The sequence below is a fragment of the Myotis nattereri genome (genome assembly GCF_964212035.1).
Source record: "Myotis nattereri genome assembly, chromosome: 4".
In the NCBI taxonomy this organism is placed as follows: domain Eukaryota; kingdom Metazoa; phylum Chordata; class Mammalia; order Chiroptera; family Vespertilionidae; genus Myotis; species Myotis nattereri.
The window spans coordinates 8,710,491-8,998,848 of record NC_138079.1 but is presented as its reverse complement, the minus strand read 5'-3'; the positions used below and the strand labels follow the sequence as shown (position 1 = coordinate 8,998,848).

Here is a 288,358-nt window from a genome sequence, read left to right as displayed (position 1 = left end):
AGCAAGTGTTTATTTTTAAAATAATTGTTTTCTCTTCCCAATGCAGAAGTAGTGAATCTTCACTGCCTAAAATTTAAAGAATAATAGCATAAAAACTGTAGACCACCAAAATATCAATTAGCAAATTAATGATGTGGTAAAGTATAGGCATATTTATGCTCTGAAGGTATTCCTTAATAAGCCAATGTTGGTCATGTAATTATGCAAGTTTATAATGATTTACTGTGACAAGTGCCAGGAAGGGACTAGAGAGAGCTATTAGAACAAGGAAAACCTTTCAGTCTGGCACTCAGGGTACTTTCTCCTAAAAAATATAACCTTTGAGACTAACCTGTGTGGTTAAATTGTTGAGCATGGACCCAGGAACCAAGAGGTTGCCGGTTCGATTCCAGGTCAGGGCACATGCCCAGCTTGTGAGCTCGATCCTTGGTTGGAGTGTGTGTAGGAGGTAGCCAATGCATGATGTTTCTCTCTTATTGATGTTTCTATCTCTCTATCCCTCTTCCTTTCTCTCTCTCAAAATCAATAAAAACATATTTTAAAAAACAACATAACGTAACCTTTGAGTTGAGAACTGAGATTTTCAGAATAAGAAAAGAGTAGAAATTAATTAGGCTGAAGAGGTGAGAGGAAAGTTAGGAGGATATGAAGAAAATATAAAGAAGATGGTTGGAATTTTTAAAGGGGTTGCTAACAGTGCAAAATCCTGCTGGCCATTCACCTGAGATGAGGACTGAAAATGCCCATGCCTTTTAGCAGTGTTGAAGTAGGCCAAGGGTGACCTGAGCAAGAACCATTCTGGTGAGAGGGTGGGTGCACACTGTAATCAGGTTAGAGTGGCCCGAGGAATGTGGGAAGTGAGGCAAGAAACATGAGGGAAGGAAATTACTTTTAAAAGTTTGGCAATGAATGGGAGATGAGAGAGACTGACTCGTGGCCTGTGGGCCACATGCCTCATCTATTTGGCCCATGTTAGCCTTTGAGTTTGACATGCTTGCTGTAGAGGGTTTGGTGGCTAAAGAGAGAATTTTGTGTTTTAAGATGGGATAAACTTCTTTGAAACAATGATTCAAAAGAATATATGCACCCCTAAATTAATTGCAGAGTTATTTACAATAGCCAAGATCTGGAAAGAGCCCTAGTGCCCATCAGTAGATGAGTGGATAAAAAAGCTGTGGTTCATTTATACCGTGAACTACTACTCATCCATAAAAATAGAAGGGAAGCTTACCTTTTGTGACAACATGGGTGTACCTGGAGATTATTGTGCTAAGTGAAATAAGTCTGTCAGAGAAAGACAAATACCATAGGGTCTCACTTATATTTGGAATCTATTTAACAAAACAATTTTACAAACAAAATGGAAACAGAAACATAGATACATATAACAAATTGATAGTTTCCAGAGGGAGGAGAAAAGGGGGGCTGGGTGATAAAAGGTAAAGGAATTAAGCCAAAAAAGTGTGTGTGTGTGTGTATATATATACCTGGTAGAGATGGACAAAAGTATGGTGATAGCTAGAGGAAAAAGGGGATGGGGGGAGGTGGAAGTGGGCAAAGGGGGGATAGTGGGGTTGGAAAGAGACTTGACTTAGGGTGGTAAGTGCATACAGTATGCAGATGACATTTTATTGAGTTGCACACTTGAAACCTGTATGATTTTATTAGCCAATGTCACCCCAATACATTCAATAAAATAAAAAGTAAATATGTAAGAAGAGAAAAATTTACCTCCCTCTCCCCAAAAAAGAAGGTGGGATAGACTGGAAGCTATTTAAAAATTCAGAAAGTGGTATTTCCTGAGAAGGTAGGAGAAAAAAAAAAAAAAGAAGAGAAGGGACTAACTTATATAACAAGAGGCATTAGAAAAATATGAGTATACAGATGGTAATGTATGTAATTTTTGTAACAGGGCATGTAGGGGTGTCTTGTCTGTGAGCATCTAAATCTCTATAAAGTAACAAGTAAGGTTGTCAGTTGTGAAGGACGATTGGTGGGTTGTGGGATATATAAATGAGTGTGTGTTTTGGGGAGGGGTTATGTGGAGAAGAAGGTCAGAGATTTAAAGAGAGTGGAAGAGTTGAAATAATCATTGTGTACAGTGACAGACTGAGTTGATTAGATGAAATAATGGAATTACCAGGGAATGTTGAAGCCTAGTTGAAGTTAGTGACCATGAACTTATAATAGTAAGAATATACTTGTTTCATTTACTTATCCATTCAACAAATATTTATTGTTAGTACTGTTCTAAGCTATAAGAGCAAACAAAACAAATTATATATCACTATAGAGTCTATGTTTCTGCAGAGGAAGATAAGAAAATGTCATAGAAATAAATATCATCTATATTATGTTAGGTGGTGATGGGTGCTGTACAGAAACACCATGTACATTTATGAAAGAACCAGAGGTCCGGTGCATGAAAATTCATGCACTGGAGGGGAGTCCCTCAGCCTGGCCTGCCCCCTCTCACAGTCCGGGAGCCCTTAGGGGCAGGAGGTGACCTGGTGACAGGGGAAGGCGATGCCCCATCACACCTCTGTTGCTGCCACTGCTGGCAGTGCAAGCCTCAGCCGGCCCAGGTTACCTGAGCCTTGGGTGGCCCTGGGCAGCTGGGTAGCCACCATCCGAGGCTTGCCTGTGCCTTGGGCTGACCCTGGGCGGCTGGAGGGCTGGGGGACTGGGGGTTTCTGGAGGCAGGCACATGGAGCAGCTGGGCCTGCCTATGGGTGGGCCAGGCCTTGCCATGTGCCTGCCACCCCAGTGGGGCTGAGGGGACTGGGCACCACCATCTTGTGGCTGTGGGCACCACCATCTTTGAGGGTGGCAGTCAATTAGCATATTCCCTCCTTATTGGCCGTGGGCACCGCCATCTTTGCGATGATGTGAGGGTCAATTAGCATATTCCTTCTTTATTAGATAGGATATCTGTTACACAGGGTAGTCAGGGAAAGAGACATTTGCACAGAGACTTTTAGATGTCTAGAAAGAGTGTTTTAGGTAAGGAAATACCTGATAAAGGTAAATCCAACCGTCCTGAGGCAGGAAGAAGGATCAGCAATGAGGTCAGAGTGCATCAGAGTGGCTAGGGTCACATGAGAAAAGACAAGGCTAGAATGGAAACAGTGGGGCAAATTACAGAGTGTTCTAGAGCATGTAAAGGATTTGGCTTTTACTCAAAATGATATGAGAAGCCACTGGAGGGTTCTGAGCAGAGCAGGGACATGATAAATATTGCATGTTGGGATCTGTCTCCAGCAAAGCTCAGCTGCCTGAGTGCAAGCTTGGAGCAAGTCCAGGACTTGGGCTGGCAAGTACCAAGAGAAGACAGAGCGGTATTGAGCATTGTTATTGAACTTGTTGACTCTAGAATCTAATTTGGGTAAGGAAGGACATAATGACAAGTAGAGGCCATTGGATATGGATAGGATAGAATTGTCAATGAACTTGAGGCTCATGGGGACAAAGAATGGTCAAACAAATTAGTGAGAAGGAAAGGAGACTTGTCAGAGGAGGATGTGTGATGTTATTTTAAAGAAAGTGTAGCTTCATGTGATGCCAAGATCTATGTGTAACATGGGAAAAGTGGCTGTTTGTTGAATTTGACATATTATTATATTTTAATATTTCTCTTAAGCTGAATTTTTTCATTAACCAAACACTTCAAAAATGTTCTGAGGTACATTGGAAACCTTGACAAGCACATTACTATAAGTAGGGCAGAGCTCAGAGTCCTGTTTAGAATGTTTTAAAAAGAAGGTTTCCTTGAGTGGTACCCTATTGAAACAACACTGATGAGGGAGGTGTGTTTAGTGCCTTTGAAGTATGAGTGGGTGAGTTGGGAGATAATGTTCTCGGCACTGCTTAAGTGGTTCACAGCTGGGAAGTTTAAGAATTGCTAAGTTATTTTATCACATTCACTTAAAAATGAACTAATTGAGACCATTTATTGATTCAGACTTAGACGATCACTGAATCATCTACAGAGCTTTTTCAAAACACAAACATCCACTTCCCACCCTGGATCTAATGTTGCAGAATTTTTGAGGGATGAAGTCCATGTATGTTTGTATATTTATGTATAAAGCTCAATGGACTATGCATAGCTAGAACTGTAAAAGAAACCAGTGTAATAATGCTTAATGGACAGTTATTGCTCTTGCCTGCACATGTCTATGCCCTCTTTTTCTGGTCATGGTGGAGTGCTGTGACTTTACCCTGGGACTTTATCCCTCACCCAGCCTGGTCTGTGTGCTTCCTGCAGAACGGATGCTGCTCTGGCTCCAGGTATAGCTGGTGATCCAGGAATGAGTGATCTGGGCATCATTTTCTCTTTCTGTAAGGACTGGCTTAGCAATGGCACAGGGCCTATGTGAAGGTGAGTTTTTTCCAGTCAGAACTAATTCCAGGACTTTTGCTCTACTCATTGAGCTATTCTCTTGACCATGGGTTTAGACCTGGGAAGATGCAAGCTTGGAGCTGCTGACAGGTGTCCTGCCAACATGAGCAAAGCTCTCTGATAGGGAGTAACACAGAAGAAGGCATGGGCAACATAAGCCAGATACTGTTCCTGCAGATGATGCTGACTGAATGGAGCCATTTCTGTTTTTATGTTACGAGAATCTACATTTCTCATTTGCTTATGTAGTTTGAATGGGGTTTTCTATCCTTTGCAACTTAAGAGTTTGGTACCCAGAGGTTGGAGCTTTGCCCACAGGGTTGCTTGTCTCACTCCAGGTCATACGACTTCATACTCTCTGGTAGCCTTTTTGCTACTCTGGCTTGGAAAATTTACCTGCTCAGAATCTGGCTCTCATGGCAAGGAGACAAGACAATGAAATCAGACCAAGATGGGAAGAAAATTGCTTCTCTATGAGACTCTGGTCTCTGGAGACCCCTAGACATGCAGAGACTTAGACATCCTTAACATGCTCAAAGGGTTAAGGAGCAAATGGTCCCTGTTCAAAAAAAGAACTCTTTGGGATAGTTAATGCTAGAAGTAAGTGACTAGAACATTATGATCTGAACCCAGCCTTAAAATATGACACAGCTGGACATTAAATATATTTCTGTGTTGGTGTGTTTCTCACACAGCTCCTTTCTGCCTTTTCCCAGCGGATGCCCATAGGTTATTAACAGTTTCTGGAATAAAGTGCTGAGCACTCCATGTTGTCACAAGATGACTAATCACTTCAGTTGCTAAAGTAATTTTGAAGAAATCAAGCTTTTCTTGCAAGCAATATTGGGAACTATGATAATATCACCTCCTCCTTGACTTTCTTGCTTCTAGTTTGTTCTTTAACGTTTATCCCCTGGAATACTAGGAGGACATAAGAGACAAATTCGGTTTTAGTCTCACACTGTAGGGGAAAATAAGATTGGTGCATCCTCGTTTACCTATGGTCTGCTATCTATTAGGGAAATGGTGTCTCATTTCCTTGAACTGCTGGATGCTATCATTGTAGTGTCTGTAAAAGAAATCACTGTGACAAACTCTTTCCTGGACATTTCATGGTACAAAGTCCAAGTGCCTCCTACTTGAGATGCTAGTCAGCAGATAAAATTTGAAAATGTAGTCCAAAAGAAGCCTTGGCTAATGCCCTTTTATTTCTCTTGAAAATGATATAATCTTATGATTCCTGGTGAAGGTCACATTTAACTGTTTTTCTCAAATGTCACAATCATTTCAGAATATGGCATAAATACCATTTGGGTATCAGTTTTCTTCCATGAAACAATTTTCCCTAATAACCTGAAACTCCCTTTGAGTCTCAGTGTCTACCTTTCGTTAATATTAACATGAAACTCCATTTTAGGGGCTAAAATAGCAAAGGAGAATTTGTGCGCAGTTATGTGCTTCTTTTTCTTTGCTATTATTTGTAGCTTAAAAGTAAAATAACTAACTAAAAAAAAAGGCAACAACAGAACACCCAAAATGTGCTAATATGGAAACATAGGAACACTTCACTTGCTTCCCGACTTAGTACTAAATGTACCCCAGTTAGGACAGAGCAGTCTGGTGAAGAGTGGAGACCGCTTTCATTTGTCACTGTCAATGGAGTCACGCAGATTCTAGGGGACTCTGAGAGTACATCTCAGCACGATTAAAACCGTCCTGATTTAGCTTTTGTCTGTGCGCAATGAGACACTCTCAGCTGAAGGCTCAAGGTTATTTCTTGCATTTAAAAATCCAGTGCAGGGTAAGAATAAAGCTCTAATGCATCATTTGAAATGCAAAATGGTACATGGTCAGGCAACTAATAATATTTTAAAATCCAGTTTTTTCACCCTTAATAAGAATAGACATGACTCTAAACACACACACACACACACACACACACACACACACACACACACACACACCCCTGCACCTACCTTACTTTGGTGTTCAACAGGAATACACACATAGACTTACATGCATGTGTTTGGGAAAGAAAATATCTCATGTTGTCTAAACAAATAAATTAGGAGGTATTTTTGAGTATACCAGGGGCTCCACCTTGAGCTTCAGTAGTATTCTCACTGGGCCTCAGGCATGTCTGGCCGCATCTAGAGTTCTGCAGAGAAGGGCTTGCCTGGAGAAAGGGAAATGGGTAGACTCAAAAGGCATGCTTCTCAAGTATGTGGTAACACAAAGCTAATAAATTTAATGCAATGAGCATTTAGCCCTGGATTCAAAAATACCTTGCTCAACTACTGATGAGCTACATCTAATTATATCTATCTCTATCTCTATCTCTATCTCTATCTCTATCTCTATCTCTATCTCTATCTCTATCTATCTATCTATCTATCTATCTATCTATCTATCTATCTAATATGCAAATTAACCAGGATGCCATAATGGGTCACAACTGAACCATTAGCATATTAGCTCTTTATTAGCTCCTATGTGCACCATGGGGCATTGCTCCAGGAGATGAGACAGAAGCTAGGAGTCACTGGGAGAAGGCGGGATCAGCCTGAGGCGACTCGAGGGTGGGCAGCGCCGTGGGAGAAGGCAGAAGGGAGGAGGTGAGAAGGCAGGCACTGTGGGATAAGGCAGAAGGGAGAAGGTGAAAAGGCCAGCGCCATGCCATGAGAAGGCAGAAGGGAGAAGGTGAGAAGGCCAGTGCTTCTGGAGAAGGCAGAAGGGAGAGGTGGCAGTAGGCAGGGTGATCAGGCCAGGAGGGGAGAGCAGATAGGCAGTTAGGGGGATCAGGCCAGCAGGGGAGAACAGTTAGGCAGTTTGGGGGATCAGGTCAGGATGAAAGAGCAGATAGGCAGTTAGGGGGGTCAGACCAGCAGGGGAGAGCAGTTAAGGCAGTTAGGGTGATCAGGCTGGCAGGGGAGAGCAGTTAGGGGCATCATGCAGGCAGGCAGGTGAGTGGTTAGGAGCCAGTGGTTCTGGATTACTAGAGGGATCCCAGATTGAAGAGGGTGCAGGCCAGGCTGAGCCATCGCCCCCCCCCCCCGCCCCCCGCCACCCTGCACGAATTTCGTGCACCAGGTCTCTAGTGAAGTCTATAGGCAAAAAAAAAAAAAAGTAAGTTACTGCATTTAGGTTTAAGAATTCAATCTGGTACATATATTTTTGAGAATGGAACCTACAATGATTCAGGTATAAAAAGAGTTAGGGGTTTTAAGTGGCTTGCTTTCTATAGAAACTAATGGTACATGGCCTGTAATAATAAAAGTCTGGGGCTCAAATTGTGGGATGTAGGGGTCTCTCTTTTCTTTGTATAGTTCATGCCATAATTCTCTATTCCATTTGGCATGCTCAGTTCATTTACTTCTCACAAGGGAAGTGAAACATGGTACTGAGATTGGGCAAACATGTCCCATAAAGTGATTTTGAGAATCTGGAAATATTTAATGTAGAGAAGCAAATGAATTTAATAAAAACATGCTAATTGTTTATCCATCCTCTTCTCCCCTACATCTTTTTTTTTTTTTAATTATTAGTTAAGGTATTACAAATGTGTCCTCATCCCCCCCTTTAACCCCCAACCTCCCCCCCACACACAAACTCATGCTCCCATCCCCCCGTTGTCCATGTCCATTGGTTTGGCTTATATACATGTATACAAGTCCTTCTGTTGATCTCTTCCCCTTACCCCCGCCCTCCCCTACTTTCCTTCTGGGGATTGATAGCCTGATCGCTGTTTCTCAGTCTTTGGGTCTGTCCTTTTTCATCAGTCTATGTTGTTCTCTATAATCCACAAATGAGTGAGATCATGTGGTATTTATCTTTCTCTGACTGGCTTATTTCACTTAGCATAAGACTCTCCAGTTCCATCCATGCTGTTGCAAAAGGCAAGAGTTCCTTTTTTTTTACCGCAGCATAGTATTCCATTGTGTATATGTACCACAGTTTTCTAATCCACTCATCTGCTGATGGGCACTTAGGCTGTTTCCAAATCTTAGCTATGGTGAATTGTGCTGCTATGAACATAGGGGTGCATATATCCTTTCTAATTGGCATTTCTGGTTTCTTGGGATATATTCCTAGGAGTGGGATCACTGGGTCAAATGGGAGTTCCATTTTTAGTCTTCTGAGGTAGCTCCATACTGTTCTCCACAGTGGCTGCACCAGTCTGCATTCCCACCAGCAGTGCAGAAGGGTTCCTTTTTCTCCACATCCTCTCCAACACTTGTTGTTTGTTGATTTGTTGATGATAGCCATTCTGACAGGTGTGAGATGATATCGCATTGTCGTTTTGATTTGCATCTCTCGTATAATTAGTGACTTTGAGCAGGTTTTCATATGTCTTTCTGCCTTCTGTATGTCCTCTTTCGAAAAGTGTCTATCTAGGTCCGTTGCCCATTTTTTTTTTTTTTAAATATATTTTTTACAGAGTGGAAGGGAGAGAGAGATAGAGAGTTAGAAACATCGATGAGAGAGAAACATCGATCAGCTGCCTCCTGCACATCTCCTACTGGGGATATGCCCGCAACCCAGGTACATGCCCTTGACCGGAATCGAACCCAGGACCTTTCAGTCCGCAGGCCGACGCTCTATCCACTGAGCCAAACCGGTTTCGGCCCCATTTTTTTATTGGATTGTTTATCTTCCTTTTGTTAAGTTTCATGAGATCCCTGTATATGTTGGAAATTAAACCCTTATTGGTGGTATCATTGGTAAATATGTTCTCCCATGTAGTGGGTCTTCTTGTTGTTTTTTTGATGGTTTCCTTTGCTGTGCAAAAGCTCTTTATTTTGATGTAGTCCCATTTGTTTATTTTCTCTTTAGTTTCCATTGCCCTAGGAGCATTATCAGAGAAGAAATTTCTTCGGCATATGTTTGCGATTTCGCTGCCTATGGATTCCTCTAGTATTTTTATGGTTTCCCGTCTGACGTTTAAGTCTTTTATCCTTTTTGAGTTTATTTTTGTGTATGGTGTGAGTTGGTGATCTAGTTTCATCCTTTTGCATGTATCTGTCCAATTTTCCCAACACCATTTATTGAAAAGACTGTCTTGACTCCATTGAATGCTCTTGCCTCCTTTGTCGAATATTAATTGGGCATAGTGGTTTGGGTCGATTTCTGGGGTCTCTATTCTATTCCATTGATCTATATGTCTGTTCTTGTGCCAGTACCAAGCTGTTTTAAGAACAGTGGCTTTGTAATACAGTTTGATATCTGGTATTGAGATCCCACCTACTTTGTGTTTTCTCAGGATTGCTGCAGCTATTCGGGGTCTTTTTTTATTCCAGATGAATTTTTGGAACGTTCGTTCTAGATTTGTGAAATATGCCGTTGGTAATTTAATGGGGATTGCATTGAATCTATAAATTGCTTTGGGTAGTATGGACATTTTGATGATGTTGATTCTACCAATCCATGAACACGGTATATTCTTCCATCTGTTTATGTCTTCCTCTATCTCTTTTTTCAGTGTCCTGTAGTTTTCAGCATATAAGTCTTTTACCTCCTTAGTTAAGTTTATTCCTAGGTATTTTAATTTTTTTGGTGCAATGGTAAATGGGATTGCTTCTGTAGTTTCACTTTCTGTAAGTTCACTATTGGTGTAAAGAAATGCCATGGATTTCTTAGCATTAATTTTGTATCCTGCTACATTGCCGAATTCATTTATTAAGTCTAATAATTTTTTGATGGAGTCTTTAGGGTTCTGTATGTACAGTATCATGTCATCTGCAAATAAGGACAGTTTTACTTCTTCTTTTCCAATCTGGATGCCTTTTATTTCTTCTTCGTGTCTGATCGCAATGGCTAGTACTTCCAGTACTATGTTGAACAGGAGTGGTGAGAGGGGGCATCCCTGTCTTGTTCCTGTTTTTAGGGGGAATGGTTTTAGTTTTTGCCCATTGATTATGATGTTGGCTGTGGGTTTGTCATATATGGCTTTTATTATGTTGAGGTATGATCCCTCAATTCCTATCTTGCTGAGAGTTTTTATCAAGAAAGGGTGTTGGATTTTGTCAAATGCTTTTTCCGCATCAATTGATATGACTATGTGGTTTTTTTCTCTCAATTTGTTTATGTGATGTATCACGTTTATTGATTTGCGGATATTGTACCATCCTTGCATCCCTGGGATAAATCCTACTTGGTCATGGTGTATGATCTTTTTGATGTACTGCTGGATCCGATTTGCTAGGATTTTGTTGAGGATTTTGGCATCTATGTTCATGAGGGATATTGGCCTATAATTCTCTTTCATTGTATTGTCTTTATCTGGTTTTGGGATTAGGGTGATGTTGGCTTCATAGAATGAGCTGGGAAGTGTTCCTTCCTCTTGGATCTTTCGACATAGTCTGAGGAGGATAGGTTTTAGGTCTTCCTTGAATGTTTGGTAAAACTCCCCTGTGAAGCCATCTGGACCCGGGCTTTTGTTTGCTGGAAGCTTTTTGATTACTGCTTCGATTTCCTCCATAGTTATTGGCCTATTGAGATTTTTAGATTCTTCCTGGTTAAGTTTTGGAAGGTTGTATTTATCTAGGAATATGTCCATTTCCTCCAGGTTGTCTAGTGTGTTGGAGTAGAGTTGTTCATAGTATTTTCTTACAATCCTTTGTATTTCTATGGGGTCTGTTGTTATTTCTCCTCTTTCATTTCTGATTTTGTTTATTTGGGTCCTCTCTCTTTGTTTCTTGGTGAGCCTGGCTAGAGGTGTATCAATCTTGTTTATCCTTTCAAAGAACCAGCTCTTGGTTTTGTTGATCTTTTGTATTGTTTTTTTGGTCTCTATGTCGTTTATCTCCGCTCTGATCTTTGTTATTTCCTTCCTTCTGCTTACAGTGGGCTTTTTTTGTTGCTCTCTTTCTAATTCTTCGAGTTGTAGAGTTAGGTCATTTATTCTCATTGTTTCTTGTTTCTTGCAGTAGGCTTGTAGAGCTATGAACTTCCCTCTCAAGACTGCTTTTGCTGTGTCCCATAGGTTTTGGATTGTTGTGTTTTCATTGTCATTCGTTGCCATGATGTTTTTTATTTCTTCTTTGATCTCACTGGTGACCCAGTCATTGTTTAATAGCATGCTATTTAGTCTCCATGTGTTTGATTTTTTTGGATTGTTTTTGTTGTAGTTGATTTCCAGTTTTATGCCTTTGTGGTCTGAGAAGATACATGATATGATTTCAATTTTCTTGAATTTGAAGAGACTTTGTCTGTGACCCAATATATGGTCTATCTTTGAAGATGACAAATGTGCACCTGAGGAGAATGTATATTCTGTGGCTTTGGGGTGAAATGTTCTGAAGATGTCAATTAATTCCATCTGATCTAGTGAGTCATTTAGGATTGATGTTTCTTTGCTGAGTTTCTGTTTTGAGGATTTGTTCAGTGGCGATAATGGGGTGTTAAGGTCCCCTACTATGATTGTATTGCTGTCAATCTCTCCCTTGATCTTCTCCAGAAGCTTTCTTACGTATTTGGGTGCTCCTATATTGGGTGCATATATATTTACCAGAGTTATTTCTTCTTGTTGGACTGCTCCCTTTAGTATTATGAAGTGGCCTTCTTGATCTCTTTTTATGTCCTTCACTTTGAGATCTAATTTGTCAGATATAAGTATTGCTACCCCGGCTTTTTTTTCACTTCCATTGGCCTGAAAAACCTTTTTCCATCCCTTCACCATCAGTCTGTGTGCGTCTTTTTTTCTGAGGTGGGTTTCCTGTAGACAGCAGATATATGGGTCATGTTTTCTTATCCACTCATTTACCCTATGCCTTTTGACTGGGGAATTTAATCCATTTACATTTAAAGTTATTATTGATAGAAACTTGTTAGTCGCCATTTTTGTTCTTTACCGCTGCGTTCCTTCTTTGTTTCCTGTTTTTTCTATTTACAGCAGACCCTTTAGCATTTCTTGCATTGCTGGTTTGGTTGTAATAAACTCCCGTAGACCATTTTTGTCTGTGAAGCTCCTGATTTGACCCTCAATTTTGATTGATAGCCTCGCTGGGTATAGTATTCTTGGATTCAGACCCTTCGTTTGCATGACTTTGTATATTTCATTCCATTCCCTTCTTGCCTGATGTGTTTCTGTTGAGAAATCAGTCGCTAGTCTGATGGGGGATCCTTTGTAGGTAACTTTCTGTCTCTCTCTGGCTGCTTTTAAGATTCTTGCTTTGTCGTTGGTGTTTGCCAATTTAATTATTATGTGCCTTGGTGTCGGTCTTTTCGGGTTCATTTTGTTTGGGACTCTGTGAGCTTCTTGGATTTGTGTGAGTTTTTTCCTCCCTATATCAGGGAAATTTTCTGTTACTATTTTTTCAAACAGGTTTTCTATTCCTTGCTCAGTTTCCTCTCCTTCTGGCACCCCTATTATTCGGATGTTGTTTCGTTTAGCATTGTCCCAGAGTTCTCTTAGGCTCTCTTCCTGCTTTTTAATTTTTTTTTCTAGAAGCTGTTCTGTTTGGGTATTTTTTTCTACCTTGTCTTCTAGCTCACTGATACGGTCCTCTGCTTCTTCTAGTCTACTGTTGATGCTTTCTATTGAGTTCTTTATGGCAGTGATGTCGTTTTTCATTTCTTCTTGGTTTCTCTTCATTTCCTCTTGGTTCTTCTTCATTTCCTCTTGGTTCCTACACATATTGTTGAATTGGTCTTCCATTCTTTTCATCCACCTTATGACCATTACTCTGAATTCTTTCTCTGACAGGTTGCTTGCCTCCATTGCCTCTATTTCGTTTACTTCCTTTTCTGATGATGCCTGTTTTTCTTTCATATTTGGGTTGGTTCTTTGTTTCACCATGATTTCTCTTCTCAAGGTGTTTGGTTATGTAGATCTCTCTCTGTTGCGCTGATTCAAAGGCACAAAATACAACACAACAAGGCACAACGTACAAGGCACCGAACTAAATGCATTCACGATATTAATAACCCCAAATAAAGGTGACCCCCCCGAGTGAAGAGAATTAGGGGATAAAGAAGAAAAAAGAGAAAAATATTAGAGAGAAAAATAAAAAACAAAAAGGAGTGCCGAAATGAGATTGGGAAAAGGGAGAGAAAAAAAAAACACAAAAAGACCAAAAAAAAAAAAAAAAAAAAAACAACAACAACAAAAACAAAAAAAAATTAAGAGAATGAAATAGAGGTGGGGAAGAGGCTATTTGTATGGGGAGAGCGAGGGATTGGAAATTAGATATATAAGTAGGGTGAAATTTAGACAGTGGGTAGAAAGAAGGAATAGGTAAAATCCAAAGCAGGAATAGGGTAAGAGAAACAGGACAACAAAAGGGGAAAAGTGAGGAAGAGAGTTTTGGCTTAAGGGTAAATGTGAGATAGAGAGAAATGATGCTAAAGGAACGATGAAAATAGAGTGTAGAACACTAATCCCAAAATAAAATAAAGAAAAATTAAAAAAATAATAAAAAATAAAATGACCCTTGAAAAAATGGTAAAAGGATAGCAATAATACTGGTTAAAAAATGTAGTAATTAAAAAGGTAAAATCAGGTGATGAAAAAAATAAAAAAAAATAGGTTCTTAATGAAATGGTGAAAAAAGAATTAAAAAATATATATATATAAAAATATTCGGAAGTGAAGGTGCTTCAGATCTTCCACTCTTCTTTTTGGCACGCCTCAGTCCTGCCAGGCATTCAGGGGAGTGTTGAACTTCCCTGCGATACACTGTCCCTCCGTGCAGTAAACCACAGACCTGATTTTAAGGCAGGTTGTATTTTTTTCCAGACTGCCTTTATTTGTGATCGCAAAAGAGACAGTTCGTGGCTCTGCCTCTGGGTGGCAGTGTGTCTGGATTTACCTCCGAGGCTCTAAGTCCTCTCTATCAGTAGGGTTTTGTCCTCTATGGTATTTGGAACTGATTCGGGAAAGACCACTGCCCAGAGCTGGTTCCTTGCCACTGTCCGCTGTTTCCCAGGCTCCCCAAAAAGAACTTTCCCCTACAGGCTCTGCGAATGACCCCAACTGGGGAATCCCATGCGCTGGGTTTAATAATCAAATGCACGGATCTAAGGGGAACTGTAACAAGAGCCTGATAGTTGTGCGAATTCTCAAGCCTCCACCTTCCAGGTCTGCGCGCAGTCTCCGCGCGCAGTCTCCGCGCGCTCACTCGCCCCTGGCACCAAGCAGCCAGCAGATTGGCAAAGTCCAAGGCTGCTCCTTTACATCCAGTCCAGCTATGGGCTCATTTTTCGCGTTCCCTTCTGCCAGCAGCCCTGTGGGGCCCCTTCCCCACTCGCGGGTCACGCTGGTCCCAACGGCTGTGGACTCTGGGGCGCAGATTCCGCCCCGCGCGCGCGAGCTCGGTCCTCCCTCCAACCCGAACTGCAAACTGCACCTTTAGGGGATGTCCAACCTTTCCGTGAGAAGAAGCAGTGCTCGTCTGAGTTCACGCAGTCACGCTGCTGGAGATCCCTTGTTTCCAGGTTAGTAGCTGGTCTCTGGATGCCGGCAACAACCACCCAAGATGGCGCAGTCCTTCTCCCCTACATCTTATCATTGCTCAATTGTCACAGAGTTCAGTTCCTTGCTTTTCTCTTTTCCATCTATTCTAACTACCTTGGTCATTGCATCTGTTCACATGGCTTCACATACCATCTACATGCTGACAACTATCACATCTATATATCCAGTCTTGACCTCTTTCAGGAACTTTAGAGTCTCATATTCAACTATTTACTTGACATCTACACATGGATTCATAATAGATGTTTTCAACATAATATCGACTCTGCTCTGCCACCCTGTCTCCCTTCCTCCTGAAACATGCTTCTCAGGCATTCCTCCCCCTCTCAGTTACGACAATGCCATCCTTTATTTGCTCACGTCAAAACTACTAGAGTCATGCTTCCCTCTGATCATTGCAAAGAGGACATGAGGCCCAAAAGTTGTGTGGGAGGAAGATGGAGAGCACATACAGATAAAGTAGGAGCCAATCTCATCTCGGCAGGTCCATAGGCAGCCTTCGAAGGTGTATGTTGGAGGGGATATTTGCCAGCACTTGAAGAGCCCTGTCATTCTGGACACCTGCTCTCCTCGGGTCTTTGGCTGAGGAAGAGAAAGGCAGGATGAAAATTCAACAAGGGATGGCCTCCTCCAAGAGAGGTTGTTTCAGGGTGTTTGGGGGAGTCTGACTCTGAACACACTGGAGCTGGCAACTGTGAAATGCACAGCGGTGCCTGTATCTAGTGACACTGAGAACAAAGCTCTTAATGATGGCCTCACCCACAGAGTGCAATGCAAACGCAGCACCTGGGACTGCTCTGTCTTCTGTTATTGTGGGAATAATTATACTCTTCATGGAACATGGGATTCTGCAATATTTCTCAGAGAGAAAAAGAACAAATGCTGCCTTTCCTGGTTCCATTTCCAGAGCAAAATCCAGCAGCTTTACTGTTCTGCAGGAAAAACAAAACTAAAAACAAAACACACTGACAACTCAGATGAACAGAAAACAGCTAGGGGTCTCCGTGAATGTATTTATTTTTAATTTCCCTCTCATTTGTCTTTTGTATAGATACAATATATTTTAAAAGCTGGTATTCAACCTATTATAATTATTTATTTTGTCATGCATTTGATGATCATTCATTGCCCATGTATTGAGAGTGCCTTTGTATGAATATACAATAATCAATGCAACAAAATTGGAATTTTCATTTGCCATGAGATTTAATAGTTAGACACTGCTGGACTATAGGATGTGTTAGAGTTTACTCGTGTCTAATATAAATGTGACTACATCAAGCAAAAGAACACAGGTGGCAATTTTTTGTATGTTACTTATTATATTAAGGGGGTTAAGCACTTTATTGTTTCACTAATCCTTACAAATAAGCCTAAATAGGTACTGTAGTTCCTGTTTTATATCTGAGGACAGTAGGTGTCCTAGAAGTTTACATGATTTGCTTGAGCCATAAATTTGAATCCAAGGCTTTTATTTTACTTCAAAGCCTATACACGTAGTTCCTATACTGTGGTGCTTCCCCATCACACACACAAAAAGGGAAAGAATAAAACAAAAGAGTGATATGGCCCAGCCGGCAAGGCTCAGTGGTTGAGTGTCAACCTATGGAACCAGGAGGTCACAGTTGGATTCCTGGTCAGGGCATATGCCCAGGTTGCAGGCTTGATCCCCCATGTGGCGCGTGCGGGAGGCAGCTGATCAATGATTCTCTCTCATTGTTGATGTTTCTCTCTCTCTTTTCCTCTCTGAAATCAATAATAATAAAAATATATAAGGAACCTAAGGCTATTTAAAGAAAAAAAAAGAGTGCTCTAAAGAAACATAAAGAAAGATGAGCTATCCTCCTCTCTAAGGGGCTTGGAGAAGGCTCAGGATAGACAGAGGAGGGCTGGGGTGACAAAGAGTTGAAAGTATTCCCTTTCTCATTAGCATAGCATTAAACAAGCAAAACAGATGGCCAGAGCAGGCAGAGGAGAGGGAGATGGTGCCCACCAGACAGCAGCACTAGTTGTGGTAAACTAGATGCCTGCCCTTAGGCAGATGCTGGAAGATTAGGAAATGAGCCTCAGTCCTATGAAGGCAGGGCCTCTCCATTGGCTGCCTCTGCCCTGGGCTCTGGGGCAGGTGTGTCCACAAACCCTTTAAGAGCTACTTCAGATGCCATAATCTTGTGGGTTCTGGACATGAGCTGCATTGTGTTTCAAAGTTAGATGTTTTAGGGACTCCTTCCTCAGGTGCAGGTTGTAAAAGTTGGGGGTCCCATCTAGGGTTCAAACATTTCAGTCCTCAGGGAGAAGCTCATGCTTTAGTGTGTTCCCTTCTGACTGTGGCTCACTGCCCCAGGGCTGGGTTTTATGGCGAGATTGTGTCCATCCTCCTACCTGCTCTGATGTGGGCCTCTGTTGTTCACCCTACACGTAGGATAGGACTGTTTTTCGTTCTTTTTCAGAGGAATTTGTTCCATAGTTTGTTGCAAATTCAGTGTGTTTGTGGGAAGAGGTGAGCCCAAGATACTCCTATGTCACCATCTTGACCCAGAACCCCAAGACTCTCCATCTTAAAAGAAGAATATAAGGCAGGTAAGCAAGGAAGTGTCAATGAAGTATGTTTGCTTGTGGGCATCAGAATGAGCAAAGACATGGAGGATTTGGATTCAGTTAAAGAGTAAATTGAAATGGGTTAACAGGGTAACTATTTCAGAGAATAGCTATCCTACCTTTTGCAGGGAGGTTCGGTAATTGAAAATGTTCTGAAGAAAACCAAGCAACTCAAATTGTTAACTTCAGGGATCAACTTACTAAGCAGCTGCTTGCTTACTGAGAACTTGGAGTGCAGGCAGGGAGACAATAGGGACAGGTGTGCCTGCTACTGGATAGATGGGAAGGTCAGACAGACACACACGGAGGAATCTAAGGGCAATAGATAGAAGATAATGTAACAAAATGTAAGATTGGGTGGTTCATTTGTTCTGGCCATAGGACTATAGAGAAAGGAGTGACTGATGCAGTTGGTTGATTATGCAGAGCCTGAGTGATAAAGCAGAGCAAACTAAAGATAAAATATAGGATTTGGAATTTAATGCGATTTATAATTATAAATTACATTACCTCAGTATAGGTTGCTATGATGTAGTGGAATTACGAGTAAGTGAAAAGGAGATAGCTAGCTATTTAGACAACCTTTTCAAGAGTTCTTTATCTTCAGAGATCTGACATTTTCAGAAAAAGCAAGCCCCAAGTTTGTCAAATGTTCTGCTTTTGAACAAATGAGCTTCCTGTTGAGTTTCATTCTCCTTCTTCTTTACAGAAAAATCAAATTGTAGCTTATAGATTAAGAGAGAGCCAGCGAGAAAAGTTCATTGAGGATTCCTATGGTTAATGGCCCTGAGCATTTGAGGAAGACATCCATTAAAATGTAGCTGAGACCAAAAACCAACTGGTGAGAATAAGAATAAGCAATGGATAATGAATCAAAGAGAAGGGACTATTGGCATTTGAAGAGATAGGTTGAAAGCAGTACAACATTAAAGAGCTAGAAAATGACAGTTGGTGCAGATTCACAATCATGCAGATTCTGCAGTTCTTGCTGACTCTTGTGTACTGTTTCTTAGATTTGTCCCTGCCTTTCCATACTCAATACCAATGCTCTTGTTGGAATCACATAATCTTTCACCTGGACTATTACAACACTTGCAGCTTGGCTCTCTGCTCTATGCCTTGCCACTTGCAAGCTTACTGCAATTCATTTTCCACTCTGATACCAGTGATCTTTCTCATTCATTCACTCTCATCCATTCATTCACAAACATTTGTGAAACACCTTCTATGAGCGAGGTGCTCTACCGGGTGCTGATTAGACAACGATTAACTAAGCATTCATGGCCTCTATTTTCAGGAAGCATAGGGACCTTCATAGACAGCTGCAAACAAGGGTTAGGGCTTTGAAGGCAAAATGTGGGGAGAATGAGAGCACCACCCAGGGCCATGGTGTAGTTGGGAACAGGAAAGAAGCAGGGATCTAAAAGAAGGAGCGTGATATCTGCAGGTGATGTTAGAGATTTTGGTTATTTGCTAAAAACAATGGAAAGGCTGGCCCAGGGAAGATTGTTGGCAAGAGGAGATCTGAGTTTTGTGAAAATCTTTCCAGCAACACAATGGAGAAAAGTTTGAAGGGTGCTAATTGAATGTCTTCATTCTCTTTTTTCAAAGGAATCCCTACTCTTCAGGTTTTATCACTTGTTTGACTTTTCCTCACAGTTTATACTTCTGGTTTCCAATTAGAATTACCTGGGGACATGTTAAAAAATTCAGATTCCCAAACTTCATCCCCAGGGATTTTGTTTTATTCTGTTTAGGGTCTGACTTGAAAATTAATATTTCTAAACAGTACCCCATACTGACAGTCTAGACCAGTTTCTCTCTAAGCAGAACTTCTTGTGATAATGGGATGTTTCTCTATCTGTGTTGTCCAATATCATAGCCATTGCCACATGCTGTTAGTGAGCACTTAAAATATGGGTAGTGCAACTGAGAAACTACATTGTAATGTATTTAAGTGAATTAAATTTAAATACCTCCTGGGTACCAAACTGGAGAGTTCAGGTCTAGACTCTACTTTGAGATACTTCCTATATGATAGCCATACTCAATGTGCTTGTCCCTGCCTCGGGGTCTAGGCACAAGCTCCCCACTTCAGGGTCCTGCTGTCCTAGTCATACCCCCTCCCTATACGGTCAACTTCCATGAAGTCTATAGGTCTTTCCTTCAGATCTGGATTAGATTAGGCCTCCCTTCAGATCTGGATTAGATATCCCTCCCCTCCTTCAAAGTCACAAACTTATGCCTCTGTCTATCCCCAACACCTTAAGGATACGGTAATCTCTGCACATGCTTGTTGTATAAATAAATGAAGTTTGAGAACCATGGTTTAGTGGATATTAACAACTTAAAATATTATGTAATCTTCACAATAATCTTATGCAATAGGTCATATTAACCCTGTTTACTTACAGAGGCAAATAGAGTTGCCCAAAGTCACACAGACAGTAAATGAAGGTATGAGATTTCGCATCCATGCTCATTTGCATTGAAGCCCACCCTTCCCCACTATGCTATTCTGCCTCAAGCAACAACAGCAAAACATAAGTATGGATTAAATTCTCCTAGAACTTACCTAATTGTCACCATCTTGAAAAGATCTAAAATACTACTGAGGTCCAATTTGAAAAGGAAACATCTGAAGAGGAAATATTTTGGATGGAGACTCAAGGACTACTGCGTAAGTGAAGGAGGAGCTGTTGTGTGATACTGCTGTGGTCACCGGGATTGATGGTGGCTTTGGAAAGAAGAGGAGCTTCTCTAAAATGTGTCATATTTCTCTTTTCAATGAGAATATTTTGAGAGATTTTTCTGAGTTTTTTGCTGGAATCAATTGATGCAAGCTCTTTTTGCTTTGCAAGTTAGTAAGCGAAAATTTACTCAAATTTACTCAAATGGGAGTGAGAGCCAGGTTGGCCCCTCCTGCAGCCATGCTGCCTCTTACTGACACATAACACATTTAGTGTAACTGTGTAGACCAGCCGTGGGCAAACTACGGCCCGCGGGCCGGATCCGGCCCTTTTGAAATGAATAAAACTAAAAAAAAAAAGACTGTACCCTTTGATGTAATGATGTTTACTTTGAATTTATATTAGTTCACACAAACACTCCATCCATGCTTTTGTTCCGGCCCTCCGGTCCAGTTTAAGAACCCATTGTGGCCCTCGAATCAAAAAGTTTGCCCACTCCTGGTGTAGACCATTCCATTATTTCACAGAATTGTGTGTATTATATAGACCATGTTTCAGTTCCAATGAGATTTACTTACTGCCAATTGTTTCCAACTATTTGCTACCAGCACTTTGAACTGGGACTTCTTGCTCACTCCTCGGTCCAGGCCATCTCTGGACCAGTAGCCAGCTGGAAGCACCCTAAGCATTTCTGTTTAGTTCTTCATCCAGCAGGGAGCTCTAAGACAAGGCTTGGTGAGATCCTTGAGTTGTGTATGCTTTTGATTACCAAGGGAACAGTGATCTATGTTAACTCTGTAAGAAAATGTGACTATTCTGAACTTATTAAAGTACATTCAAATCAAAAGCATGAAACATTGTCAAAATTGAAGAAATGTTGAGAATAATTTTGACTATATGCAAATTTAGGTTTATGAGGTACTCATTTGAAGGTCACCTTCCTGTGTGATCTGACTTCCCTCTTCTGAAATTTTTGCTGTATGCTGAATTGCACCATAATTAAGTTCTCTTGTGTGTGTGTTTTTTTGGTTAAAAGCACAATCAGCACTTTATAAACTGTATGTCAATGTTTCACCAGAAATTTAAAAAATCATAGCTTTACTTTTCCTCAATACCCTCTCCTCTCTCCACAACAATGCTGGATGCCCATTTACTACCAGTCTAGGCAAAGCATAGATAGAAAAAAAAAATCATGTCTATTACAAAAAAAAATTATCCATTATAATATGTTCCCCAGCTATTATCCACATAGTATACTGTGTATTATCTATGCCAAGGTTCAGCTCCTTTTAGCATGGAAAATTGAGAAAGGACCAGACAGCCAAAATTATGGTGTTTACACAGGACAACTTTATGAGCCAAAAAGAAGCTGCCCTACATTCCTGCCAATGGCAGGAAGGAATGCCTTCCTCCAAAGCCCAGCCGTGAGGTTCCATCTGCCAGGTGACACTGCAGAACCAGGGCAGATGATTCCATGGCCTGCCCTGATTTCCCCACCTGCAGGGAGCCTAATGTATAGGACGGAATAGGAGGAAAGGCTGAGAACTTCAGTCGTGAATAAAACCTGTCTGTCCAAAGATATTGCAGGGTCAGTACCGCACTGATAAACGTCCTCTGAAAGAAGTAAGACATTTCACAGTACCTTTCTTAAGGGAACATACAAAAGAGCTGCCAGAATGATGGGAATGAGAACACTCTAGGCTAAAAACAGGTCTTGAGGCTCCTTTGAACTCTTCTCCTCAAGAAAACAGGTCCTCTGTCACTTGCACATCCAACTTCGTGTCATTCTATATGCAAGAGCAAGTGGCTCCTGCTGAGTAGGGGCAGTGGGCAGGAGAGTTGGTCTTTGCACTCAGTTAGAAACAAAACAAGCCAGGTCATAACGGGGGTGTTGGAACAACAGATCTCTACCAAATCGAGGAAGGAATGTAGACAGTTTTTCGCAGTGGGAAGTTAAGCACCGTGTCAGGGATGATTTGTAAGGAATAATAAGAGTTAGCATGACTGGGTACCATGCCATCGATACTGGGATTTGGGCCAGGACTTCAGATTCCAGGAGAATTTTTGGAAGAAAGATAAAAACCTCAGTACGAACGGAGCCAAGGTAGGGATCAGATACAGGGAAATAACACAATAATGTTTCCAAGGGCAGGACGAATAGCCTAGTCGCACTTAGGCTCCATTTTCATCTCAGTGCCTGGCGCAGAGGGCGTGCATGTGAAACTCCTGATCACTCTGCTCACTCTTTCTTGAACACTGACTACTGTGGTTCTGGTGGCATTGCCCTTTTTCTTTAACTCCCGTGACCATGCCTTTTTAATCTTTGAAGGGTTTCTTCTCACCACATATATAACATCTGTATGTGGATGTCTCATTGATATGCCAAGTTCAATGCATCCAAACCAGACATTTCTCCTGTGTTCCCTGCTCAGTGAATGGCATCATCATCTTCCCAAAAACTTAAATCATAAGCTGGGTGGCAGCCTTTTTTCTTTCACCTCCTTCGCCCTCTACATCCAGTCACCAGATCCAATCAATTTTTCCTGAGTAACTTTCAAAACTAGACCCACTTCTTTCCTATATGGACTGCACTACCCTATTCAGGTCACCATGACCTTTCACCTGTATTCTTGTGCTATCAGCTAAATATTCTTGCCTCCGACTTTGTGCCCATCCAGTGCGTTCCCCCTACAGCAATCAGGCAGATCTTTCAAAAGCACAAATCGAATCATATCTTTTCTCTGTTGAAATCCTTCAGTTCTCTATTATTCTTGGACTCCCATATTAAGAATAAAGTTCTGTTTCTTACAATGATTACAAGGCTTTTCTTGACTGATAACTTCTCCAGCTTCCTCTTTCAACGACTTCTTTCTTTATAGACCCACCATCGCTTTCCGACTTGACTCTAGAAGCAGGTTGGCGCCATGCTGTCTATAAAAACTTCAGTCCTTTGCACATTGCTCTCTCTGCCTTGAATGCTCTTCCCCTCTTTGTCTGGCCAGCTCCCACTCAGCTTGTAGGTCCCCCTTTATAGGTCACTTCTTCTGGAACATGTTCCATGCCCCAAATACCCCATAATAGACCTTGTCAGAGGCTAAGGTGATTGAGTTTCACTTTCTTATATTACCTATCAGAGTACAATCTATATAAGGAAAGAAATGATCTGTTTGCCTTGCTTATAGTTCCAGGATCTGGCACTGGTCCTGGAATATTATTCTCTCCCAATGAGTAGTGAATAAATGATAACTCATTGAACTCATCTGAAGAAATTTGTAGAAATGGGATCTAAAGTAGAGTTTAAACATTAAAACAAGGCAAGACCCCAGTATCGTGGCCATTATGAGTGTGTGGCATTTTTAGGAGTCCTTGAGGAGCAGTGTGATGAATTAAGAATGGCTGAACATTCTTTGACGCTCCTCCCACAGAAAGATGAAGGTCTATTTTCTCTCCTTTTGCATCTAGGCTGGCCTGTGTCAGTTTGACCAATAGACTATGATATGAGCAATACTCTGCACATCTGGACCTGGCATTTGAGAGGACAGGCGGCTTTTACTTTATTCTCATGGAATCTGAGATGCCATGTCATCGAGGCTCTGAGGGCACATGGAGAGGTATGGGCCTGGTCTTGTGGTTGTTCTTGCAGAGATTTCAGGCATATGCATAGAGGGCTCGGGATCTTCTGGGTTTAAGGAATGAGACTATCAGGCATGAGTGATCCCAATAGACTGTAAGTGAGCAGAATTGCTAAGCAGATCCTTACCCAAATTCCTGACCCCAGATTTTGAAATACTTACATAATAAAATGGGTTAGGAGTGGTTTGTTATACAGCAATAGATAACTTGACCATCCAAGGCTTCCCTTGCACTGGCTGTTAATGCAGGATATGGAAAAGGTTTTCTCAATCCCACCTTGCTCTGTCTGCAGTAGTTGGGGTTTAAGCTGAAACTGGCTGCGGAGAAATGTGCTGAGTCCTGAGTCTCAGCTCAGAGTCCATTTCCCATTGCAACAATTTTCTTCATGACTGGGTTTCTAGACCAGCCCTCAAAAAGCTGCTAAACTCACATACATTTTGAAGAATTACTTTTTAAACTCACACAAATACCAGTAGTAGGAGCCTGATCTATTTGGAAACTTGGAATTAACTGGATTGAAAGAGCTTCCTACCTGTTAAGTAGAGTAAAATAGTATATTCAGGGCTCTGAATTAAATGCAAGCCTGCAGAAAGACATTGTCAATTGAAGTGGTTGTGTGGGGAGGAGTGGTTGAGGCTACAGATACCTGTGCCTGCAACTTATTTTATTCCACCCCAGAGTCTGCGAGCAATCAACCCCCTGGGCATAGTGAATCTACTGGCTCAAGGAATCTTTATCGGTTGGTCTTTCGCTCAAGTCTACTAGAGTTCTAGGGTACCAATTCCTAGTTACTTACGGCTTGTTTTCCTTTACCGAATCATTCATTACCTGTCAGGTAGTTCCCAGAGGTCAAACCTGTGACACCTGCTGCCACATACCTCTTACTTGGCCTGGGCTCTGTACGTCCCCTGATACATAGGGCTCTGGAGATTGGAGAATGCTTGCCTTACCTCTACTTACAACAACATCCTATGCTTTGGACTTTCCTCTCTTGTCCTTTATTTCCCTTTCCAGTCACTGCCACCAGCACCCCATCCCCCCAAAAGGGTAAATCTCTAGGTGTTCTCACTTGATAGTGTGCCTAAGGCTTATGCTCAACTTTGTTCCCAGAATCCCACCTTTTTACAATTATTCAGGAATCTTTCAGTTGTAAGAGGCACACAACAAACTAAATCCCATTTAATCTGAAAGAACAAAATGATTGATTTATTTTTGTATCCAGCAGAGGAAATGGGACCGTCCTCTGGGGCAGCTGGATCATGGGAGTGACTCATAGGATTATCTCCTAATCTCTGACATCTGCTTCCCTCACTCCTTTTTGCTGTGAATGTCAGGAAACAAAGCTGCCAGAGTTCAGGGTTTGTATCCGTTCAGTGGGAAACCAGAGAGAAAAGAAGGGTTTTCTTTCCCAGCACATGTCGCTTGTCCAGACTGGAGCAGTCATTGTAGGGCACAGATGATGGCTGTCTCAGCCTGGCCTGTCTGCCCAGCCCTGTGACCAGGCCTGTTACCAAGTAGGGGCTGGACATGAGCAAGACCTCAAAGGCAATGGGTGTGAGCTAAGGAGATGCCCCAAGTTGTATCTGCAACTCTTCTCTGATTCTCTGTGTCAAATGGGATTATCCAACTGGGAGTGATCGAGGAATGAACGTGAAAGATTAGGAAGAGAGCAAGGCAGTTTACTCGTCTGAAGACGTGCCTGAGATCAGAGAAATGGAGCAAAGAGGAAGAACAATGTGGGCTCTGCTCAGCTTCTCTTGACTATACGACCATTTCTGACATTTGTTTAGAATGAAACAGCAAAAATATGCATTTGAGGACGGACAAACGGGATTGACCTGTTTGTTGCTGATATTAGAACAGTTATTTCCTACAGGAAATTTTGTGGTATCTGAATTGGGCTCATTTACTTACATTGTACCCCAAGGATAATAGCTGGACTTCATTCAAGCTGTTAGCAGATTCAGGAAGGAGTCCTGAAATAGGGTGTGAATGATGATGATTGTGTTTTCTTTTTTTCTGCCAAAAGTAGCTAAAGAGATGAGAAGGTGACTTAAAATAACTGTGTGAAATGATGACGAGAAGGCAAACATTCTCTTTTTATAAGAAGGAAATTAATATTTTTAAATGGGTAGCCTAATCGCCTTATTTAAGAATATCCTTTTTTAACTAAGAAAATAAAGTGAACATGTTTAAACAAATTAGGAGTTGAGAAGTTGCAAAAAAATAGTTTTAAAAGGCCTAAAGAAGGATATTGCATTTTAGAGTGAATTAGAATACTTCTATCTACTTTGTTGATAAATTTGCATATCACATTACTAAATTGGTTGTCTAGAATACCTTGCCACTCTATTGGCTAAAGCTTAAACATCTTTATAGTTCTTCGCTGGTAAGATGATTATTTTGGAATTCATTTGTTGAATCATGAAATAGTGCTTTGTTTGCACATAGTAAGACAAACTATTTAAGTATTTTGTACATATTAGGACAAATCTTGCTTTCTCACAGATTATCCTAAAATTCTAAAATTGAAGTGTCTTTTCCATTTTCTATCTTAATTTTTATTTTAAATCAGGCAAACAAAAGTTTGACATAAGAGAATATTCTTTCTTTTTATTTAATTTAAAAATTATTTTTTATTTTTCAGTTACAGTTGACATACATTATTATATTAGTTTCGGTGTATACCCCAGTGATTAGACATTACATTATTTACTCAATGATCTGCCAAAAGTAGCTAAAGAGATGAGAAGGTGACTTCTCATTCCAATAGATTTCACATCCATTTGACACCATACCTAGTTATTAAAATATCATTGACTATATTCCCTATGCTGTACATCCATAGGACAATTTGGAAACAACCAATTGGTATTTCTGAATCCCTTCACCTTTTCACCCATACTCCCAACTTCCCTCCCATCTGGCAACCATCAAAAGGGTCTTTATATCTATAAAGTCAATTTGTTCTGCTTAATCATTTATTTTATTTTTTTATTCTCAATTGTTGGTAGATATGTATTTATTGCCACATTGTTGTTCATATTTTTAATCTTTTTCTTCTTCTTCTTCAAAAAGACTCTTTAATGTTTCATATAGTACTGGTTTGGTGATGATGAACCCCTTTAGCTTGTTCTTGCCTGGAAGCTCTTTATCTGTTCTTCAATTCTGAAAGATATTGATTTTAGAGAGAGGAAAAGAGAGAGGGAGAGAGACACATCAATCAATTGCCTCCTGTACATGCCCCAACCCAGGATCAAACCCACAACCTAGGTATGTGTCCTGACTGGGAATCAAGCCTGAAACCTTTTGATGCACAGGATGACACTTCAACCAACTGAACCACCCGGCCAGGGCTACCAGTAGTTCTGATGTGGTTGTGAGAGAAGGTGAGTACTGCATTGACCGACGCCATTATCTTGCCTGCAAGTTGAGAATATTCTTTTCTTGGAAATATTTTTGTCTTCACAGAAGGCAATGGCACTGTAGTTGGATGTTCTCACAAAGCCTGGCTTAGTGTTGATTGAGACTCCTGTGTTCATAACAAATGGACTTTGCAGAGAAGTTGAATTTTAAATACGGCATTCCAGTGAGTGCACACATCCACGTTAGATCACGTGTCTGAGCTTAGTATTCAGAATACACGGGCTTCACACTCGGGCAGCAGGAGTGGTGCAGATTTTACCAATTTTCCCATTTTCACTTGAAAAGCTTAGTTCAATTTGGCTGGAATGGAAAAACTGTCACACAGTGAAAAGTGACTTAAAGAACACCGGGAGCAGGCTGAAAATAGGCACAACAGTCAGTACCTGAGCCACATCTAGAATTCAGTTTATTTAAATGCAGAGTGGGCATGAGAAAAATCATTGTAAACAGCAATTCTCAATGAGGGAGTCACTCACAAATTAGTCAGCCTGAAGGAGGCGCGGGTTGAAAGGTAATTTAAAGTCCCCGTGAGTGTTCTGGGTGGCTTGGACATCTTAGAAACAGGCTCATGGAAGCTGGTGATGAAAGGCAATAAAAAGGCAAAGTATTTCAGCTGCTCTGGAGGAGCCTCTTCGACTGTCAACAAGCAGGTGAGGTCTCGCTGTCCCGATGCAAAGCCACCTCATGAAACAGGTAGATAGAGAAGCAGCATCCCCCAAGAGGGCCCAGGGGAGCATTTGTCCTCCTCCAGCCTTTATTCTTCCCTTTTTGACTACGGAAAAGACTGTAATGGGTCAAACAGGACCCCACCCCCTCTTCATGTCCAGCCAGAGCTTCAGAATGTGATCTTTATTTAGAAATATGGTCTTTGCAGATCAAATTAGGTAAGGATTTCAAGATGAAGTCATCCTAGATTTAAGGTGAGCTCTACATCCAATGACTGGTATCTTTATCAGAAGAGGAGAGGACACAGACACAGGGAAGAAGGCCATGTGAAGACAAGGACAAAGATGGGATTCATGTTTTCACATACCAAGAAACACCAGGAGCCACCAAAAGCTGGAAGAGACAAGGAAGGACCCTCCCTTGGAGCCTTCAGAGCAAGTGTGGCCCTGGCCTCCAGAAGTGGGAGAGAATAATTTCTCTTGGTGTAAACCACTAAGTTTTTAGTAATTTGTTACAACAGTCTTAGGAGTCTGATACAAAGAGGGAGCAACACTGAGGAACTGTCAGACAATAGTGAATCCTCATTAGAACCCTGCGCCTGACTACACATGGATAGGCTTTCTCAGTCATTGAAAACCCCTCATTGTTTTGTTTTTTTTTTTGTTTTCAAATATGTTGAAATAAATTGACTTTTAGAGAGAGAGAGGAAGGGAGAGGGAAAGAGAGATAGAAACATCAATGATCAGAGAGAAACATCAATTAGCTGCCTCCTGCACACCTCTACTGGGGACCGAGCCCACAACCTGGGCATGTTTCCTGACTGGGAATCGAACCAGTGATGTTCAGTCATTGAGCTACACTGGCAGGGCAAAATCCTTCTTTGTTAATAGAGAAGGACCAAGAGCAGATAACCACAGCATGGGTGGGGTGAAAATCTCATTACACGCAGCCACATTTTTTAAAGTTACACATATATGGGGAATGGTATATGGAAAAACTTTAATATATACATTGTGAATCAATTTTCTAGCTGGGCTCTGACCCACAGCTAAATTTTGGTGGAGATTTAAAAAATCTGGGAAATGTCTGATGGCTTGAGTGTTGAGTGGATGAGAAATCTAGCATTGGGAGCATCGCTATATAAACCTGGTGCGGCAGGAACATTTAACAGCAGCTAGAGGTTCCCAAGGGTGGGCAGCTTTGAAAGTAAGGTGAAGGAACCCAATGTGAGTTTTGAGAAATGTATGTAAAATGCCTAACAAAATGCCTGAAGTGGGACAAATATGACAGGTGTTTGATAAATGTAAGTGCCTATCTCTCTCCCTTTCCCATGTTGCTAAGCATGAATCTGCAGTACAGAATTATGTAGTTCATGTAGGAAGTCCTTTTGGAACTATCTGCTGTCTGACTCACAATCAGAGCAGGTCATAGCTAAATAAGCCAAACCCAAACAGAAATTCTAATCTTTACTTGTCTTCCTCCCTCAATTAAAGGGTCCAAATATACATTTCATGGCAACTATATTAACTGCTCTTATCTGCTTCTGGTTTCCTCTACCCCAAAGAACTTTGTCTTCCCTGCTATCCAATCCCCATCATCTCAGTTCTAAAGCCAACTCTTTTTCTATGCCATCTGTGGCCACAACATGTTCCTATACTTCCAGTACCTCAGAGGTAGTCAGGCCTCCGGAAGTATAGTGCTTTCTTTTGCACTATTTTCTGAAGAAACTGAACATGGGGGAAATTTCATCCTTTCTCTCTTTGAGGAAGAGGAAAGGGAGAAGAAAATAACCAGGCAAATGAGGTCAGGGAAAGACTGTGAACCTCTTCACATTGAAGCATTTTATTCCATTATGTACAATCTAATAAAATGATCTATACTTGACATTCCCGAGTAGCACATTTCTCTTACACTCTCAGACCATTTCAATTAATAGAGAGTCTTCATTTTCAACCTATTAGCCAAAATTACCTGATGCTGGGTGGCAGGTGCTAAGAAATGAAAAGCTCACCTAGAGAAGTAGCACCAAGCCAGAAATAGATCTGTCTTGCTACATTTCCCTCTGCCCTCAGATACCATTGTTCTTGCTAAACCTAATCCACTCCTACTGATCCATTAAGGCCCCTTTCATATTGTACTTCTGCTGTGAACTCTCTTCTGTCTCCCCTAGAGATAATGTCTATCATTGTGACCTCACCTCAGTTATTACACAGTTATTTCTGTGCAAACACTTTGTAAATTGTTGCTGTATCTCTCTTTCCACAAAACTATTGGCCCCTTGTGGGTGAGGACCTTTATCCTTTCACTCAAGCACATTCCTAGTAGGTATTGTTTAAGTGCTGAATATAGTTATAATATTTCTATACTCAGTTTATCTATTCATTTCCATGTACTTCCGACTATTTATAATGAAGGCACTTGGACCTCTCTGATTCCAATAAGGGTAATATCTTACCTCACTGATTGTAGGTTTTGTCTTCAGTGGGTTTTGACATGTGGCCTTTGGAGAAAGTGTCCTTTGGGTGGTTGTTTCATTTCATGGTCCAAACGACCAGACCGTCATCATTTTAGTAGGGATATCGAGTATCCGCCAGTGGCTTCTCCTCAGGAGACAAGAGAGGCTCAGAGGGGCTGAGGAGACTATAGAGAGCACAGATTCAGTAAGAGGCCATGACAGCAACCTCAAATGTGGCTGTTAGAAAAAACCAAGAGCCTTTGGTCCCTTTCCACCTAAACCTCTGCCTTTTTCTTCTCAAGGACTGCTCACGTTTAGACTGAGACCAGTCATTTTTGGACCAAGAGTTTTTGATCGGCCTTCCAGGGCCCTGTTTCACCCCAAAGGCTGACCTTGTGAGAAGCACATGATGAAAACTGGTCATCTCCTCCCATGGGCACAGGAGGCCATCCTGAAGGGGAGTGACAGGAGCTGACCAAATGAAAAACAGTCAAGTGAGAACTGTACAGAAGAACATCCAACTTATTTCCAGCCAGAATGCTCGCTGTTAATATACACAGCATGGATAACTTAATCTTATATTGGAAAATTTGTAAGTTTGCTTCAAACTATTATGCTCTTGAAAAAAATCCCAAGTTGCCCTCCACTCTGTTATTTACTTGGAGGAAGGCTACCCAATGACATATACAACTGAGTGGTTGGAAGTCCTGGCCTTTGAGGGACACACCCCAACCATTGCCACAGCAGCTGGTGTCCAGATGTGTTCTCTCACCTAAATTGATAACAATGGGTTGTTTTAAGTTTTGATGTCCTCCGGATGGCAGAATAACATATTAATGATAGCAATTATTGCTTCTGTGCACAGCAAGAATCTCCACAAGTTAAAAGGACTTGAAAAGCAAAATTTAGTTGAAGCTGAAGTTGCAGGAAGAAAAATTAAATGCAATACCATTTGCCTCCCTTTTAATCCTCCTCTGGAGGGAACAGAAAGGCCAGCATTTCAGGCCAAACCTTTTTGTATCAACAGTAGTTACACAAAAAGAACATCAAATCGCTTCTCTTCTTTCCCTTAAGCCAAAAATCAGGGTGAAACTGTTGTGGATATTTTATCCCTTCAGAGAAGCAGACTCTCTGTTGCCTACTAAGCACCATTGGAATCTATAGCTTTGCAAGAGAGATTAGATTAAAGGAAAACATTATTATCTGGTTTTACAGAGACTTTCAGCTTTGCTTCAAGTCCTGTGGTTTTTGTTGTGTGTTTTTCTAAAAAATGTAAACAGAAAGGGCAGAAAAGTAGATATTTAGAAGGTCAAATGCATCGCTAAAGGCAGCATATGTGAACTTTCAGTCTGGCTTGCACATCTATCCCGGGATCTGCAGTTAGTATGTGGCATAGCAGGCAGGATAGGCATCGAGCAGGCATTCTGGAGCTGATATCATGATATGAAATACAATGGGGCATGTTGTGGAGGAAGCTCTTCTAGTCTGAGAGGCTATAAAAAGCTTCCCCATGAAATAATATATGAGAAGAGATCCGAATGATGAGTAGGAGTTAATGTTTCAAGTGAGGAAACAAAATGTGTGAAGTATCTAGGCAGAGAAACTGAAAGAAAACCTATTTGGATAGAATGCATAGAGTGAGAAGAGAGGGCAGTTTGAGGGATACGCAGACCTCAAGGGACTCAGAGACATCCTAAGTGTTTTGGACTTTATTCTGTAGTAACAGAAAATGACGGAAGAGAAAAAACAATCAGTTTTTACATTTTGAAAAGATCACCCCAACTTAGTAATTGATGCTAAAAGATTGGGTAAAATATTGTTGGGCATCAGAATATTAGCATGGTGCCAGAGAGTCACCTGTCAAATCCCTTTCCAATTAAAAAGGGAAAAAGTGTACAGTTACAATGAAGAAAGCAGAGAGCTGTCAGTCAGCATCCCAACTAAGTGTTAAAATTTAGCATATCAATTAATGAGGAAATAAGCCAACACATTGAGACAGTGGAACATTCTACAATGCAACTATCTGGAACTTAACAAAAAGTCAATGTCATTAAAAAAAATGACTGGGGATAATTCTCAACTAAGATGTAAAAGAGATAACAACAGGATGCAGTGGGTTAACCCTGATGGAACCCTGATTGAAGATAAAGGGATCAACCATAAAAGACATTCTTGAGACAATTGGGGAATTGGGAATATGGACTGGATATTACAGGATATCATGGAATTATTATTAATTTTCTTAGCAAGGTATTGTGGTTACCATATACAGGACAATCTTCATATTCTTAAGACACATATACTGAAGTCATAGGAATGAAGTGTCATATTTTGTACAACTTAGTTTCAAATAGAATAGATAAAAATGTGACTATTTTTATATTCATAAAAGTACCTAAAAGAATGAAATAAAGTAAATGTACCGATACAATATTAATGATTGTGGAATATAAGTGGAGAGTACATGCTGTTTGTCATTCATTGTAAAACTTTTTTGAAGGCTTTCATAATTAGAGGTTAGCAATATGGAAGATTAAATATTATGAGATAGAGAGGAATAAAGAAAGAGAGAATGCGGCACAGTGAGGAGATTCTTGCAATAGTTCAGGTAAAACCTGAAGCATAAACTAAGGGGTTGGTGAAGAAGATAATTTGATAAATTAGATTATTAGTTCAGTAAGAGAATGGATTCAACAGGATGGAGTACAGATGATAGTTTGGAATAGTGCTTGGAACCTACTAGGCACTCAGTTGTCTAAATGCATAAAAAAATGAACATATAAATGGGATTAAAGAAGAGGGAGGAAAGAAGATGCCTTCCAGATTTTTTCCTGAGCAGCTGCACGCATAACATGACCATTAATTAAAAAACAAGAGAAGGAAAAACATATTTTGGAAGAAAGGAAAATGATAGGAGCAGTTTGAACTTGATGTTTCTTACAGATCATCAAAGTGGGGGCATCAGGTTGACAGTTACATAGAGAGCTCGGAAGCAAGTGATTTCAGAATTATTGACCAATGATCTAATTGAAGTGAAACAATCTCCCAGAAAGAGCTTTATAGAGTGAAAGCTAAAGGAATAAAGGTCAAGGATATAGCCGGAGGCACTCTAACATTTGTGTGGGCAGAGATGGGCAGCTAGTCAAAACCACTGACATTGAGTGACCCGAGAAGCTGAAGAAAAGCTCAGAGAGAATGGCAACAAGGAAGTCCGGGGAGAGTACTTGAAGGGGGAAGTACTGGAACAGTGTCAGATGCGATGAACAGGTCAGGGGAGATGGGGTTAGAAAGTGAACACATAGACTAGAAGACTTGGGTTGTTGGCCTGAGAGAACAAGTTTGGAAGAGTGATGATGAGAGACATTAGACCATCTTGGGCTGTGAAGTAGAGGACCTGAGAAGAGTGAGCTAACTCCTCTGAGAAACTGGACTGCAAGAGGAGAGACATAGACTAGGAGTTGGAGGGAGTTATAGAGAACGGGTTTGTTTTTTTTAAGGTAGGAGACATTTGAGCATATAAAATGCAAATTGGAAAGACAAGTTGTGAGGCAATATTGCAGATATGGAGGAGCGAGGGGTTATGGACAATGCAGGGTCTCTGGGAAGCCTGGAGATGGCGGGCTCCAGAGCAGAGACATGTATTATTGGTGAAACGAAGGGCATTGGTGGCAAGATTTCCAAGGTTCTTTCTATCTCTAACCATTATGTTTTGGGGTGTCTGGAGGAAGGGGAAAGACTTGGAGGGTGGATCCTGTTAGTGTATAAGGCAACACGACACCATCAAACTGCAGAGTCAGGAATGATAATCCTGGGGTGTCACCTGTAGAGAGATGAAGTGAATGAATGGAAATGTCTGAAGATGACTTTAAACCCTGAAGTACTAGCTGTTGGAAACTTTCCCATCTAAGCAAAAGCAGGAGGAACCAGAAATCAAATTTTATTTCAGAGAGTTTTATCTATGCCTAGTTTTGCAACTGTCAAAGATTTAGTCACTTTGAAGGTATTTTTTTCAACTGGTAGTTGAATTTAAAATAGTTTTTTTAGAGATTGTTTTTTACATGACACTTTACTAAAAGAGCTTGGACTTCTCTGAAGACGGTGTCTTTTATAAAGGTGCTGGAGAGAACACAGACTTGGAATAGGAATAGAGTAAAGAGAGGAATTGGGGACCAAGACATGAAGGTGGCCCTAACCGGTTTGGCTCAGTGGATAGAGCGTCAGCCTGAGGACTCAAGGGTCCCAGGTTTGATTCCGGTCAAGGGCATGTACCTTGGTTGTGGGCACATACCCAGTAGGGGGTATGCAGGAGGCAGCTGATCGATGCTTCTCTCTCATCGATGTTTCTAACTCTCTCTATCCCTCTCCCTTCCTCTCTGTAAAAAATCAATAAACTATATTAAAAAAAAAAAAGACATGAAGGTGATGACCATGCAGTGGAGCTGAGAGAGGTGATGAGTTTGGGAATGACGAGCAGTGATACTGGTTGTGATTCCTGTAGGGGTCTGAGTCAATTTTCATTAATGTTAATATGACTTATAACAATAATAATAAGCATTTGCTGAGCACTTTCTATGTGCCAGCCACATGCAGTCTGTTTATTACCTCATGTAATTCTCAAAATGATCCCATGGGGTACTACTATTATTCCTGTGTGTGTGTTTTTTTATTGTGATAAAATATATAGCACAGAAAACTTAACATTTTAAGCATAAGTAGCACCAAGTACATTAACATTGCTGTACAACCATCCCACCATCCATCCTCAGAACTTTTTCATCTCCTAAACTGAAACTCTGTGCCCATTGAACAAGGCCCAATCCCTCCACCCCTTCTGTTCAGAAGATGATTGTAAGACTTAAAGAAAGTAAAAATTATTCCCTAAGGGCATAGAGCTGGTATGTGTTCTTAATTTTAGATTCTGGAATTTATGTGTCTAGAAGAGTTTGATTTTACGTGAATATAGATCTCCAGACAGAATTGCCAGTCTATGCCTTAAGTTCCCAGGTCACTGAAGGAAGAAGGATGTGCTAAGTCTGAGTTCTGGAAGACCAGATACCCTTTAGAACAGTTAACATATTACTCTTAGAGTCCTGGCTGATGGGTTTCCTACTCCACAATCTTTCTTACTCATGATCAATGCTTTGGGCCTCTATGATTCTCTTCTACTCACCAAGAAGTAGGTGGCCACCAGGAAACTTTCTCGAATTACCTTTCAGGCTAGCGTGGGTAGCTACAGAAGAATCTAGTAACATATTATTATTTAATGCAAACCTACAAATCCCCCAGAAATTAGCAATTTATTAAAAAAGTAATAGCCTGACCATCTTTTTTGTTTGTTTGAAGATTTTGTAGTGAAGATAAGAAAAATAAAACTGTATTACTTTTCCTTGTGACTTTATTTTGCTTTGCTTCTTGTGCCTTTCTTTTCCCTTCCTCTTAACCTCTTTCTGTAAAGTCCAGCTTACCTACAGACTCTAATACGTCAATTGAAAGCATGCTTTAATATGTTTCTTGGACACAGATGATTGGAAATACAGGACTGTAATTTATACCTGATTCTGTTACTAAGAAAACCAGGGCAGCTTTGGAATTTTCCTTTGGGAATCATGACCACAAACTGGAAAGAAATCTATTAAGAGTTTTAGAAGAAGAAAAATGTGTAAGACATGGTTTAATTGAACTCCTACATAACAAGTTAATATTTATAAGCTTCTGTAGCCTTTTCCTGCCTGTGGTATAAATATTGCTACATAAATCTTTTTCCCCCCATAAATTTTATCATATTATATGGTATGTGGGGGTGGCCAGGGTACTTAAATATAAATACAAACCACACTTGTAAAACATTCCCTTAAACAAGCTACAAATAAAATCACTGGTGCTTTAAGAGACAACACTTACAGGATTTTAGTTCTACAAGACTTTCTTTCACAGTCAGAGCATGGAACTTGAAGGAGAAATTCTTTTTTTATGTCAACCCTCTGGAAAATCATCTCAGGAAAAACAAACAAGAAGTTAATTTGCAGAATCTATTTTGTTTTTCCAGCTACAAGGAAACATTCCTAGTATGCCTCTCTGAGATTTCTTTCCATCCAAACAGGTTTCCTTAATATTATTGGGGCTGACGGGGGAGAGGTAATCTTAGTCTAGAGAAACATGCTACCTGCTCAGGCTAACGGATAGCACCTTCTAATACGTATATGCAGTCATGTGCTGAAACATAGCTACTCATGAAAGTGAGAACGTTCTCTTCCAGATGGTGTCTTCGACTCAGTGTTGTTGTTATAGCCCAAGTCATCTTCTAAATACTGCTGCAGCCCGACAGGAGGAAGTACCTTGTCTCTGAACACAGAGCCCAAGGAGTGCTAAAAAGGGAAATGGAACATATGGTAATAAGCGCTCTGAAGCTTTGATGCTGGGTTGCAATCAGCAACCAGGGCGAGAGCTGCATTGGCAATGGTGAACTTGTCCCCCAGAGCCTCATTAACAAGGCCAACTGTGCCGCAATAGAGGAAAACAGGGCCACACATTTGAAGGAGTTCGCAGCCTTTGGGGTGAACCCTTTGGCTGGACGGGGCATGAAATGGGTGGGAAGGAAGCTTCAACAAGTAGCTGAAGAAAAAACCACCACCCATGGCCTCTTTTCCATAAGTGTCTCTGTGTATTTGGACATGAAATTGGTAAGTTTTTGAAAGTTGACTTTCGCAAGTGTGGCCTTTTGGGCACTGACTACAAAGTGCCAGATGTGCTCTCAGGCTACTCCTGGCTCTGACCTTAGTGGTGGGAGTCATTCTTCACTTCAGCTTCCCCACAGGTGGGATGGGATAGGAGTGTTGGGCAGGCCGGGAGGGGATGAGGTCATTGGAGTGGGCTCGAACTCACATGACTTGTGTCTTTATGAGAAGAGACAGACACACAGAGAGAATGCTATGTTATGACAGAGGCAGGGATGGGAGTGATGTAGCTACAAGCCAAGTGTTGATGTCTACCACCAGATTCAAGGAAGGGTTCTAGCCAGAGTTCTAGAGGGAACATCGACTGACCAACAACTTGACTTTGGACTTCTAGCCCCCAGACTATGAAAAATAAATAAATTCCTGTTGTTTTAAGCCACCCAACTTATGGTACATCATTATGGCAACTCTATCAAACTAATGTAGCGTGTATCACACTGATGTGCTCCATATTCTACATATTTGTTGTGTTTATTGTCTGTCTCCCAATACTGTAATGTAAGCTCCAGGAAAGATGGACCAATCCTGATGCTCTGTTCGGATCTCTGCTGGGTTCTACCCAATCTGACTTCTGCCTAAAGATTAAGTGGTCCTAAAGCATCATGGGTGAAACCTGCAATGGAATCTCATGAAGATAAGAATTGAACTTAAAACAGGAAGTGGAAATCCTAGCTTCCTTCTAATGATAGTAGAAGAGTAGTTTGGGATAAGATAGAATTTGGCTATGATCATCCAGGCTATGATGCTACTATGTAGGAAGTCATCTAGTTGATTTCCCATCTAATGTTGACTTGTGTCCAGACTGAGTGATGAAAGAAGTTATGCAAGTGTCTGAATATTAGATGAAAAAATGCTGGTGGATTGGTTGGACATAGAAGGACAGGTACCTCAGATAATTCTTGGAAATTATGAAACTATTTTGTCAAATATTTGTCTTTATTTTTTCCTCGTACTGTTAGTTTTAACAGCTTTTAATTATTTTTTTCACAGTCCTCAAAATGACTCAGTAACACTTTGCCCCAAAGGAAAATGTGTTACTTTTGTAATACAATATTATATGCATTATTGAATTCTGAAGCTAAACATATTTGAAAACGATGCATAATGTACAAAGCATTAGAGCATTCAGACTGACACCAAACAGTTTTCCATCACCAAGAAGATGCCCTATATTTTGTCCCTGGTCTGTATATATAAATAGAAAATGTTAGGAGGATATAACTAAGGAACTAAAAAAGAAAATGAGGACTCTCAGGGCAATATAGTGCAACAGTTGGGGAAATAGCCTATGGAGTTAGAGCTGGATTTGAATTCTAATTTCAAGGCTCAACAGCTGGTCACTAACTACTAATTCTAAATTTCCCAGTAACAACCCCTGTCTCCAAGTGTTGTTTAGGGTTGTAAATAAAATACACATGGTAAATACTTAGCTCAGTCCTCAGAAAATTGTGTACATTATTGTTATGTCTCCCAACGCAAGTACTACCTGCAGATGAGATGTATTTTAATATCTTGTGAAAAAATATCAGGTGAGAGAGAGCCTCAGCTCACTGATATAGGGAGAGAATCTTCTTCCGGTCAATGATCTGAATGTACTTGTTGGCAATGACTATTATTGTGGGAAGGGAACCATTCACAGCCTCCGGATTAACTGCTATATCACCTCCCCTGATTACCCTTTTCATCTCACTTGACTATAAATGTATAATCCAATGATCCTTTCACTTAAATAACTCCTTTGATGATAGGCTTCTTCAAAGTGCTTTCCAGCTATTCACTAATTAGGCAAATCCACCCATTTTTTCTAGAGCCTGTCACTGAGACACTTGAAGAGCTTTGGGGAATAGGAAATCTCCCCTGACTTTCCAGGGAAGATAGACTCACAGATTTCACAGCATCACGTAGGAAGAGAAAGGTTATATTCCAATAGCTAATCTTACTACTGTTGCCTTACTAGTTTTGTCACTTAGCAAGTTTCCTTGAAAAGCTTCCACCTTAGGTGTGAATTGACCATGACAGGGCAGTAGGCCCTCCTGCAAACTAATCATATTCTTTGCCTCCCTAATCATATTCCTCTTTAAAGTCTGATATCAGGAATTCTGATACCCCAGCATTAGCTTCATCTCTCTTATTTCATACCATGGCAGATAAAAATTATACAGCAGTTTGTTCAATTTCCCCCAGAACTGAGTGAAACTGGCTGTTAGATAACTGGATTTAAAACTGCCTGACTAAAGTAACACATCAAATTATAAGTGACCCGGGAACTTGATCGATCTGCGCTTTGGTTGGCCATCTGAGCAGGGAGCTTGGTTGTCAACAAATGAGGCATGTTTTAATTAAGAATTCTTCTTACGTCATTACAGACAGTAACACCAGTGTGGTTCTGAGATGGCACCACAGATGCTTAAGGGGGCTCTCCTGCTGTTAGGCTCAGATCAGAATCTGACCTTTGCTATTCTAGAAGATGATGGGAAAGAAAATGTGCAATTTTCCTAGGCTTGCAAAGTGGTTAAGAAAATAACTAGATTCTTTGAAATTGCAGAAAAGGTGTCTCTCTTCAGAAATACTTATTTTAGAAAAGGAGTTGAGATTATTACTTGCCCACTGCAGAGAATCCATACCCGAGGATTATGTGGCTGCTCCTCATATTGCTTAGGTCTCTCTACTCAACTATCCTCTCTTTTATGTGTATATACTTTTGTGGCACATACCACAACCGTCTCATATTCTATCAAAGTCTTTCGACTTTTACTCAGCAATTATTGACTGGAATGCACTGATGACCACCTCCAGTTCCTCCTCTTATAGAATTCACGTTCCAGTGAGGAGACAGACAATTAAAAATCCCTACAAAAATATAAAATACAATGTGCATTCATATAATTCAGGAACTTTATTCTTAGTTACACAAGGAATAGAAATGTATACATATGTTCACCAAAACCTCTAGAAGAATGTTAACAGAATTATTATTCATAATAGCTAAAAATAACGAAGAACAAACTATCTATAGTAGAATGGGTAAACAAGCATGGTGCAGTTATACAATGGAATGCTGCAGGCAATAAAAAAGAATCAACTACTGATTAATGGCATGCATGGATATCAAAAAATTATTCTCTAAGGAGCTAGACAAAGAAAGTTATGATTTTATTTAAATGAGGTTCAAGACAGGTAAAACTGATGTGTTTTTAACAGAAGTTGGACTAGTGTTTATCTCAGGGGAAGTGTAATTATTGGGAGAAGGTATGAGAGAAATTCCTCATGTGCTGGTAATATTCTATGCCTTAATTCAGTGCTGGTTACACAGGTATATGCATATGTAAAAGGGCACGTAGCTGTATGGTCAAAATTGCCCACACATATCCATCCTTAGTAATATTATCTTACTAGAGGCCCGATGCATGAAATTCATGCAAGAGGCTCGGCCCTCACAGCCCCAGCTTCATCTGGAAGGTCGTCCGGCTGCCAAGCCTAATTAGCATATTACGCTTTTATCATTATAGATATTTATATGAGACTTAACAATTTAAACATGTTTCTGTACACATTGTCTCAGCTGACCTCAATTTTTATAAAATAGGTACTGTGTCTATTGAAGGATCAGTCAAAGTCACCAAGTAAGGGGAGGAGCTGGGACTAGAACTCACATGTTTTAGTCACTACATGCCCCTTTCTGTGGTTGGCGAGGCAGGACTTGCACAAGAGAAACCTGCTGCTTTTATTTTTTCTGCAAAAAGCTTTATTGTTTCATTTGGTCCAATGCATGGGAGATGGCTCCAGGGTGGCTAAAACAATGGCAGTAGTTTGGGGGAGAGGCTCAGGTAAAAGTCGGACACCAGGAGACGCAGAGGCTGCAGAGGTTCTCAACCTGTGGGTCGCGACCCCTTTGCCGGTCAAACAACCCTTTCACAGGGGTCGTCTAAGACCATCCAATATCAGATATTTACATTGCGATTCATAACAGTAGCAACATTACAGTTATGAAGTAGCAACGAAAATAATTTTCTGGTTGGGTCACAACATGAGGAACTGTATTTAAAAGGCCGGAAGGTTGAGAACCACTGAGCTTGAGGACGCCTTTTGAAAAGATGCTCACCCAGCCCAGCCCGGGGCAGCAGCCTGTGGAGGTGAGGCAGCTGTCGCCCATCTTCTTAATGAGTTTCACCTCCTCACCCGGAAGTGGTTCTGCAGGAAGTCACAGCGCTGAGGGCCTGCAGCTCCAGGGGGCCTGGGTCAGGCCCCTCTCTAAGGCCAGGGCGGCTTCCATGGAGTCCTGAGTTTTGCCCACCCAGCATGTTCTGGAGAGAATGCGGCCACCGAGCTGGTTTTGCGCTGGGAGCCCTCGTGCTTCTTTCCTCCAACTCTCCGCCCTCCGGAGCCACATCGGGAGGAAATAGAAGCCCAGAGAGAGGTAAGTGTAGGCGGCGCAGAGGCAGGCTGGCCAGGCGTGGGCCGCAGCCTCCCCCTGGGTGGGTGGAATAATTCTGACAAATTTGGGAGCTTATGGGTGTTCGGCAATAAGGAATTTAAGGTATAAAAAAAAAAATGGTGTGTTGGCTGGTCCCGGGAAGTGGCTCTGAAGGTAGTGACAGGATAAGACGCAGGAGAGTGGCCCGAGGCTGGAAGGGGTGTCCCTGGGCCTCTTCTGCTGAAGTGTCAGGGCCAGCCTGACAAGGTTGAGCCTGGCTGAGGCAGGGAGGTGGGAATTGAGAAAAGAAAGAAAGACAGGAAAGCGGGGTCGGGAGGACTCCAGCTCTCTCAATGAATTGAAGCGTGTTTATTAGCTATACAATCCTATTTATACACAACACGCTGAATGGGAGGTCTGCCAAGAGGAATGTATTCTTTGTTCCTCTTAATCGCTAAGGGAGAGACACAGCAGAAGGACAAGTTCTCAGTACAGCATATCTCAGTAAATAGTTACAGACTTCTTGGTAAGCCATGAAAGGCTGTTCTCATTCTACAAAGGTTGCTCTCATTCTACTGATAATCGCCATCCAAACAAGTCTGGGAAAACTGTGTGGGTAAGGGTCCCAGCCTTGCTAGCCCCTGCAGGTGCAAGGACCTTGCCAGCTTACACCTGGCCCCCAACATTGACGCAGGAGGCAGATCCGGGATGGCCGAGGGCACTGCCGAAACCTGTTGCTTTTGAGCTCTCAAGTCTGAGAGTCTGACCCAGCAAGTGTCCCTTTCTCCCATTCCGTACTGGCACAGAACTTTGCAAGTTTTGACACTTACACAGGAGGTCTTCATCACACCACTCTCTGAGGGAGGTCATGCAAGGAACAGGGTGATCTTGTAATAGTTCCTCAAATTAATACATAAAAGTGGAGAGTTTGTTAAGAAAGATAAACAAAGCTCCACATTTTGCTTTATGTTTAGAGAATGAGATGGTAACTCATTTCCAACACCTGGGAAGTGACTACAACTTTATAACGTAAAAAATATGGGATTTAAGTCTAAGAAGGAAAATATTTTAAAAAACTAAGTTCTCTATAAGTTCATTGAGCATCTGAAATGATGAATAAAAGATATAATTAATTATCGCCATTTCCTACATTATCCACATTATCCTTCTCCATTGTTCTATTAAGGCAGTGGTTCTCAACCTTGGCTGCACATGAGAATCACCTGGGAATCTTTTTAAAATCCTGATTTCTGGGCCTCATCCTCCGGAAATTCTGTTTCTTTGTTACTAATGTTGTGGCCCCACTCCATAACAAAGAAACAGAATTTCCAGAGGATGAGACCCAGAAATCAGGAGTTTAAAAAGGTTCCCAAGTGATTCTAATGTGTAGCCAAGGTTGAGAACCACTGTATTAAGGCATGATTTACAGTCAGCAAAATTTCTCCTTTTTTAGTGTCCAGTTCTACAAATTTTGGCTAACACATACAGTTGTGTAACCACCATCCAAATCAAGATATAGAACAGAACATATCACCCCCTCAAAATCCTATGTCATCTATTTTATATGACTTTCTGTAATTACCTAAAATGTTGACAGGTCATCACATCCTGGAACAGAGGTTAAGATATATATGTGTATATGTCCAAATATGTCTATATTTTGGCATTATTTGTCCTTATTTGACAAACTGGGAAATCAGGGCTCAGAGAGGTCAATCATTTTCCAAAGTGGTGAAGCTGGGGTTGAGACCGTACTCCCCAATCCATCCCTCTTCCAGGTACACACTTGAGAACTGCATAGAGAAGGCTAAGGGGTACCCCAGCATATGTAGACAGACCTAAGAAAGACCTTCCATCAGGGAAGGGGACCTTCTGGAGTGAACTCCAACTTCTTGGCTACTTCGGGGGGAAAACATGTTTTTTCTTGGAAAACAACACAACCTCTCCTTTGTCAATAATTTCTGACTGAGCCCAGTGTGAGACTTTTCTCCCCTGTATGAACACTGCTTGGCTTTTACAGTAGAAATCTGTTAGAGAACAGACTTCACAGGACTGTGCTGTACTTGCAAAAATGCTTCCTTCCACAGTTCTCTGATTCTAGTGGTGACTTGGCCATCAGGTAAGGGAGGGCTAGTTTATCAATGGGCAATGTTTCTGGACTGCAACCCCACCCAGAGGAAAGAGGGGTGATTGATCTGACGTTAAAAAATGTGCTGCTTATGGAAGCATCCAACTGTGCATGTAGCAAGCATCATTATATTCTCACATGCTGGGAACACTCGTCTTGATGGAAAGTTAGTCAATCAAAATTCCCTTTCAAAGGATCGCTGCTGTGGGGTCTGTTCTTGATTCTTGAAGCTGCAGAGACACACCGAGAATGGAAAGGAAAGCATACTGCACAGTATTTCATGAGGCACTCTAAAGGGCCAAGGAGGCACAGTTCCTTGTCCATCAAAAATGCAGTAAATTTCCTGAAAATTAGATTTAATGTGGTGTGTGCTTTTTCCTTCGTGGAACCACAGATTACTCAAATATTTCCTTTAGCTCCAAGACAGAGTGACATGAAAAAAAAATGATGAAATGAAAAATTACGGTTATCTATTGGCTATCAGAAGGAAAAGGAGCTAGGGAGGTTTATAATAAAAGTAAAACTCAAAGGAATTCAAACTCATTCCATTTGCAATTAAAGCCCACGTTTAAATCATGAAATTATGCAGCCTTGGCAGACTGAGCTGAGCTAATTTATAGGCATTTAATTAACTCCACAGGGGAGAGCCCCCTGTTGTTGCTGTGTGAATATAATATTTATATTGATAATTATAAAACTAATTTAAAATATATTAAAGGAGACCTAGGTGGATACAGTACAGCCCATTCTCTCTGAGACTCCACATGGCCCATAGGAGATCGAGAAAACTGACCCGAGGTCCAGCCAGAGCTGTACTTAAGACCTCAGTGGCAGGGGAACAAGGATGAAGAAGGAGAGAAGGAGATGCGGCAAGATTCCTTCTTTCTGTTTTCTAAAAATTGTCCTGTTTTCTTTTTACCATCTTGGCTAAAAGTATCATAGGGCCAACCACGGAAATGCGTCTCTAAAAGATAGACCGCTGACAAGCCAGTTAGTATTTATTCAATGAATTTTGTTTTTTTGAAAATTTCTCAGGCATTTCTCCCACTCTCTACACAGGCAATTTTCTTTTCAAAGTTACAGGCCATCACATGACTTTTCCTTCCTCTTTAAGAACTGACTATTCCAGCTTTTGCTCAAGGATCAGCCCACACAAGCTATAGAACTCAGGGCACTGTGGGCACGCTGCTCTCTCCACAGCAGGGGACAGCATTGTTGAATTGAGTTTGGTGGGCAGAACTCCTCTGGGGAAAAATCCATTAAACTGCAACTTCTTAGAGGAAGTAATGGAAACGTAAAAAGAGGTATTAGTTAGTTGCCAATATTTACTGAGCACTTTAGGGAGAGTGCCTTACAATGTTCTCTGAGCTTCTGTCTTTGGAGAGGAGAGTGGGAAGTGTTATTTTCTCAATTGTCTTGAGTTAAAGCTCTGATTGATAACAAAAATATTAGATTAAAGTGTATAACAAAAATCCAACATTATGTCCACTCTGGAACAGTAACTTTAAACCCCTCTCTCTCTTCTCTTCTGTCCCCGTCCCCTCCCCTGACTATGACCTTCCTGCTCTTCAGCCTCCCTCTGGTAAAGACTCTAGTAATTCCCTCAGATCCATTCAGATAATTCAGGATGATCTTTCTCTCTAGAGATTCCCTAACATATTTACATCTGAAATGCCTCTTTTGCCACGTAAAGTAATATATACACAAGTTTCAGGGATTAGGATGTGGATAACACACAAGCCAGTTGCTAAGCTGTTTTTCCTTGGTGATAAATCCACTTTTCTTTATCTCTGATTTGAGATAAGGAAGTCTGCACACTGTTTCTGCTTTAGTAGCTGGTTTTCTGCTAGGTGATGCCAATAGGGGGCAGTAAAGGATACTGGAAGGCCGGATGATGGAGAAGGGAGTTCATCCTTTCTGTGCAGCTTGATGCTCTTATTGGCATTGCCCTAGCGAGGGTCTTCACTGGCAGCAGGTCCCAGATTTTCCCCACGTTCCAGAATGGCCACACATCTGGCATCAGTCTCATTGCCCTCAGAGGCACCCTCACAGCTTGGGCAATGGATCTCTTCGGAGGTCTGAGTCTCTACTCATCAGAACCCTGCTCCAAGCACCTGAAACCTGATAGCCTCAAATCATTTTCCTTGTTTCTCCAACCTTAGGGATGACAGCAGCTTCTTAAATAATTGCTATAGTGATCATTTTTAGATTTGTCAGTTATGATCAGTTTTTAATTCCCTCAACAAATAAGTATAAGATTAAAAAGTGATTGATAATAGCCTTAGAAGAAATAGCTAGAAGTTAGTGGTGAGGATAGAGAAATTATCTCAAGCCTGTCTGATGCTGGTTGTTTTGCAATAAACATGATGGTACAGAAAGACAAGTCTACCTTCCCAACAGAGTCATTTCAAAATTTTCTTCTTAATGTGAAGCAACCATAATCCAAAAGACATTCACACTGACTTTGATTTTTTTGAAGCAGAAAATTTATTCAAAGGAATATAATACAGGATTATTAGAAAGTCTTAATCCATCTTAAAGTTAAAACTGTTAGTTTGGGCAAGTTTAATTCAATACATATGTATTTTTTTAATGTCAGTCATTTAAATAGTCCAACACAGTGAAGATCTTAATAAAATTTTACACACACATAAGTGTGCACACGTGTATAAGAGAGATAAATATTCAGAGATTTATAAATTTATAGTCTTCAAATAAGCTGCCCAAAGAAACTATCCATTTGAATTTCTAGATGTATGCTGCAGTGAAACCACACTCGATTTATGACCTCATTAATGCGTGGTTGAACATTCTTTAGATTACACTCTTGCCAGAGATAAATGCACTTGGCATAATATAATGTTTCAATCATGGAAATGTGATCTTGATCACATTTAAATCTGCTGTTTATACTCTGACATTAATTACCAACCCAGAGCCCCTTCTAAAGCTGCACAGCCAGTCTTTGAAGAGGTTGTTCATCAGATAGGAATGATGTTTGTCAAACTGTGCACTCTTCTTAATGGACTTAATGTAATCATTGTTAAATGTCCAGATCCTCTTCCCCCCTGTCTCCCACCTTCTCAACTTAATGGCCTATATGGCTCTTTAAAGTCATTGAGACACTCAGAGGAGCTGATGTGATACAAATCTACCAGAAGTCAAAGCAATGAAGTATATTCTCATTGAAAAGATAACACCTTGAGGTTTGAGTGGAAGAAGTTGGGGACACAGAGCAGATCACATTAAAACTTATAATTTGTATGTATGTCTGAAATTAGATTATGTAAAAAATGGTGTTTATAGGGGAAAATAATCCACAAAAAGCAGAACTGAAGTGGTGTGTGTGTGTGTGTGTGTGTGTGTGTGTGTGTGTGTGTGCTTAGAGTAGAGAGTGGGTATTCTTGCATTCCAGTACCAGGTCTAGTGCTCACAGTAGGGAACCCAGGGAATGTAACAGAGGTTCACATGTGTAGATCCTTTTCTTATGGCTGCTTCTCTGAATCATTGCCCATCCTTCTGGGCACCCTGCTCCTCAAAGCACAGAGCCTCGGGATTGCCACAGACCTTTTCCTTTTCCTTAGAAAGGCATGTTTATTGAGAACTTAGTGAGCTCTTATAATGAGACTAGAGGCTCAGTGCATGAAATTTGTGCACTGGTAGGGTCCCTAGCTGCCGCCAGCTGCCAGCCAGAGCCTCCCTTCATTCCACTCCGCCCCCTAGTGGTCAACACATGTCATAGCAAGTGATTGAACTCCCAGTCAAACTCCCAAGGGGACACTTTGCATATCAGGCTTATATATATATAGTTATATATATGTTATGCCATTGTTTAATATGTTGACCCATCATAGAAATGACCTGAACAGTCTGAATTATTGTACAACAGAAGAGATTCATAATGTATGCTAGTTAGAAAGGAAAGGAGAAATTTTATGGGAAAATATTAATTTTGATTTGAAAATATAGAGGTAAGGACAAGAACTGTCCTTTGAATTTAAATTCTAGAGGAATAACATCAAACTTAAGATATTTAGATTGAAGGGAAGATCATAGGAGGAATCAAGTGAAAGAAGAGCAAAAACCACCTACAAGTTAATTTTGTTTATAAATCAGATTCATGATCAAAGCTATGAGCAAAGGGATAACAGACAATGTCGGTGTTATGCCCAGACTCCTTTATACCCTTCCCTTTAATATCATAGGATAGTGGGCATGGGAAAAGTTAAATTATTGAAAAAAACATAAGAAAGGCATATAGAGAGAAAGTTTGAGTATACTTATTACATCAGCAAAAGAAACATGTGGAATATGGCTACAGTGAGTCAAATGGCAAATAAGTTCAGGTGGATATATGCCTCAGTCTTTTTGCAGCAAGGGTTCAGGAATCTGGAAAAGGGGCTGACGCATAAATGGATACACTAGACAAGAAATATAAATTTGGAAGGCATGGGGGAAAGCCAGGTGGAAGCCTCATCCTCTAGTGAAGTGCTTTTTATTTACACATTTTGCCCGTTAGCAAAGCAAACATACGTATCAAAAGTAAGGTTTGGTAAACAGTAAAAGGATTATCAGGTTAGGGCAGTGGTTGGCAAACTCATTAGTCAACAGAGCCAAATATCAACAATGATTGAAATTTCTTTTGAGAGCCAAATTTTTTAAACTTAAACTATATAGGTAGGTACATTGTTATTAACTTAATTAGGGGACTCCTAAGCTGGCCTTTGCTAAAAATGTCCTCAATCTGATTGAGGTACATTCGCTGAAGTCGACCCCTTCCAACTCTCCCATCCACACTCCTCTTGTATACTTGTTTCGTATATCTTCTTTTGTTCATCCTCTCTATATGTCCAAACCATCTCAACATACCTTTCTCAATCCTCGACACTACATCTTCTTTCACTCCCAAAATTAACTTAATAAACTGTACTTAAAGTTTTAAGTCAACTTCGCACTGTACGTGCGCGCCCGCACGTGGTATTTTGTGGAAGAGTCACACTCAAGGGGTCAAAGAGCCTCATGTGTCTCGCGAGCCGTGGTTTGCCGACCACTGGACTTATGTACAGGCTAATCTTAAAGTGGTTGATACATATCAATGACAGATACTTAAAATTCTCTTTTGTTGGTCTGAAGCCATTGTGTCATATTAATAATGAGCTGGCCTGCCAATATTTGTTTCACACACAATCTGTTCACATAATTTCCAAGTCGTTTGTAATATATTTTAATTATTTCTATAACTATTAACTTCAGCAGATTCCCTGACATCAAATCACATCTTTAAACACATTATATGTGGAAATATGCTTATTTTACATAGCCTTATAATTGTTTCCAACAGATGTTTTCTATAGTTCATTTTAAAATTATTTTTAATTAGGTGATAGCCTCCCAATTCCCTTAGCGCCGCTGTGATGAGCTGCAGTCAGTTCAAACCCATTCTTTTCAAACACTGAATGCTCCAAACCCTCCATCTCTTAGGTATAAGCCTGTAGCCACATCTCAGCTCTTTCAAGGTTTGTGAAAGAAGAGTTGCATGAATAATCATAATAGATGTATTCTTTCTTAATCTCACTAATCAAAGTTAATAATGAGGTATAATGGCTAATATCTTTGTGGAAAATTATGCCAACAATTGTCATAGATAAAGAATTCAAGTTTTCTAATTACATAAGGCATATGATAATGATGGATTATAATTATCTTGCTATAAATCAGTGGTTCTCAACCTTCTGGCCCTTTAAATACAGTTCCTCATGTTGTGACCCAACCATAAAATTATTTTCATTGCTACTTCATAACTGTAATGTTGCTACTGTTATGAATCGTAATGTAAATATCTGATATGCAGGATGGTCTTAGGCGACCCCTGTGAAAGGGTCATTCGATTGCCAAAGGGGTTGCGACCCACAGGTTGAGAACCGCTCCTATAAATTATTTTAAATAGAAAATTACTTCCCTGTGATTAGCCAGTGAATACTGGGACATTCTTCTTCTGTTGCTCAAAGGTCCATAGATGGCCATGTCACTTAACCATAACTAAGTACTGCATGTTTGAAATTCCATATGAAATCAAGATCTGTCTTCTGACCCGTGTGTCTTTAAAGCAGCATCATTATTCACTTTGAGAAGTGTGTCCTTTTACAGCGCCCTGACCGCATTGGGTTTTCTGCCAATCTCATTAAAATGTAGAAGTTGCTTACTAATTTTCTGTTTTAGAAAGGAAGTTTCATGTTTTCCTCATCCCACAATGCATCTGTTCATGGTCAGTTAGAGTTGTGGGTAGCTACTCTGAGCATCTACATTTCATGGCTTAGATGCAACATCCCCTAAGTCAGGGGTTGGGAACCATTTTTTTCTACCAAGGGCCATTTGAATATTAATAATATCATTCGAGGCCATATAAAATTATCAACTTAAAAATCAGCCTGCTCTGTTTGGCCAAATATTTAATGAACTCACCTCTAATACCATGGCAGGGTCAGACACAATGATTTCTAGGGCCTTACACTGCCCTTGGGCTGGACGTTCCCCACCCCGCCCTAAGTTTATGCATTCACTATGATAAATGCAGTCTGGACATTTTATTATATCTTTCTTTATTCTTATGTTTTTAAAAACATAAATGAGTCACAGATAACTGTATTCATGGAATACAAATAAATAAATGCATTCTACTTTGTTTCTCCCCATCCTACCCTCATCTTTATTTTTCTTCTTGTCTAGTGCATGGTTAAGTGACAGAACAGTGGTGAGCCAGGCTGAGTGGTTGATGAACTACTCTCGATCCCATGGGTTCTGAGGATCACTCTTCAGACAGAAATGAAGGTGGTGGTGTTGCTGGTGCCACAGGCTAACTGGGGAAGGGGACAGAGTCAGGTGGCTCTGAGCCTGTGTGGGACTTAGCAGGATGGAGCTGTGCCTCTGTTCAGAGCCAAGCCTGTTCCCCTGCTGCCTGAGGTCCATGGAAACCCTGATAGCAGGAGGGAAGGGATGAGGAATAGGGGAAGAAGCTAACATTTACTTAGCAACCCCTATTTGTCAGGCACTGTTAATAATTTTAAAAAGGTATCTTGTCCATAATAACCATTGGAATACTATGCATTTTACTTACTTAATGGCTTAAGTCCCAAGGATGAGGAGGGTTAAATAACTCACTCAACTACCCTCATCTTCATAATCTTTTTGACAATAGTGATGTGAGCAGGTATTACAATATTGAGTTTAAAAAGTCAAGGCGCTATATATGGTGTGAAATAAACCTTTTCAAATAAAGGAGATTTGTTGACATTTCTTATAATGAATGCTTACATTTGAGCCATTGAGCTGAAGCATCTAAGAGTATTTGCAATCTTTTCATTGTTTGTCTATATGATAAAAACAAAAAGAAAAATTCAGGCTTAAGGAGAAGGGGCTGCATAAAGTTGTAAAGAAAGATTTAGCACTGAATGAAGATGGCTGTCCCATCTTTAGAGTAAACCTTTATTAGAAAGGTATAGTCTTAAATGCCACTGGACTGGTAGCTAGGAAAACGAGTAAGTGCCATTTTTGCTAATTCAGTGTTAAGCATTGCTTAACGCTCCCTCAACAGTTAGACATGGGTCTCCTCTCACAGTGCCCAGATTTCTGACACTCTTCCACAGCTGACCTGCAGTTCCAGGGCTAGGGTTAGACTGAGAACTCATTATCTGACCTTTCTCCTCAGAATATCTTTCTTTAAGGTGTTAGTGGTGTCCCACAGCAATACCTGTGCCTGTCAGACAGCCCGAGAGAGAGACAATTGCCTTTGTGGTTTGCAAGAAGAGACTGGAAAGAAATGCAAATTGAGTGATCCTTCAGCAGGGATCACCTTTGCTTCTGTGTACCATCTAGCGGAGGGACCATCTGGAAGGGCAGGAGGATACAGCAGGTGTCCCAGGGCATGCCTGTGTAAGAACACGCATGAGCTTGTCATATACAAATTTGGCTTTATTGCATCAATCTGTCTGTGCCATAAAGCGTAAAATCTTACTCGTGGGGAATCCATATCAAAGTTAATAATGACATCTGTCATTGACAGAGGTCTACTAGACAAGGACTTTTGGAACACCAGGTAATGAAATTGTGCTTGTCCTTTTATTTACTGGCGAGAAAGAGGAAACTAGTCCCTGACATGGAGGAGTTCCTGTGGAACTGTCAGCCAGGCCTTGGTGTCCACCTGCTGAACACAAATATGTTCACGAAACATTAGACAAGACCACGCCATGACCTTTATGAATCATAAAAGAAGAACATAAGCCCTCTTTATCAGGCCTGAAAATAGACAAAACATTAACATTGCCCATGCCCCCTGGTGATCTGACATCCCCCACTCTCATGAGTAACTGCTGCTTCTTTACTTATCACAGCTCTAGCCTTGGTCTAGTCCGGGGTGGGCAAACTTTTTGACTCGAGGGCCACAATGGGTTCTTAAACTGGACTCAGAAGAAGGAGCTGTGGCTGTGTTTCCCGACGTTGCCATGTTAACACTGCTCCGGCTGAAGGAGCGGATGGGAGAGCAAGAGAACCCTCCGCTCTTTCGGCTCCACGGGCCGGATAGAACAGCCGAACGGGCCGAATCCGGCCCGCGGGCCGTAGTTTGCCCACGGCTGGTCGAGACTCTCCTGCTTCTAGATAAGATTTATGAAGATGCTCATTGAATTACCCTCCTCACCGCTTCCTCACAGTATTCAAATCAGAGCAAAGATCCACTTCCTCACCGCTCCCCAAATAACCTAACATAAGAGCAAATACCATATGTTCTTACACCCCCAACTGAGATGTCTCAGGGTTTTCATGATGTACCTTCTCTCCCACTGCAAAAAGAAATAAACCAATTTATATAATTTCAGGTGTGTTCCTGGTAGTCACTGGCTGGAGGATGTAGGATTGCTAAGTGGTTATGATGGGGACTTTATAATTGAAAAAATGAGTAGGGTACTTCTGTCTAACAGAGTCACTGGTTATTTAGTTGTTTTTACTGTAATAAAATATACACAACATAAAAATTACCATTTTAATTTTTTAAGTGTACAGTTCAATGGCATTAAGTACATTTACCTTGTTGTGCAAGCTTCACTACTACTGGTCCTCCTCCAGAACTTCTTCATGACCTTAAACTGAACCTCTGTATCCGTTAAGTAAAGTCCTCATTCTCCACTCCCCCAGCCCGAACACCACTATTCTATCTCTCTCTATGAATTTGACTATTTGAGGTACCTCATATAAGTGGAATCATATGATATTTTCCTTTGTGTCTGATTGTACTTAGCATATTGTCTTCCAAGTTCATCCATGATGTACAGGTATCAGAATTACCTTCCTTTTTAATACTGAATAATATTCCATTGTATGGTTATACCTCATTTTGTGTATTCACTCATCTATTGGTGGATACTTGGGTTGTTTTCACTTTTTGAATTGTGAATAATGCTGCTAAAAACATTGGTATAATTATGCTCATAATTTGTTTAAGCAACAATGAGTGTAATAGTTTCAGGATTTTTCTGAATCTGCATATGACCCTAAAACAGTCACCTTCCTTCCCTTCTGTCCTCCCCAACCCCCATGCTTGGAGAAATCAATTTTTTTCTAGGAATCTAGAAGAGCACGACATGTTATGTCCAGGTGTCACCACTGACTTACCAACATAGTCCTAGGGAGGGGGAGAATCATGGAAATATTAAGAGAGGCAAAACAATTCCAAACCAAATTTATTTTAAAATATATTTTCAAAACTGAGTTATAAGTCTCTTGCTACTTTGTGAAAAGCTAAAAAATAAGGCATGTTAAAGGAGGGTTTTGCCACTGAAGTGAGAGATATAGCCAGATCATTTGTTTATTCAACCATTAAGCTATCATTTGCTGCTCTCTGCCTGAAACACAAGCCCAATGAGTTCAGGGACTTGCTGCTCCATCTTCTTTCACTGGAATAGAGTACATAATAGGCACTCAATAGGTATTTATGAACTAAGTAAATAAATTATTATAATGATCCCTTGTATGTTTTAGATACTGCAAGAGGCATTAGAGCAGTGGTTCTCAACCTCTGGCCCTTTAAATACAGTTCCTCTTGTTGTGACCCAACCATAAAATTATTTTCGTTGCTACTTCATAACTGTAATTTTGCTACTGTTATGAATCGTAATGTAAATATCTGATATGCAGGATGGTCTTAGGCGACCCCTGTGAAAGGGTCGTTTGACCTCCAAAGGGGTTGCGACCCACAGGTTGAGAACCGCTGCATTAGAGGGTATCTAACACTATTTCTGTCCACATAATGCTTTAAGATCAGCTAGGAAATTAGAAACATATTACAAGATAGCTATAAAAAAACTGCAATGGGTGTGCAATGGGTGTACTTCTGGATAGTAAGGAAAATTGCAAAGATGAGTTAGAATAGAAAGAATTTTGATATATGAAAGCATCAAACTGCACTCCGTGTGGAGTTAACAGCATAAGAAAAGGCTTGGTGGGAGCAAGAAGCATAATGATGAATCGTAGCTTCTTGTGCTTCCATTCTGATCAATCAACTTCAAATTCTTCAATTCATTTAAGCTTCATAGTGCCTTCCATTTTCCCATGCCCAGGAAGAAATAATTATTCTTCACACTTCAGTGAAGGGAACAAAAACACACAGAAATTAATTGGGAAAACCTGGATTTGAATCGCAGTCTTCAGATCCCATAACTTGTGATTGCAACCCCTCGATTGTATTCAGAGTGCTAATTAGCTTGTTTGGGGCTGGCATAGAAGGAGTATATGTAGGGGAAGAGAAGTGGAGAAGGACTGAAAACCCTAGAGGGTTAATATGGTGGTGGGAAGTGGGGATTATCACTTTTAAAAATCTTTAATGTATTTTTATTGATTTCAGAGAGGAAGAGGGGGAAAACGATAGCAACATCAATGATGAGAGAGAATCATTGCTGGGGTGCCTCCTGCATGCCCACCACTGGGGATCAAACCCGTGACCCAGACATGTGCCCTTGACCTGAATTCTATCCAGGACCCTGCAGTCTGCAGTCTGATGCTCTATCCACTGAGCCAAACCAGTTAGGGCTTAAATTTTGAATTTAAGTACAAAATCCATTTCTTATAGTTAAATATAGTACATTTCTTTGAATGAGATATCCAGGTAGAGGTGGTAGAGAATGGTAAAATGCATTGATTATTAATTTTTAATTTTACAAAGATTCTTTATTGTCCCTCTTTACATATTTTAAATTTGTGAAAGTATATTTCTGAACATTATATTTTTTTATTGACTTGGCTGAATTGTTTTAAACAAAGTTCCTCTTGTAAAATATTATTCAGCTGACCTGTAAGGAACCTTGTTTTTCAGAATATAACTCAGCAGGAATTTAATTTGGAAAAAAAACACATATATACTAGTAGCTCCAACAATTAAGAAATATTATGAACTAATGAAAGATAATACATACCAAAGAACCATGTATTTTTTTTTTGAGTGGAAGAAGATATAAAGTAATAAAATATTCCAAATGAGTAGCAATGTTTATAAACTGTGCATAGTGTGGTGTTGATGGACAGCTGAGGATTACATAAACTTTAATAACAGCATGAAACCACTGTGATATGTCATTTTTCTCTTTCCATTTATGCTTATCAGAGTCTTTTTAAAAATGGTTGGCTCCTATTGCACCACAATGAAAACTCATTAGTATTTTGTAGTGAAGAAATGGTTGATCTATACCTTGAGTTGGTTGGATGGAATAAAAAACTAAGGTGTTTTTTTTGTTTGTTTGTTTTTGCTATTTCCAGCAGCTATATGTGTGAGAAGTCATCACAAATAAAACAAGATTATAGAATAATAGAGTCAAAAGGAGCTCTAGAGATCAATAACAAATTCTAGTTTAGTTTGTCAGTGGGTGTGATGGTTAATTATGTGTGTCAACTTGGCTAGGCTGTGATGCCCAGTAGTTTGGTCAAACACTAGTCTAGATGTTGTTGTGAAGGTATCTGTGGATATGATTAGCATTCACAATCATTTGACTCTGAGTAAAGCAGATTACACTCTTTAATGTGGGTGGGCCTCATCCAAGCAGTTGAATGCCTTAGAGCAAAGACAGAGGTTTTCTGAAGAAGAATAATTCTGCTTCAAGACTGAAACATAGAAATCCTACCTAAGTTACCAGTCTGCTGGCCTGCCATTCAGAGTTTCCAGTTCTCACAAATCAATTCCATAAAATCTCTTCTTGATTATATATATATATATATATATATATATATATATATATATATATATATGTATTAGAGGCCTGGTGTGCACAGGTAGGGTCCCTAGGCCTGGCTGGCGATTAGGGCTCATCTGTGGGGTGACCAGCGGGGCAATCAGGGGGCGACTGGGATGATGGGGGGGGGGCAGCACCGGTCCGCTCACTGGCCGGCCCCAGCCCCTGATTGCCCCACCCTGCTGGTCACCTCCCTCTGTATGAGGCAACTGGCAGGACGATTGGGGGGTGGGTGGGGGTGCCCTGCTGGCACCCACCTTGGCTGGCCTGGGGCCTGCGGGCTGGAGGCAGCTCCTGCATTGAGTATCTGCCCATGGTTGTCGGTGCCTTTCGGTCGATTTGCATATTAGACTTTCATTATATAGGATTGCTCTCTCATAAAACTGATTCTGTTTCTCTGAAAAACCCTGATTAATACAGTTGGTAAAGCCAAGAGAAATTACATGCTTTTCTTAATATCACTTAGTAAGTAGTGGCAGAGCTGATAATAGAAAGATTGGGTATTTAGGTCATAAAATTATCTTAAAAGTTGATTATAAGCCTGGCTGGTGTTGCTTAGTGGTTGAGTGTTGACCTATGAACCAGGAGGTCATGATTTGATTCCCTGTCAAGGCACATGCCTGGGTTGCAGGCTCAGTACCTAGTGTGGAGCGTGCAGGAGGCAGCCGATCAATGATTCTTTCTCATCATTGATGTTTCTATCTCCCTCTCCCTCTCCCTTCCTCTCTGAAATCAATAAAAATATACTTAAAAAATTGATTATAAGCCAAGAAAGAAATTCAGAACTATCGATTTCCAGCCCTCTCTTTTCTAGTGAGTTGCATGCAGAGAAATGTAAGGTTTTATGCAAAATCCAATACATTAAAAATTCTAACACTCAAAGAAGATAAAACAGGGGATTACTTGTTTGCTTTACCAAAAGTTACAGTGTACAATTCTTTATAGAGGCAACTTTCCCCATCAGTTAATGTGGCTTCATTTTTTAAGAAAATGCTTTGTAACCTTTTAGAAATTCCTAAGTTCAACACTCAAGGCATGACTTTAAAATGTTTCTTGTTAAAAATATTTCCAAGATTCAATAATTATTTCGTCTTGAAAACAAATATTTTATAAGGATAGAAAAAGCAAGGAGAGGAAGAATATGCATATATCGTTGTCTCAATAAACATAAGTCTCATATTCTGTGTGACGATTTGCTGATAACAAGCTCTTACATTCTTTCCAGGAAGCTTCACTGTGAATCTCTGAGTTACTATCATCGTTTTCTAATGGAGACAACTAGGGCTGACAGAAACTCGAGGACCTGCCCAAAATCCTCAGAGCCAAAGCATTGGGTTCCCAGGGCTGAGCTCTCATTGCCCCCTGTGATGCCCACAGAGCACCAGCATTAGCCAGGGTGGTGTTTGTAGGTCTCTTGACCAATAATCCCACAGTGAGCCAAATTCTCACTCTCATCAAAAGGTATGTGGCTGCTAGTACGAATATTAAGATTGACCTTGGAAAAAATCCCAGTACGTCCCCTTTTCATTCTTAAAGATAACCCTACCATGACCTCTTTTTAAAAAAAATATATTTTTATTGATTTCAGAGAGAAGGGAGAGGGAAAGAGAGATAGAAACATCAATGTGAGAAAGAATCATTGATCGGCTGCCTCCTGCATGTCTCCTACTGGGGATCAAGCCCACAACCCAGGCATGTGCCCTTGACTGGAATCGAACCTGGGACCCTTCAGTCCACAGGCTGATGCTCTATCAACTGAGCAAAACCAGCTAGGGCTATCATGACCTCTTGAAGCTATACATTGATTCTATGGGACAATGGAAAATTTGATCACACACATAAGGCATTATCTCTCCTTTCTCCATGTTTTCAAAGTGCTCCCGCTGGGAAATATTCTTTGGGTTTTACATCCTTGTATTATAAGCAAGCTTTAGTTGTTGTTGTTGTTAATATTAATGGTTTACTGAAGTGAAATAGTCATCCCCATGCTTTACAGCAGCTCTCTTTCTTACCTTGGTTTTCATGTCCCCATCACATTGGTAAGACTTGATTTCTATCCTTGTCTTGTCTGAGAGCAGGTGGACCAAGACAGTTCTTTGGAGGCACAATGAGTGATTTCTCTTGAGAGAGGCACATCTCTCTAGTCTGCCAGGGAATGAAAATTTCGACAGTCACACAGATCATTTTGAATGGTGCCAAATACATTTCACCAAATGCTTCTGTCAATAATTACAGCATGTCCCTGGGAAATGTGGTCATTTTCTTCTGGCATCAGGCTCTGGGCTTATCCTGAGTGGCTTGACTATGACAGAGAGAGGACACAGGTAGCTTCCTCCATAGAAATCACAAAGAGGTCTTGTGATCTATGAGCAATGAAGGGGTCGAAGGGCTTCTTTATCTTGAAATGTCAGAAACAGGATGCCAGGCATTAAGTAGGAACCACCTAGAACTTACTTCCCTTTGCCAACAGCACACTCTCGTCAACTATTCAAAAAATTAGGCGAAGTGGTGACTGCAGACCACCATTTTGTTATAAGCAGACCTGCAGGCTCCATCAGGCTGGAAGAAACATCACCTGGTGTAGCTTACAGAAAGGAAAGCTCTTTGGTAAGAATGCGAAGTCCTGAAAGCCAGCCTGTGAGTCACCTCGTGGGGGAGAAGATAGCATCCCAAAGTCTACCAAGATTGTAGGCTCGACCACAAGACTGTTTTTTATAGAAATAGGATCAGGTAGTCACATCAAAGGGCCGAACAAGACCATGAACCACGATTTAAAAAGAAAAGAAGAGGGAAAAAAGCCAAAAAGAGCTGCAGGATGGCGAGAAAAGGCAGAGACGCAGAGGAGGGCCAGGGCGGGAGGAGGGACTCTGGGAGGGAGGGGAGAGAGGAGAAAGCTGAGCGCGGACGTCAGGAGCCTCAGCTTGGGCAGAGTCTGGCGGAGGCACTGGGGAGCATGGGGTGTTTGGAATAATTACTGAAACCCGCGTGTGTCTGCGCCATCCTGTGGGTGTGGCGCAGAGCGGAGTGTAAACTCTAGCGGGGCTGGAGCACACACTGGATTAGCGGCAGCAGCCTGCCAGCCTGCCAGCGAGCAGTGCGGGACCGCAGCGCGCACGCCACCTGCACGATGGCCTCGTCTCAGGGGACCAACGAGCTCAAATTGGCCGACTGGATGGCCGCTCTCCCGGAGAGCATCCACAGCATCCCCCTCACCAATTTAGCCATCCCAGGTAGGGCGCACGGCGCGGGCGCCGCCACCTGCCCCGCCCTGCTTCTCTGCCACTAGGTGCTAAGTTGCCAGGGTGCCCGCGGGAGGGAAACGGGTCCCGGGGTGGGTCTGGGGCCAGGCTAGCGCTGCCCGGGAGCCTCCGGCCGCTGGCCTTTCCCTAACCTCGGGGGACCCTGGCGCGGGGATCAAGGTGACTGCCTTGCCGCCGGGCTTTTGCAGCGGGCGGTGGCAGAGGGCTGGAGCGGGAAAGGCTGGGCTGTGGGTTGGCCCCCGGTGCCCCCTCCCTCGTTCTTCTCCGCAGACTTGGAGGCGGGGGGCGCATCTGGGCCGGTGGGGGACCGTGCGCTGTGAGCGCCGGCGGGTGTCCTGGGGGCTCGGTCCAGCGCCTGGAACTCCGACTCCATCCCTGGCGCAGAATCCAGAGGATTTGGTAGATTTCTCCGGTAGAACCTACCTGAGCCATTTCTATTCCTGGTCCCCGTCTCCTTTAAAGAGACAAAGCGCTTCCCCGAGAGGGATGAAAGTTGAGGGACGGGCGGCAGCGTGATCGCCGCCCTTGACCCGGAGCTGACAGGGACGAGGGGCGGAGGGCTCCGGGTTGGAGTCTGGGAGGACCCGCGGGCCTGGCCCGGTGGCCACCGGGTGGACCGTGATCCCAGCGCTGTTGGCGACCATCAGCTCCCGGGTCACGAAAACGAGCCCTGGCGGACCCTGCGTTTGCTGCTCCGGGGGAGCCCTGAGCAGCGAGGCGGAGAGGTGGGATTACCAGGAGAAGTGATTGTCCTGGTGTCCCGGTGTCCCCGCAGCCAGGAGAACAGGAGGGAGCCTGGCAAAGCCGGGAGAGGCGGGAGGCACCAGAGGCTTCAGCATGGCGCGCGGCTGGCACCAGGGTCTGGGCAGGTCTCCGGGTTGGTGCGCGCTGGAGCCCCTGGCTGAGGTGTGCGGTGGGGAGGACACTCCGGGACAGTGGGCCGCGGCGACAGCCGGGACACGGCCGCACTTCCTTACCAACTGGACTTTCCACTTGGGCTGAAGGAGTGAATGCCTTGTCCTTCTCGGGTCGGACCAGAGGACAAATTACACATTAGGCACAGGTGGTCCACACCTGCCCCTGGTTGAGCCCGATTAGGTTCAACCTTCTGTTCTACCTCTTCTTGATTTGCTCCACCCAGCGCCCCCTCTCAGCCACTGAGGGGAAACATAATTTAAAACAAGCAAAAAGCAAAAGAAGGGTTCTCTTGGAAATCCCAGGGGGCTCTAACCAGCACTGCTGGAATGGATCAGTAGCCCAAATCAATGGTCCTCAGTCAAGTGGATGTCTGGCCGCTCTGATAGGCACAGGCCACACTCTGAACACCAACCGGGAAGGGGAGAGGCTGTGTCCTTGAGTCCTTCTTTAGGAGATAGCTTCCCAAGAGCCTATGTGTTTCCAACTTAAAAGACAACCCAGCCTCTCCACTCTACAGTGCCTGCTACCTGGGCGAGCCTGGGGATTGCTCTTTTGAAGGAAATGGTAGAAAGTGCACAACTTTGTTGGCAAAATTCCACTCTCACTTCCACAGGATTTCCTATCCTCTTTTTTCCTTCCTTTTTTTCTTTGGTTTTGAAGTTACTTTCACATGGCCTCTCCCTGAGCATTTCTGCACACATGGAAGGTAAGAGGGGCGAGCGGTGCTTGTCTTCCGATGTGTGACTTTCCAGAGACAGGGATTAACAGCCTAAATTCATGTTGCTGGTTCTGATGGAAGCTACGACACTGTCTGAATCTCTTACATTTCTGTAATACTTCCCTTTTCAGAGCCCTGGTATGTAGACCAGATCACATGATCCTTCCCCAGACCCCAGGAAGCAGGCATTGCTGGGACTGTGAACTCCATTTCACAAATGTAAAAGTTGCAGCTCAGTGAAGGCAAATGGCCTAATATCAGCTCAGAGATCTGACCCTACAGTGATCCTTAGGGAAGAGCTTCTAGGAATTTTAGAGCAAAATGCTTTGGCGTTCGTATCTGGATAATTCAGTAGCAACAAGTACTGACCATGTTGAAGAAACAAGGAAACATGCATTAACAAGAACAGGGCAATTTTCCTTTCTCCCCATGGAACAAAGTCTCTGACTTTGATGTTCTGGTATACCTAGAGACATAAGATGACGCAGCATTGGATGCAATGGGAATTTCCACCACTTTCCCAACCCCTGTTAGTATTATATTCCAAATGGGCCCCCTGCAGAGCTTCTCTCATACCCAATACATCTGAGAACTATTTCTTCAAATGTACACCCCCCCCTGCCCCCCTAGTTTTCCATGAGTCTGTAATGTAGATTTGCTAGAACCATACACATAACCCCAGGTCTAAAAATGGATTACGGCACTTTTCTGCACTACTCAACTGTGAGAAGTTTTGGAGGAAAAAAAGACATTCAAACTTTGACAATCAGAAAAGACTAATTGGAGACTATTAAACACTAATGGAATAATTGCCTTAAAATCATGCTAATAGCTTCCTGGCTGCTACATGTTTACTTGGCCAGTTGCTAGAGCTTGAATTAAGTAATTACCTCCACCATTTAAAGCCACTCCTGATGCCCCACACAAGTGTTCCTGTGGAAGGAACTGCTGCTCTGTCATCCTCAAAACTTCAGGTTTTCCCAGGTGACAGAATTGGAGCATGAAGAGCTGCCTAATTAGGAGGCTATCCACTTGGGGCAGTTAAACCAGATGACCGGGAGGGGCGAAGCTAAGAACAGTCTGCAAGTGTGAGGTACTCCCCAGCATGAGTTCATTGCTGGCCTCTCTAAACATTTCTCAGTGTCTGCATCTGGAATGTTTTCAGAACCAAATCTCTCGGTGGCTATTTTGCATCTAAATGGCCTCATGATTTGGTATAGACTGACCTAAGGAATCAAGTTAATAATTGGTGTTAGTAGTTTTCCTGTCATTTATCTTTCAAAGGGATGGCACTGTCAGGACACAGGGCCAGGTACTCAGACCTCAGTCTCATGTATCACTTATTCTTCTCTCTGATGACACCAAACAAGGTTTTCATTCATTCAAACATGTTTGCTTAACAATCTCCTGGCAGTCTGGGTGATGAATGAGGCTTCCTCCCACCACAAGCAGCTGAGAGAGGATAAACAGGATGGCAGCAGGAAGCCAAAGTATAAAATGCAGGTGAGGGGAGTCAGATGAATTTCTGGTGTGTCTGATGGACCTCTGGCATCTTTGAAGCAGAGTTTTTCATTCTATAGTCACAGTGGTTCCAGAACCATTGAGAAGAGATCCATCACGGGGCAAGCAAGCTGCTGCTTAATCTGACTAAGGTGTTGGTGGTCTAGGTGTGTGACAGGGGGTCATTCTGTCCAAAACCTAAATAATGAGGAAGGGGTTCTTTCCCATGGGAAGGGTTTGTTATGCATTTTCTGCTAAGTGCTGAAAGTCTTCTTCACACAGTACAGTAAGTTGTGTTTTCTTGATGTTGGAGGAGTTCATACAGAGGATGTGACTGTCAGTTAACCCATGAGTAGGACTCAGGCAATTGGAGTCTCCTCACACCCTCCCCTGTGCTTGGAATATTCATTCTGCCCCTGTTCCGTTCCCATAGTGAGAGCCATTTTCAAGGTCATAACCTTTGAAGAGTGATGTGTTGTTGGGCCATCTGGATGGTATATGTGGCTGAACCCAGTTAAGGCCTCTGTACAAGCTTTTAAGAGTCTGGCAGCCTGGTGTGGAGACTTCGTCATGTGGCTGCCCAAGACAAGCCTGGTCTATAAGTTCCCTTGCTAATGAGCGCTTCCACCTACCAATCTGGAGTGACCTGCCTCTTTCTTTGCTCTCTCCTTGCCCTCTGGGTTCCTTCGCCAATTTGTGAACCAGCATGTGAACAGGAATTGTTGATTATACTTTACATAGAAACACAGAAATGCTCCAGAAATCAATAATTGTACCTGTCAATTTTACTCATTTCTTACAGAAAATGCCAACACTGATGAAAAAGAACAGCTATACTTAGGCAAGGAAATTAGACATCCCTACAGCTTTGATTTCTATGTTATGTTTGCTTTTATTAGTTTTTAATTTCTTCCCTTGCAGCAATCTTTTCTCATCATCAGTTTTCCTGGAGCCAGTTGTCTTCTTCCTTTTCCGTGTAATTCACTATTTCTGTTTTGATTGGAGTGAGATGATCTACAGACAAATCTGGAACTGGATCTGATTGTGCAAATTTCTTTTAAAAAGCCGGATTTGGTCCGCGCCCCTCCCCCCCGCCCCCCATCTTTTTGGTTAAGATGGTTATATGGAAGTTAATTTTTCAAAGCACTCACTAAGCAACAAAAATGTTTAGGATGAATATCTTTCTTGTTGGCCTTTCCAATTCCCAGTTTTGCTTTTGTTAAAGAGGAAAATTAGACGAAACCGGTTTGGCTCAGTGGATAGAGCGTCGGCCTGCGGACTGAAAGGTCCCAGGTTCGATTCCGGTCAAGGGCATGTACCTGGGTTGCGGGCACATCCCCAGTAGGAGGTGTGCAGGAGGCAGCTAATCGAAGTTTCTCTCTCATCGATGTTTCTAACTCTCTATCTCTCTCCCTTCCTCTCTGTAAAAAATCAATAAAATATATTTAAAAAAAAAGAGGAAAATTAGAAGAATATCTGGAACATAATTTATTCTACTAGGACTTTTTTCCTGAGCAGTTGAACTGAATCACCAACTATTTTTAATCAATATAGTAAGGTGATGCTTATGTCATTTTACATACAGTTCATGAGAAGTTTTCTTGTGTACACATGTGCTTTGCTCATGTTCCGTCAATAATCAAAAGCCTTGCTACTCAGAGTTGGGCCAGGGGCCAGCAGCACGGGAGCTGGGTAGAAATGCAGCCCCTCAGACCCCTCCCCTCAGGGTGATTTAATCAGGATCTGCATTCTAACAAGATCGCCAGGTGATTTACATACACGTTTAACATTCGGGAACTGCTGCTTTGAGGTATCTCTCAGGGAATCCTTGTTGTAAGTGGCAGAGCCAAATTTAAATATGCATGTTTGACGAAGCTCTTCCTATTGGACCCTGCAGTCTCTGAGTGTTCAAATTCACCCCCAGGCTGAGAGCCAGAGCCCCCTGTTTGCTCAAGGCTAATGGCCCAGGTTGGGAACATTTCAATTCTTCATGCACCTTGAACAATAGATGTGATTCAGTTGCTACTTAAGTGTTCAAATTAGGTCCTGTGATAAATGTAAAACATTTCCCTTCATTTCCTTAAAGTCCTGCTGCTCATTGACATCAGCCATCAGCAGCACTTAAAATCCACCCACCTGGTGATGCTAGTGGTCACTAATGACGATTCAGGAAACATCTCTGATGGTCCTTCGTCCATTTGGTCTCATTCCTTGTTGAGATACTTGAATTATATTTATAGGGTGCAGATTCAGTCAATTTATCTGTAAGCTAGAACTTCTCACTATTGCTTTTAAGCAATAGTGGCATCATGAATACAAAAGTTAGAAATAAGTAGCATCAGAAAGCCTTCAAAAACAAGGTAATTAGTACATTTTGATGGAAAAAAAATGATCAGTCTCGTTTGTATTTGTCAACCGTGCCTCATTTATTTCAAGCATGGTGTACATGGAATGGAAAGATGCTTAAATGTGGCTATAACTCACTTGTTTGAATTTTAATTATTTGGCATAATCAGTGTTCTAAAATAGTTTTAAAAATTTAAAAGCCATTTCAAATTGCTGCAATGGATATTGCCATGTTTATATGTTAAAGCTCACATGCTTTGCTCATAGGAAAGTTTCTTATATTCTTACTTAGAGTTTATTTTCTCTTGTTTAATTCTAATACCACCCAAACAAAATAGAAAGAATAAGTTACAAAGAGAGGAATAAGACTGTTGAGTGCCGTACATCAGCAATAACAACAGGGACTATTCGTGAAGAAAGACTAACCAATGAAAACCCAAAATGTAAAATTTTCTAAATCCTGACAGCCCAAAGGTAAAATCAAAGTCATATTAATTGTCAGTTTCAGCTACTCTGAGGCACCTTTATAACGGACTTCCAAATAGTTCTAGAAATCTCTGGATAAATTCTTCAGTCTTTTATAAGCCAAGTGTGGGGGCTACCACATGGTATCTATCATTTTCCTTCTTTCCTGTTTTGGATTATTGTCACTTTTGCTCCTTTGACCTCCAGAGGGGCTGTGCTTCCATAGTTTTATACCCAAAACATTACTGCTGCTGGCAGTCCCACCAGGGCCTGTACTATGTCTGCAGAGGCCCAACATTGTGGATGTTAGTGTGTAACAAGGGCCCTGCACTCCACTGTGGTCAGAAGGTCCCAGAGCTGGTCCCTCTCTGTGGAAGCTGCTGATGCAGCTCCTACTCCTGCCGACCCTGTGTGTGTGCCATCACTACTGAGCTGGGAGTGCCAACAATGCCAAACTTGTAATCTATTGACAAGAAGAGATGCCAACAGAAGAATTCTTAGAACTTATATTGATTATTTTGTTGTTGGCTCCTTGCCCTAAGACTTAAGTATGAGTTTATGAGAGCTGTGCAGAGGTCAATATACAGGATAGATTTTATTCTATACTCTGCATCATTCTCAATGTTAGCTCTGTGTGTATGTGTGTTGACTTTCTCTTAAGTTAACTCTTTTTTCCAAGAAGTTTCTTGATGTTTCTTGTAAGTAGACCTCTGGTGGGTGCTACCTAATTACTGCTCCAGACAGATCCAGAAGTAGGGATACAGCTGGGGTCCCTATTATTCCCAGTGAGCAGCCTTGGAAAACTGTAAATAGAGCCAACTAATCTGATATACTTAAAGTCATCCCTAATAGCTCCATTTTTTTAAAGCACATTAGTAGTGTAATTGCTCCAAGCCTTCGAGAAAAGGTTAAATTTTACACACATGTGCACACATATGCACACATTTTAATTGTTGTTAGTTAAAGGTGTCAGCGCTGATATAATGGAAATTTTACCAATTACCACCAGTGAGGCTGGCCTCTTATCCACAAGCATTAGTTTTTGGAAAGAGAGAACATGTTTCCTTGATTGGCACTCAAGGAACTCCTCGAACTCAAATCATGGGATTAATATCCTCAAGAATCCTATATATTCTCTCAGGTCTCCTTGTCTAGGTAGCATTAGGATCAGTCTCAAGATTGGAGACTGGAAAAGTATCTAAATTATATATTCCAGAAGGCAGAGAAAAGCAAGAGAGAAATTTGTCATGGTTTAGACAGAATCAGAATTCTGCCACCAGAAGCTTTCTACAGCACCATATGCTTTTATTATGCTCTATTAAGAGAGGAAGCCAGGTCAGGAAGAGGGGCAGGAGGCAATGATTAAGCATTCTTGAGAAGCAGCCAGGATTAGTCACCTCCAGGGATCAGGTACAGAAACAGATGGGCAGTGACTTGCTAGCTGTGCTCTTACGTCCCCATGTTCCATTATGGATCCTGGGAGTGGACAGCCTTATATCACTCTATCCTAAACTCCTGCTAATAACCGTGTTTCCCACAGAATTAGTTTTTATGAAGCAGCCATGTTTATCCTTAGTCAACATTATAAAGGAGGGTTGGGTTCCTTCATTCACTTGGAGAATTTTTATTTCATGAAGGATTGCTATGATGAATGGCAATCCTAGCTGACTGGCTTGTTGGGGATCGAAGTAGACACACTTGAAGGAGTCCTGATGGGCAAATGCGAACTTACCTCAATGCACATCTCAAGTCATACTTCCCTGTAGTCATATGGAGGAGGAAGAGGAGGAGGACCACCAGGACTGCTTTAGCCCAGTTAGCCCTAAACACATTCCTGCCAGGACCTGCCCTGAGTTTCTCCCAGAAAAGAAAGGTGGTCAGGGGATGCAAAGGTCCTGCCTTAGATGTTGCTAGAAGGGAAGGCTGCAACTGTGAAATGTTGTTCAGTTTTTATTACTCCCTCACATCTTCCTTTCTCTTTATATCAGCTCAAATTCCTTGGGTCCAGCAGAAGAGTCCTACTTTTGAAAATATCTTTAATTCCCTTGTCTTCCTCTTTCTTCCTCTACTTACCTGGAAAAACTCCAACTCAGCTGAATTCAATTTTCTACCTATCCCAATCCCAGACAACTTCAGTGGCTAAACATTTCTGGAAAACAGTACACAGCCTGGGTACCTTGGACTCACTAGAAATTTCTGACCATGAATCTTACTGCACATCCCTAGTAAATTTATTTTTCTATTTTCTGAGATGATAATTTCATACCTCTTTATGCTCCTTAAATTCACATCTTCCCACCTCACTCTAAACTTATGAATTTACTTCTTATTTTATGTAGATGCAAATAGATAAGAACTTCCCATTTCTCATTATTAACTCGTCAATACTCCTGCACCTGGATATTCTGATTTATTTTATTTTATTTTTCTGCATTTTTAAAAAAGCCTCCTTTGACTGCATACCTGCCTCTCTATATATTGCGCTATTTCTCTGAATTTTGTAGAACTATCTCCTCTCTTCAGGTTGTTATTCCCCTTTCTATCCCTAGCCCATGCTAATTACATTATTTTCTCACCACTGCACTAAAATTGTTTTTATCAAGGCTGCCAATGATCTATATTTTGCCAAAGCTAATGGCTCATTCTCTATTATTTTATTTCACCTTTCAGCATCATTTGATGTGGCTGACCACACTTCTCTTCTTGAAACATGTTCTTTTGCCTCCTTAATGCACTTTTAATTTATTACATAAAAAATACATAACACAAGATTAATCCTCTTAGCAATTTTTGAAGTGTATAGTATTGTTAGCTGTAAGCATAAAGGTGTCAGCAGTTCTCTAGAGCTTTTCATCTTGGATGACTTAAACTTCATACCCATTAAATAGCAACTCATCATTTTCCCTTCCCACCAGCTCCTGGCAACCACCCTTTGACTTTTTGGTTTGATAAGTTTGACTACTTTAGATACCTCATATAAGTGGAATAATGAAGAATTTGTCTTTCTGTGACTAGTTCAGTGTCCTCAAGTTTTATCCATGTTGTAGCATAAGACAATTTCCTTCTTTTTTCATGGATGAATAATAGTCCATAAAAGCTTAAAACAGTAAAGTAGGAATGAATACATTTATCCTTGGAGATGAAAGATCTGTACACTGAAAACTATAAGGCTTTGGTGAAAGATTTTAAAGAAGATACAAATAAATGGCAGGATATTTTGTTTATGGATCAGAAGAATTAGTATTATTAAAATATTCATACTACCCAAAGCCATTGATAGATTCAGTGTAATCCCTATCAAAATTCTAATGACATTTTACACAGAAATAGAAAAAACAATCCTAAATTTTGTATGAAACCACAAAAGACCCTGAATAGCCAAAGCAATTTTGAGAAAGAAAAACAAAGCTGCAGTATCATAATTTGATTACCGTAGATTCATAATTAGAATGGTTATTATGAATCTACAGTAATTAAAATAGTGTGGTACTGCATTAAAACAGGCACATCGACCAGTAGAACAGAACCAAGAACCCAGAAAAATCCATGTGTATATGGTCAACTAATAGTTGAGAAGGGAGCCAAGAATTCTCAGTGGGGATAAGACAGTCTTTTCAATAAATGGTGTTGGGAAAACTGATTATTCACATGCAAAAGAGTGAAATTGGGTCTCTAGCTTATACTATATACAAATATTAGCTCAAAATGGATTTACTTAAATATATACCTGAAACTATAAAACTCCTAGGGGAAAACATAGGAAAAAAGCTTCTCAGTATTGGTTTTGGCAATGACTTTTGGATATGACACCAAAAGCATAAGCAACAAACGCAGAAATAAGTAAGTGGGACTATATCAGACTAAAACAATTCCTGCACAGCAAAAATAAATAAATGAATCAACAAAATGAAGAAGCAACTTAAAGAATGGTAGGAAATATTTGCAAATCATATATCTGATAAGGGGTTAATTTCCAAAATACATGAGGAACTCCAACAATTTAACAGCAAAAAATTAATAATAGTAATTGGATTTAATTGGCAAAGAGGACCTGAATAGACATTTTCCAAAGAACATATACAGATGACAAATAAGGCCCTGAGAAGATGCACAAAATCACTGACCAGGGAAGTGTAAATCAAAACCACAATGAGATATCACCTCACACATATTGGAGTGGTTATTATCGGACTATAGAAATGATCCCTGAAAGTATAGTCTTGGAGTGGTTATTATCAAAATGACCTGGCTACAGATTCTGGGGGGCATCTCAAACCCCTGCTGGACTTGTGCTGGTGGATTCCTAATTGGAGGGCGTGGCCAGTTATTTCTTCAGGATCCCATCCTCTCATCCCCTCTGGTGTCTGTCATCATGCCCCGCATCTACATTTGTTCTCAGCAGCTTCCTGGCATTGATGCCAGGTCTCATCAGAGCTCCAACACAGCAAGACTGCAGCCAGCTCCTTGGGCAGCCCCTGAAAAGCCAGAATGTTGGACACATGCCCTACTCTCTCTCCCCACCAAGGGACAGGCTGCCAAGCTCTCCTGGCCTGTGTCTGGGGTACGGCAGGTCCTCTGGAGAAGCAACAGGCCACTCGGCGTTTCTGTCCCCAGTGGCCCCTGTCATCTGGAGGATGCTCGGTTTCATGTGTGCTCTAGACAGGCAAAACAGAAGCCAGTTCCTCAGGCAGTGCTGCCCGTCCCCCCACCCCACCCCCCGCCGCAATCACATTACAAATATGATCCAATCTTCCTCCCCAAAAAGAAGCTGGGAGCTGGCACTGGGAGTTTCCTCCCAAACGTGTGGCTCTGTGCCAGGGGGAGGAACTCTGGTGAGATCGTGCTGCAGATTTTCCTCTCGGCTTCAGTGTGGCTGGCTTCACACTTGTGTGGGTTTCTGGATCTCTCCTAAAGGGAAAGGCTCATGCATTGTTGAAGTCGTGTCTCCACGGGAGGAAGAAGGGTTTGGGGCTTTCTAGTCTGCCATCTTGCAAATGTCACTCCTTACTGAACTCTCTTGTGTTTCCAACTTCGTGGGTTTCCTTTAGGTCATCTGCGCTAAGTATGTCATCTTTATATATAAAGAAATGTAGGGGTACCCAGGGCTCAGGCCTTGATCCCTTTTTTCTATAAATGTACTTTTCCCTTAAGTGACAACATCTAAACCTATGGCTTGACTCCCAAGTGTATGCCATTGGCCAAACCTCTCTGCTGAACCCTATCCTCATATATCCCACTGCCTCCCCATTGTTTTGCCTATAGAAATATCAGCTTTAACAGGACCCCAAAACTACTGAGTTCACCATCCATTGCCAACTTTGCTTCTAATCAAGTTTTCCTCATCTAAGTATTTCGTATTACTATCCCTCAGACTTTCAAGCCTGCGAATCCTTGGAGCCATTCTTCATTGCTTTATTCCCCCATCAAGCCCTCTAAAATCACCCTATCAGTAAATCCTATTGGATCTTTTCCCAAAATGTATCCTAATAAAATAAAATACTTTTATTTCTCACTACTTCTCCATGACAACCCTAAGCTAGTTACTGTCATCTCCTACATGCATTACTCCAAAAGCATAGATTAGGGATATCACTCACCTGTTTAAACCCTCTGAATTTAGTCACTGAAGTTACTGGTCCCTGTCTATCTCTGACCACAGCTCCTTCCCCCTTTCCTCCCTCACTAACTGCAGCCATGCTTTCTGGCTCTCACACCCTCCAGACTTCTAGGCTCACAGATCTGCTTGGACTCTCCCTCCAGAGCATCAGCAGTCGGCCTCCCCCTCCTTCTGGCCTCCACTTGATGCCTTCTCCTCGGGAGACACTCCCTGACTCTGTTAACCAGTGCAGTGTACGTCCATCCTCATCACTCTTTCTAACAATTGCTTCATTTATCTTCTTCATGGTGCTGGAGGAAGTAGCAACAACATTGTTTATACATTTGTTATCTGTCAACTGAGTAGATTATAAGCACCTTGAGTGCAGGACCTGGTCCCAGAATATGTGTCCTATAGTCAATGTGTAAAATACATTTGACTAACAGATGACAAGGCCAGTATAGAGGGACTCTGGTCTTGTTCAAAGGCCTTTCTTCTGTTGACTGAAAACAGGGAAACCCAAAGAAAGTGTTCCAAATCAGCTCCATTTTTCAATTTTTAAAAACAAGTCCTGACCAAAACCAAACTTATTTTAGCAAATGGATAATCCCAAGGAATTTTGATCAAGTGTAAACTGGACCCAATGATTTTTGAATGAGATCCATGACAATTGAACAAAGTAAAACAGAAATATGTTTTATATAGCCATTGTCAGTCATTATGGCACTACATGTTCAACCAATTTTCTTATAAATTCTTTGTTTATATGCTTAATGGTTATTGATCATAGTAACAACTTTGAAGAACTATCAGGTTGGACTGTGTTTTCTGAAAAAATAATGATGCTATCTTTAACACTACTTTATTTTTTAAAGTATGTTTTCTAATTATTTGTAAGTTGGTAATTCAACTTGGTGACTTATTTAGCCAAAATATTCAACCCAGCAATTATATTGGATAATGCTTTACGATTTTGTTAGCACTATGTATTGGAATATGGGAAATTCTATTAAAATAGAACAAAACCGTACATGATAGCCAACAGGCAAAAAAAGAGGATTTGTCTAAGAAACCAATATAATAGATTTAAAGTGCTGTTTACAAAAGATGTAAGAACTGGCATTTAATTTCAGAAATGTGTCAAGATGGCTGAAGTCAAGAAAGGGCTAGGGCTACAACTAGGAAGAGAGTAAGTACCAAAGTCTCTCTTTACTCTGTTGGGAGCTGGTACAAGGAAGGGCTGGAATATGACCTGGGGCAGGTATTGTAAAATGAATGGATGAGAACAAGAAATAAGTACTCTCTAATTCAGGCAGAAGAGGCATAGTTTAAAAATGTAGGCTCTGGTTTCAGATACCGGAGTTTGGAGCCCGTCTTTGCCATTTGTTAGCTCTGTGACTCAGGGGAAATTACTGAACTCTCTCTGCGCTTCAGTTTTCTCAGCTGAAGTGTGGGGATAATAATAGTACTTCTTAGGTTGTTGTGAGGACTAAATGAGGATACATGCCAAGTGCTGAGCAGTGCCTGGCAGACACAACTCTCTATTCATATTTTATCTGTGATTTTTTTATCAGGATGGATAATCTTTAGTAGAAAAGTGAGCCGATAGTAAGGAAGAATGTTTTCAAATGTGGTCAAACTTTCATGCCAAGGCAATATATATATATCTTCAAGTACTAAAGGAAAATGATAAAATATCACAGAACCAAACAGCCATTTCTAGTTTATAAAAACAGGTGTAAAGATATGTAAATATCACAAGGTCCAAAACAGGAAAAGTGAATGCCAGCAACTTTATAAGAAGATACATGAATGGTTTGTAATTATAAAAGGAAGTAAAGGTAATTATAGTGAAAAGGATACAAGATATTCTTGGAAGATACAAGACCCCAATTGCAGTCCTAGATCTGCAACCAAGTCTTGGGCAGGTTACTTAATACAGCAGGTCTCTGGTGTTACATCTGAAAAAATGACTTAGCACTGGTTGTTGTGAACAAACTTGGTTCAAGCCATGATTCTGCTATCTACCAGCTGACTCAGAGGAGCCAAAAAACAAACAAATAAACACACAGAAAACCCCTCCCTGGGCTCAATTACCCCCTTACTAAAATGGAGATAGACAATACTAACTTCACATCCTTTTCTGAGAGTACTCAATAGGATAATATATGTAGTCTACCTGTCACAGAGTGAGTGGTCAATAAAGGTAGCTCTTTTCATCATTCCATCTTATCTAATTGGCCTCATTTACTTTGCCTCTGTTTTCTGCCTCTCTAGGCTCCTTTTTCCTTCATACTTTCAGTTAAAGGCTCTTAACTTTCCTCTCTTCCATTTTCAGACTCAGCACTGCCTTAGGCTCCATAACCAGTCTAACAATAATCAAGAGAATGTGAAGAGGGCTATGCTAACAGTTCCCTTCCTGTGTCCAGCACTTGGCTCTCTGAAGCATATGGGTACAGAAAGATGGGCTGTCTTGGTACAGTGAGAGGGATGGACGTGAGTGGCCCAAAGAGGGGAATGGATCTTCTTTTTAGTGGAGAAGATGCTGGCCAGGTAGACACAGTGATTTGGAGAATACCCATATTCATACAGGACAGTGACCTGAAATAATTCTAGTACATTATATGGACAGAAATAACAGCAAATCTACAAGCAGATTTCCCAGAAACACAGGGAGTCTTCTGCCATATTGAACTTCCTTGTATGAAGTCTACTTGTCCAAGTCTGAGCTTTGGACACCACTTTAGATGACCAGACTTTTCTCTCTAAGATTAAGTTCTTCTGCCTGGACCATACCCACATCCTAGGATGAGAAGAGTTCTGTGTGATTCCTCCTGCCCAGTCCCAGAATGCCGTGTACTTAACTGAATGGTCTCTCGCTGTGATTTATGAGAAAACTCCAGTTTGTTATATTACTGATTGATTATGCTAACTACTGTAAACTTTATACTTGCTTCCCAGGTTCTCTTTTAATGCTCAGTATTTGAGATTTGTGGTGTGTGTGTGTGTGTGTGTGTGTGTGTGTGTGCGTGTTTTCTTGATGGGATCATATCAGGTTCACTTTAATTGGGAACCTTTATGCCCTGAATGATATATGTAGAAACCGATCTTAAAATGAACTTGCCCAGTGGAGGAACCTTGAGATCATTAGGCTAGATGAAATAAACCAGTCACAAAAGGACAAATACTGCATGAATCCACTTATGTGAGGTATCTACAGTCATTGAACTTGTAGAGAGTGGGAATGGTGCTTATGAATATGGTTTCAGTTTTACAAGATGAAAATGTTCTGTTGCACAGCAATGTGAAACACTTAACACATTGAACTATACACTTAAAAGTGGTTAAGGTGGTACATTTTTTGTTATGTTTGCTGTTTTTTTTGTTTTTAACCATAATTGAAGAAACAAACTTGCTCAGTCAGATCAAGATTTATGTTTTTTAAAAAATATATATTTATGTAGAGAGTGAAAGAGGGAGAGAGAGAAATATTGATTTGTTGTTGCAGTTATTTATGCATTCATGGGTTGATTCTTGTATGTGCCCTGACCACAGGATTGAACCCACAATCTTTATATAACAGAAGGATGCTCTAGCCAACTGAGCTACCCAACTAGAGCTTTTTTGTTGTTAGATTTATGGTTTTTGACATAAGCACCTGGAGGCTTGCTCGCAGTTTTCTGTAGTGTTTGTAATTCTTTGAGGCTCTAACACTAAGAAAGGGCTGCTTCTTTAGCTTTGCTCCCTGCTATCTGGCTAATAATCTTGTATTTCCTTCTTACTTCATTCATGATCTTACTCACTGAAGATGGCGAAATCACATTACCTTCTTAGGTTTCTGTTTCTTTAATGTGATATCACTAGTGTTCTTTGTCCTCTTAAGTATCCTGCTGGTAAGGGTTAATGCACTAATATGTGAGAAGCTTTCGAATTCCTTACATTGGGAACGTCTTCTGGGTTTATGTACATTTAGGATTCACATTGCCCACAGTTACCTCCCAAGAAGACTTTCTTTTCTTGGGTGGAATTGGTGGCACCCTACTACAACTTGGATAAGATCAGAATTCAGTCATTCAGAAACTTCATACTAAACACTAAATATATTTCAGGGGTGGATGGAGGTAAAACAAGCTACATTAGACAATTTCTGTCACTAGCAGGAAGGAAACCATAAACAACTACAGAAAAACAACAACAAAAACTTTTGGAAGAATTCACCTAAATCAGAGGGTCATGTTGATTTTTATTGAAATACTGGAGCTTCAGGTAAAACAAGTTCTTTGCATGGCTTTTCATTTCACATTCACATTTAGAACATGGGCACAGAGGTGGGGGCCTGTCACGTGTTCCCATAGCACTCTTAAGTCGTTATCCATGTGGCTTGGGACCTGAAGAGCCAATGAAACAGTGGAAATTGCAGTCTTTCATCCCAATAATCCAGATGAAGGCCCTACCCTTCCACTTTCCCAGGGGAGTGTCTGTGGGCTCACTTCCTGTTCTTCCTGAAGGAAACTGGGAGAAGGGAGGGAAGCAGTGGCAGAGGTGCCCATTCTAGAAGCCTCCTGACCTTCCTCTGACCTTGTTCCACATATGACCTAATTTCTTTTGTAGTCTCCTCCCAGGCCCGATGACAGTTGCATGCAATCATAGCATACTCTTTGTTTACCTGCATCCTCAACTTCAGACCTGAGCTAGGGTGATACTGAAAGCAAGTGTCTCTTCTTTTGTCTGGCCTTTTCAGAAGCTGTCCATCTAGGTGGAGAGCACTTGCTGAGTTTTGTAATTTTAAAGAGGGGGGAGGGCTAAAAATAGCACTCTACTTCTAAATACTTTGAGTTACTTTTGAGAAAGGTGGTTTAATTTATAAGCAAATGGGCTTCTTAATACAGAATCCTAGCGGTCCACTGCCTTACCTTTAGGGACTCTAATTGTCACCACCTGGCCTAGAGGAGCAACCATAACACATTCTCTGGTGGGGCAGGATGCCTCTGAAGAGAGAGGCAAGTGGTTCATTTTATAAAGTCATTCCTACACCCTTAGTGGGAAGAACCAAGGAAGCTGGCAGAGAGGCTAGGGACCTCAAAAGTGAGGAAGGAATTTTCTCCCCTCAGATACTCTCTACTCAAGTTTCTAAAGGACTTCAGCTTTGTCTTTCCCCATAATCCTCTGGAGGACTTAAGTTATATCTTGAGTCATAGTTCCCATGATCAATTCTGCCATCCAGTTGGACACCAGGATACTATTCATTCCTATTCCTTCCTTCCTTCCTTCCTTCCTTCCTTCCTTCCTTCCTTCCTTCCTTCCTTCCTTCCTCCCTTCCCTTCTCCCTCCCTCCCTCCCTCCCTCCCTCCCTCCTTCTCTCTCTCTTTTTTTAAAAATATATTTTATTGATTTTTTTACAGAGAGGAAGGGAGAGTAATAGAGAGTTAGAAACATCGATGAGAGAGAAACATCGATCAGCTGCCTCCTGCACACTTCCCACTGGGGATGTGCCCGCAACCAAGGTACATGCCCTTGACCAGAATCGAACATGGGACCCTTCAGTCCACAGGCCGATGCTCTATCCACTGAGCCAAACCGGTTAGGGCCTCCCTCTCTCTTCCCTTCTCTTCCCTTCTCTTCTCTTCTCCTCTCCTCTCCTCTCCTCTCCTCTCCTCTCCTCTCCTCTCCTCTCCTCTCCTCTCCTCTCCTCTCCTCTCCTCTCCTCTCTTCTCTTCTCTTCTCTTCTCTTCTCTTCTCTTCTCTTCTCCTCCCTCCCTCCCTCCCTCCCTCCCTCCCTCCCTCCCTCCCTCCTTTCTTGCTTTCTTGCTTTCTTGCTTTCTTGCTTTCTTGCTTTCTTGCTTTCTTTCTTTTCCTCCTATTTAAACTACCTCTAATTGTCTTCTGGGTTTGTCTCAGACCCATACTCTGTCAACAAAACTTCACAGCCAAGTATTGTTTATGATGGGTAATTCCACTCAATATGTCTAAGCTCCTATTCCTTTAGAGGGCCCATCATGGTGTATGTGACTCATCATGGTACAAAAATGGTGTTCTCTAGCTAGTTGTCATTTAACTTTTCTGGTACTCAGAGTCTTTGTCTTTAAAATTAAGGGGTTGAACTAGTTGATCCCTGGATTCCTATCTTACCCTATGACTCTGTAGTAAATTGAAATATTGGCCTGCATTCTTTACCTCTATACTAGTATACATCCACTTGGCATACCCTCATGCTGACCAGAAGATACTTCTCTGCCTCTGGACTTCAGAATTAACCATATGACTTGCTGAGAATAGGACAGAAGGTAGAATATGCCAGTTCTGAGCCTACGCCTTAAAGAGGCCTCCCTCTTACACTTCTGCCATTAGTATTTGAGCAGCTTTCCCTGGGTAGCCTGCCAGTCTGAAGAGGTGGATGAGAGACATGTGGAGCAGAGCCATGCAAGTCACTGCTGCCTGAGGTCGGGCCTTCTCAGCTTCTTCACATTCGTATGGTTGTTGTCACTGAGATTTTGAAGTTCTTTGTCTACAGCATCATTATGGGAATATCCAACTGATATAGTCTCCATAGCTTTTGCACTTCATAACACTAGATAAACATTGGTTGAATGATTTTATTATTGAGCATTGTTTCATTGTACTGCTTTTGCATGAAGCACAATGGTCAAAATAAAATAATCCCCTGAATTACTTGTCTTATTAATCAAAAGTGCAGTGACTAAGGGTGCTTAAAAAACTTTCTGTAAGGAGAAGGAGAGTAGTAGTTACCTTGTGCTATATTTTACAGGCGTTTCTTAAAGTACTTTCACCCCTACAACTATACCTAACCCCACTCCTAGCCAGGAAATGCCTGCCTCCAATCCTTAGAGACTCCACTCCCTGCAAGTTCCCTTGAGAAGGTTCTTGAGTGACTTTGTAATTTTGCCAGCTGGTTGTTTTGAGTGATTCTGACATAGATCATTTGGGGTAGAAAAGAGAGGCTGCTAAAGAAATGAAGACTTTTAATGAGACCATTTTCACTGGATTCTTTATAAATTAGGTCAGTTATAATCAGATAAGAGCAGGAGACTCTGTAGTGGATAAGTAGAAAATTGGGCTGTGATATAGAACAGCCTTTTCAAAATAACTTCTAATACCTAGATGAGTTTTTCTGGAGCAAGCTGCAATGCTGAGAAATCCAGACTTTGGAAGTGAATTATGGTACAAGGGGGTTGGATCTTAAGGATCATGAAAGAGATATCTTGATCCTGAGTAGCATTTTAGACCAGCTGTCTGAGAAAAGATGAACCTAATCCTTTGAAGTGCTTTTCAAGTAGAACCAGGTAATGAGGATGCTGAAACTCAGAGAAGGTATGAAATTGGCCTAAATTGTCTCAACCACCTAGTGACATCCTGGTCAATGTCTATAATGCTGTGCTAATAAAGTATTTTTTAACTGATCATCTGCCATAAGCTCTTCAGTGTATTAAGAGATACAAAAACAAAACAAAACAAAAATGGCCTGACTGGTGTTGCTCAGTGGTTGATTCCTGGTCAGGGTACATGCAAGGGTTGCAGGCTTAATCCCCAGTGGGGCCCATGCAGGCGGCAGCTGATCAATGATTCTCTCTCATCATTGATGTTTCTATCTCTCTCTCCCTCTCCCTTCCTCTCTAAAACCAATAAAAATATTTTTTATAGAAAAGAGATTAAAAAAATCAGATATTATAGAAATGACAGCTACTAGTGGTACAAGTGCCATTTCCTGGGTTCTTACTTTGGACTAAATTATTTTTATCTATATAATTTAATTTAATTTTCATAATTATACTGTAACTAGGGGCACAGTGCACGAAATCATGCACCTTGAAAGGAACTGTGAGCCGCGAGGCTGCGGTGGGCACAGGGGCAGATCTCAGCCCATCCTCCGCTCCCCTGCCTGGCCCCTCCTCCACAGGCCCTGGTCCATCTGCTGGCAGCCCCGCTCCCACCACTGCTGCTTCCATGCACTGACAGCCCTGCTTGCACCTGTGGATGGTGTTGGCCCCACTTGCATCCACTGACGGGCATGGAGTGATTGGGGCCGGCGCCAGCAGTGGATGTGAGCAGGGTTGGTGCTGTCAGTGGGTGCAAGCAGTGGCTGCTGCCTGATTGTCCCTCAGGAGCAGGGGGAGGTGGAGAAGCCCTCAGGGGCAATTGGGCTGGCAGCCGCCGCTTGCACCTGCTTATGGCGCTGAGCAATCGGGACTGGCACCGGGCGTTGGCAGCGGGTGCGAGCGGCAGCTCTGGTGCTGGCTGCAGGTGCAAGCGGGGCCATTGCCGGTAGCGGATGCGAGAGGCGGCTGCCGGCCCGAATTGCCCCTCAGGAGCAGGGGGAGTTGGAGAAGCCCTGAGGGGCCAGCAGCCACTGACAGCGCTGAGCGATCGGGCCGGCGCTGGGCACCGGCAGTGGATGCAAGTGCTGGGCAGGACCACAGCGTGTGGGAGAAAAGAATTTTCAGTAACCACCAGAGGCTCTCTCTGATGACAGCAACTGGCGCCCCACCTTGGTCTGGTGCCCCCGCTCACCTGCTCCACCATGCTGCCGTGTTTAATGCTTGCCACGTTCCGTGTGTGTCCCGTGTGGTCAGTGCACGTTATAGCAACTGGTTGTTCGGTTGTTCGGTTGTTCTGCCATTCAGTCTATTTGAATATTAGCCTTTTATTATATAGGAAGTTAATAATATTATTCCCATTTTCAGATAAGGAAACTGAGGCTCAGAGGAAAGAAGTAATTTTTTTCTCCAAGTACATAGGATCGGATATATAAGACATGGGCTCTGGCTTTTTGGAGGTTGAGGGAGTTTGCTCAGGATGACAGGGCTAGGAAAGTGAAGTGGGGCCGGTGTGTGTGTGAACAGTACCAGTGACATGAGGTTGGCTAAGAGAGAAGGCCTTGAACATGAAAGATATAGAGAGGGGGTCTCAAGCTTGTCTGTAGAGGGCTTTGAGGTCCATATAGTCTTCGCATCTACTCAACTCTGCTGTTTTACATGAAAACAGCCATGGAAATTGGTAACTAATGAACATGGTTGTGTTCCAATAAAGCATCATATAAGAACACTCCAATTTGAATTTCTCAAAAATGTAAAATCACAATGTATTATTCTTCTTTTGCCTTTTTTCAGCTATTTAAGAATATAAGTTCATCCTTAGCATGTAGGGTACCCCAAAACAGATGGTAGACTGAATTTGGCTTGTAGTTTACAGACCCCTGGTCTAGTGTCCAGCAGGACATTTTTGTAGCAGGAAATGGGAAGAGCATTGTCATTGAATACTGTACAACAGGGAAATCTCTGGAAATTTCATTGTATAATCTCAAAACAGTGGAAGACTGGTGAGTTAAACACTGCTGTGTCACCTAGAATAATGTTTTGCCCTTTAACAAGCCTGGATGAAAACTTTGGGATCTTTTATACTTTCTGCCCTTCAGTTTCCTCCTCGGTGAAATGTGACTTATTCTCTGAGTCTGGTTTCCCAAGTTCAGCAGTTCATCAGGCGGAATCCCAGGATTTAGCACATGGTCCTACTCAGAGATATGACTTACTACAGTGAAAGGATACAAACCAAGATCAGTAAAGGGAAAAGTCACATGGGCAAAGTCTAGGAAAATCAGGACAAGTTCCAATGGTCCTCTCCCAGGGACTCACATGGGATGTACTTAATTCTCTTAGTAATAAGCATGACAACACATTTGAAATGTTGTACCTAGAGAGCACATTACAGATTCAACACCTAGGCTTTATGTTGGGGGCAGATCACACAGGCATCCTCTGCCTGGCATGTATCAAATTTCAGACATTCCACATAAACCACATGTCTGTACAGATAATTTAGGCAGAGTGAGCCACGCATCAGCTGAACTCTGGAAATGACGGAAACCTTCCTGAAATCCAAGTTCCTAGATGCCAGCCATGAGGGAAACTTGTAGGAAGATCTTTCAAAGGATAGTAGATAACATATTTCTGCACACTCTCACTAAGTGGTGAGGATTTTGGGATACCATATTATGCTTAATGCCTGGCAGAGAATGAACCTACAAGATTGTACATGTTACTGTCAGCAGACTAACCAGGAGGCAAGGAGGGATAAAAAGAAAATCTCAGAGGGCTGCAGATATGATGCATTATTTTGTAGATATATTTGTGTTATGCGTCTTCACACACTCATATAATGACCTGGTATAATGTTATAATTTCACATGTCAAGCTGTGGCAATTAAGAATAAGGTCTCTCTAGTAATTTCCTGAGTGTTCTGCCTTATTGTCCCAGCAAATACTTAGAGAGAGCCACACACATGAGACAATGTCATTCTGATGGTCAGAATTCCTGTGATAGAGGAAGGATTCTCATGCTTATGGACTCCTGAAGATTTTCATCTTTGTTTGAAATTAGCAAAGAAGGGACCTTTTGCTGTAAGTGACCAATGAAGGACCTGAGGGGACAGCCAAGTCATTGTGCAATAGTAGTTGACAAAGTTACCTCTATGGACTGTTCCCCTATGTGTGTTTCTCTGTACTAAGGAAGCCCAAATATGGAATGGTTTACAGGTTCAGTCATTGAAGTGCTCACAATTGGCACCAAGAAAGGAGAATAAATGTACAGTCATTTTTTATGAGGGAACAAGTCATTACTTGGCTTTGTGCTGTAGAACTCCCAGTGGTCATAAATTGATTCATTAAAGGCCAGAGATGTCAGAGTTCCTCTTTTATTCTGTTGAGATACTGTTAATCCTCAATTACCCATGAATGTATTTTCTACTTCATGGCTAATTTAGATGCTAATTTTCAATACCAGGCAGAGTTTCCCCTGCCCTCTCACATATTTTTCTTCATGTGCAGATTCTTTTTTTAGACAATAAAAATGCCTTATAAAGTAAAGTATTTCAAGTAAATCTTCTGCATAAAGTATCATGTGAAGTATTAAGGAGATAGGAGTGGCTTATAATCATATTTAATATTTTGGATTATCCACCATCTTGATGCTGACTTTTGAGTTAACCACGAGTTTTATTTTCTAAAAAAAAAATAAAAAAAATGTGTTCTTAAATGGAAGCCAAACATATTTTATTACTTATGCATAATAAAAAATTATTCTTTTATAATGGAGATGTAATTTAGGATTTATATTAGTATCTACAAGGAGAACTTTTTTCCTTTTCTGGTCAGCTAATGAATGTCCTGAGTACTAAGAAATTAATACCAAGCTAAAGATAATCCATTCTCTAATAATTTTTGCCCAACTCTTAAGCCATTACAATGTTATCTCTGAATTCAGGCAACCTGGCCTGCTTGGTCTGAGTTTCATGTTATCTTACTATATAGAAATTATGGCCTAGATTGTTTAATTATTTTCTTTTTATTGAATTTATTGGGGTGATACTGGTTAATGAAATTATACAGGTCTCAGGGGTACAATTCTATAATACATTACCTGCATATTGTATTGTATATTTACCACCCCAAGTCAAGTCTCCTTCATTTACCATTTATCCCCCACTTACGCTTTAATTTTTTAAGGGCCTTCTTTAATTATTCAAGGACTTTAACAGAAATCCACTTGTTTGAAAACTTAATAGTGCAGCCATCTTCAATTCTATCATGTACAATTTAATATAGCTAAATTGTTTGCTTCTTCATTACCTTGAATCTATTACTGAGTTTTGTAGTCCAGGACATCTTAAGTCATGAGAAAATGGTATTGAGGTAGACAATGAAGAGAAAGAATGGTTTACCAATTCTTAGTCTATTGTCTACTTACCAAATGGTCCAGAAACCAGGGGGCAGATTCGATACAGCTACTGATGTTTACAGAATAAACAGCCTTTCCTGAAATGCATGAAATGGGAGAAGCATTGCAGTTTGAAAAATTAAGAAACACACTGCCTCAACAAAAATATTTTGTAACCACATTGAAAACAACGTAAATATCTATTAGTAGGGGTCTTGTGCAGTGTAATACTTTGTCAATTTGAAAATTTAAATTGTGAACTCGTTACATTTAGCAACTTGTCTTTTAAGTGAAAAATAGATCTAGATTTTAATTCTGTCGATTGTTCTGGGACTGGGGCAGAGGCTTAGAGTCTTCATTGTGTGAAGGAAATGTGATCATCATTAAAACCCAGCTACATAGAGAGGGCAACAGGAAGTAAAGCAGTGTGAAAAGGGAAGTGTTGTTGGATGTAAGCAAATAAACTACAGTCATTCCACATCATGTATTTCTAAATGATGCCTTGGCTAGAAAAGCACTGGGCAGAGCTGGGGGTCTGGACCACATCAATGAGGGCTTTATTGAGTTCTTTCTAAACTGGCTCATGTTGGCCCATTATCACCTTTGGTCCCACCATTCTCATTCTCTCTTTCATTCTCAATAAGAGAAGCAAGATGTTTAAGAAGATAGGAACTGTGGATAAGCTCTGTTGGTACCTAAAACCTTTTGTTAGGGTAAAAAATACAGCCAGATGAATTTATGACTCACACCACTAAGCAAAGTAGTGAAAACCGCATATGTGCTGATACAGAAAGAACATTTTCCTACCAAAATGATATAAAAGAGCCACCCCTTTTTTTTCATTCATTATTTCATTGATGGTAAGTTTAAAAAGCAAAACAAAAAAAGAATTTTTCTGTCTTGCCCTGGCTGGGTGGCTCAGTTGGCTGGAGCATCATCCTGTATACCAAAAGGTTGCGGGTTCGATTTCAGGTGAGGGCACATACCTGGGTTGCAGGTTTGATCACCAGTAGGAGTGCATTCATGAGGCAACCAATCAATGTTTCTCTCTTCCTCTCTCTCCTTTTCGCTCTCACTAAAATCAATAAAAACATATTCTTGGGTGAGGATTAAATAAATAAATAATAAATAAATTACTGCGGTCTTATATAAATGTTACCATGATATAATTTTTATAGTACCTGTGATTTTTTTCTCCCCATATCACTAGGTTCAATGATTGACTTTGTAAACATTTTTAGACGTGCTTTTTCTGTCCAGTGCTCAAATTTCTCACACATTTGAAGATACTTTTCAATGAAATCTTAAAACAATTTTGTGACCCTTAAAATTTGTTTTTATTAAGCACTTACTTAGTATTTTAAGGTCAGATTCTTATAAGAATTATATTTGGGGACTCCAACACTTTCAGAGATTAGATACTATTTTTTTTTAAGTGTTGGTTAATGAAATCCAAGGAGAAAGATAAGGTTTTCTTTTGTGCCTGCAGTAGGATAAGGTGGGGGAAAGGTGAAAAAAAGACTTAATTGGGTAGGGTTTTTTTTTGTCTTATTTAAAATCTTATTTTTGTGGTTTAGAAAAATTTGGGACTTAAAAACTCTTAGCTAATGTCATAGCAGAAGTTTATTTTCAAATTGAATTGAGGGGAATTCAATTTGAGAATAAATCTTTTGAGGTTAGTAAGAAGCAGGAGCTGAGACAGCAGCTTTTTCCTTAGGCTATTTCAAAAGTCAAGAGCACAGCTAAGAATAGATGTTTGCACTGGTCAGTCCAGTTTTCAGACCACAGACACATGTTTTCTGGTCCTCAGGCTTGCTTAGAGCATCATTTTGGAATATGCAGTGGTTGGCTGTCTCTAAAGAGACTCTGAGTCACTTCCCTACTCAACCTCAATTTTTAAAAGAAATTCTCCTGGTTGGTTGTTGGATTGAAAGGAAAGGTGAGTCAAGGACCAAGGATAAGGCTTCTGATTCCAGAGAATTCATTGAGATAGAGCACATGCTAAAGCCTCTCCCATCTGCTCCAAACTCATAAAAAGAAAATACCTACACAAGAAAACACAAATATTTCAAATGATAGGAAAGGGGAATCTCTAGGGACCACAAATGAAAATGCTTTAGCCTGGCCACTGTGGCTCAGTGGTTGAGCATTGACCTATGAACCAGGAGGTCATGGTTCAAATCTCTGTCAGGGCACTTGCTAGGATTGCAGCCTCCATCCTTAGTAGGGGGTGTACAGGAGGAAGCCGATCAATGATTCTCTCTCATCATTGATGTTTCTATCTTTTTCTCCCTCTCTCTTGCTTTCTGAAATAAAAAATATATTTATCATAAATATATATTAAATGATTTAAAAAACAATCAAACAAACAAAAAACAAGAATCCACAGGGATAAGTAGGAACTGAAGATTAGGAATGTTCTTAAGTTGAGTTTCCTTAATAGGGCTTAAATTCTGGGCATGGCACAGTCAGTGCTGGAGGTCTTCCATGACACTATTGTGGATTTACACAAAAGATGATCTCCCTAAGTGTATGAGAAGGTCAACACCATGAAAAACATGCAATAAATTCAACAAGCTTGGGATTCTCCATCCCCCCAAATAGGGGTCATTAGACAATCTGAAAATAATTTAAAATAAATACTTTTATATCCTTTAAAAGATAAAGAATGAAATGAAAACACCAATAAAAAAGTATAGGTTATAATACAACAAGAACAAGTGATCATAAAATAAGAAGTCACTGACATAAAAAGAAAACACAATCTCATACATTGACCAGGAGACAGGAAAGAGCTGAGGAGAGAATAATGTGCTGGAAGAACACAGCACAAAGATAAAGAAACGGAAAATATGAAAGAAGAGTTAGGAGACATGGAAGATTTAGAAAGTCCAACACTCCTGTGTTACAGACTCAGAAGAAAAGAGAATGGCAGAGAAACAATGTTGAAAGGTAATGGTTGAGAATTTCCCACAATATAAAACATGTCTTCAATTTGGAAACACCTTTTGACTTTCTGTTCATGTCTCTACTCAAATTCATCTGGCTGCTCACCATTCTACCAAAAATCCTCCTTCTATTTCACCATAACCTTAGGATGGTGGAGCCAATGAACACTTTTTAACCATCATTTCAGCATCACTTCACAGAGTGGAGCACATCCTTTCTTTAAGAAAATACTTCATCCTGCAGGCTTCCGTTACATGGCACTCTCATGGATTTTCCTCCCACCACTTGAGTCACTCCCCCTCAGCCCTCCTCTCTCTGATTTCCAAACATTTGATTTGGGCTCCTCTTCTCACTCCATAGTCTCACTCTAGATCACTGAATACCACCTATATGCAAATAACTCCCAAATTTATATTTCCAGTCAAGATCTCGCCTCTGAATTCTAGGATCACCCAACTGACCACATGCCATCCTCATAGGACTGTCTCACATATGCAAATACGTTCAAAACTGCACTTCTGCCCATATTCCATTTCCCTTGGTGTCAGAACCTGACCTTTGGTTAACCTGCTAGCTCTGTTGCCCTGGTAACCTGATCAGAGTAAAATATCAACCCTATTTTTAGGCAAAATTGCTCATGATGAAATGACCTGCATTTCTAAGCTGAATTGTGACGGGAGCAACCCTATGTACCTGGGTGGACAGAATGGCTTGGGCTCTCCTGAAAATGGTGACTCTTATAACTGGATCTGTCTTTTGTGGGGGTATGACAGCTACTTCTGGGCTGAATGTCCTGCTGAGGAACTAGCCTGAGTGCTCGTGTGACCTCGTGGTCCCCTTAGGCTGCTGGGTGCAGGTTTGTACACTTAGTTTCTCAGGGCTGCGGGTAGAACAAAGTTGTTGATTATGAGTAAGTTGCTTTCTCAATGAATTTTATACCTACATTAAAACTGAGCTTGTTAATGGAAAACAGAAATATGGGATTATATTAGCACAACTGAATTTCTAAAGAGTTATCCCTGTGGTCAGAGAGGGAGGCTGACGTGTTGGTGTGGAACCGAGATGGGTTCTGATCGCTGCACTGACTGGTCTGCTGTGATTCCAGGAAGAAATAAGCTGCTTCATTCTCTCACATCCCAGCAATCGTGTGACTGGAGGTACCATCCCTTCCTCTTTCTCCATTGTCTTTTCTCTTAATCATCTGAAAGATGATCAGAGACCTCTGAAATACTGTAAAAAAGGCTGAAAGTAGAAGTATCAGTGTAGGTGTTTTAGTGAGTCAGTGATGGAAAATTCTCCTGTAACCCGGTGTCTTAGGAAGAAAGCACCCCAGTTTTGCAGCATACTTTATGGAGGAGGGAAAACGAAATTCTCAAGTGCACCTGAAACAGACTGCAATGACTTGGTGGAGACTTATTATTTCAAAAAATCACATGATTTCTTCTCTTTTGCAGGTTTTTGAGGTGGGAAGGATAATTTCCTGATCTTTTGTAGGATACCAGGAAGAAAAGGAAATTGTTTTAGTCATGCGCTATCCACTATTCCTGTAAGCTTCTCTAATTTAGGATTCCATTCCCTACATTCTCAATACATAACATACTAATGTGCCCTTTTGGTGTTGTCTGTTGAGGAAGCTAATGGATTATACAGGAAAGTCTGTTTCAATATCCAGAAGGAATATTTTGCTTCAGCCCAATAAGCCAATATAATATCAAAGTGAATTGTGTAAGTGGATTATCCATTTCAGTTTCTAGATGTGGTCCATATAACTTCTGACCCTTTTCAGAAAATAACAAACTGATTGTTAGAGGATCAAGATTTGATGCTACAGGAATATTCTGAATGTATTTGTTGATAAAATAGAAATAATTAACTTTGTGCCAAATTCAGAAGCTAGAACTTATTATAATCCCTTTGATAAAAGACAAAATATTTAGGCAAGGGCAATAACAACAGCAAGCAAAAAACTGACAATTCCTAAGCAATCAAAGAATAGTTCTAATAACTTTACACATTCACAAACAAGAATTTGAAATTACTTGCAGAATACAAACTGTAAGCCACTTGTTAGTGATAATACGTGACATCTAATTTTCAAAGATTTCAAATGAAATTTCATTATATAAGTAGGTAACATAGCTGTCATCAGTAGAGCAATGAGATCCTTCAATTCTTGCAGGGTAGTGAGGACCCACTAGGTAAAATTATTTGTGCGGAAACATGTTGAATTTCTTGGTTACCAGAGAACAGTGGCACTAAAGTGGAAGTTTATGTAAAGAGCTTGGTTTTTAAAGAGTGTCGGCCACTCTAAGTATTGATGAGCTGCAATGAACCCTGGCATTTCTACTCTGGGAGTTGACAGCTTTTACTCCAAAATTTCTTTAACTTTAAAAAAACCCCTGTAGATCTGATGATGTACATGTCTTAGTCCAGTGGTCAGCAAACTCATTAGTCAACCGAGCCAAATATCAACAGTACGATTGAAATTTCTTTTGAGAGCCAATTTTTTTTAAACTTAAACCATATAGCTAGGTACATTGTGATTAACTTAATTAGGGTACTCCTAAGGCTTAGGAAGAGCCACACTCAAGGGGCCAAAGAGCCGCATGTGGCTCGCGAGCCACAGTTTGCCAACCACTGTAGTCTGTTTGGGTTGCTCTACACTGGGTGGCTTATAGACAACAGACATTTATTCCTCACAGTTCTGCAGGTTGAGAAATCCAAGATCAAGGAGATGGCAGATGGGTGTCTGGTAAAACCTGCTTCCTGATTCATAGATTCCTGTCTTTTCAGTGTCCTCACATGGAAGAAAGGGAAGGGAGCTCCTGGGGCCTCTCTTGTAAGGGCACTAATCCCATTCATGGAGGCTCTGCACCTCCCCAGCATCCTATCTGCAAGTGCCTCTCATTGGGCGTTAGTTTTCATCATGTGAATTTTGGGGGGACACAAACAGTGGTCTATAGCAGCACATATACCAACAGAAGACGAGGAACATATTTGTATTCCTTGTGCCTCTGAGCACTTCTATTTATCCACATTTTGAATGGTTTAAGTACAGTTGAACAGGAGCAAAGATGAGGTATATTAAAATTTAGCCCATATTATTGAGAACTAATTGCGTGTCATCACTGTGGTAGGCACTGAAGTGCTAAAAATAAAAATTCCCTGTCTCTAAAGGTTTACAACTCAAGTGGGAAGATAGAGCACCCATAAAAAGCGCCTTTTAGAGGAGACTGCAGACCATTATATTATATTTTATACACATATATCTTTGTGGAAAATCTGAATTGTAGTTCCTTTTCTCTTTGCACTGCATAGTAAAGCTCTTACGACCTTGACCTGGGACTGTTTCCGGAAGATAAAACTTGACCTTGAGCATTAGCTCCTTGTAAGATTTGTGTGTGTGTATCTAATTATTCCTCCTTCCCTTCTTCTCCATGATACCTTAGCTCTAAAGTAAACACAGAATAGATGGCCAGTTAATACTTGTCTCTTGTTTGATTATATGCGTGATAGAGGTAAGCCTTAAGTGAGGCACAAAAGAAGTTAGTAAGAAGAGATCAGATTTGACAGGTAGATTGAGAGTGTTGACTAAAGATGTCGGCAGAGAAAGAACATAATGATAGACTGAGAAACTGTAGGGAGGTGTTTCTGGTGGAATGGAGTAGACTGTGTTAGGAAGCAGTAAGAAGAGATAAGGCCATCTAACCAGTTGGCAGTCTTGAAGTCAGGGCTATGAAATGTTGTTATTGAACTTACAAACATGGTATTTTAGGAATATTGATTTGACTAAGGGTGTTTAAAGGGACTTGAGAAGTGTGATCCTAGTTGGACATGCCCCAGTTATTCAAATGAGTTTACCATTCTTTCAAAATTATAGAGATTAAGCCGAAACCGCTTTGGCTCAGTGGATAGAGCGTTGGCTTGCGGACTGAAAGGTCCCAGGTTCGATTCTGGTCAAGGGCATGTACCTGGGTTGCGGGCACATCCCCAGTAGAAGATGTGTAGGAGGCAGCTGATCGATGTTTCTCTTTCATCGATGTTTCTAACTCTCTATCTCTCTCCCTTCCTCTCTGTAAAAAATCAATAAAATATATTTAAAAAAATTTTTTAAAAAAATTATAGAGATTAAGCTGGATTTAGTGTACTTATTCATTGTGGTATTATTATTTTTTAAATACTAACTATAATTTATTATACAGTTCAAAGTCTATTACTTTTTTAATGAGAGAGAGAGAGAGAGAGAGAGAGAGAGAGAGAGAGAGAGAGATGGAAACATTGATATGAGAGAGAAACACCTATCGATTGGGCCTACCATAACCACCTCAACTAGGGATCAAACCTACAATCTGACTGGGAATCACACCCACCACCTTTTGGAGTACGGGGTGACACTTCAACCAACTAAGCCACACTGACCAGGGTCTGTGGCACTATTTTTTGGTCCTAGATTGTGATGATTGATTTCTCACCTCCACGTCTAGCAGTGGAACCTAATGGTAGGGCTCTGAAGCAAGCTGCTCTGCCACAGTGCTGTGGGTGATTTTTATAGCATTTCTGAAATCCTGGAGACTAATTGTTTTCCTTTTGTATAGTCTGAATGCCATTCACATTGGGGAGAAGCAAGACATGAAACCCTCCTAACATGCTCAAACATGAAAGTGGCTTAAAACACATTTTTGTCATGTGTCTTCTTAAGCCACCTTTGTCTCTATAGTCTTGAACTTGAGGTGACTCAAAAAGAGAAGAGAATGTTTAATCAATAACTTTATTCTTTTATTTAGTTATTTTAAAAGGTACTTGGTATTTAAGGGACATGTTTTCCTTAGAAAAAATAGATCAGAAAGAAAAAATAGCAGTACTCTATTGAAATGGCTAAACAAAAATGTTTTTTATAAAGAAATAAGTTGTAGGAACAGACACTCTGAAAAAAATATAAACATATCTTTTAAATATGAAAATGTATAGCTAAAATGTAGCATATGTTGCAAATGTTTGCATAACACCACCCAATGTTTCTTTGTAAATTATCTAACAGGTTCTGATAGGAAATTTCTCCATTAAATGTAAATATAGTTCCTGAAATAAATGTAGATGCCTTTGAATGTTTTGAAATCCTTCTTTTTTACTTCACCCTGTTCTTCCTGCTTTAGCTTTCTTGGGCCTCACAGTGCAAAGACAAGCATTCAGATTTCTGGGAAATTTAGCATTACTGTGAAATGGCCCAACCCTCCACCGTAGCCCTTTGCTTTAAATATACTGTTTTGTCCATTCTTTGTTCCCAGCACTTAGCACAGTGCCCAGCATAGGATTGGCATTCAATTAATACTTATTGAATGAAATGCTTGAACTTCCTTTTATTTGCCTCAACTTTCTGTGTCATTGATAAATGTTTGCTCTTCAAGGTAAACGATGGTTTATATTTCTTATTCTCCCTTGTCATGATTTTCCTTCCCTCTCCAGAATTATCTATTTTTTTTTTTTTTTTTACTTCTGGATTCATTTTGGGTTGTTTGTTTGTTTTCCTTCTGGGTTCATTTTGAACCTTTCCATTTCATGCCTCACCTTTCATTTCCACTGGAGATGCTCAGGCTGCAGTCCAGTGTGTTCTCTGTACCTTCTACACTCATTTCTTTAAATAGTAAATCCCTGAAGCTTCATCCACTTGGGTCACACCTGAATATGTTTTCTAAAGCATGACACTGACCACCCTCTACCCTCTCACCTCTGACCCGCTCATCTTTAGCACAATGGACATTATCGAGACTGGGGAGAGGGAGGAGGAGAAACAATGTACGTGTGCTGGTTAAACATCTTCCCAGTGACAGCTCACATTTGTTCTCTCCCTTTTAAGATGGTTGCATTTTAAACATTCTGTATAAAGATGGTTGATTCCCCTGGTTAAACGTGCTACGCCTATTGGTTTTTTCCAGTCATATCTGCACACATTTTCTTTGCAGCCATCTACAAACAGCCCTATGTCTCTGTGGTTTATGAGCTGTTTTCTTTCTTAGAATTGAAGAACATCATTTGTGGTGGGTGGGGGACAGTGAGCTGGAACACGGTGGTCCATGGAGGAGGAGGGAAGACCAGTCTTCATCCATTTTCTCTGTGTTCTTCTCCACCCACTGCCCTGTCCCAGTGGGTGACTTCTTTTATATGAGCGTCCATGCACCTTCTAAGAGACCTGGTCCCATGGGTGTATCCTGAAACCAACATAAGCAAAGGGATTTTCCTTGTAAGATTGTAAAGGATCTCATTTTGAATATAATCACACTTTCTGGGAGTGAAGGTCACCTGAACACAGCTGCCTGGGCATGAATGTCTTGCCAGCATCATATCTCAGGCAGTGGTCATAAGGTCAGGTTCCTCAGGAGGAGGTGGTGCTGGGAAAGGGGGCGCTTCTGGAGCCAACCACCTGAGAGGACAATGGGCCCTCCCTGGACCAAGACTAAGCACTGGGGTCTGTTTCTCTTAGTGACCTGCAGTCTCCAAGCTACGTGAGCTTCATGTAGAGAACTGACTGTCTACCACAGTCACTTTAATGTGTGAACATCTCCCTCTACTATTAGTAGGCTCTTGTCATAGTTGCACTTAATTATCTTATAATTTAAAATAAAACACAGTAGTTTTGAGACAAAGATTTATGCCATCAACTGTTCAGTGGCCATTGATGGAGAGACAGGATGGCTATCAGGTGCTTAAATTGGTTATTCAATGACATGGAATTCTATGTTTCAAGTGTTTGTGTTAGCTTGACTTTCTTTCATATTTATAATATAACAAAAGCATCCCTAAAACATGTTTTTGCAGAAAGCTCTTCCCATGAGGGCACATGTATTCTCATAATACACCCAACACTAAACGGGAAAGTGAGCTTCCCTAATAAAACAGTCACTCCAGAGTTTGAGAACGGGTATCCATTTTTTTTTTCCAACATGAATAGCCATCTTATTTTTTGTTCATTCTTATAAAGATCTTTCCATCTTGAATTTACCTGCCTTAGAAAAAAATCAGTCAATGCATATACATATTTCATACTTAGAAACACATAGAATATTTTGGAACAATAGGTTTTAATTAAGTAGGGTGGATATCTATGTATTTGTGATGTGGTTTTACAAAAATAATATACAGGATTCAGGTAGCTTCCACCAAACTGGACAGAATTTAGGATTCCAGGAGAATTCCAGAATTATCGATGGTAACAATTGCCTATTATCTATCCACATGAATAAATCCCATACTTCCTTCAGATCTCTGCTCAAATCTCACTTTCCTTAGAAGGCCTCTCTGACCTTCCCTATGAAATTGAGCCGCTCTCACTCAGCACTCACCAATCCCATTTGTCCTATTCGACATATCTTAGCAAGTGGACAGTAGGATTTGAATCTCTCTTTCCCTGACTCCAGACTCCATGTACCATGTTCCAGGTACCATTTGCCATGCTGTCTGGTTAGCTAGTGATATAGACTAGACAGTAGCAGTAGTAACATCTTATCTTTTCAATCTCTTTATAGTTTGCAACACATTTTCACATTTTAATAAGGAATGTGCCAGTCAAGAGCACCTTGCCAAATGCATTGATTTCACCTTTCCTATGAGAGGAAAGCAAGACTTGGCTGATGGTGTGGCAACCAAAATATCACTGTTTCTCAACATAGCCACACAATTGTCCTTCTCTGAGAGTTGGGTAGACATTATACTCCAAGTATCAGGCAGGCCTTGGGAAGCCTCCAAACCAACAAGAAAATGATATTTCATCTTACTGTTCAGTGAGTCGGTTGATTATATTGTTTACAGAAAATTACTACCTGAAGGCTCTAGAATAAAGTGACAAATGTAAAAAACAGAGCAGCCCTGCAGAGAGAAGATTCTTAGGGCATAGTCTCTCTCCAGTGTCTTTCATTAGGTGAGTTCATCTGGTCCTTTGCTGATAACAAGGATTAGGGGGTAGACGCCCAATGGAAAATAAACAGAGCTCAGCCCGACTCTACAAAACAATCACGGTCCCTCTTCTGAGGTGTTTCTCTCCAATGTTCCTGGCAGAGCGGTGCTTTTTCTCCCTTCATAAGCATCTGGGACACATGACCTTTTTTTTTTTTTTTAAAGTCATTGTGGTCTTCACGCATCTTTTATGCTAGACTGTAGCCTTGTTGACATCAGTGACAGTCTTGGGATCACAAATTTGATCAAATTGAATTGTAACTACAGTTGTGCCATTTCCCTCCTCAAGCAGAGATCCTTTATAACATTCCCCAAAGATTATCACATGGCAAATAGTCTATACATTACTTCTCTCAATTTACTGGCTTATACAATATTCCATATGTGTATCTCAGGAACCAAAAATTATAACAAAACAAATTTAGATGTACATTTCTGCTTTTACTTGAGATGTGTCAGGATGCCTAAAGGTGGTTGAAACCCCTGAGCCTTCAGTATCTTATGAAGTCTCCTTTTTGAGCAACATGTCCCAAAAGAAGAGCGTTTCCCAGATGCCATGTATTCTGCCTGAAGTGTACTCCAGGACAGCGTGCTCCTGACTTAGAGGTTCCTCTAGTCTAGAGCTGAGGATCCAGAGCTGCACTCTGGGGCCTATTAATTTGGCACAGAGACAGCAGTCGGCCCCAGCTCCAGCTCCAGGCCTGCTACTCCTCTTCTTTCATTTTTCTGCTTCTGTCCTTCCCACTCTCTATGCTGCAACCCATCTCCCCCTTTTCCCCTTCCTACCACCCCTCTTCTATTTGTTTTTCGCTGTCTGAGAAATCCCTTGAAAGAAGAGGAGAGAAAGAGTTGATGCAGCTCCTCACAATGTGTAGGTGTCAGAGGCTGCCCAAGGATTCGGGAGACCTGCATTTGGAAAGTGTACCTCTGATAAGGAACATCTAGAGCAGTGGTTCTCAACCTTGGCTGCACATTAGAATCACCTGGGAATCTTTTTAAACTCCTGATTTCTGGGTATCATCCTCCGGAAATTCTGTTTCTTTGTTACTAATGTTGTGGCCCCACCCCATAACAAAGAAACAGAATTTCCGGAGGATGAGGCCCAGAAATCAGGAGTTTAAAAAGATTCCCAGGTGATTCTAATGTGCAGCCAAGGTTGAGAACCACTGATCTAGAGAAAGTCTTAACAAGTAAAGTGTTCTTCCGAAGATACGAGTTAAAAGGGAAAACAGTCAATTAGCTTCTCTCTTTGTTGCTAGAGAGACTTGAAGTCAGTTGTGTCTTTGCAAAAGACTCTCAACCTACTTGTGCCAATGGCGACAGTCTTGTAAATTGCGTGTAAACTATCAGCAGCTCTCACAGGGCCACTTTTCCCAGGATGTGCCCATAACTTCCTCTTTAAAATATTGGTGAATAGGAGGTGGAATTTTAATAATTCTCTGTCAATTGAAACTTGCTAATTAAAATTTCATGGTTCTTTTATCGTAGAGACCTTTGAAAAATGGAGTATAGAAACTTGTCTAGAGATGACATAAGTACCACCTGGCTTGAAGCTTCGGTGCCTAAGATGTTTTAAATGTTAATTTCCTATCCATTGCAAGAAAACCAGCCGTTTTCTGCTTTGCTTGCCTCAGTCTTCTAGACAGTGTCGTCCCAGGCCTCACCTTTACTGAGCTCCTCAAAATCTTGAGGCTGGGAGGGAAATCAAACTAAACCCCAGGGAAGCTTGGAAGATGAAATAGAGAAGCGAGTCCCTTTCTTTTCTTCAGTTTGTTTGCAGGGGACTGTTTCTGTATGTAGACCTATTTACTGTATTACTGATCTCTTGTATATTCCTTTAAAGAATGCCATTGATATCTCCTTTAGAATTACATTTATTAAGTATTTGGTGTCAATACCATTTCTCTGGTAAGGCTTATACTTATGCTTTAAGAAATATGATCTAGCAGATATTATTTGTGTTCTGCCTTTATCCCCTTGGCACCCCCATTCTTATGGCTTCCACATGCAACGCTTCTTAATGCAAGGTGGATTGGGGGTGGGTGCAGGAAGAGCCTTAACTGATGACAAAAGGAAGTTGGTAGATAAATATCTCAGCCCTCCTGAACCCCCTATGAGACAGCTCTGAGGCATGTTGTATATAATACCCCAGATGTTCCCAGTGGTATTAAAATCCTAGGCTTAACATCGGCTTTTGCACAATCCAAACTAAGCTGCAAACTGAGGTTGTATTTAATTCTCTGAACATGAAAATCAGTGGTGTCATAGACAATAGTAGAAAAATATGTAGTTCATTTAGAAAATTAGAATGTTATCTTGAAATTAGACCCGATCTATGTGCTAAGATTTCTGCTTTACAATCTCAGCACAATCATTAGTTACTCATTTAAAAAAGTTTTTCTGAGCCCTGATATAAAAGGCATTAATGCAAATTGCTAGGAGGACATCAATAAGTATTTCTTTTCCTGTATGTAAGAATATTAGATAGTACACTGGAGGAGAATAGGGGAAAACATAACAAGTTAAAAGATAATAGATAAGATAATATGCAGAATGTGAACGTGTGAATGTTAAAAGTAACACGAAATTTGAGAGCCTATAGGAGTTCAGAGAGGAAGGCATGTGTAAGGTGAGAGGTGTTCTGGAAAATATCACGGAAGAGAATCCCTGATGGGCTAGAGCCGTGGTCAGCAAACCGCGGCTCGCGAGCCACATGCGGCTCTTTGGCCCCTTCGGTGTGGCTCTTCCACAAAATACCACGTGTGGGCGTGCATGTACCGTGCGATTGAAACTTTGTGGCCCATGCACAGAAGTCGGTATTTTGTGAAGAGCCACACTGAAGGGGCCAAAGAGCCGAGTGTGGCTTGCGAGCCGTGGTTTGCCGAGCCGCAGTTTGCCGGCCACTGGGCTAGAGGACTGATATGTAAGGAGGGAAAGTGCACGTGTGGCACTCTGGGTCTGGCTGAAGTGGAAGATTCTTTTAGGGAAGTGATGAAGGTAAAGATACGTAGGCACATTTTCTCTTAAGTTATGAAGAACATGCATATCAGGCTTAGGAGTTTGGGAAGTGAATACAATGTTTGTTTTTCTTCTTTTTTTAATAAAGTACAAGCATTCATTCATTTTCTCATTCATCTATTCATTAAACAAATACTGAAGTTCTGCTCTACCTAAAGGCATACACTGGGCTTTGTTACCTGGTGAAAAGAAGAAGAGAAAGGAGAAAAGGGCTCAGAGCTTGGGTGATTGGGAAGTTAGGAAAATTAAGGGAGAAGTGAGTTTGGTTTTAGACAAGTTTTGTATTTATTTAGTTATTCACTAATTTTTCCAGATAGATTCAAGGCAGGCCACACTGATCCTATGTACCAGTCCAGTGTGTTTTTGCAATGTGAAAAGTCTTGCCTATTTATCTTACTTTCTTATTCTACCCGTTCTCTCAGTTACTTTTGGAAGACCTAATTGGCACCATTCTCAAGGCACTTTTCAAAGGTTTAAAGTGTTGGCTGGTGGCCAGTTTGGGGTGTGGGAAGTAAGAAGACTCCAGCCAAAGTAAATCTGCCCTCAGCTTGACCCCAGACCTCTCCTCTTCAAGAGCAGGTGGCTTTTTCATCTTTCTCAGCTGGTTGAGGTCAACAGGGGTCCTGGCTTGGATCAGGCCTGCAGGCTCCAGGAGTAATGGGAGAAACGGGCTCCAGGTACCAGTCAAAAGCACCGTGTCAAATACATTGATTTCACAAAGATTTTCATGTCCATTTGGTCTTGGAGATCTGGAGAAATATGATCTATGGAGTTGATGTTGCAGTTTTTATGGCATTTTAAGAGCTGTTATGAGGTTGTGAGTTAAAGCTGCACCAGCATCTGACGGTAGGCTTCTCTCCTCCTTCTTCATCCCTCATAGTGTTGATGTGCGTTTGTACTGTTGTATTGCCTGGTGGTGTTTGTACTGCTGTATTGCATGTGAACCAACAGCAGCCATAATGCTTCTGAATCTGCATTTAATTTATTCACAGCACAGTGTGCATCCAGATGATGATGGCAAGTTAATGGGCTTTGACTTAATGAGATAAATGTTAGCCTCCCAGGTTTGGAGATTTATGCTACTTTTATTTGTCAGCCTTACCTAAGTGGATACAAGAAGAGGTTGTAGCTTTATGCTGACATATTATCAGGTCCATTTGCAGAGAGACAGATGTGATGACCTCCTCCTGCTGGTCTTGGAGCCATTTCAATCCCCCTCTATTCTAGGCAATTAAATGGGGCTCACCATGGCACTTAGAAAGAGGCTATTCAAGTTCCACATTCCATGTAGTTGCATCTTAATTCCAATATGCTGTCACCACACAGGGTGCATAAATGTACTGTCTTTCTCTTCCTCTTTGCTTCCTCTCTTTTAATCCAGCAGGATCTAGGATCCTGGAAATAATCTATATATGTAAAAGGCTAAGTGTTTGTCCATCTGTCCAACTGGTAGCTATGATGCATACTGACCACCAGGGGGCAGATGCTCAGTGCAGGAGCTGCCATGATGCACACTGACTGTTTAAAATTAAATGGCACCATGGACCTGGCACCTACAAACCAACACTCGGCTTCCCCCAAGTGGGACACAGGACCCACCACCACCCCGGAGTGACAACCCACCAAATCTCAGCCAACACTGCCAAGACCCCATGGCACAAAATGTGGCCCACAGCCCAGCCCAGCCGGAAATGGTCACTGTGGGCTTTGGGTAATGACGTCACGTAGCAACTCCCAGCTTCCTCTCCCTAGCGACTAGCCTCCTTGGAGTTTCTTCAGCCCAGGAACCCAACTTGCTTTATAGCCAGGTGCAAACATTTCATAGTTTAATCAGATGTTTGTAAAGCATTTTGCTGTGCCTCATCTCACTTGATCCTCACAGAAATCCTGGAGTAGGTAGATAGGAGACTCGGTAGAATTCTATTTTCTGTTCATTAGCAAGATGTGAATAGCAATAGTAAAATATTTCTTCTAATTAATTTCCTTTTAATGTGCATGAATCCATGCACCAGGACACTAGTATTATATGAAGACCTAACACCTCCCAAGGGAAGAGAAATTGATGAGATTCTTGGCCTTAGCTTTTTCAATATTTTGGCCTTGTCCTTTTCTTCTCAAATTCTTTTTCTCCATTAATTGCAATTACTGAGTCTTTAACTCTACTAATGACTACATCTGGCCTTTTTGGTAACTTATTAATGTTTAACAATGAGAAGAAAAGGGCAACAGTTCTGTTAATCCAACCAAATTTATTCATGGTCAGACATGAACGAGGGAACTGGGCAGGAGTTTTATAAGCATTAAAGGTTAATGGAATAGTTCTCTAGCTTATTTTCCAAACCAACCTTCCTGAGTTTTTCTGACCTCCACCCCCCGTCACACAGCCATTGCATAAGAGCCTTTGGCGTGGGTGGCATGTAGGTGGAAGTTACTTATGAACATTAATAGCTTTTTCAACTATTGAACAATTATTAGAGTGCCCCTACAAGCAGCCTTAGTTGGGTTTAAAATAAAGCAATTTTATAGTTAATTTAGCATTTATCTGAAAGAGTGGCTTCCAAATTAAAAAGCTTGTTCAATTGAAACTAGCACTTACTCATTCCATGGGGATTTTTAAGCAGGCTCTACTTGCCAGTATGAAACACTCATGTGAACTTTCTTTCAAATTGACTAGTTGAGTCAGATCACAGCCCAATCAATTTCAGAATGAACAGCCCGCTGGATAGAAGCCATACTTTCCATTACTGGTTAATTGCTTTGGTATGGATGTGATTGACTAATCCATTCTCCAAAGCCAAGGAGGCTTTAAAATAGTTTGTATGTGGTAATTCACTGGGAGGAGGCCACCAACCAATGACACTCCTCCTCAGCGTTCCCCCATACATTGTTATCTGCTGGGTCTAAAAAATAGTTTCACCTTCCTCCCGCTCTCCCAAAATATTTTTGGTATTGCATTTTGGTTTTAGGACACAAAATTTCATTGGTCTTTTCCCCAAAGAAGACTCTGCTACAGTTTCAGAGAGGGTCTCATGGATGTCTTTCCTCACTGAATTTAATTCTCACTTCCTAGTGAGAGTCAGTGGTGTCATTGCCATATCCCATTTGAAGGAGTCTTGAAGACATAATTCTTTACCTGCTGGGTGATGCACTGGTTGAAATTCTGCCATGCATTTGAGATGTGTTATTAGTTTTCCTTTACTCACTGGGTAAAAGGTGGCATAATAAGGACACCCTGGTCATCGTAATTCCTGTGGTGGGAGCCTGATGATCTGATTTATGCACGCTTCCTTAACAAGAGACCCTGAACACTGGATGTAAATAAATTGGTACTTGAAAATAGTCTGTCACCAGGAATTACTCCGCACGATGCAATAAATCAGCCTTGTTATTAATTTTGTTGGCAGGATCCTCAAAGTCACAAATCAAAATTGACCTTACCTGGGTTGTCTGTGCTCAGCACATTATTAGAAAGAAATGGGTTTCTCCTCAGGGCCATGGACTTAGATCCTCATCAGTGGAGAATTTTTTCCTGAGCTGGGTCCAGGGAGAGCATGCTACATATTTGCACATCGTTACTAGCTGTCTGTGTCACAAAAGCTTATTGGATAAACTCTTTCTCTTTCTTTACTTCAAGAATAGGAACCAGTTATTACTTCCTTCGCTCCCTTTTCCTTTTCAAAAATATAATACCCAAAGCTACTCTAGTAATCCTACTGCCAAAATGAATACCCATAGTAATAGCAGACTCTTATATAGAGCTTACACTCTGCTACCATAACCAGAAAGGCTACCAGGTGCTAATAAAATAATGTGCAGTTTTGCAATGAGTCATTTACTTGTGTCTGTTTGTTTAGATGCACAGTTAATGGGCATCAGCCTATTGTACATATTTAAAATTGAATTGACCATTTGATTATTCATTTTTATTAATATTTGTTACCTGCAGCTATAAAACCATTGTTTAAAACATGTCCTCCTTTATTATTCATGCGTTATTAATCACCCAGTGTGTATTGCAGCTTAACTGGTATTACAGGAACTGAGTCATTTGATTAAGTAATGAGGACAAAAAATTAGGCTTATATTTCAGCAGGAAGAATTTAGTTCAATTATAGAAAAATTGCTATTCTTGGCAAAATTGATATGATTGCCCAGATGGAAGCTATTGGTGAATGCTACCTGAGAAGCGCCCAAAGAGGCCTTCCGACCCCACCCAAAATGAGACCCTTCTGTTTCTGCTGACACTGAAGTGCTGTCATTAGTATTTATCCCCTCTGATTCTAACTCTGCCATCCTCAGACAAAATGGCTACAGCATTGCTACTCCTTAGGAAGTTTGAGGAGTCTTGGGGACACATATGAAGAAACCTTAACCGTGTTCATGGGTAGATGAGAGGACACAATATTTAAAATTCCAGACAAATAACCAAATGGTTGTTATGTGAGAAATATGGTTGTCACCAATGTTCACTTCTTCTTAAGGCCATCAATTACAGGATGAAATTTAATTAAAGATTCTGGTCTAGAAATGAGTAAGAAAACCTGAGAAGAAAAATATCCGTGGGCTGAATTGAACCTCACTAATTTTCCCATTTTACAGAATGGCTAAAATAATTTAACTAGGGGGAAATAAGAAGATTCCAATTTTTACCAGTTAAATAGCTCAGGAGAAGTATCAAGACAGGACAGGGTTTAAAAAAACTAAACAGTACAGAATAGTGTACATGGATTCTTAGACAAATTTTTTTATTTTTTAGCACCATCATAGGCTGTCCTAGTACTTACACCTAAGTCTGGTCTGTGTGTGCTTTACCCGGCCTGCCCTGAAATGCTTGTCAAAAAAGGTAATCAGGAGAACCAAGATGGCGGCATAGGTTAACGCCGGAGTTTGCTGCCTTGAACAACTACTTCAAAAGTGAAACCAAAAAACGGAAGGGACATCACCCAGAACCACAGGAACGCTGGCTGAGTGGAAGTCCTACAACTAGGAGGAAAAAGAAACGCATACGGACACTCAGAGGAGGCGCAGTGCTGAAGTCAAAGTCTGAGGTGCAGAGTGCGCGGAGCGGGCTGGCGGCGGAGGGCGAGGTGGGCGTTTTCAATCGGGAGGGAGTCGCAGACTCTGAGCTCCAGATCTGGGCGAGTCTTTAGGGACCCAGACTCAAACGGGAGAAGCAGGACTGTCTGGCTTCGGTCAGAGCGAGTGCAGCTTTCTCTCCGAGGTTTGCAGCCATTGCTGGGACTCAGAGAGGCAGAGCCCCTGGGGACAGGACTGAAAGCCACCATCACTGCTCTCTCCGGCCCACCCTATTGATACTGTGCGACCCGCCCCGCCCAAGCCCTGCACAGAGGCATTTGCCGGATAGCCTCAGGCAAAGGCTAGATTAGCACCTCCCTAGAGGACAGAAGTTCTCTCACTGCTGACACAGCTGATTCTCATAGCCACTTGGCCTGGAGGTCAAACCCTCCCTGGTATTAGCTACAACAATCAAGGTTTATAAGACTGCGAACAAAGACCACTAGGGGGTGCATCAAGGAAGCATAACAAAATGCGGAGACAAAGAAACAGGACAAAATTGTCAATGGAAGATATAGAGTTCAGAACCACACTTTTAAGGTCTCTCAAGAACTGTTTAGAAGCCGCCGATAAACTTAATGAGATCTACAAGAAAACTAATGAGACCCTCGATCGTATATTGGGGAACCACCTAGAAATTAAGCATACACGGACTGAAATAACGAATATTATACAGACTCCCGACAACAGACCAGAGGAGCGCAAGAATCAAGTCAATGATTTGAAATGCGAGGAAGCAAAAAACACCCAACCGGAAAAGCAAAATGAAAAAAGAATCCAAAAATGCGAGGATAGTGTAAGGAGCCTCTGGGACAGCTTCAAGCGTACCAACATCAGAATTATAGGGGTGCCAGAAGATGAGAGAGAGCAAGATATTGAAAACCTATTTGAAGAAATAATGACAGAAAACTTCCCCCACCTGGTGAAAGAAATGGACTTACAGGTCCAAGAAGCGCGGAGAACCCCAAACAAAAGGAATCCAAAGAGGACCACACCAAGACACATCATAATTAAAATGCCAAGAGCAAAAGACAAAGAGAGAATCTTAAAAGCAGCAAGAGAAAGACAGTCAGTTACCTACAAGGGAATACCCATACGACTGTCAGCTGATTTCTCAACAGAAACTTTGCAGGCCAGAAGGGAGTGGCAAGAAATATTCAAAGTGATGAATACCAAGAACCTACAACCAAGATTACTTTATCCAGCAAAGCTATCATTCAGAATTGAAGGTCAGGTAAAGTGCTTCACAGATAAGGAAAAGCTAAAGGAGTTCATCACCACCAAACCAGGATTATATGAAATGCTGAAAGGTATCCTTTAAGAAGAGTAAGAGGAAGAAAAAGGTAAAGATACGAATTATGAACAACAAATATGCATCTATCAACAAGTGAATCTAAGAATCAAGTGAATAAATAATCTGATGAACAGAATGAACTGTTGATTATAATAGAATCAGGGACATAGAAAGGGAATGGACTGACTATTCTTGGGGGGGAAAGGGGTGTGGGAGATGCGGGAAGAGACTGGACAAAAATCGTGCACCTATGGATGAGGACAGTGGGTGGGGAGTGAGGGCGGAGGGTGGGGTGGGAACTGGGAGGAGGGGAGTTATGGGGGGGAAAAAAAGAGGAACAAATGTAATAATCTGAACAATAAAGATTTAATTAAAAGAGAGAGAAAAAAAAAAAAAAAAAAAGGTAATCATTTTGTTTCATCAACACATCCCAAGTTTCCTAAAGGGAAGACTCGGTTCAGATTTCTTCCCTCAGACTGCTAACCATTTCAGCATTCTTGGAAAAGGTCGGTACAATATTACCACCCTCCACAACAATATACTGAATGCTTACTAAGTCCCAGTAAGGGATGCCTGCATCTATCTATCTATCTATCTATCTATCTATCTATCTATCATCTATCATCTCAACAAATATTTATGTGTGAGGGTTCCCTGGGTCTCCTCCTTCTCTGCCTCATCCTCCTCCTCACAACAAGGAGAATTCTGTCTTTGCTTGTCTTTATTTTGTGACTTGTGCAGCTTGGAGTAAAGGGTGAAGGGGAGGACTAAAACAAATCATTGGATGATATAGAGAAGGCGAGAGAAAGAGGGACAAGAAAGAAAAGAGTCATAGGGTCAGGTTGGATTTGAGGTGTTTGAGTGAGGGAGGGGCAGCTGATGAGATTGTAAAAAATATGCCATTTTCTCCAGTGCAGTGAATGGATCTTCCCTTTGGCATTGTTTTTCCACTGCAAGACAATTTTTAAAGTTTGCTTAGTTTAGTTATTTTTGGATGTTGAAAAAGTGTTACTTCTCAATGTGACTCTGTGCTCAGGCGAACCATAAAACACCGCAATGATATATACAGTTTTCATATTCATGATCTCATTGAATCCTCACAATGTTGACTTATTTTCTTTCCACTTAACAGATGAGAAAACTGTGGTTTAGAAAGATGCTGGCTTGGGCAGGTTGACAATAGCTTAGTTCTCATGTATATTTATCATTATTTTAATGTGTGTCATGACATGTAGAGGGGTTGAGATGCACTGACATACTAGAACATGTTTTGAACTATCTTAAGCAAAAACCAAATAAAAGAAAGAGACAAAGGGAGGGAGAGAGGGAGAAAGGAAGGAAGGAAGGAAGGAAGGAAGGAAGGAAGGAAGGAAGGAAGGAAGGAAAGAAGGAAGAAAGGAGGGAGGGAGGGAAGGAAAGACCAATGAATAAACAAATGGACAGAATTTAGCTAGTAAGTGGTGGAAGCAGGAACTGAAACCAGGTGGTCTGTCTCCTGAATCCATACACTTAATCATCATCCTCAACTACTCTTTGTAAATAGTCATCATGCAAGCCAAGCCCATGTCTCACCTGTGTATGAATCCTTCTTCTATCCCTGTCCCAACTGACTTCTCTTTACCACTTCTGAAAAGCCATAGTCACTTTGATCCAATTTAACATTAGTTACTGTTTATTTTTTTTACTCTTTTCTTCCCCTCTAAATTCTGCCTGCCCAACTAGCCAGGCTGAATTTATGAAGAGAGATAATGTTATATGTTTTTGTGTGTGTTCCATGGAGAATGTAGTACTTGATAAAGAACCAATGTACAAGTCAATGTAAACTTGAGATACTGAAGGTTTTAGAAATTAGTTTTAAATATATGGGAGAATGTCAACTTAGGAGTAAGTTTCATCTCATATAACAGGGGGGGAAATCCAAATAATAGTATCTTAAACAAGATTATTTTTGTTTCACCTGAAGGGAGTTTGGAGGAAGTTGCTGTAGGGCTAAAGTGGTAGCTCTAAGATATCTTCAGGGACCCAGTCTCCTATCTTTGTGCTCTGCCATCCTCAGTACTTGGTGCCCATCCTCAAGGCCACCTCTTAGTCAGAGAGTACACATGTGTTACAGAGAGTGGAGAAGAGGAAGGGTACTCCCTAATGGGAAAACTTCTTTTAAGGGAACTTTCTGAAGGTCTCAAATAATATTTTAGCTTACATCTCATGGGATGAAACTCTTCATATGGTTACTACTAGCTGCAAGGGAGGCTGGAAAATGTAGTCTTTCACTTAGCCCATCAATGTACTCACCCACAAATCAAGGTTTTAGTAATGAGTTGGAAGAAGAGAATGGGTGTTAATTAGGTAACTAGTAAGTTTTGCCACAAGAATAAAAACAATCTATCAGTAACTTCTTAGTTACTTTCTATTTTTTTATGGAAAAATTTTCCACCCATGACCCATATAAGAAATTAAAATGTATTCTGGGTGGCACCTGGGAGGTACAGGATACCTGGAAAGTAGCACGTTCCCCTATTTATGGAAATGGTATACCAGGAAGAATCCCTGAGCACCACTGTGGCTCACCAGCGATGCTGTTTTTGTTTGCTTAGCTTGTTAAAGACAGGGGCACTCCTGCATTAAAACAAACAAAAAACCCTGAGATTTACTTTGATAAATGTACTTTTATAATTTTAGGAATAAACACATGTAATGCTTTGTTTTCTTTGGCTCTGTTCCAAGGAGAAAAACATTTGGCTGATCACTTAAATTTTTTATGCTCTGATTCCAGTTGATAAAAATAACTTGTAAAGTTGCTTTTCTAATCATAGGTTCAATACTAAACAGTCATTTCCAAAGCACGCGGCCCAGGTTAACAGCCTTGGCGATTTCTAAAGGAGAGACTTTCCCATGTTTCAGTGGCTGCTCTCATTGCTGTGTGCATTAATTAAGTTAAAATTATCAAGCTGCTGAAATAAGCCCACCAATGCCCTGAATTAAAAATAAGGAATTTAATTTCCCTCTCACATGAAAGTTGAATGTGAGGTTTCAAAGTTGGTGGCAGCTTTACTCCACATAGTCATTCAGGGACTCAGCAATGATTTGTCTAGTAGTCCCTTTTCTTTTTTTTCTTTTTTCAAAATATATTTTTATTGATGTCAGAGAGGAAGGGAGAGGGAAAGAGAGATAGAAACATCAATGATGAGAGAGAATCATTGATTGGCTGCCTCCTGCATGCCCCCCACTGGGGATCGAGCCCACAACCTGGGCATATGCCCTGACCAGGAATCAAACCCACGACCTCTTGGTTCCTGGGTCAACACTCAAATGCTGAGCTACACCCGGCCGGGCAGTAGCCCTTTTCCAGTCAACTTCAGGCAGAACAAACAGAAGCCTAAGGCTAGGGGCTTCTTTCCAAATAAGTTATTTTCCTTACATTTCAATGATAAGCATTATCCATGTCTTCAGAGGAGCTGGGAAATGTCCTACAGTCTGTGTCCAGGAAGAAGGAAAGACAGGATCTGGGTGCATGGCTAGCAGGATTTATCAGACCTTGATGGACAGTAGTCTTCCTTCTTCCACTCTGAACCTCATAATCCAGTTTCCCCCAATACCAAGAGGGCTTTTGAAAAAGTAAATTATACCATACTCTTCTGATCCAATCTCTCCAATAACTGCCCTAACAAAAAGTCCAAACTTTCTGCCAATATCTACGAGACATGATATCACAGGGTCAATGACTCTTACTGACCCCACCCTTTCCATGTTTGTATCAGTTGGGTCACAACTTGGCCAAGTTGGCTTCTTTCTATTTTCGGACCTCACCAAGCTCTTCCCACATTAAAGCTTGTGGACGTGCTGCATTGTGGGTCTGAGATGGAGCACCCTGAGAGGCTCACATTACTGCTTCCTTTCATCATTCCAGCTTCTCTTCAATTGTCACCTCTGCAAGAAGGCCTTCCCCAACCACGTCCCACTGCCACCAGTTACCATCACAAGACTGTCATTATGGTCTTCTTTAAGAAATATTGTCTGAAATTGCCTTCTTTTACGCATTTACTTATTTGTAGTATTTGTTTATTTGTGAAGTGTTTACCACCACTTAGTAGAATAGAAAGTTTACTGCGGCCAGAGCCTCTACCTGGCTGGCTCATAGCCCTTTCCAGTGGGCCTGATGTTGCAGTTCCTCATATTCTTATTAGTTTCATGTATTCTGTGTTGTCATTGTATTTAGATTATAAGCTCCACAGAGACAGGGGTGATATCTCCTGACTTAATTGTGTCTTTAAATTTCCACTAGAGTAAGTTTATTAAATGAAAGATAAAAGGGTGAAAATACAAGGTGTGGTTTTTTGTTTTTTGTTTTTAAAGAAAATAAGCCAGGGACATAACATTTTAATCAGAAGTTAAGAGTTAACTTATCTCCCCTTTCTAACCTCATGAAATTCTGTGCCAAGGCTGGCCCATATAATGCTTAAGTAAAAGAGCTTTCAGAAAGAATTAACAAGCCACTTTCTTTTACATTCATACTTTTTCCTGGACTATGCTAAACATACAAAGGCGCAGAATTCTGGAAATAAAAGAACTGAACTTTAGTTGAATTCTACAGATAAATTATTTTACTTTTCAGTACTTTAAGTTCAGTTTTGAAAAATCTATTTTGAAGTAGGTTTTTCTCTCTTGTCCAATGCAGCCCACAGAAATGTGAAGTAGTTTGTTTTCTGCAAGTTCTGGCCCTCTGTACCCCCTTGCTGTGTACCTGCTAAGTAAGTGCTTAGGAAGTGGTGATGGTATTGAACTCAAAGGTTTCCTGGCCGCTTGTCATAATATTCAAGAGTAATAACTTTTGACGCTTGGAATTTCTCAGCGGAGTGCCTGCTGGTGCTATTACAAAGTGATGCCTCATAAGAATTTTTCACATAGTGCAGCAAAAGTAATAGCTAACATTTTTTGAACATATAAAGTAGTGAACTCTGAACTTGTGAGTGTAATTAACTATTTAACCAAGTCTCTGCATGGAGATGAGTCAGCTGAGGTTTAGAGACATTAAGTAACTTGCAAATGATCACACAGATGGTAAGAGATGAAGTCAGGATTTGAGTCCAACTTCATCTAATAACTGATCCCATTCTTTTAGACAAAGCTAAAAGAATGCCTTGTATTTATGGGGATAGTGTTCAGTGATATATTTCTTAGGACATGCTAGACTAGATCATTGCCAAGGCAGCTTTCAAGGTTGATATTTATCAGTCTCACCAGTTGTAATATTTAAAATATGTACCAGGCATCCAGTCAGAATGGATATCCAACTATCTGAGTGGATGCCAGCACATCTTACCTGGTGAATGCTTCCTGAACGTCATTGCTGTTCCAACCACTCTTTCAATATCTACACCCTCCACAGGGGAAACACCAGCACCCTCTCATCCATGTGAGCCTCCAGCCAATATATTATGTTAGGACTGAGTGGTTTCCACAGCCCAGCTGCCGGGTGCAGCGATGCTATCCAACAGGTAGCACAGAGAGACTTTAAGGACCATGAGACCACAAGGGTTCTGTGCTGCATGATGCTGAATGGTGGTTCCTGTTTCTTCATGGGAGAGTCTCCTTTCTCTGCTAAATTCTAAATAAGAACCTCTACTCCTTTAACCAGTCTTCATAAATCTCATTTTCCAAGCTTTGTCCAGTATTTTGAAACTTATGTTATAACGGAACCACGATGTTTACCAAAGAACACCTATTGACTTTGCTCAGAATTAATACTTTGGGAAGTTCTATGTAATCTAAAGTGTCTTCCCCTACTACACATGCCCACCCACCCCAACCACCCTGTGTCTCATTTGCATATGAAAATTTCAGATTGTGACAGACCAGGGCACTTTTCTAAGACTTCTCAGGCAAGAACTGAGACTTGAGTTATCAAAATATTTACCATCTAGTCTAGTGAACTTTCCACTATCTCTCTGCCTGCACAGCACAGCTGACCAGTGTCCATGTGAGTGACACCCAATGAAGCTTAACTATTAGATAATAAAACAAGACACTAATCTGGGTTTTCAAAGGCAAGTTGACTTTTTATGTGTGCATATTCTGTCTTCACTAAGGATACTTATCAGAAGGTTACTTACAATAGTCAAAACTTGGAAAATAATATCCTTCAACATGGGACTAGTTGTGTGCATTGCATACAATCATAAAGTGGCATCTACCATCTTCATAAAAATGATGACAAAGTTATATATCTGCTGAATTAGAGAAATGCCCGGGGCATATCAAAAAAGTGAAAAAGGCAGTTTACAAATTAGTATTCTCAATATGAGGCCATTTAAAATCATATGAGCCTTGTCTGTATGTATCGATACACATATGTATGCATAGAAAATTATCTAAAATCCTATATGCCAAAAATAATAAAATAAAATCCTATATGCCAAAATACTAGTAGGCAATTCTTTGAATAGTGGAATTAAATGTAATTTTTGTTTTTCTTCATGTAGTTTTTGCACACCTGGACCTGTTTTATAATGAGTGTGTACTGCCATTACAATTAAAAGGAAAAAGCTATGAAGAGATTGTCATTAAAAACAACAACAACTTAAGACCCCTTTCCTCCCCTTTTTACCAATTCCAGCCTACCTGCTTTTTCCTAGTCCTTCACTGGACCTGTGAATACCAGCAACAGGCACACCCCAGAGGCCTCCCGAGACAATTCCTCTGACTTCACTCTCACTGGGCTCCCTTCCACCAGGTCCTTGATAATCCATTTCCCACTTTTTTTTTTTACCCAATGCCCATCTCTTTCGCTTTCACCATAATATCCCCATCCACCAAAATTCTATCCACCTTTGAAAGCCCATTTCAAGAGTCACCCCTGGATAATTCAGACTCTCGGTGCCTTTGAAATCATTGCATCAATTGTGTTCTTATTCTGCTTTGAGAAGGTTTGGTCTCACAGGACTGGGTAGAGGGCCCGTGTGTTCACTGTACCCTGCAGAAACGCACATGACTGAGTGGAGAACAAAATCCAGGCAGCAGTCCTATCACCCAGCTGGGCTTCCTGACCTCTTAACCAGGTCAGATCCTTCTGTCATTAACCATTGTCCCCACGGCAATTATGAATTAGCGATACCCATCTCTTCATGACTTGGTGAGAAGAGGTTCACTGTGTCAAGGGACTTGTCCAAAATCACACACAGAAATCAAACGTGGCAAGCTTTGTAATATGGTACCTTGAATAGCAGCCACCAGGGCTCATGGAAGTAAGCAAAGAAAAATAAGTAGAAAATCGACCTAGGACAGTGATGGCGAACCTATGACACACGTGTCAGAGGTGACACGCGAACTCATTTTTTGTTGTTGATTTTTCTTTGTTAAATTGCATTTAAACATATAAAATAAATATCAAAAATATGTCTTTGTTTTACTATGGTTGCAAATATCAAAAAATTTCTATATGTGATACGGCACCAGAGTTAAGTTAGGGTTTTTCAAAATGCTGACAGGCCAAGCTCAAATGGTTCACCATCACTGACCTAGGACCTTCCACAAGGGCTGTGTGAGCGCTCACTGCTGGTCCCTGTGCAGTGGGAGAGGAGTCAATGGCTCTGGTGCTGCTGCTGTTTGCAATGTGTGCCCTCTCCCCCTCCCCCTGCCCCCCACACAAAGGCTCCATCCAATGGCTCCAGTCAGGTCCTATCACACCACAGCTACATCAGTGACCCATCCTCTTCCCCTTTTCACCTCGGGCTTGTGATGGAAGGAATTAGAAGACATGGAAAATGATCTCACCTCAAGGGAGAGGAGTCATTTCATGTTTTGTTTCTGTGCATGAAAGAATTGATTCTCAAGGCTTGAATGCATGGCCTGATATCGCAGCAATGTTCTCCCCTACTGTGAGCGCACCTATTAGATCATCCGAGACAGTGAGGCTGCATTCACACCCCTTCAATCATTCTTAGGAGCATTTTATGTCCTAATTCCTACTGTCGTCTCTGTGAGTCAGTAATCGAAGAAAAACACCTCGGCACCAGGAGCTCAAGTCTCCTCTCTCCTGCGCCTGAGCAAACATGGAAAAATCTATAACCTTGTCCTCAGAGGTTACTGAGAAATGAATCTGGCTGCCTCTGCCTGGGTACTGAGGAAAGGGGTGTCTTTGGCTATGGTGGAGTGGGGTGCTTTGCAATAGGGAGGTTTTTGAGAGCCAACATCAGTCCATTTTCTGACTTTCTCTTGAGCACTTCTTAGGTCCAGGGTAGGGGGTTAAAGGGAGCAAAGGAAGAGAGATGTCTCACTTCCCGACCACTGGGCGTGTCCCGGGTTATGAGCATGAGGGACAGACTATCATGTAATCCTCCAACAGGGCGATGGGGCCGGTTGGATTGTTTTCACTTAAGGAGTGGATTCAGAGGCTCAGAGAGGCAAAGATCTGCCCAAGGTTACCTGGTTGGGAAGTAGCAGCGTCCGCATTCTCATCCTGGGCTGATCCGAGTGGAGGAGCAGCCACAGAGAAGGCAGGTTGGCGTGAGCCCTTCACTGCCAAACTCCAGGTCAGTGAAGGGGAGAGCTCTGCTATGGACACTGGGCAGAACAGGCCAGGCTGGCCCAGAGCGGCCTCAGCACCAGCTTACTGCTCTGGACTTTGAAAACAAGGTCAAGTTCCGTGACATAAAAAACAAACAAACAGGTTTGGGCTAAAAGAGAACTGCAGGCAAGACAACTGTGCTGTGGACAGAGTAGGCAGCGCCTCTCTCCTTTCACTGGCAAAGAAAAGCAGCAGCAGTTCCACCTGCAAGCAGGTTGGCTCCGCAAAAATGCCAAGAAAGCCACTGGAGCCTGGGCAGCTATTTGTTTGAGGAAAAACAACTGGTTGACGACATTTCCCCCTCTTTTTCTCTGTTTGTTGCATTGATATGAAAATAAACAGGATCTTCTTGCCCCGTTGATTTACTCAACAAAGGTTGGTTATGCACTGACCGCTGCTCATTCTGCTGGGTGCCCAGGCCTCACAGATGCGGTCCCGACCCTGTGGAACTGGGCTCTCTCACTTGCTTCTCTCAGGCCGGCTGGGCTTGGAAAGGGGCCGTTTTCAAGTATTTTCTGGAGTAGACATTTAAAAGATGGCATGCAGTTTATCACTGAAATTTTTTAAGACCTTCTCAAATAAGTAAGGAATAAGCAACCTCAGTTCCGGTCATCTTCCTCCTCTTCCTTCTGTTTCCTCCCTTCCCCTCCCCTCCCGTCCTCTCCTCTCCCCTTCCCTCTCTCCTTCTTACTTCCCTTCATCTTTTGAATAAACCTATGCCGGCCACCAGAAAAGCAGCTGGAGCAAAGAGAGTTTTCAACTTTGATAAACTTATTCAAATTTCACAACTGGAACTCTTCAACTTTGAGCACCTGCATGAAAATTGCAATGTGCACATGAAAACTGTTTTTGTTTTGAGTTACATGGTAGGGGGAGAGGGACTTGTAACATTATTCGAGCTATGGGGCATTGCTCTAAACGTGGTAATCTGCTCTGGAGTATGAAGTCAATACAAACAATTTTACAGCCTCCAAAGACCGGAAACCAGGGAACCTTGGGTCCTTCCTGGGTGGACACTGGCTTGTTGGGAGCAGTCCCTTTTGTCTGTCAGCTCTGCTTGTCTCTCTGTCCCCTCCAGTCTCCCCCTTCCCTGACCAGCCCCTCTCTCTCACTCATCCTGCTCCATGTCCCATGTGACTGCCTTGGGTTCTTCATGCACAACAAACCTCATGGGCCCCGCGCCCATCAGGCCACTTAGAAGACAGTGATTTGAAATTGGAAGTAATCACATTCCTTTTCCCCTCCTAAATTTCTAAAACAGTGTCCTCTGAATTCTGAAACTATCTGTTTCTCACCGTCAAAAACCTCGTTTCTATTAGAGATTTGTAAGTCTCAGCAAGTCAGCCAGGTCAATGAGACCTCCCTCTGTGGATAAAATACTCCACACGTTGTCTGAAAAACAATCCAACAAAAAGGATGATTGGATTTTGCTCTGAGGTTTTCTTTCTGAGTGGAGAATAGGAAGGTGAAATATAAAAGCAGGCAGCCATTTAATGCAATGCCTAGTGAATAGTTCCCTCCTAATTCATATTGTATAATTTCTAGGACCTCACATTAAAATTATCCACCTTGACAAGCAAATTTAGGGTACACTTGTTTGAAAAATGATGGTGAGATATGAATAAATCTGTAACTTAATATGAAGTTACCACCAAGTAATGTATTAGAATTAAGTCTAAATATCAAAAAATGTTATGGATATGCTTATAGCATAGATTGTGGTGATGGTTTCATGGATGTATCCTGATCTCCAAACTCACCTGGTTGTATACATTAAATATGGATGGCATTTTGTATGTCAATCAGAACTTAATAAAATGGTATGAAAAAGAAGTACTAACAATTTTATATACCTTTACAAACTCTCAGTGGAGTATCTAATATACTCACAGGAATATACATAAATAATGATTTTTCTCATCCCTATTCTACCCAGAGAATAAGCCAGTAGTTCTATCTATGGCTACTTTTTAATTCAATAAACATTTTTGTAATAACTCCAAATCTACCCAATCAAAAAATGGGCAAAGGACCTAAATAGACACTTTTCAAAAGAGGACATACAGAAGGCCAAGAGACATATGAAAACATGCTCAAAGTCACTAATCCTTCAAGAGATGCAAATAAAAACAACAATGAGATACCATTTCATGCCTGTCAGAATAGCTATCACCAACAAATCAACAAACGACAAGTGCTGGCGAGGATGTGGAGAAAAAGGATCCCTCGTGCACTGCTGGTGGGAATGCAGGCTGGTGCAGCCACTGTGGAAAACAGTATGGAGTTTCCTCAAAAAGTTAAAGATGGAACTCCCATTTGACCCAGAGATCCCACTTCTAGGAATATATCCCAAGAAATCAGAAACACCAATCAGAAATGACATATGCACCCCTGTGTTCATAGCAGCACAATTTACTAGTACAATAGCTAAGATTTGGAAACAGCCTAAGTGCCCATCAGCAGATGAGTGGATTAGAAAAGTGTGGTACATCTACACAATGGAATACTACACTGCTATAAAAAAGAAGGAGCTTTTACCATTTGCAACAGCATGGATGGACCTGGAGAGCATTATGCTAAGTGAAATAAGGCAGTCCAAGAAAGTTAAATATCACATGATCTCACTCATTTGTGGAATATAATGAACAACATAAACCGATGAATAAAAACAGATCCAGAGACAGAGAAACACCGAACGGACTGTCAAACCTCAGAGGGAAGGCAGGGGAGGGCTCGGGAGGGAGGGTGTAAAAGATCAACCAAAGGACTTATATGCATACACATTAGCATAACCAATGGACAGGGACACTGGGGTGGTGAGGGCTTGTCCTGGGGGATGAGAGTCCTGGGGGGCTTGTCCTGAGGGCTTGGCCAGGGAGGGATCAATGGGGGAAAAAGGAGACATATGTAATACTTTAAACAATTAAAAAAAGAAAAAAATAATCCCAAATCTAGTGCTTGGAACTCAACATCTTGCCAGTGAGAGATGGAATTTCTACATGGAAATAGGTGGATGATTTCCAGCTGGGGAGCTGGCGTGGGTCTCCTCTCACTGTCGTTTCTGTGCACCTGCTCGCTGACTCTTGCCCACGGTCTAATGTGCTCCCCAGTAGAGAATGCCTTTTTTGCTTATTTCCGAGTGAAGGCAATTTGGTCAAATACCCATTAGAGGACAACCAACTGGTGAGCCAATGCTGAGAGGAAGAGAATTGTCCCTAGAGCCAGCTTGGATAAGCAGCAGATGGGGACTGTGTGCTGGGCTGGGGGACAGGCTCAGAGGCGCCAACATTTCATCCATCTTCCGTGAAAACTTCTATTTCCTTTACACTTGACAACACTATTTTAAGGCTGATTTCATTTAAACAGTTTATTCCCCCTTTCAAAGCTTTTGGGTAATTTATAGCTTCAAATTAAGTGAGCCCCACATACGGTGAGCCCCCTTGAAGGCATCCTAAAGAGAAACAAGCGTAGGTCGCTCAACAGATACGTGAATCTTTGCCTCCACATGCAACACACACCAGGCCAGAGGATTCTCTTGCTGGCTGGCCAAGGTAATTTTGGACAAGTGACGGCCCCAGCAGAGAGGCAGGTGAAAAGCCAACCATACTTGTGAAGCCTTTTGTGTCTTCCCTAAATATTCCTGCCTCACAAAATCCCATTATCAGAGGAGGATGTGGAAATTTTTGCTGCTTCAAGCTGCAGCTATTTTCAATAAATTGAATTACTGCCGTTTCCATATTTAACCTTGGAAAACTACAGACAGTCCAATTCTTTATGAGTTCACTATTTTGGTTTTATAATCTAATCCCACTGGAGTTCCAAGCAACTGTTTAGTTCAGTTCAGCAAAACTTCCGTGAGTTTATTGCTCTTATGAAAACAAATTAATTAAATATGTGTACTTTATTGACAAGCTGTATGCGAGGAACTGCTAAAGTGCTTTACGAATATTAACTCATTTAATTCATAACACCTCAATAAGGTAAGTACTATTATTATTCCTATAATGTAAGTGAGGCAACTAAAGCACAGACAGGTTAAGTAACGTGCTCAAGGCTGCACAGCTAGCAAGTGGCAGAGCTAGGATTCAAACTCAGACTTGCTTGCTCTAGAGTTTGCTCTCTTGCTTTGAGTCACTGTCACTGGGAGGTGCCTTGCCAACTTGGCATTAGGCCCCATCTTGACATTTGCTTTCCTCTGCTACATAAAAGTGTTTCCAGAGGCATCAAGGTTGCTGAGAAGCTAAATGTTTTTCTAACATTATGATTGTTGTAATTAATTGGTGCTGAATAAGGACATTCAGCAGAATTTAAACTTTAACTTATCTGACTCCTCAAATGAATTTTATAGATTTTTGGATCAATTTGGATATGAATAGATGTTATCTATTACAGAAAGGTCTCGGAACTTCTTCCTTCCTCAATTTCTTTTTTTCCATCCTCCCTCCTTATCACATTTTCTGTTTCTCTTTTTCAAGGACATTTATTTCCCAAAGCGCCCAGATATTCACAGCATCCATTCACAATAAACCCAACTGTGCTTCCTTTTATTATTTGAAGTCATATTAACACATTCATGTTCAAGATGGTTGGGAGCCCAAGTTCAGTGCCATAGAAGTCCCAGTCCTGTAAGATACAAAGCCACAAGCTCTTTCTTAAGTCATTTGGCATATACTACCATTAAATCAGTCTGCAATTCAGTTTGACCAAGTAGTTGCTACGGTCACATAAGATAACATCATTAATGTTTTCTCTCATTCTCCCTTCCTCCCTCCCCCTTTTATCCCTCCTGGTAGATTATCTCCAGATTTTAAATGTGTCCATTCCCCCAAACACACACACCCTGTAGGAGTGTCTTCTTTGTCCTATTCCACTGAGATTTCAGTGTCATCCATTCCTGACTTCATTGGAGGATCACTTGGTCTTTCTTAAGCAAGTCTTAGTAGAAAACAGGCCATATGTCCAGTGGCTTCTCTGAGTGGTGAAAGTTTTCACTAGATAATCTTGCAATTTTTATTTTGGTAATTGACAGTATACCTAATGTAATAGAGAGAATGAGTTATTTATCCATTGAGGAGAATCCCATTTGGGCTGATTTCAGAGAGAAGGGAAAGAGAGATAGAAACATCAATGATGAGAGAGAATCATTGATCGGCTGCTTCCTGCAGGCCCCACAGTGGGGATCGAGCCCGCAACGCGGGCATGTGCCCGACCAGGAATCAAACCATGACCTCCTGGTTCATAAGTTGATGTTCAACCACTGAGCCATGCTGGCTGGGCAGCCAAGGCAATTTAACCAAGAAAGGGAAGTAGACAGGTGAGACCCATCCTACCCAGATATGCAAAGAAAGTGGCTGATAAAATTTGCAAGGCCCTGGAGTTTAGTAAAAGGCAAGTGCTAGGGTTAAGTAAATGCTGGTTTATACTGCTGCCAAGTTCACACTCTTACCTTCACAAATGTCCTGCTCCTCAAGGACATTTAAGTCATAATTTAAAGCCATTTCTGGGATTGATAAAATGGAAGGTGGGCCAATAAAGGAACAGTCAGGGACAGGCAGTTGTTTATGAGAAAGAGCAAGCTGATACATTTGGCTGTTGACCAGCTTGAACCTACATTATGAATAATAATTCTGAGGTGAAGAGTTCTAAAAGTCTTTAAATAACAATATGTACTTTCTACTTCTTATGGAATAAGAATAAAAATACTATATGCATGTTAAAAAGAATACATACAGTATATAAGTAACTCTTAAAGCAAGGTTGGTGACTTTTATGTGCATTAGAAAAATATATTTGAAACATATTAGAAAATAACATATAAAATATATTGTGTATTTCCTCATGAGTGATGCTGAGAATTATAGTAAATATGTGAAGAAAAGTATGTCATTACATCAAACTTGTTTTATTAATGGGTAACTAGGACATGAGAACCCAGTGCCCAGGACACCTGAGTTGACTTGAGTCTGAATTTTTGTTAAAATCAGGTGACATTAGTATGTGCATACACAGGGTGTCCCCAAAAATGTATACACATTTTGAATAATTATTAATTCCAATGGGTTAAGTCTGGAAAGAAAGAAACATCAATTCAGCTATCTGCTGTTAAGTGTGTATATATTCTTTTTTGGGGGGATCACCCTATATTTAAGTTTTCCTTCCATCTGGTTTCTGCCAACTAGTTTCTGTTTTTAAATATCTGCTAAACATCCCACCCTATAACTCCCTAGACCAGTGGTCGGCAAACTGCGGCTTGTGAGCCACATGCGGCTCTTCGGCCCCTTGAGTGTGGCTCTTCCTAAGCCTTAGGAGTACCCTAATTAAGTTAATAACAATGTACCTACCTATATAGTTTAAGTTTTAAAAATTTGGCTCTCAAATGAAATTTCAATTGTTGTATTGATATTTGGCTCTGTTGACTAATGAGTTTGCCGACCACTGCCTAGAGACCCATGGTCGGCAAACTTCAGCTCGCGAACCACATGCGGCTCTTTGGCCCCTTCAGTGTGGCTCTTCCACAAAATACCACGTGCGGACATGCACATACAGTGCGATTGAAACTTCGTGGCCCATGCGCAGAAGTCGGTATTTTGTGGAAGAGCCACACTGAAGGGGCCAAAGAGCCGCATGTGGCTGGTGAGCCGCGGTTTGCCGACCACTGGCCTAGACTATCAAAAGAAATGTAGTTCACGGGCCCTACCAACCCCAAATTACTTATATTTTAGAAATAAGGTCCAGGACCCATTAGCAAGGGTTTAAGAATTGAGCAATGTGATCTGACAAATGTTATGAAAGAGATGCGCAGTGTCAGGCATACTTTCCCATTGTCATGTTACTGGGAAATGACTTCTCTAGGATAACAGATATGGTTACTGGAAAGGTCTTTGCTTCACTTAGGAGAGCAGAAGATCAGGGGTCTACTTGGTGCATAGGATTCAACTCAAAAACAAAACAAAAACAAATCAAAAGCAAAAAACACAGCTCTAGCCAGACTGGCTCAGTGGATAGAGTGTTGAGCTGCGGACTAAAGGGTCCCGGGTTCGATTCCGGTCAAGGGCACATGCCCAGGTTGCAGGGTGGATCCCCAGTGGGGGGTGTGCAGGAGGCAGCCGATGAATAATTCTCTCTCATCATTGATGTTTGTATTTCCCTCTTCCTCTCCCTCTCCTTCTCTCTCTCCCTCTCCCTTCCTCTCTGAAATCAATATATATATATATTGATTTATATATATATATAGTCAAAACACAGAAAATGCAGGGGGAAATGTCTCAATCTGTGAACTTAATGGCTAGTATGACTTGATTACCTGTAGCCTCACATAATGGACTTAACTGGTCACATGATTGCAGAGAGAAGCTGCCCTGAGTTAATATAGTGGAAACAACCAATAACTTGCTGACAATGTAGAGGTGGTGTGACAAAATTAGGGGGTGGGGCAAGACCAACAAGACTAATAATGTCATTTTGTATCTGGGTTCCATGGCCTGGCCTGTTGTCTGTAATTATCCTGCTGTGTAAACATAAATTCTCTCCTGAGAACTGCAGGGGCCACTTGCCACAGAGGAGCAGCAGGGATTGGATTGCTAAGCACTGTAGGTTTGGCAGAAGCCCAGCCCGAGAGATCTAACCTGTTGGCTGACTAGCAAGGGAAGGAGTTTGGTAGGTAGGCACAGCCAGGTTAATTCTTTTGCATCTTGTTATTCTTTATGTTCCTAAAAGAAATTGTGAATATGGTAACCTTGAAGTTGGCTGTTCAAGAGGATGAGGAACACTGAATTTGTGCCAGTAGTAGATCTGCAGATTGTTGCATAACTGGGGCTAGGATTTCCATAGTAGCTATCCTACGCTACAAGATGTGTACATTTGCCTTGGCTGGTGTGGCTCAGTTGCTTGGAGCATTGTCCTGTACACCAAAAGGCGCTGGGTTCCATCCCCAGTTGGGTCACATGTAGGAGGCAACCAATTGATGTTTCTCTCTTTCTCCTTTCCTTTCTCTAAAAATCAATTAAAAAAATGAATAAAAGATGTGTGCGTTGGGGCTGAGGAAGACTCAAACAGACAATAGATTAAGCATGTCACATTTAGTGATACACATGTTTTCTTCTATTCCCTTTTGTTATATCCTCTAATTAATATACATCCAAAGGTTTCTTCTTGTTCTGTGGATAGAAATGAGATATAAAGAGAAGTCCTTTTAAAAGCTCATAAATGAAATAATATAGGTATAATATAGGTATAATCATAGTCTTTATTTTTATTTATAATTTATACTCCACACACTTTTTGAAAAGATTTGAGAATATTATAGCAACTACACATTTGACACCGAATAATTAAAAGAAATCATTAAGGGAAAAAGAAAAAAGGAAGAACAGTTCCAGGTACTGCTAACTTGGAATTATTTAGCTACTAAAGGGGCATGCTAAGGAAGTGCAGAGAAATAATTTCCTGACTATAATCACAATAGTGAATTCTTTTGTCATGTTAGCACTTATGCTACATACTTTGCAAGCATTACCACATTTAATTGAGTGAGGTTGGTTAATGGTATCTTCCCCATTTCACAGCGAAGGAAACTGAGGCACAACAGGATGAAGTCATTTAACCTGTTGTCACTTATCTGAGAAGTAGTGGAACAGGGCAATTTAATTCATTAATGTCATTCTCTCCATGTGACTGTCGATGTGGAATGATTTTGTGGGTAATAAGATTATATTATTTTTTTTAAAAAAGTGAGGATTTTGCTCTGGCTCTTTGATTCTAATATTCCAGGAAATTATTCTAAACAATGAATGCACTGTATAGGACATAGGCCCTAATTTTTTATGTTATTCTTTTGTTATCATTAAACCTGACAGTAGGGAGGTTTACCCCTGAGGACAGGGAGTTTTATCTCATCTGGGGGAGACTGTGGCTGTAGAATCTTGAGCAGACTCGGGCTGGGAGGGACCCTTGCTGCCGGCTGCATTTCCCCATTGTTTCTCTTCCTGAGGACCCATCAGGGCATTTCTCTCAAAGTAATTACTTCCCAACTCTTCTTCTGCCAAACTTCCAACCTTTCTGTTTCTAGTCTATACAGGAGAGAAGAGGGAACTGTTCATGACATTAAGACCTACTGTCCGCCCATCACGGACTGTGGCCTGAGTCATTCCTCCGAGATGGCAGGACCTAGAACTCTGTTGCCTGTGGCTCAGCCTTGGCCTCCTTCTCACGTTATTGCTCGCCTCACACAAGGAGTCTTTTATGATAAACAAACAGTGTAATCTTTGGGGGTGTGATGGTTTACCATTTCATGGTGAATCATAGGGAATGACAAAATATTTGGGGGTCATATTCTTTCAGAAAACGATGGCTGATTCATTGTCACTGCTGGAGTAACAAAAGGTTCGGATAGTTTATGAGAGGATGGTTTTCAGTTGGAAGCTGGGGTGGAAGGTGTGTTTGAAGGGGGCAGGGGGTGGCAGGAAGAAGGGGAATAAGGAGATGTTTCTTCTACTTTAGGAACCATTAATCTAGTTTAGTTCATAACGTGGAGGACTTGTGAATGAGGTTATGTAGCATTCAACTTTGTGTTTGGCTCTGTATCTAGGATGTTGCCTGGCGCATATTAAATATTGAGTAAAATTTACCAAAAAAAAAAATTAATGTAACACATGTATTTTTTGTCTTCAGCTTCTAGGTTTATAAAAACCTTCTAAATTCTTTTCACTGCCTGTTCCTTTGCTTCCACATAGGGCTGTACATAACCAGAATTCCTTAGAATTTTCTACCCAAGTAATTGTAATGGTTATATTTGCAGCACCCAAGCAGGGGTGCCTGGGTCTGTCCAGAGTCACTTGCCACAGGGAGAAAGTCTTTGATTCCTCATGTTTTATCTTAAAATCAAAAGAAAAATTTGTCCTCTTCTCCTTTGCATGTGTGGCACGAAAATAACCTCTTCCTCCTTCACATATCTGATAAAATTGATGTCCTAGAAACACATACCATGCTTAAGAATTGGCTTCTAGAACACCACACTGTCATCTACCTACATTTCAGTTTGAAAAACTATTCCAAGCCATTCTGGACAATTTTCTTTTTTCATGATAAAGAGGCAATTACATTTATTGTCTAATTGTTTGACAGAGCGTAGATTCGGACACCTTACCATGCCATTTGAATTCTGAAAACCAATACACGAATATAGCAAATTATTAGTAAGTAGTGAGCTGAAACAACACCTGAGGATATTTTCTTTCCTCAAGCCCACATATCCTGATCTCCAGAAACCTTCTCAGCCTGCTCAGCCAGTCTGACATGTGCACAAGATGAGGCTGCACTGCGGGCAAGTTTCCTTGGCTGTGCTTTCCAAGTATCCGTGGTTACCTTACCCAGGTAGCCTGGCCTCCTTGGAGAAGTCCAGTTGTTGCAGGCTTATACAGCACAGGTCTGTGCCACAGCCTGACAGCTCTCCTAATTGTCAGGGAAAAGGTCGGTAAACTCTTTTGCAACAATTAGCTGCTAATCAGACAGTAGTTAATATTAATGTGTTACTCTATTCCAGGATTTTTTCCCTTCCCTTGGGATGTCTCCAAGGATTTCTCAGAGGCCTGATTGCCCCTCTCCTATTGATTCTTCAGCCACCAGCTCTGTCTTCTTGCCTCACCAGATAGAACAAAAGACAAGGGAGTACTTTTTTCACAGTCTGATCAAACAGTACCCTGAGCCCCTCGCTTGGTATTGAGCCAAGTGTCATCATCTGGTTCTAGATACTGTTTCCTGGTTTGGGAAGGAGGAACCTGACCAGATATTCAGAGGAGGGTCTTGAGGAGACACACTCTATGACCTTATCCACCCACTGCAATGGGAAACTCTCTTTGTAATGCAGGCATTAGCTATGAAACCATCTCCCTGGATGGTAACCACCCTAAGGGTAGAAATGGGTATTCCTTCCTGGGACCCTTAGGTAGCCCACAGTGGGTAATAATAACAACAGTCATATGTAGAGAGCCCTACAGTTTATAAAGTGCTATTTCACTGTTTCACTTGAATATCATAATTGCCCAGCAAGGTATGTCCACAAAGGAAAATGGACACCATTAGCCTTAACTACAGATTGGAGAAGGAAAGAGAGAAGTCTAGAAAACATCTCCTATTTCATCCTGAAATGTCCCCACCTTTGTTCTTGTCCTGTACATGCATCTCAGTGTTTTCTGACTGATGATTGGTCCTAGGAAGTGGCTGTTGTTCATATTGGATTAATTGGTATTTGGGGGATTTTGCTATAGTGAAGGTTTAGGAGAGCTGCCTTCAAGCCCACAAAGAGGTGTGCATCTACTCTTTTCTTCTAGAGTTCAGTTCTACCTCATACTGAGGCAGGGATCTTAGGTATGGACCAAAATACACCAATAGTTCTTGAATTTCTTCACCTGCCAGATCTCTCCTGACATGAAGATATGCTTCACAGAGTTAACCAAAAAATTCTAAAAACTAGCATGTCTCTTTTAAATGAGACCAAGTCTGTCTTTGGCTATGGTACTACACTTCACAGAGTATCTGGTCTGCCATATGCTTGGCCGTGTCACTGTTTAGCAAAAGAGGATGCTGAATGGATCTTGTTGTTTGGAACATTCTACTCACTTGGCCCTGGGCACTACTCTGGCTTCCCATCTGCTTCTGAGTACAGCTCTTGGATCTGATTCCAATTCTGAAAGGTCTGAGAACCACCCTCTTTGGGCCCTGACTCAACATTAGGTGCCCAGAACTTCCTTCCTGAGGAGTTTTCATTCCATTCAGTTGAACTCAACTCATTAGGCATTTTGAGCAGTATGAGAGGAGTTATATTTTGGTTGATAGTGGACCTAGAAATAGGAGAACTCTACTCTACTCTACTCTACTCTAGCTAAAGCTATATGTCCTAGGTATTATTTCTTTTCCCTCCATATCTCCCCACTGTCCTTTACCTTGCCCTTGGCTCCAGGTGGCTGACTATTATATAATTCATTAAAGGATTCTGTGTTCTCAAACTTACACATGGGTTTGACCAATGGAGGTACCTTGAGTGGATATAGGAAAGTGACGTTGGAGTGTATTGCCCAGGATCTCTCTCTGAGCTTGTTTTGGGATGGGTGAGTCCTTTCCCTAAAACTTCTTTATGTATCCTTATCCTTTGCTGTTACTAGTCTTGAGACACTATATTATAAACCGTGGTCCCTCTATACCCCATCCACATGGTCTCATTAGAAATAAATTCTCCTTGAATTATCCCAATTGGATTGTGACATTGGTTTTCTGGTGATGCTCTGACAGATAGTCACTTCATAGGACTAGTTGCCTCAAATATAAATTGACAAGTTTAAAGCAGATAATATTCCTTCCAGCTGCAAATGTGCTTGACAGTGTAGGGACTGCAAAACAAATCTCTTCTTTGGGAGCTTTGGGTCTCGTTGAAGTGATATTCTACATACCTATCAAATGCAGAATAGAACTAAGTGTGTGATTAGGGGCTAAACATGCTCTAAGAATTCAGAGATGGGTATGGTCAGTGCAAACTGAATGGTCAAAGGAAATATGGATCTGCCAATAAGTTCTGCCCCATCTCCAAAGAACCATTTGTTGATGGGTTTTCTGATTTAGAGCCAAGATGGATGCTGTCTTCAAGGTTGTGTCAAGTGGTCAGTGAGGCTCAGTGGTTGAGCATTGACCTATAAACCAGGAGTTCATGGTGGTTTGATTCCCAGTCAGGGCACATGCCTGGGTTGCAGGCTCAATCCCCAGTGTGGGGTATACAAGAGGCAACCAATCAATGATACTCTCTCATTATTGATGTTTCTATCTCTCTCTCCCTCTCCCTTTCTCTCTGAAATCAATAAAAATATATTTTTTAAAAATGAACTTTTTTTAAAGTGGAAAACCTGTTTTGGAGCTATTCCAAGGAGCTACACAATATTGGTTAATCTTAGGCAAAGCATCCTGGGAATGATTTACTGAACTCAGCCACCTGCCATGATGAAATACATAACTTCTAGGATTTCTTGAATTGAAATATTCTTTTTTTTTAAGTGTAGAAAAAACAGGATTATAGTTTAATATGAGAGGTTGGAGTTCTTAATTGGCATTAATTAGCGATACCTTAAATGTTTTATAATCTGAAAATAAAATCTTTTATTTGTTGTAGGCTACTTCTGTTTTTTCCCTTTGACTTAGAAATATTAAGGACATAAACACTGACAGAATAAAAATATAATAATCACCCTAATAACCACCATACAGATTTCATAAATCCCCCAAACAATTGAGTCCACAGTGTACCCTTTCCCAGTTGGATAATTTTCCCCCACCAAAGGTAATTCCTACTCCCTCTTTCCACCTACCAGCCCCAATCTAGAGCCAGGCCAAGACAGAAAAATTGCTTTCCAACTCCCTTGGTGTAGAGAAGCCTCACTTTTATTGAGAGTAGGAGGTTATACTATAGCCCTTGGGGAGATCTTAGCTTTATGTGAACACTGCTTGTTCAGGCCGAAAAATCTAAAGCCCTAGGTTTTTATATTGGTTATTATCCTCATGACATCCAAGGCTTCAGGGCTAACTTAGCCTACTGGATTCTGTCTGCTCTTTGGTTACGTTTTGCATGTTAGAGATTTTCCTTATATTCTTACTAGCTCATCTGTGCATTTTTAAAATAAAATATTTTAAAGATATATGTTCATGTATTTTTTGTAGTAAGAGACTTTTTAAAAAAAATCTGTTTACCATGTTGTGAAGTGCAGAAGCAAATGCACTCTACTCAGACTCAAAGACTACTCATAGTGATGCTTATATTCTCCCACCCCAAAGGCAAGATGACTGTTGCCTGAACTAATTATAAAAATAGAAAAACTTTTACAGCCAAGAAACTAATTCAGCTAACCCACTAAGAATTTTTAAAAGAAGTAAAACTGCATTGCTGCCCGAGCACAAGATTCAGTCCAGCTGCGGCCATAGCTCTTCCAACAGCCAACAGTGTCATCACATTTAATAGAGCAGCTGCCACCCCTGTGAGGAAGGGGCACAGCCTTGACCCCGCCAGCTGGCCTCACCATGAGCAGCAGCAATGGCAATGATCCTGGCAATGGGGGAAAGGGGAGGGGCTGGAACACCTCTGTTCCTCATCCTCTATCCACTTGGAGACACGGAGAAGATTCTTTTGGATGAACAACAAGAATCAGGAAGAATAGTTCACAAGGCGGTTCTCACGGCAACAGCCCTTCCCCACAGGAGCATGGCACATTGTGTTTGATGTGGAAATGCACAGCACCAGGGACCACCGCTCCATCAGAAGAGGTTGTAGAAGGAGAGAAAGAAGGTGATGCTTTGAAGAAAAGTGTAGACTGGGTGTCCGACCGGTCCAGTGAGCCTGGGGATGTTCTATGTAAGGAGTTCCACTGCAGGCCCCCTCACTGTTGTTTCTTTCGGCATGAGCCAAAGAGGAGTCATGAGAAAGGGGATTTTCTCTGCAGAATTGCTTAAGGTTTCCTTTCTCTCTCTCCCTCTCATGTTCTGGCTCTGGGAATTGGCATCTACTTTGGAAAACGATGGTGTGAACTTCTGCCAGCACCTTCTGAAGGAACGAGAGCCCCTGGAAGTGGTGTGTTGTCATCGTAGTTGATTTAAACTTGGGACCATTGTAAGCATGATCCACCCTACAACCCTATTTTTACATATCCAAGCTCCAGTAACTCTCAAATCCAGGACTTTATTCAAACCTCATTCCTTTTTTGGCCTATAAGACACTTTAGAATTTTCTAACAGCGTTTATTGATGTTTAGACATTTGAAAGGGCTCCTTCTCTGCAAATGGCACCAGCAGATAATAATTCTGCCCACAATGCTATTGTCTCCTTTGACTCTCACCAGACTTAGACCTGCACCATTCATGGTATAACTTTTGCTCTTGCAAGATAACTACATCTCTGTCTTAAAACAAGATCAGGTTAGCAAATGATATGAAAACTTTGCTATTTTGTTTTGTTTTTTAAGGCAAAGGCAAGCTTCCCTAAGCTTAAATCTATAGTTGTTCAAAAATAAAACAAGACTGGAGAGCATTATGCTAAGTGAAATAAGCCAGTCAGAAAAAGATAAATATCACATGATCTCACTCATTTATGGAATATAATGAACAACATCAACTGACGAGCAAAAATAGATCCAGAGACAGAGAATCATCTATCAGAATGTCAAAACTCAGAGGGAAGCTATTGGAGGGTGGGGGTAAGGGGGAGAGATCAACCAAAGGACTTGTATGCATGCATATAAGCCTAACCAATGGACACAGACAACAGCATGAGTTGGGGGCGGGGGCGTAATGAGGGGATAAGGACACATATGTAATGCCTTAATCAATAAAGAAATTAAAAAAAATGAAAAATAAAAATAAAACAAGGGAAAAAAACACAAGACACAACAATTGAATTGTTAAAAGAAATTATTAGCCTATATAATATAATGCAATCATTTAAACTGCAGACTGTAATACTATAGAAAATCATTGATGATATAATTTAATGCCTTTGGTATATACTGATCTAACTATGTAAAATATGAATGCATATGGACCCAAACTCAAAGGATGTGTGGGTAAATGGATAGAGGGTGTGAAAATTGCACATTTTTTATTTTTAAACTATCCCTCAATATTTTCACATTTGTTTTGCAGCCAACAAAAACAACATACATGCTGTAGTGTAGAAAAGGGGGTAGGGCAAAGTTGGTGGAGAGCAAGACCACCAGTCCCTGAATTAGTCTGTGGTATCATTGCTCCCAACATTTCTTTTGCTGTCTTGTTTATACCATGAGAGACTAGAGAATGTCTTAAATGTCAGAGAATCACTGTCTTCTCTAACATCCAGGGCTAGCATAGGTCAGGATGTCAACTAGGTACCTATTAAATACTCAGTTAATTCTTACTCAAGTATTCAATTAATATATTTTAATATCAATGCATAAATTTTTACTTTCACAAACAACAACAGCCATTACCGCTTCTAGATACAATGTAGATACATGGGTTTCTCATCTGAAAGTAAGAGAACTATGAGAGAGAGAGAGAGAGAGAGAGAGAGAGAGAGAGAGAGAGAATGAATGAGAATCTCCATGATCAATGCTCTGTATCACCAACATACTAGTAACTGCAAGAAGCAATGCTTTATATAAATGTGTACTTTGAGGTGAGTGGTTTGGGAATGTTTGTTTGGAATGTAATACATGTGCATGTTCTTGGATTTATGGGATACAATTTCCTGTAGTGTTAAGGTGATGCTATTCAGAATTTTTTAAGTCTAATAATTCTATTTTTTAGAAATGCATCTGTATGTGTGCCCCCAATCCACAGATATTTCTTATTATCCCAGCTTTGCCATGAGATTGAAAGCAAGAGGAGATAAGCTGTTCTCAGCACATACAGATCTCAAATCCCAAGGCTGGAGGAAGTGAAAGAGAGATTGGAAGAAAGACCAAAGGGAGAAATAATCCCCATGCTGCAAACATTTGTTTGATAAAAAAAGGATCCAGCTGTTGGCAAGAAGTGGTGTTTTGTGAGGGCATCATAGAATCAAAGGCTTATATTTCAAGTAGATGTTCTTTCTGTAGCACAAACATGATTAAGGGTAATGTAGTGTTATTTCAGATTTTCATTATTTATAAAAGGAAAGCCAATAGTGCCAGACATGCAAGAACAAAGCTAAATCGGCTTCCGAGGCCTTCTGGCTCTTAAATCTAAGAGAATATAATAATTGAGCTGTTTATTTGCCATGTTTCATATGTTTTCTTCTTAGAGGAAAAACACAATAGAGCTTTTTTTTTCTTTCAGAATAGTTGGTTTTAGTGATATGGATTTGGTTTTATCTAATCCGCCCCTTCTCTTCCCCAGGCCATTCATTCTGTCTGCCCAGAGAATCAGAGCTGCTCTTGTTTTTATAGATATTCAAGGCTGCCCCAAGCTTTGCATGCTGCCCCTACAGAGAGGTTCTAGTGGAGGAACCAGGGGAAGGAGGTGACATAAAAAAACAATAAAATATATCAGCACCTTAAATACCACATGATTTTATTTACACGTGGAATCTAAAGAATAAATGAACAAACAAAATAGAAACAGATTCATAATACAAAGAACAGATTGATGGATGCCAAAGGGAAAGGAGGTTGGGGCTGGATGAAAAATGTGAAGGGATTAGGAAGTATAAATTGGCAGTTATGAAATAGTCACAGGGATGTGAAGTACAGCGTAGGCAATCCTATTTAATAAAAGCCCAGTGACCGAAACGCTGGAAGGACCAGAATGACCAGAGACCAGAACGACCATGGCCCCTCACCCCGGCTGGCTGCCCCGCAGCGAGTGGTTAGGGGTGATCAGGCAGACAGATGAGCAGTTAGGGGTGATCAGGGAGGCAGGCAGAGTGGTTAGGGGCAATCAGACAGGCAGAGGCAGTTAGGGGTGATCAGTCAGGCAAGCAGTTAGGGGCTAGTGGTCCCAGGTTGCAAGAGGGATGTCCGACTGCCGGTTTAGGCCCAATCCGCAGTGGGATCAGGCCTAAACCAGCAGTCAGACATTCCCTGCGGGGTCCCAGCTTTCGAGAAGGTGCAGGCCGCACTGAGGGACCCCCTTCCCTGTGCATGAATTTTGTGCACCAGGCCTCTAGTATAGTCAATAGTATTGTAATAACTATGTGTGTTGCCAGGTGGGTACTGGACATATTGAAGGGAACACCTTGTAACCCATATGATTGTCTATCCACTGTGTGGTATACCTAAAAGTAATACAAAATAGTGTTGAATGCAAACTGTAATACTACTAATAAAATATCAGAGTCTTAAACCACTAGCTTCTAAAGAGGGGTATGAAAGACCAGGCTGTGTGTCAACCACATCTCTTTTGTCAACTTTCTTTCCTTTCCCTCTGAGGCACATTACCTGGATATGACTGAGTCTCCTTGGCTTGTCACTGGCTGCCCTTGATGCTCAGTTTTTTGTAACCTGTCCCAGGGATAAAACTACCAGGAAAAGAGCTGTCCTACATTTGCACTTCTTACAGGTGGCCTGGGTTAAGGGAAAGCTGTGGTACTCTGTCCGTCTCTGGATATCAGGACACCCTACACTTGTGCTAAGAATCTGGAGTGACATGTGCATAACGAGCAAAGCCTTCCAGAGATGGTGCGTCTTGGTGTTGTTGCATCTGGTACGGAAGAGGTAACTTAGATCCAGGGAATCAAAAAGAAAGAGGACTTCAAAACACTTTATCTGAAGCACTGCTGTATACTGTGGCAATATTTTCATTGAGTAATTCTCAGAAATTATGGAAACTGTAGTGTTTATAACTTTCATTCATTCAGCCAATATTTGATGAGAACCTACTTTGTATCAGGCAATTAGTGGTCAGAGTTAATAATGCAAAAATAATAATTAATAGTGATAATAAAAGCTAATATCAAGCATTTTCTGTGAAACTTATTTATTGCTTATTGTAGATTTTATTTTATAATCTTTATATGTAGATAGCATTATCAGACCCATTTACAGGTGAGGATATTGAGGTTTAGAGAGATGGGAAGGTATTATATCCTACAGCAATATTTATTGAGCATCTTTTATATGCCAATCATTGTGCCTTTTGTTGGGAGTATGGTGGTAAGCAATAATTTGATCATAATTCTCATAGAATTTAAATTCTAGTGAGACTAGATAGACAATAAGCAATTAAATAAAATGAAAGTTGAAGCTAGAGATACATACCATGAAAAAAATAAAACTTGATCATGTGATAGGGACTGATAGGCAGCCAGGGAGGGTGGGACGAATTAGCTACTTTAGATACAGGAAGATTTACTTAAGAAGGTGACATTCGCCAAAGCCGGTTTGGCTCAGTGGATAGAGCATCAGCCTGCGGACTGAGAGGTCCCGGGTTCGATTCCGGTCAGGGGCATGTACCTCATGTACCTAGGTTGCGGCCACATCCCTGGTGGGGGATGTGCAGGAGGCAGCTGATCGGTGTTTCTCTCTCGTCGATGTTTCTAACTCTCTCTATCTCTCTCCCTTCCTCTCTGTGAAAAATCAATAAAATATATTTTAAAAAAAAAGAAGAAGAAGAAGAAGAAGGTGACATTCAAGCTGACACTTGAATGAAAAGGTGCCAGCCATGCAAACCACTAGGGGCAGAGCATTGCTGGCAGTGGGAATAGCAAGCACAAGGGCTATGTTGGGATGAGCTTGGTGTCATATTTGATAAGCAGAAAGAAGGCTGGTGTAGCTGGAGGAAGCAAAGGGAGAGTGACACATCTTGAGCAGCCGTAGGACCCTGGGCCACACGCTGCCAAAGACTCTCGCGAGTCCTCTTCCTTCAAGCTCATTGAGCATCTCTGGGGGCAGCAAATGGGGAAGAACCAGACAGTCTGCTGTGCAAATCAGATTCCTTTGTTTTCTCCTGTACCAGTGGTCGGCAAACTCATCAGTCAACAGAGCCAAATATCAACAGTACAACGATTGAAATTTCTTTTGAGAGCCAAATTTTTTAAACTTAAACTATATAGGTAGGTACATTGTTATTAACTTAATTAGGGTACTCCTAAGGCTTAGGAAGAGCCACACTCAATGGGCCAAAGAGCCGCATGTGGCTCGAGAGCCGCAGTTTGCCGACCACGGTGACCTATACAAAGCATAATTCTCTCTTAGGTCCAGACTTGTCCTCTGCGTCTTGGGCTGCCCTGGCCCATTGGAAGTTGAGGCGGAGCCGAGTACCAGGAGGAGCACGGTCTTCTGGTTCTCTTCTGGATTACTCGTCAATACCCATGGCCCTTTGAGTTCCTCTCTAGGCTCTACTAAAACAGCCCAGGCCAACATCGCTGACAAAACATGCCATTTTCTCCCTAATCTTTGCCACATTGCTTTCATGGGCACCACCTTTCATTTTTCTTACTCAGCCATCCTTGATTCATCCTTCTCTCTGACTCACTGCCTCTGGTAGAATGGCCATTACGCATGTAGAAACACAGAGATTTGAAAGGTCCTTAAGTGATCCATAGGCACCTTAACGTTAAAAAAGTATAAACGTAATGATTGCATGTGTTTGGGCTTTTATTCTTGCTCTTCAGCTTTGGTTATTGATGATCACTAGAAGATCTTATTCAGCGCAGGATTCAACTACTATTTTATCAAAAGATATTGCATACAATTTATCATAGCATTTAACATGTGTTCTGAGAGTGGTGGTTTTTCTTGCCTATTTCTCTCCACTATGATATAAGCTCCACAAGGACAGAGCCTAGATGAGTCTTGTATACTATTTTGTTTCCATATTCCTGACCCATAAAATAGATACTCCATAAATACCTACCAAATGCTTAAGACTACAGAGAAGGAGGTAAGGCCTAAGAAATATTGATAGAAGGAACCTACCTTCCCTTCCCTTACTTGATAAGTGCTGTTATCTCAATCTCCCTCACCCCCATCTCTTCTCACCACATACACATCTCTCTTCACAGTGTTTTGCACACAGTCAGTTTATTTAATAAATGACAACTAGATAAATCTTGTCCCCATAAAACCTGTGCCACACAGGGGCTTCTGGAGTAGAGTGGGAGATCAATGAATAAAAGGTATCTATCTGGACGGTTTAATTTTAGCCTGAAAGATTTATCTTGAGAACTTGTCAGGACCAATGAAAGACATTTTGAAGTGAAAAATCAAGAGATTAATAAAAACCAGTACCAAAGCCACATATTCCATTGGGTTTCAAGCAAATTCAGAAGCAGTGCTTCATATGTGATAATTTCCAGCTGTGATAAGTGTTTAAAACAGCTTCAGAGGAGAGTGGCACCATGGGAAGTGTGAGAGGTGATTATAGGTGTGAGAAATGTGTATAATACAGTAGAGGGGGGCAATTCAGAGTGTGTGGAAATTACTTTATCTGGCTGCATAGTTTCCACTAGAACAGACTTTCTCAACCTTGTTCCTATAGATATTTGGGTCCAGTTGACTCTTCACTGTGGGAGCTGCCTGGTGCATTGTAGGATATTCACCAGCATCCCTGGTCTCTACCCACTAGCTGCCAGTAGCCATTCAGTGATAACACAAACGGTGTCCACATGTTGTCAAATGTCCCCTGGGTCAGAATTACCACTGGTTCAGTACCCCTGCTCTAGGGAAGCATCTGGGTCTGCTGCTCTTTCTGATTACCCAACAAATGTTGCTGACCCACCGATTGTCCTCTTAAATCTGCACATGTTGGATATAGATTCTTCCCAGTTTCAGAACCTTTTGTTTTTGGAAGCTGCCCTCACCGATGTTGTGTTGCCAGGCTCAGAAGGTTGTGATGCTGTTGTTGTTGGCTTAGAAGCATGGGGTGTACAACCTTGAATTCCATGAGACTATGCTGAGAAGGGTCCAATCGGACGGATGCCCAGAGGAGAGGAAGAATGCACAGTGAGCTGGTTTAGACAGTCATTTAGGACTGCTCCACTTCTTGGGGTCTCTTTTAATTATTTTTTTCTGGCATGCATATTGATCGTCCTTGAAAAGAATTTCATGTGAAAAGAAGGCTTAATAGTTTCAAAAGGGTGGCCCTTGGAGCGAGCTCTCTTCTGCCCTCCTTGATGGGAACACCCACCGCTGCTCTTAAACTATTCACTGCCAGCTTCTCCATTGGCCTAAAGGATCCACCCAGGAAATTTAAAGAAATTATGGTGAATATTGAGCTTCTCTACCCCTGGGAGGCATCGATGGAATCGGGCTTCTCAAATTTAGCCTCTGGGATCCCTGATCAAAAGACTTAAGCAAGGAAACCAACCTGATTTCCTTCCTCTCACTGCCTCTGAGATGGGCTGAGGGAGAAGGCTATTCACAATATGAAAGACACAGATTTGCCCAAAGAGAAACCACAGCATGACTATTTTGATTTTTTCTTTATGAAAGGATTCATCTCAGTGCTCCAATATAGTGAAATATATTGGGATTATTTAATATTTGAAAATGTATTTTCTACATGTTTTTTATGTCAAGAGAACTATACACATTAGATTACAAGTGTGTGGTTTTTAATGTTCTGTTCAATTCTAGAAGTGTTTTGACTTGTGGTTCATTGCATGCATTTTCTCTGATGACACAAAATTTCCTTTTTTTTAAGATCTTTTTTTTAAAAAATGTATCTATTTTTTCAGTTGCTCAGCAGCCTAGCCAGGTTCTAGCCAGGTTCTCTAGCCAGGTTCCATCTTTTTTTAAAAAAATTTCTTTATTACCTTTTGTAATACTTTAAGCAATAAAAAAAAAAGAAAAAAATTTCTTTATTGGTTAAGGTATTACAAATGTGTGCTCATCCCTCCATTAACCCCCAACCTCACCCCCCCCCCCACTCATGTTCTCATCCCCCTGTTGTCCATGTCCATTGGTTTGGCTTATATGCATGCATACAAGTCCTTTGGTTGATCTCTTCCCCTTACCCCCACCCTCCCCTACTTTCCCTCTGGGGATTGATAGTCTGATCGCTGTTTCTCTGTCTTTGAATCTGTCCCTGTTCATCAGTCTATGTAGTTCTCTATATTCCACAAATGAGTGAGATCATGTGGAATTTATCTTTCTCTGACTGGCTAATTTCACTTAGCATAATGCTCTCCAGTTCCATCCATGCTGTTGCAAATGGCAAGAGTTCCTTCTTTTTTACCGCAGCGTAGTATTCCATTGTGTAGATGTACCACACTTTTCTAATCCACTCATCTGCTGATGGGCACTTAGGCTGTTTCCAAATCTTAGCTATGGTGAATTGTGCTGCTATGAACATAGGGGTGCATATATCCTTTCTGATTGGTGTTTCTGGTTTCTTGGGATATATTCCTAGAAGTGGGATCACTGGGTCAAATGGGAGTTCAATTTTTAGTTTTTTGAGGAAACTCCATACTGTTTTCCACAGTGTCTGCACGAGTCTGCATTCCCACCAGCAGTGCAGAAGGGTTCCTTTTTCTCCGCATCCTCTCCAACACTTGTTGTTTGTTGATTTGTTGATGATAGCTATTCTGACAGGTGTGAGATGATACTGCATTGTCGTTTTGATTTGCATCTCGTATAATTAGTGACTTTGAGCATGTTTTCATATGTCTTTCGGTTTTCTGTATGTCCTTTTTCAAAAAGTGTCTATCTAGGTCCATTGCCCATTTTTTGACTGGATTGTGTATCCTCCTATTGTTAAGTTGCATGAGTTCCCTGTAAATGTTGGAGATTAAACCCTTATCGGTGATATCGTTGGCAAATATGTTCTCCCATGCAGTAGGCCTTCTTGTTGTTTTGTAAAAATATATTTTTTTATTGATTTTAGAGAAGAAGGGAGAGGGATAGAGAGATATAAACATCAGTGATGAGAGAGAATCATTGATTGGCTGCCTCCTGCATGCCCCCTACTGGGGATGGAGCCCACAAGCAGGCATGTGCCCTTGGCCAGAATTGATCCTGGGACCCTTCAGTCCACAGGCCGACACTCTAGCCACTGAGCCAAACCGTCTAGGGCCTCAAAATTTCTTATATCGTCCACAAAGACCTGGTCATGTCCTGGAGACCGAGGCACGATTATGTACCAGGAATAAGGCTTGGTCTTTGTCTCCAAAAAAATCCAAAAAGTTGATCAGTTTAGTCAGTGGGGTAAACAAAAATTAATGAGATTAATTGTATATTGTCACATAAGAACTAAGTAATTAATTTTAAAGTTTTTTTTTCCTGTCAGATTCAACACTATGTGTTTACAATTAGAGAAAACTGATTGACTTCCAAACCAAATAAAAGTGATTTGATCATTGAATAGATGTTAGCTATAATTATGCACAGTAGTATTGCTTTGTTATAATAATTATTATTCTGATCACCTATTAAAAAAAAAAAAGAAATAGACCACATGAATGGAAGCCCTGGGGGGTTGCTTGAACCAACAGAAAGCTTTACTGAGTGAGAATAAACCTTTGCTGTTAAACACAATTGTTGCACTGCTGTTAAATAAACTTTTGCTGAAATAAAAAAGTGATTTGATAGGTCATTTCAAAGACAGCTGTGGGACCAAAGCCAGTAGCTGTCAATGCTGTGACCTAAGATTGACCTGGGATGTAATAGACACTCAATTGTGCTATGCTTTCCCGAGGAGATATAAGATACTAGCTACAGTGGGGCCTTGACTTACGAGTTTAATTCGTTCCGTGATGGAGCTCGTAACTCAAATTACTCGTATGTCAAATCAATTTTCACCATTACAATGACACATGATGCTGGGCTGATGTTGTGGTGTTCACTGTGACGTTCGCTGTGCCAACTAGCAGTGGGGTATCTGAAGCTGGCTCGTAACCCAAATTTTAGCTCGCAACTCAAAGCAAAAAATTGGCTGAGAGATGGCTCGTATCTCAAAAAACTCATTAGATGGGACACTTGTAAGTCAAGGCCCCACTGTACTCATATTAGTGATTGGTAATGTGGAAAAGTAAATAAAATGTTTCCCAAGTCTTTTAAAAAAGTGATTTGAGAATTAATACTGTGTCCATAATTTGGGTATTTTTCTCCTCCATGACAGTTAGAAACCGAGAGTGGATTTCATTTATTTTCAGTGTGATCTGGAATGGGCCTGTTGGACTGAAAGCCTCAGTTCCTAGTTTGCTGGTGGCGGGAGGCCATTCCCAGTTCTTTGCTACATGGGCCTCGCCAACATGGCGCTTTGCTTTGTCAAAGCCAGCAAGGCAGCCTTCGTCAGTTTGGCTCAGTAGATAGAGCATAAGCCTGCGGACCAAAGGGTCCCACTTGGATTCCTGTTCAAGGACACTTACCTTGGTTCCAGGCTCCTCCCCAGCCTGGGCCCTAGTCAGGGTACGTGCAGAAGGCAATCAATCAATGTGATATGTGTTTCTCTCATATCGATATTTCTCTTTGTCTTTCCCTCTCCCACAAAAACAAAACAAAACAAAATAAACAAAAATCAGCAAGGCAGAGAGTAGCAAGATGGACGTCACAATCATTTGTTATTTAATCTCAGAAATGGTGTCCCATTGTTTGGTGTTACTTAATTCATTAGAAGCAAGCCACTAGATTGGGCCCACACTCCGGGAGGGATGTGAATGCCAGGAGGCAGGATTGTTGGGGTCCATCTTAGATGTGTGCCTATTGCCTCAGTGAGGGAAAAATCTAGCATACTGAAAAAAAATAAAAGTGCCTGTTTCTAAGAAATGAAAGAAAAGAACCTTTTCCATTCCATTCACTCATTCAGAGCCAAAACAAATGAACTTGATTGGCTGGGTTCACAATGGTAGCGGTCGGCTCTATTCTGAGTAGAGGTGCAAATCAGGCTCAAAGTTGAGAGGCTCAGTTCAGAATCAGAGGAACATCATTAATTAGCGGGTCCATTGTATGCCTTTGGGGCTATGGACAAAGGAAGGATAAGAGGTCAGAAGCCTAGTAATACTCAACCAGTGAGAAGCAAAATATTAGGCCAGATAATCAGAGAGGTTGTGGATGTAGCTAAGAACAGTAAAAATGATGCTTAGGCACTGTCTTGCTGGTGGTCAAGGCTCCATGGTTTTAAGGACACAGGACTGGGCCAGACTTTTTCTCTCTGTTATTAAAAGGTCATAAAGTACTGCTGTATTTTTGGTTTAAGTTCAAATAGAAAATTTAATGATTTAGTAAAAATGATGAAATTAGGGAGAAAACACTATTCCGAATGAAATTAAAAGTCATGAAAATAGTACTTTTTGGGCCAACATTAGATACGTTTTTTGTCCTAAAATGCATAGTGTTTTGTATTGATTGATGATTTAATTTTCCTCTCCAAATACTGTTTGTATGTGGGTACATAATTCTGCCCCAAATGCTGTACATGCACCTCAGGGTCATCTAGCTTAGAACAAATATTGATGGGGTACCAATATCTCCTCCTGACCATTAGTTATTTTTAATTTTTATTTTGACACTACCTTATTTTGACCTTAATAACACATTTTCCTTAAATGTCAACAAGTAATTTAATTTAGAAACTATAATATCCTTTTACAGGATTTTCAAAAGTGAGGAATTTCCTAGGCTTTGAAAAAATTGGCATATAGCCATATGATAGAATGTAGAAACTAAAGTCATATTGAAACAAAAACCCACTCATTTCTGGAAAAAGAAATCTAGTTATATTTAATTCCATTTCTACTTGCTTCCAGTGATGTCTTCTATTAGATTACAAAAGGAACCAATTACTCTCATCCACCCTTTTTCATATACCTGGAAATTAACTTAAATTTAGCTCTTATATTGAGTGTTCATTTATTTATTTATGCCTAGATTATTTAATTACAACACTTCTTAAACTCACTTTTGTATTCCTTTCTTTACACAGACTCTCTTTTATATTCAGCCATAGTACAGATTTAGTTTCTCAATTTATATTAGCAAATAACTGAATAGCAAATATTAATCAATATATAGCAATTTCAATCCCTATTAAAATTTGCCAATACCAGATCCAAACTGTCGGTTTTGCATATTTAGAAAGTGCTGACATTTTCTCCCCATACCATCTACTAAAGATAACTATATCAGACAGTTCCAGATTAAATTAAACATGACATTTCTGTATTTGGGGGTTACCTTTCATTATTTGGAAAAAATCTTATAATTCCAAGGAGTTATCTGTTCCAAATCTTAAAGGTTATGATTGGGAAGGCATCAAAGTATTTTTCAAAATATTTTCTCTAATCAACCTACAATGATGCCTGAAATCCATATTCTTATGATTTCTATGGACCATTTAATGCTAGACATAGATATACACATATATAGATGTAGATAAAAATTAACATATATGTGGAATAAAATCAAAGGTAAATATTGCATCATTGAAAAAATCACTTCAAATAGCTTATCAGACAAAAGCCATAAGGTGGTAGATGATAAATTTAGAGGGCCATGAGTGTGCATGTGTGTGTGCATGTGTGCGTATGTGTTTGGGTGGCTGGAGTAATGACCTCGGAGAAGGTGTGCCTTAAGGAATATAGATCACAAGGTGTGAGGAAGCATAAGGAACGGATGGGGAATGATGACGTCTGCTAATGTGTGAAAAATCCAGGATACATTCATTTTACCTAGTTGGTAGGTCATGCCCAAGAATTAAAGGTGTCTTTAAAAATAAAATTGTGACTTAAAATAATTTTTCTTTATTGGGTCCAATAACATTTTAAGTGGTTCTCTGTACTTACAGGCAAATCATACATTAGTTGCTACATCTCCGGAGTTATTTATTTCTGCTAGAAATAAATAAATAGGTTGTCCTTGTTCTTCCTAGAAAGAAATTCTTTTAAATTGGGAAGCCAACTTCCAAAAGAGACATTGCTGTTAAGAGGAAGTATCTGAAGAAAATGGCTTCTTAGTTAATTTTTGCTCAGTTGTGATAACTTGCAACCTTATCTAAGATGACAGTTGCCCAAATGCAGGGTCAGAAATGATGTTAAACATGTCAGCATTGGACTGTCCTCTTGCCTTATTTCTCCTTTCTTCTACCCTTTGACCTCTTGTGTTTTCCAAAGGGTACGAGGTTGCCATTCTTACACTGACCATCTGCTGGTGGAAAGGGCTTCTTTATTCATTGAAATAAGCAGAGCTTTTTTATTTGTTGAAACAAGACTTCTGGGCTTCAAATCAACCCAAAGTGAAGAACAGGGGAAACATTATAGACAAAGTATTTGGGAACTGGTAGGTCTCCATAAGTCCTATTTTTGAATGGTCACTATATGGAAAACCAATCCTAGTGAATACATTAAATTCTTTGTTGACAGAAGTAGAAGATGATGATTTGAATTTGAAAATGTTGATCAGAAGGAATTGTTTTATCACTTCAGAACCAATTTGCTCTGTTGTAAAAAAAAAACCTCCCTGAGGCATGAGAATGAACTTGGTAAATATTGCTTAGTGCTTCCTTTGGCTCATCTGAGGGAGAGATATAGACATTGCAAGAGGGAAAGAGGTTGGGGAGCACAAAGGACTGAAATGTAACCACATTGTGCCTTGTTGTTCTTCTAGGATCTCACGATTCTTTCAGCTTCTACATCGACGAAGCCTCTCCAGTAGGGCCTGAACAGCCAGAAACTGTCCAGAATTTTGTCTCTGTTTTTGGAACTGTGGCCAAAAAGCTGATGCGGAAATGGTTAGCCACGCAAACGATGAACTTTACGGGTCAGCTAGGAGCTGGGATCCGTTATTTTGATCTTCGAATTTCCACCAAGCCCAGAGACCCCGACAATGAACTCTACTTTGCTCACGGTTTGTTCAGTGCCAAAGTCAATGAGGGCCTTGAGGAGATCAATGCATTCCTCACAGATCACCGTAAGGAGGTTGTGTTCTTGGACTTCAATCATTTTTATGGAATGCAGAAATATCACCATGAAAAATTGGTCCAGATGCTGAAAGACATCTATGGAAATAAGATGTGCCCAGCAATTTTTGCACAGGAAGTGAGTCTAAAGTACCTGTGGGAGAAGGACTACCAGGTGCTGGTCTTCTACCACAGTCCCGTGGCTCTGGAGGTGCCCTTCCTCTGGCCTGGGCAGATGATGCCAGCACCCTGGGCCAACACCACAGACCCGGAAAAACTGATTCAGTTCCTTCAGGCGTCCATCACTGAGAGAAGAAAGAAGGGCTCGTTTTTTATATCTCAGGTGGTGCTGACGCCCAAAGCTAGCACTGTGGTCAAAGGGGTGGCCAGTGGCCTCAGAGAAACAATCACAGAAAGGTAAGTGTCCTTAAAGTATCAGGAAGATAATGTTTAAATAATTCATAGAGCTGCTAAGTGACAGAGCTAAAATTCACATCTAGGTATATTAATGTCCTACGGCAACCGTAACTAAGTACCACAAACTGAGTGGCTTAAAACTTATGCTCTAGTAGGACTAAAGTAGGACTTGGGGAGGAAAAATCAAATAAGTTAGGAAAGTGTGGAAAATGCTTTTATATACTATATTTACACAGCTCTGCCGAGAGAGTCACATTGCACATTAGCATATAAAAGGCACTAACAAGTATTTAAGTGGTGAATTTTGTTTAAAGTTAACTAATTCAATGTTTTCTAAGCACATAATTTTTTTAGACCACACTTATTAACAGCCCATGAAATTAATTTTGAAAACTGTCCTCAGCCCTAGCCAGTTTGACTTAGTGCATAGAATGTCGACCTGGGGACTGAAAGGTCCTAGGTTTGATTTCCATCAAGGGCACATGCCCAAGCTGTGGGCCCCATCCCTAGTAGGGGCGTGTAGGAGGCAGCCAATCAGTGATTTTCTCTCATCATTGATGTTTCCCCCCCCCCTCCCCACCCCCCTTTCTTCCTCTCTGAAATCAATAGAAGTGTATTAAAAAAACAAAAACCATCCTCAGCCATCTGCTCTCATTGAGAACTTGCCACTGGCCTCTGACTTTTGTAGCTGGAATAGCAGAGCTGTATCACTGAGAAAAGAAAAAGAAGTGGCTTATGCGAAATCCTTGCAGATATATCTAAACATGGCCGTGATGCTTGTGCTATAAGCATTCTAGAATGGAGCCTAGTCTCAGAAGAACTAGAGAGACCTCTTTTTAAACCTGTCGCAAAGCCTATATCCGAGTAGGGTGTTGATGTGAAACTCAAAGGTGCCGTTTCGTCCTGTGTCCATGTATTTCAGCTTTCTGGATGAGGTCTAGAGGGAAAGATCTTTGTTCATGTTCATCCTAGCGTCTTGCAAAGGTAATCAACTTACCTTTGAGAGTCAGTGAAAAAACCTTTAACTCCCCAAGAGCACATTACCTCTCTTCCCTCCTCAAGGGAAGAGGCCCACAAAGGAGACTCTGCCATTTTCCTCCTGAGATTGTACCACAGCTGCCCATTCAGAAATCCTATGTTAACACCAAAAAGTGTCATGAAATTCTCCTTTGACACCAAAAGAGAAGCCGCTGGGCAATATGAAGTCCTTTCTGGACCTTAAGAATTTTCATCTGCAAAATTGGGAGTTTGAACTAGATTATTTCCAAGGTCCTTGTTCTGTTCCTAATTCCCACAATCCTAAAATCCTGCATTTGACTAGCTTCTCTATAACTGTTTGATGATGTCTAACAGGGTTAGGGAAACTCTGAGCGCATGCATTTAGAAAACAGTGTTTGCAGGTGTGCGTGGCTCTCAGGGAAACTGATGTAGGTACCATAGCTTTCAATCTGGCCACTGGTTCCAAATACTGCAGATGCTTTTTCTACATTTGAGCAATGCCAAAAGACACAGGATTTTATTTCCTAAAGACCTATTTTTAATTTCTTTTTCATACACCAGTTTTTGCACCTCACCCCCACGGAATTCACATGTTTTTAAAAAGAAGGTGTGCAACTTGAATCAAGTCCTTCCCCAATTTGTGGAAGTTTATACATTATAGGTGTTTGAGTGGTTGGCTTGTTCTTTTGTTGTTAAAAAAAATTTTCAGACCACCTGTCAGAATTTTTAAGGAGCAATACATCTTTGCAAATAAATTGATGTTAAATTAATCTAGACAATATTTATATAGGTCAACAATGTAGATGATGATGATGATGATAACAACAAACTATTTTAAAGTGTTCTCTATCTGTTCAATCCTGTGCTAACTGCTTTATATGCATTGATTGATTTAATTTTCCCAAAACTTCCCCCAAATAGCATTGCCATCCCATCATAAATGAAGAAATGGACCCTTAGGAAGTTAAGCAACTTACCCAGATAACACAGTTCAGGAAAGGTGAATTCAAGATTTAAATCCAGGTTGCTCCATTTTGTGTTTATTTATAAAACAAACATCTCTGGATGCCTACTCTTTTAAGACCCTGTATTCAATGGTGCTTCACCATGTGACCTCGGATATGGAGGTTTAAAACCATTGCATCATTCTATCTCCCAGCTACCTGTGAGCACCCCTAGTGGTGACCGCACATTTGTTTTCATCATATTATATGACAACACCTAGATTAATGGTTCCCAACCTTCTTTTGGGCATGCCCCACCTAACCATTCTAAAATCCTGATGCCCCCCCCCCAACCCCCGTGACATATAATTCTTATTATTTAAAAAGTGAACTGCTATTCACATAGAGGAAATCTAAAAGGCCATTAACTTGGTCTAAACAAGCTTCCAAAGAATGAGAGAAAAATAAAAGAATGAAAGGACAGTTGAAGTACTGAGAAAGAAATCACTAAGAAATTGTTAAAAAATAATAATAATAATATGAAGTGATATGAAAAATAGCAAATAAGATTTCAAAACATAATAGAGAACTGAAATGCATAAATATGCCACAATATATATTTATATACTGTGTATGAGGCTCCTAGAACCATAAGAAAATGCAAAAAATTCACTGTTAATAACCCATTCTTGAATGGCCCCCCTTAAAAATCAAATTGCCCCCCTGTGGGACATGTGCCCACGTTGGGAACCACGGATCTAGATGAAGTTGGCAGTATATTCAGCTAGAAGGTTCGATTTAGTATGCACCTGTCAAGTAGCTCCTGTGAGGGGCTCTGTATTGAGTGCTGTGAACATATTAAAATTAGTAAGATGCTATTGATTTCCTCAGGCATCAAGGATGTTTGAAAAGGCAAGATCACACATGACCTAAATACAAATTGGAAAAAAGAGAGAAATTAATGGCCAAGATCTATAGTGATTTAAAAGCAGAGATACCTGGAAAGATTTTGGTCAGCTTTGAAGAGAGGACAGGCTTGTGATGGGCAGAAATGGGCAGTGTGGCTTCCCACACTGAGGGAACAGCAAGAGAAAAACATGGAATTGGGAAACCTGGAGGAACAGAAGTTAGAGTTGGCCAGAGCAGAGTGAGATGTAAAGGAACACGAGAGATGAGCTTAGGAAAGGCCTAAGATTATGCAGGGGAAGATTATGCAGGACTTTAAATGTAGTCTGGGGACTCTGAGTTTAAACACCTATGTGCTAGAGGTACTAGGAAGATATTGAAGGGGACCAATCAGAACTGGACCTCAGGGAATGACACTGAACTGACTGCATAGGTTGAATAAGAATAGAAGATATGGAAGATAACTCACCAGTCCAAGGTTAGAAACAAAGTGAGACGTCAGGAAGTGACTGGGAGGTGAGAAAGGTAGAAGATGTGGACATCTCAGCACTACTGACGCTCTCCCCATTAGAGCCCTGAGGGTATATTCTGTTGAATGACATCCTTGGAGGTGGACAGTGTGCAGCCCTACCCACTGACTCTCAGGATTAGTCACTGCCTTGGAGGAAAGGCAGAATTTTCAGGGTGTGGTTGGTTGTAAAGAAGCATCAATATGACCCAGATAGGAAAGGAAGGCAAACACAGTTGTTGAGCTCACATTATGTGCCAGGCACTGTGTTTTATAGGAACTGTGTTCATTTAATCCTCCCCACAGCCTGACAAGGTGGGTATTAGCAGATCCATTGTAGGTGGAAATGGGTCTGATAATACTAGAAGTTGAATATGTCTAGTACCTTGCTCAAAAAAACCCATATTAATTTAGCAAAGCCAAGATTATAATTTGGGTCTGTTTGACTCCATGTTTCATGCTTACTCCTGCAAATTAGGGAAAATTTACATTTTCAGGAATGGGTGCATGTTATACAATATCACATCTTGCGGGGGAGAGTCACTCTAAGGATTTGGGAAGGTAAGTATGCTAGGCTGGGGGTGTGGGGGAGAAGCTGTGAGAAGAGCAGGTCGTGGAGTGTATGGCTTTGTCTCAAGAAAGCAAACCAATGTAGGATACTGGCATGAGGCCCCTAGGGTAGCACTGCCATAGAATATGGATAGGAAGGGAACTTAGAGGTGATGGGGCTCAATTCCCCCCACTGTGTGCTTGCTGCCCATTTAACTGCTTTCCATTTAGTAAGAATTTGGGGCCAAAGGAATGCTAAATGATTGCCCAAGTTACAGAGCTTAACTGGCAGCAAAAATGGGATTAAAATCCAAGTCTCCTGGCTTAAAGGCAGAATTTTGTCCTCCACACCCCAGGGAGGGATGAGGACAGAGGATAGGATGGACAGCAAGACCAAGCAGAGTCATAGAGCAGGCCCAGGGACAAACATGGAAGGTCTGCACCATGCACTGCATACCGTGGTACCTGGGGCCCTGACTGGGGGTCAGAGGTCGAGCCTGGGTTTGGGCCATGGATTTTTGTGCAGGGCCAACCTTCTCTGGGTTCTCTCTCTTTCTGCCTCACCAACACAATGGACTCTATTTTTTTCCATCTAATCAGGACACACTGCAGCTCACACCAACACCCCAAACAGCATTACTGCTGCCCAATTTACCTGTCATTTCCTAAGCGCAGTAGGTACAGGGCTGGCCTCTGGGAAGTTGTTTACCTGCAACATCAGTCATCTCAACAGCTGTGGGGAGCCAAGAGGAACTTGCTGAGAGGTGGGTGGGAAGGCAGGGTGACATGGGAGAGTGCCAGTCTCCACGAAGAGCAGCTTTCTGCCTCTGACCTCCCAGGCCGTCTCCCGGACGTCAGCACTAGGGCAGCTGATTGTGGACCCGCCAGTTCAGTAAAATGGGAAGCTGTCTCCTTGGGCTCCATATGCCTGTTGAGAGAGAATAACAAGGAGACCGCGGAAAACCAGCCTTAGAATAATCATTGTTTACCAGGCACTTTCATCATGAGATTGTTTCTTCAACATACGCTTATCAGAGGCCTCGTTTGTTCAATACGTGTTATTTCCAACTTGCAGTTTAAGAAACTGAAGATCAGAAAAGCTAAGTAATGTGTTTAGTGGCGCTATGAGCCAGTGTGGGGATCAATTCAGAATCTAGGTTTTTGAACCTCTAGAAAGAGGAGTCTGGCTTGGAAATGGAAAAGAAACTCCAGAAAGCAACCTTTTTCCTAGCCTGAGGCTTGGCCAGCTGGGAAGTGCGCGTGGCGACTTTGTTAAAATGTGAGTTCCTAAATGCTGCTCCCCAGAGGTTCTGACTCGGGTCTGTGGCAGTAGTGCACATAAAAGTGTTCTCTCTCCTTTATTGTGCTGAAGTTGTAAGGTTAAAGGGCAGGCAAATCCAGGTAGGTATCTTTTATTATCTGCATCAGGAGAGTTGAAGACTGGAGAGAGTTCTAAGCCTTTGGGAGGTCAGATACCCATTCAGTTCCTGGTGTTTGTGAGAGAGAGAGAGAGAGAGAGAGAGAATATAAGCCTATTTTAGTGACTCTCTCTGGGTGTCAGTTGTCTTATGTGGAATTACTGGGCAGATTGAATTTAATGTCTGAAAAGGAACTAGCCTAGTCCAGGGGTGGGCAAACTTTTTGACTCGAGGGCCACAATGGGTTCTTAAACTGGACCACAGGGCCGGAACAAAAGCATGGATGGAGTGTTTGTGTGAACTAATATAAATTCAAAGTAAACATCATTACATAAAAGGGTATGGTCTTTTTTTTTCAATAGTTTTATTCATTTCAAATGGGCCAGATCTGGCCCGCGGGCCGTAGTTTGCCCACGGCTGGCCCTAGTCTGTAGCCAGCACTCACAGAAAGATGAGAGCAAGTGGTTGATGGGGGTAGAGGGGGAGACAGAGGGAATAAGGATGGAGTGCCCATGCAGCAGGGATGTTTAGTCAATCAGATTGTGGCACAATAGTCTGGGGACATCAGTCAGCAAGTGAGGGGAGAAGAGGCTAGTTTGGGATTAGAAATGAACCAAAACATGAATTGTCAGTAAACAAGTAAGAGGTATTTGAGTCTAGAAGTAAAATGTGCTGGATCTGGACAGCTCAGGCCTTGTGCCATCTGCCCTCTGTAGACAGGGCTTCTTGGTGTGGAGAGCAAGGCCATGTATTCAAGGAGGAATTGCTCTACTCTGCAGAGACCTTCTGACTTTACGCTGGGGAGAAGGACATAAATGTTCTGTGACCACCAAATCATCAGACACAAGTGTATAATTGAACACCCTGAGTTCATTACTTGTTACAGTGAGGTTGGACCCACACAATGGGAACCATGAGACTCCTAGTGAGCAGGTGATGGAACTGGGGTTTGGGGGGTCACTTGGGGAGGCTCAAGGAGGCAGAGATTCTCTCTAGTTTGCATGCAGTCAGAAAGCAAGGACAATTCTATAACTGGGTCTCTCAATAGGTCTTATCTATAGGGCTAAAGGGAGAATAGACAGTAATTGGTTTTAAAAAGTCACAGTCATTCATTTAGTCTAGACAGATAAATGTTTAGCTATTCAGTGGGTGATTTTGTTGTTGTGCCTAGACAAAATTACAAAGTTTTTGTTTTTATCTCACTTTCCCCTTGATTTTGAGTAACCTCTTAGGGAGGTTGGTGTTCTGGGAGATTGTCTATTTGCAACCAGAGAATAGCATGGCCTATTTGTGAGTGTCAGGGTAGCTTCCAGATGTCAGGGGTTGATTTTTAATTTCTTTCCCCCCTTTCTGTGCAACGTGAAGGAAAAAAATAGCACTTATTTCCATTTGGTCTGAAAGCCTCTGATGTGAGTTAAGCTTTCCATGTGCTTTTTCTCATTGAAACAGTTGAGGCTGTGTCTATGCAGAAGCCCAGACCACTGTGATAATGTGGCAAATCAGAGTTGGTGATACCCTAGTCCAGGGCTTGTTTACGGAAAATGTAGACTTCCAATTGAGTCTTATTGATCATTAGCTTCACGTTTTTTTTCTCTGTGATCCTAAGCTTCTTCCTGTGTCATGGGGCAAGGATTGGACGTGACTAACAAGTATAAAGAATCCCTGGTGGTGGCGGCTGAAGGGGTTGAAGGTGTGAAAGAAATGTGAGAACACAGCATCTTGTAAAGGGAATTAATTGCTTATTCTTTAATATCTGTGAGCATCCCAACGTTTTTTCCAAGGTTTCACAACTCAGGGCACAGAGGAGCAGTAGGTGAGAGGCCAGTGGTCCCACTTTCAACTGAATTGTTCTCTTGCCCTTTGTGTCAGGGGAGGCATTTTTTTCTTGGCCTTGCTTGAACGGGCACCTTGAATGCTGGTTGTGTTGGGTGTACTTGGTAGACACAGCTTTGGGTGACTGACATATTGATTAACAAAGTTGACTCTGACCAGTATAAATGCTTATTTAACTGAGGTGATGTAAGCTGAATCCTCTCTATCAAAGGATTGAAGGGCAAGGAGTTGCTTTCAGTGTGCCCCACCCAGCAAAATTGTAACAAAAATCTTCAATAATGTATACACACTGCTCCAGATCATGACATTTCAGCTTTTAATGTATGACATTCAGTTGATAAAAATGTTTTCTTCCATAATATTTTCGGTATAACAACGACAATAACAAAAGCTGTGAATATGACATTTCCCCTGAATATCTGGCCTTGGAGGATTTCAGAAGAAAATACTACATGCCCTGCCTGATATCTGGCTTCACTGTGTAGAACACAGGTCTCCTGGCTCTTGCTCTATTGTCTGGGATTGTAGCCTTTTGCTAATGAACTTATTGGAAAGTACAAAATATAATTAGACAGAATAGCTAGAGACTTGCCTGTCGTCACTGATTCTTATCTGCAGAAATCACAAGTATAGCTGGAATTTTTGCTTTAAAGTATCCCTGCCTCTCACCCCCTCATCACTCATTTTCCTGTGGCCTCAGCTATTAAGAGAATCTTGCGAGTTGTTTCTGGATCTGTGACATCCTGTCCTGATGTCTGTGGCAGTGAGCCAGGGATGTGTGACTTCATTAGTGAAGGCTAAAAGCACAGGCTGCCCTTTGGAAATGTATGTGAGATTTGGCCAGGAGAAAACTGAGCGAATTCGCCATGGAGTGACTGCTTATCTGAATACTGAACAGAAAAGCCAGTGTGATCTAGCTCAGGTTCAAGAGTGAACCAGTCATGACATAAATAACACAATAATGCTTTGAAGGGTTACTTGTGAAAATGCATCCTTAAGATTTTGGGGGTATATTTTTGGAGGGTTTCATTTATATTGCCTATTTCTCCCAATAAACTACTTGTAATTTGAATAGCTTATCATGAATAGATGTAGAGAAACTTGGTTGAGTATATAGTTTAGTCTAAGTTTGTCTGTTAACAGAGACCATATGTGGACTCAGAGGAGACATGCTGAATCTATGGCTAAAAAGTAAAACCTGGAAACTTCCTTTTTTTCTGGTCTCCATTTTACATTTACTGATGAGCAGTTAAGGGCTATTGAATAAACTTGACTCATGGTCATTCACAAGTAGAGCAGGCTGCCACGTGCATTTCTACATGGTTCTCTATGACAGAAGGAGAACTTCACATCTTTGCAATAACACATAGCTGGTTGCTGCTGGCTATGTGCTTACACTTCACCCCTGTGTTCCAGCAACCCCCAAATAGGACATGGCAGAAGATCTTGTATCTGAGAAGCTCCTTGATGCCACAAATCATGAGCAGGGACATTTCAGTATCTCCATAGCATCGGCTGTGCATATAAAGGTTGTTTCAATGGTCCACCATTTCTGCTCCAAGGGAGCCAGCTTTAAACTGAAAATGTGTATGTTCCTGCCATGTGTGTGTGCGTGTGTGTGTGTGTGTGTGTGTGTGTGTGTGTGTGTGTGTGTGTTGAAAGGGGTGGAAGAAGTAAAGAAGTTAAGTAGGAACCTAGTCTTCACTTAGCGTCTGGGAGAGTACATTGTTTTGCTCCTGCTCATGAAGGAAGGGTTTCCCAAGTACTGTGTCTTTATCTTCCAACTGAGAGTAGAGGAAAAAGTGCTCATCTACCCAATGTGGTACTTTCTCACCTACTTTCATGCATTTACTTTCTTTTTTCTTTCTCTAGACCTCATATTTTCTTTGGTGTTTTTCTTGAGGCCATTGTAGTTATGAAAGTGGTGTGTGTGTTTTCTGTCCCAGTGTTGCATGACTTATCTCTGAGATATTTTGGGGCTTTTGTCCCTCTGTAGCTCTTGATAAAAATTCAGATAGAACTTAGATATGATGGGGTGGAGAGGGGAAGAAAGGAATATAACCCACTTGGTGTCTAGGATGTCACTTATGTTATGACTTCAGAGAATTCTAATTTCTCTTCAACAAAGTGGACCAAAGTAGTTTCCCCAGTGTCCCATCATGAGAATTCATCCATGTATTGAGCCAGCCAGTCCCTCAATCATGAGACTCTGAAGACCATGCTGTGGGCTTTGAGTGGGGACAGAAGAGGGATGGTGTAGTGTCTTACAAGATCTTGCCTCATGACCCTTGTCTTGGGGTTACAGGGCAGTCTCCCTGGAATGTGAGGTTTATGTAAGAAACAGTTAGGAATGGTACAAGACAGAATTTTCAACTGAGCAGTAACATGTTGACCTGCAGATTTAGTACCCATAGTGGCTCAAAGGAAAGAAAGATGACAAAAGTGACTTCTCCAATATCTCAGGACAACAATGCACTCACCTTGGCTGCCCTTTCTTTCCTTACTACATTGTAATGTTTGGCTCAAATATCAAGAGCACATCTTATTTTCTCTACTCAAACAAGATCTACTTTTGTGGTTGTCCACCCATTGGCCACTGAAAATGATAAACAGCATCTTTTCTAAGGTAGAAAATTATGCTTGGTTTGGGGAACCTTTCCAGACAATCAGGTTCAGACAAGGCCAACAAGTGAGAGTTCCGTGGAGGCTTGAAAGACCAGCCACAGACACTCCACACTCTGTGTGCTTGTTGGTGTTGTTGACAGCTATTTAGGTGGGGGGGGGGGGGTGGAGGGTGGGGGCGCAAAACCATTATGTGAAAGGGTTCTCTTTTGACCATAAAATTCAGCAAATCCTCGGAGAATATTTAATAACTGCATGGTACATATATTATTTTAAAAGTTTGAGGTGGAAAAGAAATGCTTTTAGGCTTAACATTCTCTCCTACACAGTTTATACACCAAGATCTATTCCTCTATTATCATTATCAAGAGTGCATATCGAATGAAGTACATTCCTTCCTTAATTGAATTAACTTCACAACAAGGGAGCCACGTTGGGGGCTTCTGAAGGACACAGAGGAGCAACCTTTAGACAAGTGTACTTGGCCTTGGTACTGTTTTCTCCTCTCTTCTTTCTCAGTTTTGTAGTGAGAAGGGACAAATTTATAGCAACATGCCAAAACGATAGCGCAGGAAGTCCCAGCTGCTCTCGCCCCAGCTGTCTCTGGGAGGTAATAATATGGAGTGGGAATAACACTTTGCCCCGAAGAGCACACACATTTTAAGTTGCTTTAGTTTTCCTGCCAATTAGACTTTTAAGATGCCAAATGCATCTCCAGGCAACCTCTGTGACTGTTTAGTATCCTTTGGTTAAGGAGCCTAGGGCAAAGAGAGATATTCAAGTGGCAAAAAGAGCATGGAAAAACTTTACTCTTTAATCCCCACAGGGAAAAAAAATGTGGAAACGGGAGGACACAGGGATAGTCACACTGACCTGAGTGAGGGCTACTAAACAGACTGGGAGTCAGAATTCTCAGCCTAGAACAGGGGTTCTCAACCTCAGAATAACTGGCATTTTGGACAAGGTATTTCCTCACTGTTGGGGGTTGCCCTGTACATTGTAGGTTGTTTGGCAGCATCCCTGGTCTCTACCACACGATTCCAGTAGCACTTCCCCCTTCTTGAGTCATGACAGTCAAAAGTGTCTCCAGTGGTTGAGTGTCAACCTACGAACCAGGAGGTCAGCGTTCAATTCTCAGTCAGGGCACATGTCTGGGTTGCATGCAGGAGGCAGCCAATCAATGATTCTCTTTCATCATTGATGTTTCTATCTCTATCTCCCTCTCACTTCCTCTCTAAAATCAATAAAAATACATTTTTTAAAAAAGTCTCCAGATATTGTCAAATTGCCAACGAGAGAGAGAGAGAGAGAGAGAGAGAGAGAGAGAGAGAGAGAGAGAGAGAAATGCCCTTGGTTGAAAACCACTGGCTTATGGCAGACACTGCACAAAAGATCCCGTGACAGTCGCTTTTCCTGGATCTTCATTTGTTTTCTTGTTAAACAGATGATACGAACTGCCCAGGGATTAGGGAAACATGAAATGTTTAGTTATGTGGCTTGCTTTTTGGTTTAAATGAAGATGCCAAAATGTATACATTCCAGTGTCTGCTGCCTTCAGATTAGTCACCTTGGGGATTTCTTTATCCAGCCAAATGATGCTGAAGCAATTGTAGGATAGTTTGAACAACCTGCACTCATTCAGAGCCAAGTTTAGTAAATAAGGTAGGGGAGCCAAGCTGATGAATGCTGTTTGGAGTCAAAATCCAAATGGAACAATAATGAGATCACTTTTTCTTATGTGTCTCATGAACATGCTCTGAAGGCAGTTTCAATAGAGGAGCCCTACAGAGATTTGGAGTCAGCCTACCATTGATGGGATGAGTGGACAGTCATCCCCAGGTAATTGTTCTGAGGGATAGCGCAATTTCAGTTTCTAAGTCTTGGGGTGTTTGTTATAAAAAGAACCCCCCCCCAATAGAATAAGATAATCTATGAGAAAATATTGAATAGAGGCCCAGTGCATGAATTTGTGCACAGGTGTGTGTGTGTGGGGGGGGGGGTGTCCCTCAGGGTGGCCTGTGGAAATCGGGCCCCAGCTTGTGCCCCCAGCCTTGCAGCCCCACAGCCCTGCATGGCACTCTGCTTTGGCCTGATGCTGTCCCCTCACCTGTTCCACCATCCCACCTGTGGGGCAATTGATTAGGGCCGGCGGGGTGGGGGTGGAGTTGGGGGGGAACCTGGCTCCCTCAGCACCTGGGAGCCGGGTGGCAGCCCCACTCCCAACCCCCACCGCTGGGGGCCCATCGGGGCCCATCAGGGCCAACAGTGCCTCCACTGCCGCCTGCTGCCAGTGCTGCGTCACAGCGAGGGGTTGAACTACCAGTCTCCCAGTAGAACTCCTGCTCAAATGACCGACTGAGGGAACAATTTGCATATTAGGCTTTTATTATATAAGATTCTTAGAAAAACTCACATGGGATGTTTTCACTTCCATTTTATATGTGGAAAAACTCGTTAACAAAGGAAATCCACTGGCCCAGATTTACACAGCTTCTATGGTTTCTAGAGTTTGGAGTCAAATACGACTGATTTCAGAGTGTGTTGCTTTTTCTTACCCCCTACACATTGCCCCTCCTTTAGAGTTGTATATGGTTAAGTTCTGAAATTAGATGGTTCTTTTCAAAGCTAACCCAAAGCAATAATATGGAAGTATCACATATTTATGAACATCTGCAAAATCAAAGAGAAGAAAATGTTTATATCCACTTCCAAATTGAGGGATTTCAAGTGACAAACAACTTCAGCTTCTGTCAGAAGAGCAGCTTTCCCCAAAGTGTGAAAACAGCTTCCAAGGCCTGTCACTGATTCTCATCCAGAATATTTTAATTCCCAGCATTTCAGCGATGGAGGAAAAAGGGACCCCATTTTCAGAGGATCGCCCTGTTGAGGCACTAACATGCTAACATAAAAATAAGTGTGGTGGTTGGTGGCTGGACCAAAGAGCAGCCTCCTCCATCCAGCTTTTAAACTTCAGCTGTGAGAGCTTTGGTTATTCAAGAGTTTGCATATTACAATCGTGATAATTAGTTTAAGATTAAAACAGCCAATTAAGTGAAATATCCATTTTAACTGTATTACTTTTGTATCTTGTAGCTCTTTTAAACGAAATTGTAGTGAATCATAGAGCTAAAATGCACAGCTGAGATGTGGCCTCCAGCAGAGTGGCAAAGCAGTCTGTCCACTCATCTCTTCCTTCCTTTACTTAGTCTCAATTCTGGGCGTGAATGAGGTAGATTCTCTTATTCAGAATCCATTAGGCATCTCGTTCATGTTTCTAGTAGAGTTTTAGTGGCTCAAGCATTCACTTTGGAGGCTGAGCTGGGCTTGTCCTGATTTTGCCGCTAAGATTGTGTGATCTTAGGCAAGTTCCTTAAACTCTCTGAGTTTCAGTTCCCCCTCCATAAAATGGGAATAAAAATGCATGGATAGGGCTGCTGTGAAGCATAAGTTTGATAGTCACACAAGGTGTTTAGCTCGGTGTTTGGTCCATAGTGAATGATCAATACATGTTGACTTTCATTATTATTATTAGTAACAACCATTTTGTAAGGACACTTAATGGTACTCTGTGAAATTAAAAGAGTAAATAATCCTCTTCAAGAAACTAATTTCCTAGGAAATTATTGAGACCAATTACATTTACTTTAAATAGAACCTTATTGTAATAAAGCTTATTATGATTTGGATTTTTTAATAGATGTAGTCACACATAAACATTCCATACACTAATTGCCAAAAGTTATATGACCATCTTGCAACAGATATCTTGGGGTTTTGTTTTTCCTCTAACACTAATATTATAGATTTCTATTGTGTTTATTGTTATTTTAATTTTGTTGTAATCATTTTTAGAACTAAGCTTAAATTGGTCACAGTGATTCTGTGCATCAGAATTACGAGGGGACTTTAGGATCTACATGTGTTCAAACCCCGTCTCTGGATCCCAAGATTATTTTGGTGTTGGGTCAGGATTGAAAACCACTGATTGACCTATACCACAAGCTCCTAGCAAATAAGGACCACAGCTCTTCAATTTTGTATCCCCTAAAATGCCTTATAATAGCTTGTAAGTATTTACTGAGCAGTTTTGGGAGTCAGATACCGTGGAAGATAATAAAAGAAAAATACATTCCATATTCAAACAGAAATCAAGTCTTGCATGTTTTAAGAAATGAATTCATATCAGACAATTTCATAATTGGCCAATGCCACCTTCAATTATGACAATAACAATTTTGAAATAAGATTGTTTTCTAAAATTCAACCTCTAGTATTTTTCTGACATCTATATTGGTTTATACCAAGGAGCAAAGGCTAACCACAATGGACAAATCGTTTAAATACCTGTCCCTCAGAGATCTATTGACAAGCTGGGCTACCTGGATAAGGTTGGCAAGGCACTGCTCTGAGATAGACGTGTGGTTGTCATTAGTCACATTTTCATTATTTGAATACATCGACCAACCCAGCAGATTCTGTTTCAGATAAACATATGTCCATCTTAGGGTGAGGTCATGCGTGTCTGTATACACATGGTTGTTATAGTAAAACTAGAAATGGTTCATTAAGCTGCTTCTAGATCTCTGTCACCCTTGTCGTGACTGGGGTAATTGTGCAGCTAATTGCAGGAGCTAATGGTGGCCCCTGGGATGCAAGTTTCCCACACCCCATGCAGCCCTCCTTGTTTGCCAGGTAGCTTGTGATAACAACATGCAAACCTCCAGATGGGCATGGCCTACTGAATCTTTCCCACTGTGGCTCCATCAGCAGAGAGAAAGGAAGGGAGAAAGCAAGGGTTCTTAGCATATGTTTCAAAATACATTAATAACAGAAAGGTTTGGTCAGACATGGTACTCTGTAAACTGGGCTATATGTAAGCTGAATTAAAATGAGAGGCCATTTTCATTTTTAAAAACAGGGATCAACATAGATTGGGAATTGTTGATACTCCTGATGATAATAAGCTTAACGTTTGTGTTAATGAAGGAACAATGACAAGGAGTCACCCAAAAGTGAGTTGATAATAGCATTCAACAATTTCTGGTGCCTATGCTCTTATATCCACACACCTAAAATGACGTGCCCAAAATCACTAGCTAATTTTTACCCAGGTCAAAATCTCCTATTATCATGCCCAGCTTTCTCTCCACTAATGTAAGGCCATCTCTGGGTAGTAATGCTCATCATTGTAGTAAATTTCTCAGGAGTATCAAGCTGCTCAGTAATTTTTGAAGGAGAAGGGGTTGGGTAGTAAAAATAAATGTCCTGGTTTTACAAACAGGCATTTCATATAAGTTAAAAATTGAAGCCAAAGGAAACCACTTGGTGTCCAGTGGAAAAAGAGACACCAGTGGGAAGGAAATGAGTCCTGAAGCATAGTGAGCAGGGGTTATTTTCTTCTCCTCCTGACATTATCCTCACTCATCCCAATCCAAACTGAAGCTTGACCAACACTCTGCCATGCCCACTCTCTATGTCTTACATACAACCTACTCTTGAGGCTAGGGCAACGTGGATGGGGAGAAAGACTCATTTGGTGAATAAAAACAACTCAAAGACACCCATTTCCTTTAAATGTACATAATATTTCTCAAAGCAATTATAGAAAATTTCTAGGCACAGTCTTCTAGCCGGCATCGACATCCTCTCCAGGGGAGGCAGGGAAAGAGTTTGGAAGAAGTGTAAATGGACATTGACAGTCATGGCTCTGGTAAGAGTTCAGAATAAGGTGGGGCTTCCGGCTGAAGCAGGAGCATGCAGGTTGAAGGAGACGTGGATTGTGATGTTATTACTGCAGACAAGTGCCTTGCTGCCTAGAAAGATTATTATGCAGCTGAAAAGTGTTTGAGAGAGCATCTTCCCTGTTCTGGTTTGAAAGGTGTTACTACAGGTTATATGTGGCTCTTTGTAGCTCTGTAACTTTTAAAATATAATCTCCAAAGACAGAAGAGTTATATGCATCACATAAGCAAATGTTGGGCTAGAAGTTGTGATGCATAGAACTCCAAGGGCACTTTCTAGATCTAAGGGGCTGCCTGCTTGTCCACTGTTAGTAGATGGATGCCTGGTGCCAGTGTTAGGGAAGGGAAGAAATGATAGTACAGTGAGGTTTGTCTTGGAGTAAATATGGACACAGTTGGGGTATCAGAAGCTTGGTATGTGCCTGCCTATATTTTGTTAGGAGCTTTTTCTTTAGACACATTGAACTGCATGCTTCTGGATGTAAGAAAATACACACTGCATTAGGGAAATTTCAAGGGGTTCTGTGTGCTGTAATACAGCATTTGGGAATAGAGTAAGAGATAAATCTAGGGAAAGAAAAACAGTGCCCCTTATGAAGGACATTCCTTGTATTTCATGCTAAGAAATTTGAGGGATCTTTGAGAACTGATTGAACTAAGGGAAGTAATAGGATCAGAACTGGATTTAGACAAATCACTCTCTCTACAGCAGAGGAAATGGATGTGAGTGGGACAATGCTATAGGCAGGAAGGCCAGAGAGGAATTACAAGACCAAAATCCTGATGGAGCAGGGACTTTGTCTGTTTTTGCTCCTCCGGATCTAGGTATATAATAGGTAGTCAATAAATGTTTGTTGTTGAAGCTGTAGTAAGAATTTAGATACCTATGGTGACGGACTAATTTCATGGCTGTAGGGAATAAAAGAGAGGAGGTGGACAGAGATTCTAAAAGTGTTAGCGAGGTAGAATCTACAGGATGTGGACAACTGACTTGTCATAGGGCGAGAAGGGAGAGGAGTTGGAGGAATAAAAATAAAACACAGGTTTCTAGTTTGGGTCACTCAGGATCCCATTCAGAGAGGTCCAAAACATTGGATGTAGAACAGGCAGAATAAGGGACAATGAGAGTTTGCTTCAAATGTGTAGACTTCAAGAGGCCCATGTCCAACTAATCAAAAGGCAGCCTGGCTGTAACCGGTTTGGCTCAGTGGATAGAGCGTCGGCCTGTGGACTGAAAGGTCCCAGGTTCGATTCCGGTCAAGGGCATGTACCTTGGTTGTGGGCACATCCCCAGTAGGGGGTGTGCAGGAGGCAGCTGATTGATATTTCTCTCTCATCAATGTTTCTAACTCTCTATCCCTCTCCTTTCCTCTCTGTAAAAAATCAATAATTTTTTTTTTTTAAAGGCAGCCTAGATTGAAGGGTCTAGCGCTTTGAAGAGTGATCTGGGTGCAAAAGTGTTTGGGAAGTTACCATCGTATTGGAAATAAATGAATAATGAATCATTGAGAGAGGGGATGACAACCCAAAAGAACTGGGCAACACTCTTAAGAACCACCAACATTTTAGGCTTGGGCAGAAAAGAGTGGTTGCAGGAAAACTGAGGAAGGACCAAAAGTTGGGACAAAAGACCGCATGGGGTATAGCATCCAGAGGCCAAACGAGGAGATCTCAAGTAGGAGGGCACATATTCTAGCACCGAAGACACAAGGATAAAAAAAACAAACAAACATATTCTTCTTTGGACAAGTTCAAATTCTGGTGAAAGAGGAGACAATTAAGAAGATAATTCAGAGCCACTAATCCTCACAGTAGAGAAATAGGAGCCCAGAGGAAAGTTCTACTACCAACCTCTTTGCTCCTAAGTCTACAACCAAAACAGACCCAGAAACAGAAGAATCATGAACAATTGCTCACCTGGTGCGTGGTTTCATAGCACAGCATAACTCTATATGTTACCTAATAATTTTCAGTAAAATTGAAACTCCACAAAGTCATGGATTTTTATTTCTTTTGCTCACTTCTGTGTCCCCAACATCTAGAGCAGTGACTGGCATGTGGTAGATGCTCAATAAATATTTGTTGAATAAATAAAATGTCAATCATATATATGAACCAGATGTGTACTGACCTAGACCATATCCAGGAAAGCTTATTTATATAGAGTTCCTAGTATGAATTCATTTTCTTGTGTTTGGTTTTTTCTCTTAAAAGCTAAGACTTCAAAATATTGGTTCTGGCTGAAGTTTTCAGTGTGCCATGCTTCGGTTAACCAAAAAATCATTGTCATAAGAACTAGTAAACACTGCTAGTGAAATTCCTTAGCATGATGTGCACGGTCTTTGATTCACATGAGAAAATCCTCATTTTCTTGCTCTTTACAGGTTGTTTTTTTTTTTTTTATGAGAGTTTCTCTTACAAATAGGTCCAACTCTGGGAAGTATTCTCTGGCCTGATGAGTGTGGGGGCTTTTTTCAAATTAATTTCACTTACATAGAACTCTTTTATTAAATTACCTAAAACGTAAAAAAAAAAAAAATTCTCATGGCTCCAAAAGAATGACTTGCTATAAAACTATTTGTCTCATTTTAAGCTCTCTCTCTCTTAAAAACAAAAACAAACAAACAAAAAAAACCACACATTTTTTTAAAAAAGAGACAACAGCAAAACAACCCCCCCAAAAAAGGCATTTTTTAGCTGTCAAGAATTGTTCAGATGTATGTTTGTTTTTTACTTGAATAACTGAAAGAAAACTAGGTCTTAAAATTTTCAGACTTCCTAGTACAGAATGCTGAGTAGAGAAAGGGGGTTTGTATAATAGATTGCTACCTTCATTCCAACCAAGTACATGAAGAAAAACAGGTAGAGATTTAAGAGTAGGCTAATCAGCATTCATTCATATCTCAAGCACTTGCTTTTGCCAGCATTTGCGCACTATTGTTAATTTAAAGTTAAATAAGATGCTGTCACTGCCCTCATGAACCCGGGGGTTTCCAGGAAAACTACACAGAGAAAGTGATGTTTGATCTTAGCATTATAATGAGTAGGAATTTGCCTATTTGCCTGATGAGTCTGGGAAGAACGAACTTTTGAGGCAGGAGGAATACTAATACAAATCATGGGAGGTGTAAACTAGGCAAGGATGTTTATGTTCAAGATGGACAAGGTCTTTAATGGGTCTTGAACCTTAGTTCATGTGGGAAAGAAGCAGAGAAAATAACCCAGAGGCCAGACAATGGGGTGAGTCCCTTATGTGCAGAGCCTTTTGATTGATAAAGGAGACAGAGTCCTTTATTTTATAATTTTAAGCGCATATATGTGTAGGGAGACTGTATGGCTACAGTGCACACTGTGACCAGTTTTATCATCAGCCAAGCTCATTGGTTAAAATTATCAGGATCTGGCCATTCTTGGGAACAGGCTATTTCTGGCCTCATTAACCCCACATGACTTAATGCTGCAGTAAATAGGTTAGGAAAAAATGACTGAGTTCTGAAATGTAATAATCCCCATGAAATTTAATATTCACCAGGCCAGAATGCTGCATTTATTTTGCTCCCTTTTTCAAGTACCTTCAAAAAATAATAAATGACATATTTTCACATGTTTCAAAGCAGCAAAGTGAAGCGAGGAAGTTGAGTGATATAAGTGAAATGAAAAATAATATAGACTCAACATCTTGAGACCAAGATCTATTTAGTCCTTCAAGTGTAATGGACAGTAGTAACGCTGACATTGCTCATTCATTGAATGAATGAAGAACCATTTATTACACGGGCAGCAGTGAGAACCTGGAATTTGAAAACTGGAAGGATCTTTACTGCTTTCCTTATCACAACTTCATTTAAAATATGGAAACTGAGGGCTACGAGTCAAAGAGAGGTCGGCTTTGACTCCGAGTTGGCCCTAAATTCCAGGGTCTTGGATTAGGAGTCCAGGGTTCCTTTATGCTTTTTGTGTCCCCTCATCACTGAGGTTAGGTTTGACCCGTCTCTGTTCTGCAAGGGGCACATGTAGGGAGCCGGGTAAGAGCCTCACTTCCCTTGTAAGCTTTGATGTCCATTCTATGCTCAGACCTCCTGCCAGGTGCTGGGGAGACAAGGATAGTTAAGAGGAAACAGGGTCCCTACTAACCCATAGCTCATGCTTCAGTGAGAATAAATATTAGTGTGATATTAATCAAGTCACATTGGTGTGAAATGACATGCTGGAAGGAATGCTAAGTGGGAAGGTATATGGTCCAATGTAAGCACATATCTGAGGGACCTAGTGATCAGGGTATTTGCTGATACTTTTATTGTCTTAAAAATTCTAGCAATCCAGCTCAGCCCATTGAGCATCGACCTATAAAGTCCGAGATTATGGTTCGAGTCCCTGTCAGGGAACATGCCTGGGATGCAGGCTCAATTATCCCCAGAAGGGGGCGCGCAGGAGGCAGCTGATCAATGATTCTCATTATTGATGTTTCTCTCTCACCCTCTCTCTTCCTCTCTGAAATCAATAAAAATAAATTATTTTTTAAATTCTAGCAAAGGTTAGAGCAAGTTTGCCTTAAAAAGTATCTGCTCTGAGGACTTGGAATTTCTTTTATACTGTATGAAACAGATCATCACCTAATTTAAAATTTTTCTAGTCCTTGCCATAATGTTATGAAGTATAGTCTGGTGAATTCTGCCCACTGTAAGAACAGAAACCAGCTCTTTGCAGAGCTTTATATTTCAAGGTGCTGGTAAAGGCATAAAATTGTCTAAACTAGTCACCAGTCCCAAATTCCAAAGCACAAAAAGCAAAGAAGATCTAACAAGAACTTCAAGTAACAAATAAGAGATTTTGATTTGTTTGTACAATATATTTGTCAGATTTTAAGAGGCAATTTTCTGGGTGAAATAATATTATCTATAATTGATCTACTTTATGAATATCTGGGAAATTTTTCTTGACTTTGTTTTGGGATAAGATTGTGCACCTGATTTTTCTGACCTATGTTACATGCTTAGATCAGCCTTATTGTGTCCCTTTAAGCATGATTTAAGAGAGAAGAGCTTTTATCTTAGTTACCCAGTTCTCCATTCCCTGACACTTCTTCTAATCGAATGCATATGTAAGCCCTAAGATTGAGATGGAATCCCATGAAAATTCATAGTACCCTCTGCATAATGGAGATAGGACCTAATATGCTGAGATCCATTCCCTTACTTAAGCGTCAGGTGCAGATAAAGGAAAAGAGCAAGTGAAGAGTCTCAAAAAGAGATGGGTGAACAGTGGCCTAGGGGCCAGGTGGTGGGAACCATAGCAAACAGCTCACCCAGGGCTTCCATTATGAGATCTGCTATCGGTTGGGCTGAAATCAAACACACCCCCTTCATTTTCAGTGAGCAAACAGAGAGAAGAAACTAAAAAGTCAAGAGAACTGGGCTCTTGCTGGCTGGGGGGCAGTGGGGGAGAGCTTCAGCCAGGTTTGGGATGCTTCAAGCGCAGTTATTTCTAGGATCCTCACTGTGGAAATGACCTTGAATCTTTTAAAGCAAGGGTACTCAACCAGCATGTTGCAAACTGCACACTGAGCTGTCAAATTGTGATCAATGTGCAGAATGCATTTAGACTTTGTTGGGAACACGAAGAAGCAGGCTGCCCAGGATATTTGCCGCATGAAGAAAAGACGGCGGATATTTAGCTCAGAGGAGAGTGATTCAGCTCCCCCAGCTTTTTGGTCCCTTGAGGTTAAATCTGTTCTTTGTGGATCTACTCAAAACCTTGAGGAAGTGGGAGCTTGTGACACGGGGGGACAGTGGGAGCCTCTGACTCTGGATGCATAAGTGGGGTCTTCACCCATCTCAACCGTGGTGGTGTCTGCAGACAGATCTCTGCTCAGCTGAGTGCACTGGGCATTGCAGGGTGGAGCTGGGCCTATTTTCTACAACAAAAGGGTGTGGCGCACTAAGGGCAACCTCATCCTGCATGTTTGCTGGGACGTTCCAGATCTCTGCCAAGATGTGTATGGGTGCAATCAGGGCAGTACACAGAGGAAGCGCAGTGTTAAAGGACAAGGAAGGGACGAGTGCTCTGTAACTGTAGGATGGCTTATAGACACCCCGATATGTGGGATTGTGACGGAATAATTACTCACTTGCTTCATGCTGTTTTGTCTTTGAATCTCCCCAAGTGTGCAGCAAAACCTCCACCATGTTTTAGTATTTACATCTGTAAAGTACAAAAAGCGCTGCTTTACATCCTTGGACCATTTATGTAGGAAAGGTGACAACCCCTCACCTCTAACTACCCCCTCCCCGACTCCCAGGGATTGAGGATATGTTCTAGTTGCCACAGTTTAAGGGAATGTTGATTTCTCAGGTATAATGTACCTTTAACACCCTCTGTGGCAGAATTTAATATAAAGACTCCGTACACTTTCTCCAGCATGAGTACTTGACTTCTCTGAATTTGGGAGGAGTTATTTGCCTGAGAATGATGACAGTCCTTGATAGACTAGAAGCTGTTTGATGATCAGGTTGACATTTCTCATGCAGACATAGCACTTTGAACTTCTGATTGCTCCTTTGTTGCTGGCGTCATGCTTAGTATCCCAACAGTCTCCAGGGAGCCCAGCCATCCTTTTAAAAAGTAAATCTTGAATTGCAGACAAAAGAACAAACATGAGAACAATGTTCTGGGCACACGAACAATTCCTGGGTAGAACTTGGGTCTTCATCTCACACATGCAGAACTGGTAATGTATCAGTGTGCAAATGAAATCCTTCTCATATTTTTACACTAACAGCCATCATGGATGTTCATACATCATAGGAAAGATGAGCAAATCCTGTTACAGTCAGCCTAGGGATTTTGCATTATGTGTTTTAGATAAAGTTACTGGATAATTCGAGCAAGTCCTGGGATGTGTGATTGGTACTTGACCTTGTTCATTGCCCTTGGCAGACTTTCCGGAGCTCAGTCTGTCCATATTCTCTCTGGCAGTGGTGGCCTGTTCTCATCCTCAGGCAGTTTAAAGTCACCCTTCTTCTCTGCCAAGCGTCATGGGCCGCCACAGGTCTTGCTCTCTCCCAAAGCCGTTTACTTAGCCTGCATTTGCAAGCTGGCCAAGCACCAAATGTATTCAGCATTGCCTCTGGCCCAATGCTCTGTGGATCTAACACAAACCCGAGACCCCAGGCATTTGCTCTATTTGTAAGTTGTCATTTTATATGATGGTTATGGCATTTCTGAGGCATGTCTGTTACAAAGTTGGAAGACCTTTTGTCATAATATTTGCAAAAGCCTCTTTGTCTTGCCCTGACCAGTTTCTCAGTGGTTAGAGCATCAGCCCTCAGACCAAAGGGTCTCAGGTTTGGTTGCTGGTCAAGGGCACATACCTCAGTTGCAGGTTCAATCCCTGTCCCAGTCAGGGTGCAAGTGGGAGGCAACTAATCGATGTGTCTCTCTCGCATCGATGTTTCTCTCTCTCTCTCTCTCTCTCTCTCTCTCTCTCTCTCTCTCTCTCTCTCTTTTCTCCCTCTCTCCCCCTCCCCTTATTTTCCACTCTCTCTAAAAATCAATGGAAAGATATCCTCACTTTTTTTTAAAAAGCCTCCTTGTCTTGTTAATTAGCTAGTTGAGCTATAGCGATGGATGGTGACCTTGCAAAGGTTCCTAGGAATGGCTGGATCCCTTTCTTCCCTGGTTTCTCACACCAACTCATTCTTGTGACATCAGATGAAAGATACAAAAAACTGAGTTTCCGGTAGGATTTCTCAGCCATCCTGTGATTATCTCTTTTCATCCTCCTGCATGTATTTAAGGTGATGGGACACTGGGGTCCCTTTGACACCCTCATTAGGGCCATAATATCACACAAGCAGTCATGCCGTTGTTTTGAAAATAGTACCCAAAACAGCAGCTCCCTTAACTCATTTAGGAAATGAGGCTGATGCTATTAACTTACCTCGCAAAGTGAGCAGCACTTTACAATAAGAATCCCATGACGTGTTAAACAACCATTTGGGGAAAGTATTTGTTTCTCCAAGTACCCAACCGAGCTGCCAGAGAGCATTTCTAAATATCTCCAGGGCACCAGTTCTACTTAGTGCTTCCAGGGAGCCCCTATAGTACTGGCAGGGTCCCCACCATCCCTGACAGGGTGACGTCCACAACAGAGGCTGTGTCCTCACCACCGGGAGGTGGAAGCAAAGAGTGAAAAAGCCAGCTACTTCCATTTTTATGGACTAGTTACTCATTTGGGGACTCTTTGTTTTTCTCTCTCAGTGTTTTCTTTCTGGCCCCTACTTTGTGATTCTTTCCGTAGATGAGATGTTAGAACAGGGAAAGCCTGGGATGATTGCAGCTCAGGGTCAGATGAGTAGAGAGAAGACAGTAAACCTGAGGCCAGGATGAGTTTGAGGTGATCTCGCATGTCCTCCACTAACACCTGTCCTAATCAGAAACCGCTCTCGGCTGCTCACTGGTCACCACCGCATAGACTCTGTGCTAGGCCCTGGGATGTAAGGCCAGAGACATCGAGCTTCCTGCCTTTAGGACCTCGAAGTCCAGTGAGAAAGCCTGGCAGAGCAGTAAACTGTTTTGGTGCCGCGTGATATGTAAGCAATATAAATATGAACAAGGGGCTGTAAGAATACAGACATCAATAATGTTGCCTTGTAGTGAACAGTCCAACTATGCGGAGCACACGGCAAGCTTTGCTGATAGTCGACCAGGGGTCATTGTAATAGTGAAGCTTTTCGTTTCCTGTGCTGAGGCATCTCTTCAACCTTTTCATTTGGAAAGTTCTAGAATATCCATTCAGTAACACAATGAGATACCACTACTCACCTATTGGAATGACTAAGATCTGAAACAATGACACCACCAAATATAAAGCAACAGGAACCCTCCTTCTTCCCTGGTGGGAATACAAAATGGAACTGCTATTTGGAAAGACAGTTTGGCAGTTTCTTAGAAATCTAGACCTTGTCTTAATGTATGATCCATCAATCTCACTTTTAGATAGTTACTTAAATGAGTGGAAAGCTTATGTTCACACAAAAACCTGCACACGGATATTTATAGAAGCTTTATTCATAATTGGCAAAATTGGCAACCACCAGCAGAATGCCCTTCAATAGGGGAATGGATAAGCAATTTGTAATTACACTTATTTTTATAATTACCTTGATACATACATACAAGGTAATATTATTCAGAAATAAAAATGAATGAGCCCTGAAAAGGCGTGGAGGAAGCATACATGCATGTTTATACGTGAAACAGGCCATTCTGAAAAGGCTACATATTCTATAATTTCAACAACACTACCTTTTGGGAAAGGCAAAACTATAGACAGTTGGAGAGTAGTGATGGTTGCATAACTATGTGAAGGTATTAATCTCCACTGAGCTGTACACTTAAAATGATTAAAATTGAAATTGTTATTGTATGCGTTTTTCACACACAGCTATAGAGACAGTAAAAGATCAGTGGTTGCACAAGGTTTAGGGGAAAGAAAGGTGGGTTGAATAGGTGGAGCACAGAGCATGTTTAGGGCAGTGAGACTGTAACTATGATATTGTAATGGTGGATTCAGGACATTGTGCATCATTCAAAACCCATAGAACTGTACAGCACGAAGAATGGGTCAATGTAAACTATGGACTTGAGTTAATAACAATGTATCACTATTGGTTCAATGATTATAGCAAATGTACCACGCTCACTCAAGATGTTAATAATAAGATAAACTGTATGTGGGAAGGTAGGAAAGAGTGTATGTACGGGGACTCTGTCCTTTCTGTGTAACTTTTCTATAAACTTAAAACTTCTCTAAAAAATAGTTATTAGAAAATATTTCACACGGATAAAGTCAAATAAGTATACAGCAAAAATTAAATATGGAGTTGCCCATGAGTTAAAGGCAATTTTGATTTAAACAGAAGAGTCTAAATCTATAAAAGTTAGTGTTTAAAAAACTGAGTATATGTTCAGTACTCATATGCAGTTGAGGGGAAATAATGAAACATGGTATTTGGTGTATTCGTTATTTTTTTCTTTCTTGAGCTGAGTGTCAGGTTGTGCTTAGAAAACAATCGTTGCTTCATGAATATTCTCATTCTCTAGTGCATCAGAGTAGATAACAACAGATGAAGCAGGCCCAGATGGTACAGTGAGAGGGAGGCATTGTGGACAGGATTTTAGCGTAATGGGGCTACCATTTCATCTCTGCTGCTGAGTGGGAACAATGCAAGGGCAGGCTGCTCACCCCTCCTCATGCTACGTTCCCAGTAGCAGGGTTGGACTATGCAATGTCCAAGCTTCATTCTTGCTGGAAAGTTCTTTTGTCTTATCTGATTAAATTGAAGAAAGACATAATTTTGAAAATCTCAAAGAAAACCTATGTCTGGGGAGATCATTTTATTTTGAGACAAATCGAACATTAACTTACCTCATCAATTACTATCTAAACTTCTAAAAAGAAGTTTCCCACATTGGTACCTTGACTACCCTGATTGGGTCACTATATACTTTTATAGGACCATTTAACTTCCTTTCATATTTATCACCGATTTGTAATTACACTTATTTTTATGATTACCTTGTTAATTGCTGAGTGTGTGTGTGTGCATGCACACACACACATCACTACATTGTGAGCTATGTGAGAGCAGGGGATGAATTTATTTCACTCACCATTAACTCCCCAGTACCTAGAGCCCAGAGTAGGTGGGCAATACTTATGTCTTGAATTGAATGAATGAATTATTATATTAGTTTAATGCTGCACAAATATAATTTTTAATCATATGAAGTAAAAGAGAATGTGTGGCTTACTCTGCATGAATCAGAAAGTTTTTCCTAAATGATAGCTAACATAGGTTGCAATTGAGCTGAAATTTTTCTAATAGAAACATAGGAAGTTTAAGTTTTAGTAATCAATACTAATTTCTTTTACATAAATGACCTGCTATTAATGGATGTAACCCACAAGCATCAGTCACATTTACATATTTCTCATCTAAAATAATTCCTAGGCAAACTAATGAATTTAAATAAACTTACAAGAGAAAATTAACAGGAGCTATGCTGAGCATGAAACTTATAACAAAAATAGCTATTTCCTTAAGTGGCAAAATGGAAATAGATTTTTCAGTTTAGATTCAAGTATTTCTTCAATTAATCATTTGGGGTTTGTGTTTTTGCTGTGGAAAAAGAAACTGAAAAAATGTAAAATATCTTACCTATTATTCAAATAAGAGCTGAAGAAATCTGAAGCCTTCATTATTGAGCCTATTCTTTTAAAAAATAAGTTACCTTTCTGGATGGTTGACTTGGCATTTATTCTTCTAGTCAAATATGTCAATAAACTATTGGGCACATTTGCCTTCTTCTATCCTGTGTTCATGGAGATGATTCCGAATGCCAGCTTAATGCTTGTCCTTTGTGACCAATTTATTATTCATGTTTTGAAGTCCATCTGAAGTCATTCCTTTTAAGCACACCCATTAATTCAGAGCATCAGTTTAGAAAGATTATTTCTTCAGTCCATGATAATGTTTTATGGCAAATACAGAATCATAGAAGCCATTTAAGACTTAGAACAAATACAAGATGGTAAAAAGCAATAGCTTTTTGTTACTTATATGAAATTGAAAGAGATGCCTAAGGTGTAAAGGAGAAATTTTCTTTTCAAACAAATGAGCCATTCAGTTCAGCTTAAGCAAGTAAATAACACAATTCATGAAAACGTTTGCCTTGTGTATAGCAAATATATGCTTGGGCTTTAGGGGGAAATGTTCTAACATGACTGTAACTTGACATTGAAAAAGTTTTCATTAAGATCAGGAAAATGTCAGAATTCACTATTAGCTGATGTCATTCCTTATTTTCTCCAGGTTTAAGCATATTGGATTTTCATTGTGACTAAAAATATTCTTAGTCTAGACCTGTGTTATGTTTTTAAGTTATTTAAATCCAATGTCCAGGGTGTAGATACGTACCGAGTTTAGTGATTTTTGAGATTTTATAAACATGAAGCCACCTACTGGGATTAGAAATTTAGACTTTAGAACTGAATTGACCATTTATTTCAGCAAAAAGGAAGGCATGTACTTTGCATATAAACAAAGCTAATTTTCCTTTTGCCCAATAGCAATTCATTTTTAAAATATTCATTGGGTACTTGGAAATATTTCGTTTGGGCTTTGAATTTGCTTTTTCTACTTATGTAAAAGATTTTGAACCAAAATAACTAGTAAACAAAAATATTCAGATTGTGTAATAAAGAATGATTACTTTATTTGAAGGGAAAAAACATGCTCTTAATATCTTTAGTTCAGTTTCCCTATATCACTGTGGTGCATAAGGTGGTCTCCACATACTCAAACCCTTAGAGGCCAGTAAGTAGGTATGGATAGGAAGCGTAGAGCTAACTGGGCCTGAGGACCCTACAGTTTGTGTGAAGTGGGAGTAGCTTGGACAGTACAGGTGTGTTGAAGGTAATGAATTCATTATCATTCAACTTTCAATGCTTCTGATGAAGAGAAAATCTATCCCCAGTCTGTACTTACATTCAGGTAAGTACAGCTTTTTGAAGCTGCTGATTGTTCTCTTTTGAGAACTTACAAACTTCTAGGACCCATCCAGCCATTCACCATTATTCTTACTTTTGTCCAGAAATCATCCTTCTTAGTAAAATGCAATAACAAAAAACAAAAACGGAAGCACCATTGCTCATGATTTTCTATATCTGAAGCAAGGATTTTAGCTTATTGAAATAGCTAAGTACATTATAAAATCTTGTATATTTGAATTTTAAAATCAATCACCTCCTCTTTTTCTATTGATTTACATTTATTTTTATGCCACACTTGGGAGTTTTGCTTCTGCTTTGAAATTTTTCCTATATGAGTTGCTATTGATATATTAAGTCAATACAGAGAATGAAATGCTGGAGCTGATAATAGAATATCCACGTTAAATATTCAAACACAGAGCATTCTGGACATCTTATTTAGTATGTTCAATAAGAGAGAGTGAGTGAACCTTTATCTTAATCATCAAACTGCCTTTTGGCATCAGCTCTTTGGGGCCCAAACATCCTATACCATTGTTAGAGCATTTGGTGGACAGAGTCAATAACATCTAGCTACTGCACATCTGGTGAAACTGAGGCCATTTTCCTGAGTACATGCTTAGGTTTTCTGGCTTAAACTAGAAACTTTAAGGTCTCATTTTTACATACTTTTCTGAGCTCTTCGTTCACACCTGAGACAGCGCCTCCATTGCCTAGCACAGTGCCTGGCATGCAGTTGTGTTTGGTTTAACAGGATCAAATGGAAGCTATGGCATCACTCACCAGAAGGACCCCAGAGTGGGATTCTCTGCTTGAGCTGTTGCTACCATGGCTTGATTCATTCGAGAATGTATGGAGCACCCTGTCAGGGACAGTGCTCTCAAAATCACAGCCACACGCTGGTGTGCTCGTCTCCAAAAGGGGCAGGTCCCTTTCTGGCTTCCCAGATTTATTGAGTAGATAGACGAGTAGACCAGGGCTCATCAGACCTCAGCCCCCTCATCAAGTCCCATTTACTACAGTGTTTGGAACAAAGCCCTCTTGTGGATGGTGGAAACTCCAACCAGAGAGGGCTGTGGACTCTCTTGATCGAGAAAGCATGACTAAAATCAGCTCCTTTGCAACTTAGTCGAGCTGCTCGGTACCAAAGCAGTAAGCTGGCGTCTCAATTTATAATCTATAGGTGCATAGTAACTAGATGGCTTCCATTAACTTTAGATTCAAGTTATCTGAGATTAGTAACATGCAGGATATTCTAAAAGAAATGGAAACAGAACGTGTGCTAGAAACTCTTTTCTACCGTGACCTTGACTCTTTCTCCACCACCCTCCCTGGCCTCAGAATAAGGTCAGAGAACTGATGCTCAGCCAAGGCAGGTTGAGTGCACAAACATGGAAAAGCCAAAGGCAGTCCAACCCTTTTACAAGTGAAGAGGTCAGCCGGGGGCCAGGAGGAGTTCCAGTTTACATAATTCCCAATAATTTATTTAACAACTTAAATTGGCAGGGCACTTTGCAGTTCTCAAGACTGTTCGCAGTCGTGATTGTATCTGAGCTTCCCAATAACCCTGAGTGGGAGGGATGCGTTTTCATCCTGCTCTTTGCACAGAGAGCCAGTGCCTTGCAGACATGGTTCAAGTGGGGTCACAGTACAGTTTCGAGAATGACTTTATAGTCACAAAGGAAGCTGCTCATTTGGACGTGGCCTGTGTAGAAATGTGGTGTCGATGGTCTTGTCCTCTGGGGACAGCTTGTTAGGAGCAGAGCCAGCTGGAAAGTCAAGGATTCGCGATTCTCAAGCCAACCTTACTGATTCTGTTGTCCATTCAGTTCCACCAGATGTAACAGTATAATGTAGCTAAGAAAAGCATCAGGAACCTTTCTTTATTTGCCAATAGAAATAGTAACGAGCCACATTCCAACATGGTATTTTCGCAGCCACATCTTTTACATGTACTTAAAATACCTTACTTCAGTGGGATGTTACCAAGATTTTTGTTTATTTAAGGCCAAACCCTTTTTACCCCCTATAATGAAACTGCACACCAGGAATAAGACCTGTTATAAAACTCATGCTATTATTAGTAGCTAAGAGAGCCACACTTCCAAGCGATTTCTGGTTAACGACTTCCAGTGGGACACGGGTTCCTAATACAATGAGCAGTCATGTTGTTGAAGTTCCCTCCTGCCGATTAGTTGAAAATAGCACTGTCCCTCTGAAACAGGCCCCTGTCAGAGACTGGCACCTGGGGAGAAGGTTCCTCCGTGGCCTCGCCTCTCCCGGGAGCAGCCACCTGCACAGTCCAGAGATGGTGCCCATCACCAGTGCTACTGTCTGATTCCCCAGCCACTTCCCTTTGTAAATCCTTTTCAAATGTGAACTGGGCTTGTTTGAGGTTTTCCAGTCCACAGTGGCGAAGGACAGATGAGATCTCTGTCACTGTACTTCTAATCTAGAGCAGAGGAGCTGCGAACCCCTGGCCTTCACGTCATTTTACAACTTTGATTTAATGAATATATTGTGTCAGTTATATAGAAAGTACATTTTGTTGCCTCTAGGATAGTTTTGATGTTTTAGTATTTTAGTTATTTCCTTTCTTAGTGTCATATTCCAAGTTTTTCAGAGACACTGTGTGCAGTCAAGTTCAAATTCAGTTACAGGCAAATGCGCTGGTATAAGGCAGACTGTGGTTTGCACTGGTCACCCCATCCCCAGGATGAAACTGCTGCTTCATTGTCTCACAGCAGTGCTGTGGAGGGAAGGGCCCAGGAGAGCAGCATCTATGTAAAACCAGGCAGTTAAGGATTGTAGGTGTGACTATAGAACTTTGGAAGTTAATTAGGATTCCAACACACACACACACACACACACACACACACACACACACACACAACCCTCTTTTCTGAATTTTCAGCAACTCTTCATGTCGCCACCAGAAGGCCCCTCTGCCTTCTCTATGCCAGTGTCTTTTCTTCTTCCAGCCTGAATAAATTTTGTAACAACTTTCAAACTCTCAGCCCTGCAGACCTCCCCTGAGATAACCAGGACTGGTCTGTCATGAAAAAGCATTTTATTTTATCTTTTTTGTTTTGTGGTGGAGCATTTTGTTTTCCTTTTTACTGAATTTACTGGTGTCACACTGATTAACAAAATTATACAGGTTGCAGGTGCACAATTCTACAACACATCATCTATACATTGTATTGGATGTTCACCACCCCAAGTCTAGTCTCCACCCATCACCATTTATTCCCCCAGTACCCTCCTCCACCTCCCTCTACCCCAGCAATCACCACACTGTTGTCCATGTCTGTGAGTTTTTTCTCTTTTTTTCTATTTTTTCCTCAATCTCTATACCCAGCCCCCATGGAGGGACACTTTTATAGCATTATAGATTAATGTAAAGGAGGTTGGGTGAAAATCATGAAGAGATTAAGCAAAAAAACAAACAAAAAAAACCCCAACTATAAGACAAAGACAAAAGTATGGTGATTGGCAGAGGGAAAGGGGAGGGAGAGGAAGAAAGGGTAAAAGGGGATAAAAGGTGACAGAAGGAGACTTGATTCTGGGTGGTGAATGCGTGATGCAGTACACATGTGATGTGTTATAGAGCTGTACACTTGGAGCCTGTATAATTTATTAACCAATGTCATCCCAATAAACTCAACAATAAATAAATAGATAGGTAAATAAAATGAAAAAAGTGTAGCAAGGGTTCTTTTAGGACCGCATTTTCAAACCCTTCCCTAAAATACAACCAGACACAGTTACTAACAATGCTCCTCTTTCATATAGCACTTTCTAGGTTCTGGGACTCTTAGACTCAATAGCTAGTTAATTAATGACTTAATTAAAGCTAGAGTGAGCACCAGCCCTGAGGAAGGACAGCATTATTGTCATTATGTCACCTCACCAAACCCTGCTTCTGCAACATGCCAAGTGCAAACTCAATCAAGAGGGCAGATAATTCACACAGCCAGGTATTCACATGCATATGAGATTACACATGTTGAGGGGGAAATTATATAACTTAAAACATTTCTTTGTATCTGCACAATTGTTCTGATGTTGAGATATTAGCTCTAAAACAACCCAGCAGAGACTTACCTGGAAGGCTAACATCCCCTGACAATACTGTTGCTTTGCCTCCTGGAGGATCAAAACTTCCATGTTTCTCATCTGCTCCCACTTCCCAATCTTCAGCCCCTCTCCAGCCTCAGGCCACTCTTGAGGGCTGTGCTACAGATCAGGGACCTCAGCTCCTGCATGCTCTGTGTCTTCCTGGGCAGCAGAGAGAAGATTCCCTAAGATGAAAGGAAAAGACAAGTGTGTTGACTCTTGTAGTAATACAGTTGATTTCCCTCCACGGATCCTGCTTCCTTCAGAAGAAGCTGTTAAAGAATATCAGGGGAAAGGTGATGATGGAATGACTTTGGTGGTAACAACAGAGAAAATGTCAGAATGCTCTTTGGCCATAATAAGAGAACAACAGTACCCAGAATGAGGGTGGAGATAATCTCATACTCTGCACCCAAGTTAGAAAAGTGCATTATTGTGCAGGGACCTCTTTCAGAAGAAGCATAGATGAAGTGGAGTGTTTAGAAGAGAGTGACAAGGACAAGAAGAGGGTTCCAAATGGAATGATCTAAGGAAAGGAAATGGGTATTTGAGATGGAGGAGGAGTGATGCAGATTGTGGGGTAGGAGAGTTTCAATTATTGTCAAATATTTAAGGGAATACCATGCTGAAGTGGGATAGACTAGTGGGTGGTCAGAAAACTTCCAGTAGTGGGAATAGTTCAATGACAAGAGGGTCTGCCTCAGGGGGCTTATGAGAACTTCAAGTCCCTGAAACAAATGGCAGAGTTGATTCCTTGAAAAGGACCCTGAATGACAACAGTTCCAGCGTTCTGTAGAACATTAGGTCCTCTACATATCTATTGGTCTCTAAGATGAAAAAAGAAGAGAGAGAGAGAGAGAGAGAGAGAGAGAGAGTGTTTACATGTGTTGGTCGTTGTGAGACTCTTCTTGGGAACAGATAAGTTTTAAATCAGGGAAATAAGTTTTTAACTTATTCCAATAACATCTCAATGTCCTTAATATGATAATATACTATCATGAATATTGTGAACATCAAAGAGGCTTCAATATTACCTAAATGTATTTGACCAAAGGAATATTTATTTGTTTTGAGAAAATCTTTCAATATCCCATGAGGCATTATTCCATGGAAACATTTAGGAAACATTTTTACACAGAATGTGGTGACTGTTTATAAACATCTGAAGGGCATTTTCAAACCTGATGTCCTTTAACACTTTTATAAAGGTGGCAAGGAGGACACATACAAGGAAGAGGGAGGATGTATTAACAAATAAGATACACACAGGGCACGTATATGGTTTGGCAATATTTATTGCATGTTATTAAGTTCCTAGGAATTTTCTATGTTGTCAAAGCATGCCGAAGTGGGCAATTTAAATAAGTGTCAGGTAACATGATTTCCCAAAGATAAAAGCAACAGATAACACAATGGAAAACACTCTTCTCAGACTAATTGGCTGAAAATTTTGTACTCTTTTGGTACTAATAAAAGACGCTGACTTTGTAAGACCACTGTCAGGAGGAAGTTATAGAATTAAGAGCTTAATGTGTATTGCTATCTTACAGAGCAGATGTCATACTCCTCTACCCTTGGCACCTGCTGTTGTCACTGATTAAAGGGGAAAAGGCCAAATAAATCACTTCTGATGACTCTGCAGGATTACTTTGGCCCACAGACACAGGAACACATTTGCACCTGGGATATTATGATCAAATTAAATTCTGTTTGTGTTCATTCTGCCTGTTGGCATTTTCTCTAAGGAATGTGAAATTTCTGAATTTGGCTCTTTGGAAATTGAACATCTCCTTTGGATGTTATAGCCACACTCTCTGTGAAAGCACACGTCACAGACATAGAAGTGCGCAAAGTACTTACGCCAAAGGCTGCAATGAGTAAATACAGGGGCTGGAAAAGTCTCCCATCAGAGTGACCACGATTTCTTTAGAAGAGGTGTAGGCCTTCCGTGAGCCTCTGATCCATGATTCAAAGCCTCCTTACAGAGGAAGGTGCTAACAGGAAACCACAGGAAGACTGTGTGGTCACTGTTTTTAAGTGGTCCTGTTTGGGTGGCCTTTCTGCTTTGCCAGAGGAGGTGGAGGCCCCCAATGACTCTGCACAGTGCATAGCACTAAACATAAGTGCGGTTTTTCTCCGGTGATTCCTCTCTCCACCCTTAACAACAACAAGGAAAACACCCTCAAACCAGCCTACAACCTACCTTACATTTTTGAAATGGAAATATGGTTTTAATTTTCTTATCTCACTAAGGTTGCCAAAGGCCACTTTTGATTTTCAGGGCAGGGAGAGAGTGGCAAGTCGCGGGAGGGGGTGGACATAGAGGGTGGGGCTCGAGGATGAAAGAGAATCTACTGATCACAACTTCCTGACATCAAATAATAAACTTGGCCCAGCCAGCATGGCTCAGTGATCGAGCTGCAACCTATAACCAAGAAGTCACGGTTTGATTCCCAATCAGGACACATGCCTCCTTGTGGACTCGATCCCCAGTAGGGGGTATACAGGAGGCAGCCAATCAATAATTCTCTCTCTCATCATTGATGTTTCTACCTCTCTCTCTCCCTCTCCTTTCCTTTCCTCTCTGAAATCAATAAAAAATATTTTTTAAAAAAAAATGGTACACCTATAGGTTGGGTTTTCCCAAAAGCAGACTCTGGGATGCTGAGATTTGTGTGCAGAGTTTTATTCCAAGTTCCCTTGGGATCAGGGTCTAAAGGGAGAGTGAAGAAAGAGGGCAACAGGCTGCGAGGCAGTCACTACAAAAGTTTTGCCCAGGCCTACAGGACTAACTATTTAGTCTCTTAAAGTAATGGAAAACTATGAATAGTGAAGGCAACTAACATATTTACTGTCTACTGTGTGATAAGCACTTTAAGCATTAACACTAAAAAAGGAGTAGCAGCTAAGATCTATTGAGTTCTTATCTCTCAGGTAGTGTGTTACATTTTATATGCATGTTAGTCCATTTAATCTTCACATGAATTTACTCTTTTGATTCTCTTTCACGAGTGAGGAAACTGAATCTAGAAGAAGTGACTTCTTAAAGTCACGCACGTCCATAGAGTGCAGGGATCTGAACTCCAACAGTCTGCCCCAAAGTCCGCATTCCTAACTTCTGTGTTGTACTGCCTACCTCTGCGGTGCTGTTTTGTTTCGTTCTTGCAAGAACACTACGAAACGTGTAGCATTATCATCCCCATTTACAAAATGAACAGCAAGGAGATGAAGTACCCTTCCCGGGGTCATGCATTGTTAGTAACCCAAACGAGGCCCTCCCACTGCTCCTGTATCGATTGTAGACAGTCCATTAAAACCGATAAATACTCCTTAACTTACAAGTCCTTGGAGAGTAGACTTTGTTTAGCCTCATGCATTTATAAAAGTCCATGGAATCTTTCCATAGGAATTGAATCATGTGCCAGGAAAGAGGCCAGCAGCTAGTGCATGACCCACAGGAGGCTTCATGGACATCATTTTTCAATGTTTTCAGGCAAAGCTATTCTGAGCAGTCCAGCAATTTCTATTTGCAACAGTTCAGGTAATTCTGGAATTAGTCCCATCATTAAGGCAAGAACCATGTCTGATTCATCCCTGTGCCTGCCACCTGGTAGGTGCTCAGTAAACATTTGTTGACATTATGAGGGAATAGATGAATGTGATGGAGAACAATAGTTCCCAGGATTTCACCATCCAGGACCATTTTCCTACCCCATTTCCCCTCACAGAGCCTTTCTCCTCTTCATAATGTACATAAGCAATAACTCATTTCCCCGTGGTTACAATAAAGGCCGACAGAATTCCACTTGACCCTCCCATAAGCAATAGGTAGTCAACACTAAAACTGAATTGATAAAATGATCCTGCCAGCAATAAACCAAAGTGGCATTTCCATTCACTGGTGTGACCACACTTCCTGGGTGCCTGATTTCTGTCGTGGCTTCCAACACTGGTACCTCTGATAGCCAGGCCCAGGGCCCCAAGCTGGGAACCACTGCCAGCCCAGGGACACAGCTCGATTGTCCTCCAGATGTTTGTCCCAAGCAGAAGCAGATGTGCAGACTTTGAGTCCAGTTTAGCAGCAGCTCTTTCTTTGCAAATGGAAATCTTTCCAAAGAGGAGGAGGGCAGGGCAGGCGCCAGCAGACAGAAACTTTAGGATTTGAATAAAGTAAATTGCTTCTGAACTTTAAATACTCAAACTCCCCGAGCATCTGCGCTCAGTGGGGGCTATTTTACTGAGGAAGAGAGTGAGGTGGGGACCCCTGATCCCACACCGAGGTGTTCATTGTATTGAGACTACACTCTGGAGAAAAACTCATTGTCTGCCTCCGGGAAATCTAAATCTGAATGTACTGAAGGGTCTCTTTGTCTAGAATTTGCAAAGCTGCCTTTCTTCCTGGGCTCCCTTAGAAATTAGCAGACAGAACCGTCTGTGCAGCGGGAGGCCGTGGGAGGGCTGGCTCAGAGCACACTGTCTCCTCACCGTCTAGGGCTTATTCTGCAACATTGGCTGGGAGCACCGGATGCATGCTAGGGCACAGGACATCTTATGAACGCTAAACACCATTTTTCCTGGAGTTTAGGTGATCTTATTTTAATTGAAAGTGGATTTTTTAACGATTTTCTTCCAGGCCTCAGTCAAAAGGGCTCGTGTTGCCACCACCAAAGGAGAGGGACAGTGCCTTTTGTTTCCATTTTGATTTGACTTCATTGCTTTTTGTTAAACAAACACCGAAATAAAATAGACTGACAGCCTGCCAGGCATGGGAAGGAGGTGAAACAGCGCCTGTGGGCTTCTGAGGATTTGAAATGTATCCCTTGGCCAACCTAAAGCAGCTGGCATGGTGAGGGTGATGGCGAAGGTCAGTCATTCCCGTGCCAGTAATCCTGGTGGGACAGCAGCTCTCGTGACTCCAGGGACATGTCTGCACTCAAGGCTGAGGCCAAGCCTTTATGATGAACTCTGGACCTGCCATGTGAATAATACCCAGGTATCAGTGCCTTCTGTGTGGCCATGTCCGTCGCTGAGTGTTATCATTCCTGATTTTACTTTAGGGGACACTGGGACTCGGGATTACAAATAAAACCCATCGCTACAGTCCGGACCAGATTCTCCCTCAGCACCAGTACAGTTGGTGTGATCGTTTTGGTGGTTTTAATAAATGTCTCTCTCCCCTCCTGGACTGCAGGTACCAGGAGGGCAAGGGCTTTGTCTGTTTCTGCCCTCATCATGCCCTCAGCACACAGAACAGTGTGCAGCACAGAGAGGTGCCTTATAAACACGTGTTCAGCAGATGTCTTTATCAAGCTACACATGGAGTTGGAACTTGATTGGAGCAGAGAAGGATTTCTCTCCCTCACAGCTACAGAGTGAAAATTCCGATGATCTGTTTTACACCTAAATAGTTGTAGTGATTTAGTTTTGAAAGCACATGGCGCAGGTCATAGGAAGTCTTGGGAGGGCTTTAGTTTCCTTTCAGGAGAGCACAGGTCTAAAATCTCCGCAGTTGCTGGATAGGCCATTGTTTTGCAGATATTTCATGACTTAATTCTTTGTCTAAGGGCAATTTGAGGGGGAAAAGATATATATTTTTAAATGAGCTTTTTTTCATCAGACATGAATCAGATATACCGCTTCCTGAACAGAAACAGTGTTGGCAAAACTTGATAGGCTATGTTTGCAGAAATTATGATTTCTGACATCATGTGCCTGTCTACCTGAGGCTGTTGTGAAGCCCCTCCAGGGTTAAACCTACAGGTGCAAGGGCGCTGCTTTTTATTGCTGGATGCGTCGGTGCACGAAATGCCCATCTTTGGGACAAGAGTTCCTTTTCATTTTGTCTTTTTCTTCATTTTCTGGTGAAAGTTCCCAACTTTCAGAAGTGGCCAGATTGACAGGAAATCACATTTTAAAATATGTCAGGTTTGGCTTCAATTAGTTGCTCCTGGCTGACTCAGTTGTTCAGGGGTAAGAAAGATCTGTGGTCATTACTTTAAACTTTGTTGATCAATGAAGTCTCCATTTCGCAGGAGAGGCTGGGTTCAGGACAAGCAGTAATAAGGCTCTGATGCTTTCATAGTCATCTTTATCCCCAGTGCATCAAAGAGGTTGGTAAAAATGAATGAGTTGATTTTGAAGAGTCTATTTCATTCACTAAAAAGAAAAAAAAAAAAAAAAGAATGCTTTCAGCCCAGTGGGTGCGGCTCAGTGGTTGAGTGTCAACCTATGCACCAAGAGGTCCCTGGTTCAATTCCCTGTCAGGGCATATGCCTGGGTTTTGAGCTCGATCCCCAGTAGGGGGCGTGTAGGAGGCAGCAGATCAATGTTCCCCTCTTGCATCAATGTTTCTATCTCTCTAGCCTTCTCCCTTCCCCTCTCTCTCTCAAAAATCAATTTAAAAAACATATTTTAAAAATTAAATAAGTGCATTCAAATAAAATTTGCTAAAAGATGTTTTATTATCTACAATTGTTTATTCATTACTACAAAACACAAGTGTAAGGAAGTTAGAAAAGTAGCATATATAAAATGCATTCATTGTAAAAGTGTTATGTATACCACAGGCACACCTAAATATGAATTTCACATGGATTCCTTATTAGTGTCTAATACATGTAAATATAATTGAATTTTGTAATGATATTTAATAATTAAAATTAATAATACATTGATAACAACTAAATTAAATCTGACTAAATTTAAATCTAATAAACTTAATGTGATGAAGGTGATGAAAATGCTATCATTATCATTAACACATAATCTCATGGCACTAGATATATAATGTGGGGAAAGTTGCTTTGCAAATTGTTTGGTAAATTCAAAAATTTGCAAGTGAAACCTGCCAAATATAATTTTAAATTTTTCAAGTTAGTTTAAAAACAAACAAACATTTTTTTCAAACAAGTAGCAGTGAATTCACAAACAGAAATCTATGGCAGTAGCCACAGTAAGGAAGACAAAGAAGCCTTTTCATGAATTATATTACTGCATATATTCTATTCTGAAAATAAAGCTTTTGTCTCTAAAAGTAGACCCTGTTCATGTATTCAACATGTATTCATTGAGTGCTTAGCGTGCCAGGCACTATGCTAAGGACGGGGAATACACTAGTGAGAAAGTACACAGCCTGGTGCTCAAAGAGACTGCAGTCTAGTTGAGGAACAGATATCTGTCAAACACATCAATGTAATTACAATTCTGACTAGTGTTTAGAAGAAGTGACATTTAAAATATCACTTGAAAGATGAGTGAGTGGTCCAGTGAAGGGGCGGGGAAGAAAACCACTCTTTATGAGTAAACAGAAAGCAAAGCAAACAAATAACAGCAGCATTGACAAAGTTCCCTGAGGAAAATTAGGCTGCTCAAGATGAGCAAGACTGGGGTGTGACTAGAACTTGGTAATAGAGAGAGTGACTGGAGAGTAACCATTATTCAGAGCCCTATAGGTTAGTTAAGGCTTTTTGTTTTCATCTGAAAGCACTGAGAGTTGATTGAAGCATTCTGGGTAGGAGACTGAATGAATCTCATGACCCCGACATGAATTAATCAGTCCAGGTCAGCACATTGAGGGCTACTGATCTCAGCACTTGCAACGCCTAAATCTTTTCAAAGCCAGTTCTCAAAGCCAGAACATTAGAAGATCTCTGGCAACCACATCTCTCACCTCCTGTTGCTTTCTTGGAGGGAGATTTTCTGACTCCTGTAGACTTACTTGTTTCTCTTCTAAGAGGCCTGGAATCTATTGGAAGATGCCTTTCCTCAGGTGAGTTCCACATTCCAGAGGAGGGCTTCGAGGCTTTGTGTACCAAGTTTATTCCCCAGCCCCCTTTCTGACTTTGACTGGAATTGTGAAAGCTGGATAGAAAAACATCACAACTAAGTATAATTTCAACTTGTCAGTTTGTTCTAAATCATGCATTCTCAATGTCACTGTTGCCCCCAACAGGGCAAAACTTGTGAGGGCAAATAAAAAATTTACACCCGGCCAGCGTGGCTCAATGTCAACCATCAACCTATGAACATCAACCTATGAACCAGGGCACATGCCCAGGTTGTAGGCTCAATCACCTGTGTGGGGCATGCAGGAGGCAGCTGGTCAATGATTCTCATCATCGATGTTTCTATCTCCCTCTCCCTCTCCCTATCTCTCTGAAATCAATAGCCATTACTCAGGGTCGTATAGGTTAATTAAGGATTTTTATTTTCATCCTAAAAGCACTGAGAGGTGATTGAAGCATTCTGGGTAGGAGATTTTTTATTTTTTGATATTACAGATGTCTCCCCCCTCTTCTTTACCCTCCTCCAAACTAAGATCTGAAGCAGGGAGGCATGGAGCAGACTGACATACCTTGATGTTGGGTTGAGGGCACGAGAAGAGAGAAACCAAATAACTTATATACATAGCCCATGGTCACGGGCAATAGGGTGGTGAAGAGAAATGGTATTTTAAATGTAAAACTTGTATTTCACGTGAGGACTAAAAGCTATTCCAAAAGGATGTTTCATCAATCCTCAAAGCAATCTATTTTATCTAGAAACATGGAAGAGCACTCTTGTGTTCTAATGTCTCTCCATGGGGATAACAATTAATTGTTTTCAATTCAGGCCCAGGAGCCCTAATCTTTGAGTAGCAGAGAGATCTGAGGAGGTGTTTCTGTGATGATCATGGTTCTAAGGTGGGAGTTTGGTTGCTCAGGAACCTCCCTGTCCTGGTACGCCAGCACCTAAGGAACTGATGAGCCAGACACTCAGTTAAGGTTAATACAGAATCAGCGTTGGCCTCAGCATCACTCCTACCCACCCCTTCCTCTCACCTCTCAACCTGAGCATATCTATTGAACAACCATTCTTTCCAAAGACTATCTGCCTTTCCTAAAATGCCAACGTCATGCTACATTTGCAACAGGAATATATCATCTGCTCTAGCAAATCCAGAGAGAAAGTAATGGACTTCAAACCCGAGTGGCTGCACACACATTGCCACAGCATCTGTCTTTCTAATGACTTGAATATGCTTGTGTCTCTGCTCTAAGGATCCAGATTTTTCATTTTAATAGAATTCTCTTCTGAAACTATTGCCATGAGGGACCAGATTTCTCTACCTGCCAGTCTATTTTCTGAAGGCATTGGGCACTTTAGATCCATTATATACTCCTTTAGAAGGAGCTGGCTCCTTCTCTATGTGTAAAACAGAAAAAATGTGTATGCTGAAAATATGGATCAGAATTTTTATGGTATTTTACTCATAAGATTAATGTAGTTCAAGGCCGTCGACCCAGTTTTGCCTCAGTGGGTTGAGTTCATAGACTAGATATACTTCCTGAGACCCAGGGAAATACACATGTATTTCGTTCCATGCTTTAACCTCAAGAACCCACAACTTCTCTTTTTCTTTCCTTTCTCAGGGCTCTTCCCGCCATGATGCAGTGGGTCAGCACGCAGAAACCAGGAGAGAGCGGCATCAATATTGTCACTGCCGATTTTGTAGAACTTGGTGATTTCATCAGCACTGTCATAAAGCTCAACTATGTCTTTGATGAAGGAGAAGCCAACACTTGATAGTACCATTTTGAGCATTCATGAATAAGATAGAGAAGACTCATTGTATTAGGCATATTATCTAGAAACACTCTGATCTTCCTATTCCACTGAGTGAGGGAATTAGGGCTGGCAGTGGGTGGGAAAAGGGGAAATCCATTTCTTGAGTGGTTATTGTCATAGTCTGCATTAGTATAAATATTTCATTTCCAATTTGATGAGCAAAATCTACTTCTAGTGTTAGAGATTTAAAAAAAGACCAGTGACATTTGTTTTTCAGAATTAGTCTTTGTAATGTATAACTCACAAGTGTTGACTTGATTGTGTTTCTGATTTCAACCTAGATCTGCTATGCTCTCTGTATCTTCTAACTGAACCTTTTCACCCCACCCCCTTACTCACTCTTCTTAATCAGATGCTGTATGGGACTCAAAACAATTGACTGTCCCAACAGAATGTGTATTGCATTGTTGTAGTGAAATTTATTTGTTGTGTGGGACATGGTATAATATTCTGTTGTCATCTGCAATTGGGCAATCATTGCTAACTCTTTGTCATAGAAAATATGCATCAAAACAGTTTCCCTGCATCAGTAATATTGAAGGCCATAATCAGTGATTTTTTTGTGTCATACAAAAATAATAGTGTTTCACTGTATTTCTATTTAAGGCAGCTATAAATATAGAGTAAATAATTCTTTGGAAGAACTACTTGTGCCAACTTTAAATGGGGGGACTGGGAAGAGATGGTTGCTAATTTAATTCAAGAATCCCCTAGTAACATTGCCCTACAAATGCCCAGTAAATGAAAAATTATGAATGAAGAGTGTGTTAAAATCAGAGAACTCTGCAAAGAACTCTTACAAACGCTCTCCTGACAATTCTCTTGATTGAAAAGGGGTTGGGGGTAAGGAGAGAAAAGGAAGAAGAAAGAAATGAAAGATTGTTCAAGCTTTCCTATCAAGTTAGGACTTCTAAATATGTAATTCTAAATCCCAGATTTTGAGGACCATATTTCAAGAAGCTTTACTTGGAGGTTTGTTTTTTTTTTTTTTTAATTAAAGTTGAAAAAGGAGGAAGGGTGGCAGAAGGACTCAAAGCAATGCTTTTGAAACTCTGTCCATGAAGTTTCAAGAATCCATGAACCATCTTTAGCAGATTCTCAAATATGTGTGACCTGAGCAGACTCTACTGAAAACTGACACAGACTCACCCCTCTGGGTTCCATCCTCCCCTAGGGTTGAGAATGAGACAGAGATAAAAGTTTCTGTGTCCAGCATTTGACAGACCGTTTCTACAGAGAAAAAAAAAAGATAATGCAGCTATGAGTATTGCTTTCTCCTTGTTGTCTTTATGATATCTGACAATGCTAAAATCGTCTTAAAAGAGCACAATAATCTTTATATGCCTCACAGGAATATAGTGAGGCATTTATAAAATTTGCTGAAATTCTTAGGATTATGAATTATTTTATCTAAATATTTAGAAATAATCATGCATCAATCGTTTCCTGGGAAAACACAGCCGACAGAAATAGAAGCATTCTCTCAGCTTCTCATTAATCTAAATGTAAGGCATGTGGTTAAATCTCTGAGACCTAGGTAAGGGAGTTGATTCTAGGATTATGTATGTCCAGATTATAAATAATGAAGAGTTGTTTACATGGTTATAAAGATTCATTATCAGAAAATAGTATTTATTAGCAATTGCAGGAAAGATAAATTGTTTGTACTGAAGAGAATGATTATGAAAAGTATGTAAGTAGATGTGATAGACCAAGTACCATGCAAATACACACAGCAGATCTGATCTACATTCCACTTGTGTATGTTTTTCCCTACACAGTATATCAATACACACCCACTCCTATTCAGAGAGATTAAAATACACACAAACACAGGCATGGACAGACACAATCAAATTCTTTTTTTCAAGTGAAAATATTGATAATATAAAATAATTTAATTGTAAGACTGTGAAACCCTTAACAATGTATAAAAAATGAGAAGACCTTTGAAAGTAGAGTAGCTGATCATATTCAAATATTTTTGTAAAGATAATCCAGCTTGGGACTTAATTATTTGCAAATATAGTTTTCTTTCTGCTTTGCAGTTGTATTGTCTTCCTGTGACTTTCACCTGTTCCTTACGTGCAATTGAATATGAATCTTTTTTCAAGGACTCTGGATTATTAAAATTTATGTCCCGTAAATTTGCTTTTGGGGCAAGTTTTCTCGCTGACTATCCATTGTTCATCCCTCAGGAAGATCTTCAGCCAAGCACACTTGAAATGACACAGGATTTAACTTATAAATATGACAGGAAACAGATCTTTCAACATATTCATGAAAATTAGTAAAATAGAGGTAATGGTGTTGTATTTTCTTGAAGTTAGATGCTTTCCTATAAAGTTTGCTTAGAGTAAGCGTTGCTATATTTGTCATTTTGGTGCTGGAAAAAAAAAACACCTGCTGAAGGATTAGACTAATTGTGCAATTTCTTAACTGGAGAAAGTTCTCTATTGCTACTAATGATATATTTGACAAAAGGTATCTTCAAGCCACTTACTGTTTCCACGTGGACACAATGCTATGTAGCAAGCACTGAGAGAAAGGGGACTTGCCTTAATTTCTAAAGGAGGGAGCAGATAGAAGTGAACTGTGGTCTTCCAACTGGGTAGAGAGTCCACTAGAAGGGATTTCTTTGAAAGGAGGGGAAAGAGAAGGTGCCTTTGGCTGTCTTCCGTTTATTGGCCCTGCCCTGAGCACTTAGGGAGCATGCTGGGGGGGGGGGGGGGAGGGCGAGGGGCAGATGGCGGGGGGGAGGGCTAATGATATGCAATGAGAACTTACCCTCAGCCTGTGCTTCTTAGTCTTAGCTGGGCAGTGTCTTTCTGGACAAGCTACGAGGAAAGGGCTACAGAGAGGCCCCAAGATGGTAGGCGATACCTCTTGGTGTACTTTGTGTTCTTGTTTCTGAAGACTTTATGTCACAAATTCAAGGCAAAAAAATACAGAACAAAGTGCAACTCCCATCTAACCTACAGCAGGAAGTCAAAGGAGTGGGTGGGATGGATGAGGGAACTTATGCAAAGAGAGTCATTTTTGGTTTGCTCTCCTGTCTGTAATTATGAAGGACCAAAATGGGATGCTCCTGCCATTATCATTTATGTCTCCCTGATTACTACACAATCATGTGAATGCAGAGAATGAGGAGGCATTGTTTCAAGGCCTTAGGATATTCTGTGTGATGACCTCAATCTTCACTTTCAGCCATATTGGGAAAAGTCACTTTCATGAAGTGCCACCTATCAGTGAATGTATTAGTGCATAAAGCGTTCGGCATGTATATGCTGTGTATCTCCACACATGCACACACACACACACACACACATTAGTCAAGTTGAAACTGTACTCCTAATCACTCAACATAATTCTGTTGCCATTTTAACTCTTAAAATCAACATCTCCTACATGAGTAGGCATAAACATAATTCAAATATTTAAATATTCAAGAGGAAAAAAATCACTAGGAAACCAATGAAAAATGAGAAGATCATAAATAAGAAATGCCCAGCAGTCATAGTCTAACTACACTGTCAATTATACTTTAAGCTAGAGAATGGAACAGGGATTTGAATATAAATTACAAACAAGTCCTCATCTTAAATTTGTTTTAAGTTCTTTGAGGTTCTGACCTGTTCAGGTTCTCCCCTGTTAGAATTTTAGTCTGGAAAGTTGGAAACTTCAGGAAATGAATGTTTTTGTGAATTTTTCAGTTCTACAGTTTTTCAGATCCAATGACACAAATCTCCTAACCTTTGGCCACTCAACTCAATAAGAGCTCTATAGGTAGAATGCTCGCCCTTTGAACTGCTCATGGAAAATGTTGCACAGTGTCCCTCAGGATATGCTAAACAAGGTTTTTTAAAAGTATTTTATTTTACAGCATTTTAGTCTTTTCAAATAGACTTCAGTGACACAATGGTGTAAATGCTATATTTGCCATAACTCATTGGTGGCTCCTGTGTTACATGCGGTTTTAAATAATGCTCTAAATTGTTTGTTTCCCCAACGACAATGATAAAGTGTTCTGTAGAATTTGTAAAATGTGTTGATTGAGTCTGTTGATAATTGTGTAATTTTTATTTCATTTGTGAGACTATTTTTAGGTGTAAGTTCTAAATATATATTTGTATGAGTCAAAAGTATTTGCTGGTATGTGGAATGTGTGTGGAAATGTGTTATATCTTATAAAGAAAATCAAAGTTATCCTAAAGAAAAGGGCACATTATGACCAGCCTTAATTCATTGCCATTTTGTTGTTGCTGCTGCAATTTGGGATTAAAATTTAAAGAGAAATTATGTCTTTGTTAGAAACGGCTTTTTAAAAAAATGATATGAGAAATGTACTTTAGAACTTACCTGAGTTCCCACCACTTGTGGAGCATCTGATGCTTCTCAAAAGTTGCAAACGTCCATTAACTGATTCAGCTCATAGTCACACAATGAGACTAAATTCCCATTTGTTTCTATCACCAACAGAACCGTTCACCTCGAAAGCTGTTCTATGCATCGAACCCAGTTTGCTTATAAGTTTCCCATGAAAAATTGTTTCTCCAAAGCTTTACTTTTTCAAATGGGATCTTCTCAATTCAGATGAACTGCTGTGGTTCCCTGAGGGTCGTTCAAGACCCGTCAGCATTCAGTGATCCCAACATGGCTTCCTTTTCAAAAAACAAGCATGTGACACCCTCACCCTTTTGCTATCTACCCTCGTGTGGTCTCACATTAGGAAACTCATGTCTAATCTGAGGATCTGCACAGGTTCTCATGCTCAAAGCAAAAAATCCGTAATCTTCCTTTGGCTGGGATCTGGGTATGGAATATTAATCTTCTTATTTCCTCTCTTTCTTCATCCTCAATTACCTTTTTTTCCCATATTTAGGGTTGCCAGATAAAATGCAGAACACCCAAAATTTCTTTGTATCCAGTGGAAAACCTAATGAACTTCTGGTACCAGAACATAGGAGGTACTGATTTTCAGATAAACAATAACTATTTTTAGTATAAGAATGTCCCAAATATTTCATGAGACATACTTAAAAATTATTCACTATTTATCTGAAATTGAAATTTAACTGGGTGTCCTGTAATTTTTTCCCTTTTATCTAGTAACATCATCCATCCTGGCTCTCTTTCTCAGCTGGGCTACCTAAAAGGAGTGAAATCCTACCTCCTTCCACATCCCCATGTTAAGATACCTCATGAAAATTAGTAGTCCTAATGCCCTCCATTAAGGAAAATCTTGATTCATGCCAAGTCCCACAAATGCTTTATGAAGGACCAACTCGAAAATAGATAAAATAATCAAGTATGTACCTTTAAAAGTTTAATGCCACCACATTCAAAATTTCCCTTCACTGGCCTGTTGTGAGGTGCAGAGTGTCTCCCATTACGCCCTTAAATAACATTCCCCAGTAATTGGGACAACAACAACAACAAAAACACCCACACAGGAAAATGCCTCTGGAGAGCAGTGTCACCTTCTAACTCAGTACCAGGATTTCTTTGAAAATTCGATCTCTCTCTCCTCTTTTTTTTCTTCTTTTTTTTTAAAGAGAGAGAGGTAACACTTTCTTGACTGTTGGAAGAAGAGAAAGGGTCTGAGAGATGGACACAGTCATGTTGGCGCCTCCTCAGGAGATTGGGTGGGGGTTGGGCAGCGGACGGGTGGCCAGGACAATGATGTCAGCATTCAACAAAGAGACTTGCCAAAGCAAATTATAACAACCAGCACTTTTTCTGAGGAATTGAAAACCCAAGACACCCCAAGAGTAAGAACAGGGAGATCTTGGGCCCATTGCAGAGAATAAAACCGTGGTGGAATTCCCAAAATAGAGTTTTCAAGTACTGTTGTATCCAACAGCAAATCCTTGACATGGTCTGAAGGTGGATGGAATTTTGGAACAGTTTTAGTACCTACCTCCTCTCTTGAAATTCCCGTAAGTGGTAAGAAAATTCCAATCCTATAATACAGCATTTCCACCACATGGCCCCACCTGCAACATTTGTGTGGGTTTGCTTCATTTCCAAAGGACGGGGGTTTGCAGAGCTGGTGACATTTCCTCAACTAGATACCAGAAATTCACCAGAGGGAGACGGATCTGTGCCTTCTCTTTTTAGGTTCTGGTCATTGATACTTGGCTAAATGTGGTGTAAAGAAACTACATGCCAACAATTCTGTTTAGCAAATGTGATTTTTTAAAATAAGATCATGTTCTTAATGTAAGAAAAAGTTTCTTTGTATCTAGTGAAATGCTGAATAAAGTCCTGGTACCAGTTCTACTTACATTTTTATTTCATATTGATCAGTGCTTCATTATAAGCACAAGTGTGATCTCTTAAATAGGACATGACTCAGAACATCAGAAAATATAATTCTGTTTAGAAATTATGAGTCACTGTGTTAAGATTTCCTCAGAGAAAGAATACATTCTCCACCAACAGAAACAAGGCCATGAGCATTTTCATTACATCAAAGTCAGGTGTGTCTGAACTCTGATGTTCTTCGACTCTAACATTACCACAAGAAAGCCAATGTCAATATAGCAATATTATATAAATACTAGTGCCCGGTGCACAGATTCATGCACATTGAAAGGAAATTAATTAGAAGGTGGCTGGTGGGACAGGACGGGTGAGACGGGCTGGACACGCCCTGGAGCCAACCTCCCGCAGTCCCTCCCCAGCCGGCAGCACCAGGGGAGGCAACACGGCTTGGCTCAAAGGGCATCTGCGGAGTGAGCGGGCGTCCCTCCAGCAAGTGGGGCCCCTCGGCCTGGCCTGCGGGGATCAGGCCAAAACCGGCTCTTCAACATCCCCCAAGGGGTCCTAGATTGCAAGAGGGCAGTTCTTGGATGATGCATCCTGGAATTGGACTCCCTCCTCTCTGGTTCTGGGGTGCATCACTCAAGAACTACTGCTGCCAAGTCACCGCACCTTTGCAGCTCCTGCGTTGAGTGTCTGCCCCATGGTGGTCAGTGCACAGCATAGCTACTGGTCAGAGTATCTGCCCCTGGTGGTCATTGCACGTCATAGCTACCAGTTGGATGGTTGGACAGTCGCTTAGCCATTTAGGTAGATAAATAGATAGATGATAGATAGATAGATAGATAGATAGATAGATAGATAGATAGATAGATGATTGATAGATAGATAGACGATAGATAGATAGTCTTGATATTATAAAACACCATCTTGAGGTAAAAGCTTAGGGTGAAGAAGTCAACTTTTGCTGAACCTCAATCATGCCCAGTACATGAGACTTGCCAAATAAATCCTATGTTCAAATCATTCTTAAAACAAACAAAAACATTGTGATAGTATTATAAAGATAATCCAGCAAGAAAAGGTGTGGTCCAAGGTTATATTTGAAGTTGAACTTGGACATAAATCCTCCAAAAGGCTTTGTTTATTATATACACTGATAGGTTTATGACATTAGAGGATTTCTGTTTATAAAGCTGTAATGATCTTACATTTATGGAAGAGTCTATATCTATAAATAATGCTCCACATAATCATATTTTTCCTTAACATAACATTGCTATCATTTCTTCAGAGCCATTATGTATTTCTTCATTCATTCAGCAAAAATTTGTTGAATGCCTGCTAAGTACTGCAGATATTTCTAAAAATTTTTTTAGGAAAATGGATGAAATCCATCTTTGCTAGTTTCTCACTAGAGCTAATAGGTGGCACCATTTTGTCCTCAACCAAGTAAACGTAAATTTATTCTCAATGACCTTTATCCCCAGATAGTAAAACTGAAGTTATTCCCAAAAGCCTAAGAAGAAAAGAACAATTTTTATTATTCCAAGAATAATTGGGAAAAGTTTGTTCGTGGCCACATATAATACAGAGTAGGTCCCTCCCCTCTTCAGGCCACAATCTGGGTCACTGTGGGCAGGACACGTGTGAAGGACACTGTGCAAGCTCAGATGCCACCTGCTGTTGGAGCTCTCCTCCAGGGTTTCTGATGAAACTGCTTTTCCTTTACACCCAGTGTAAACATGATCCAACTGGGCATCCCAGATCGAGAGGGAAAACATCATCTGGAACTGGAGGAAATAGTTCTTTGAAGTGAAAGTTGTGCTGTGGCTTACTGTGATGTGATGGTGGTTTTGACATTGGCTCTCTACATGTGGGCCAATATATGACCTTGGTAATGTGCCCTAATAATGGCTGCACTGGAGTCAAGAGGCAGAAAGTGAACTTAAACGTAACAAAGCACCTTCTACCATATTCAGCCTTTAGTCCTGTGGATAGAAGTGTTCCTAGAACCATGTGGAGCCACTTAGCAAGGTGAACCACATCACATTCTAGAACAGCCGTGGGCAAACTACGGCCCACGGGCCAGATCCGGCCCGTTTGAAATGAATAAAACTAAAAAAAAAAAAACAAAAAAAAAAGACCGTACCCTTTTATGTAATGATGTTTACTTTGAATTTATATTAGTTCACACAAACACTCCATCTATGCTTTTGTTCCGGCCCTCCGGTCCAGTTTAAGAACCCATTGTGGCCCTCGAGTCAAAAAGTTTGCCCACCCCTGCTCTAGAATCTAGATGGTGGGATTGAGTGCCCTCAGTGCCGGGAAGACGGGGTGGGGAGAGGCCAGTGCTGGCAGCGCCTGAGACATTTCTTGGAAGAGTGCTGTTCTCCACTCACACTCTTTTCCCCGTAGGAATGTGTAAGCTTGACCGCCTGGGGTTTGCTGAGAAATGATTAAGAAAAAAATCTTTGCCTCAGCACAACTGCTCAGCTACTGTTAAATTGTATTCTTTTATTTGGGGGAAAATGTGCCTGCAGACTGGTCTCTATTTTGGCACAGGGAAATGGCAGGAAACAATAATTTAGAACCAATAATTATTTTTTAATTGGACTATAAGATTACTCATCTCTTAAGCTGTGAAGATAAGAAGCACATCTTAGCAATTTCTGTATTCCCGGGGCATGGCAATTATTAAAACATGTTCAGAAACAATGAAATGAAAGGGTGAGTGCTTGTGACCCAATCAAATGGTGGACAAGGGCTTCATAAGGGCCGTGAATATGCTGAGCACCAGGTGGTTATGAAGGTTCAGAAATTCCCCGTCCTCCACCTCCTGTGTTCCTTGGAGAACTACTGACAACACCGAGAGAATTGAGGGGAAATGTACTGCGTGACATTCTCTCCAAGAACAGAAAGACCCAGTTTCTTAGCTATAAAGTCAACACAAACTCTGCAAAGAGTATTTACCCAGGGGAACTTGGCTTCTGGTGCTACTTAAAAGGAGCTGAGAAAAGGTATGGGAAGGCATTATATTTTGAGACTCAACACAATCTCTCTCCTCTGAGCACCGAGGCTTTCTTCCTGGTCAAATTTATCTTCCTGAATGTTTCTTCTTTCAAGAAATTACCAGATAGGCCTCTGATGGACCCACCCTCCAATTTTATTACTTAGGCCCATTCTAGAATCCCAGATGCACGAGCCTAAAAGAGCGAGCATCTCCTGCCAGCAGCCATCTTCATGCATGGACAAATGACACAACTGGGGAGGAGACTGCGTTCAAGTTCCCAACTTCTCCTTAGTAGGAGTCTCTCTTCCCCTCCCCACCCCAAACCAAACCTGTTCCCTCACAAACAACGGGACGAGCTCAGTCACCATGACGTGTTAATAGGCCTATGAGAGTGGTTTTCCAATGTTTCTTCCTTTAAGGAGCATTTGCAGAAAACGGAAACTCACAGAACAATATGTGACAGGACAGCTTTTATAAGGGAAAGGCCAGTAAGTAGCTTTGTGTCCCCCTTCCCTACCATGATGTTTTCCTGGGGAGCCCTATGCAAACGCCGAGGGCTTCCTGGAGCTCACTTTTTAAACTTATTGTGAACACAGTTATCAGAATCTTACTAACATGCAGATTCTGATCCAGCAAGTCAGGGATGGGGCCCCATATTCTGCCTTTCAGACAAGCTCCCGAATGATGCTACTGCGGCTGCATAGGCGTCCCACTCCCCGTAGCTAGGCTACGCAGCCCCGCCTTAATGCAACTGCTTCAAACTATTGACTTTCCCACGAGACATTTGGTCGGGGAAAGAGAATAAGTGAGAAGATCTCTCATTATGAACCAATTTGCGTGGTGGGATTATCATAGGAAAGAAAGCTATCATACTTAAAACATTTTCGTTTCCCAAACCTAGTCAACCTATAACCACCAGCAGCTACTCGTGGTCTGATGAAGTCAGGTATATGAGAGGTCACCCAGAAGGTGAAATACAGGTCACCTCACCAAACACAGGAAAGCCTAGAGTTGCTAGAGAGTTCTGTGAACGGGTAAAGCCTGGATGAAATGCAAGCACAACGCTTTTTTGATGGGCTCGAAGCAAGCTAGGGCTGTCAGGGTCTGGACTGCAAAGCAGACCCAAGGTCCTGTTTCCTTTGGCCCCACAAAGCTGAGGCAGCTGTGGAGTGCTGCAGGCAGAGACCCTTGTCTGAAGCTCTGCTGCCGGGTTGTGAATTGAGGCTGCTTTCCTGGGTCAAAGTGACTTAGATCCTGCGTGTAGAGTGGGATGTTTCCTTCTTGCTGGTGTCCTTTCAAATAGCCGCAGTCACTCAAGACGGGGTTATGATGACACAGAGCTGCAGCGCGCCCTTGGGAGAAAGAACGTTTCCTGTTCGCTGTGCAGAGCTGCCTTTGTCTGTGCCGTTATTCCAGCCTGGTGCGTGGCCAGGCAGATTCCACTTTCTCAGTCCAGTTCACTTTACCTTCTTAGTAGGTGATAGAAATCCAACCCAAATTAATTTAAGCCAAAAATTGGGGGCATATTTTTCAAGCTAATTGAATCTGGAAAAGAAGTAGCTTTGGGGGTGACAGGATCTGGGATCTCACATATCATTGGGCTTGATTTCTGCCGTCTCTCAGTTTTACTTTCTTCTGTGTGGAGTATATGTAAGTAGGATTTTCCCACACTGAGCCAAGATGACCAAAGAGTACTTCTTTTCCCAATAGTTTCAACCAAGAAAAAAAGATTTGAGTCTTCCCTGATCTGATTTGAGCCTGAACCCAATTTCCCAAGCAAACACTGCACCCGTGAGAATGGCCTGAAAATGGGAAACGGTGATTTACAAGGAAAGGCAAAACTCTGCTACTGAAAGATGTAAGAAGGTGCTCCGATCAGGCACAGATGCAACTGTCCTCCACAAAGGTTTCCAATCCCCTGAACTCGTGCCCTGGAGGGCCATGGCCTTTATTTACCCATCAGGTTGGCTTGCCTGCTTTGACGCCAGTTCTGAATCCCAAGGATGAGAAAGAATTCAGGGAGGGGCATCACAGTGGGCAGAACCTGGTGTGGTGAGCCACTCTGCCTGGTCACTTCCTCTATTTTCCATGGGTCCCTTGGGAGGGGCTAAGCATGGGATCTGTCTTTACCACTTAAAATCTTTTTAGCAACAATTCCTCCATCTTCATGTCTAGTTCCTGGTCCAGATCAGTTGTGTGTAAGGAGTCAGGCAAAGTTTCTTTTCTTGCTTAGAATGCCTGCCCGAGAAAAAGGGGAACCAATGTGCTCTGGTAGGCATCAGGAGATTCTGGATATTTCCATGATGCAGGAGGAGTCCAAGGAGTTCTTCCTCCCCTCCAGGGCACCCACCAGAAAAGTATGGGTTAGAACTTCTATGCCCCAGGAAATCCTAAGGTTTGAACAAATATTGATCTCTCTCCCCTTGCTCTGCTTCCATGGGCTGGCCTTCACTACATTCTTTCCCAGACACAGTCTGTGCCTCTTCCGCGGTGCCTAAGAGGGCCTTCTATTGGGGACCACACTTTGCCTTCCCTTATGAAAAAAACAACAACAATTACAACACTTACAATGCGTCCCCTGTTAAAATAAACTTTATACATGCATTCTCTCATTTAATATGCACAAAACCCTACCAGAAAATATCTCATTTTATAAATGAAGGAAGTGGGTTCAGAGATGTTAAATGACCTATTCAGGTTTACATGGCTGTTGAGCAGAGGATGATTTTTACTCATATTCTCTTACTATAGATCTCATGGTTTTTCACTAGGCTATGTTATAATTGCCTGCCTTTCTGCCACTTACCTTCCTCCCTACCACAGTTATACCACTATACCAACCCAATGAGATTCCAGATGAACTCAGCTAATCTAAGCTGACACTCCCCAACAATAAATTGATTAACTGTGGACATAGCACATAGTGAAGAAAAATCCTAAACTCTTCAGTCGATGTAAACAGATACTTTATCAGAAAAAAATGGAGAAGTAGAATTTTTTGCTAGTTACCAAATGTGCTTAAGGAAGGCTTAAATTTCCCTAAACTCACAGGATTCTGAAGAATCTGGAAGCTAATATTCTAGCTAGCCAATATCCTGGAGATTAAAGAAAGCCACCGTACCTGGTTGGTATGGCTCAATGGGTGAGCATTGACTTATGTACCAAGAGGTACTGGTTCAATCCCCAATCAGGGTACATGTCCAGGTTGTGAAAGAGAGAAAGACTTCACTGAAGGTCTGAATTAGGACTGTGTCCATGGGCTGGAGTAGTTTAATCAAGAAAGGGGGTATGATATGATGCCAGTGTAGTTGAGCAAAATGACAGGATCACTTGCAGGACGGGTAGAATTTAGCTTGATGGTGAGGAATAGGGAAGGGACTCTAGATTGGTGAAAGGGCAGCAGATTTGGCAAACTCCAGAGCCTGAACCCATCTGGTACTTTGCTACTCACCCCTGCTGCCAGGTATGAGTTCCACCTCCTGGAAAGAATTGTGAGCCTCAGTACCATATTGCTTACTATCCCGTGTTTCCTACGTCAGTGCCTTCTAGAAGTTTCAGCACAAATGCCTATAGTTGGAAACAAAAACAATCAGAGCTAGTCTGTGGGCTTGCATTTGTTTGAGTCTACTGAGAAATTTCCAAAGGCCCTCCACTGTCCATTCCCACCACGTTCACAGGATATGAATGCTCCTCAGATGGAGCTGACCTTTAGAACAGGGTTACGTGCTATGATTTAGTAAAAGAAAACCTTGAGCCTTGGCCCCATATTAGCTAAACGATTGATGAAAATTACCTTGCAATAGAAAAAGATGGCTGTCTGTCAAAAAGAAAAATGATATGTCTTTAGTATCTGCACATTGAGCTTCAATCACTTCCCTGGAGACATTCTGCAGGCCGGTCACTGCTTTTTAATGATTCCATTGACGTCAGTGTCTAGTGCAACCAGCTATTTTTATATATCAATTGAAAATGCAGCAGCTATCTCTCCTCAGAATTAAATCACAGAGCAGCAACGAAGCATGTGCCTCCGCCACAAGGTAGATGAACAGGCACTTCTGGGTTATGTTAGAGAGAATATGAGTTTTTCTCAATCTGCCCTGAAGCCATGGCTGCACTTGTCAATTGTACAAATCACTGGGTGCTTTTCCTTGAAGTGTTTATAAGGAAGGAAGAAAGGGAATGTTTTGCTCCGCTGATCATCTGCAAGAAAGTTGAGCACAGTACACCGACTAAACCAGTCTTAGGAGAGCTGCAAGATTTTCAGGACGAGACAAGGAGAGGAGTGAGCATAAAATGGGTAGTGTGCTTTGCTCCATCTTAATGGTGATTCCTTTCATAAAAAAGAAAGTGGCTGATTAGGTACAGGGCCAGGGAGATTATCTGGGCCTCAGGGCACCTTCTGTGACTTTTGAGGCTATGGTTGCCTAAGAATTTCTCCAATTGGGTGTATTCTAATGCAGATGTTACTGAAAATACCTCCTGATGTTTATCAGAGAGGAATCTCTGGACTAGAAAACCGTATGCATAAACACACAACAGCATCAAGACTGTGATTGATATTCTGAGCAGAATCCCCAGAGTAGCTTTGAAACGTTTTCACGTGCTTTCACATTTTGATTAAAAATAAAGCAAATATGCCCTAACCAGTTTGGCTCAGTGGATGGAGCATTTGCCTGCGGATTGAAGGGTCCCAGGTTCGATTCCGGTCCGGGGGCATGTGCCTTGGTTGCGGGCACATCCCCAGTAGGAAGTGTGCAGGAGCAGCTGATAGATGTTTCTCTCTCATCGATGTTTCTAACTCTCTATCCCTCTCCCTTCCTCTCTGTAAAAAATCAATAAAATATATTTTTAAAAAAATAAAGCAAATAAATGATCAACAAACAGCACATGATACACGTTCAAGAAACATTCCCTAACCGTGATGGCAAAGACCATCATAAATTTTTTTAATCCCCCTATATAAAATCAATTTCTTGTACATACAATTTTGTTTGCTGCAAATTCAAAACCATCAGCTTCTTGTGACTCCCTGTTGTCTTCCCAGGTAAGTACAGACAGAGGTTTCAGCGTGACCCTTTGTTTGCTGGGCTGTGTTATGTGACTGCACTTTATAAATTCTGAATTTTAAGTCGCAGACGATAACATCAGCTCCCAAATGTCATATCATAATGAATTGGCTTTTCAGCTTTTCAAGACATTTGCTTTCCTTGCTTCTGAAATGTCAAAGGTAAGGCTCCTGATATCAAAGCTGTGCAAACCGTGTTGTATTTTTTTTTTTTTTTTGCAACAATCATAATACTTAATGGACAATTCTTCCAGAGCTCGTTTGGTAGGTAAAAGCCTGTGTTCTTTGTTTGATATCCTAATTGTTCAGACCGAGTTAGCTTTTAAGTAATTAATCAATTAAATCAAAACCTCCCAGTACAGCACATTTGACATGATTGATGTCACTACTTCTAGTACTGAAATTTGTGGTTTAAAAAAATATCAATTTAATGCTTAATTAATCTCGTATTTTTAATTTGTCTTTTGTTCCAGACACACAGCTGTACAGTTGCCCTTTTGAAAGTCAAGGTTCAGTAGGTAAAAAAAGAATTTCAAGGCTCATTGAATTTTTCTTCATTAACATCTTAATCTAGCACAGCTGACGTAAGAATTGCACCTTGTATCTCATGCAATGTTGCTATAAAGCAATATTAAAAATGGACTGTTATGCCTTTTTTCTATTTTCATCGACACTCAAATGGAAATATGCATTATAGAAAGTACAGAAATTAAACCAAAGATTGTTTAATGGCTTGGCTGATTTATTTATACATGTACTCACTTACTCACTTATTCACTACATATTTATAGAGTACCTCCCTGGTAAGACCGAGCTCTGTAGGGAATATAAGAATAAATAAAGCTGAGTTTCTGGCTTCAAAAGGTTAGAATTTAAGGTGGGAAGAGACTATACCATAGCCATAGGTAATAATTCAATAGGCCAAAGACTATTCATTTCTTCTTTCTGGACATGCCTTTGAAATTAAGTTTCTAAAATTCTGAAAATGAATATTACATGGTAATTCTTGAAAAACTTACTTAAACTATGATCTAACATAGATCTACCAGCATATGCCTCCTTTGCTTAGGTCACCTTACCATTCAGCTTTCATCCTGTAACCCACTGTCTCCTCTATTGTAATGTATGTCCAATAACATGAGGCAGGTACAATGCCTTAATGTGTTCCATAATACACACACATACAGATTTCTAACAGTGACCGTCATCAAAATAGCTGTATGCATTGCTCCATTTTCAGCAAATTATTTCTTTTTTATCTCTCAGGAAAGCGAGTTGGTTTCTAATGCATTCTGATGATCATGAGCTAGCCTTCTATTACAGAGGAAGCACATAGTTTTCAGGTGGTATAACTGATAATCAATGCTGCTCACTTGGACTCAAAACCCCTTCCTCCATATTGATATGGGAAGTGAGTAAATATAGTCATGGGACACATGCAACAAATACCCCTGGAAGGATGCTCAAGAAGCTGGTCACTTTGGTTGCCTCCAGGATTGAGCCATGGGTGGCTTAGAGAAAGTGATTGCCAGAACATTTTCACTTTATGTCTTTGTGAGCCTTTTGAACATTTATAATGTGCATATATTACCTATGTAAGCACACACATGCACATATACTTATGCAACTATGCTTGAGATTTGAAACTTCTCAGACCCACTTAATAGTAGACTCACCCTTTGCTTCAAGCCCCTTCCGTGATCTGCTCTTCTATAAACCAGAGGTCCTGAAATTCTATTTCCTCTCCCCATCAAGCCAGCATTCTGTTCCTCATTCTATTTATTTATTTCTTTTTCACCATTTTTCTCAGCATCTTAAATGCCTACCACCTCCAGCTCACCCATTTACCTTCTCCCCTTATGGTCCCCTGCTCACCATGAAGAAATAAATCTTTTTATAAAATTAATATCCAAATGGATATCCAAAAAACATATGAAACAGGGTCTATTCATATCTGTCTCTCTCCACACTGACCTGTGATCTCAGGTGAGGCCAGATCTGTGAGTGTCTCAGATGCAAAGATGACATTAAAAACACATATTGTAGCCCTAGCTGGTTTTGCTCAGTGGATAGAGCGTCGGCCTGAAGACTGAAGGGTCCAAGTTTTGTTTCCAGTCAAGAGCACATGCCCAGGTTGCAGTTTTGGTCCCCAGTGGGGGGGGCGTGCAGGAGGCAGCCAATCAATGATTCTTTCTCATCATTGACTAGAAACCTAGTGCACGAATTTGTGCACGGGTGGGATCCCTCAGCCTGGCTGGCGATTGGGGCCAATTGGGGCTGTCTCGCCCAGTCCTGATCAGGGCTGATCTGGCTGGTCGAGGCCGGAAGGCCAGGGAGAGGGACCGCGGGAGGTTGGCCAGCCATGAGAGGTTGGCTCTGGGAGCGCACTGACCATCAGGGGGCAGCTCCTGCATTGAGCATCTGCCCCCTGGTGGTCAGTGCACGTCATAGCGACCAGTTGACCGGTCATTCAGTTGTTCTGTCGCTTAGGCTTTTATATATCTACACTAATAAAAGAGAAAAATGGTAATTGGCGTACGGCGCTACCCTTTTCATTGGCTAATCAGGGCTATATGCAAATTAACTGCCAACTGAGATGGCAGTTAACTGCCAACAAAGATGGCGGCTAATTTGCATATGTAGGCACAATGCAGGGAGGCAAAAGGGAAAGCAGGAACAGTGATCAGAAACCCAGGGGGGAGCTAAGAGGTGGGGGGCAGGGCAAAGGCGGCCTTGGGGCCACCTTTGCCCTGCCCCCCCAGCCATGATCGGAGAATCAGGCGCCTTTGCCGCCCTGGCCAGTGATAGCAGGAAGTAGGGGTGGAGCCAGCGATGGGAGCTGGGCACGGTCAAAGCTGGCAGTCCCGGGAGCTAGGGGTCCCTTGCCTGGGCCTAAAGCGGAGCCCACGATCGCGGGGCCGCTGCAGCTGCGGGTCCCCGCTGCCCGGGCCGGACGGCTCAGCCAGAGGCGTCCTGCAGTGGCAGGGGCGGAGCCTGCATGATCGCGGCGCCCCCCGCTGCCACTGCGGCTCCCCACTGCCCGGGCCGGACGCCTAGGCCAGAGGCGTTAGGCCTGGGCAGGGGCAGAGTGGGAGATCGCGGGGAGCTGGGCGTCCCCTGCCCAGGCCTAATGCCTTGGCCAGAGGCATTAGGCCTGGGCCAGAGGCATCAAGCCTGGGTGGGGGGCGGAGCCGGGGATTGGGGGGATATGATGGTCCCCTTGCCCAGGCCTGAAGCCTGGGTCAGAGGCATCAGGCTTGGGCGGGGGGTGGAGCAAGCGATCAGAGGGAGATGGGGGTCCCCTGCCCAGGCATGATTCCTGGGCCAGAGGCCTCAGACCTGGGCAGGGGTCAGAGCCAGTGATTGGGGGGACATGGGGGCCCCCTGTCCAAGCCTGACACCTCTGGCGGAGGCGTCAGGCCTGGGCAAGGGGCCGATCAGGCGATCGGAGGGTGATGGGGGTCTACGCCTCTGGCCGAGGCATCAGGCCTGGGCAAGGGGCAGAGCCAGCAATCGGAGGGGTCTGGGGGTACCCTGCCCAGGCCTGACACCTGGGCCAGAGGCATCAGGCCTGGGCTGGGGGCAGAACCAGTGATGGGGGGAAATGAGGGTCCCCTGCCCAGGCCTGACACCTCTGTCAGAGGCGTCAGGCCTGGGCAAGGGGCCGATCCTGCGATTGGAGGGTGATGGGGGTCAACTCCTGAGGGCTCCCAGTATGTGAGAGGGGGCAGGCTGGACTGAGGGACACTCTCCCCCCCCCACACACACACACAGTGCACGAATTTCGTGCACCGGGCCCCTAGTATATATATATAGATGTTTCTCTCTCTCTCTCTCTCCCTCTCCCTTCCTCTCTGAAATCAATAAAAATATATTTAAAAAAAATAATAAAAATACATATTGTCTTAGCACTAAAGGTGGTCAGCCTCTCTCACCTGTCCCAGAGATGTCAACAAGAAAGGATGCTCTCTCTTTTTCCTGATTAAGGACTTCTTGGACCACACAGTTTATTCCCCATCTCAGACAATCGGTAAGTAACCTAAGAAAGTATTTTTTTCATTCTGACTTTTAAAAAAGAGTAGCTGCTTTTTTTTTTTTTTACCTGAAATTTCTTTCATAGAGAATACTGCTATCTTTGCCTGATTGAGTCCAGGGACTGAGCTATTACATCTAAAATGACATTTTAAATGAAATATTAGTAATATATTTTAGGAGAGAAGTGCCTTTCTTTTAAGTGTTACTCTATTTTGAGTGAGTTCCAGAGATAATGAGTCTAGAATATGGAGTAAACCTATTGTAATAATCTTAGGAAAAGATAAAATAACACTGCTTAATAGAATCCATGACTGTATTACCTTTTCAGATCTCATTCTAAAAGAAAATAAGTATACTTATTGCTTTCCTTTAAAAGAGATTTGGGAGATGTCTTTTATTAGGAGCTAGTCTGCTTCTAGGAAATTAAGAACAATATCATTATATCACTAAATTGGGTCTGTTGTATTTGACTTTTAAACCTCTCCACAGAACACACAGTAGGAACTCATTAAATTATATATTGTGTAGCTTTATGTCTTGTCTTTTCAAATATAATGCATGTTCTTTGAGAAAAAGAACCAAATATTATTTAATCCATAGCATCAGTCTCAGTGTCTGACAGATGCTAAATCTGCAAGAAATGGTTGTTAAATAACTTGACTAGAGTTCAGAAGCTGTAGGGAGTTAGCAATAGATACAGCCTGGAGGAGAAGCAGTGGGGGCAATAAGAATAAGCCATTTCCTTAAGGAATAGTATCTGTCAAAGAAAATCAATTGAGAGTAAAAAAATAACAAGGTTTGCTTTGTTTACAAAGGAAAATATTCAATCTGCCAGCCTTTAAAAGTGAAAATGGTTATTTATTAAATGTGTAATACACTCGAAGGAAAAGTAAGCTACTATATATAGTTTGCAAAACATGATCAATTAAAGCAAGAGGTCTAGTGAAGCAGAAGAATAAAAAAATAGAAGATGGGGAAAGCAGGACAGGTTAGGGGAGGAAATTAATGATGAGAGGAAGAGGCAGGAGTGTGCAGGGCAGAAGTGATGGTACAAGGAGATGGAGATTTCCAAGATGTTGGTTGGTTGTACATTTTTATTGTTTATTTGGGTTGTGAAGCTCAGAAAAACTATCATTAATCAGCTTAGTTGGGTACTTAATATTTTACATAATAGTTATTACATCTCCTTATTGAAGAATTAGTTAATTAGCCACTGTTCAGCACTCACTTACTTGACTCTGGAATAATTGTCTGCTGCATTCCACCACTGCATTAGGGTAACAGAGAAATAGCAGCCCGTGTTCCCACTAAATTGCCCCAGAACCAACCTTTCCTGAGAACTGTCTAGCCCAGTGCCAGGAGCACACATGTATAGAGAGGACTCACCAAATGCCGAAATGACATGAGTTTCTAATTTAAGTCCCTCTTGCCAGTTCCCCGTTCTTCACAGAGAGATCTCTTGTACCCATACTCAATTTATTCTTTTACTTGAAGATTTACAATCCCATGTACATTCTCCTCTCCTAGCCACTCATGTTTATTTAATTTATTATGCTATCCTAGTTTGACGTGGTTCTTGGTCTTTTGATTGCCCCCCTCCTTTTGTATGAGTGGGGAACTAAATTACTCCGTTATTGAGAAACTAAAAGTAGTTCCAACAGCAATAAAAATAGGCATGCTACCATGGGTACAGGCAATAGAGTGGTGAAGGCCTGGGAGAGGCCTGTGGGGGTAGAGGGAGTCAATGGGGAAAACAACAAACAAAGGGGACATCTGTAATACTTTCAACAATAAGGATAATTTTTTTAAAAAAAATAGGGCATGCTAATTAAATGTTGAAGACTCCACAGGCTGGTGTGAATGGCTGTCTCCCACAAGACCTGGTCTCATCACTGAGCCTTTGGGGCCTAAAAATCAGTTCTACAATGCACTTGCCATCCTGTTACATGGAGCATATAAGGCATGAGTTTTTGTTATTAATCTATTGTTCTAATTAAGAAAGATTAGCCTAATTAGTCCTTAAATAGACTGCCAATTTCAAAAGAGAATTTAAACACAATAAAAATACATTGTGCAAATATTTTCTTCAAAATCCGAAAGTATTTCCTGATTGCATGTAGAACATTTTGCCCATCCCTGGAATGTAATGTTTTCAAATTTAACTGGAATCACTTTTACATTATAATGAGAATTATGTTCAGACAAACCAATAAACAAAGACATACAGATAAAGAACTCATTATATTTATCCAGCCTTAAAAGATGTAAATATAAGTATATATATGGAAGGAAGAGGCTGAGGAATGAATGACTAAAGCATGATGAGGTAGGTATCTATGTTTAAGGGCTTCATTCAATAACAACTTATTCATATTAAACTATTAGGACATCCAAGTAAAGACTCTGCAGGAATAACAAGATATAATATCTGAATTCTACCCTAAAAAGTCTTGAGTGATAAGCAACTTATAAAAAAACAGTTAATTATCAAAATAAGACAAAACATACAAGCAAAATTATAGCAACAACCAGAAACTCTATAGTTCAGATGCAGGAGAGGCTTCTTCTCAGAGCAAAACTATTAGGCCACCAAGGAAGATTAAATAATTCTAACTGAAGCCAAAACTTCAAGGAGTCAGTCCATCCTCTAACTCAAGTTACAGTTCCCACTTCCATCCCCAAACCCAATCTTACTCCCTTACTGTGCTCACTAGACCAACCACATTTAATTTCCCAAGTAGCATCCAGAACCCACTGGATAACAGAGCAAGCAAATTGATTTCCCTGACTGATATAGAGGGCTTATGTCACAGAATCTGAGATGAGATTAATAGGTTGGAAGTTTATTAGGGAGTGTTCCTGGGATCAACAGTGGGGAGAAGGAATCAGTATTGAATAGAGGGAGAATTGGGGCCCTGATACATTCAATTCAAGGTCTCAGCCATTTCAATTTAGCTAAGAGTCCTTAAGAGTTATTTAAAGTTGGATCAATAAGCCTGGGCCATTACTTTCCCAATTCAACTAGTCAGTGGGTCAAGCTGCCCTGGGAAAGGGTTGTGACCTTGGGTGAGGTTGGCTATCTTGAGTCAAGGGCAGAAACTCTCCACATCTGAGGTATTACCAAACCAAAGTCCATGTGCCTCGTACTCGTACTTCAAAAGGCCAGGACTCAAAACATCAGGGTTTGGAATAAGAAAAGGATTATTGATGGAGAAGGCACCAATTGAGAAGATGGGAGACCTACTGGTGCCTCAGGCCTATCTTGCTTGCTGGACCAGGCCAAGAGTTTTAAAGGGGCTGGGAGAACAGGTATGCGGAAGTGCTGGTGGGCAAGTTTTAATTGGAGGATCTTGGAACTAGGCTATTTATGGTAAAGGGACATCAACACCAGATCTTCCTGGACAAGACAAGAGTCCCTTGGCTTCTGGAAGAGTTCCGGTGTTCAAGTTCTGGTTATGTTCTGGTGGGTTCCCTGGGGTTGGTGGTGTGGGTTAGGGCAAGACTTTGGATCTGTTGCAGCTGGAGGTCAAAGTTCTCTCCTCTGCGTATGCTTCAGCTGCATGACTTGCGGTTTGGGTCTGTGGTCTTTGAAAATCAATTCAGCATCTCATCAAACTGAGCTGGTTCTGCATTGACAGGGGGGATCAGTCTTTCAGTCCTGGAGGGGCATCGGTGTGGCACAGACCAACATTCAAATCGGCTACACATTTTTCCATTTAAGTTTCCCCAAGTTGATCGGTACTTTTAGAATTGTCTTTACTCACTTTATGCCTGTACTCAATGTACTGATGTCTCCTAATCCTACATAATAAAAGGCTAATATGCAAATGGTCCCCACAGGCAGGAGTTCTACCGACTGGGAGTTAGACACATGCTGACCACCAGAGGGTGGTGCAGAACATAGTGGGCGTCAGTGATGCAGCGCTGGCAGTGGGCAGCAGTGGAGGCACTTCTGGCCCTGATGGGCCCTAATGAGAGCGGGACCACAGCAGGATGGTGGAGCAGGTGAGCAGACTGTGCCAGGCCAAGGTGGGTGTGAAGGGAGGCCCCAGCTGGCAGCCAGCAGCTGCTAAGTACCCTACCCATGCCCAGATTTTGTGCACTGGGCCTCTAGTTAGTACTATAATTAACAATTCTAAGTAATAAAGAAATACTATAACTTTGTGGATGATAAAACTTGAAAGCACCGAATCGTTATGCTCAGATCTTCTTTTTTTCCAATAGAATAGCTCTTCCTTCTCTGTTGCCCAGCTGTTGTTAAGTAATTTACAACTAAAGGCTAATGGCGGTATAAACAATGCACAGATGTCTCTTATTCCTTTACTGTGCTCCTCTGGGAGATGTTATGAAAATCAGTCCTCAGCTTTGCCAGAGTTCCTGGAGGAGGTGGATGGTGATGGAAATGAACAAGCGTGTGGGAACAGAGAGTAGTCCTGCCCTTCCTGCCAGAGAAGGCGATCCGAGATGCTATGCCCAGATGCCATCAGAAGCTGACTTCTAGAAAATTATTTCATAGAGAATTTAACTGTGACATACACTGAGTGGCCAGATTATTATGACCACCCCATCAGTATTTCATTGACACTTCCAAAAATACTGAGTATTTGCTTCCTAAGCAAATACTCTTAAGGTATTATTATTATTATTATTATTATTATTATTATTATTATTTGCATAACTAATTCACTTCATTGTACTGATGGGGTGGTCATAATAATCTGGCCACTCAGTGTATAAGCAACCATTTCTACCATAGAATATGCAGAAATGTGAGAGTAGCTGGTTGAGTTTCTCACTTAATAGCTTTATTTCTTTATCAACAGTTTGACTAAGAAAATACAAGTAAGTCCACAGTGTCACAGGAGTATATGCAGAAATGACATTCACTAATAAACTGAAACCTGAAAAATGAGTTAGATTTAGACCTTCAGAGAGGTCAGGGGAAAGTGCTCTAAGTAAAGCGGATAGCATGTGCAAAGGTCCAGAGGAAAAAAGGAGAATGGTATAGTTTAGAAGATTACCAGAAGAACATTGCTTGTCCAAGGACAATAGTGAGGGGGAGGAGTTGGAAGTCAGTGGGGAAAGAGGGATAAATCATACTAAGGGATATGGACTTGATTGTCTGAGGAACATAGAGAAGCCATCAAAAGAATTAATGCAGAGAAAAGATGTGACCATACTTTAATTTTATAAAAATTACTTTGGTACCAGTGTAGAGACTAAACTAGGGAGAGCAAAACCATGAATAAAAATCAGGAAGGAGGAAAGAGATGATGATGGACTTTACTAGTGTATGATATTGGAGATGGAGAAGAATGATTACAGTTAAGAGATAACTGGCAATTGCAATCATGAGTGCTTAATGATTGATGGAATGATGAGGAGAAAGGGAGGGAAGTGAGGAAGCGTTCCAGGGTTTGATGAGGTAAAGTGGTGGAGATTGGTGCCTGTTACTGTGTCAGGGACGGCTGCAAAGAGAAAGGATGCGGGAGGGAGCTGACAAGTTCGCTTTTGCACATTTGAGGTTGAGATATCTTTGAGACATCGAGGGGTAGCTTTTCAGTAGCAATTGGACGTTGTTCTGGGGACTCCCTGGACTAAAGATGTACATGAAGACCATGTGAAAGAATGAAACTGACCAGGGAAAGTTTGAAAACCCAAAAGAGTTGCAGACTTAGAACAGAGCCATGAAGAGAATCAATGTTCTAAGATTAGGTAGAGAACCAAGAGTCACAAATGCAACAGAGAAAGAGCATGCAAAGAGGTAGGAAGAACATGAGGAGAGTTAATTTGGCAGACATTATTAGCTGAGCACCAACCTGCTTCTTTTTTTCTAGTTTTTTTCCAGCCTCTCAGGCAGTCCAGTATTGCCTTATGATTGGGTTCTAACTAATGCAATGGCAGCAAAAGTGATGAAGGCCACTTTCAAAGCTGATACGTAAAAATCTCCCCTAATGATCTATCTTTTTTCCATCTAGTGGCTCAGTGCTAACTCTTAGAGCAGTGGCTCTCAACCTTCCTGATGCCACGACCCTTTAATACAGTTCCTCTTGTTGTGGTGACCCCCAATTTCATTGTTACAAATTGAATATAATTAAAGCATAGTGATTAACCACAAAAACAATATGTAATTATATATGTGTTTTCCGATGATCTTAGGCGACCCCTGTGAAAGGGTCGTTCGACCCCCAAAGGGGTCGCGACCCACAGGTTGAGAACCACTGTCTTAGTGGAAGCCAGAAACCTCCCTCACCCCCTGGGAGAAAACACTGGACTTTAGATGAGTGAGAAATAAACTCTTTGTTAAGCCACCAAGATTTGGGGGGTTATCTGCTACAAGAAAAATAGCCTTCAGGTATACAGTGTGGAATCACAGAAGACAAAAAAAGAGACTCTTTCCAGAAGGAGGAAGTACTGTATTCAACAATTCAATGACTGCTGAGAAGTCAAGCATTGAGTACTGAACAGGGTCTCTTTAGTGACCTGCATGTGTCAGTATTTGCAACTGAAGAATTTTAGCATAAACTGAAACATATCTATGATCTTGATGGTGGTGCTTGTTTTAAGGCTGTTTCTGCATTCATAAACTAGTTTGATTATTTTGACAAACTTTGTGTATGGGATGATTTAAATGTCATCTTTCAGTCAAATAAGACTTCTGAGGTTGGTTACCCAATTGGATTTCTGTTCATTGACTTGGTCCTCAGTTTTTGACTGACTAAGTATATTATTTAACTCTTTTGAGTCAACCGGATGGAAGAAACAAAGCCTATCCAATCTGGCAGAGAAAACCCTGAAATCTATAGTAATCAATCAATCAATCAATGGCTAGTGTGCCTGACTACAACCACCACACCTATTGTGAATTCTCTGAATTTTCTAAATCAGTGATTTAAACCTAAATTTAACACACACCAAACCTTAGTGTGTTTAACAGACATAGGGACCTGTTAAAAATGTGGAGAACTAGACTCCCACGTCCAAATATTCTAATTCAATAAATAGAATTCACACTTTTTAACAAGCACTTCAGCTAATTCTGATTGGCACAGTCCTTAGCCCCCACTCTGCTAATCACTGATCTGCATCGATGGGAATGCTTTAAAATCCAAATTTGTTCTCCAAAGAGAAGCGATCACTACGCCTCAGCACCTGGCACCAAAATGGAAAACTTGGAAAAAAAATCAGAAAAGCATTTTGTTATAATAAATGGAAGGGAGAATTGTAAAAGGCAATGCCACATCTTCTGCCCTTACACATTCACAGCATTATTGTCTCCATTCTTATACGCCATTCCCTCTTGTCAAACTGTGAAGTGTTAATTCCATGATGACACTTCCTCTTTTCAGAGTGTGGAGTACAATTAGCAGGTGATGCGACGAGCTTCTTATTACTTGATGCCCTGTGTGCTCAGTGTGAAAGCGAGGAGGGATTTTACTCATCTTCAGATGTACAGAAAGGCAGCCGAGGACAATATCCCCGATCACATGATCCTAGTGCCTGAAGCCTGTGCCTTAGGCAGCTCACGCAATGCCTGTTTACCATTGAAGCTTCATTTATTCCCATTAAATCAATTTCTGAAAGAATTTCTCTACCCACAGAAACGTCATATGTAGAGAAGTAAGCAGCTGAGCCTTTTAGAAACTTATATACAAAAGGTTTATGCAAAAAGGGTCCATAGTCCATGCTGGGCCTGATTTTGTGTGGAATTTAGCTCAATAGCTAATCCAATCTGGAAAAGAAAGGAAGGCAGGAAGTGAAGAGCGGGAGGAAGGAAGGGAGGGAGGTTTCAGTTAATCAATTTCAAGTGACCAGAATAACCAGTTTTAGTGACGCGAGTCAGTGCAATGACTATAATGCATCACACCCAGCCTTGCTTCATGTATTGACGACTTCATCAAACCCTCGAAAATAGTGTAAGCACCTGATTAAATTAGAAAGGGAAATTGGCCATGAATTTAAACGTATGTGGCAAAACTTGAAAACCAGCTTTTACCAAGGGAGGTTGTATGCTCCCTTTTACATGATAGCCGCATTCATTTTTAAAATTAAATCTTTATTGTTGAAAGTATTACATATGTCCCCCTATTTCCCCTATTGACCCCTTCTAGCCTGTCTCCCCTACTCCTCCCCCCTCTGCCCCTACCCCAGGCCTTCACCACCCTATTATCTGTGCCCATGGGTTATGCATATATGCATACATGTTCTTTGGTTGATCTATGATAGCCTCATTCTAACAGAATCTTACTTCTCAGCAAACTCGCCTTTTAAGATAGCCCGCCCTCTGGTATGACTTAGGGTAGGACCTCTCCCTCCCACACCATCCAAAGGGGTCTCCACTTGAAGCCCTGCTGCCCTGCTCTCCATTAGTCTCTCTGGCTCCTGGTTCCTTCATTTGTAAAACAGGATAGGAATAGAACCAACCTCACTAAGTTCTGAGAATTAAATGAGACGATGTACTTAAAATGTGTAGGAAAATGCTTGACAATTTGTAAGTCTTACACAATTGTTGCTCAAGAGAAATACATCCTAGGCACGGGGGTTTCTGCCTACCACTATGCCGATGCGCATTCTTAACTGTTTGCAAAATCATACACTGAACACAACAGCGCTCATGGGGAATCAGCATCAGGAGCGGATCCCTCCAAACCTATGGCACCTTCTAACCAGGGCACTAACAAAGCACTGGGAACCCTGAAGGCGATGCTAGCAGCATGGAATCTCCGCTGGCCTTTGCCCTGAGAACCTGAGTCCTCTCCCCTTGGATGTCTCACAGCCTGAGACTCACTCAGACTCCCCCTTTGGAGACGTGGGTCTTCAGCATCAGCCACTTTAATAAAGACAGCTACATCCAGAATAAAAATAGAATTCAGAAGTTTGTTCTTTTTTGTTGTTATTGTCATCCCCTAATTACCAATTGCATCTGAGTTGATTTGCAATTAAAATACATGCTGTAGTGGAGCAGACAGTAGGCGTAATGTTAAAAGTTCAGAGGACGTGAGAGTGGTGCTACGGCAAACAGTGTGTCAGAGGTCCACCCTCCCCTCTCCGCCGTCCTCTTGGTATTCTTTTAAAAGTGGCTTGGCTGAGCTCCATGATTAAGTGCTGAAAACGCTGATCTTGTTAGGCATTTGGGATAGTGTGTGCATGGGTGCACCCTGGTGGCAAGCAAATGACAGTCAGACTTGATGTACTTGGCAAAAACATTAACCAGAGAGAGCAGCTCTATTGTTTTAGGTCCCTTGACTTCTCAGCCAGTAATAAACAAAGGAAACTCAACTCTGAGCTTTCTCAAAGGACGTTCTTTCACTGCTGTGGGTTTTCCCTTCCTTTGGTCCTCACACGTTGCTTGTTTTTTTTCTCTTTTCATTTCTCCTTTAAAACTGGGTAAAAAAAAAAATAAAGATTTCTACTGTTTTAAAAGCAAGAGCTGTTTTCCGGAAAGATTTTACGTCCAAGATCCTTTGAGGGAACTAATGGGAATGTGATAATACAACGAACAACAGTTTCAAGTAGCTTGTAGTCCCTCTTTATTATTTTTTTTAAGCCAACTTTTTTTAATCTTCACCGGAGACCAGGATAGAACCCTCAACCTTTTTGGTGTACAGGACAACACTCAGCCAACTGAGCCACCTGGCCAGGCTTCAGTTAAATTTTTATTGGAGCATAACATACATATAAAAAAGTGCACATGTCCAAAGAGTACAACTCAATAAATTTTCACAAGCTAAATGCATCTGCATAACCAGCGCCCAGATGAAGACATAGAATATTATCAGCTCTCAGAGCCCCCTAGGCGCCCTACCAGCCGCCCCCACACCCTAAAGGTGATGACACCCTGACTTCTAACACCACACCATGAATGTAATTGTTAGTGCCTTTGCAATAGTCTATGAATAGACCATATTTTATGTAACCATTCCCCATCTTTCTAATATTGGACCTTGAGGATGCTTTTATATTTTTAACTGTGAAACCTTTTGTTCATATATCTTTGTTGTGGACCCTCTTAAACATAATGGATGCTCCTATAGACCACTTGTCATTTCCACGTTTCCTGCTCTTCACTGGGAAGTCATATCAACAAATAAAAGAGAAACCAAGAACTGCTGTGAGTAAGGCATCAACTGCTGTGCCAGCGACAAGGAAATACGTCTTGTTATGTTTTTGGTGTTTGTTCTGCTACCTATGCAGCCGCAGCCTACATGGAGCTTAGCCACACTCTGAGGGTCCCATGGTAGAAAAGTCACAATGCAAAACCTAGCTCACCTCACTGCCTCCATCTCTCCTCAGCCGAAGGCTACACATGTTTCTTTGAAAGGGACAGTTTTCTGAGGCCCTGCATCCAATCTTTCAGTATGCAGGGCGGGGCAAAAGTAGGTTTGCAGTTGTTAGTATGGAAAATAATACAATAATAAATAATAATACAACAATAAGCTCTGCTTTGTGACCTCACAACTGTAAACCTACTTTTGCCCCACCCTGTGTGAATAGGATGTAGTTAGACTAAGTGGGCACTTGCTGAGTTGTACATGGGTGGACTCGATGGGACATTACCAATGTTAGTTGTGATCACTAATGAAAGGGAAGGTAACAGATCTCAGAAGGATGCAGAGCTCAATTCCTCCTCAAATTAGGGGAAATCGAGTGGAGGAAAGGAGAGATCATTCCGCCATGATATACTCAGAGGGGGATGGCCCGTTTGAACACGTTTTGAATCCTCTCATCCTTGCAACCATTTGCTACGGCCGGCCTCACCACTTGACAGGCGAAGTCGTCACATCCAGATTTCATTTGCCGTCTGTCACAGACACTCCAGTGCACTCAGACTCCAAATAATCATGTCAAGACTCTGGCCACATGTGCCCTGAGACTGCATTCTTTTTGAGGCTACTTGTAATTGTCAAATCTAATGGATGAAACCAAGTCCTCATCTGGCTGATGGCTCTGCTACATTTGGCCTAATTGTCGAAATGATCCCCTTGCATCTCTTTCTGTGGCTCTCCATCTATACTTTCTCTCTCTCTCTCTCTCTCTCTCTCTCTCTCTCTCTCTCTCTCTCTCTCTCCCTCTCATTTTCACTCTGATTTTGTGTTCCTTCATTGCCACCTCTCTCAGCATGACAGCTCTCTTTTCTTGTCCACAGACTCTGCAAGGCCCATAGCATTTCTGCTGCTCTGTAGCATTAACTTGCTTGTGGCTTTGGCTTGCCATGAGGTCAGAGTTGACCCTATGTTTGCATGACCATGTGGTCCAGCCTACAATACTATATGGTCAGACAGTCACCAACCATACCTCTTAAGACAAAGGTCTGAGGAAAATCTGGCTGGTCACAATCAAGCCAAAAGATGGGATGACTTTGGGCCAGGTATACACCTCTGGTCTAATCAGTTGTAGATGGTGGTGGGCATGCTACCCAATCAGTAGGCCCCATAGGGAGCACTGGGTGAAGGCCAATTGACTGTAAGCTTATGGTAGAGTTCTTCACTCTGTGCCCCCACCCATCTCTACCATAACCATTATTTATCTCTTAGTCTCCCGTCCTTCCCTTTGCTACATCCACAAGGGAAGTTTTGCCATTTTTTTTCTTACCTTTCATGCCTTTGCCCATGCCCTTCTCTCTGTCTGAAATGTCCTTTACCATTTCTTTGTCTGCAAAATTTATCTTTTAAGACCTAACTTCACCTTCTCTGGAATAACTTTCCCTACTTTTATAAGCACAGTTTGCTCACCTCTAAGTTCCCATTCTCCTTTGTACTCACTTTCATTTTAGTAGTTACTATGCCCTATGGGCCCTATCTTTTCATACAGCTACCACAGACATATAATTTTATCCTTTTAAGGAGGTTTAAGTCAACTGGTGAACAGTTATTGAGTATTTACTGGATCCTTTACTGTCTGCTCAGTTTTATTTGGCCTGCCTTAACATCCTCTGAAGCCTGTTTGCATGAGAAAGATGCCTTTGCTGACTTTTTTATTGAAAAATGATCTCATTTGGCCTCCCTGGTTGGGTCTCCTGGGGGCAGAAGCTCCATTCCAGCTGCTTGCGTGGCTTTGGGCAGCTTAGCTGGCCTCCTCAGGGGTTTTTTTTTTTTTAGCTGCAAAATTTATTGAGTTAATCTTTACTTAGTACCTACTCTATATCTGTCCTGGTCTAAGTCCTATGATTCAAAAGCATTCAGAAGACTGTTTATCCCTGAAAGAATTCACAAAATAAAGGGGGATATTCACAAGTAACTAGGATGCAGTTTTATAACAGTTATTACTGATTGCTAAAATCTCTTTCATGTCTAAAGGAATGCGACTCTGTGAGTTTTAATTAACTTATAAATAGTTGATATGTAAATGAGTGTCTTTGAAGAACTAATTCTCTTAAGGATTTAAAATATGCATCTATACAATTTGTTTACATTTTCAATTTGTAATTGACTGTATTAGAATTTCTTCTTACAGAATCATAAGGCTCTAAAACTGTGAGTGATTAGGAATGCATCCACTCCAATCCCTTCTTCTACAGGCAAGGAAACTAAGACACAGAGAAGCTAAGGGACCTGCCTCATATCACACAGCTTGTTACTGGCAAGTCAGACCAGGCTGATGTGTTCCTCACCTCACACACAGGTTCGCCTAAAAAGATATTTAGTCCAGTGTCTCTTTGCCCACTGAGGTGCTCAATTCCTGAGCCCTGTCAGTTCTGTTGCACCTTGTTTGCCTTCTCCAGAATTATTGTGCTGTTCTGAGGGATAGAACTTTCCGCCCAGCCGGTGTGGGTCAGCAGTTGAGCGTAGACCTATAAAACAGAAGGTCACAGTTCAATTCCTGGTCAGGGCACACTCTCTCACCATTGATGTTTCTCCCTCTCTCTACTTTCCTTTTTGAAATCAATAAAAATATATTTGGGGGGAAAAAAGAACTTTCATCTCTCTACTTCACAACTTTTGAAAATTATACAGTGATATGTTGACACATACTTCTTTAGCATGGAGGAAGGCCCATAACTATATACACACTGAGACATGCAGTTACAAATTCTATTTCCATCGGCTCTATAATTCCTCATTGGAGTGAGCTTAGAAAACACGGTTGTTCCCAAATACAAAAATTTCTTCATTACTCAAACCATAGTGTTAACTTAATTTTTTTATTCCTCATACTCAAGGGGTGCTTAGAGACATGGTTTCCTTGAGTCCTTTTTCTGAGCTGTCGGGGAGAAGTGTAGATTTCCGGAGTCTCGGCACTGGAAGGGATCTTAGGAGACATGTAGGTTAACCTCCACATTTTACGAATGTGAAAGCTACAGTCAGGGGGTCAGCAGCCTTTTCTAAGCTCCCATAGACAATCACCGAAGCTTAAACCAGGGTCCAGTTTTCTGATTCCCAGGCAGTGCCCGTGTCTGAATGGAAGAGTTCTGCTGGCACCCTCTCAGAAAACCGTACTCTCATTTTGGATGAATGCAAACATGCAATTAAAGCTATTTTCTTCAGCGGCAACACAAGTGCTACTATCTGCTATGCATCAGAGACAAGCTTTGGAAATCTCTCAGGCCCTCCCAGTCACAGCCGTTTCCTTCTCAGGTGGTTCATTTGGTCTATACAGACTTGCCCTGGCTAATAGGTAAACATCTCATTTGTCTTGATGAAAGTAGGAGAAAAAGGATGAAATTTCCACCTGCCTGAAAGATTTTTTTGTTGATATCGAAATGGTTTGTTGTGGAAATTCCTTGAGCCATTGTTTTCTGCCCACAGATGGTTTCCTCAAATTTTTCCACACTAAGGAATTGTTGACAGTATATCTTAAGGATAAATATTTGTTCAAATTAGATCTTCCTTTAACTTCAGCCAAGACCAGTGAGGACATGCCATGAACCAGCTCAGCCTAGTGGGAGACGGCCCTCATCCCAGTAGGTGTGAGTACTTTTGTGCTCAGACCTGGCTTATTTGGTCTTTTTGCTGTTTCTCCTCATTTAGCCCCAAAAGGCCATTATGTCTTCCTGTCTAAGTTTTCTTCCTCTCTTGCTCACTCTTCTTTGTAACATCTTCCCCTCATCCTACTGTGGTCTTTCTCATGTTCTCTTTTTCACAGGTATCAGCATAAACCCTATCCCCTTAGTATTTATGTCACATAAACTAATCATCTGAAAGCATGAATATTTCACTTTTATTCTCTATGTATTAATGTTAAATAGACATAAACTGGGTGTCCCTGTATTTTGAGTTGGATAGTAAGCCTTTATTTTAAAAAGAGGATCCCAGCCCGGCTGGTGTGGCTCAGTAATTGCCAACCCATGAACCAGTAGGTCAGGGTTTGATTTCTGGCCAGGACACATGCCTGGGTTGCAGCCTCGATCCCCAGTGGGGGGGAGAGGGGGGAGGAGGGGGGGCGTGCAGAAGGCAGCCAAATGATGATTCTCTCTCATCAGTGATGTTTCTAACTCTCTCTCCCTCCCTTCCTATCTCTGAAATCAATAAAAAATCATCTTAAAAAAAAAAAAAAAGAGGGTCCCAGCGGCCCTGACCAGGTAGTGCAGTGGTTACAGCATCATCCTCATAAGCCAAGGTTGCAGGTTTGGTCCCAGGTTTCGGTCAGGGCACATGCAGGAGGCTACCAATGAATGCATAAATAAGCAGAACAACAAATCGCTGTTTCTCTCTCCCTGCCTCTCTCTCTCTCTCTCTCTCTAAATAAGCAATAATAATTTTTTTTAAAAAGTTAAAAATCGGCTCTCAGTGAGTGGGCTTTTTTGTCTTTAGACCTAATCATGAAGAAAACACCTAGCCCTTCCAAAAACATCCTGCTTCTAACTCCCGGACAGAAATGCTATTGGATTCAATCCGATCTTTGGGCACAAACCCCTGAGGCTGTTCAGTCTTCTCCGTGGGATTTTATCTGCTGATGTTTCCCTCTGGTTCTAATGTAGCCTGAAGTCCTACCTTTAAGACGGCTCTTAAAAAATTAGAGACAGAAAGCAAAAAGCTAGCCTCCAGGACACAGGCAACAGAGGCCAGACCCAGTCCTGGCAGGCTGCGGAATCTCCGCTTGGCTGTGGCAGCAAGCCTAATGAGAAGAAAGCCATTAATGAAATAAACAAAACACTTCTGCTTGATCAGAGGAGGCAATATGTGCCAACTCCTGGCCCTTTTCTAGAAGAGAACTACACGTGTTCCAAGGAGTTGGTTTGGTTTAATCTACTGTGGTCACTTCCAGAAAAAGCACTTCAGAGTATGTGCTCCTGAATGTCAAGTTCATCCTGCATTTTGCCTTTACCTTAGAGCAGTGGTTCTCAACCTTCCTAATACCACGACCCTTTAATACAGTTCCTCATGTTGTGGTGATCCCCAGTTTCATTGTTACAAGCTGAACATAATTAAAGCATAGTGATTAATCACAAAAACAATATGTAATTATATATATGTGTTTTCTGGTGGTCTAGGCGACCCCTGTGAAAGGGTCGTTCAACCCCCAAAGGGGTCGCGACCCACAGGTTGAGAACCGCTGCTTTAGAGGCTCAAAAGTAACTGGACTATCTTGGTTGCATCCCTCCCACATGAGGAGAGACTGAAAGACAGGCCAATCCCGGTTTTCGGGTTTTAGGAGATATCTGAGCCAGCACAGTTATTGTGGTTCTTTTCTTAGATAACTTCGCTTGCTGGCTCCCATACCCCGGGTGTCTCATGGCCGACCTTGGGAAGTTGGGACCACCTCACTTTGGGCCCTATTTTCTCTCCACTGCACTATTCCTGGTGGCGATGGATGGTGTGAAAAGCCCCGATGGTGTTCTTTCTCTGGTATCTGGTCCCTAGCACAGCTGTGGTACCTCACTGGAACCTGGCCTAATGGTCTTATGCAGTCAGATAATTATTCACTGACTATCTTCATTGAGCACATGCTGGGGAGAAAAATAATAGTAGGATACAGAAAACATTATCTGCTCAGACTCAAAATTGGCTTCCAACGACTTGATTCTGGTTCATGTTATGAAAGGAAAATGAATAGTCTGCCTTTTATTGTTATGAATGCTTTTGCTGAGCCCTTCCCCCATCACAATCTCACATCAGAAAATGCAGGTGTTTCGTGCTCTTTTCCAGGAATGAGGGTGGATAATAGAACCATCTGTATTGCGTCTGTTGGTCCTTGTTGAGACCAATAACATGTATTTGTGCCATGATATCGGAAGAGAGGAGTCCCATCTGTATTTGAGTTTCTGTGTTATGGCTCCAGGTAACTTTTGTTAAAACAGGAATGACACCTGGAAAGTTCTGCAGATCTACTGAGCACTTTAGCAGGATTGGTTAAGATTAGGTAGCTTAAGCCCAGCCTATGTGGCTCAGTGGTTGAGCATTGACCCATGCACCAAGATGTCGCTAGTTCTATTCCAGGTTAGGACACATACCCAGGTTGTGGGCTCAATCCCCAGTAGGAGGCATGTAGGAGGTAGCCAATCAATGATTCTCTCATCATTTATGTTCCTCTCTCTCTCTCTCTCTCTCCCTCTCCCTTAAAACATCTTACCTAATAATAGACAAACATGTAAATTGACCATACCTTCACTACGCTAACCAGCCAATCAGGAGAGTAAGCAAATTAACCTACCAAAGATAGCAGTTAATTTGCATACGTAGGCTCCAAGTGGTGGAGCAAAGCCTCATGGCCCTGGGGCCCGCAGAACAGTGAAAGCCTCACGGCCATGAGCTGGCTTCGGCTGGAGCCCGGCCAGAGCCTGGGTGCCAGGTGCCGGAGGAAACCCGGTGCCAGCAGTCAGGGGAAGGAAGGCCTATTACACGAATCTCTTTGTGCAACAGGCCTCTAGTATTTTTAATAAAAGATTAGCTAGCTTGAATATCCAAAGCTCTAAAAAGAAGCAAGATTTTATGAGAGAGGAGGGAGTTAAAAGATTTCTTGGAAGTTTAGATCTTCGTAGGTTGTAAAATTAAGGACACTATATATTTAACACATTGTTTGCGGGTAGTTTTTATCGCGCGCTAACAGGTGGCGGGGGCCATTTTTGCTAATTTTTTGCGCAAATGGCAACGTTCAGTAAAATTACGATAACTTTAGTTTACGTATTTATGCGTTACCCGCATTCTACCGCTAGTCTATAAAAAACATATTAATACATGTCCCACGCTCTACTACCAGTCAACGTAAAACGTATAAATACATTTCCCGCATACAATGTGTTAAAGGGCTAACACACAAGGTCTGGGCACCTAAGCAATTTTTAGAGAGAAACAACTGAGAGGTCCAGTGAGGAGGAAACTGGTCTTGCAAGGCCATAAAAACTGAACAATGCACTGCCCGGCAGGGGGGGGGGAGGGGGGGGGGACGGGGGCAGGGAAGGTCGTTATAGCTGGCCCCAGGAAGATCATCTGATATGACCTGGGAACCCCAACACCTGGGGGCCTTCCTGTAAGCCCACAAGGGGGCGCAACCGTATCTGCAGGACAAAGACCCCATAGATTATACAAAGCAAAGCCTCTGTATGTTACTCACTCTCTGATTTGGAAATCACTTCCCGGAGTCCACTGGTCACTAGTGTTAATAAATGGGTCCCTCCCTTTCTCTAGGAAGAGTGTTTGGTTTTTCTTGCTCTTCTGTAACACCAGGAGGAGGGATACTGTGGGGGAAGTTGGAAGGGATGATGGTGATGAGAGAGAAGGTAAAATAGCCCCAAAGGGAAGCCCTGAGGGAAGCTCACCTTTTACTGAATATGAACTTTGAGGAAATCAAATGACGTAAGGAGGAGTAAATATTATTCAGGTATACTACTTGAAATTTATAGTTAGGCTTTTTTCAAATGCCAAATAAACTTAGAACAGCAAATACCTTGCAGCCAACTTTCCCGAAGCTTTGATTCATCCTTTTCACATGAAACAGTGGGTCTGTTGGCCATGAATGACCAGCATGTGGCCGCTTAGATTGGTCACTGTGAGAAATGCCAGCACGTCCCATGGTCCATGTTGGCGAGCCTCCTCCCATGAAGAGCTCCTGCTGCACTGCTCACTGTCCAGGTTGGTCACTGGGCACCTTTGGTCGTGATTTCATGCCTCAGTCCAATCCCCATTACAAAAACAAAAGCAAAAAACCCGCCCGCAATGACTCGTTTCATATTGCAATCACTTCTTCCTCGGGAGCCAGGAAAGGATGAAAACACTTTAGCCGATGTGATCTGAAAAGTAAAACCGATTCCTTTACCTCCTGATCCCTGAGTAAAGGTTTGTGAACTCAGCAAACCCCTCTGTGTGAAGGGAGACTTTGAAATAGCGAGTGAAACTAATTTGCTTTGTGTTTGTACCTGCTGTTGGAGGTTCAAACACATCAGCCAGGTAATTAAGTCTTTTGAGAATATTCTAAGGCCTGTTTTCAGAGTGACTCCAAACAGCAGGGACATGCGAGGTTCAGTCATGACAGTACGCAGAAAAGTGAAATTTCTAATAACCTCAATTTTCTTAAATCCAAGGATGCCTCCCAACCCTTTTGGTGATTATTAAGAATGGAAAAATGTATCTTCACATTGGCACATGCGTTATGCAGGCCCTATCCACACACATGCACAGTCTTAAAATGGTGTTTTAAATGGTCGCAGGAAAACTAGAACCTCCCTGCTGGCTCTCCTGCGTAGAAGGCCTCCGGGAGAGGGAAGTAATGGGCAGAGGCCCTGCCTGGGGGGAACTAGCCCACAGCAGAATGTGGGAGGGGAAGGCAAATTGGTTTCAGGTGGCGATTCCTCCCCACCCGCCACCACAGTACACACCTGAGCGCCTGCTTCCTTTCAAATGGCTTTCAGCAGCTTCTCCCGCCCAGGAGATGACTGGATTTGTAAATTGTCTGTTGGCTACAATTTTATCTCTGTATTTTCTCTTTGTATTTCCCCCTCCTCCCCGCCCACCTTAGTTCTTCAGTTCCAATTTTGAGGGGAAATAAAAGTGGATTTTGCAAGGAAGAAAGGATAAAAGAAGAAAAAAAGGAAGGGAGGAAAGACGAAAAGAGGTACTGAGGGAGGGAGGGGTGGAGGGAGGGAAAGAAAAAGAAAAGGAAGGGACAGAAAGAATTTACTTGCTCACTTACATAGTGACAAGATGTTTTTATCACGTTTTTCTCCCTACGAAGGAATGTCCATATTGGCCACTGTACACCCTTATACAGCATTTAGCGTATTTCATTCCATAGAAAGTTTTTAATTCCATTCCTGTGGATTCTAAAAGCCTGTCCGAAACATAGAATTTGAAAAGTATTTTGAAAGCAGGAAAAACCACCTTCTGGTGTAGGAATATTGCTATTTTAAAAATCTCATTAAATATGAAATGAAAGATGATAATTGTGGGTTGACGAGTGAGCATTAAACAATGTAGAAATGACTGCTTTCACCCGTTGAATGTTTTATTAAATTTATTGGGATGACATAGTTCAAATGAACATACAAGTTGCAGGTGTGGGTTTCTGTCACAAGATCTGTATATTGCACCACAACCCAAAGTAAAATCTTCTCCTGTCACCATATATTAGGACCTCCCTCCGCCCCCCTCCCCCCCGCCTTCCATCTGGCAACCCTTAATGGTAGATTTTAAATGTTCAGATGCAACTCCAATATTATTTTTCCTGGATTTGTGATTTTTAAAAATAAAATAGAAAGTTATTTCATTTTTAATTGATACTTTATTTTAAAATAATGGGAAGAAGAAACAACATAGTTATGCCTCTGTTTTGCTCTGCCAATTTCTTTTGGGGAAAAAAACATAACAGTTTAAATTTGGTTTAGCATATATAGAAATTTCTCCCTAAAATAAATTTGAGTTTCTCCTAATTTTATCTGCAGCTTAACACTTACTAAATTTTATTCTGAAACTAAGACTTAAACTCTAGGATGCTTTTGGGATGCTCCTGACCTCAATATTTCAGTATAGACTGAGATTCCTGCTGAGAGCCCATAAGAAGAAATATGCAGTCCGTTACTCCAGGCTTGGCTGGTGTGCTGCAGTGCCTGCTGGGATTTCTTCCAGTCAGAGGTATGTTTTCCACTTTTTTATTATTTTCTTTCCTTGGTTGGTGAGCATGCGTGTGAGTTTTGTGTTTCTGGCTTTGAAAAGATTTCTAGATGAAAGTTGGCTAAGTTGTTTAGATCTTGTTTTATAAATACGAAGTATCCTGTATGGTATGTGATTGCTAGGTGACAAGGTCAGGGTGAGGTGATGGGTATTTCATTTGCTCATTTGAAAAGCAAACTTTTGTGTAGTGTGTTACTAATTGAAGCGCGACCTTGTCAAATCTAACTGGTTAATGTTTCCATTTATTAATTCTGTTCTTCCTTCTCAATGTTCATCTTTAAGACTAGCGTTTGAGCCCTAACCCGTGTGCTCAGTGGTTAGAGCGTTAGCCCAAGGACTGAAGGGTCATGAGTTCGATTCCAGTCAAGGGCACATACTTTGTTTTGAGGCTCAATCCACGGCCCGAGTTGGGGCATGTGCAGGAAGCAACTGATCACTGTGTCTCTCTCACATTGATGTTTCTCTCCCTCTCTCTCCCCCTCCTTCCCTTCTACTCTCTCTAAAAATCCATGGGGGAAAAATATATCCTCCTGTGAGGATTAACCAAAGACAAACAAACAAGACTAGTGTTTGAGACTAGAGAGGTTGTGGGGTTATTGCTCCGTTTTAGGGAAGCATTCGGGAAGTCTGGGAGTACTGTTGAGGTTAGACATTTTATGTTTGAAACTCGGCTTCTCAACAGTTTGCAGTGTGTGCCTTCCCTGCTCGGTTATGCGACTGAGTCGCAGCTGCTCTGAGCGGCTGCCAGCTCAGTTCACCACTAGGCAACCACTTCGTTTGCCCAGACTGAGGAGATAAAAGATATTTGAGTTTTGGAGCTTATATGAAGTTGGTGGTGGAATAAAAACGAAATGTGGGTCTGAATAAATTTTGAAAAAAAAATTGACCAACAGGAAACTTTGGCTATAATTGGTGAATAATCTAGAAGTCATCATCTGTATATGAATAATAAACACATACATTAAAAAATAAATGAGTTCTTCCTGCTCTGAGGTTTAGGGTTCCAGCTGGGGGTGGTTTGCTCCCTAGGGGACTTTTGGAGGTTTTAGATTGTCACAGTGACTGGGGACAGCCCCAGGCAGTTAGTGTGTAGGCCGGAAATACCAAGAAACCCTCCATGCACACCAGGCATTCTGGCTCCAGGAAGAACTGTCACAGCCTAACACCAACAGCACCCTCTTTGAGGACTGATGGTAGCTCTAGTCTTAACAGGTATCACATGTGAGGAGATACTAGAAAACTAGAATGGATATTCTCCTCTTTCTTCTTCTCCATCTTTTTCAGTGCAGCCTCAGGCCAATAATATAAACTAATTAGGAAACAAAAACTTCCCTCTTCCCGTGAACAGCCACTGTAAGCAATCGGCAATTGAAATTCTCAGTGGTTGTGCCGCAGGGGTTGATGGTTTTATGTAAGGTGGTAATATGCTGGAAAGGGTTTAAATCTCACTGTAGAAAGACAGTGCTATTGTCTCAGAAAACAAAAGATTTCCAGTGCTCAAAATTGGGACAACTGTGGAGGTTTGATAGCGTTGGACCTGAAAAAACAGGATTTAAAATTCAAGTGAGCCCTTTTAATAAGAGCCCAGACATCGTTGCTTACATTGACATGAAAGAAGCTTAAGAGACTCTAGAAACCCGCGCGTATATCCAGGACCTGAGGGTAATATAAGCTGTGTATTTGGTTCATTCTTAGCCAGTTAACATTTTTTTTAAATTTATCTTTATTGTTGGAAGTTATACAGATGTACTCTCTTTTTTTCCCCCATTTACCCCCTCCCGCCCCCAGGCCTTCACCATACTATTATCTGTGTTCATGTATATATGCATACAAGTTCCTTGGCTAATCTCTTTCCTCCCGCTCACCCACCCACCCATGCCTTCCCTTTGAGATTCATCAGTCTGTTCCATGTTTATGTTTTTACAATGCTCATCAAATGTTTGACTTTGAAATATTTCTTTCAAGTCCATTAGACTAGAGCAGGGGTGGGCAAACTTTTTGACTCGAGGGCCACAATGGGTTCTTAAACTGGACCGGAGGGCCGGAACAAAAGCATGGATGGAGTGTTTGTGTGAACTAATATAAATTCAAAGTAAACATCATTACATAAAAGGGTACGGTCTTTTTTCTTTTTAGTTTTATTCATTTCAAACTGGCCGGATCCGGCCCGCGGGCCGTAGTTTGCCCATGGCTGGACTAGAGCAATATCCCCTAAAGACAACACCAATTTATCACATCAGTTTTAATTAAGCTCTTAAGATGTGACTTCGCATCTGTGCTTGTGACCCAGAATTCAGTTCTTTATAACCGAACTCTGGGTAACTCTGGGTCACATGGACATCTTGGTTCATCTCATTGTATACATGGAGATGCCGTTACTTCCATTCAACAAGTCTCTGCCTTTAAAACCCGTTTACTATAAAGAGATCCCTTGTGAGCTTCCAAAACCATTTTTGTAATCTTTTATAAAGTTGAGTTTTAGCTGTGTTTTTCTCTGTTCTCCATTTTTTGAGCTATTGCTGAAAAACAAAGTGGGTAATACATAAATTATTTGCCTCGGGACTGAGTTTAGGCTGTTACATTACAATGAGTTGAACTGTGCTTTAGTGGTGTGTTAGAAAACTGCCATTATCCTAAATTATCCTCACAACAACCATCCGGGTTCAGTGGTATTACCACCAAACCACAGCATCGGTGCACCTGTGTGACTGGGTCCTAAGGTTTGGAAAGGGGCAGATCTGCCTTCCAGCTTGCAGCTTTTCCTGTAATATTGTATAACCTTCCCATTTTTAAAAAATATATATATTTTATCAATTTTTTATGGAGAGGAAGGGAGAGGGATAGAGAGTTAGAAACATCAATGAGAAAGAAACATCGATCAGCTGTCTCCTGCACACTCCCCACTGGGGATGTACCCGCAACCAAGGTACATGCCCTTGACCGGAATCGAACCTGGGACCCTTCAGTCCACAGGCTGACGCTCTGTCCACTGAGCCAAACCGGTTAGGGCTAACCTTCCCATTTTTATTTAGATGGGATTTCCTCATGATTTAGCTAATAAAAAACGTTCAATAAAACCATTAAAGTACTACAGTACAGGCACCTCGACCTAAAAAGAAAATTATCTTTGTTGTCTTCCATATGGCTAAGCCTGAGAGAACACTGGTTTTATTCAAACACACCGCTTCAACTTACCTATTAGAGAAGGCTAAGCCAACACAGTCACACAAAAGGTCAATGCGGTGTATTCTATGGTGTCAAGAAAGGGTATTTTGAGCTCTCTTTTCCTGAAGAGTAGGGCTATGAAGGTACCACGTCCACACCGTCTTCAGTGTTTTGCTTGGTGACTTGGCATCTGAGGTTGCTCATTCGCCCAGCCTGTTGTGTAATTGTTGTTCCCCACTGATTTTCTCTACAATCATGGGAAAGAAGAGCAGGAAAAAGCACTTGAATTCAAGCACAGTTTCATTCAACCATCTAGTCCCTTGTAGAATAATGAATTTATCACAATTTCATGGCTAATTCACGGCTGCTCTATTTTTCTTGCCTCCTCTGACATGTATCTCCCTTTGGAGTAACAATACCTATTAATTCCTAAATGTCAGAAATAGGACAAACCATAAAAATCAAAGCTTTTGTTTAGTTCAATAGTACCTAAGGCAAGTTCAGCTTTGAGCTGAATATACACCTCTCCCTCGCATTCTCATAAATGATATTCTTTATATCTGTGATAGAAATGGATCAAAAAGCACAATTTTCAATAGAATATCAAAAGGATTTATGCATATTCAAGTTTCTGAAGATGAGGGGAAATAATAGGGAAAGTAACTAATTAAATGAATATGGTTAAGAGATTAAATTTATTCCCATTTAAAAGGCTACATGAAGGTCAATGGAACAAAGCAATTGGTCATAATGGGGTCATTTCAACCATCTCTCATTATAATAGGAAAGAAATAAAGTGTTGTAAACCCAAAAAGGACAAGGAGACCAGAGAAGATATTAGTAGAAATACTGGGTGTTTGAACCAGGCTTGGAAAACAGAAAGCAGATGGGAGACTAGTACCTGACTTAGAGCAGAGGCAGCAATGTGTTGAAAGGCACACAGAGGTGAATAGCAGAGAAGAGAGTGGGTGTCCATCTGCAGCCCCTGTGCAGGCAAAAGACTTTGAGGCACCAGGTTACCTCTCTCAAGATAAGCAACCACCTCCCACTTTTCCCCAGAGAGAGACTCTTACACATGGAATGGAGAACATCAGAAGTGACACATATGTAGATGTACATAAACATAAGCTCTTTCTCTTCAATTCTCTGAAATACATAGGAGAGTTTAAAGAACCTTCCCAAACTTTCCTTTTATTATCTCCCCCTAGGAACCTTTTTAGACTTTTTTCTCCCTAATCACTCACTCCCCAACCAAATAAAATTTTAATATTTGAGATATATTGAATACTTGTTTATATTTTGTATGTATATCTGTGCTTTATACATAAAAAGAAGAAGTAATACAGTTTATTCTTTTTGCTTAGTGCAGTGTTCAGAGTTGCTAAACTTTTGTAAGTTAAAAGTTAAATTTAAAAAGTAAAAGGCTATTAATATGTAACTTTACAAGTGCGTGATTTTTGCTAAGTAATTTTTCATGTAATTATTTAGCTCTATAAATTGTAATTTATAAAGTTAATAGCAAATTAGCAACTGAGGTAATAAATAGCAAAGAAGAGCTTATGTAACTATTAATTGTAGAAAAAGTAATATAATTCAAACATTAGATTCTTAAAATTTATTTTTAATGAACTTAATTTTTAACCTTGGATTGATATGAGAAAATAAATAGCTAAAGATGTTCATTTAGATACAGTCAACATTTTTTTTTCCGCACTTGACCTGCTGGGTTGAATCATTTGTATAGAATTAATAATAAAATATGAACTATTTTTATTTAATTCTCAAAGTCTAAGTCACAAACAAAAACAATGAGGATCAAGAAAACAATATCTATGAGGCAGCCAACAGCAGCCAACAGACATGAGAAGGCCACCGCCTGCCTCAAAATAGACCAATCAAAAGAAAGAAGCCATCTACTCACCAGAGTTGATGCGCACTGATCTTGTATGTGACATGTATCTTATGTGACATGCAAGAAAACCCCAAAAAAGAAATTAAATTCTTAGGAATAAGGTTCTGTTGGGCAGGGTTAAGCTTTGTAGGGCCACAGACTATGTAATACTTAAGAGCCTTTCATCACCCAGCAACAGCTAGTTTTCAGCCTCATGGGGGCGATGTTATTCCTATTGTAAATGCATAGTTTAAAGCCAATAGAACAGCACATTATGGGATTTACCTGAAAACTATAGCATAAAATCCTGGTATCAGGATAAATGGAGTTAAAGAGGTACTAGGACTAAGAAATATGGAGATGAAAACGGAACAAAACAAAAACCCAGCTCTAAATTGAAGCTGACTGGTACTGGAGAGAAGACTGAAGAAGTGGGAAAAGGTGAAGTCATGGCTTTGGTTTCTCATTTAAGACGTTTGTTTCTATTTTTTAATGATGTAAATTATAAAATGTTCAAATTAAACTACCAAGAATGTTTATTATATCCTTGCCCCTTTTAAAAAAATTTAGTTTATAAAAAAAATGCCCTTTTTTCCTAATTACACTCAAAACATTTGTAAGTCTATTAAAGGTAAAAAGGCATCGCAGAATGATTCGAGTGGCCATGGGAATACTTAAGGAAACAAAGTAAAACAAGTTCCACAAGAGAGCAGCAGACCTCTAATCCCCCTTCCACCATTTATTTTTTGCATTAACTTGGATAATCACTAAAGTTCCCAGTTCTCCTTTATTAATAATACTTTACTTACATAAAAACGAGGCTGTCCAAATGGCCAACAGGCACAGGAAAAGGTGCTCCGTGTCACTAATCGTAAGTAAACGGTGAATTGAAACCACAGTGAGATAGCTCCTCATGGCTGTCATAAAGAAAGTGAGATAGCAAGTGTTGACAAGAATGTGAGAAAGCACTGTTGGTGGGGAATGTAAACTGGTGCAGCCATTCTTAAACAATATGGAGGTTCCTCAAACAATTAAAAATAGAACTACCATGTAATCCAACAATCTCACTTCTGGTTAGATCCAAGGAAAATGAAAGCAGGATATTGAATAGACAGATGCATTCCCATGTTCATTGCAGCATTATTCACAGTAGCCAAGCCATGGAAACAGCTTGTGTCCTTCAAAGGATGAATGGACAAAAGATGTAGTATAGACGCAATGGGATATGAGTCAGCTGTGAAAAAGAAGGGAAACCTGCCATTTGTAACAACATAGATGAACCTTGAAGGCATTGAGCAAGTGAAAGAAGCCAGACAGAAAGACAAGTACTGTGTGATGGTGTCACTTATCTAAAGTCAACCTAAAAATAAAAATAATAGAGTCTAACTCTTAGAAACAGAAAGTAGAAAAGTGTAGCTTGGAGCTGGGGGGGTTAGGGAAATATGGAGAGATTGGTAAAAGGGTACAAACTTGCAGCTATCAGATGAATAAGGCCTGAGGATCTAATGTAAAATATGCTAACTACAGTTGGTAACACTGAACTATATAACTGAAATTTCCTAAGAGAGTAGAACTTAAAATATCTCACCAAAAAAATAAAGAAATATAGGAGGTGATGAATGTGTTCATTAACTAGATGGTGGGAATCCTTTCATTATGTATATCATCAAACCACCACAATTAATACTTAAAAATAACATGATTTTATTTGTTGGTTGTACAATAAGGCTGATAAAAAGAGAGCTGTCACAGTGAAGATTACAACCTCTTTTTAAGTCTGAAGGCAAAAAATTCTACAACTCTTTCTCTGTTTCCCTCTGTTCTACTTACTAAATTCTTTTCATCTAATAAAATCTCAGCTCAAATGTTTGTCCTCCATCCTTTCCTGACCTCCAAATCTAAATTTCATATTCTTTATATTTTCTTATAACATCCCATTATTTTTATGGCACTTACCATATTTTAATGGATACTTTTAAAGTTATAATTTAAATGTTCTATACTTTAAGATATTACATACTTTTTGTGTGTGTTCATTTGTTTTATATCACTTTACTTAATATACTATAAGTAAGTTCATGAGAGCAAGAATCATATCTGTTTTATTCACAGTTAATTGGAATTCACACTAAATTAAGGGTTTAATCAATTCCTCCATGTATAGGAGAACCTCTATGAATACTTAAAAAATGAACCTGGAGCCCAGCCGGCATGTCTCAGTGGTTGAGTGTCGACCTATAAATCAGGAGGTCATGGTTCAAGTCTTGGTCAGGGCACATCCCTGGGTTTCAGGCTCAATCCCCAGTGTGTGTGTGTATGGGGGGGGGGGGGGGGGACGCAGGGGGAGGTGAAGGAGGCAGCCAATCAATGATTCTCTCTCATCACTGATGTTTCTATCTCTCTCTCCATCTCCCTTCCTCTCTGAAATCAATCAAAATATTTTGTTTTTAAAAATGAACTTGGAACAGCCTTTTAAAATAATTTCAACTAAAGGGTGGGTTGGGAAATGGTTTGAGTTCATTAAGCACTCTCTTAAGAAAACATTTTTATAGATTTATAAGAAAAAGTTGCTTTTTATCAAGTCATAAAAAGAATAAACACAGCTAAATAATCCCATTTTTGCAAATGTTTATAAAACGTGTCAAGAAATCAAGAAACTCTGTCCATGTCAACAGAAGTTGAGTTTTTCATTAACTGTAAAACTGTCTCATCATCGTTTATAGAAAATGCAGCTATTCGTCAGAATTTAGTTATTTTAAAATGTGACCTCGACAAACACTTCAATTTGTTCCATTCCTTTTGTTTGTCTGTCTGCGTTGGCCACAGACCTAGTGATGCGTAGCGGATGGTTGGGAACTGCTGGCTTCCACTGCGGGTTCAATACGCTGGCCATGTGCTGTTAATGGGCTTGTTAGGCTTCCAAGCATTTAACTGAAACAACTTTCTCCTTGCAGAACTTGGCAAAAATGGATATTTACGTATGTGAGCCAAGTCTCACTGCCTCTTACTCTGACGGCTGTTAAAACTTGGACTTGTTTACATGCTTCAACACGGCATTTCTCTCTTTGCCGTAGCCACAAACCTACCCATGGCCCCAGTGATATCTGACCTGGACCTATGCCACCCTCCGTTCCCTGCTTCAGGTAATGCTCTTTGCCCAGAGGATCAAATCACTGCTATCGCTGGCTTTCCGGTAGTTTCCCCCCAGCCAGAATTCAGAATAAATGTTTTTCCTCCAGGTGCTTTGCCAGATCTATCTCAAGGACCTCCCATCTGCCTTCATTGCTTTATTGCCTCACTTATTAGCTATTCACATCCCAGAGAATAAACAGAGCTTAATGCAGCCCATTCAAAGCTTTCTCAACGGCCATACCTGAACTTGGGACGACCTTCCTTTCCCACCCTCTTCCCATCCATCTTATCGACTGATCTTCGATGACCTACCTCCAGGAAGCTGTCCTGATGTGGAAGCACAATTTCTACCTTCCACTTTCCGCACTGTCTTAAGAGACAGAATAAAGCGTTTTTAGTCAATATTTAACTGATTTATTCATTTCTGCAATTGCTGGTGGCTGCATGTAGCTCAGAGAAAGCAGGCGCTATGCACCATTCACTTCACTGTGGACAGGGCTTCGGGCTGACGTCCGCTGGGACACGGGGCTTGGATGAATTGGATAGGCCTCATTCTGATTGAGCAGTGCCGTATCATACCACTGTGAAGGTGTTTGAATTATCTTTTGAAATTGCAACTATTTGAAAATCACAAAATGTATCTTAGTTAAGGATCATTTGTTTGTAAGTAACATTCAAAGTATCATAAGCAAAAAAAAGAAAAGAAAAGAAAAGAAAAGAAAATTTATCCACAGGAAGTGGTGTACTTTATGAAAATCAAGGAAAGTGCACTGGGCCTTATGATACTCTCTGGGGCCACATGACCGCACATCTATAAATTTAAATTTCCACCTTACTTTTCTTTCTGCAGAAAGGCATCCTCCCCTTTGCCTGGCATATAAGTAAGCTTCACATCAAATCTAACTAGAACCTCTGAGTCCCCATCCCCAGCCTTGGCACATGAAATTGGCTCATATCCAATCCTGGCCCACAGCCTTGTCCAACAGGCAGAATCACGAGACCTACAGCCAACTCAGCAGGCTCCATAGGATTAGATTTTCTGAGACAAGACTAGACACATTTTCCTCCAAGAAAGCCAAGGAGCATGAAAAAATAGGGACAAAAAAAATAGGGACAAAAAGAATGCATTTTTAGAAGATACAATATTTTAATAAATATTAAATAAATGCTCCTTAAGAGCTACGTAACTTGCATACTTATTTTGTTTTGTTTTCTCTCTCCTATGCACAATAGATTGTAAATTCCACAGTCAGGATAGTTTTCTCTGTTTTATTCACTGTTCAAGTGCCTAGAATAGTGCCTTGCAGTAAACTTTTGCTGAATGAGTGAATAAAAGGCCTTGGGTAATGATACTGGTGATAGTTATAGTGAAACTGACCCAAAGACAAGAGAATAAGTGATTGCATGCACAAGAGAGCTTATGATTTCTGTGAGAGACATAATGTTCAGTATTTCTCACATTCACTTTTTTCTTTCTATCATTACCTTTTAAATGAAGTTCTTGAAAGAACTAACGAAACTTATTTATCGTTTTATCTTTAAGTTTCAACATAATGTCTGATGCTCAGTGAGTAACTATAAATTGATCAGAATGGGTGAATATATACTATTGCTCCTTTGAACAGTATATTGCATGCCATGAAATTCTACCCAAATATTAAATTGTCATCATAGTAAGTTTAGGAAAATGCTATATATTAAATGTTTATGTCCCCTCAAAATGTATATGTTGAAACTAGTCCCCAGTGTGATGGTAGTTGGAAGTGATTAGCTTGTGAGAGTGGAGCCCTCCTGAATGAATGGGATTTGTGCCTTTTCATAAAATAGACCTCAGAGAGCACTCTGGCCCTTTCCACTATGTGAAGTTATAGAGAGAAAACGGCTGTCTATGAATGAGGGGGTGAGCTCTCACCTGACACTGAATCTGCCAGCACCTTAATCTTGGATTATATAGCCTCCAAGACTGTGAGAAATAAATTTCTGTTGTTGATAAGCCACCCAGTTGATGGAACTTCTGATTCAGCAGCCTGAATGAGACAGAAAAGTACCTTGGTAATAGTGGTCAAGATGCATGGGACAATTAGAGTTTCAAAAGCAAACTAGGAATTTGACTCGAGTTTAGGTAAGGCCTAACTGGTTTGGCTCAGTGGATAGAGTGTCGACCTGGGGACTGATGGGCCCCAGGTTCGATTCCAGTCAAGGGTACATGCCAGGGGTAGTGGGCTTGAACCCCCGTAGGCATGCAGGAGGCAGCCAATCAATGATTCTCTCTAATCACTGGTGTTTCTATCTCTCTCTCCCTCTCCCTTCCTCTCTGAAATCAATACATATATATATATTTTTTTTAAAAAAGAGTTTAGGTAAGACCCATTTGACCTCAATCAGTGTGGTTTTGTTTGTTTTTGTTGTTGCCCTGTCCCATAAGGCCCTGAGTTAAAATCTAATCCAGGTTTCTCGATCATCTTAGAAGGGGCAAAACCTTGCAGCAGTTGGACTTGTTTTATCACAAAGTAGATTTTTACGGCACAGATGTTTCTGTTCACTCAGTTTTAGATTAGGAGTGTAAGTAACAGAGCATTCTCTTTTCCTTACAAACAATCATCAAAGGGTTTATTCAATTTAATATCATCTTTGTGCATTACTCAACAATTCAGCAAATATCTAAATATAAACAATTCTTGGAGCACTTTGCTAAAGAAAAGATTGTTGCCTCTTATGCCAAATTAGTGAGAAACTACATGAAATTTTATCTATGGGCATGTGTATAAGGGCATATGTAAAATGCAGCAATTTTCTTGTAAATTTATTGTGTGTACACAACTCAATTAAATTAGCATTTATTTAACTTCTATGTTAATTAATTATAAAGATGAATATTATTTAGGTCCTGTCAATAGGACCTTTGAATATATTAAATGGAGTAAGAGATAGTAGGTAATAATATAACATACCAATATTCATAATACATGTCAATTTCATCTGAGCTCCATGTAAGAGGTAAAAGCTATGTAAGCTTCAAGGATGGGTGAATCATATAGTGTCTGATCTTAAGAGTGGAAGTGTTTATAAAATACAGGAAGATTTAAGAAGGAAATACATTTGGAATGGCCCTTGAAGAACAGATAAACAATGCACTAATATTTCAGAAACTGAAATTAGGGGAGAAGCAGTTTTAGGAAAGAATTACATTGGCAGGAGAAACAGGAGCCCAATTTGATGAACAGCCAGCTATCCAATTTGGCTGGATGATGAATTATGCAAAAGGAAGGAGAGAAAGTAAGTGTAAAGAGGTCATATAGGATCGGATTGCTCATATAGGATCAGATTGCTCGGAGTTTCCAATGTCAGATAATGGAATTCTGGTCCTAATTGGCTGGTGTTCTGCAAAGAGCAACATTGAGATTTTGAGTAAAGTTGTATCACTGAGAAGTAAGCTCTAGAAGGAGTAACCTGGCGGAATATCTCAGGAGGAATTCTAGGACCAGTGAAGTCATTGATGCAATCTTTAACTTGTGAGTTCACTGGGGCTGGAAAGGGAGCTGTAGCCATAGACGTGGTGAAGACGTGGAGAAGGTGAGAAGTACAGAGGCAAGAGACACTTCAGAGACAAGAGCCATCGGATTTAGCAGCTGGCAGGATAGAGGACGTGTGGGAGAGAGCATGCCACCCCGGACATGGTGTTCTATTTGGATCCTATTAATAAACATTGAAGACAGGGGTTGGTGGAGTAGGAAGCAATGAACCCAAATGTGATGGACAAGTCCATGGAAGTAGATAAGGTATCTGATGGAAGGAAAGGTGCTGCGGATAGACTTCCAGATGGGAAGAGAATCGTAGTGGGAGGAAAGAGAAATTTCCGGAGAGCCCTCGCTGGTTTGGCTGAGTGGCTAGAGCATCAGCCTGCAGACTCAAGGGTCCTGGGTTTGATTCTGGTCAAGGGCACATGCCAGGGTTGCAGGCTAGCTCCCCAGTGGAGGGCGTGTAGGAGACAGCTGATCAATGATTCTCGCTCACATTAATGTTTCTATCTCTCTCTCCCCCTCTCCTTTCCTCTCTGAAATCAATAAAAATATATATTTTTTAAATTTTCCTGAGAGTTCAGGAAAAAGAAACAAAAACATGCTTCCTCAGTCCAAGAAGCCAATAGCGGATTGAGAAAAGGCCATTCCATTTGGCAATTAAGTTACTGGTGGTCATTGAGAAAATAGGACTTGTCAGCTAGTTGCATTTATAACCCAGATGGCAAAGAGTGGCGTTAGAGAGGAGTGGATGGTAAGAAATCAAATGCAGCCAATTTAGACTAGCCTAACAGTTTTAGTAGTAAAGGAAAAGAGAAAAAGAGCATGGTATCCTGAGATCCAATGCAACCTTCTATTTCCTCCATTTGAGAGTTTTGATCTATGAATCACCATGTGAAAAAACTCAATTTGCAATTTGATCTACTCACCCGTTGACAAAGTACATGCTAAAGGACCTGTAAAATAGATGGGGTCATTAGCCTTGGCTCTAATGAGAAATACAGGATTTTTGCTGTAATGATCAGTTGGCATGTGAATACTTAAGCATATAAAAAAGCCTTCAGGTAATCAGCAGCTTCCACTATTCATTATCTTATGTTTGGGGTCATTTTCTTGGCATAAAATACCATTTAGCTGTAAGATCTATCATCATTCAGAGAGGAATAAAGATTTTGAACAAAATACATATTCTCCTTCTGGAAAAATTATAATTGCTCCATCTTAACTTTCCATGTCCTAGCTCTAATTGCTTCCTACACCCTTCTGTTCCTTTGCAATTAAAGGCTTTTTCTACTGGTCAGTGTACATGTGAGCTCACTAGAAGCTTTCTACATTATGAAAATGTATTTTATGTGACAATTGCATTGCATGTCACCAGCCGTTTTAGAAGGCCTGCCTTTGCTGAAACAGCTAGGCTGGCGAACTTCGTAGTATGCTTTGTTTCTCAGCGGCATGTATCCAAATATTGCTTAGGGGAGCACTCATATTCTTGCACAGAGGCATACCTGAGCATAACTACATGCAAGCCTTCAATTGCTAGCTCTACAATTATTACCCATTCATCCGTCCCAAGTAAGACTATTTTTACCTCCTAGAACTGGACCCTGGGATTATATTGCTTAGAGAATGTCCCCTCTAAGTTGCAGGGTTAAGAAAAATTTTCCTTTAAAGGGCCAAATAGTAAATATTTTTGGCTTTGCAGGCCATACAATCTCTGTTACAACTACTCAACTCTATTGTCCTGTATAGTAAAAGGCTAATATTCAAATCGACCAAACGGTGGAACAACTGGTCGCTATGATGTGCACTGACTACCAGGGGGCAGACGCTCAATGCAGGATCTGGCCTCTGGTGGTCAGTGTGCTCCCACAGAGAGAGCGCTGCTTAGCCAGAAGCCCTGAGCCAGGCTCACGGCTGGCAAGTGCAGCCGCGGTGGCGGGAGCCTCTCCCCACTCTGCAGCAACGCTAAGAACCCCTTTGGGGTTGTCTGACTGCCGGCTTAGGCCCACTCCCTGGGCCTCTAGTTGTAATATAAAAGCTGTAGTTTGCCAACCCTGCTCTAGAAAAGGACCCTGAGTAGATATGTTGTTTGATCATCCATAAGGACGCAAGATGGGGAACCCAAACCTACATGATTGAAAAGATGCTCGATTCTCAGTTGATACCAGATCAGTTCTGGTATTTGGATCACAGACATTTGCACTCCATCTGAAGAATTCCTCCATACCACCTTCACCTCTCTCCACCTGTGTTTGTCCTGTGCCATGGCGCATGGCCTTCTCACTCCTCTGTCCTGTAGCCCATATTGCTTAACAACCCTATTTAGGTTTACTTATTGGCTCCTGACTTTCATCTCTTTAGGTTATGACTTCTAAGAATTTGCCTTTAGTTCCAAACACCATGACCTATAAAAAATGTATTTAATTTTAGGGCCTCGAACAACCAACTAAAAAAGAAGTGTATATATTTAAATGATATATTTTATTACTAGTCACCAAATATCTTCCCTTCTATTTATCATGTAATACACTCACGGTGAAGCTACTACACCAGCCTAAAGTATCTTCAACACACCGCTCGCTCTGCTTTCCTTCTTGGCTTGAAATTTCAATCTTTAAAGTCTCCATGTAGTATAGGAGAAAGAAAACATACTATAAATCAGACACCCGTTTTCTGGTTCTGACTTACACTGGTTTGGGGCACGTTCCTACCACGCATGTTAAAGTGTGTTGCTTCAGAGGATCTGCTGAGAGCATCATTCCCCTCCACATGGTGAAAATGTAAGTTATTTGAGGAATATTTTTAGCTCTATTCCATATTGAGAATATAACTAATATTTTTAAAGAAGCTTTCTACTGTTTTCAAAAAAGTGTGAAAAACATTTATTTTACAAATGAGGAAACTGTTTCAATGAAGTAAAGTGACTTATTGAAGATCACACAACTGGTTATTGCAGAATCAAAAGTAAAATATAAGCCTCCATGTTCTCAATTCCTATAGTTTTCTTTTTTTCTATTGCACTATTTTGTTCCACTTTACCTTAGTGTAATGTCCATGTTAGCCAGTCTCAACCTATACTGCAAGCCTTTCATCGAAGCATAATCATCATTAGATGTAAAAAAACCACCTGCTTTACCATTATTTAAACCTTTCCAAATTAAACATCCTGTTTGGTTTTGCTGGTACGTAGAAACAATTTTTTCTACAATAAACTTATATCCAGCAATCTTACTAAAATCTTACTAAATTAATTTATAATCCTAATATGTGTCTGTGAATTCTTTGGGATTTTCTACACACACAACCAAGTTGTCTACAAGAAATACCACTTACTTTCTTTTCAATGTTATGTCTTTTATTTCTCTTCTTTCCTATTGCAGTGGATAGGAACTCCAGTACAGATTTGAATAAAAGGGAGATAGCAGGCATTCTTATCTCTCTTCTCATCTTAAGAAGAAAGGGTTCAAAATTTTTCCATTAACTATGAGGGTAGCCTCAAATTTGGGGTAGATACTCTGTTAGATTAAAAAAGTTGTCATCTGTTCCTAATTTGACCAAAGGTCTTATCAGGAATACGTGTTGAGTTTTAATCAATGCCTTCCTGCATTCATTAAGTGATAGGTTTTGGAGTTTTATTTACTTTATTCTACTTCAAGCCATTTATAAAACACAGTGTAACAGCAGAGGATTAAAGAACACCTTATAAAATATAAAACTATAATTTCTTAAACAAAATAATTTCATAAGGAAAAGAAAAACTATCCAAAGCAAAAACTATCAGAGGAAAATAAACATATTAGATTACATCAAAATTAAGATTTTTCTCTTCAGTCATAGACACCACAGATGAAATTAACACATGGGTAAAAGAAGAAATCTGCAAAATCCAAAGCTTATAAGACATTAGTATCTAGAATGTATGGGGCATACCTGAAAATCAGACAACAAAAGTAAGTAAAGAAATACAGTAGAAAAATAATCAGGAAATATGAGTTCTTAATTCACAGATAGAAAATTAGAATGTCTGGAGACAATAAAAGGATGCTGAAGTTCACTATGGATCACAGACAAGCTATTTAAATAACCATGAGATACCACCATGAGATAACATCAGCAGGTTGGGTAATGGCAAAGGCTGCTAAGAACTCGCTAGTGAGAAGCCCCCATAGGTGCTGGTAAGAGTGTAAAGGTACGTAGTTTTCTAAAGAGCAACCCAAAAGTCTTTAGACATTTTCTCACCAGTCCACAGGAAAGAGTTCCCTGGGTTTCTAGTTGCGGGAGCTGCAGGCCAGAGAAGCGCACACTAAGAGAGTGGGTGAGTAAAATATGGTTGGCACGATGAATGTCTATGCTCCTATAGATTTACATCCACTAAGGCTCAGAACCATAATGTTGAATGAGGAAAGTAAGAAATCAAAGACCTTTAGCAAAATGCCATTTCTATAAATTACAAAAAATACACATGGGAAATGAGACTTTGTCGTTTTGAAGGATACACATATATCTAAATAATCATGTGAAGGACAAACACCAAATACATTAATACATGTAACTAATCTGGGAAAAGAAATGACACAAGATCTTGGGGATAAATAGTGAAATAAAATAAAATAGAAGATTTTGCACAGGCCAATCATGATATGGTTCTATAAACTGTGGAATGGGATCAATTCTGTACATTTAAATCTTTAAATAAGTGTGTGATGGCATTTAAAAATTATATATATGTGTATCCATATGTATACTTATACAGGGACACATACACTTACACTTTATATGACCAGAAATATATATGATTTTCCTTTTCCTTTTCACACTTTTCATATTTTCTAAATCTCCCTCAACAAATATTCTATAATCAGAAAAAGAGTAAGAATCTATACATATTTTAATGAAATGAACATTCCTAAAGGAGAAGGGAAAGGAAATTTTAAGCAATGTATTCTCAAGAGTTTTTAAAATAGAGTCAGAGATTTCTTTTCTCTGCAGTAGCAATACTTATCGCAATATCCCTTGACTGGGAAAACCATTGAAAATTCAAGTCCCTGTGGGATATGTCACTCTTAAGTTTCCAGGTAACTGCCGACTGAAGCAATCATTTACAAAGTCCAGAGTCTCCATGGGATGTTTGTGTAACAGACTGCAGGTGAGTTAGGTCCCTGTGATATGACGGCATTCCCTCCTGCTGGCTTGTCTGGATTATCATTTCCACCCTTTTTGTTGTGAGCACCTATTGTGTCCTCAGGCATTTGCAGATTTGATCCCTGGCCACCACAAGCTCTGTTTAAAGGTGAGTGCTATAATGATTTCATTTGTAATCTTAATATTTCAACATTGTAGATTGTGTTTCCAACAAACTTATCCTTTCATGTGTAAAAATTACATAACTCAGATTGTGGCCATTTCTCTTTCTTTTTAAAACATAAGCAATAGCTACTTCACTTAAATATCAAAAGAACCAAAAGTTCATGTCTCTTAAGGAAATTTTCTTCCAGAAACTACCTTGTGGTTTGCAATTAAAAGCAAAGCAAACATACCCTTTGGCGAGTGATCAGTCTTGTGCCTGGGCTCCTGGGTCTGCACTAGCAATGGTAAATAGCATGTCTCGAGCCCCTGCGGTACACACAGAAGAAAGAAAAACAAGAAATAAGAGATTTTAAAAATTTAAATGAAGATGGAAAGGAAGAAACTGTACTTGAGAGCAAACTGGCTCATCCTCTGAACCTGTTGGGTAAGAGGCACTGAGCTGCCTTACAGACAAATCAGTCAAGGGAGGGTAAACAGGTCAAAATCAGATGGAGTTCACGCTACACTAAAATTCTTTAAATGCTCACAAAGCCATTTCCATTGATTCAATGGGATCACAGATTCTGAGGGTTCAGGAGTGGATGCCAATGGTGAGAAACCTGCAGAATCGCCGCCCTTCTCCCAGGGTCCTGCAGTGGAAGATTTTTCCTCACTGTCTTCCTCTACCTCTGAGCATTCTTTTGTTCTGAGTTTATATGACAATTGTGTGGTAATGGGTAAGTAAAATGTCCTTACATAATTTTAGATAGCCCCCAAGTGCCTAGAGATGTTGAAAGTTAACAAATAAGGAAGCATTGGATATTATATGCTGGGCCATAAATAAAAAAAATCATAATTACCTTTATTTGAATAAAAATGATATTTTTAACATAAAGTAATTTCTCTTTATAACAACAGAATGTTAAAAAAGGAGACACTACCAATTAGCTCTTTTATGAGCATCTCCTCAAATAAGAAGCTCTTTTTTTAAAATCCTCATCCAAGGAGTGAGGATATTTTTTTCCATTGACTTTTAGAGAGAGTGGAAGGGAAGGAGGAGGGGGAGAAAGAGAATGACTCATCCATATGAGAGACTCATCGATTGGTTGCCTCCCACATGTGCCCTGACTGGAGGTGGGAATCGAACCTGCAATCCAGATAGGTGACCTTGACTGGGAATTGAATCCACAATCCATGCATAGGCCAGTGCTCTAATGACTGAGCTGCTGGCCAGGGCTCAAATAAGAAGCTTTGACATACCATCTTAATTTAGAGCAGTTTCCAAATTGCTTCAGAACAGTTATAGCCAAAGAGGAAATAAGACTATTTTTATCTTGTGCAGCTTTCAATGAGAACTGATATGAAATTCACCTATACTTTTCCAGCTTTGGGAAGTTTAAACAGATAGTGGGTGCTGCGGATGGAGAATTGGAAACCTCTTGTACTTCAACTTCTCCCAATCACACACTGATCACACAAAGTGCTTTAAGAAGTTCTCTTTTGTACAGTTAAGAGAATTATTCTGGAGGAAATCTATTTCTTCCAAACCCAGTAAGAAAGACAAATAAGCAAGCAACAGCAACAACAGCCACCCCCTGTGTGTAGGTTTCCTTGTTGAAGCAGTCCTGTGTAAGAAGACCCCAAGTAGGGGATGGGCTGGGAATGGGGTGGTGGTCTGTCTAGTGGTCTGTCAGCTCCTCAGGGCCTTTTATTTACTTACTAGAGGCCTGGTGCATGAAATTTGTGCATGGGGGATGGGTCCCCTCAGCCCAGCCTGCACCTCTCCAATCTGGGACCCCCTCGGGGGATGTCCAACTGCTGGTTTAAGCCTGATCCCAGCCTAAATCAGCAGTCGGACATCCCTCTCACAATCCTGGACTGCTGGCTCCTAATTGCTCACCTGCCTGCCTGCCTGGTTGCCCCTGACTGCCCCCCCTGCTGGCCTGGTCACCCCACGTAGCCTGCTTCTTCAGTCCTTTGGTCATCCCTCACTAACCCCCCTGCCGGTCTGGTTGTAGGCAGCCATCTTGTGAGGGTATGAGGGTTAATTTGCATATCACCTCTTTATTATATAGGATTTTAAAACATTTATCTTTATTGTTGAAAGTATTACAAATGTCTTCTTTTCTCCCCACATTGAACCCTTTGCCTGGCACCCGGTCTGGAGCTCAGGTCTGATGTGTAGGCCTCACACCATTCTGTCTGATCACAGACAAAATTCTGTCTGAGCACTCTAGTCCTACTGTCCCCTTGTTCTGTGCTGCTGAGGGAAACCAGAAAAGCCGAGCTACTCTACCAGTGAACTAAAGTAGGCAGGCAAGTGCAGAGACCAGCTTAGTCGTTGACATCCTGGGCCTGCAGCAGCTTACCTATGAGTTAGATACAAAAGCTTAGGTGAAAATCATGGGAAGCATCTCCAATCTCTGTCTACTGTACCCAGACAGTGACCATGGATTCTATTTTTTTGTCTCTCACTCAGTGCCCAGCAGCACACAATAGATACTCAACTGTGCAGATTCCATTTGAAATGGAAGGACGTATTTAGTCATATGCCAATAAATTTGGTTGTTTTTATTCCAGCATTCTTCTCTGAGTTTGTAGGAAAATTCAAAAGCTTACTGATATATTAAGAACAAATGTTCTCATTTTTTAACATATTGGAGACATAATTTTTATATCTGATCTCAAGCTTTTGGCTTAAACAAAAATTTATGAAACAATGAGCCCTATTTTTTTATATATTTTATTGATTTTTTACAGAGAAGAAGGGAGAGGAATAGAGAGTTAAAAACATCGATGAGAGAGAAACATCGATCAGCTGCTTCCTGCAAACCCCTTACTGGGGATGTGCCTGCAACCAAGGTACATGCCCTGGATTAGAATCGAACCTGGGACCCTTCAGTCTGCAGGCCAGCGCTCTATCCACTGAGCCAACCCAGTTAGGGCGAGCCCTATTTTTTTTTTAACTGACATATTCTTTCATCACAACTTAGAAATGTAAAATAACCTGGCCAGTGTGGCTCAGTGGATGAGCATCGGCCTATGAACCAGGATATCATGGTTCGATTCCTAGTCAGGGCACATGCCCAGGGCTCAATCCCCAGTAGGAGGCATGCAGCAGGCAGTTGATCTCTCATCATTGATGTTTACATCTCTCTATCCTTCTCCCTTCCTCTCTCTGAAATCAATAAAAACAATTTTTAAAAATTGGAGTTAAAAACAAATTAATGTCTACATTGCTTTGAATATTTAATATCAAAACATATTTTAATCTTCACATGATCCTTGATGTAATTCAAAGAGCCCCTAGTTTTGAAAAATACATGACTGACAGCTACAACAAAATTTGCAACACTCGTAAGTATTATTACTAATTTTAAAAGCTAATACTGAGCAGTGATCCTATGCCAAGGGTTGTTTTAAGCACTTTACATGAATTTCCTTACTGAATCCTAACAAAAACCTTATGAAGAAGGAAAAATATTATTCCTTTTTTATAGATAATAAAACTAAGGTGGAGAAACAAGGTGAAGGGGATTTTATTTCTTTAAATGTGAGTCACTATATTAATTGCAGCAGTATTTTCTCTGTATTTAATCATGTTGCATGTTTTGATAGAGACATAAAGATCAGCGTGGCAATATGGGAGGTCAGAAATGGTTTTGAAAATTCCCTTCAATAATTCCCAGATCCTCAGCACACGGGTGGGAACTACTGGTCAAGGTTTTCTCCGACATTCAGCCACATCTGGATACATTCTCTCGTGGTCTGGGTGTAGAGCTCCAAGCATCAAGAGATACTCCAGTAACAAAATAATTAGTGTTACTACAGATTCAGTGAAGGATGCATCTCATTAAAGAATGAAGAGTCCTGGGCTCTTACTTGTCATGTAACCTCAATGTTAATGCACCTCCTTAAGCTTCAGTTTCATCACCTATAAAATGAGGGTGTTTAAGCTGCAGATTTCAAAGATCTGTTTCAGCTCTAACTTCTATGGCTCTAAAGGTAGAGGTAATTGGACAGTGAACTCTCTCTCTAGCTATTTTTATTGAATATATTGGGGTGACATTGGTTAATAAAATTATATAGGTTTCAGATGTACAATTATATAATACATCATCTATACTTGTATTGTGTGTTCAAGACTCCTTCCATCACCATTTATCCCACTTTACTCTCATCTACTTCCCCCACCCCCTTTCCCTCTGGTAATCAGCATACTGTTGTCTGTGTCTATGAGACATTTTGTGGGTTTTTCTTGGGGGGGCGGGGGGACTTGCTTTAGCAGGTTTCCAGGATGTCAGGAAACTGAATAAAACTTCTAGCAGAATGGTCCTAACTCATTCCCCAGATCTAGAAAAGTAGGAAAAACTGGAGTGTACTTGAGGGTCCTGCCCACACAAAATGAGCAGTTGTTTTGAAAAGGATAAGTTTATACAAGAATTCCCATTTTGGAATGGGAATGGGTTACAAATATATACTACATACTTTTCTTTGTAGCCTACCACTAACAATTCAGAGAAACGTCCTCCTACTGGGGATTGTAACCACAGAAATATATGCCTTAAAAATCTGTAGAAATAGAATTTATACTCATGAACATGTAAATTTAGGTGTTAACTTGCCTAAAGCAAGACGGGGAGACACCAGTGTTTTCTAAGATAATATCTGAGTCTCTAACAGAATGATTTGTAAAGGTTTACCCCCCGATGAGTCTTTGATATGCACTCTATCACTGCTTTTCAGGGCCTGGAGGCTCTCAGAGCATGGCCAGACACTCTGTCTTGTGTTTCATCCTGCTGAGTGCCCTGATTGACAAGAGCCACGCCTGCTTCTGTGATCATTTCCCATGGACTGAGTGGTCCAGCTGCTCCAAAACCTGCAATACTGGAATCCAAACCAGATCAAGGTGGGTGTGAGCTGTGCAGCTTTGCTGTGTGCCCTGTGAAACCTCAAGGGAAGACTTAGCAATATCCAAAGGGCCACAGGAAGCAATGGGACAAAACTAGATGTCTCAAAATAAGAACTCATGAATTTGGAAGGAACTTGTGGTCTTTTCCACATAAGGTTGAATGGAAGTCTACTCTTGTTCTCTCTATAACATTGAGGAATTTCAAAGAAATTTAATTAAGAATCTGTGCAATATTTTCAGTTGGCTATTTACTTAGAACTGCTACTCAAGCTTTTTATTCAATCAGCATATAACTGCTCACCACCAGTGAGTGAGTTAATTACAGAGAATTTTCTGCTCATTAAACAGTCTAACAGGAGCTTAACTGCACAGCAATGCTAGCTGCTACCTTGATTGTTGGCATGTACAAGAAGCAAGAAAACTGTGTCACATTTAGTAATTCAGTCTTTTTGCCAATTCAGACTACTTGTCCCAGTGGTTTTTTAAAAATCTACGAGGTGTTTCTGTTCCCTGCAGATGCTCACATGACTTGAGGGAGAAAGGCATGTGTTTAATGTGCTTTAGCTATTATAACACTTTTTAGAAACTTTATTTTAGAAAACTCTTTTTCGCATATGTACAGTGTGAGTCTCATTAAAAATAACCAATTGACTTCCACAATAAACCATCTCCTAAGTATGTAAAAACAGATTTGTTTAGAATATTCTTCTACTGAAGAGTCCCTCAGTAGCTCTCTCACTGTCCACCTAGTGAAGTTCAACAATAAATCCCATTCTTCCCATCTGTGTCCTTCTCAAGCCCGTGTCACGGGCTCCTCCGGGGACATGCTGTGCTCCTCCACCTGTCCTCTTTGCACGGCCCTTCCCTCCACATGCTCTTCCCTTCATTGCCGGGAGAATTCACATGAGCTTTTCAAGATGTATCTCCTGTCACTTCCTGTATCTCTCCTGTCACTTCCTCTTTGACTGACTGGCCCCACACCACTCTGATTCCACCTCGATCATTGTACTTATTACACTGAGATCTTTTAAGCAATTTTCAGGAACTTTCTCTTTTCCTTTCTTTCCCAATCAGTCTCTTCCAGGAATTCCATCGGTGCCAGCTTCATAGTGAGTGACTTAACACTTAAAAGGACTTCATGCTTGGCTTACTACTCTATCGTCACTGTTTTAAATTCTTAATTTTTTAATAAGAACAGTCTCATCCGCCCTTTTTTATTCTGCCTTGGGCCCCATAAATTGTGTACCTGGTCCTGAGTTCCATGAAATGATTTTTCATGAAAGCCTTCTTTCCTTCTATTCACTATAGTCAATTCTCAGTGATATTTTCCTTATTGGGCTGGAGCCACAGTGATTAGACTAATTCTAAGCAAGTTTTTTCTTCACTATTGCAGACAAGTAACAATAAATGAATACTATCAGAAGAACTCCTGTCACCACCTTTGTGTCTTCCGGGAATCCAGAGAGTGTAACTGGCAAGCTTGTCCGATCAACTGCCTCCTGGGGGATTATGGACCATGGTCAGACTGTGACCCTTGTGTCGAAAAGCAGGTGGGTGACACGTGGACATATTCAGGAAATCGGAATCCCAATAAAAAGACTCGAGTTTCCAAAGGCTCAACCATCACCAAAATGCTGAATTTCTTCAAATAAACCTTCCCACCTTCTATTGAGGAAAAATTTTATTGAGCAATTATTAAGGGCCAGGGGGTTCATTTCACATGTTTCGCTGTTGTATGACCACCAAGAGGAAATTCTGCCCCCAGTACCTGTGTCGCAACTGCCCAGTTCTGTGCCCTGTGAGAACACGGGAAGCAAAAGCAGGCCCTAGAAAATGAGGATTTCAGTGCATGGTTTAAAATCAGACAGAAATCTGAACATTAGCCAGAAGCCTGATTCCTTGCCCTTCCTCTTAATTCCCTCTCCCTATGGGAAAGTCCCTCCATTTGTTTACTGTTCCCATTGCAATATTTACCTTCCACGAGCTTGTTCCTGTAAGGACATTGCCCGTGTGGACCCGTCAGGGCAGATGCTGAGCATTCACATATAAGAGGAAAAAAAGAAACTCAGTCCTCTCTCTGAGCTGAACTGTTCTAGGTCCTTTCCGTGCATCACCTTATTCAAAATTCACCCCACATTGTGCTTCTCTCCCTGTGTTACAGATGAGGAAGTTGTGGCTCATTAGGAGCTACGTAATTTGCCCAAGAATACATCACTAGTGGATACAGGAGCTGCATTCTGAACTCAAACTTTCCTGACATCCAAGTCAGTACTTCTCAATGCTGTCATAATTCTGACCTCCCCTGACTCTGCTCTACTACTCACCATTTAAAACTGTTTAACTTTAAAGTGTAGCCCAGCCAGTGTGGCTCAGTTGCTTGAATGCATCTCACGCTCAGGAGTTTGCCAGTTTGATTTTGGGTCAGGGCACATGCCCAGGTTGCAGGCTCGAGCCCTAGTAGGGGGCATGCAGGAGGCAGCTGATTGATGTTTCTATCTTTCTCTCCCTCTCCCTTCCTCTCTCTGAAATCAATAAAACATATATATATACTTTAAATCTTTTAAAGTGTAGAGAATGTGTCACCCTTGGTTTCCATGGTGACTTCCTTGTGCAAAAGAACCCCCAAATCCTTTCACATGTATCATTCACGTCACACTATCTTTGAGATATTGAAGGGCTATTATTTCCCGGAAGAATCTGCACTCAGGAGACACTCAGTAAATATTTGTGCGTTGAATTTCTGTTTAACTTAGAATCATATGATTTTAGAGTTAGAAGCCTTAGAAACCTTTTATGTCCACTTCTTCCTTTTAGGAAATTGGGGCCCAGAGACTTCCTGAAGGACACACAGTAATGGAATCAGAAAAATCATTAGCTAATTCGGGCAACTCCACTATAGTAACAATCACTACTGTGATTGAGAAGCCTGGATTTCTGAGATAGAGTTTGGCTTCAACCCTGCCTCATAGTTACTTAGCCTTCTCTCTCCTTTTCTTTCAGTTTAAGGTTAGATCTATTTTGCGCCCCAGTCAGTTTGGAGGACAAAAGTGTACGGAGCCCCTGGTGAATTTTCAACCATGCATTCCAACTAAACTCTGCAAAATTGAAGAGATTGACTGCAAGAATAAATTCCGTTGTGACAGTGGTAATGTACTTTTGGAAAATGTTCATCCTTCTCTAAAAATGACTTGACTAGCACAAAGTTTTCCCAATTGACTCCAGTAAAAGCTGTGATAGAGGAATCCCATCATATTTTAAGCATGGGGAGATGGAGGGGTTATGTTACCAATTATCAAGCTATTTATGTGTGAAGTTATTGCTCTCAAACTATAACCATCTTGACCACCTACCTGATTCATTTGCTCATCAAGTACTGATGCCCTGTTATAAAGCACGAGGAAGAAAAAGGAGGATGAGGAAAAGAGAAGGAGGCAGATACTTTTAAAAGTTAACTATTAATAAGCACAAACCTATAATCAGAATAAGCAATAGAAAAGGAGCAATAGATTTAAAAGATTTTCACATAGTTTATTATACCAAGGATATTAATATTAAGACTAGAGGCCTTCCCTCCCCCTGGCTGCCGGCACAGGTTTTCCTCCAGCACCCGGGACCCAGGCCTTCGCTCCAGCTGGAGCCACCTTCAGTCTTCGCTACTCGGGCTGGAGCCGCCTTCCAGCCCGTGCTGCTCCGGCCAGAGCCACCTTCCAGCCCACGCTGCCCTGGCCAGAGTCGCCTTCCAGCCTGCCAGCCCTGGGTCCCCCGCAGGAGGGCCGGATGAGGGTGGGGTGGGTGGCGGGGATCGCCGCGGTCCCACCGCCAACCCTGGGTCCCCCACGGGAGGGCTGGATGGAGGCAGGGCGGGTGGCGGGGATCACTGCAGTCCCACCCGGCAGCCACAGGTCAGGTCACACATGGGACACCTGCCGCCCCGGGTCGCAGATAGCAGGCCTGGATGGCGGCAGGGCAGGCGGGATGGCGCTGTTCCACCGTGCCTGTAGTATGCAAATTAGCCGTCATCTTTGTTGGCGGTTAATTTGCATATTGCACTGATTAGCCAATGGGAGGTGTAGCAAAGGTATGGTCAATTACCATGTTTGTCTGTTATTAGATTAGATATGTCAGGGAGGGGGATAATTGGAGATGATGTGACAAATTTTCTCAGTGGTCCATTGATTGCCTCCAAAGGAAATTCCAAAAGAGGCAACTCAAAATGATTTAAACAATGGTAACATTTTCTCCAAGCCCTCATTCAGATTTATAAATTTGGTTAAGTTTCACTAGGTTATAATCAAGCCTTAAATATGCTATTTAATCTTTGTATTGTCTTGCATAATTAATAGCTCTCCAACACTCACCGTTTTTGAATAGTCTAGATCAGATTTCTGCAATTTTTTTTCAGTAAAATTCCAGATAGTAAATATTTTAGGCTTTGCAGGTCATAGGTCTATGTTGCAACTAATCAGCTCTGGCATCTTAGCATCAAAACTGCCATAGATATATCTATATAGACAAATGAGCATGGCTGTGTTCCAATAAAGTTTTACTTATGAAAACAAGTAGCAGGTCAGTTTTAGTCCAAGGGCCATAGTTCACTGACCTTTTATCTAAATCGTCCATTTGAAGTTAAAATTTAGAGTTCGGATGAATGCAATTTATATCATTTCTGTGTACTCTGGAATGCACTGAAAAATAAAGTATTTATAACTAGATAGCAGATTTCAAATTCCATAAAAAATTGACCCCAGACCTTGGGCCTAAGGTTTTTCTCGTTTTAATCCTTGTTTCCTGCCTTCAGCTTTGCCAGTCTTTTCCAAGTGTCAGACAGAAATGTTGGTGTCAGGCTTTTCCCTCTGTGCCCTGCTCCCCAAACCTGGAATAAGAGGATGGGATGAGGGCAGGTAGATATACAGCATACCTATATGAATAAGGTCATGTGAGCTATTGACAAAAGAGGGACTAGGAGAAAAGTCTAAGCATTATATTCAGAATATTAAGATAAAGAAGTGAAGTGTAATTATTTGAAGCTTGAAGGAGGGTTTTCAGAACAAATTACCAGAAAAAACTCCTTTATTTAATAGATGATAAATTCTATAAAATTTATTACAAAGAGCTTTCTTTAGGCCAAAAATGTTCACAAGTTTAAGAGGTCTTTAAATATATCAATAGGCCACCAATTCATAATGAGTGATTTCAGGAAAGTTAGTGGTATTAGAATAGCTGGTCAGCAATATGGCCACAGCCATTGATAAAATCTAAACTATAGAAATGCATCTGCAATGGTTAGTAAGCAGCTGCTTCCTGAGTGCCCCCTGCCCTGTTGTCCATATTACTTCATAGGAAACCCTAGATTTTCCCAAGATTCAGCCATTCACTGGTTAATCCCTAGCATGGATTTGGTTGGCAACCATTTTGATTGGGTAATGTCATGGCCTATCTACACTAATAAAAGAGAAAAATGGTAATTGGCGTACGGCGATACCTTTTTCATTGGCTAATCAGGGCTATATGCAAATTAACTGCCAACTAAGATTGGCAGTTAACTGCCAACTAAGATTGGCAGTTAACTGCCAACAAGATGGCAGCTAATTTGCATATGTAGGCACAATGCAGGGAGGCGAAAGGGAAAGCAGGAAGAAGCCCCCTGCCACTGACAGTGATCTGAAACCCAGGGGGGAGCTAAGAGCTGGGGGGCAGGGCAAAGGCGGCCCTGGGGCCGCCTTTGCCCTGCCCCCCAGCCATGATCGGAGAATCAGGTGCCTTTGCCACCCTGGCCAGTGATAGCAGGAAGTAGGGGTGGAGCCAGCGATGGGAGCTGGGCAAGGTTGAAGCTGGCAGTCCCAGGAGCTAGGGGTCCCTTGCCTGGGCCTAAAGCGAAGCCCACAATCGCGGCGCCCCCCGCTGCCACTGCAGGTCCCCGCTGCCTGGGCCGGACGCCTAGGCCAGAGGCGTTAGGCCTGGGCAGGGGCAGAGCCTGCAACCGTGGGGAGCTGGGGGTCCCCTGCCCAGGCCTGACACCTCTGCCGGAGGCCTCAGGCCTGGTCAAGGGGCAGATCCGGTGATTGGTGATCGGAGGGTGATGAGGGTCAACTCCTCTGGCTGAGGCATCAGGCCTGGGTGGGGGGCGGAGCCGGGGATTGGGGGGATATGATGGTCCCCTTGCCCAGGCCTGAAGCCTGGGTCAGAGGCATCAGGCTTGGGCGGGTGGTGGAGCAAGCGATCAGAAGGAGATGGGGGTCCCCTGCCCAGGCATGATTCCTGGGCCAGAGGCCTCAGGCCTGGGCGGGGGCCAGAGCCAGTGATTGGGGGGAGATGGGGGTCCCCTGTCCAAGCCTGACACCTCTGGCGGAGGCGTCAGGCCTGGGCAAGGGGCCGATCAGGCGATCGGAGGGTGATGGGGGTCAACGCCTGAGGGCTCCCAGTATGTGAGAGGGGGCAGGCTGGGCTGAGGGACACTCCACCCCCCCCCCCCACCCAGTGCATGAATTTCGTGCACCGGGCCCCTAGTTGGTTAAATATTCTACCAAAGATCTATACTACTATGCTCTCCTAAAAACATCATAGTGTCACTCTGAAAGGGAATAAAATGTTGGATGCATCATCTTTTGTCTGACTCAGGATGATATTTGGCCCTCAAAGAACTGTCTATCCTAAAGAGAGCTTCCTTCTTTTCTTTCCTCCATCATAGTTTCTGTTCAGAGTCCCCCAAGTGTCCCCAAGACTAAGCATATTCATTTGATGAGTCTTTGAGAATTACCCATGAGGCTAACCTTCATGCACTGTGCCAACTCCTTTCCCAAAGTCCTCATTTTAAGCATAGAAGACTAAAGAATTTGCAGCTGGTTATAAAAATAACTAGACACCTGGCACCAGTGGGGTCCCTCAGCCTGGCCTGCACCCTCTTTCAATCTGGGACCCCTCGGGGAATATCACACTGTTGGTTTCTATCTGATCCCCTCAGGCCAGGTCGAGGGAACCCACCAGTGCACAAATCTGTGCACCTGGCCTCTAGTATACATATAAGATCTTTGGTTAATCTCTTCCCACCCACCCCCTCCCCCCTTTCCTCTGAGATTCATCAGTCTGTTCCATGTTTCCATGCCTATGTATTGAGTGTCTGTCCCCTGGTGGTCAGTACACATCATAGCTACTGGTCGAATGGTCACTTAGGCTTTTATATACGTCATTGCAATAACAAAAATCAGTTCAAGTACATAGGGAAAACATGTACAATTTCTAAATGACTACATGGCTTCAGGTGTGAGTGTATATGTATTATGTATATGTGCTGGCTAGTTTCTGACTTCTGCAAGGTCTGCACTATCCAAACTGCCCTTCACCATCCCCACCCCTTCTTTGGTAGAGGATATATATGGTGAGTCTTTTAATCCTAAAAAGAAATGGCATTGACTCAAGAAGAATCGCCGCAGTATTGAAGGCAAAAGGTGGCCCAACGAAGTACTGATGGGGTGGTCATAATAATCTCGCCGGTCATAATAATCTGGCTACTCAGTGTATGTGTGGATTACAATATGTCTTCTCTGGTGCTTCCTACTCCATTGAGTTTTTGTGGCCTGGAACCATTCTTAGATGTGTCCCATCAGAGCTATATCACACGTGCCACTCATTCCTAAACATCACTCAAGGGATGTCCTTTTGCTTTCATCCCTACCCTTGTTAATAGGTCTTCTCCAATATCCCTAGAAGTACATATGGATAGAAGTTCTTGTGTTCTAACAAATTTGGTACCCTGCTCACGAAGCTAGACTAATGAGAACTGTATCCTGCATGCGTACCTATACCTTGGTTCAATAAAACAGGATTTTTTTAGTGTAACCATATCAAAAATTAGCTTTTGCTCAAATTTGTAAGTGCCAGGTTCAAAACATTAAAAAAATATAATATTTGGGGTTTTTTTCCTTTAGTAAAAGCATCTCTATTTAAAACTAAATTACCTACTCTGTTCTTCCCTGAAAATAAACGAACAAATAAAAACCTAGAAATGTGCTCTTTTAAAACCAGAGCATCTTTCAGGTTATATCCTGGGGTTAATAGAAATTCTATTCTCTCTATATTTTCACTCTTGTATGATGCTGGAGTATATAGCTATAATTCTTTATAATGTTGGTCTAGATATAATACAAGGTTTTGAATAATCAAAGAAGGACTTAATTACTTTCTAACATTCTACCTTCTTAGTGAAAGTTATTATCCAAAAGAGATGAAACTAAGTGCTTTCTGGGCAGCTCTCCATTAATAAAAAAAAAAATGTATTCAATAGAATACCCACTTTCCCCAAGCATTCAGTGAGCCCAAATAGTCACACATAGCAATGGTGAGATGCTGATCACAACCTAGAATAGTTAACTAGGTAACCTGGAGTCAAACATTGAATCGTTGTCAGTGAGGCCTGGAGGACACCAGCTCCCCTGATTATAAGCAAGAGGGTGAGGGCAGGAGAGGGGCTGTGTATACAGCATTTCAATTTCTGTAATATATGCTTACAGAAATTGAAATGCCTTATGCACAAGGATCCTCAGGAAATTCAGCAAGTTTAAAAGGAAAAGGAACTATTTAAGTACATGAAGCTTGTCCCATGTCCTAAACTCACTAATTTAACCTGCTACCAAATGCGATAGCACCTAGGCATTTAACTTGTCCAAAAATAATTAGATAGAATAAAGTATCTAGTAAAGCAATTATATTATGTAGTTATATATGACTACATAATAAAAATGTACTAATTATGTATAGTAAAATAATTACCTAGTGTAAAATGCACAGATAATAAGTGTGAAATTTTATTTTGATGAGTGTATTCATACATGTACGTGACCCTCAATCAAGATATAGAAAATATCCATAATCCTGAAGAAGTTTCTGTTTTCCTCTTTCCAGTTAATCCCTCTCCTTCTCCTTCTCCTTCTCCTTCTCCTTCTCCTTCCCCTTCTCCTTCTCCTTATCCTTCTCCTTCCCCTTCTCCTCCTCCTCCTCCTCCTCCTCCTCCTCCTCCTCCTCCTCCTCCTCCTCCTCCTCCTCCTTCTTCTCCTTCTTCTTCTTTCCTCTCCTTATTCTTGAATATCATATGAACGTATCCCATGGCATCACTCTTGTGTGTCTGGCTTTGTTTGCTCAACATAAAATTTTGGAGATACAGCCATGTTACCATACTTGTGTGTGTGTGTGTGTGTGTGTTTGTGTGTGTGTGTGTAAAATTGGTTTTTAAAAATAAAACAGTGATCTTAAGTCTGCTCTCCTGAGTCAGAACAAAACTCTAAACCTTCCATTCATTTTCTGCTACAGAGCAGGATTTCTGCAGAAAGCTTACTGAAATGAGAATGGGATTCTAGATCTCATTCTCTTACTTAAGCCAATCAGCCCCATGGTGACTAAATAATCTATGGTGAGTCTTTTAATCCTAAAAAGAAATGGGGGAAAATATAAGTTTATCATTCCATTTCCATATGTTCCTAAATCTTTATAAAAAAATAAATGAAAACTTAGGAGGGTACTAGACTTACTGGGTGATCACTTTATGAATTATATAACTGTGTAACAACTATGCTATACACCTAAAACTAATATAATATTAAATATCACTGTAATTGAAAATTTTTTTAAATTTAAAAGAGTAAAACATGATTTTGGATGAGTCATTGTTAGGAAACCTGCTTTTAGGTTTTTCTTGAGATTTACATCACTAATATTTTAGATTAATAAATGCCTTAAATAATCATTTGTGGTCAACGTTGTTTGCTTTTCTTGATAGGTCGTTGCATTGCCAGCAAATTAGAATGCAATGGAGAAAATGACTGTGGAGACAACTCAGATGAAAGGGATTGTGGGAGAAAAAAATCAGTATGCTTACGGAAGTACAACCCCATCCCTAATGTATACAGGATGGGCACTGGGTATGTAAAATCTTTTTATCATTTGGGGGAATAACAGCATCTCAGAACTGAGTTGGAAGCAGCGATGAAGCAATGAGACACTTTGCTTCCTCATTCACCTCTTTCTACTCTTACCAGCCCTGCCTCTGGCACTTGGCTACCATAGTGGGGCAGCATGTGACCATGATCCTCACTCCTAGGGAATGAAATTATTTAGCATTTACCTTGTGCCAGGCAATGTTATGGGCCCTTCATACTTGTTGCTTGTTTTCATTCTCATACATCCTACAGTTCTGAAGCAGATCAGGGCAAACTGGTGAGAGGCCAAACAAGCTGGGTGGTGCCGAGGTGGATTTTTGGGGCTAGGTCTTGAGTGGATGTGTAACCACTAAGAAATGCCAGGAACAAATAGAGAATGAGGGTATCAGAACAGCCTACAACTGTGTCGAAAGTCAGAATACTAGAGAATTAAAACCAGTCTTCAAGGGTTATAGTCAAGCCCTGGGTCAATGGTAGGAGACCAAGCCAGAGGAAAGGGCTTAGCCAAACATAGAAAAAAGGGGTGATAAAAAACAATGGTGTGAAAAAGTTAAGAGAATTAGCAGTGAAATGAGCATGGCTAGGGTGTCCAAAACTTTTCTCACATAAACTATATGATGCATGGGGAGGCCAGTACAGTTTAAAGGCCAAAGGTCAGACCTGCATTAACAGATGGTTCGTATTCAAGTCATGAAGTCATTGGAGGTTTGGCAAGGGATTCTAAATTCATTACACAGAGCCAATGACTTAGAAAACTTTAGAAAATGTAAATGAAGTCAATGGAAAGAGAAGAACTGAGCCTTAGTTGGAAGCGTAAGAAAAATCAGTACAGATAATCTCCTGTTCCCATAATAAAGAAATCTCCCTTCAATTTTTTTGGCCAGAAGGCAAATAGTTTGCTATAGACTTTTATTGCTTTGTATTGGACTTTTTTTTTAAGTTTTCACTTACACCGCCAGACTTGCATAATATGAAGCCTTGAGGCATCAAAGACAAACAGCAGCCACTGCAAATACAACCTCGTTTAATTAGAATGAATACCAGAAGCTATTGGACCAAACTCAAGGACAGCAGTGAAATGGAAGGGCCATTAGCTTGGCAGTCAGGGAGCCAGGTGCAGGGCCGTGTTCTGCACTAATTCGCTACACCATAGCCAAGTTATTGAACACCTCTCGGCTGCAGTTTCCTCACTGGTGTGTCCAATGACCACAGACTTTTCTGAGGTTCTGTCCTAACAATTTCTAACTTGAGTTGATTTCAATGAGAGCGTTTCAACAGCATCTTCTTATTAATGTGCAGAAATGGTTTCCTTTTTATTTTTCCTCTCCCTGGGAGAAAAACCTCAGCCCAAACTCCCACTTACTAGTCATGTTTTCTAATGCTCTGATTGATGAAGGGTGACGTTCCAGTCTCACCTCTGGCTCAGTTGGTCCAGACCTACAGTGCAGATGGGGAGGACCACACGCTGTGTGTACTCTGACAGAAGGACTGTGTGGCCTCTGCCAAGCACAGCTGCTGTCCCAAGGATTCTCAGAAATGAGCAAAACCTGCCGGCTGAGGACAGCCAGTCCTCTCCTCACTCCCCAAGAACTGAGAGTTTTGAGAGCTGCTTATTGGAATCTTTCCGCTGGCCCAAGAATCTCTGCCCCCCTCTCTCACACATTTCTCCCCACAAAAAGTAGCTTCCTGGATGCCTGTACTTCTTTTTAAATGGCATCTCCCCAAAGAAGAATTTAGCAAGACAGAATGGCATTCTTTCGTTGCTAACATCAGTCACCAGGTCTTAAACCTGAAGCAAGAATCAGGCAATATTAGCATGCTGTTTATTTTTTTCACAGGTTCAGCCAAGGCACAAACACACACACACACGCACACACACACACACACGCACGCACACACGCACACACACACAAGCATATATACATAATTTTAAAATAAATATTAAAAGTTACAAAATATGACACACTAATCCAAATAAGATAAAATTCCTTTAAAAACCTACAATATCAGCCCTAACTGGTTTGGCTCAGTGGACAGAGCGTCGGCCTGCTGACTAAAAGGTCCCAGGTTCAATTCCGGTCAAGGGCATGTACCTTGGTTGTGGGCACATCCCCAGTAGGAGGTGTGCAGGAAGCAGCTGATCAATGTCTCTCTCTCATCGATGTTTCTAACTCTCTATCCCTCTCCCTTCCTCTCTATAAAAAAATCAGTAAAATATATTTTTAAAAAAACACCTACAATATCAAACACCAAAATATTTGAAACACCAAAATATTTAAAGTCAATTTAAATACCACAGAGGGGAGGAGAAAGAATAGGGCTGAAAATGGCTGCACAGTTGACTTAACTCATAAAAGGTTCAAGCCTGAGAGAGCCACCTCCATGAAGTCCTATCTGCAGGCTCTCTGCAAGCAGCTGCCATCTTCGGAGCTTCTCATGACCTAGGAGCCACTTTTGTTAAGCCCTTTGTTTGCGACAAACTTACAAGTACATAGCATAAGGCAGCATAAAGTGAACAGTTCCTTTTTCCTCATTGATCCCTCTTAAGTCAGAAAACGAAAATGAATGAGTGTGAAACACCTATGTTTGTCATGCTAACTTGAGTAGTTTGGAAATTTCTTCCCAGACCAGTTCCTCATACTTCCTCCCTCAAGTACCCATTTTGATAGAACTTCAAATATGAATGAGGACACACCTCAAATTGTGCTCACAGCAATTGGGGTATGAGAAGCCACAGGACCCACTCCCTTTTTTTAGCAGCTTCATTGAGCTGTAACTCATGCACCAGCCCTCCTCCTGTGTACCTGCTTTACTCTCACACCACTACCACACTCACACTTCTGACACCAGGTGTGTGGGTGCTCTCCCCCATGAAGCAATTCTGTGACACCAATTGGGTGTCCTACAATTTAATTCAATCATGACACTATCGGCCTGGATTTAGTGCCGATGCCAGGGGTTAAGGACTCAGTCCCACAAGACTGCCCCCGACTTCCCATGCCACTTTACCCGTGCTTCTGATACATTGAAGATTCCCACTGGCCCACTGCTTGGGTTTGATTAATGTGCTGGAGAGGCTCACAGAACCCAGGAAAACAATCTACTTACTGTTTACCAGCTTATTATACACTTAAAAGATGCAGATGAACATCCAGTTGGGAGGCATGAGTAGAGCAAGGTGTGTGGGAAGGGGCTCTGAGCTCTCATGCCCTGTCTGGGTGCACCACTCTACTGCACCTCCATGTATTCACCAAAATGAGAGCTCTCTGAACGCTATCCTTTGGGGATGTTGGGGCAGGGAGGGGGTGGGGGCGCTTCATCATGTAGGCATGATTGATCCTTAACTCTATTCCAAGCCCCTCTCCTCTGTCTGGAGAATGAAAGGTGAAACTAAAAACTCTAAGCTTCTAATCAAGGTTTGATTTTTTTGGTTACCAGTCCCCATCCAGGTGCCCATCAAGAGTCACCCAGTCAGAAAAAAAAGAGACACTGCACGCATAGATACTAGATTTGTTGGGGTGTTCACTTTGTACTAGTAAGTTTTATAAATGCCTAATCACTATGTTGTATACCTGAAACTAATATAATATTGTATGTCAACTACAATTGAAACATAAATATTAAAACAAGAAAAAAGTCAAAAGACACCGCTATCACCCAGGAAATTCCAAGGGATTTAAGAGCCCTGTGTCATAAACCAGGGTCAAAAACTAAATACTAGAACAAAAGATGCTTTTAGTGCTCTTATCACTTAGGAGATTACAAGGGCTTTAGGAGCCCTGTGCCAGGAACTGGGGACAAAGACCATTATATATTTGTTTTATTATTTCACCATATGTAATCCATCAATACCAAACTTTTTGACACAACTTCTTTTCCCACAAGACACATATTAATAGCTAAAAGAATTTGGAAAACTATTGCATCTTGGAGGACTTTTTGATCTCCCAGAAAACAATTTCTTAAATACTTGATTTGTGCTAAGCTAACTAATCTCTATATTTCAATTTCCTCATTTGTAAAATGGTTATAATAATTATAACCATATTACTACATCACATGCTTATCATAAGTATTAAATAAATATTAAACATAGATCAAACAGTGCTTGACTTATAGCACATAATATGCAAGCATTTGTTAAATAAATTTTAAATATTATTATTGCTTGATAAAACAATGTTACTAGAATTCTATTAAAATACAGTGGGGCCTTGACTTACGAGTTCAAATTATTCATATGTCAAATCAATTTTCACCATTACAATGACACGTGATGCTGGGCTGATGTTGTGGCATTCACTGTGACGTTCGCTGCGCCAACGAGCGGTGGGGTATCAGAAGCTGGCTCATAACCCGAATTTCAGCTCGCAACTCAAAGCAAAAAATTGGCCGAGAGATGGCTCGTATCTCGAAAAACTCATTAGTCGGGACACTCGTAAGTCAAGGCCCCACTGTATTGCTATTAACTATTTTAGTATTAGCTCTCTGTAAGAATTCCTTTACTGTATCCTTCTGAAAGAAGTGGGCCTAGACTGGCATTAGTTATGTAATAATTTATCTCATAATTGGCTTCCAAAATTTGTGCTGGTTTCCTAAGTCATGAAATAATTATCAACCCAAATTTTATTTCATGTAGAAAGCCCAAAACAACTATGTGAGTGGAATAAGGAAACCCTGACAGAACCGGAGGGGCTGAGTTTTGGTTTCTAGCCCTTTCTGGATGTTTCACCACAGACTAGAAAAAAATGGGCTTTCCTCCAAGTCATTTGTCATGAGTCAAAAATGTCCACGAGAGGAATTTCTCTCATATAAGTAAGGTAAATTTTCAAGATTGCTCTGCATCTATTGAATTCTTGCAAACTACTTTATTTCTAGGTTTAATTTTCTGGCGGGAGAGCCCAGAGGAGAAGTCCTTGATAACTCTCTCACTGGAGGAATGTGTAAAACTGTCAAAAGCATTAAAGCAAGTAATCCTTACCGGGTTCCAGCCAATCTGGAAGATGTCAGCTTTGAGGTATGACAGCCTATCACAGTGGCAGGCCAGCACCAATGGTGATTTAAACTAAATTCCCAATGAAAGATTAGTGATGAATGAAGGGACAGAATAAAAAGGTAATGAGCATTTTTAATGACCTGTTAGGTGTTAGTGTTTAATCCCTCCACAACCCAGCAAGGTCAGTGTTATTATCATCAATTTACAGATTAAAAAAAAAAACTAAGTTAATTAATTTGCCCAAAGTCAAACAGCTACTAAGTAGCAGATTAGAGATTTGATCCCAGGTTTCCCAAACTCCAGAGTTCATGCTGTCCCCAGTGAACATACAGCTATAACATATCCCCACACAGAAAAATGACTATTTATTCAGAATTTTCTTCTACCATAGCTCTCTACCTCAAGGACATAAAAGAGTGACTTTTATTTAGACATAAAAGAGTGACTGCCTTCTAAAAAAATTAAATAAACCTAAGTATAATAGGGGTAGTTCTGCCCCTTTCCTTCCTATGTTATTAGTTGATTTGATTTTCTGTGTGTTTCCCTAAGTGGTAATGAGCATCATACTACATACTCCCAGAATCTGGCCCAGTGCTTTACACATGATAAGTGCTCCATACTTGTTAAACAAAATAATCTATTACTTTTAATTTATGATAAGAGAAACAGAAAAGACATTATTTTAATGGTAACATCCACTTTCTTGGAGTTGTGCAGCAAGTAAAAGGCAGAGCAAATTAGAATCCTGGCTCCTGCTTCAGTGCTGCCTGTACTAGATGAGACCTTGATGGTTATATCAAGAAAGACATTAACAACCTGGCCAGTGTGGGTTAGTGGTTAAGTGTCGACCTAGGAACCAAGAGGTCACGGTTCAATTCCTGGTCACAGCTCCATCCCCACTTGGCTTATTACACTTATTACACTTATCACACTTATTAAACCACTCTCCGTGCCTCCACTTTAGTTAACTATACTCCATATGATCTTGGCAAAACACAAATGTGATGGTAACACTCCCAATTTTTCATTCATTCAGTTAGTATTTTTAAAGATCTTATATGTAAAAGCTTGCCTTTAGAATCCAATCCCAGTATTTTAGAGGGCCTACACGACCTGGCTGTTTCCCAGTTCTATCTCATTTTTCAGCACTGCTTGTCTGTGAGCCTACCTACCCTCCCACCAAGCTAATGAATGTGTGGTCAGATTTTCTCTGAACTTCTGCCAGGGTACCCAAGCCCCCTTCCTTACATGACAACATCTTTTTCTTTAAGCTGACACATCTTCTCTTGTGTGAGAGCTAGTTCATGAAATAAAATATTTGTAATCTAAGTTTTTTAGAGGCACAGTTCAGAAATGTCAGCAACTTTAGCTAAATATGATTGTATTGCTTCAGCGTTAAGAGCTTTATTCCTGGACATTTTAAATGCTAAGTGGTGTGCAATGCAATATCTGAAAGTAACATTGAACTTTTGACTATATTTTACTGTTGAGCAAGAACTTTTTGCAGTGGAGTTATTTTATCTTTCCTTGAATAATTGTGCAAGCTATTTAATTGTGACATATGGTTTGCCTCACAGTATTTGAATACTGAATATTTTAAAACAAGAAGAAATTTTTCCATTGCAAACCAGACAAGCATCTTTCACATAAACAAGTACTCTTCAGTTTGCTTTGCAACCTTTTTTAAATTAATCTATTATTCTCTTCTTACTGGTATAAACATAACAAGTATTTAGCTATTTTTAAAATTAGCTCCATAAGAGATCAACCAAAGGACTTGTATGCATGCATATAAGCATAACCCATGGACACAGACAGTTGGGGGTGAGGGCATGTGCTGGGGGATGGGAGCAGCCAGGGAGAAGACAATGGGGAGGGGAAAAGGAGACATATGTAATACTTTAAACAATAAAAAGTAAACAAATTAATTAATTAATTAATTAATTTAAAAAATCAGCTCCACTAGATTTTTCTCTTCCTCTCAGACCAAGCTAGTGAAGACTCATAACCACCCACCAGCCAGAACCAATTGATCATTTGTCCTCTGCCTTGCAGACATGGCCAATAGAGTGCTGATGCCCAACACTGAATAAGGCTAGAAGGGATGGGGATGATTCCAGAGTATGATCACACAGGACCTGCCCTCTCCTTTTCTAGGCCTTAATATTCTGAAAGATATCTGAAATCAGATTGCAAACTACATCAAATTCACAGGCAGAATGAAAATAGTCCTCGTTGCATATTAACCCATTACATCTCAGCTTGAGTCATTTCCGTGAGCTAGACTTTCCTGGTATTATCTCTCTGGATTTTATAGTTATTTGTGACAATTCCCTGGGCAGCACAATCTTCATATATTGAATTAAATATTTGTGATGGTCTTTCTCCCTAGCTAAACTACCGACTCCCTGCGGGCAGGAGCTAATATTATTCCGTGTTCTCTAGCAAAATGAGTCCTCAGTAAAGATTCATTGAATGCATAAATGAATGATCATTGCATTAGATCTTTACAAGTAGCTCCAGCATTTCCTACATTCTGTTATATTTCATATGGACTTTTCTCCAGGTGGAAATTAAAGAAGATGATTTGAAAACAGAGTTCTATAAAGATTTAACTCCTATTGGAAAGAATAAAGATCAAAAAAGCTCAGCTTCGAATGAAGAAGACAGGGGTTTTCATGTGCCAATTTTTTATTCCTCAACACACAGTCAGTCCTCCACCCAAAATTCTGCTTTCAAGGAAGCCATTCAAGCTTCCCACAAAAAGGTAAAAAAAAATGGTTCCTGGTCTTTTTATTCTTTCCTGACATTAATGCCAATTCCAGCAATCATGGGACGAGAAGGGAGCGGGGGTTGATATCTAATCAGTAGGATTTCAAACTCATATTCAAATAGCTTTAGTGTTTTTTCATGGTGTTTTATCCCACTTCAAAAATTATGGAGGTCATATGTATAATGATGCTTCCTTTTTGCATGTGTTTGGCTATGTTTATGGATGTATTCTTGGTCTTACTGGTTAAAGTGTATGTATTTCTTGCAAACCACATGTCACAGAACTTTGCTTTTTGAATGTAATCTGGTGGTGTCAGGCTTTTGCTAGGGAAATTCGGCCAACTTACATTTAGTGTTCTCACTGAGATACTTGCTTGCTTTCCTCCCATTTTGAATTTTTTTCTTATTCATTTCTGTTGGCTGCTGTTTCCTGTTTCTTCTGCCATCTTTTTCATAATTGGGCTTATAATCTGTTTCAAAGTCAAAATGCCAGTTTTCTCAGTAAGAGTTAGTGCTTTTCCAATTTGCTTTACAAAAAAAGATCTCACCGAATGTTGAACTGGATCATATGTGGTTAATAACTTACTGCCACGTAACCTTTTGGCCTATGACAGCCAATTCAAGCCACCAGGACTGACAAATGCACTGACAGGTAGAGCACCCCAGAGGTGCTCCTGCTCAGCTGAATAACCAGTTTCACTTCTATTTCCCACAATTTAGTTCTTACTGCTGCCTGGAAGTTTTGAACCATTCATTTCAATGGCCAAATCACAACAGGTATTACAGATCTCCAGGGAGTGAGTACACCCCTTAGTAAAAGCAAAATGCCCCTCCTACTTTCAAAAGCCAGGGTTCTATGACAAAAATCAGGTTTTCAACTTAAAAATAGACTTAATGCACCTACCAAATGGAAGCTCCACAAAGGCAAGACCTTGGCCTTGCTCACTTCCGTGGTCTTAGCGCTGGAGGCAGGAAGGTAGAGAGGAGGGAGGAAAAGAGAAGGGAAGTGGGGAAGGGGATGGTGACTCCTTTTCAATCCTGGGATTATTGTTTTCCTTTTGTGTAAGCAGTCATTGTGTGCCATGATTATAGCACACAGGAAGATAGCTGTTTAATAATTTAAGGTTATTATGAAGTTCTTTTGCTAAAATGTACTCTTCTTTCTGTGTGTTTTTTTTTTCTCAAGCACTACAATTTGGTAAATTGAGAAATTAGATAAAGTGTATAAAAATGTTTTAAAAGAGCAGTTACATGGATACACTTATACAACTCAGTGGCTGTGTAGAAGAACAATTTAATGGAATGAAGTTTGGAGCATAGTAACTAACCACCTAATCCTAAACCAACCCGACATAACAAGAAATGATTTTTTTTTAAACCTTCAAACAAATATTTTTGCTTTGGGGTGGAGGAGAGATAATATAGATAATTTGGGTTAATTTTGCCTCTTAGTGATTTTGAATCATAGCATTTGGGTTGATGTTAAGCTGAAGGGTGTGAAAAGTCACAGGGCACAGCCCTCATCTGCACACCAGATGACATTTCGTGGGTAACAGACATAGAGAATTTAAAAGCTTTTTCCCAGTTAGTGACAAAGCTAGGACTTGAGTCTCAGTTGCATAACTTGCAATTGAAAACTCGTTGCATAATCCCTTTTCAATTATTTGCACTGGCAAGGCTTTCTAAATAAAAACTCAGTAGGGATGCAGCCATGATTGACGATCAAGAGAAAAAGATTTGCTTTTCTGAGAACTGCTCTCTCTTTGGTAGGGAACATAAGCCTCAGTCACACGGTGTACATCGTTGAGATCATCTCATCTTGTTTAGCGCTTTCTACATCTCAGGAAAAGGAACTGGACAATAACGTGAAAATTATAATTTTGCATGTGAGAACATGCAATAGCGAGTTAAAATCGTCATATTAGATTGAAATGAAGCGAATGCTAAATAGATGACAGTTAAGTGCTTGGTACCTAACAACAAGCTTTCATTGTGTTTAATCATCTTTCCTTTTCACTCTTTTCTCCTCTTCCATTTAGGATTCCAGTTTTATTAGGATCCACATGGTTATAAAAGTCTTAAACTTCACAATGAAAAGTAAAGACCTGCAGCTTTCAAATGTCTTTTTAAAAGCCCTTAACCAACTGCCTCTGGACTACAACTATGCCCTGTACAGCCGAATCTTTGAGAACTTTGGGACTCACTACTTCACCTCTGGCTCCCTGGGCGGCGTGTATGACCTCCTCTACCAGTACAGCCGCGAGGAGCTGAAGAATTCGGGTATGCTTACCTCGCCCCCCTTTTCATAAGCTGATCTGGCCATAGGTGATGTCTTTTTCTCTTATTGTATCATTTTCATTCTTTTCTATGAACCTTAATTAGACCCGTCTTTATTTTCAAAATGACATGAAGAACAGCCAAAACTACAAAGTCAAAGAAATAAAACAAAAACAGTAAATTAGAACCAACAAAGAAGGAAAAATATATATGCGTAACATCTTCGATGGAGCATCAGATTTGTCTCCGAATTTTCTGACATTTAGGAAGGTCATAATCGACTCAGTAGCAGTGACCTAAAGAGCGTGCCCTTCCCCCAAGGTCAACAAGATTTGTCCTGGAACTAAATCCTAAAGGATCATTGACTTACAGCATTTTTATAGGTGATAATTTTATAGAACAATAAGTATAGCAAATTCACTGGCAGCCAGTGTGGTGTTTTCCTGCCTACATATAAAATAATAATATACACCTTAGCCTATAAATAAATCTTGGTTTCTTAAGTATTATATTAAATTGCAAATATTAATTATTAGTACAGCTTAAGTGCCTTTGAAATAATTTGTTTTCAGACCCCTGTGGGAAATGGCACAGATCCTGTGATGATTCTACCACGTGTCTCTTGAGAACATGGTTAAGACACTGAATGGTAACAAGAATTCAACTGACCAATTCCCCCAAATAAGTCACAATTCTTGATCATGTAACTATAAAAAAGGAACAAGGGATTTGTTGAAAAATACAACACTGGTGTCAATGGAGTGTCAATTCCTCCATTCTTACACCTCATATCGCAAACACGAATGTTTCTTGGGGCTGCCCTGAGTACTTTCAATCCTTAGGTGACCAGAGATCCCACCTGGTCAGCTTCCTAAGAGAGGAGATGGGACAAATGTCTTTGAGAAATAATTTCACTAAAAGTTCTAAAAAATTTTACCTGATGGAGTTACTTAAACTGAAAAGGTTTATGTTGTGATGCGCTCTCCACACCGCCTAACCTCCTGTTTTGTCAGCTCTCGTTCCCACCGGAGCAATGCTTGCATGATGAATGTGATGTCTCCTGCCGCAGAGACTAGCATCAACATGAATGCTGGCAAAAATCGTGGGGGGAAATCTCCGGCCCTTGACTTGTTTTCATTCACCCTTGAGATGATTTTATTCTAGTTACCGCAGCTATGGCTCAGAGAATAATTTCTCGCTTGATGAGCTGGACTCATCGCCCATTCAGAGCAAAGCCTCCAAAGGCTTAGAGATCAGGGCAGGTAAAGAACGATGTGAATCTTTAATCAACCTTCCAGCGTTTTAATAGCTGAAGCCCCATAACCAGAATGAAGAGTGATGAACTACCCTTCCCTATTGGAACATTCTCGCCTTCTGTCTCTTTCTCTGTAAATGGAGATAGAGAGTGACACATAATAAGGGGAAGAAAGGGAGTTTGAGATGTGGTAGGAAACTGGAAATATATCATCATACACACCTGTGTACACAAACACATACATACACACAAAATATATATATATATATATATATATATATATATATATATACTTAATATGGTCAATAAAACATATTCTTATATTCAATGTTCTTAAACATAATATATATTCTTATGTTCAATTAGTATATATACTTATTTATTTCTCTGAGTCATAATAACACTATTGGTGCACAATCTTAATTGTGGTTAAGTTGAAGCACACCAAGACAGAAGCAAAATTTAATGAAATAGAATTCTCTAGGGGTTGTGCTTACCTGGTTTTGCCCATTGTCTAGATAAATATTTATTATGGCCTCTTCCCTTTTCTCTCTTTCTATTTGTTCTCCCTTGAGTTAGCCATGACATGATACCAGAGTACAGGCTGTCTTTGTTTGCTTTATTCAATGAGAATCATAACCCTTGTCATTCATTTCAAAATACCAGGACTTGAATATTTCATAGCACTTTGTCTCCCTCAGGAAAAATAAACAAAATTCAATTGCTTTTTAGTTGCATCCTTTGATTTATTCCCATATTGTTCAGGGTCCCATAGTCAATTTAAAACCTTGAATAAAAGTTGACATTGCTTCAGGGTGCAAGGTGAAAAGAATTTCAGGAATTCAGTGAAACATTAAAGAATTAAAATATCATAATAGGCAAGATGGTAATTTTAAACTCCCTGTGTTGAGAAGTCATTTTCTGCTTTTAATTTGAGCAGAAAAATTAATTGCCTCACTACTTATTGGTATGACATATTCAAGTAGCACTATTGGCCTTTGTCCAGTCTAAGTAGCTGAGGACATTTCTAAAATACTCATCCCCACACCCCAGCAGAGGGACACTCGGGTTTGGGGGGCCAAGTGCTACAGCATCAAGTTGCCTCTTGGTCATTGTGGCTAGAGGTCAGGCAGCAAGCTCTAGGATCTGCTACAGGGAAGAAAAGGCTTATTCAGAAATTCACTGATGAAGCCTTGATGTTTTAATCACTGTATGACCAAAACCATGGCTCAAAAGAGGGATTCTTCATTCAACTCTTTAAGGATTCTCCTCTAACCCTCAGAAAATGGATTTAACTAAGCTTATGGTTAATTAATTTTGTTATCATTAATGAATTGTACACATAACGTTTAATTTTAACTTACAAATAATCAAAACCTAACAAAAAAATAAGAAAAGATGGGAGTTGTTGCTATAGGGACATTAAATTCCTAATGTTGCCTAAACATTTGACTCACCCACTTATAGGAACAATACTATCAGGAGAAAAGTGACTTACGTTTATTCAGCTTGATCAAAATAGCAGTCTTTTCTTTCTAAAGTTAAAGATACAAGGTAAGCATGGGGACTTCAAATCAAGAACTTCTTACAACTTCTAATGCATCTCTTCCAATGTGTCAAACTATTGAGAAAACTACTGAGAAAACTGAAGTGGGCACTCCCCATGCTCCTCCACTCAGCCTCATTTCTCAGCGATCTCTCCTTCAGGTTTCAGGTTTAGCATCTCACCAACTGTGCCTCAAGCTCTAAACACACTCCTTCCTGCCTATGGTGACCTGCAACCCTAAATATCAGTATTTGATAAACAACTTTGTTTTAAGGTGCTTAAGGGCTGATATTAACAGCTCTATCTCTTGTGTGCTTGTGTTTTGCAAGGCAATGTTTAACTAAACATCAAAAAACCTGGATTCTAAAATTGATGTTTCGGGTAGCAGGTCAGGTGGCTTGGGAAGCAGTTAACAAAAAGGAAACATGGATTCTCCTCAAATGACCCCAGGGAGGCAGTACCACACAAGTGTACAAATGGCAAGATCTGTTTCCCTGCACTGTGCCCATCAACCCCTGACATCCACATCGATGGTGAAGTCATTGAGGATAATGGCAAGCTTTGTGGTGGGAAAGAGTGGTTCCGGTGACACAATCTTCAATTAATGATGCTTGGAAGTTTGGTGAAAGAGAAGGACCATGAGGACTGAGGGTATTAGAACTGGATGGCCTCAGCCTCAGCCTCAGAGATCAGAATTTTTATAAGACAGAAACAACTGTGCAGAAGCATCCCATGGAAGCAGCCCTGGGGAGTGAGGAAGATGTGGTCACCCCCAGCTCCCACAGCTGGAGGGGCTGGGAATGGGGCAGTACCAACCTCCCTTAGAGACAACGACAAGCATATCCAATGCAGGCTTGAGTTCAAATAAGGAGAGCAAGAGAAGAGTCAGGGCGGATGTTAAAGTCAGAATTTCTGAGAGCAAACAGAAAGGTTTTGGAGGTAGAGGTGAAGCGAGCAGCCGAGTCAGGGAGAGGAAGCGCAGGTGAGTATGAGAACGGGCATTCAGGGAAGGAGAGATGACCAACAGGATTCACGTTTTTGATGATGAACAAGGAAAAGTGAAGTGGATGGAGGTTTCACAGAGTCAGCCATGGCCCCGCAAAATCCGACAGCAGGGCACAGACACAGTGTGTGTTTATCTTCTGATGTGCAGGGCTGCACAGTGGCATCGGCCAGTAGGATGGGCAAGCTTAGAGGTTCATTCTACGGAAGCAACAGGGAGAGACCCACATGGTCCCCTGGGCGGGGCCACAGTGACCCCATATGTGCTTCTCCGGGCCAGGGTAGAAGGGAGAGGGAGCAGGGACTCATAAATACCTCCTCTTTCCGGTTCCTCTCAGGGTCTGTGAAGGACTGGATCTGTAGGCGAGGACTGTCGTTCATCCACACTCACGGGAATCAGAGAGGATGGCGGCTGATGCAGACCCTCATGCTCTTCTCTGAATGCTCAGGAGGTTTTGTTTGTGCTCCATTTCCTAGGCTTAACGGAGTCAGAAGTTCAAAATTGTATCCGGATTGAAACAACGAAACGCATTCTTTTCTTTAAAAAAAAAAGAGTGGAACACCGGTGCACCACCAACAAGATGTCAGAGAAATATGAAGGTGACAACTCTCTGCCTTAGCTCCCCAGTGCTCCCTGCGGCTGACAGTAAGCTAGGACCAGTTGCACAGGACTGTGGGATTGTTCAATTTGCACCTATTTCAGTTATTACCTCAGAGCCCTGTGTGTGGTGGGGAGAGTGCAAATACAGCATCATTAACACTACTTAAAGGGGGAAATGGCTAAGGTTTTCTTTATCTTATATTTAAGTTGTTTAATTTAATTAATATTTATTGATTCTTCCCATGGGCTGAACCCAATATTAGCCATTGTGATATAAAGATGGGAGCGAATCAGGGCTTCCTATCAAGAAGCTTACAAAGTAATGATATGTATAACCAGCCATTCAAAATACAGAGGGATATGCCACGGTGGCTCCATTGTTTGGGGCATCATCCCATACCCCAAAAAGGTTGCGGGGTCAATTCTCATCAGGGCGCAGACCTAGGTTGTGGGTTCCATCCCCAGCGGGGGCACATATAGGAAGCAACCTATCAATGTTTCTTTCACATCAATGTCTCTCTCTCTCTCTCTCTCTCTCTCTCTCTCTCTCTCTCTCTCTCTCTCTCTCCTTCCCTCCCTCCCTTCCTCACTGTAAAACAGATCTTCCATTGAGGATTTTTTAAAAGGTCTCAGGGGTTCTGTCCAGCTAGTCTGCAGGTGGCTCTCCAGGTTGATTGCTCTGCACTTAGTTGTAATTTTGAGGTGGTCCTGGGAGGGACGAGCACAGTGTTCACCTCTGCCCTCTTGCCCTCTTAGCTATCAATTCTCCCTCTTTCTAGCCTCTGTATCCACTGAGTGATTACACTACCTCCCTGATATTTCTCCCAGTTGTCCCCATCTCTTTATTTCCATGGCACACATTCCATTCGTTTCCCACCTGGATCACCACAGAAGCCTCCTGACTGGCCCCCGGCCTCTAGCCTTGCCTCCTTTCAGTCTGTCCACACATTTTCTGAGAGGAGTCTTCTCTGAGGCAATTCTTACCTTGAAGCTCTCACGCCTTAAGCATGTCATGCTTTCACATCGCCTGAAAGGGAAGTCCCTGCCGCTTTGCCTTTGACTAGCTGGAGTGTGGGCAGTCCCCTGACTCAGGCATGCTCTCCGCTGTGCCGTGCCACTGTAAAGACCTCCTCTCTCCATGTAAAGTTCTCCAGTTCCCTTCCTTCCCCTGACAGGTTGCAACTCATTTCGCTCAGGGCAAGAGGAAGCAAAATCACAGAAACTTCCAAAAGGTGAAGCTTATCTTCTCATGGGGAGACAGGGAACAAATAAAAATATAATATGTACTATCATAACTAGATAGTTTAAAATATCAGCGTATAGATGGTCTCCTTGCAGATGCCCATGTGAAGCATGAGCAAAGTGAGAACTGGTTTGACACCTGTGCATTTGTATTATATCAGAAGAAAAGAAAAAAGAGGGAAAAGGAGAGCAGCATGCATAACCCAGTAGAAGAAGGGATGCAGTTTCCATGCCAGTTTTTCATGCAATAGAATAACTTAATCAGAATGTAAATTCCATAAATTAAGAGATCAGAGGCAAAAAGACTAAATATAAGAATTGACTGAAAAGGGAGATTTCAAAACTAAGGTACAAAGACAAATAAACACTGACAACTATCACCATTGTAGTTTGAAACAAATGGCACACTGCAAAGGCAAAATATAATTGCCTATTTTTAAGGACACTAACTCCCACATCTTAAATTCTATTTGTCATTCCATTTCCATTAGGTTTTTTGTAATGATTATTAAGGGTTGGATGTTTTTCTCTGCATTTATTAGGAATTACTTTAAACATTTTCTGCATGTAATTAACTTTATTAATTTTACTTTCAGAGAATTATATTTTGTCACTGTCAATTGGTATAAGATATATTGGCAAATACGGATTTCTTAACCATTCTTTATATGAAAAATAAATACAAAAATTTCTAAAATTTTCTTTTATTTATACCCTTCTGTATTATTTCACATGCCTCACTTTGAAAAAGATTGGACTACTCTTTACAGGGAGAGTATTTCCCCCATAGTTCTAGTCCTCCTAGACTGCTTTACAGTGGGGGCAAGGCTAATCCTTCCTGGCCCTGAAGAATCGACATCAAATTAATGTCATTAACTCTCACCCATATCACAAGCCTCCTTTTCATTTGATTGTGTTTCTTTCTACAATTTCCTATTCCTCAGTTTCAATTCTTATTAGTTAGAGACACCATTAGTTAATAGAGATTGTTTTTGCAAATTTATATAGAAATCTGTGCTATGTATAGTAAATATCATCGCCTCTAAAGAAACATTGTGCCAACTCTTTACTTGAAGTTTAATTTCTTTTTCTTTTCCTTTGGTTAGTTCTGCTTTTACTCCTGTCTTTACGCTTAAAAGCACTCTATCAACTTTGTTCTGTAGTCGGAAGTCTCCAGTGTGGCCGTCAACACATTGGCAAACAGAAGCCAGGGGTCTATATCAACCCGGGGGCCAGACATATACTAATACGTATCAAAAGTGGGGGGTTGGCATCAGAGAGCAGGGGGCAGAGTAGTCAGGACTTGGGCTGCATTTGCATCCAGACCCCCAGTCCTCCCTAGTAACCACACTTTGGGGGCCAATGCACTTCTCGCTTTATTGTCCAGGTTTACCATAGCACCTATTTCTCAGGGTTGTTGTGAGCACTGCACAAGATAATGTGTGCAGTTTATTATATGCAAGCTGCTTAATACACGGCAGCTGTTGGCACTGTTGGCACTGCTTTCATGAACTGCCTGTGGGGACGAGGAGTGGCGCTCTCTCGCTCTTCACTTAGCTCACTTAATGGAGCTACATGCCTCTACCATCCACCTCTGTGCAAACAGGCTTTTCTTTAAAGGTTGAATTTGCAATAAAATTAAATGAATAATTATTTTTAAAACACCTTGCAGGTTCGATGATGCAGGCAGCAGAGAAAGCCATCTCGTTGGTTCAAGGCGGGAGGACTGAGTACTCCGCGGCTTTGGTGTGGGAGAAGGGGACCTCAGGACCTGGCGAGAATGTCTTTTCTCAGTGGGTAGAATCGCTGAAGGACAATCCTGTTGTGATTGACTTTAAGGTAAGAGTGAAAAGTATGATGGGTGAGAGAGCTGAATAGTTCTCTGGCAGCCCAAAGGAATTGCCACACAACGCCTTTTCCATTTTGCTCCGAGATGATAAAGGAAATGTCTTTCTTTAGTGTGCATGCACAATGGGCCTCGTTTGCAATGTGAAATTACACATCTATTGCTTTTGCTATTCAAGCAGGCATTCTCTAATACATAGTTAGAATTTGCAGCATAGAATATCAGGAAAGGGGATTTAGTGAATAAAACTGCTTAAACTTGCCTTGAGTAGTATTCTTTATCTCTCCAAGGTGTGCAAAAAATTTGGTCTCTGTAATTTCTTGCAACTCTCTATTTGGTGAGCTCTCCTAAGCCTTCACGGATAGCTCTGTGGGATAAGTGGGATTTTATGTCCATGTGGCTCTCTGGTTCTATAAACTTTGATTAAATGTACCAGTCTTATATTTGTTGTCATTACATAAGAAGGTGATTTCTATTATTCATGGAACACTTTGCCCACATATCAGTCCTAGTCCATTTGGAGCCAGTGTTTGCTTAAAACATAAGCACATTTTAAAATGCCCACTAACAGGCTGTCCTGCTCATTTGGTTCAAATGAAGGCAGGTGTGCAGTCACTATGAACGTAGATTAATGCACACGCAGCCTGATGATGCAGCACGCTCTCCAGGTTGTGGTAGGAAAGTGAGATCCAGCCACCCGCCTGGGGACCTGAGTCACCCATGGCACCAAATAGTCATTCCTTTGGGGTTTTAAAATGTTAATTAGATGAGCCCTGGCTTTGTGCAAGCCCCATTATTTCTTGCTGCAAATCTTTACTCAACCTACCAGTGAGTTCATTTCTCCGTTTTCTCCCATTCTACACTTTCTCATCTGGTTCCCCCAAATGCCAGTCTTGCCCCTGGGAGAACAAAGAACCCAGAGAGGCTCTCTTCATCCTCTGGTCCTTTCACCTGGGGTCAAACCCAGTGAGCTGTCAGCAGAACATTCCTGCGCTGCCTCGCTCCTGCTCACCTAGCTCAGTATTTTGATGCGTGCATTTGACGCTTAACACGTAACATGATGCAGGTCCAGGTAAGGGACATCTCCAGAGTAGAATTTCCAGGGAACCTAAGCTCCAGGCACATCACACCTGCCATACTTTCGGGACAACAGAAGCAAGCGAATCTTGCTGAGAGCAGCTGTGAGAAAGAAACAGAAAGAAACTCATCCCTTTCCCTATGGGTGCAACTGGCATAGATACTATATTCTGCAATAACCCCTGTGACGGGTGGGATTTTCCATGCCTTGGGAACTGGGCGGTGATGGCAAAGGGACATGACCATGACTAGACCCCCTCTTTAGCTCGCTCCCATCACGGACTTGGTGAGAAACATCTCCTGTGCGGTGACACGACGGAACAACCTCAGGAGAGCTTTCCAGGAATACGCAGCCAAGTTTGACCCTTGCCAGTGCGCTCCGTGTCCTAACAACGGCCGCCCCACTCTCTCGGGGACCGAATGCGTGTGCGTGTGCCAGAGCGGCACCTACGGAGAGAACTGCGAGAGGCGCGCCCCGGACTTTAAATCAGGTAAGTGCCAGGAACTCATCGTGAGGGAGGCTAGGCGGGTCACTGAAAACTGACCAACTTCCATTAGCACCTCCCACCTTACGCAAACTCACAAGGAAGATAAGCCTGTAAAAAGTTCAACCCCAAAGTCCAACAGCCCTGGGAGGAGCCTGTCATGACCTACCAGCTCTGTGGCCTTGGGGAAGTCGCCTGGCCTCTCTGTGCCTCCATCTGTTCATCCAGAGAATGGGGATAATGTCAGCTTGTATCCAAAGATTAATCTACACATAAAGGAAGCACAGCACAATGCCTGTAATATGGCATAAATAAAATACTAGAAAATACAATGTGTGTGATAAGCTTTTGTGTGTTGTAATGTAGAATGAAGACAGCTTTGTAATAGGGATAAATTAAACCATAGCTGAAGTTTTCATTCAGGGCTAAGTAATGTTCAAGGTTACCTGATCCTCCTCAGAAGGGGGATGTGTCATAGGAGTAGGAAAATATTCCATTACCTGTAAACACACGGTTTGATATATATTCCACTCAGAAGAAGTTCGTATTTATACATGTATGTATGCATATACCTATGTGTGAGGTAGGTTGCAGGTTGTTGAAAATGATTCACAACTGTGGCCATTTTATCCAGCCGTGGCGGCCGGGAAAGGAAATCAGGTGGTGGGTCAGGCTCTGACTTCCTCTTTTTTTAAAAAAATATTTTATTGATTTATTTACAGAGAGGAAGGGAGAGGGATAGAGAGTTAGAAACATCGATGAGAGAGAAACATCGATCAGCTGCCTCCTGCACACCCTCCACTGGGGATCTACCCGCAACCAAGGTACATGCCCTTGACCAGAATCGAACCTGGGACCCTTCAGTCTGCAGGCCGACACTCTATCCACTGAGCCAAACTGGTCAGGGCCCTAACTTCCTCTTAACCTCACAACAACTCTGATATTCCACAAAGGACCACACAGCAGAAAAGTGGGAAACCAGGTTGGCCTGGCTTCGAAGCCCGCGTTCCCTGGGGTTCACCATCACCGTGGGCGGGGCTGCCTGCCTTCCAGATGCGGTGGATGGGAACTGGGGCTGCTGGTCTTCCTGGAGCCAGTGCGACGTCACCTACAAGAGATCAAGAACCCGAGTGTGCAACAACCCCGGCCCGCTGCGAGGAGGGAAGCCCTGCGAGGGGGAGAGCCGGCAAGAGGAGCACTGCTCCATCTCAATCATGCAGAATGAGTAAGGAGGTGGGAGGGGTGGGCCAGGGACCCCAGCACAGTGAAGGCATGATTACCTTCCTGCTAAGCAAAGAAAGAACTAGAATCTTCCCTCTTCCAACACAGCATGTTAGTGAGGCATTTTACCTGCTGTGACCCTTTTCATATATATATATATATATATATATATATATATATATATATATATACACATACACATATATATATATATATACACACATACACACACCCACACACACACACATACTAGTGTCCCGATGCACAAAATTTGTGCACGGGAGGGGGGTGTCCCTCAGCCCAGCCTGCACCCTCTCCAATCTAGAACCCCTCGGGGGATGTCCAATTGCCAGTTTTGTCTTAATTGTTTTGGGAGCCCACAGGGATCGGGCCTAAACCAGCAGTCGGACATCCTTCTCCCAATATGGGACCACTGGCTCCCAACCACTCACCTGCCTGCCTGCCCGATCACCCCTAACCACTCTGCCTGCAGGCCGGCTCGGCCCCAACTGCCCTCCCTGGCTGGTCTCCCAGAAGGTCTAATTAGCATATTATCCTGTTATTAATATATCTATATATATATATATGCCACTCTATGCATAAATATACATTAAATATATGTGTGTATGTACATACATGTTTATTACATGCACATATGTATTGTTCCCTTTTAGTGGACAAGCATGCATCAATGACGATGAATATATGAAAGAAACAGACCTCCCTGACCCAGAATCAGACACAGGGTGTCCTCGGCCAGTTCCTCCGGAAAATGGATTTATCCGAGTAAGCATCCTGACCTTCCCTTCAGGTTGGAGTTTTAAAAGAGAGAGAGATAGAACTTAAAAAGTATGCTTTTTCAAAAGTTAGAGTTATTGTGTTCCTAGTTTAATAATCTTCTGTTGACCCAAAAAGTGAAGAAAGTGATATTTAGAAACACTTTGCCACTCTCCCACCTGAATTCCCTGGAGATGCCTTTACACCTGATTGTTAGACCAAAGGATAGCAGTCTTCTTGTGTTACTTGGTTCCACCAATTGATATGCTACCAGTGCATTTATGTGGGTGGAGAACGGAACGGGAGCATCATGAGGGTTGGGGTGGCTGGGAAGAGCCTGCCCCTATTTAGTTATGATTTGTAAGATGGAGATCTGGTAGTGGAAGTGCCACTCGGGGGTCTGGGTGGGTGGATAAAAGTGATGGCACTATGAAACTAGAGCTTTGTGCATGTTTCCCCCAGAACTGAAAGGTGTGCTCCTCGTGAAGCTGGGAAATGCAGGACCTTTGCACAGAGGCCTTTCTACTTGAGTTGGGTCTTGAGAGAAGGGAAGAAAGTGTTGGGCATAGAGAGGAATTAGCCAGGCAGCCAGGTAAAGACACAGAGACATGAAAGAGAATACATGTTATATTCAAAGAACAGCAGATGTTTTGTTTTGCTAGAAGACAGGTTTTACAGGAAGAAATGGCAAGAGGTGAGGAGGGTAATATTCCAAACCAAGTAAGACCCATTATATCTTGAAAATTTTAGTGTCTCTCTCTCTCTCTCTCTCTCTCTCTCTCTCTCTCTCTCTCTCTCTCCCTCCCCCTCTCTCTCCCTCCCTTTCTCTCTCTCTCTCTCTCTCTCTCTCTCTCTCTCTCTCTCTCTCTCACACACGTGGGAAAGGGACCAGTTAGAAAGTTGTCCGTGTAAGAGATTATAAATGCCATAAACAAAGGCAGTGGTGATGGCAGAGGAAAGGGGGACTTGGGGAGAGATTTAAAAGGTGAAATTGAGAGGACTCTGTAGCTGAGTTGATACAGGAGTGAAGGAATTGAAAGAAACCAGATGCCCCGGAGGTGTTGAGAAGTCTTATTCATAGCGCTAATAATGTGCCGGTTTCGGTGTTAATTCTAGAATGAGAAGAAACTGTACTCCGTTGGGGAAGATGCTGAAGTCGCGTGCTACACCGGATTCAAGCTGGTCGGGTACCAGTACTTCAGCTGCTTGCCCGACAGGACCTGGAGGCAGCTCGATGTGGAATGCCAGCGTGAGGCCCGCCCTTTCTCGTGGCCGCGCTAAAGAATAAATGCGCCCAAAATAAACAAAGCAAAGTCACCATAGACCAGGACATTGTACTGCTGTCCAATAGCTCTGGTGAAAAGGTTTAGTGAAGCAGAAAATAGGACGCATCTGCTAGCATTAGATTTCAAAGCATCTTCAGGTTTCAGTTCTGGCCCTGCGTGTTGGCCTCAGACACACAGGATGGCGAAACACGTGCTTAAAGAGAAGCCCGGGAGGTCTGCTCACTGCTTCTAACCACAGACAGCTGCCTAGTCTGATGTCCAACTGATGCAGATGGGTGGGTCCCAGGAAGATGCTACGTACACCAGTAGTGTATCCGCGATGGAGCTGCATGGGAAAGGCAGTTTCCTCCTTGGAGCACCTCCCAGCCTTTCCTGAGGAGGAGTTTGAAGGCTCCACACATTTTGACTTTACTTTGCTCCAGTAAAGTCAAAATGAGAATCAGACCAGGCTCACATGGGGACTCCAAAGAGCTCTCATGGGTCCCTGTGAGGCAGCATTGAGAGCAGCATCAGTTAGAATGTCCTGCCTCTATCACTCACAATGTGGCGACTTCCTTTTGGGCAAAGGAGAGGGAAGAAGTGCCGGGGTTCCTGTCCCCGCACCAAGAAGGGTTCAGGAATCTGGAGAAGGCCATGTTTAGATGACATAGGAATCCAGGGATTAATAAAGAGTCTGGAGACGAAATATAATTTTGAAAGGCATTGGGGATCAGAAGATCTTAGCTAAAGGAGCTAAGATCCAAGATATTAAGTCTAAGGTCTTAGGTTCTCTCCATCCCCAGGACCCCATGCTTTTTATTAACACAACTTGTCCTGAGGCGAGGCAGAGATATACACTTCAAAGAGTCAGGGTTTGATACAGAGTCCATTGTCAGAATGGGGGAATTAGCCTATGGCTGTTCAGGTGTTTGGCCAGTAGGAGGCAATAACATGTAGATTAAGATGCCTTTTAGCTGTCTGGCAGCCACAATCAATTTAATGTATCCTATTCAGGTTTGGGGAAATGCCTTCAGGCCATTCCCAACAGGTGACTACATGTGTGACTCAACCCTGTTGAGTCCCCAAGTTTCATCAACCTTTTGATGAAACTCTTGAAATTATGACATGCTGGACTTGGTCACCAGCAAAGAAGAAGAGGGTGCTATAATATAATGAAAGGTGGAAGTGCCTGGAACCTGTCTTAGAAGGGAACCTCAGACGATGGAGCTAAAGGGAGGCTCTCGGGGAAAGCCTGGGATCCTCAACTCCCAGGTTCTCTGATGACAAGGGGGCATTAAAACAGAGCGAATGGGATGAATCACATTAAAATCACCTCTTGGGTTGTATAAAATCGGCCCACACCTGATGTATATTCCGCTCCACTGACACCTCTAAAATTTTTCTGCCGCAGTGACACAGTGCCTCAAGCCAGTTGTGCAGGAAGTTCTGACGATCTCACCGTTTCAGAGATCGTATGAAATTGGAAAATCCATTGAGCTAACCTGTCCCAAAGGCTTTGTGGTTTCCGGGCCATCGAGGTACACATGCACTGAGGATTCCTGGACACCATCCATTTCAAACTCACTCACCTGTGAAAAAGGTGAGTAGCAGCTCAGGAGTCCCTTTTCTCTCATCTACCCACATGTGTGCATATATACACATTAAATATATGTGTGTGCCTAGGGGAGGGGTCTCCCAAAGTTGGTAGCATAGCATCTACCATGGTGCTATTTCTTGAGTGTGTTCTGGGAGGGCAAAGCAGGTTGTGTAGAGGAGGAGCTCAGGCAGAAATGAGAAGTTATTGGTCAAGTGGATATCTTTACATTTTAGAGATTGAGGTTATGTTTCTTTTTCAATATACTTCAACATTTTGAGGGAGTGCAAGCTCACTCATAAAATCAGAATTGATAGCTAACTGGACATTTGGTTAAAGTGAAGGGTCATTTAAAAAGCAGTGCCTACTATTTTTTAATCATTTGAGCATTTTATTTTCACTTGAAACATAGGAATACACATTTATTCACCAAGTTTCTGATGTACAACCACTTTTTACTTTCAATGAGTCATTTATTTTATCTGCCAACTATGCCTAAAGCATCCACTTCTCTCCATGTCTACCTTGGGGACTTCGATCAAAATCACCATCTTCTTTCACCTGAACTACTACAATAACCCCTACATTGTCTACCCACAGCTCTCTTGACCACTCCCCTCACTGAAGCCAGAATTAATTTCTTTTCCAAAATCCCGATCAGGGAATTATTTTGTCACACCACTGCTGCTTAAAACCCATCAAAGACTTTTCACTGCTTATAAAGTAAGGATGAAAGTCCTTCTGTAGCCATCCGTGTTCCATGCGCTTGTTTTGTGCACTTCAGTTACCCTGGTCTTCAGTTCCAGGAAAGTCATGTGCTGCCTCACTTTTTAGCACTTTTATGCCTGGTTTTTCCTTCCCCTTTTCTCTTTTCATTTCACCATTTCTAATCTTCTCAGCTACATCAGTTTCCTTGTTTATATGCTTTCTCTTTACTAGAACTAAGAAGGACGGCAATTCTATTTGTATTAATGTGTTTGTTTGATTCATGTTTATCTGCCTCCATAAGACTATAAGCTCTGTGAGCAGATGATCTGGGTCAAATTTTGCTCAATACACTACCCTCAAAACCTAATGCGGTGCTGGGAATACCACAGTTTCTCAATAAATATTTAAGAAACAACTGAACAGAAATCTCACCAATTCCATTTTCTTTAGTTATCTGAACTTAACAGCAATTTTAGGTTGGAAAATGACTGCCCATGAGAGCTAGAAAGGACCTTTGCGATGGAATATTTCACGACAGCTTATGTGGAAAAGCTAAAATGAATGTTCTAACTGTAAGAGATAAATGAGAATCTTTAACCATTGCCTTTGCTCCTAAATTCAAGTTTTCACTTGGAATCTATTCTGTGCACTGGACTTCACTCCTTTTTCTCTTCTTTCAGATTTTCTGGGCAAATTACAGGGCCGTTGTCAACTGGGACAAAAGGAATCGGGATCTGAATGCATTTGTATGTCTCCAGAAGAAGACTGTAGGTAAGAGGTGCTCTGTGGCCCTAACTGGTTTGGCTCAGTGGATAGAGCGTCAGCCTGCGGACTGAAAGGTCCCAGGTTCGATTCCAGTCGAGGGCATGTGCCTTGGTTGTGGGCACATCCCCAGTGAGGGGTGTGCAGGAGGCAGCTGATCGATGTTTCTCTCTTATTGATGTTTCTAACTCTCTATCCCTCTCCCTTCCTCTCTGTAAAAAATCAATAATAAAAAAAGAAAGAAAAACCATTAAAAAAAAACAAAAAAAAAAACAGGTTCTCTGTGAAGCATGTTTGGGAATTGGGAAGGCCAGTCTAGTATAGCCAGCTTGATGAGCTTCTTGAAGCACAAACTTGAAACATTAATTTTTCAAATAATTCCCCCCTGTGCTCAGCTAAATTTCTCCTTTCCTACTGGTTGCAAGCTTTCTCGTCATCTCTCAGCCCAGTTCCCAAGTTTTCATGGCTTTTGTTTATTAAAACAGTCTCATTTTTATTATAAACACTTATTCTTGTCTATTTTTAAACTTCAGACTCAGTTATCTATCTCAAAGCTTTCCTCTCCCGAAGTATAGGGCAAAGTTGTGACTCCAAAAGCTTAGAGTAGAGAAAGTGTTGTGAGCATGGAGTTCACACTCACACACACACACACACACACGCACACACACACACACCCCTTTGTCAGTCTATTTTTTCATGTAGGGGCATGAACATTATATATCTTCCTGTGACTGCCACAAATAGTTAGCTATCTCCTCTTTGTTGTTATAACTGTCTTTTCTTTGCATGAAAAAAAAACACACCAGTGTCGAGGAGTGTCAAGGTCACTTTGATTGAAGATCTACTTTGAGCTGAAATTAATCCGAAGTAGCATTAGTTTCAGATAAAATTTTGTTTCTCTATCTCACACAATAACTCTAGAGGTAGGCGATCTAGGGCCAGTGCGATGACTTGCCTATTTCAGATAGCACCGAGATCCCTCCTCTCTCTGCTCTACCCTCCTCAAGCTGCCTCATGGTCCGAGTTACTCTGCCGGAACAGGATGAAAGGAAAGCCAAAAACACACACATCCTCTCCTCTTAAGGAGAGTTCCTGAAAGACCCATCATTTGATTTCATCTCCTTAATCTTCTCCTATTCATGTGGCCACATGGCTCTGCAAGGGAGGCTGGAAATGCCGTTCTTTGGCTGGATGCGCAGGCGTTTTTTAATAAAGTTAGATCACTGGGGAGGAGAAAGAATGAATGCTGGGGTAAGAAGCCAACAGACCGTGCCCAACTGTTACACTTTAAACACTGAATAGCTCTCTTGTTCCTCTGTGCTGTAGGTACACAAATGCTTATTCATTCATTCATTCATTCAAACACTACAGCATCTTTTTCTGTATAATTCAGCCCAAAGGTGGCTCTATCTACCCTCCTCAGTGTCCACCACAGTGGTCCACCACGCAGCTTCTCACTGCTGGAGTCCCCTCTGGGTAGTACTTAAAGCATTCATACTGCCCATTGAATCCAGGGGAAACGTCTTTCTCTATTTTGCAATACCAAACCATGAGAGTACAGACTGTCCTCTGGAACTGTCTGAAGTTCTTCCCTACCTCTCTAGTCTCTCTCTGTGGTCTCCGTTCTCTTTTCTATGGCATTGAGGGTGTCTGTGGGAGTGGCTGGCCCCAGCCTAGGTGTTCCCAACTTAGTGAGTGGCCTTCTCTTCTAAGCTATGGACTCTAGTTTCTAGAAACAGTCTTACGTGCTGGTGAACTGACTGTTAATTCTAAAATTGACCTCAGAATAGAGGGTCAGATTTGGCATGACCAAGGGGTTCTTGACCTCTCAGTGAGACAAGGGCTATGGCCACTGGTTACTGCTCAGTAGCAGGATCCATCACCTATTTGGAGAGATTATGCAAGTTAACAAAGAATAACTTAAAAGTGCGTGCTCTTTTTTAAAAAATATACTTTATTGATTTTTTACAGAGAGGAAGGGAAAGAGAGTTAGAAACATCAATCAGCTTCTTCCTGCACACCCTTTACTGGGGATGTGCCTGCAACCATGGTATATGCCCTTGACCAGAATTGAACCTGGGACCCTTCAGTCTTCAGACCAACGCTCTATCCTCTGAGCCAAACTAGTCAGGGCAAAAGTGCCTGCTCTTAATCATAATACAAACCCACTTGCAAAGCCATGTAATGATATACGATTCTGGTGTTGCAATTAATGAGTGTTACTGAGCTCAGAAGAGGTACAATGGACTATCATGGGCTAGATCAATCAGGGTTAGTTTCAAAGCATCAGCAGGAATTGAGCTGGACACAGATGGGCAGAGAGGAGAGACAACACAATGCTGATTGAGCAAGGCATGGGATGACAGCAAAGAAAGAATAATCTTTTTTTAATATTTTTTTTATTGATTTCAGAGAGGAAAGGAGAGGGAGAGAGAGAGAGATAGAAACATCAATGATGAGAGAGAATCACTGATCGGCTGCTTCCTGCACGTCCCCTACTGGGGACCGAACCCGCAACCCAGGCATATGCCCTTGACTGGAATCGAACCTGGGACCCTTCAGTCCACAGGCCAACACTCTATCCACTGAGCCAAACCAGCCAGGGCAGGAAGAATAATCTTACAAATTTAGAAAATGATCAATACAACTTTCAGGTGATATAGAAGGATTAAGGGGATGGAAAAATAATTCCAGAAAGGCAAGTGGATTTGAATAAAAATATGGAAGATCTTTTTAAGAATTTAAAATTCACTTAACTCAAAGGCAGTTGAGAGTAATACCAAGATTAAGGTAAAATTTTTGAAAGATGAATCCCAGAGCATACAAGGGGATGAAAAGAAGAGAAATTAGAGGGTGGGGAGAGCCCGGGAAAGATACCTGGGTAGTAAGTTAACATGTTAAATTGGCTGGATGCCATTTCTTGTCTTCTGGTCTTCGTGTGTAAATGCTTGCTTTCCTCTCTTGGGCAGCCAATATTCAGAAGATCTCTGTATGTTTGACTCGGACTCCAACAGTCACTTTACTTCACCAGCTTGCAACTTTATGGCCAAGAAATGTTTAAATAACCAGCAATTCCATTTTCTACATATTGGTTCCTGCCAAGATGGTCCACAGTTAGAATGGGGTCTTGAAAGAACAAAGCTTTCATTCAACAGCACCAAGAGAGAAGCCTGTGGCTATGACACCTGCTACGACTGGGAAAAATGTTCAGGTAAATGCCAGTGGTGACCACATACTAGAAATGCTCTCACCTAAACTTCATCTCAGCTGGTATATCTTGTTTACATTCATACACTTTTTCTTAAAATGAACCTTGCCTTAATCAGAAATCATTCCATTTTATTGTAAAAAATATTTATAAAGTGATTTAAACCGAAAAGAAAAACATAACCCACCCACTACTAGAAATAACTGATTTAACAGTTCTGGTGTAAATCTTTCCCATCTTTTTTCTATGCATGTATAATCAGCACGACCCTCAGACCCCAGTGAGAAGAGTATACATCCTGATTTCGTGCTTCAGGCACCCTTCCCCTCTCCCAGCTTTAGAGGGCTTGCATCTGAATTGTCTAAGATTCCCTTTGGCATTTGGGACCAGCTGGGGCCAGTAGAGGTAGAGTGCTCTGTGCCTGGACTGGGCTCCTCGTGGACACCAATTGCTGAAGCAGATTCCTCAAATTTTTTATGTCCAATTGTAGTGCCTGGAACCAGCCAAGGCTGGCTGTATTATTCAGGCAGGACACCCTGAACCCAGACAGGGACCCTCATAGACTCAGGCACTGTATCTCTGACCCCCCCCTTCCACCATGCATGGGGTCAACCAGATGTTCCCAGACTATAGAGTCATCTCTGGTTCAAAGCTAAACCCATTCCCAGAGCAGGCTGATGACCTGCAGGGTAGTCTCTCTCAAGATTGCTTGGAATTGGACTGCTGGTGTAGTGCTGACACTCAAATTTGGAGTGACTTTAATAATTTATACAGAGAAGCATTCCATAAAAAATTTTTCTCCAGGGGCTGCCCTGGTTATATTACAAATTTACCCAAAAAAGGATCATACTCTAAATCTTATTTTACATATTGCTGCTTTTCACTTATAAAACTATTTCCATGTCATCATATATTATTCTGCCACATAATTTTTAATGTCTGCAAAAGCCTATCTGGACATTTTGCGATTCGTTTAACCAATCTTCTGCTAGGCATTTAGATTTTTCCCAATGTTTTGCTATTACAAACAGTGCTGTGATACACAAATGTATCACAGATAAAGCTATAATGTTAAATTATTTTCTTAGGATATACCTTAGAAAATGGAATTTCTAGTTAAATATTATTTTAAATTATTAAGTTTCTTGTATCAACTTGCTTTCCAGAAATGTTTTTAACATATTGTATTCCTATCTACAATGGATGATAAAGACTGTCCTCCCATACTCTCACCAAACCGGGAGTTATCACTCCTTTATATCTTTGCCAATTTGATGTTTAAGAAGTGGTGTTACATTTCTATTTTCTTTAAAGTGTATTGACTATTGGCATTTTATTTGTTAATTGCTTGGAAGCAGAATTTCACAGCAGTCTATATGCTCTAAGATGAAGTTTGACCCTGAAATAGCCCACCTGAACTATATAAAAGCCTAAGCAACCGTCTGACCGTTTGGCTGTCACCTGCTAGCTATGATGCACAATGACCATTGGGGGACAGACGCTCCAACCATTAGAGGAGGGAGCCAGATTCCTCGCAGAATCGGTCAGGGGTTAGGTTGCTGCTGGGGCATTGTTGTCCCAAATCTGCTTCACCTGCACCCTGGACCCAGAAAGGAGGGAGCCCAATTCTGGGGTGCATCACCTGAGAACTGCCCTCCCGCAATCCAGGACCCCTTGGGGATGTCAGAGAGCTGGTTTTGGCTCAATCCCCACAGGCCAAGCTGAGGGACCCCCCACCGGTGCACAAATCCATGCACCGGGCCTCTAGTATACCTATAAATATCGGATTTGAAGAATAGGATTTAACAGAACTCAAAAAGGCAGCCAGATATCACATGCGTCACTCTTCAAAGGCTTATTTTAAAATGAGGCATGAAGTATGCAATAGAAACTTGTTGAATTGTTACATCTGATTTTTACTAAAATCACCTTACTTTTGGAAAAACCTTACTGCTCCCATTGACTCCTCTTTCGCTTTCCAGTCCCATGTTCTTCAAATCAGTCCTAGAAAAGGGGAGAAGCCTTCTTTCCTAAATAAGGTTTCATCCTGTTCTACTTAAAGCTTATTGTCAAGGTCCAGCTCCCTGAACAGGTGGCAGGATGGTACTCATGACAAAGTGTAGACACTGGAGCCATGGTCAACGGACCATGGTAGCAACTCAGGAAGTCAGTGTCTGGGGCTTCCAACCTTTCAGCCATGTTGGAACAAGGCAATTCACTGTGAGAGACAGCAATCCAGGGCCCCATATGTACACTGCCTAATTCTAAACACTATTAAGTCATCTTCCAGATGAGCACTGTTATTCATTCTTTCACTGCCTGACCAACACCATTATCCAACCGACATCTCTCTCAGAAACAATAATTTGTGGTAGAAAAAAAACTGACAGTGTTATGCCACATCATTTTAAAATCTAAATATTTTCTTTGAAATTTGTAGTCTAAGAACATTATTGTCAAAAATGCATACAGAAAATAGAAGGAATTTGGACAGAAGATCTAATCAAAATGGTAGCTCAGGCATGCTAGGGATGTGTTTAGTGTTAACTTTCATCCCTCCTTATCTATCATGGAGAAAAGGTCTTTATCAAATTCTGCTATTGCAAAGAACTGAGGGGGGGGTTGCTACTTTTCCACAAATTATTATTTTTAAATCTGTCTGAATAACAAATAAGCTGCAGCTTACAGTTTCATAAAAATCAGTCTTTATTGTTAGGTCTTTGTTGTATATATATCCAAATTCCATGGTCCCCAGGAGTCAAAGTTTATCAAACAAGAAAAAAACAAACAGTAAAATATTTGAATACACGAATGTTGCTCAAGTTAATCACACTAAAACATAAATATTTCTTACTAAGAGATTGACATTGTTTAAAGTATTCTTTGGTCCTGCACACAATCAGAAAACGGAAGCACGTCCTCCCCAGTAGATATGGTCTACCTCTGGCAGCCCTTTAATTGCTAAGCAAAAGTCAATGTCACAGAGAATTCGGGTCGAAAGGCACTATAGACCAGCATCAGTGTATAAACCACAGTGTTTATAAAGAAAGAGAAAGTCAAACATGTATTCTATACCCACCCCACTCAGGGCAAGGTGAGAGATTATTAATCCTGAGTTGAATTGAATGTCACCGTGATTAAATTGTGTACTTTGCTACTCATTTCCTTCTCTTTCTAAAACAAAACAAGAAAAAGTTTAAAATGGAACTTCAAAGTGACATGAAGTTCACTTTTCAAAAGTTAGAACACAAACGATTTTGCAATGGCCCGGTTTTTATGCATATTAAGTGTTTTGCCTGAACTTTAAAAATATCCCACCTTAACTAAAAAGAGGGGGAGACTTAGTCAGCAAACAGCCGTTTGGTATCTAACAGAAGGAAGTCACTGTACAAAGTACGATGAGATGTCTGAAGATAAAAGGCCTTTGTACACTTGCACTGTTCACCGTAATTGGAGGAATGACTTACCCAATTCTTGCATGAATAATTTTAATGCAAGGCCATAGATGATGAGAGTTGTAGGGGAGATCAGTATCTTCTGGCCTGGGAGGGTTTCATAAGGTTGAAAGCATGAGAACTGAGTGTTGAAGGATGAATTAAGGAAGGATGAATGATGGGAAAGGGCTCTGGTACTGGTGCTTGCAAAGAACCTTGCTAAGAGCGTTTCAGCCGTAACTAGACTGAGTGGTGACTGTGGCCTTTCCAGAAACCCAGGGAACTGACTTTCTCTTCGGAGATGGAACAGCCTCCTGTTCCTCACCAGACCCCATCCTTCCCAACAATGGACAAGACTTTCCACAACTAGAATCTTCTCCAGTGAATTGCCAGAAGACATAGGAGGGAAAGTGTGCTTTTTCATGAAATGTTCCTACCAAGAGCAGAAAGCCTGAACCTTTGAATATCTCCCCACTTCCTTGCCCTGTTTTCTCCCATCAGCTGAGACACACGGGATGGAATTGACATCTGCCTTACAAACGCTGCTCTGTTAATGAAATCTCTGCTGGGTCTCAGGCTGACTTAGATATGGTAGCAGCAGTCATTTAGGTTTTAAAACCTGCCTTCGCCACTGACTAATTGTGGGACCATGGACGAATCACTTAACACCTCTGAGCTCCGTTTTCTCATCTGTGTAATTAGTATGCTAACAGGTATTTCATGTTTGTTGTGAGGATTAAATGAAATAAAGCATGTAAAGTGCTTGGCCTATTAAATGGGTTTTATAGTACATGCTCAATAAATTGTAAAGCTAAATGTACTTAGGCAGTGCCGACGAGAAAAGGACAGAAGGGACTAACTGATGACACTGTGGAAATGGACTGGCAGGATGGAGCTGACTGTGTGGGAACAGTGAGCGAGAAGGAGGTGTCAGAGATGACCCAATGCTGCGTCTGGTCTTACTGGCTTACTACGCGTTCTTCTCTCTTACACGCAGGCCACGCCCTTCAGCCACAGTTGCGTATTGGGTCATTGCCTTTGTTTCAGCGTTCTCAATTATTGCTAACCAAGGAGCTCGCCACTCTGGGGGCAAGTTAGGTAAAATCCAACCCTGAGAACTGTGGTGATCACATTGTCTCTCTCATTGCAGCCTCTACTTCCAAGTGTATCTGCATGTTGCCCAACCAGTGCATCAAGGGCGGGGACCAGCTCTACTGCGTCAGAATGGGGTCATCGACGAGTAGCAAGACAGTGAACATCTGTGAAGTAGGAACTGTAAGATGTGCCAACAGGAAAGTGGAAATACTGCATCCTGGAAAGTGTTTGGCCTAACACAGTTACCGATGAACAGATTGACTGTCCAAAAATAACCCCTACAAAAGGGAATCTGGTACAAACAGCAGACTGGCATGCTCAAAAGCTATTGACAAACTTTTGTATTAGTTTCTTATAATTATTCTCCCTGTCTTTCCTGTCTTAGCTTCCTCTCCAGCCCATGACACCCTGCAGCATATCTCTAGAAAATACCTTGCATATCAATCTAGTAAACTCATCTGTTCATGTTGTATTAAAATGATGAAATTTTGGAGGACCTTTGAAGCCTGTGAAATTAAGCATCCTCACAAGTAGACATAAGAACAAACCCATCATTTTCTTCTATGAATCAATAAACGTAGAAATCTACAACTTGTAAAACACATTTTTTTTTTCATTGATTTTAGAGAGGAAGGGAGAGGGAGAGCGAGATAGAAATATCAATGCTGAGAGAGAATCATTGATCAGCTGCCTCCTGCTCGTCCCCACACTGGAGATCAAGTTCACAGCCCGGGCATGTGCTCTGACCGAGAATTGAACCATGACCCCCCCGTTCATAGGTCAACACTCAGCCACTGGGCCGCATCGGCCAGGTGTAAAACACATTCTTGAAAACCAACCTTCATGCATCCATTCAACAAACAGTTCTGAATGTCTACAAGGTGCCAAGTACTAGGAGGCAGCCTGCGGAGGAGATCCTGGAAGGCGTGGGTCTGCACTGGGGAGTTCTCCCTGACAGGCGCTCAAGACCGCTTCCTGCTCAGAGCATCCTGAGCGCAGGATGCTTGGGAGAGCAGCCAGCGCTCTCGGCGGAGTGAGAAGGAAAAAGATAGGTGCAGCACTTTCTCCATCTGAGTCCCAAGGCACAGGGAAGACATAACTTTTCTGGTTCTCCTGGCTCTGCAGGAAGGAGCACAGAGAAGAGGAGAGGCAGGCACTCTGAGGCCACCCTGAATCCTGGATGTAAACCTATAGAAAACACCAGAAGGAGACTCAGCTGCCTCTCGCAGGAAGTTCTGGGGCAGAGCGGGTAGGAGAAAAGCAAAACAACACCCCAAGGAACCACACAGACCACCAGTAGCATGGAACTAGATTTATTAAGAACAAGTCCAGAAGTGACGCCCATCACAGACTGTCCATCAGACAACTCCGGGCATCTCGCCGAGTCCACTTCCTTGCTTCCAACACCAGAGGACCAGGCCCAGCAGCTGCAGGGGAGGGCAGTGTCCTGGAATGAGACCTGCCCCTCCTCCTCAATTGCATGAGGCTGGAGGGCTTGGAAACTTGCCAGAGCAACCCTCCTCCCTCCCCTACCCCATGTCCGCTGACCCACAGGCCTCATTGATGCTGGAGGCAGGGAAGGTGATGAGGTGTAAATTGGAAATGCGAGTGGAGCCTTAAACTAAACCAAGTTCTAAAAACAAACTGGCCAGAAATGTGCATGATGTGTATTTGAGGCAAGAGAAAAATGGAATTGGGCAGAGCATAGAAAAGCCGTGTTTGTTTGCTAGGGCTGCCATAACGAGGTACCACAAACTGGGTGGCTTAAAATAATGAACATGTATTGTCTCACGGTTCTGGAGGCCAGGAATCTGAAATCAATGTCTCAGCAGTTCCCCCTGACACTGTAGGACAGAACCGTTCCTGCCTTTCCTGGCTTTTGGTGTTTGTCAGAAACCCTTGGCACCCCTTGGCTTGTAGATGCATCCATCACTCGGTCTCTGCCTCCATCATCACGTGGTTGTCCTCTTCCTCTTCCTTCTGTGCGTGGCTGTCCACCCACACTCCCATTGTCCTAGGGCAGCGGTTCTCAACCTGTGGGTCGCCATCCCTTTGGCGGTAGAACAACCCTTTCACAGGAGTCGCCAAAGACCATCCTGCATATCAGATATTTACATTATGATTCATAACAATAGCAACATTACAGTTATGAAGTAGCAACAAAAATAATTTTATGGTTGGGTCACAGCATGAGGAACTGTATTTAAAGGGCCAGAAGGTTGAGAACCACTGTCTTAGGGGGGTGGCAGTCCTGTTGGATTAGGCCCACTCAAATGACTGGATCTTACTTAGATCACAACTGCAAAGACCCTATTTCTAAGTAGGGTCACATTCACAGGCACCAGGGGTGGGATTTTATTTAACATATCCTTTTTTGCAGGCAACATTCAATCCATAGCACTGTGATTGGAAAAAAAAAGAAAATGTTTTCTCTTTGTGCCCCACAATATAATCAAGTGCTTATATGAGCTGTTACATTCATATTGCTTGATTAAAGTACATTGCTTTAAAGTATTTTATTCTTTTACTTGTAGCAATCTTCCTTAAGGATTTTTTTAGTGCATTAATCCATTAAAGTTTGCATTAGGTTACTTTGCATACACCACTTACCAGTTGAATTTTTCACAGTCAACTATTAATATTAGTATAGCAATTTAGTACAAGAAGTGTTAAGAGCTAGTGATAAAACCATCATCATAAAGCAAAGAGCAAAACTGAAACATATTAAATTCCTGAAATTTGGGCCTAAAATCTCCGCCACTATCCTAGAAGATTAAATAAATTCTAGATCAAAGGTAAAAGTTTTCTTCTCTTAGGCTACTGGAAATGAATATGAAGCATTCACACTTGTTTCTTAAGCAACAGGAAACCAATTCAGCCCCTTTTTTCAATATGGATTTTAATTTTTGTTTATCCTGCAAGATACTGACAAAATAAAGGAGACTCAAGTTTAAAGAGCTTTATAAATCATCATGCGCTACATCTCAGATGTCCCTGAAGCAGAATCCTAAGACTATGATATGAGTGAGTTCCTCTTTGTGGCAGTCTTCAACAAAGCTCACTGCATTTTAGAATATTTCACTGCTTTTTCTCTTTCTGCAAAAACCTGCAACTCGCACCACCAAGATTCCTTCAGTTTAAAGGG

The 288,358-nt window shown here is 41.3% G+C and overlaps 2 protein-coding genes and 1 pseudogene across 3 annotated transcripts; all 3 read left to right on the top strand.

The window, feature by feature from the left end:
* Positions 1-58,905: 58,905 nt before the first annotated feature.
* PLCXD3 (phosphatidylinositol specific phospholipase C X domain containing 3) lies at positions 58,906-183,036 on the top strand. The gene is made up of 3 exons (XM_081089901.1): positions 58,906-59,119; positions 139,289-139,997; positions 181,603-183,036. The coding sequence occupies exons 1-3, from the start codon at positions 59,017-59,019 to the stop codon at positions 181,754-181,756; spliced, it is 966 nt and encodes a 321-aa protein (XP_080946027.1). The 5' UTR covers positions 58,906-59,016; the 3' UTR covers positions 181,757-183,036.
* On the top strand, positions 125,322-125,885 carry LOC308518043 (BCL2/adenovirus E1B 19 kDa protein-interacting protein 3-like; annotated as a pseudogene). Its single transcript has one exon. The product of its transcript is annotated as a BCL2/adenovirus E1B 19 kDa protein-interacting protein 3-like (transcript).
* A 58,939-nt stretch (positions 183,037-241,975) lies between the features above and the next one.
* On the top strand, positions 241,976-285,808 carry C6 (complement C6; the record flags this gene model as incomplete). Its single annotated transcript, XM_081088606.1, has 17 exons — positions 241,976-242,118; positions 243,515-243,671; positions 245,122-245,266; positions 251,891-252,032; positions 256,929-257,067; positions 259,613-259,813; positions 261,858-262,098; positions 266,376-266,498; positions 269,414-269,580; positions 270,930-271,155; positions 272,203-272,374; positions 273,045-273,156; positions 274,264-274,396; positions 275,824-276,012; positions 277,395-277,485; positions 280,446-280,687; positions 285,269-285,808. 17 exons carry the CDS (start codon positions 241,976-241,978, stop codon positions 285,448-285,450), a joined length of 2,805 nt encoding a protein of 934 aa, XP_080944732.1. The 3' UTR covers positions 285,451-285,808.
* Between the last annotated feature and the right edge of the window lie 2,550 nt (positions 285,809-288,358).

Excerpts from the sequence above, each read along its gene's own strand:
- PLCXD3 (XM_081089901.1), top strand. The coding sequence starts at position 59,017 with ATGGCCTCGTCTCAGGGGACCAACGAGCTCAAATTGGCCGACTGGATG. Across the intron at positions 59,120-139,288 it reads CACCAATTTAGCCATCCCAG|GATCTCACGATTCTTTCAGC; the intron begins GTAGGGCGCACG and ends TTGTTCTTCTAG. Across the intron at positions 139,998-181,602 it reads AGAGAAACAATCACAGAAAG|GGCTCTTCCCGCCATGATGC; the intron begins GTAAGTGTCCTT and ends TTCCTTTCTCAG.